The sequence below is a fragment of the Ailuropoda melanoleuca genome, chromosome 14, assembly GCF_002007445.2.
Source record: "Ailuropoda melanoleuca isolate Jingjing chromosome 14, ASM200744v2, whole genome shotgun sequence".
Lineage (NCBI taxonomy): Eukaryota > Metazoa > Chordata > Mammalia > Carnivora > Ursidae > Ailuropoda > Ailuropoda melanoleuca.
Window position 1 is genome coordinate 27,041,972 of NC_048231.1, and position 288,358 is coordinate 27,330,329.

The window sequence follows — 288,358 nt, forward strand, 5'->3', positions numbered from 1 at the left end:
TCCCTGTCTGCAGTTATTTGGTATGAATATCTACATATATGTTTAATGTTGTCGTTATGAGGGTGTATTTGTCCAGGCAAGAAGATAAACTATAATAGTTTGTTAGCTTGATTTATAACTTTTAAATACTTAAACATATGGTATGGCGCTCCCCACTCTTGCTCAGGAGCTCTGCAAATGTTAGGGGTGGCATGTTCCCCATATTTATAGATTTATGCCCTAAATAGTCGCATTACTGTAAATTTTGAAAGGTGTTTCAGCAAGGAACAACATTAGACATGTGTGTCCAATCTGCCATCTTAACTGACTGAGCCACGCAGGCGCCCCCCAGTCCACCATCTTAAACAAAAAAGTGTACCCCTCGTTCCCCCCCTACTTGAGGCATTTCCCTGTAGCCTGATGCCCTCACATCGGTTATAGCCCCTCCTTTCCCTTTGGATCTTTCTTTTTTTTGTCTTTCTCAGCATCACTACTGCTCACTGAGGTACAACCAAAGAAGGAGGTCCATAAGGAATAATTATTCTTGTGCTCGTGTACAAGAATTCTTCTGTAGTTTTTCCCCTTACACATATTTTCCCCCCCAGGTCAATTCAATTTCTTATGAAGTTTTTGAGGTCTTCTCATTTATATTCGCTGTATCATATCATGCCACCTCATTCACTCTTGAGTCCCATACAACGTTTAGTATAATTCCTAGCTCGGAGTAGAAACCTCATGAATATTTGTTCAATGGCACTGCACTGAATTGTAAGCTCTTAAAGTCTATGCCAAGGAATGTTATTTTGAGATGTCACTGAATGCCTCCTCTTTGCTGACAGAAAACAGGTGACACTATAACCAGACTATTTTAGGCATGATTTTATTTACTTGTTTCCTGCCAAAGGAGTGGTTAGTTGTACTGATTGGTTGTTTCAGAACTGTATAGGACAGTCTTAAAGGTATATAATCAAAAGAGCTAAAATTCTGCCTCTGCACGGACTTATGATTCCCAGCAATAAGAACCATCCAAATAGAAACATCTCTGAAGTTCTTCAAACATTCCCCTCTGTACGTATCCCTGCCTATCACTACTCTGATAGAAGGGACATCAAGGCATACTGTGTACCTCAGCCATGGGCTAGTGGGAGCAGAGAAGCTACACAGTGAAAATGAAAGGAACTGAGTTGGTCGTAGGAGTCAAAGACCTCCAGCAAGAGAAGAGAAGCTACAGCCAGCAGCTAAGACAGTCCCCACGGGGACATAACGAACCCAGGGAAGATTTCAACCAGCTTTGAATCCTGTCTGGAAGAAGCTCCCAGAGAGCATGACAATTGGCATTTGGAAAGCCAACAGTGCAGAGAATCCAGGTGGTCTGCTGTTTGGACTATCCCAGGGACTGTCCGAGGACTACCAGAAAAATAAAAATATCTAAGAAAATTGTCAGCTAACCAAGCAAGCTTCAGAGTCAGGGCAAGATTTTGATCCCAGCAAGGAGACGTGGGGAGTTACTCATGAATCTATTTTGATCCCAACAAGGAGACATGGGGAGCTCATCGTGAATTCATCGTGAATCCATCATGAATCCATCATGAATCAAAGGTGGCGTGTGTCTTCGATGATTTTTGCCCTGGTTTCTTGGCCGTTTGAGAGATCTCTGCTCAAAAGACCTCACTAAGGCCATGTGTTTTGACTTCCCTCTCATTCTCAGTTGCTTACAACAAAAATAACATCTTTGAAAGTAAGGGAAATGTATTAAATTGGATCAAACAGGGGACAGTTGCTGTAGGAACATTCATCATCAATTGAAGTCAAATCTCGGGATGAATTGGTCAACCCAGCCCCTTGGAACGAAGGTTGAGTTTTCTGCAGAATAAGGAAAAAAAAAATGCTGAATCCTCAGTCAAGAAATTCCAATTACAAAAAATAAAAGTTTTGTCCTATGGTTCCTACGAAACCAGGGACTTCCCATCAAGATGCCCCATGACCTTCATCCACTGTCTTTACTGGGCACACATTGCTGTGGTTCCTACAATTGCTAACTTTTTCTGCTTTGGGGATCCAGGAGCATATTTCCCATGCTTTTCCCACGCCATCAAAAATGTTTAACTCAACCTAAGGGCAATTTAAAATATTGTGCTAGTAATGAGAAATCTGACTAGCTCCAGAAGAAAAGAATGAAATGAACAAAAGTCAGATTTTAGGGGTTGGGTTTGAAATTAAGGAAAAGACCTTTTAAACTAGAAGTTGAGTACTAGGAGCTGGCCTCTTCCAAAACAAAAGGCAACGGAAACAGATCTTCCGGAAAGGCTCTAACGTCCTCTGTGTGATAGCGCCCTCTGGCTTTAAATTACTTGGCAATGTATTTGGCTTTGAGCCTCCGGTTCTGTTCCAAGTCCATGGCTGCGCTGGAAAGCGAACCCAGGATCCGTCACATCTGAAACCCTGCTCATCTGTTTCTCCTGTGTCTGCCTCTGCAAATAGGAAGTATGACTCAAGCAGTGCTTTGTCATCTGTGGAAGAAAGGACTGTCAAAGAACAACTCCAATAAGTGCTTAGGGACCTTTGCGATGCCTTACCAGTCTCTGGAAAATACCCTCTTGAGACTGCCGGCATACACCTAAGAAAATGGTCTTCAGGTTGAAATATGGTCAACTGGAACAAGTTGTGGGAAAGGAAGAGACCCATCCAACACCAGTAGCATAAATGATTGTTGATGTTTCATTCATGAAGGAAGCTGTTGAAGCTTCCTTATTTCTTGTCTGCTTAATTTTAAGACTCCTAAAGTGACCTTTAAGAAGAAAGAAAATGCTCTTGAAGCAAATGAGACAAAACCTTGCCCACATGTGATTCTTCATGTGAATACCGATAATGAAAGAGTTTTTGGATTCTTCTTGGGGTTTTTTTAAGTAGAAGGTGTCAGAAAAATTCCCAAAGCCATCATTGGCTTTTGGCTCACCATAAGAGCTCAATTTAACCTTTTTGGCCCTTCAAAATGAGTCCTTCCTGGAGAGAAATGAGGCTCAACAAGAATTATATTATTCATCCCAATGGGAAGGAAGGTAACTACCTAGGTCCGTGGAGAAGGGCTAAAAACTATCTTGGGAAAAAATCCAGCCAGAGCCCAAAGAGTCAACTCCTGGCTTTGGAGAAGACAAGATGGTCTGGGATGGATCTTCCCCATGATACTCTTTCCTTGGAAAGCATTACGACTTCTGTTGCCCTCAGGTGAATTCTTGCCTACCCTTAAATATTCAGTGTGGAGATAAACATTTTGTGCCTGAACTACCACCATCTTGGTAGATCTTTAGAATAAAGCCAATGTAGCTAAGAAAACTAAGCAAGTTGCGTTAGTACATCGGAAATGCAGATTTTTATCAGGCTCGTACCAGGTTTGACTGGGCATGACATCATCAGGAAACGGTTTTGTTTTCTCCCGCCAATGCTTGGGGCAGATTCCATCATCTTCAAGTCAATTTCAGCCATTAAAAAACAGCCCTGTCTTCAGGAATTAATACATCCAGACCAGACCATTCTAAATCAAAATTTTAACCTTGATCCCACTAAAACTTCTTTCTCCACCAAGCTCAGGCTTGACTTCGGGTTTGGGAATCAGCATCTCTGGAGGGGGTCATTGTCTGGCTTTCTCTCTTTGCAATACCTCCTATTCCACTTCACTCCACCCATTGCCTGCTTCTGGGTTCTCCAGGTACAAGAGGGATGAGAGGGAAAAGAGCAAAGGACTTTTTACTTAATTGGTCCTGCTTGTGGTGTTCTCTTGGCTCTTGGAAGTGCCTCCATCATATAAATCCTGGCTTTATTTTATGGACGACAGTTATGGGCATGTTGGAAACCCCCACGGGGACCAGCTTGTGACACCAGCCCCTAACCCGAACAATTCTTCCCCTGGCCAAGCTCCCATGACCCCTGCCCCATCAGTTCCTGCCCTGACAGTATGCCTCTGAGGTCCCCTTACCACCACAGATAGCCTTCTTAGACAGCATCCTTTCAAGACAACTTGAGCCTGGATCCTTTTACACATTTCCCTGAAGCCTTGGGGATACATTCTTGTCCCTTAAAAACTGCAAGCATAGCCTGCTCTGCCACTGAACTTGCCTTTCTCACCCTACTACTGTGAGTTGCCCCAGCCAACCTCTCACCTTTAGACTTCTTCAGGGGACACCTGTCAACCTTTCTAGAGAACTCTGTCCTCCTATAGGAAAGTTAATGACTTTCTGACATGGTCACCCCTTCTAGCAGCAACACCAAAGTCTGGGTGAAGTTCTGGTAGTTTTATTGGGCCCTCTTCGTTTGGCTAATGAATGAGAGCAACACCCCCTCCTCTCTTCTTTTCCCTTCTCTGAGGAGGACACCTGTAACAGCTTCACTCCTGCAGATTCCCTTCAAAATAGTTCACCCAATCTTCCAATTTTTAAGAAAGAATTTGGATGATGGGTGCAGGTGTTGAAGGACAAGTCTAGTCTCTTTTCAGTAAATTCTGAATGAATGTGGAGTTCTTTATTTCACCCATGGCCCCAAACTTAAGGCTTCAGCTGAAATTCCAGTATGGAGAGAAAAATCTCTTTTCATAGGCCATTGACACAGATTCCACTTCTCGGTGAATGAGATCTACCTCTATCATGCTAAAAAAAGTCACAAGATGAGGTGAAAGGGTGAGATGTCTGCTTCAACAGTCACCTCACCGTCTCTACCGGACTTCTCTTTGGCTAATGCCAAGGAGTCCTTAGCACTGACCCTCTGCTCACATGTCTAGCTGCAGCCCTATGTACTTTGACCCCTCTGCAGGAAGTTACCTATCCTTTCCCTAAAGGAACACCAACCAAATTTTCAAGGCGTTTTCAGACACCTGGATGAGTCTTCAAGCCTTTACTTACAAATTGGCTCTATACATGGAAAAAAAAAAAACCCACGAAAATCCTTAACCAGTAGCATATAGCTCGTTAAACATGAAATTTTTCTTCTAACCTCAAAGAACATCATCAGCAGCAGTCAACCTAAGGCAAACCAAAACATAAGAGATAAAATGGGACTCAATGAATAGCATCCACTTTTAGTTACCCCCTTGTGATTTATCGAGAGGAAAACATTCATTTCGCCCAGGCTCAGTTGAGGGTGACTCACCTACCCCTTGTGTTGGTGTGACATCGAGGAATCAAATCTAACTAGGTATCACTCCCCAAAAGAGAAGCGGACGGTTAATCTGCTCCAGGAAAAAAATCACATAGTGTACCCTAAAGCCAAACAGATTGTTTCCGGAAATTCTGTCACATTGTCCATGGGTAACGTGGTGAATCTGATAGGAAAACCTAAACATGTGCATGCTTGAATTTTGTCACACATCAGAGCTATTGAAAGTAGACCGCGGTGATACCCCATAACCACAGTGTAGGGCAAATCCGACCTGCTCTCTTTCCGAGTTCCCAGCAGGAAGAAAACAAGTGCACATATGAATTACAGCCTGGGGTCCATTCTGAACACTCAGACAAGTAATGGGGACCCCGAGAAGGACGTGGTGAACAGGAGGATGGAAGAGGCTGGGCCTCAGTCAGGGCACGCCCCTAGGTGTGACACATTCCAGCCTGGGCCAGCTCCCTGGTATTGGTGCCAGAGAAGAGGAACAGCTGAGATGGTGGGACACTCAGGCTGTGCCCACCCTCACCCAGCTGTGTTCATTGGCTCACCCCGGCACTCTCCTGGCCTCGCTGTTCCTACGAGCGCTGGGACCTTGGCTTGGTCTCCCCTTCTAGGCCAGCCTTTCTCCCTGTGTTTCATGCGTCAATGTGTTTTACCCATATGGACCTTTTAAGAAAGGCTTTTAAAGACTCAGATTTATGGTGCCCAGTTTGGGTGGTCCGGTCAATTCCCCCACACCATCCTATCCTCCTCCCATTCTCCCGTTGAGTGCTATCGGAACTGGGACCATTCCCATCTGACAGTGTCATCTCAGACCCATCCACATCCTTTAAAATTCTATTTCTTTCCCAATTCTGTTCTAAGCTAAGTGGAGCCGATGTTCAAAATATTTAACAACTGGTACTTGGTACGGGCACCAACCAATCAGAACGGATTCCAACGGTAAGCAATCAGCCATGAAGGGCTGGGGACACCTGCCAAAGGAGGACCCTGAGGTAAGGACAAAGAAACCTACACCTGTCTGGGGGCTAATGGCTTTTCTTCTGTTGCTAGCCCTGGTGTTCTTCGAGAGCCCCACGACTATCCACAATTAGAGCTTAGCTTGACCCGTCCCACCATTTACGGAGGTAAAAGCCTTGTCTGTGTGGAAACTAGAGGAGTCACGCCTATATTTTTTGTTTTCTGGGTTTTAGGTTTTTGGATTTTTTTGACATTTAGGTCCCATCTCCCCACAAATAAACATTGCCATACCTAAAAAAATTCCATAAGCGTATTTTTCTGAAACAACTTCCCTTCCCAAGGACAAGCCCTTTCCTGAACTGCTAGGAGGTTCCAAGGAAACCCATCACTCTGAGCTGGGGCTTTCTCCACATTCAGGAGATCAGGAAAAACGACATCAGCCCTCACAAAGTGTCCTTGACCGCCCCAGGGAGACTGTGCCAACTGTTTTATTCCTCTCCAAATAAGACAGACCAACTGGCATCCAAGAGAGAAACCACATTAAATAAAGATTCCCAAATATAAATTCTATTTTAGCAGGCAAAGTAAGAAGTCATGATTAAGACACCAGCCATTTCCTGGAAATAAAAGCCCCCCCGGAGGTGTTTGGGAGCCCAAAGTACCATCAACACCAGCTGGCAATTAATCTCCAGGGAAAGCTCTTCTTCAAGTGTCTCGGCTACAGGCTAAATATACCCTAAATATAATTTTAAATATAGATGTCCTATCTATTCCTCACATTCCCTGGGGCTGCCAGTGCAAGACAGGGATCAGCCCGTGGCACTAGGCATTACAGGGTGTCCATCGAGCGAGCATACTGACCCTATTAGCTCATCAGTATCCCACATCTGTTGAATGGGTCTGCACCCTGCATATTTAAAAAACACTCATTTCTCTTCCCTCAAAAAAATTCATGAATCATTTATTTATTTATTTTACTATTGATTTGGGATAGCGAAATATGTTTTAAATCAGAGCACAAATATTTTTGCAGAACTGCAGTTATAAACCTCCCTGTTTTTCACCATAATGTTTTACCATTTTTCAAGCTTTGGACTGAGATATTTATATAGCCAAGGTAGTCAAATAACCCAAAAGACCGAGGTCTGCCAATGGAGAGAAGTTTATCCTGAGAGCTACAGGGTGAAATGGCCCTCATCAGAGCCTGAGGGCTTTTCTCCTTTAATTCAGCATTTTGGGGGCATCTCGGCCATGTCCGGCCAATATGGTCTCAAAGGAAAGATTTGGGGTCAATTAAAGAGTAAGAGTGAAAGAACCATCACATGACAGGAGTATTAGGCATGGGAGTATTGGGATTTCTTCAAAGAGCTCCAAGTGTATAACCTGCAGCCAGCGGGGAAGCGACCGCACGGGCCAAGAAACAAGAATGAAGGCAATCACCACTGGAGTCTCTGAACACGGGGAGAAATACCATTTCCTATCTCTTTGGTTTGAACCAACGGGCCAAGTGTTTTTAGATGTCATGAACCTGATACTGCTTGCCACAAGTTGTTTGTGCTTCTGTGCTTAGAAAACATATCCAGGGTGTATGTGCTCTGGCCCTGGGTTTTCAATCTCACCCAAAAGGCAGTCATTCTTAAAACTCTCTTCCCTGGAAGTTGCTTGTGTCACCACGTGTACCATATCGTGCCGTGAATACGGCTTTCCACCTCTGGGAGGGATTTCACTCCGGCTTGGAGACATACCGCTCATGAAGCTATCACCAAGAACACAATGTGGATGGGAGACAGATTTGGCCAAGCTGGGGTCCAGGACCCCATGTCCCTGAGAGGCGTGCCAGTAGAGAGGCAGGTCAAAGAGCATTTAGGACTGGACACCGGGATTCAAAGGCTTAGTTCTCTTAAGGCAAGGCTCTGGATCCAGGTCTCAGGCCACCGCCAGACTGTCCCATGCATAAGGCACAGGTAGAAAAGGACTCCCTCAATGAGGTGGGTCTGCGGGAATCTAGATTACAAGGCACACAATTGTGGGTCCAAAGATAGCCTCCTGGCTTTCTTCATCCCCAGGAGGCATCCTGAGCAGAGGTGTGCGGCAAGGGTCAGGGACATCCGGGGTCAGACGGACAGAAGGTTTGCCCCTGGTACAAGGCTGATTCGATAAACCCTGACAAGTCTTGCTTTTGTCATGCCTCAACTTTGTTATCAGTCTCCGCAACAACGTTAATCGTGCATTTGAACGTGCCTGTTTTTAGATGGCCCGGCTCTCAACCAGAAAAGCTCACAGCTTCCCAGAACATTAGCGTAACTAATCTCTCAGTGCATCCGGACCCCCACACCAGCTCCCCATTTTCCCCGCCACAGCCGGCTCTATCCCAGGCCAGTTACCTCACCCTAGTCTAGCTGCGGACCAAGAGTGGCCTGAGGAAAGAAATGGCCGGGTTGCTTCAGTCCCCCTCTTGCCCTTCCAACCCCACCACCCATCTGGCAGGACTTCGCTTTAGACTTCTTGCCCATCGAGTGACAGGGGAGTGGAGCCCATCCATGGTGGCAACGATACAGCCCCGTGCCTGGGACCACTCTGGCTGCCGTCTCCACCTCCAAGCTACAGGACTGACCCCTGAGTTCCCACACGTCCCTTCAGGGCATCTCATGTGTCCATTCTAATACCGGCGCAATCAGGGTCCTTGCAGCTGGGGGTCCCCAAACCCAGATCTCTGTGTGCCCCACATCATAAAACTAGGTTTCTGCCTTGTACCTGTGTTCCAAGGTCCCACTCTGATTCTGCAGATCGGCTGTACTGACTATCCAATCCCCCAGCCGACAGAAGCCCGGGGCCCTAACCACATCCAAGTCAGGACTGGACGACCCGGCTGTGGGCGCCCTCTGCTGGAAAGGGGATCTCCACTCCATTCTCCCAGCACACGCTGCTGGGCCACATCCGGATCTAGAGCAGAAACCCCCTCCTTTGGGCACCTTTCTGATTCTCCTCACCCCAGCAAGGTGAGGGGCTTTGCCCCAGGGTTGCAGAGCCCCGTGTAGTTTGTCTCTCTGGTAGCGCGTTTGTATTCCATTGTAATTCTGCTTCAACTGGAGTGCCATGTCTGGTAGACCTCCTTGAAGGCAGAGAGAAAATTTTAACCGTTTCTATACAACCTTAGTGCACATACAGTGCCTAGCACAAAGAAGGAGCAAACTACATGTCAACTGAAAGAACTTTGGATGGATGGATGAGCTTTCTCATCGATCATAGCCAGCCTGCCCGGACTTCTCAGTACACCCTGAATTTCTGTGACCTAGGTCCACCTTCATGATGAGAGTTTGCTGGGCCTCCCAGGAAAGCTCTGCCCACCTCGCTGGACCTCAGCTATGGGGATCTGTTGCTGGACTTCTATCCCAGAATCGACCCCACCCTACTGGTGATGTTGGTGATAAGATGTCCAGCACAACCCCAGCCCTTCTGACCACTCCCTACTTTGAGCATGTCTCACAGAAAGCCAATTGTTTGGTAGCACTAACTAATTCTGACATGTAACATAGCGAAGTGATGGTATAAACCGGTACCGTTTTTGGAGTGGCATTGACGTGTGTCTCCTTAAATAATATTCCAACAATAATGACACGTGTTTCACAAACAACAAAGTTCACAGGCTATGGAAGAGAAGAGAGGAAGAGCAAGAAGGGGCATTTTATAATTTATCCAAACAACAAGTGCCAAAAATTTTTTAAAGTTCTTAATCATTGAACACCAACAGCATAGCAAGAACTTGCATTTAACCGTGAGCATAGACAGGCTTTGGAGTATTGTGTGTAGCTTGTCCCAGTGCCTCATGAGACTAAACAGATAAATAATCAGGGAACTGAGTTCAGGAGAACTCATTTCACTGGGAGGAGATTTGGAGGGGCACCAGGGCCAGGGCATGGGACCCCACAATGCTGGACTTTCCAGAACAGTCCTGATTTCAAATATTCAGTCCTGTTGTACAACCAAACAGTATTTCAACACTTTCTCATCCAAACTGCCTCTCCTGGACCATCTCTTACACATAGGAGTCCCTGTGTTGTGATTTGAGGGTTGGGAAAAAATGGTACCCACTGATAGTTCCCAGGAAAGATAGCATTTCTTGGGCCTTTTATAACTAGATTTGCACTGTCTGGGTAAAGCCCTTCACTAGATAGATCAGGGGGGAGCTTCTCAAGCTTCTCTGAGGTTCCTCAGAGACTCTAGAGACAGCACTCACCCCGTGGCAGGAGCGAGAAGAGTTTGAAAGCAGTGGGTTCCAGAGAGCACCCTCACCCACAGAAGGTGAGCAGAGCATGAATGCGATGGCACAAGGCTTGTCTGATGGGACGAGCAACTGCAAGAGATTCTGGGCATTGGAAAACTGCAGTCCCTAACATCTCAAATGGGACTGACTTCTAGGGTGACAAAAAGCCTCTTTCTGATAAATTGGGATCAAATTATTTCTTTTTGGTAGGAAGGGATCAAATTATTTCAACTGTGAAGTCCTCAACTGTCCAACTGGATGTATCCAGAGTTCCTGACACGGTTCCCCCAGGCACCCAGGACTCTGTGGGACGATGAGACTCTTCCTGGTGCTCCTCTTACAGGTCACTCAGCAAAGTCCTTGCTCTTGGCATTATCTGGTTACCATAGTGCATCTTTCCTAGTCATGAACTTGGTACATCTATCATCCTGGGTCTAAGTGTAATAGCTTTTATTTTGGGAGGTCTCCTCTCAGCTTTGTCTTCCAGGTAAGAGGTGATCCTCCTTCTATCCATTGTACCAGAGTTGATCCGACAGGTAAGTTCATACCCGCCACTACTACCTAGAAATTCTCCAGTCCCCTTCACCACACGACTAGTACGTCTCCAACTCCAGCATCCAGCAGGTACCACAGATTTGAGTAGCAGCCACTGTCCTCCAGCCACAGTGCAGTAGGCAGATGGTGCATATACTAGGGAGAAAAATAGGCTCTAGCACATGACCCACAAAGAACAAAACCGATTTTCCATGAATGGGAAGCTCCCACAGTGCACAGCCTGCCTCCACCCAGAACGTCCTTTCTGACATAAGCTCAGTAACATCAATATTCCTATCATCACTCTGGCATCTGCCCAATACCTTAAAGGATTTCAAAACAACCTCTGGTGGGGAAAAAAAAGAAAAAGAAAAAGAAAAAAGAGTAAAAGGCAGTGACTCTCAAATTGCTGTCCATGGGTTGGCATTAAGGGAACCATAAAAACACTGAAACTGTATGCAATGTGTTCCTTCTTTCTGCAAAAAAACTTAATGCTCATAGAGATCCATAATCCAAGTGATGGTAAATTCCACTCCTGTAAGGTATATTTCAGAGTCACCCACTGGTTTTCCATGGAAAATGGAAAATATACCATTTTTCTGTGCCCAAACTGGAAAACAACTGGCAGGAGCCACTTGAGATAACCGAGGACATAACGCCATAGCCTCCCAGTTCTGCCAACTTCCCTCCATAGGCATGTGCCCCATCTCTCCCTGGGTACTGCTGTGCCTGACTTACCCAGTTCCTGCTCATTGCCCACCAATTTTGGTGACCCTGCTTGGGGTCCCAGGGTTCATCACTGGGGAATCATCTGTCCCCATGGACATCATGGCCAGCTTTGGTACCTACTTCCGCCAGGAAGGGCACAGACTGGAAGAGTTATTTCTTGCCTCCCTTTTCCACCTCCAGCACACCTTTTCATCAGGGAATCCAGGAACTTTCCGTCGTGATCTGCCACCAGGAAGGCACCCAAAGGTTGGGGAAGGGGTGTCTACTTTGTCCCACTGCTGCAACTAAATGTGCCTATAGGTTTCTCTGCAGACGCACGTAGGTGACCATTGCAATCAAGGGCACCCCACTAGGGATTCATCCATGACCACTCTTGTGCTTAGTCCTGTTAAGATCTACCTGACTATGCATTTCCCTCCTCTTCTTTTGGCTCTGGAGTTCAGCCAAGTCCCAGAGGAATCACCTTCTCTGACATAATGACATGCTCCGTTCTTGTTTCACATGTTCCCTCAGTTCTGGCTCTTGTTAAGATCACTCTAACACTTTGGCCAGGGGGAGCCTCCCCACCCCAGTCTGGCTAAACTCTCTCACTTCCCACTTCTCACGTCCTCAGGTCTGCCCATGAAGGTTTCTAGAAGAGTTATCATAGTTATAAGGTTTTCAGATGTTTGGACTATTTCAGGGCCAAGAAGGGCGTTTCAACTACCACTTCAGTCAATGAATTTGCCCACGTTTTGCTATTTGAAATCTCCAAAACCAAAGAAACTGAGTATTGTGTTGAAACATTGTTTTTTTTCCTTTTCCCTGTTGGAAGGTGAAGGACTGGCCCTCTTAGAGCAGGTGTTCAGATGCTTCCTTGCCCTCTTGAGTAAAGCAATCACCAAGGAGGGCCTCCCCCTTCCCTGCGTTCTCCACACCCAGCAAGCTGGACTTCACCCTGACAATTTCTTCTTTTCCACGTGGTCTTAGTGGCTCAGGATGGCCTGCAGGACCCCTAATGTGAGATGTTTTCTGGACTTGCTGCTTTACCTTACGGGACAACTTCCCCCTGTAGAGCAAAGAGTCAGCCCCTAGAGCACTGTTCCTGGTCCCAACCTGCATATTCCCTAGAGGACCTTTCCTCACAGTCTTTCCTTCTTCAGAACCATCCAACAGCAGATCCATCTGGATGTGCGTTCCCTGATTAACTACAGACTATTGGTGGTAATTGGACAAGAAAAATGACCCTTTGCGCGGGGGTCCATCACAGGGTTCTCCCACTTCACAGAGTGATTAGGTTGGTCCCTAGTTACCCTGTTTCCCCCAGAAGGCAAATATCAGAAGGGGAAGGCAGCATGGGTCATAGCATTAGCTCCTTTCTGCAGCCCCCAACCCAAGAATGTATGGACACTACCCTGCCACCCACCTCCCCCTCTCTTTCTAGCCTCTTTGACTCAGCTCTCTTCTGTTCCTTCCCCTCCCCATCTCTTCAGTCGAAACCCAACAGATCCAGAAAGACTGGGAAGGAAAGGGGGTAATGCTCAGTAAGGAGAGGGAGACTAGAACGGCAGACACATTCTAACTCTCTATTCCACCACTGAAAACACTGATGCCCTGAGATTTTATAGAATGAAGGTGACAAAGATCCATGTGAAACAAAACCTCAGACCCGATTATATCTTCGCCCTCGGATCACGACAATGCTCGCCTTCCACTCAACAACAGTCATGCACCATCTGCTTTCTTGTTTTGTCAAGGAGGCAGAAAGGAAGAGAGAAATGAGCATCTGGAATCACGAGACCGAAGGATAGGGTGTCTGGCCGTGCAAATCTGAGCCAATGAACTGTAGAGCCTCGGTTTGGGCTGGCGCCCACAGAGGACGGCAACAAACACAGTCCCCTCCAGAACTTTTGCAAGCCCCGCGGGCCTCCAGATGTATTGAAACAAGTTCTAAACCATTTATTTGAATCCAAACTTACACAGATATGAATTGATGCAGCCCTCTCCAGCAATTTGGCCCATGCCTTAGGGCTCTGATCTTTCATGGGGCGGGGCGGCGGGGGGGGAGCTGGGGTCCCAAAAGCCAAGAGTTCCCTCAAAGGCAATGGCGCTCTTCCTCACCCAGAGACCACTTGAAATCCAAGCAGCCTTTGCCAGGTCCTGCTAGTGGAGGATTTTCTTTGCTCTTTACAAAGCTAAATAGCTGGTTTGTCCCTGTGAAACTCAGCAAACAATTAGTAAACACCTCTTCTAGGAGAACACTGCTGGGGGGTGGGGGGGAGTCTGTGCCAGGTGATTGAAATAGTATTTTATAAGAATTGGGGCTTTGAAGGGGGCCTGGAAAAGAATAAAGAGGCAGGATGCCAATATCCTTAAAACACACTGTGAGGCGCCAGCAATTCAAACTTTGTATTTTTTTCTTAAGAAAAGAAACTATGTATATGGTCCAATGAACTGATAATCAACAAAGAGCGTGCCTGCTGTTTGCCACAGAGGGGGTAGGATCTCTAACTTAGCTTTGGGTTTGATTTTTGTTCTGCAGATGGAGTTCTGCAGACAAAAATTCCGTCCCTTCCCCAGGGCTCTGTTTGTCAGGTCTGCATCACAAAAGGACAATTAGGCTCATTCTTGATGTCGGCCCCGCCTGATCAATCCTTGGTAGATTTCAGGCAGGAGTTATCTCTAAGAACTGGGCATTTTACTAAACAAAACCGAATCCCATTTGGGTGGCAAATTAAGCAGCCCCCGTTTACACCGGGGTGGGGGGGGAGGTGGGAGGACCCGACTTTCACGCGGTGGGTTATGAAGTAGTAGGAAAAGCAAGGCTCCTGCAGAGGAAGGCTGGCCACAGATGCAGAAGCCGACAAGGTCACAAAGAAGAAAAACAAAGCCAGAACTCCTCGCCCTTCACTTTACTCCCCTCTACTTTGGGAGGGTTACCGCGGCTGAGGCCTTGCCCGCAGGGAACACAGAGTCGCCCTCAGAAGGCATTTCAACCCCTCCCAGTGGAGTGGGGCACGTGATCCAGGAGGCTGTGTCAGGGCCCTGCAGTCTGAGGCCTGAAGGAGGAAGGAAACCGCTCGCAGGAAGGGTCGTTAACTACAGAGGGAAGACTACTGTGTTTGAAAGCCCAGCTTCCTATTTGTCAAGGACTCGCCCAAGGTCATGTTCAACTGCAGTCTTGAATCATCCATGATTTCCATGAAATCATCCAAATTTCCATGAAATTCCCCAAGTCGCCTGTTCAGTAAGTAGCACGCTCACGACCCAGCTACCGGCCCGGCCTCTCCCGGGGCAAGGGTAGCAACTCCAGCAGAAATCCTAACACGGGGAATTTGCAGGCTCCTTGTGTGCGAGCAGAGCTGGGAGCTGGGTGCACCCCCCTCCAGCCCCTGTACACCTCTCCCTCTCTCTGTCTCACCCACGCTCCACATCGGGGGAAGGAAACAATTTCTATCAAAAACAATCAGAAGTTCCGACTGCTTCTGCCTTCTGGGCAGGTGATGTGATCCATCTCCCTGTAGATGGTGTTTCTGTTGAGATAGGCATTGGATGGGCCCTTGGGGTGTGAGACAGGAGGCCACTGACTGAGCTGGTCTGGATGAGTGCAGATTAAACCAAACGGAGCTTAACTGCTTTGTTCAGTGAAACTACCAGAACCTTGGAGCTGGCTGCAGATGCAGGGCCTTGGGGTCTTGGAAGAAATGGGGAGGTAGTGAGGTTGGCAGCAAGGGGCGGGGGCTCCTAGGGAGAGAGGCGGCCTGTGAAAATGTCCCCACTGCCTGGGACGGCTAATGCATCATGTCTAGTCCTAGTGCCTGCGGTGTTACAATCTCTCCCCCTAACCCCAAGCCTTCAGGTACCAGAGAAGTAGCAGTGTTTCACTCTGGGCTGATGGGGGCAAAAAAAAAAAAAAAGAGCTAAAAGAGGCCAAGGAAAGGGAAAGAAAGACTCAGGCCAGATCAGGAAAAGGGAGAAAGGAAAGAACAAGAGAAACTCCAGGCTCATAGGAAACTCTTGGATATGCTTGGGAAGGTGCCAGACCCCAGAATGGGGGTCCCAGCCTGGCGATTTAGTCACCCAAGGGGAGAGCCCCTGACCTGGGAATGATAGTAGGGCCTGAGTTAGGAAGGAGCGGACTCAGAGTCTCACGGGGACCCTCTCATCCCCACATCACCTTGTCTGCCTTAGGGCAGCCAGTTACACGCAAGCTTAGCCAGAGGCCTGCTGCGGTCCCTTCACTCCTCCAGCCCCGAGTTGGCTTCCCTGGCGGGCCCTAGCACCTACTCTCTCTTTCCTATCCCGGGGCACCCCCATCGGGCTCCCGTACCTGACTCCCCAGGTCACATGGAGAATATTCCCTCTTCCCCCTTCCTTCTGTCATTCCACCACCCTATAACCAATCAGAACCAGAGCAGGGAACCCCGGATGCCCCCCCTCTGTGCAACTTTCCAGTTGGGTACAAGTTGATTATAAAGACCTTCATTGACACGAGCGTTGTGTCTTCCCCCAGACTTAGTAAATGGCAAAAACACAAAAGGAGACCAATCGTAAAATGTCTAATGACAATTTTTTTTTTCAGCGTTTGTGGGGAAATGTTACAGACACAATCATCCATTTTCGTCCTTCTGAAGCTCAGTCCGAAATATTTGACAGGTTGCCCAGTGACGGCACAGACTGACTGAGGCTGAAAGTCATCAATTCAAGGCAGTTTTTATTACTTTTTCACAGGAAATACATACTACGTGTGTTTCTGAAGTCTTGGTACACATTTTTTTTTTTTTACCAGCCTCCATAGCTATGCTCTGAATTCATTCCCTAAGGCTGTTGTCATTTCTAAATATTCTGATCCATTTAGGCAGGATAAATCCCATGGGAATCAGGGCAGAAATATGATAGTGTCAGGAAGAACTGGAAGCCCCGTGTTGCTCTATGCAAAATCCGGTTCTTTCTCCAGAATGTCTGTTTGCTTCCCCCAACCCCACAATCCAGCATGCCATTTTTACTTCCTTAGTCAGGACACAGAACAAACATGAGAGTGTGCCAAGAAAACCCCCATACTTCCTGGTGCTGGGTAGCCTGGAACTTTGCCATTACCAGCCTGTTTACCTAGGGCAAGCCCAACTATTTTCTCTGAGCATCAGTTTCTGCATCTGTAAAATGGAAATAATTCTTCTACCTGGCAAAGTGCTTGCAAGAATTAGAGTATATAATGCATGTCCGGAGGCACGGCTGAGTGTCCAGTGGAGAGTGGTTCCCCTCCACCTCTAGACTGCTTCCCTTTATCCTTTGACATGAGGACCTTTTCCTAATTTGGGGGAGACAGTGGTTAGGAATCAGCTTTGCTTTTCTGCTTTCATCTCCAAAACATCACATTCAACTCCAGCCTTGGATACCACTGTAACTAGAAGACTCCAGGCCTTCTAGTAAATGGAAGGTGTGGGTCTCGACCTTTCACCAGCAAAACGCTCTGTCGTCCCTGGGTCCCCCATGAGCTCTAATGCCCTCAGAGCTTCAAGCCGTGAGACTTTGTCTGTTTCAGCTGAGTTGAATCAGTGCCTCCCTTCTCTTGGAAGGAGAATAAGTTAACCAAAATCCTGAATCGTTTCTTTAATCCTTTGGCAGTAGGCAGAGTGGGGGTACAGTTGTAGACCTTTGTGCAGCCCTGGGAAATCGGGAGAGTGACACCATTCGTGTCATCAACCAATCACGCCCCGAGGAATCCTGGCCTGGGTTTTTCTTGGGCAGGTTACCATCAGAAAGGAAATGGTCTACACAGGGAGCCTCTGTAAGTCAATTCCACAAGTGCTAATTGAGCAACTGGCTTTCTCTGGGCCCCAGGTGGGTATGAAAATGAAAGAAGTCCCCTTCCTTGTGGAGTTCCCAGGCTCTTACCAGAGACAAAAATGTAAACAACTCATGATAACCAAAAAAAAAAAAAACAAAAACAAAACTATATGCATCGAGTACCAGAAAACAGAGTCAGGAAAGGCTTCCCGGTAGAAGAAATGTCGAAGTTCATCCTTAAAGGGGGAAAAGGCGTTTTCTAGAGTCAGGAAGTCGGGCGGGCCCTTCAGGCCAAAGGAAAACATGTCCGAGGTCCCAGCAGGTGAAATGCAGAAGTACCCATTGAAACGAACGGGTAAGAAATCTCCTTGCTAAGGCCGCAGTCCAGAGCCCAGGAGAGCAGCCGGAAGCTGGGGGGCTGGGGCTCCAGGCAGAGGCGAGGCCACAAGGCAGGCTGGCGACTGTGCCCGGGAGCGAAGGGTCGATCCCGTAGGTGATGGAGAACCCCAGGGGAAAGCAGCAGCTGGAAGCATCACTTGCGGCCTGAGCAGCAGCGGGAAGAATGGGAACCCGGCTGCTCGCTGTGACATTCACACTTCAGGAAAGGAAAGCCCGAGAACAAATTCCACGGTTGTTCATTGCTGTGACACCCACCCTGTGACTTTCAGAAAATCAAGAGGGCCGATTTTGCTGACCCCTCTTAACCAGGAAGAGTTTCTGGAAGGAGTGGAAGTGCGGGTATACGAGGGCAGGTATCCTCCGTCTAAAATTTTGAGTGAAGGGCATTCCAAATAGTTTGGGTAACTAACATCAAAACAATTCAGATGATGCCCGTATTGTCAAAGGCAGCAGGTTACCCATCTGCCTGTACTTCAGTCCAATGTGAGTCCGGAGAACTCCCCTAGGACCGCTCTGGCTCCGATGTGTTCAGACAGTAGAGATGCCCACCCGGAGATACTGGTATCAGGTGTAACCTCGAGGGAGTCTCTGAACATCTCTAAGATCAGAAGAGCACACCAGAGAAATAGGAAGCTCTCTTTTATTTCCAAAGTTCCATGATTTATCTGTATTTGCGTTGGGGGAGGGTAGGTAGGGATAGTAAATCTAGTGAGTGATTCAGTTTCGCAGAACTAGTTATTGGGAAGTACTATCCACGAAGACATGGGTGAGGAAGAAGCTGGAAAGAGAGGAATCCAAGTGCTCTGCTAGAGGGGAAGGCCACCTGCAGAGGCCTGGATACAGGGGGCAGAGAGCATCTTAAATGCAGACACCAATTTCTTGCATCCACTCAACACCGGTGCTAACAAGAAGTTTGAGCTTGTCAACACTTGGAAGACGGAAAAGAATTTCTGTCTCCCTAAACCCAAAGGACCTCCAGTTTTCTTGCCTGGGCTTCTGGATTCTTCTCTTCCTCCACTCTATAGTGAATGTCTATACTCAGCATTAAATCCTTTCCGTCCCACTCCCTTAGAGGAAGGAGGCCCTAGCAATCCATCCATATGTGATATACGGGATCATCCATCCGTCTTATCAAGGGCTATTCCCCATCCCACCCTCAGCAAGCACGACCACAAGACACAACTTGACAAGGTTGCCAAGGGGGCTTGGCCCTATGTTCCTTATAATGGAGCTTCTGCTAACAAGGGTCTCCCAGTGAACAGCCCCCAGGCCCACCTTCCCCAAAGAAGGCAGAAATTCCCTAGGGAAGTGCGTGTCTTATGTAGGTTTGTGTCTGGCAGGACATGTACGTATATATACTTATACCATTGTCATTTGATGGAAACAGAGACCCTCATATCCTATTGTTTCAGACACTTCAATCCATTACACTGGGCAGCTACTCTGCATAAGGGCTTAGCACCAGGCACTACTGGGAACCCCAGGAAATAAATACCATCACGCTGTTTATTAGGGTCTTACAGTTCAGCTCTGCAGATTTTCCCTGGGTTATGGAAGACCCATGGGCAAATTTCCCCTTACACAAATTGTTCCCAAAGGCACCCGCTAAAATTTGAGATGCGTGTAAAGTTATGTATTGCAAAGTCGTTTTGAGCATAGATGAAAACCAAGGAGGGATAGGAGAGCGGGGAACTTTTGCATTCAGCCCCATGTTTCTGAATCATCTGGATTCTTCCTTCACCGGGTCACATTATTTCTGTGTTTCGTGTATTATTCCCTCTCTGTCTGCCCACACGCAGCCTGTTACTGCATTTTCACTGCGATGGAAGACTACAGTTGAAGAGGATGCAAGTCTTTTGGAGGACATAAGAAAGAAAACACAGAGATCCTAACTCATTTTGTGGTCAGTCATAGCTGATTCCAGAGGTTAGAATCCATCCTGTCTTTACGATGTCAACGTGATCTGTGAGGTTTTTAGGTGGCTTCTATGAAATAAAAACAGAAGAAATGTATCCTAAAGCTTTTTTGTCTTATTTAACTTATGGGAAATCTGACTTGCACATGGAAAAGGGTTATTGCTTTTCATAGGTGTATAAGCACATACACACGGATAAACGCAGAATCAAGCAACTAACACCTATAAGGAATACAAGCCGGGGGCCGCCCATTTGTGGCAGTAAGTTTCAAGTGAGCAGGGAAGTCTGGAAGGTTGCACAGCTACATGAGGGAGCTGAGTCTTGAGTAAGGATGGGTGGGATTTACATGGGGGGGCAGGGCGGGGAAGAAGGAGGGTCCTATTGGAGGAGGAAGCCGGCCAAGGATTTCTGCAGAGTCAGAGGAGTTAGTCTCCCAGATGTGACTGGACCCATGGGTTGCAAGATTATTGTAGGCCAACACCATGAAATAAGAGCAGACGGCAAGTTCCTCCAATGGGAAATTAGCAGCCATGTTCGTGTTCAGCCGGGGAGATTCATGATATCAGCTATGCTCCTGGAAGGGTATCTGGCATATCTTAGCTGCCATAAAGGCCCAAACTTTCCGAATCACCTATAGACTGTTATCCAAAATAAATGCAGGCAATGAGAAAGGGCAACTCATTTTTGCAAACTGAGATAAAAAAGAACTAATTCGTTTTCTCCCTGGCTAGTTTGTCTCCCTACTCTGTATCAACTTACGTAATTTAGGTTTTGCGTATGTATCCATCAGGTACTTCAAGAAGCAGATGGAGAGCAGATGGAGGTTGAGACATCTGAGAATGTCGGGAACAAGAAAACGTCTGGAGCCCCAAATCATTTCCAAAAATGATAGATGGAGTCAAGTGTGTGCAACTTTACATATGTAGTCATAACAAGATACAAAAACAAGAAACCACATTGCCATTCAGTCCCACAATTTCCCAGTAGAAAGGAATTTAGTGAAATTCAATGCTCCTAGAACTAAGAGCCTTTTCTCTTCTTGCTCCCTATTTCGGTTAGACCCCATACTTCTTGTGACCCCCATTTCCTGGAGAATCTAAACTGCATAGGATACAGATATTAAAGCTCATATAGAAAAGGGTATTTAATAATGTGAGAAAATGTAATGCATTGCTGAATGCAAAAGCAGGCAAATGGGCAGTTTGGTAATATTTTTATTAAAACAATATAAATATTATATGCATTAATATATATTTATAGATAAATCTGGGAGGAGGAGAAGCTAAATATAAACCAAAATATATTAAGTTATTTTTGCAAAGATGTGACTGCAGATGGATTTTTCTTGCTTTTCTTCCCTTTAATACTACTCAAATTTAATATGGAGCATGCATTTTTAAACTAGTAAAGAACTGTGATTTTTTTGAAACTGCGTAAGTGTGCGGGATAAGACAAGACCCACGAATTATAGTTTTGATTAGTGGAGATTCCTGAGTCTTTTGTCCTTCCCTTTGTAAGCCATTTGACAATAGAATGCAGTAAAAGAAGTCCCTGGTGGATTTAAACCTGTGACCGGTCCTCCACTATGCCAATGTGGGCAGTATCTTAATCCAGTATTTCTGCAAGTGATTAAACTCATCGAACTAGAGTGGGAAGGGGAGTGATGGACACCCATAAAACGAGCATGGATGTTTTAAAAAGAAGACAAATGATAATTCCAAATATTCAATCCAAGGTGTTCATATGCTTTCACATGCCCCCAGACACTTAGTCATCGACAAGGACTATCTGAGTTTATGGCCGCCAAAGAGATGTGGGTTTCATTTAGACAATGGATTGCTTGTGTCCTCACCTCCTGAATCAGAAGCAGTTAAAATTAATGCATCTCAGCACACGACAGTGCAACACAGAAGAGAGGGCTTCTTGCTGAAAGCCAGAGTGGGGTCCACCCCAGATCATCGCGATCCCAGGCCCTCAGTAGGAGACCACAGGCAGATAATGTCCTGCCTGCAGCCAGACTGCCACAAAACACACTAACATAATTTCTCTGAATAGCTTCCCTACACTGCTGTCCACAATGAATCTGCTAATATGTAATTAATAGGAGTTATCAAAACAGGTTCCTCCTTCTTCTCCTAAAAACCCATTGGCAATTACCATTATTTGGCTGCATTTGGCATCTGTAAATCTTAACGATAGAAACCAGAGCTGTCATTGATGTTTTCTACCGACTCATTTTTCTTTTCTCGGAATGGAGTGCCATCCAAGTTCACAAGAGATTGGCAGCAAGATGGCAGACTGGGACACAAATTCCCATAATGCCTGTACCTCCAAGACGGTTTTCCTTTGTCCTTCCACAAATTCCCAACGGCCTCTGTTTCTCTCCCTCTCTGAGCTAAAAAACAAAAACAAAAAATGAAGACCAAAAGCCTCTGAGGTATTCTGACCCTGGCAGTCATACATCAGATATGGTGAAGGAAAAAGCACTATCTGAGCCAACGGGCTTCTCCTAACGTGCCATCTTTGTGCCTTCTAAACTTTAACATATGTATGAATCACCTGGGGATCTTCATAAAATACAGACCCTTAGGTCTGGGCTGGAGCCCAGGATTTGGGATTTCTAAGGAGCCCCTACATGATGTTCACAATGCCACCAGACCATGGTCCATACTTTGGGTAGCGAGAACCTTGACTTTTCTGACCTTGGCATCTTCTGAATCCCATTGGTTGAAAAAACTCACTAAAATTAGTTTTGCCCGATGGTGATCCAAGGTAAGCAAAATTTAATGTGGTGGTAAAGAGCTCACTCCTGGCCAGGACATATTATGAAGGAATTCCAGTACTTTTGTGCCCTGAACATCCAGCAAAATGTGGAAGGAAAAGGGAGAAGGAGAGCACAAAGAGAGACAGGAAGTGACCTATAGTGGAAGACCTATCCAAGTTCCTTCCAGAAGCTAAAAGGGTGAAAAAAAGCTGATTACCGTAATCTTACCCTATTGAAGCCAAAAGAAAACCAGGCACCAAAACAACTCCAGAAACGGAAACTGTACAAAACTGAAATAGGGCTATTGATTTTTTAAGCTGTTTTATCTCGGAATCTAAATATTGGGAAACGGAGGAAGGATGTTCAGGAGGAGAAAAGATCATATTGCCCGTGCCTCCGTAGGTGACTGATGCCGGCTGAGGGCGTTAGGAAGCCAGTAACTAGGCTCTGTCTGCATTCAACACTAGAAATGCAACTGTTCAAAGACAAGAGCTACAAGGCAGATTCACTCAATAGGTCACAGCGACGAGACTCCTTCATTCCTAATTTCCAGCGTTTTATGATTACAGGATATGCACGAATGAAGGATGCCTGGGGAGGATACCTTTACTGCCTTTGTAGTGAAGCACTGTACCCACGATTGTCTATCAAAGATGCTCACTCCTTTGTGATTTCCACTTACATAAGATGGATAAAAGTGTATAGGTGTGCTCAGATCTCTCTACACCATAAGTCGTCAGGGATACAGGGGACCATATGCCCACACTCTCAGATCACAGAGGACTCGGAGGCCCACATGACTCGTCCAACTCCCAGTTGAGGGAACGTTCTACCATGCCAGGAAGGGAAAGTTATTTATGGAAGAATCACAGAAGCTCCATGGTGTATGGGTTTGGATTCCGCTTGGCCCAAATTCAGAACTCATTTACAATTCCTCTGCCTTCCCAATTTGCAGGCTTCAGGGAAAGAGCAAAAGGCCCAAAGGGGAAATTTGAGCAAAAACATATACTCTCTCTTCAGGGACTGCTTGCAGGAAACAGCAGATCCCCTGAAAGAGGGGCTGAACCTGAGAATCCAACTACGAATCACAGTCCCGGTGACAGGATGGGGGGCAAACCACACAAAAACCCTCTCTGGCAGGTAAGAAGCCAGCCTCTGGCACCCACGTGAAAGATCGTGCTTGCACGTGAAGGATATTCTCTGTATTGTCTCAGACAACCATAGCCAGAAGCCAAAACTTGGACCTGCCCAGCTGGGCAAGAGTCTAAGAATTAAGGTAAAGGAAAAGTATTCTCATACATGCAAGGTCTGTAACTTCCTGTAATTGTCGGGGTGACCTTTTTTGAAAAGTTATTCAGTGTTACAATAGGAAGAGAAGAGAGAAAGACAAAGGGCCTCATCCTCAGAATCCCCAAATGGGAAGGAAAAGAAAAGTGTTTTGGACACCCTTACCCTCCTCTACCAAAGATTTCTTGGGCAAGTAGATTTCTCCATCAAGATGCAGACAAGCGTGGTTCGAGTACTGGCTGGAACAATAAAATAAACAAGCTCAATAAAGGTCTGCTGGAAAAGTCTGAACTCTACCGCTCCAACAGCCAGACCCTCTGTGTGGACCTTGCCAACCCCTAAAATAGCACCATCTTTAAGATGTTAAATCCCAAGTCCTGGCCACCATCTCCCACTAGCCATCCAACTCTTAACTCTTCCCTGGCCTTAAACCTGTTCTTCAGTCTCATTGATCCTTTACTCCCCCCACCCTTATTCCCTCCTAGCCAAACGCTCTTTGTGGCTTCTCTTCCTGTTCTGGAAAGACTCATAGTGAGATTTATAGTGAGTTCTTCCCCACCCCTTTGACATCCTCAATGTCCCTGCCCCTTCTCTCCCAGCCTCACCTGCCCTATCGCCAACCTTGGCTCGGTCCAAACATTCTCCCCTTCCTCTGCGTCTACCCCTGTGCTGCTGAGCGCTGCCTGAGAAAGTCTCCACCCAGGGGCTGCAGCTTCTCCTGGGACCTCAGAGTCCCATAACAACCTTTTCATATCCTACCAGAGCTCTTCCAAACCTTCACCACTCTTACCAAATCCCCATCGCATCCCCAACTTCCTGCCCCCAGCAGACGCTCTTGCCTCCTACTCCACAGAAGAAAATAAAGCCCTCAAAAGGGTCAGGCAAAATCCCCCAAGCCTATGAATGTATCCAAATCTGTGTCCACCTTCATTCCATTTCCTTCAGAGAATGTAATCCATCCTCATGTTTGAGAAGCCATCCCACCACCAATCCTCTACATTCAGCCGCTCTCCCCTCTTCCTGGCCCGAGACCCTGTCTCTCCCCAGTGCTTCCTCTCTCCCTCTGTACGCTCAAGCCCTCTCATCAGATTCCCTTTGTACAGCTTTCAAATGTGCTGCAACGCTGCCACCCACACTTGTGGAGAAAGCGTAGTTTCCGCTGACCTTCCATCTTCTCCAGCAATTGCTTCAGTTTGCCAAAGTAATCACCTCTACTTGCCCCCTTCACTGCCTCCTTTAGCTCACTGCAACCAAGCTCCTCACTCCTCCAGCACTGAGAAGCTTCTGGCAAAGGTTATAGGCCGCCTTCTAATGACAGGCCCAGGCTCAGTGGATACTTTTCAGACCTTACCTTACAAAATGCTTTACCACTTCTTTCTCAAAAATCCCTCACCCAGTTCTAGCCCTGGCTCTGGCTTCTGCGATCCCACTCTCCTGTTTCTCTCGCCCCACCCCCCTTTACTTCTTCTGCTTGTTTCCCTTCTTCCTTTGGGACGATGCCCTAAGTCCCTGCACTTCTTGCTCCACGTGTTTCAGTAGAAGGCTCTTACCCACTCTCATGGCCTTATCTCATGGATGGGCAAATGGACCCAGAGCAACCAAGTCCTTTTCTAACCACCTCTGGGTCCAACTTTTCTAAAAACTGCACAGGCACTTCATTGCCCAACTGATCCTTCCCCTCTCACAACTGCCAAGTCCCAAGGAGGGTACCACTAAGTCTGGATGCCTTCATTTAGAAAAGGGTCTCGAGAAGTTAGAAAGGTTGAAGATGCAAGAGAGAGGAGGAAAGAACGGGAAAATCAGGAAAGAATGGGATTATTGAGGGCACAAATAGAAGCCTTAGCTTTGGAAATGAGCTGTGCTTCTGAGGAAGAAAACCGAATATTTATTGAGTGCCTACAGGTCCGGCAAGTAGGAAGAACTTGCATAAAATAGCTCAGTTTAAGCTCACAACAATCTCGTGAGACAGAGGTGATCATTCCTGTTTTACAGAAGAGGAAATACATGCCAAACAAGGTTAATTTGCCCAAGATCACAAAGCTAGTAAGTGCCAAAGCCTAAACTCAAGCCTACACTAGCTGTCTCCAAAGTCATTGTCCCTAAGGCATGAGAGAAATAAAAGGATCCTGGAGAGAAGAGACATGGCAAGGTGGAGAGAAGGGAAAAGGAGAGGTCTGACAAACTTCTGAATATGAATATGAATAGAAAGAAAAAATATCACAAAATCTAATAAACTCAAAAGCTTGGCAGAATATTGCCCAATGCCTTCCCATTACCCAAAGTCCTTTTCTCCATACAACCCAATAGTCACCAGGATTCATAGTATTTCCCTTCCCACTGCTGTTTTTTTTTTTTTTAAATGTACATGTTAAGTCTCATTTGTGGCTTTTTGTTATTTTATTAAATTTTGAAGGAAATTGAAATAAGGAATAGAGATTCTTTATGCCTCCATCTAGTGACTTTTGACTGTCTTTCCTTTCCTGCCTCTTCCCTCCCCCATCACATACAGTGATGAGGGAATTTTGTATACTCCACTATTGCTTTAGGTCTTGGCCCTCTGGGCATTCAACACTCACAACAGATACTTCCTTGGATCTTGACTCTATTGCCCTGAGGCTTCATCTTGGTCACTAGCTTTCACCTTCATCATTGACTTTTAAATATCTTAACCATTTCTATAATTTGATTGGGTTCTTGTGGGAGAAGGTGGGGGAAGAAGATGAAGCAAGAAATCCATATATTTATTTCCTTGGCTTTTTTTCTAAACTTACTACAATTTCCTATCAGCCAAGGGAGCGATCTCTTTCTCTTTTGCTTAGCTTTGGAAATGGATTGTGAAAACCAGCAAGAACTACACTGGACAGCTCACGGACGGTTTGAGAGTATATGTGGTATGTGTATGTGCCCAGGTTGAGGGTAGGCTGAGAGCATTGTCTCTGAGGGAATGACCATTGAAAACCACTTCTGCAAGGTTACCTTCTCTTGGGGGGATTGAAAACCAAGGATCCAGGTACTCTCTTTAAATATTATAGGGAGAAGAGAAAATAATTCTGAGCAATTAACATCCAAATCACCATGTTAGTCCAATTACTTAAAGCCGACTTCCAAATTTAGCTCCAGTTAACTGGTCAATAAACACCCCTGTGGTACAAGAGTAGTTCAAAAAAATATTTACCTAAAGAACACTTGGCTGATGTCCTATTGTTTTTCTTTTTGCCTAATAGATGCATGCAACTAGACTCAAGATTTTGGTGATAGACCACGATCCTTGTATCCCTCCAGGCCCTGTTCAGCCACCAATTGGCTAGGAAGTCCACATTCGTGCCAGCTCCCCAAAGTAGCTTTCTCCTCATGCTTGTATTAGAGAAAAGGCTACCTATTCCTCTTGGGAAACCTTTGGCCCCCAAGTCTATGTGAAATTCATACTGAAGAATGGAGCAAACTCCATGAAAAAACATGTAGACGGGAAGAAAATGATAGACATTGGAGAAATGAGACCTCAACCTTGAGATTTAAGGTGCCTTCAGACACACAGGGAGAGAAACCAATGTTGTGTCTCTGAAGGGAGGCAAGTGTGAAGAGGAACAGGCCAAAGGACAGTTTAACTGAATGGAACCTTCATGAAGGCAAGGTACCACCGCAATCCTCAAATCTGGGGGAGGAGACTTTGGGGGGCCTCCGACTTTGATTGCCTTCACATTCCAGTGAACACATGACTCTTCTTCCATACTCAGTACTCATTTTCTTGTTCATCTCTCACTTGATTATAAGCCACATCATTTATCTCAGTGCCCCAGCCAAGCCTGGCACATAGTAAGCAGCCAGTGAATACGGGGGGAAAAAAAAAAAAAAAAAAAAAAGGGAGGGAGGGAGGGGCAGGACAACTGGAAAACCTACATACAGACATACCTACATACCTGTCTCACGTAGACAGCTGAAAGACCCAGAAAATTTGGTGGAATTTCTGAAAAATTCAGTGGGCTCAGCTCAATGGAGAAGAGGTTCAAAATTTCCCTAGTGGCCAAGACAAAAAGGGAAATCCTGAGGATGTCCTCTATTCTTTATTCCCCTGAGTGCCATGGCCAGAAGTTAGCAGAAAGCCTAGCAAACAGGTGTTCCCTAAAAACATCTTGAATGAATGTGAAGCTCGTCTCTAAGGCCCTTTCCAGCTCTGGCATTATGGGACTTTGCCTTTTACGTTCTGCTGTAGCTGGTAAATCCCTACGACCCCTCATTCTTGGGCCTGGCAACACAGACAAGGATAAAATTGCAAGTTGGAGGATAAGTAGAAGTGAAAGCTTGACCTTGGGAATCAGCTTCGCTGTTCAGCCCCCCAGCTTCCCGTACTGCTAACCAAACCAAAGTTTTCTCCAAGAAAGACCATTCTGCTGAGTGATGGGACCAGACATTGTGTTGAGAGACACACAAACCTGCTTGATGGATGGTCTACACCACAAAACTCTGATCCACATTTCCCCCACACTGGAGCCCTCCATAACCTTATTCTATGAAGAGGAGGGCTAGTTCCCAGTTTGAGGCATGTTTCCACTCTGTGCTCCCTCTCTTCTCTTGTTACAAACAAAGGAGCTCAACCTGGTTGACCTCATCCAGGGAGGAATGATTTAGGGAAATTGCTCTGTGCCTTAACTAGAAGGCATGCAGGCCACAGTGGGAAGAATTACTAATGAGTTTTTGCCTGCATTTATTAGTGGGCCATTAATAAAGAAGGAAGGTTGATGGGGGAAGAGAGGGAGAGAAGGGGAAAGTGGGGAGGGAAACAGGGAAGAATGGAGAGAGGGAGGCAGGGAGAAAGGAAGGCTGGCAGGCAAGGTGAAGGGAAGGAAGGAAGGGAGGGAGGGAGGGAGGGAGGGAGGGAGGAAGGGCACATACGCAGATACAAATGAAATAAGAACCAAAAGGGACAAAAGCCCCTGTCCCAAGTCCACAGCTTTTAAAAAAACAAATTAAAAAAAAAACAGTAAATCATGTTGAATTCATTTCTGAAAAAGGAGAAAACACTGAGTCAAAGTTCTAAAATAACTTGGTTCGGGTCTCGTGGCTGCTGTTTTCTAGCTGGGTGAGGAAGTCCCTTTAACTAGATGCTCAGATGTATGAACGCTTGCTTTTCCTGCCTGAAAGGACTGGAAGCACCTTCGGAATCCATGGTGCTCTGCCTTCGTGTGGGTTTGTGTTCCTAGACAGAGTTGTAACTGCCTTGTAGTTGTAACCTCTTGGGCCTTGCCCTTCCTCACAGACCCTCAGTGCTCCCCCACAGCCTGGAGGATAAAGTCCAAGGTCCTCAACGTGGTATTTGAGGCCGTCACGGGCCTGGCTCCCCCACACCACTATTTTGGTGTTTCCATTCTAACAGCACCCCCATGGCTCCTCCCAACCCGTGCGTCTCTGCGCTTTTGCTCGCAGCGTGGCTCTGCTTGGAACCGTCACCTACTCCCCTCCCAAGGACCACTACTCAGACCTCTTCCTGAAGCCTGCCAAGACCCCTGCCAGCTCGTCCCCACTGCTAGGAGTTGGCTGGGACCCCCCTACCCTGGGCAAGCCTCTGTCATTGCACTGGCCACATTCTGTGACATTTATCGGCTTTGTGGATTTCACCTGATAGTGAGGTCCTCTGGGGAGATCCGTCATTGGACTCCCCCCTTTGAGCACCACGCCCAACACACGGAGGCCTTTCGATAAATGTTCGTCGGGTGAAGGGGATGACTGACTGATCATCTTCTCTCCACACCTGAGACCCAGATGTCCTTTAGAAGATGGAAAACAAAGTTTGAAGACATTCTTCTTTGTTAATCCCTCCCTCTGGCCCCTCGGTAGGGGCATACTTTGTGCCTTTTTCTCTTCGTACCTTCTCCTGCTTCTGTCTTATTCTCCTTTGTCACCTTAGTGGCACGCCAGCTCCCGTAAGCCGGAAGCCTGGCCGTAGTGCTACCAGAAAGTGCCAACTGCCAGAGATGGGCCCGAGTCAGTTGGGGGCATTGGGAGGCAGGGAGATATCCCAGACATCTGTTCCTATGGACTCAGAGTGTGTTGGGAGACAATGCTTCTGTTTCAAGAAAACCAAGGAAAGCCTGACGTACAAGTAGGGGCGCCATATCAGGAATGTTGTCTTGCCTTCTGGAGCCTTCCCCATTCATGGTGGAGAAGTGCAAGGAGCAGCTGGAGGGCCATCTCTCAGGATTACTGTAGAGAGAACATGGGCTCCATACGGAAGGTTGGAATAAGTGGCTTCAACATTCTCTACCCCCCTATTGGCAGCTCTCCATCCTTGAATACAGTATGGACAAACCACAGGGAGTCTCTGATTGGGGCTGGGACTCAGACCCACTGTCTCATCCCCTCCCCTTCCTTCCCAGCAGGGGTCACTGGGAAAGCTCTAGGTCCGCACATCCCTTCTCCCTGTCCTAGGGAAGAGTGGGCACCCTCCTCCCCTGGGTTCTTGCAAGGTCCAACCTATGAAAAGGAAGTGAAAATGGAAGTTGCAGAGAAAGACGGTTACCATAATGTTAAAGAATAAACATACCCACCCCGGGCCCTGCCGATATATACACATGACATATGTGACACACCCCCCCCAATTACTCAAGGCAGTGTGGACAGCGGCGGGCTTGATGGCAATGTTTTCAGTGCCTTTGGCACAAGCACCTTCCAGGACCTTCTCTTGGAATTACATAATGAAGCGCCAGCCCCAGGACCTTCTGGCATCTTCCATGGCCTGCCTGCCAGTTTGAATGTTGGCAGCAGCCCAGAGCCCTCACACCGTGCAGCAGCTGAAGAGGGAAATGATGAGTACTGCGTGAGAGAGTCGCTCTCGGCGGGGAGTGGGGCGGCTCTCGGGATGATGTGAGAAACTCCAGGGGCGGGGGCTTCCCGGGCAGGTGCAGGCAGCGCCCGAGAAATAGTGCTTTGCGGCTCTAGCTGCAATTCTCAACCTCCGGGTGATGGGGGATTTCCCCTCGGAGTTTTGTCGCATTCAGAACAACTGCACGAAGAGGACTCCTGAAAAAGAGTTTGAGAGTAGAGAGGAAAGACAATCCGGACGGACAAAGGCATCCTCGTCAGTGGGGGCGGCAGCAGAAGCCTGCGCCCGTGATGCGGGGCTCTGGGCGGCCGGTCCTGGTAGGCTGGCAGAGCGGAGAGGAGCCTGCTGCTTAGCCACAGTGGAGGGGAAAATGCAGACAAGAAAAGGCAAGCCCCTTTTTGTAGTGATTATCCAGTGACCGGCCGGAGGGAGAGGTGGAGGAATGGTCCCTCACCTCCATTCTCTCTCTTCACAAGCCACATCTGGTGAAGAGAAACTATCCAGGATGAGGAGGGCAGGTGTGGCCTAGGGGAAGTATTCCAAACGTCCCTGTAACGATGAAGCCCACCCACGTCCCTCCAGCAGACTCCTGTACTTAGCTGCTTCGAACAGAATGGGACTCAAGGAATAAGAGAGGGCGACAGAAAAAGAGGAAGGTTAAGACACTACCTTGTCTTTTCCATTACGCACTTGTACCTAACCTGGACAGCCTGACACGGTTCCTGATAGGTAGAGAATTTTAGGGCTTTCCTTAGTGATATTACGGACACACAGCCCGTAACCTAAGCTCTAACTTACCTTCTCACCTGAGCTGGATGAGGTCGTGATATTCAGGTACAGTCCTTACAAGGCATCTCTGTTGCCTGAGCTGAAACACAGGGGACAGGGGAGCTGCGGAGGGGGCCTCCGTGCCAGATCGTTGCTCACCCCCTAGCCGATGGGGAGGAAGAGTCCCCAGTCCCCAGGAGTCAGGATCCTGGCCTTAGGAAACTCTTCCAAGTGAGTCCGGAGAGAGATGAGGTACCCTAGCCCACCTGGGGCTGTTGATGACAAAGCCGTGGCATCTCCCAGAGCCCCCGCTCCCTCCACAGTGGTGTGGTTTTCAGGTTTGCATTAGACGCTTCATGGCAGGGAAGCACCAATGGGAAGAATGTGGGATTTGGAGCGGAGCACGCGTTTCTTCTCACACCCCTGGCGTTGGGTGTGACCCTAGCAAACAGGACTTGAGGTTTTGTTGTGGTAAACAAGGGAGCCTAAACTCCCGGGATCAGGCAAGCCAAGAGCTATTGAAAGGCTCTTCAGTTTCTTTGAGAGTTAAAACATACATAGAAGGAAAATAAATTTCAAAAGGGGGAAACATACCCTCTGATGAAAAGGACTTGTCAAATTCTGAGTTGTTTATTTTTTTCCACTGAAGCAACAATATTCTTCTAAATCGATAACAGTGTAGGGGAGAGGATAGGAATATTAATATAGTATTAACTATTGAGTACATAATTATTTCGCTAATTAATAATAAAATCATTAATTGTGTGTGCATGTACCCAGGCTATAGTTAAGAGCTTCATATATGGTAGTCCTGGGATATTCTAGCCTCTTTTTTTTTTCAATCTCCTTTTGTAAAAGGTCACCTCTTGCTTTGTTCTAATGACCTTTGGGACATCTTCTGGGTCTCTTGTCAGAGAAAAGGCCCAGAAACCTGAGCTTAAAGATACAGAAGTGGGGGGGGGGGCGGGGGGGCGGGGTCCCCACCACTGTGAAGCCCTGAACATTGTTTTTGTTTAATGAGGATTCCTGTTGTACACTTTCCTGCTCCCTTTATCTGCTGATTCTCTACAATAAACTTCCCCCCAGGAAGGAACATGGGGCAGAACTTTAGTAAAATGCCCCAATGCTTCTAGATGTTTGTGCCGAGGTCCAGCACCTGGCCTGTTGCTGGGGCTTGGCAACCAAGTGCTGAGGGACCCCATCCACCCTGACGCTGTCTTGAGATGTACTGAGTTGAAGCCCTGCGTTTTCAGCGCATGGCCTTGCATCCAAAAACCCCATGGCCGGAGTCTAGTGCGCTCTGCACACCTTTTCAGCCGTCCACGGATGCCTTGTGCCGTCTTGAGCATTTGGCTGGGCCCTGGGAAAAGCCAGGCTCAGGAAACCTCCTTCTCTGTCCCAACGATATTTCTTCCTCTTGTGAAGCACGGCACAGGGGCAGCCGAAGAGATCCGGGGGGAAAACAGTCTCCTGGAGCCGGTCCACCTCTCTCCATGCACTTTGCTCCCTTCCTCCTCCTTGGGTCCCTCCGGGGTCCTTCTATGACCTCAGGCCACCTCTTCTTACTTTCGAACGTTGCTGAGATCATTTTCGGAAAGCTCTCACCTGCTCGGGGCTTGCCCTCCCCAGATCCAAGGCTACCTTGTAGTGATTATCAGGCCTCTGTGCCTCAGGGCGGGGTAATCTAGGCGGGGACCCCTTTCTCCTATACTCACTTCCGCTAGCTGGGGCTTACCTGCACCGACCCTGCACGGGACACACAGAATCTTGCCCTTGTGGGACCCTCGCTGGGCAGGGAAGCAGAGCTTCTGGCCCCACCCGCCCACGGCCTCCGCGGCCAGCTTCTCTGTGGAGATCATTTTGCCTTGTAGCTTCTGGAAGACATTTTTGCCTGGAACCCCTGTCTTTTCTCCTTTACCAGTTCTCATTATTCTGTCTCCATCTCCCAGGATTCAGACCTTTGAGAAAAGAAAAAGCCAGGGAAATGCTCAGCTATTTCTGCTTCCTTCCCAGTCACATCCTTCTCTTGCTTGAATTGGCCGGGGTGGGGGGGGGGACAGAGGGCAGACTGAGGAAAAGAAAAAGGAAAACGCCAGGAGAGAGAAAACCGTTTTTGTACTACACCATAATCACCCAGCCTCATTCAGAATATGCGGTCGGCTTTTTGTGATCACATTCTTTCTTCTAGGAGCTCCTGAGATGACCGGGGAGGTGGCCCCTCCGAGACGCACACAGGCCTGTTTTCTGGGATAAGCCCTTCCTCAGGTTGGCCAGAAACTGATCCTGGATCCCAGATCCCGCAGGGCTGAGCTAGAGAGGAAGAGAATCTAGAGGAGGGCATAGAGTATGCGTCTGGGTGCCCCAAGGGGAGCCAGGCCTGGGCGGGTCTAGAGTCAGGTCCTGTGACCTGGTTTGGCCCTGGGGCTGATTGGATCTCTCTCTCCCCATGGGAGCCCCCCACTTCTGCCCCCATCCCACCCTCCTCTCTCAGGAAAGTAAACTCTGCTGAGCTTACCACTGCTGAGGCGGGAAGGAGATAAAAAGTAGTTCAGCTGAGGGGTGTTCCTGGTCTCTAGCTCTAGGAAACCACATCCCCATCCCCTCCTCAAAGAGATTGCTCAGTCCAAGGCACTGCTCAGAGTGTTTCTAGAATAGGAATCTTCCACAAATCGGGGAGAAAACAGGTCTTCTGCTCCTACTTAAGCAGCAAGACGATATAGCTTCAGACCAGGAAGAACCCTTTAGGACAGACACAAAGTTCAGATATGCAAGAAATGGTGAAGCTCTTTGTTTTTCTGTCAATCAAGCTAATTTCCCTCTCGGGGAGTGCGGGAAGTTATATGGCAGTTGGTGGTTTGGGCTGGGATCCTGGGGCCCTGTACCCCTCATTCCCCTCCCGCCCCACCCCCGTGCCCCCAGGCCTTCAGGCAGGGCTGGCCCAGGGTTTCTCCTGAGGCTCATCACGCTGTCTGTCCTTTCTCTTCAGGGGGCTGCACAAAGGTCCCTCTTTGGGGAGGAACCCCAGACTCGGTCCCCAACCCCACACGATCCCCTCTGACTCGGGAAAGATGCTTTCCCACCTGTGCGCTCCAAGCTGGTGTGCTCTCTGTCCCGTGAAATCCTCCTGTGGGGCTGGCTGTTGAATCAAAGAGGCAGGAATATTCTTGCCATTATAGCCCTCCCTTGGGGAAATGAAGTCAGAGCCTAGGATCTGCTTGACATGAGACAAGAGGGAGGGAAACAGAGAAGGAAGAGAAGCGAATGTACTGCTCGTGTGTTTGAGTCACACGTGGCTATCAGAAGGAGTTATGCTTCCTGTTGTAATCGGTGCCTGATGGAGCTTATCTTCTGTTCATCTTTTAAGTTTGGCTTAGAGTTTGTGAATGATTTGTCATTGTAAAGCTTTCCCCCCTAAGAGAAAATACCCTGTAGCAAAGTAATCCCAAGCGAGGATTGATTTGTGGTATCCTCAGACAAATGGATCCATCTTAAATATCATCACAAACAATTACGCTTGGGAGCCAGCCCCGCACCCCTGCTCCCTAACCAGTCCTCCTCTACGTCCTTGAAGATTCCGCCTCTTACAGGAAGACTGCTTTGACTGCCATGAGGCACGCTGACCCTCATGCTCTCTGAATTCCTAGCTCCCTTGTGCTTTGAACCAAATCACATGCTGTCCTAAAATTGCTCTTTCCCCAACCCGATTGCCAGATTTTGCCACCCAGGGCACCGTGCACCAGGCTGCCTAACCATACAATGGGAGATCTGTGAGGGCTGGGGCTATGGTTTTGCCAGCCCCTGCCCCTCTCCCAGGACCTCATACAGAGTAAGCTCCATAAATGTTTGTAAATGGACGGATGGATAGATGGATGCAATCTGCTATCCTCACCAGTTTCCATCCCCATTAGCTATTTCTCCCTTTTTTTCTCTTCAACCATAATTCAGTGGAGAAATTGTTTCAGATTCATATTCATTTATGGGAATAAGGGGATACCCGGTTACATTTCTTCTTTCTATGGAAGCAGACAGCTAAAGAAGAATGTTCTTTTAAGGCATAGATTAATGCGCTACATAAAATAATGAAATGCACACCCGTAAATTATGTTAGCATGTGTGTATTTCTATTTCTTAACATTTGCAACTAATGTTGATTCCAGGATGGTGGCATTCTCCAAGGCTCTTCACTACAAAAACAAATTTGTATCTTATGAGGCCTTACCGTTTTTCTTTGCCTTGGTATTTACAAATCACTCATAAGAGCCATTGATGTGGGTGGTTTATAGATAACACAGACTATTGGATTATATTTTAATGTTATTATGTTCCAAGTGAGGAAAAATCCTTATTTATCTTAAATGACTCCACATAATAATTAATGACCTTTAAAATTCATTTAATAAACACAACTCTTTCAAAGAGGTTGTGTGAGACATTATATCTATATCTATATCTATATCTATATATTAGCTTTAGGTTCTTATAACATATTTTTAAATTTCTTTCTAAGAACCAGCCATTAAAACTTTGAAATATTTCCCACAGAGGCAATGATGGATGTTGACGTATGCACCATCTCAGATTCACACAGCCAGGTGCACCCTAGCGTCTGAACACTGGAATAGTTTATGTTAAGGTAGCTTGTTCCTGTGATTGATGTAAGGCCATAGAAGTGACCAGGTAAATGTTGTCTCTGGAGTCCGTGTTCTGTACCCAGAAATCTTCCAAGATACTTTCCATTTGTCTGGACTGCTGCCCTGTGCCCTAGGCTCTCCTCTCGCACTGAATCCGTCCAACCCTCCCCTCAAGTTCAGCCCAGATTTGGGCTCTCTTCTTCTGTTCCTTCGGTCCACAGAGGCCCTTTACTCAACACCACGGTTTTGGATTTGCTGTTTATCCAACAAATGTCCCCTGAGCTCCTACCATGTTCTTCTGCGCACTGTGCCAGGCCCATGAAAACAAGGGAACAAGATGTCCCTCTAGGAGCTCTGGGTATGGGGACGATGGGACAGTTAGAACAATGGAGTGACAGTTGTCACCGGGGGATCATTAGAAGGCCATCGATTCCAGTCCTGGAGGGACAGAGAGGCTTCTAGAAAACTGATTCCCACAGCATGGTGGCCATGAAATTGGGCACCTGTGAGAATAGTCTGGGATTCTTAGGACTAATTAGAAAGGAATTTGAGGGGCTGGGTACTCACAAAGCAGCTGGGCAGGACCAGAGAAATATTGTACCTGGGGACTTTGGGCTTCTCTAAGAAACACATGTCTGTTTACAAGAATTTTGGAAAATTCTTTCATGTTCAACAAAAGGTATCTTATTACCTTGCCTCCAGCCTCTGAGTAACTAATACTACTCAGTTCTAAATGCTACACCTTCATGAAGGAATGAGAGTTTAAAAGGTGAAAAATGTCTTTAGTAATACTTTGTTCTGGAAATAATTCCGACCTCATGATCCCAGGAGAGAATCTTGAGGACCTACAAGGGTCACTGGACCATATTTTGAAAAGTACTAACCTTGAGTATAGTCTTAAAGTAGTTTCTCGAATATACCTGGGTTACTAGGCAAGTAACTGTGATATAGAGAACTGTTTTGGGTGCAGGAGTCAGGAATGGTGGCACATTGCCATATATCTGACATATATTTGACATCCCCATGAAGTATAACCCTTTATTTCCTAGATTCACAGTCGAACTGTATCTGTGGTAATAAAATCGGTTTTAAAACAAAAATTCCATCACCAAACATCGAAAAGAGAACTATCCTTCAGAGCAGTCATCTTTAGAGTCTAGTTATTTCAATAACTATCACTGCAAATTTTGGAGTTCTTTGTAAAATACAGCTCAAACGCATTACTTAGTAGGTAAACTGGGTTTTGACCAAGATGATACCTTAAGAGTGAGATGAATTGCTTATTCCACCAGCCTTGGCTCCAAATGACCTCCAGGTCATGAAAAGATTAAATCTGCCTTGAAGGTATTAATTATTACAGGTATTAATTAATTAATTAATACAGGCATTAAAATTATTCCACCAATAATTTGAGTGTCTCTATTATATCGAGCACAGTGCTCAGCCCTGGAAATGGAGACGGAAGGCCTAATTCCTGCCCCGAGGGGTTTATAATCTGCATCAAACACACAGCAGCTCCTCCATCCGCAAGACAATGGGTCCCCACAGACCCCAGCCTGATGCTGATGCAGTGAGTGTAAGTGGGTGCCCAGCCAGGCAAGAAGCCTGTCCCCAGAAGCCCTGAGTGCAGCTCCCACCCCAGCCACTGTAAACCATGCTTGGCCCCACAAAAGAAAGGAAAACAGGAGAGGCATTGGATCAGATCTTCCAGAAGGTCTTTGTTGCAATTTTCTGCATCATTGAAAAAAAAAAAGTTACATCATCATCAAATAAAGACAATAGCAGCAGAGCTCATTGAAACGTTACAAGCAATTTGCTCTTGTACTTTTCCTAAGAACGTTATGAAATTCCCTCCTCCCCCCACCCCGCATTATTTTCTGTAAAATGCCTTTTTTTTGTTGTTTTTAAAGCACCATGAAATCCTACAGAGAGAAAAACAGGTAAAACACCTCCACACGTGGGCTTATCTGGGCTTATCGTTGTCACTGCGGCCCCTGCCTGGGAGTCTGGGACGTGGGTCGGTTTGCATATCGCTTCTAGGCATGACTGCACCTTCTCCCTTCAAGCTTGGCGCCCTGATGGCAAAAGAGAGGTTTTCCAATTCACCCTCTGTAGCACTGGTCTGCTGTATCGATGGGTCAGAGTCCTCTCGAGGATTTTTTTTTTTTAATGCACAGGGTACTATTTGAGATTTTTCATTTAAGAACCGCTAACAGAAGGTAGATTTCAAATCTCTTAGGCACCTGTGAAAAGGATAATCACTTTCTGTAAAATCAGAGACACTTCTTTTCTCTCCTCAATGCCACCGCGCTGACGTCTTGTGACCTGGGGACGGCCAGGGGTGGACTGAGGCTCACAGGGGTGGCTGCTGGTTCATCGTGCAAGGGCAAAGTGCAGGGCTTTCTTTATAGCCATGTAATCAACATGCTATTCCAAAGTTTCCATATGTAGAATTAACAGCATCTACAATACCGAACTAAAGTCACCTTTGTTTCAGAGAGTTCCCACTTTTATTTTTTAAGGCCACTGCTAACTAGCTCTTACATACTATACCAATGAAAGCTCCCTCTGCTGACACAGCCACTGTTTTTACCCACAGTTGCAGCAGAAATAATAGACCTCTGCTTGAAACCTTAGCAGGATGGAGAAAGCAGAGACAGGAAATGCAATACTGGTCTTTTTCTCATTTTTTTAGAGAGTCTCTGCACATTTGTTTTCCTATGCCTTTCCTATGGCTCGGCAACCAGGGTATACATCGGATGGTCCACATTCTTATCCCATCCAATGAGCGTAAATCTGCCCCCCCCCAAATTCTGGCCACATTCTCACTAATCCCCAAAACCAAGCGCACAAATAGAGAAGCAGCATTGACTCAGCCAGAAAATGATATCCTCTCGGAGGGAGGTAAGGGGGTGGTTTGCTAATGTGTAGCACAACTAGGACTTTCAACATCGAATGGTCCCCATAGAACCCAAAGCAGCCATTTCCAGCTTGTGCACGTGTGTATGTGTGTGTGTGTGTGTGTGTGTGTGACAGATATCTGTCTATAATGAATTCATGAAGTAATCAAAGGGAACCTTTACCACAATTGACTGCAAATAGCAACAGCTTACAATTCTTTAAATAGTCTTAACACCATGCAAAATATGCCCGTGTAGCCTGAGCCCTCCGGGTGCCAGTGTACTGTAAGGAAGGAAAGCGTGAGCCTACACAGGGCACAATTCTAATTTGGACACCAGGCTCCCAAATACATCTGGTCTCCATCAATTACCCAGAAAAGAAATCCCAAAGGGCAGGAGACTAAGCTCTCCTCTTAGCCTAAAATGAGGGAGCCATCAGTCAGTATTCGCAAACCCAGCCAATACCGCTCTTAGTGAATTTAGCAACTCATAGACCAGGGGAGGTTTGGTCAGAGAATTGCAGAACTCAAAGGGGCCTTGATGATTACCTATGTTCAAGTCCCTTGAGATGATGATGAGGTAACAGAGAAGCACGGGGACGGAGGTGCCCACGCTCACAGGCTGGAACAGGGGAGCGCAGACAGATAGTCCCAGTCGCCTCACCTGTAGGCCAGGGACACCCCTACCCGCACACACATTAGGGCCCTACCCCAAAGGTGGTAAGTTCCTAGAGTTCACTGTTGGGTTGGGACAGGGTAGGGAGCTACAGTCTCCAAATGGTCCCCCGGCTGTCCCCAGTAAACCTCCAGATCTATTAGGGAAGAAATAATCAGTACCCGATTACCCGGTGAAGCAGAAGGCACCACCCACTGATGACACGGAACACGTGCTCTTGCCGTGTGCAAAACCGAGCACGGATTCCAGGTGTGGGGCGGGATGGGGGGCACAGGCTGGAAGGGCAGGGCTGTGCTGACGTGTGTTTAGAAGTTGCAGCAGCTTCGCTGCGTGCTGTTTGCTACGTGCTATTTGGCCCCATCTTAAAAGGGTACCATTCACACAACTTCCTAACAACTGGCCTCCCCCCAAATCTTAGCTTATACACACGAAGGGGATGCCAAGCTCTTATTCCCTCTCAGCTTCTCCGTTGGAGAGCATGCGATAGTTTGTCCAATACTGCCCACGTATTTAATAGATCAATCTCCGTAGAGGGAGGGCTCTTCTTGGATTTCGTTCCTCAGGGCTTTGGCCCCCTCTGTACTCAGAGAACAGGTTATATTGGATATTTTCCCCACTCTCAGCCAAAGGCTTTTTTTGATCCCTCCGTATTACTGTGATTTGACTCCTTTGGGGAAGCATCTACGCACGCACCAACACCTGTTCCATTTGGTAGAATGTGCAGCTTAGTGCTTTGAATTGTTTTATTCCTGCTGTATACGGAGTTCCCGCAAGGAAAGCAAGTAAAGTGCAAAAGAGTGCTTTCAAAGGGCATCTTTAACAGTACAGAAAGGGCGCCATATACAGCATTCCCACAACCCAAACCAAAATAATGCGTAAGTGTCTGTAGGGTGACACTTTAGGTCATGTTTACACAAAGACCTCGTACCCTCTTGGTCACAGAGATCTTCTCCCCACCTCTGTACGCCATGACCATGAAAGTAGAAAGACATACATGCACACAAACAGATACACACACACACACACACACACACACACAAGAGTGCACGACATGGACATTGTAGCAAAGTCAAAAGCAGACTTTGGTCAGACAGCCTTTGAATACCAGCTCTACCACCTTCTTGCCGTGTGCCATTGGGTAAGTTACTCAGCTTCCCTGAGCCTCCGTGTCCTCATCTGTATAACGGGTTTGCAAACACTTCCCGTGGAGTGTTGCTATGAGGTTTCACTGAGCTAATGCCCATAAAGTGCCGAATCTCGTGCCTGGCCCACGGAAACCACTGGATAAATGACCAGGAAGCCTCTTGGCCAGATTTGTCTGTAGGGTCTAGAATTGTGAACACACTACTATAAAGAAGGTAACGAGTAATACAGGGCGGAAACGCACATGAATGAGATCAACGGATAGTTTAATCAGGAAGCTTTTAACTTGTCAGAAGAATAGAGAAAGTCCCAGAAATCTACCAATCAAAACACATTTTGCCAGGCTGGAAGGACTCTCACAGTAAGAGCCAGCGCCCACACCTGGATAAGCGTCCTTTCCGTGTCTGTTAATACGTGGACACAGGATGTCACCAGTGAGCCACAGCTCCAGCCCAGTGGAGGCATTAACCCAAATCTACCGTGGACAGGAAGAGCCTCATGAAAGCTGATTCTGATTTGGCTCCTTCCCAAAAGCAATGCCAGAACTTTTAACTAAACATTTGAGGGAGGGGAAGGCAGAGCTACAAGTGCTCCAGGCGAGGGAGAGCTGGGCGTTTTGGGAAATGGGCAGGAAGAGGTCTTCCGTGGTACCAGTGGCCAAGGATGTGGTGGGTATAATTTTCCCCAGAAGTCAGAAAGCATTAGATGATTTCAGGAAGTCTCCACTAGTCCTGTGATCTTTTGATAAATCCACTCTGTGTGTTGCTCGTGTGAAATCCCCAAAAGGTGGCGCCCATCACCAGCAACTTCCTGGGGCTGCCAGGTCCAAATGCTTAAGAGTGTGGTCCCAACAGCTAAGGCTGAACCATCAATGACCAGCCAATTATGCAAGGGGCTGAGGCACACACAGGATGGGGAACCTAGCACATATTTTGTCCTTTCTGATTAAAAAATCCATTTAAAATCTTCTCAAAACCTATGACTATCCCCTCCCCCACTTTCCTTCACTGACCATTCTAACCTCACGGAACAATCCTGTGGCTATTTTTTGCCTTGAAATGATCAATCACACTGGTGTTCCAACTTTAGTGACTAGCAGGTGCGAGACAAAGAAGCAAGGAAAAGAAGTGATGCTTTCAAAATAAGAAACACCCAAACATGAAAGTGGAATGTTGTAAATACTTCTTTTAAGCATTAGTTTTTAAATGGCATTAATGGCACTTAAGCTGCAAGCAATTAAAACAATTCAATTTTCTTGTACAAGAGTTGGTTGGGGGATTCTTTCTTTTGTTTGGAGATAGCAAGATTGGACCTTGTCACTATGTCTACCTTAAGACACCCAAAGGGACAAAAAGCCCTGAGATGGAATGATGCCATGGTCCTCCTTGGTATGTCTCAGACATGCAGGATGTCTATTTTTATAAAAATTTAGGATCAGCTAGACAGAACAGCAAGCCACTGGCATCATGCAAGGCAATCGTTTTGGTATTTTTCCCCCTTATCAAAACAAGTTATAACCGAAGTTCCACTAGAAAAGTGAATATGGGCATTTCAAAACCAGTTTATTTTCACCACTGCACCCACTGAGGAAAATGCATGATTTTTGCCTGTAACCATGCAGCAAATGAGGTTGAGTTTTTGCCAATGCTTGCGAGTTCATTTGTCATTCGTCGATAGACAAAATTCAATAGGCTTCTGTCATTGGTTAAGGTGATATCCACAGTGTGATGCATTTGTGACTTTTTTTCTTGTGTAATGAGGAAAGCAATTGCACCTTTTAATATGTGTGCTCTGATCTGTTTCCCACAAATTCCACATGCTCCCGGGTCCCAGGGACCTTCATTTGGAGCTTAGAAAGACTAGGTATGCACTGAATGATGTGTATCAAAATTCAGGCTCAGAGCAACATGCCACAATGTCAACTCGAACCCCCATTACAGGTACTAGTTCAGCCCCCATCCGGTCCCCTTCTGTGTGTGTGCATATCTCTAACGGTAGGTTCAGGAAATGAGGCTCCATGTAAAAGACACACCTGTTCCTTTCAGAAGGCTGGTCTAAGGAATAGCTGCCCTTTCTCCATGCCAGGCCCGGGCAGCACGGCCCCCGGGGGCGCAGCACCGGGCCACACCTGCCCTTAGCTTTTGTGGCCATGACCTCCTGCGTGTGCGAACACTCCCGGCGTGTCCTGTGGTCACTGTCGGAAGTGCGGTCCTTGTTCTTTGATTCCTTTTGGCAGAGCAATCTTTCTCCGTCGTTTATGGCACAGTGAAATATATTCTTCAATGCTATGTAATTTCGGACTAACGAGAAAGTCTGTTTAAGGCACGTGTCTCAGGGTGAATAAAAAAAAAAAAAAACCACAACGCTTGGTCAAGTCCAAGGTCCTCAGCATTTAGTTTCTGTCTTCAAGTAACGCGTTGTTCTCGAGGTCCCTGTCTTTGGTGTCCGCAGGCACCAGCCCGTTCTCCGCCCCGGCCTGCTGCTGGATGCACTCGGTGAGCGCGGCGGTGCTGGAGTGGTCCGAGTTACACATCTTCTCCGTCTCCTCCTCCTTCTTCTCTTCGTCCAGGGAGTAGTTACGGAAGTTCTTGTAGATTTTGTGAACGTCCTCGGGCAAGGTCTTTTTGAGGTCCTTGTTTTTCCTCTTGGTGAGTCTGGAGGTGGACCCGAACTTGTTGATGATGTTATCCTCGGAAGCCCCCTGCCCGTGTTTGTTCAGCTGCTCGGAGCCCTTGAGCCGCAGGTTGTTGGGCCGGTTGTTGATGCTTTCCTGGGACGAGGCCTTGAAGCGGCCAGTGTCCAGAGCGGCGAAGACGGAGCGCTTCTCCGGGGACAGCATGTCCAGCGAGTGGGCCCTCTGGTCCAGGCCCAGGCGCCGGCGCTCCATGCTGCGGATGGTGGCCGCCCGCTGCAGCTTGTCGTGGATCTCCACGCTCAGCCGCCGCCGCGTCTCCCGGAACTCGGCCGTCACGTTGGCCTTCCACTCAGCTGCGTGCGCCTTGATCTCACCCACCTGGCCGGAAGACAGAAGAGCGAGGACACGCTGAGAAGTCGTCCCCGCCTCGGGCCCCCCCCCCTCCACAGCCCTTGGGTGTCCCGATGGGAAGGCTGGCTCCGGGGAGGCCAGGGGGTGAGGGGGGCACACGCCCGGGGTGGAGGGATGGTGGCTTTGCCCTAAAGACCTGGCTTCTGTGGCTCGGGGGGCACACCTTCTAGAGAACCTGGCAGAAGCCTGAGATGTGGAGGTGGGGACCGAACGGGAGGAGGACGGCAGTCTGCGGGAGCGATCGCTATCTGGAGTTGGCCCGTGTTGGGTTCCCATGATGCGTCCACCCCTTGTTTAGTTGTATGGCCTCATTCCTCCCACGTGACTGGGGTAATCCTGTCTACCTCCCAGAGTTCTCAGGGTTACATGAGACAGAGACAGGCACCTGGGCACAAAGCAGAGGTGCAGCCGGTCCTTGGCCTGTCTCTGTTCCTCCGATGCTTCTGTCTGGGTGGGGTGACCAACCCGTCCCAATTAGACTGGGACTGTCCTGGTTGTGGAACAGAACATCCTGTGTCCTAGGTACCCCTGCAGTCCTGGGCAAACTGGGAGCGCTGCTCACCCTGAATGTGGGCCACACTGGGGTCGAGGGCTGTCTGGCTTACCCTGCTTTGAGAAGACCCTCCAGGGCCCCTGGGAATCAAACTTCCCTAGTCTTGCTCTGCGAAAGCCCATAGAACATTCTCAGAATGCATGAGGATCGATCGCAGATTTCTCGGCTCTCATTCAGCACCGCCAACAGCACTAGTCCCATGCTTTTCTACACAGACGAGCAACTCAGAAGTCTGCATTTTTGCATTTAGGAAAGTCGATATTTACATGGTAACTTTCTCTTTCACTACAGCTGATTTTCAGCAGGTCAGTTAGCCATCTGGGGAATCAGACTGGAGACTGCATTGACAGGGTTGCATTGCCAGTGTTTCTCTAAGCCAGGAAAATTAACTTGGGCCCGGGACCGATATGGGAAATTTTCCCATTCAGCAACTTTGTCCTGGGGCATTCTGTGGAGCATGTCTGTCTGCCGGGAAGCGAGCAGTCACCTTTCAGGAGGCTGTCCCTCTTTTTATTTCTTTGTTTTTGTTTTTTTTAATCTCCCTTCCACTTGTTAACTCTTTTCTTCTTCTCTTGCCCTCCTTTTCAGTTCTTTTCCTCCCTTCCTAGAAGAACTACATGGACTTTTTTTTTTTAAATCACAAAATCTATCTTCCCCTCCTTTATCTTCCTTTTCTTGCCTTTGTGTAGGTTCTCACGAATATTTACCCGAGGGAGTAAAGCCTGCATGTCCCTGGACACAGGGATAGATTTATTTCTACAGATCTGACAACCCGGAGGGGATAAAGGTGAAAAGGGACCCCTTGTGTTTGCTTCCCCACAGTTGATCACTGTTGGAGGACTTCAGTCTCAGAGAATCCAAAAGGAGTCCTAGCAGTCTAGTGCATTTCCATACAGACCAGGCCCATCCTTCTCAAGCTTTTTATAAACTTTCTAGGCTGCTCCCACATGTCTGCACACCTCCCTCAACTAGAGTCTACCCCTGCTGACCATTGTTATTTTTTTCTTTTTCCCTTTTCATTGTTTAAAAATAAGTCATTCTGGGGAGCCCGGGGGGCTCAGTTGGTTAAGCATCTGACTCTTGGTTTTGGCTCAGGTCATAATCTCAGGGTCCTGGGATCCAGCCCTACACTGGGCTCCGTGCTCAGTGGGGAGTCTGCTTGAGACTCTCTCTCTGCCCCTTCCGCCACTCATGCTTGCTCTCACTCTCTCTCTAAAAATAAAAAAAATTTAAAAATAACAAAAAAAATAAAAAGTCGTTGTTTACTAGTCCTTCCAGAATCTGTGGGCTGGTGAGTCATCAGATGTTCTCACCGGCCAAAAAAGAATCCAGAAATAACTGCTATTCCACTGAACTTGGCTTTTAGGTAATGATTCAAAAAGAGGAAGCCGTAGGGGCTCTCCATCCATTAAGAAACCCTCCAGCCCATAAAATAGAGATAGGTAATTCTTGACATGAGCTAATCTGATCTCAGAAACATTGATAGAATTTGGAAGGGGTCCTACCTCTTCTTTTGTCTTTTTGGATAGAACCCGTAGCCAATCTCCGATCATACTGAGGACAGCTGCAAAGTAGGCAAGGCCAACAAGGATCCAAAACCACACTAGGGGCTTATACCACTCCCGGTAATTGATGCCAGCGTTTCCCCCTGAAAACAACCAAACATTACTTTAACCAGGGTCTAGCATTTGGTGTTTGCAGAACAAACATATTCCGGTCCAAGTAGCAGATATGTCATCCCATCACCATCTGACAATTGTTAGGCCTGCTGTATACAAGAGGTGACAGGGAAGGGAGGGCAAGGAAAAGATGGGTCCCTTCCCAAAAGGAGCCTGACTTGTGGCTTAACTGCTTTGATTCTTGACCACTAACCGTAATACCCATAACAATGACCGCTAACCGAATACCCATAACAAAAATAGTGTCCATGGCCAGCTTGGTCCACCTTTTCTCAACCCGGGCTTGACAATGAATGATGTGAGCTAGAGGACAACAGATGAGGCCCAGCTGTCAATTGTCTTCTTAAACTTCTTCAAATGTAATAAAAATGAAAGATCAATAATACCCAATGGCTTGGAATTCTTGGCACTGTTTCCTCTTTGATACACGCATTTACTAAGAGCGGAGCGGCTGTGTGGTAGTAAAATTAGACTTAATGGCGTTCTTGAGACTTTGATCCTAGCAGTAGTGACTTAACACTAACTGAGGGGTGGTGTTTACATGATGCTAATCCAAAAGATCAATTAGACTGAGTAATTAGAATCACCGTGCTAGACCTAAAAGGCCAGCGAGTCCGATCTCTTTATTTTATATGTAGGGATTACAGTAGAAATCCATCAAATCAAATTGGCCAGCTGCCCGATTGCATTGACCGGCTGTTCCGCTGAAAGGACCAGTCATTTATTGCAAATAATTACCCTATTTATTCTCGTCCTCCTACAGGTGCTGCCACCGAAGGTAGCCATGCAAAACAGGCTCCAAGCCCAGCCCCCTCTCCTAAGGAAGCGAGGAAGTAACTGATGTCAGCCTGGCTCTCACTCTGTGAGACACTGCTGCCCAGTGAGGCAGGCCCGTGGTCATTTCTAAGACCACCGACATTAGCAATGCATGGGTAATTATGGGGTTACGTGATGAGTGATCGCTAGTCTTTCCCACTGGGCCATGGTTGTGACCTCCTCTAGCACCACTGAATCCACACTGAGCTCTGACGGTAAGAGTAATACCCTCCCAAGGGCAGCTGGGCAGGCACTGTGGCCTGTGGCTCCTCTCAGTGGACCAGTGCGGCCCACAAGGTCTCAAGGCCACTGCCATTTCTTAAATTAGAATTCCAAACATTACTAACCGGCTGTGTGGCCCCTTCAGTCTGGTTTAGCTGCCTATTTTTTTTTTTTCCTTTTAGGCAACTCTCTCCCGCAGCTTCCTCTAGGATACCACTGGAGTTCCTGCCACAGTAATTGGTTTTCGGGGTTCATTCCGTCTCTGCGCTAAGCCAGAAAATGGGGCAGCTTTCTCCTTGGGGCTAAGAGATTTACCTTAGCAAGTCACTACCACCCAACAAAGCTTGTCACTAGGGGGCGCTAGCGAACAATGCAATAAACACCCTTCCGCGTCCTCACCGACTGCTTGTCTGGAATTCAGAGCTCTGTGTCTGCTCTCAGTCTGAGTTTTAAAATGCTGTGATGTTGTTAGGCTGTCCTGACGTGAATCAGCTACAAAATAAACCAGTACTTAATCCTGCATGGCGATCAATGTTCCAATTATATTTCTAGAAGGGCTGATGCCAGGTTCAATGGCAGCAATCATCGACTCTCGTTAATGTGCCTTTTTTAAAGGATCAAGTATCCTTCCCCATTGCTCTTAGAGTGTTGCCCAAAGGGTTGTGACAAACTTCCAGCCTTATAAGGCATGCATTCTTCAGACCAATCTATGTAAGCTCTGGAAACCCAAGCTTGGAAGGGCCTGTTCTAATTGCAGTCAGCAGCGTGAATTGTAAGAGACACCTGTCCATGGAGACCTCAGGACAAAAGAAATCAGGCTTTGTAATCAACAGTAAATAAGGAATTAAAACAGCTCCAGGCCTGTGACTGTGGAGGTCACGCCCTTGCTAGGTAAGTAAAGATAAGGCCAAGTGCCAGTATGTACTAAGTGCTCTCAATCCGTGGTGTGTAATAAGGAGAAATAATCAGGTAAAATAATTGGCAGTATCCCTTGAAGCACCAGAGTCCCCTCTCATTTTGTCCTTGGTTCCCGCCCCCCCCCGCCCCCCGCCGCCGGGAGGAGCAGCATGCCAGCTGAGCCATGCTCCCTAACAAGTGAGGTCCCCGTGGGGAAAAGATAAAGAACACGGACGTCCTTTCTTCTCTCCCATCCATGGTGAAGAGCACCTCAGGTGCATTTATGCGTCACAATGTTAAATAAATCACACATTCTTTCCTGGGTTATCTTTAACTAATTCACTTAGAACCAACATATGCAAAATCATTTCGGTTGGCCAACTATATTCATCTAAGATCTAAATAAGTCAACGCTACCTTTTCTGACATTTTTAGTAAAGCTGTAAATCAAGTCCCATCACCTAGGCCAACCGAGAACATCCATGTGCATTAAATCTGGGGCTCATTTTATTTTATTTTTTAGTTTTTGGTCCTTCAATCAATGCTGCTTTATAAAATGCAATTCATATTATTATTTTACAGATTCATCATCACTTTTCAATTAACATGAAGGGCTGGATTCAATAATGTGAACTAAAGCAGATAGTAGATATTTACACATTGACTCTAATTTGAATAGACTGTTACAGTTTTTGTTTTATAAGATAATATCGCAATGTCGAACATTAAAATTTAAAATATTCAATTATGTTACTGTCAAATGGCATTTTTTTTAGTGACAAGCTTCCCTGCACTTTCTTACATTATATAATTAGATGTAAACCAATAACCTGAATTCCAATTAGAAATTTCAACTCTTTGCTGATCACCAAATAAATAAATTTTAAAATTTTATATCCCAAGGCTCTGCTATTTGTACCCCGGATTAACAGACTAACGGGCTGAGTCAAGCAGGTGTTTAGAGAGAAGGGCTGGTCGCAAGTGTCCTCTAACAGACAGTGTGGCAGACAGCCCAGGGCTGGCACAGGGCACTTTGAAGCACAACCCAGGGCAAACTAGGCTCTGGGGGAACTTGAAGACGTTTCTGAAATAGTCCCGATAGTTCTCTGCAGTTTCCCTCCAGAGCTGCAGGCCTCCACTCAGATGGCACGAGGTGGCCCCTCACCCCAGGTGAGGACAGCACAGTGGCTGAGCACTGGGGTGGGGTCCTAATCGCTTTGACTTTGCAGCGCTTCGTCCTTAGGCAAGAAAAAGGAAGGAAAAAAATAAAAACTGCTATTTTTACAAACTGGACTTCAGTCTTCATCTGCCCGGTTGGAAGAGCTAGGAGACCACCCTGCTGCTTATCACTATCAGAATTAATGTGGAGGCACCCAGGCTCCTTTTGAAGAGCCCTCAATATCCCCTCCAGAATTTCCTGTTTTCCGGATTTCCAGATCCCTGTCCTCCTTGTGAGCACCGTACTCCATGAAGAAACCAAGGCACTGGCCAGGATCATGTGCCAGATAAAGGACAGTCCGTCTGCGAGCTCAGCCTGCAAACGTCCAGGCTGCTGTTTAACCAGGAGCTGGTCAAGAACATGAACAGGCACACGCACGTGCACACGTGCACACACACACAATGCACATCCATCACCCACATGTTTCGAGCTTAGGACAGTTGTTTAACCAAAGCTTTCTCAGAGTAGAAAACGATGCATTGTCTGACCCCCTAGAACTATCCCTTAGGAAAGAGAAGGCTGGCCTCCTCCTCCTGCTGCCTTCCTACCACACTATGGGAAAGCCATACATGTGAGAAGCCAGATCTCCTTTCCTTTTTAAGCTCCCTGTCCCTAGCTGAAACTGATGGTTTTCTTTTGCTCCTATAAACATAATTCATTGGCATCTATGTTCACAACGAAGACTATTGTTTCTATATACATTCATGCAGAATCCATTATAATACTGCACTCCCTTGGGACAGTTCTCAGCTCCTGGTAATCAACTGAGTCCTAAGTCTTGTGTCAGGGCACGCCCGGGATAACTTCTGCAGGGAACACAGCCCTCCCCCGGGGAAGCCTCAGGAACCCTAACCCACAGGTCACTTGTAGGCCAAGCTCTAGGCTAATCGCCCCAGAGTTTCATATTTTCCAGTTGCTAATACAGCCTTTATCAATTGATTCGTAGAGACTTAATGCAAATCAGAAGTCCAGCATGCAGTGAGAAATTCATTTCACTCATGCATAAATCATAGGGCGATACGGGCAAGGAGCATCCTGGGGAGGAAGAGGCTGGCTTTCATGTCACGGCGCAATCTGCTGCTTTTTACATTACATGGGACCACGGCCTTGAAATGGGTCCATGCACAGCAGCAGGGACACTGAGCTGTTTTCATTTGCTTCTCCTGCAACATGGTTTCTTTTGCGTGGTATTTGAAAAGCATTATTCACAGAATCTTTTCCCCACTGGGGCCCTGGAGACTGGGCTGTCCAGGTGCTTACCTGCCACAAAATCGCCGAAGCCCACCGTGGTGAGGGTAACCACCACAAAGTAAATGGACTCCAGGGTGGTCCAGCCCTCGATATATTTGAAAATGACAGCGGGGATCGTCACAAATACAACGCAGCCGGCCAGGATGAACAGGATGGTTGAGATGACCCGGATCTTGGTCTGGCTCACTTGCTTTTTCTGGGAACAGCAAAGGAGAAAGAGAGGCAAGTCAGCTTCACCACCCTGGATTCAAAAGACAGAGGCACAGGAAGGATGGATTATGCCGGTGGCTTTTCACCTTTCGTCAGTCATGGGCAGCTTTGGGAGACTCTGATGAAGGCTGTGGGCCCTCTCCTAGAAAAACGCACGCACACAAGTTTTCAGATGCTCTAGGTGGTTCTCAGACCCAGTGAAGCCTGTTCGTGGACCCCAGGTCAGGAAACCCTGCTTAGGTCATGCCTCGAATGTCCTTGGTGTGGGTCCATGACTACAGCCCCGATGCTGATTCTAACTTCCTTACTATTACAAACAATTATTCCCCAAGAAGGGTTTGCTGCCAATTCTCACGTGGTAGGACTGACCCTCGTCCAGGAGGGCACAGGTTTGGAGCTCTCTGCACAGTGGCTGGGAGGGACTTGGCACCTAGTTTCCTTTATATCAAAGGGAATGTGTGGGGGAAAAAAAAAGGATGACCTGAAACAGACTAAAACGTTCAGGTGACAAGAAAAACAGAGCCACGCCCGCACGTATTTGAGACAGACTCTAGCTTCACCCTCCGTCCCTGCTGAACTTGTACATTTATAACATATTTTTAAAACACACTTTTTTTATAATAATATTTTTTTATTATATTATGTTAGTCACCATACAGTACATCCCTAGTAAAACACACATTTTTGAGCCAGCGTGGTGGTGAGTTTGGGCTGTGTTATCCACCGGGGACAGACAAGAGTCCAAGTGAGAACGACAGGTTACTGTCTAAAATGATCGAAACTTTGTTTCAGGCCAGCTTCCGAAGGAGCTAGGCGAGAGGCGAAAGCATTTAGATTGGGAACTAGATGTCACCTAAAGGAATGGTGCCAATGGAGTCCAGATGTGGACGGGAGCATCACTGGTATTTGCCTAGAATGCACTAAAGACAACACTGGCATTGCCTCTGAGCTGAATAATCCTTAAGAGTCTTCTCAAAACTCCCCGGACTGGCATGCAAATTGTCATCAGGGGGCCCTAGCACCATAACCCAACCAAAACCATATAACATCAGAGTGAACGGGCCTTCCCACATCGCCTAGACTTTCTGCAAATATATACCACAAGTGGGGCATTGGATAGAGGAAATCCATACCATGTGCTCTGTTTTCCATTCATTGCCTTCTGATGAATTAGAAGGCAGAGAACCTCAGAACGTGGAGAGACCTTTGCATTCATACACTTCAACAGAAGCCAAGAGGGGTTGATAGACTAGCATAAAATGATTTTGCTAATTAGAGGCAAAGCCAAGACTAGAATTCTGATGTGATTAACTCCCAGTCCAGTGCTTACTGATGGAACCAGACTTCAAGTTACTCAACAATTTCCCATCTCACACAAAGTCGCCAGAGTCCTGCTCCCCCCCACCTCAAATAACAAAGCCAACCAGACTAACCCCCATGAAGAAAAGGCCATCCTGCTTCCCTTCTGGAAAGGAAGACTGAGAATAAAAAATTGTTACTGTGCGATCTGTCCAGGAATTCCCAAGCTTCGGTCATAAGCAATGACACTTCTCCCAGGTCTCTCCAGGACCAAGATGGTCAAGCGAGAGTCTTCTAAGGATCAACCATGGAAATGCCAGTCAAGAAGGTGACTAGGCTTCCCTCCCTTCCATCCCCTCCTCCTTGACTGTGGGAGAAACGTCGGCGCAGCTTCTTCCCTGGAAAGTTCCAGGGATGCAAGAGTTGAAAAGGGGGAAATTCTACTGTCCACTCTATTCACACCTCAGAAACGTTCAGCCCCACCTGCCTGGGGTCCTGGTCCCAGGTATGTTCAACACAGCAAAACGGAGGACTCAGTTCAACGAATAAGAACAGTTATAGTGGAGAACTTTTATTTGCACAAATCTAAATCAGCACGATGTACACCCCCATTCTGAGATCAATATATTCCCTAAAAATACACAGGAAAACCTAAGGAAATACAACCCTTCTTTCTGAAAAGCAGTCCTGTGCTCTAACTCCCAAAAGGGCACTCAGTATATAAAATGGGGACAGGGAAAAATTATTTGATCCACGCTTTTATACCATCCCCTCCTCATCTCCTCAGAAAAGCCATCTGAAAAAAAAAAAAGTGGTAATTTACTGATACCGCTGAAACTGCAAAATGAACGTTCAAATTATTTTTTTCATGAAAGTATCATGACAAGATAAATCACCTGAGAACCACAGGAATGTCTTACCCATTCCATGAATTTCCAGCCTGGACATTCTAGCAGGACTCAGTGAGGACAGTTGAGCCCCTCTGAGAATCCAGGAATGTATTTATTACTAGCCTAGGTTTGTTTATAGGCATGTATACAAATCCAAAGCCCAAAAGGAGATTTCACCATAGGTCGTTAAATGAATCAAATTGCTGGCAACGGGAACATCATTCTCCCCTCCTCTATAACCTGTCCTCCTCAAACACATAATGAAATTAAATGTTTGTCAGACACTTGTTAAGTCATAAATTAGGATGTGAACACAACTGCAGTCCAAATGAGGATGAGGTTGGCAATGGAGGGCTTGCAAGTACGTAGGACACTGGAGACATTCCCGGGCTCCCCGCGGTGGGCAGAAGGGACGACAGCACAGGACAGGATTTGTTTGGTGGCAGGGAGGGAGCTATGTAACAAAGGTGAAATCATGGTGTCTCTGTTGGAGAGTTTATCAGCAAGGTTAACATTTCACCACCGTTCACCTCACCTCCCAAGGCAGTCCCCAAGGGACTTCTTCCAGACGTCCTAGGGTAATGCTCAGTGAATGCTTGGAGAATTCAATCACTGGGGTATTTTAGGGACTTAAGAAGTCAAGTGTCTTGCATGTGTGTGTGTGTGTGTGTGTGTGTGTGTGTGTAAATGTGTATATCCATAGTTCACTATAAAAGGAAAAGGCATGAATGTAAGGTTTTAGCAATATATATTATTTTGGATACCCATGTTTTTGCTGCCCTCTAGATATTAAAACAGAACAAAAACAGTTACCTTAACTGAACACTTTTCAAGATGGAAGCACAAACTTTCTTACACGTCATCCAGTGGTCTTTGGGCTTCTTATCCCCGTTAGGCCCCGCAACTGCACACTACCACTTGTAAAAGGGTGTTTGGGAAATTGGAGTCTAAGGGTAGACGGCCTAAGACACATCCCATCCCCACTGCTATGTGGCTGGGTGACCTCAGGCAAGTTTCTCAACCTCTCTGGGCATCAGTTTCTTCCCTTATAAAATGGACACGGAGAATCCACCTCACAGAATTATTTGGAAGATTAAATAAGTGTGTAAGAGCTTTGCACACTGCCTGCTAAGTGCTCAGGGATCGTTAATGATTATCGTTGATGTAAAGGTTCAAATCTCATCTCAGCTGTGGACAGTCCCAGATTTCATACCGCGCTAAGCTATTGAGGAATGCTCCCTCTTGTCTGGCTTCAGATAATCTTCATTTAGCTTCAGGAAGTCACTGCTGCTTGTCCCTTCCTGGATACGTTATCTCATATAATTACCTCGTTGTTAATGAGAAAAAGGTCCTCATTCTCCCTTGGTTCTGTGTTGGCCTGGGTGGAGCTCTCAGATGGTCTCAGCCCACAATCTTGAAAACTTTTTTATTTGCCTTTCCATTAATTTCCCCCTAGTTCTTCACCACCCTTCCGAGACCGCCAAGAATCGCAGATAATGTTTGCGATGTCAGGAACTAGCCGCAGAGAGGCACATACCTAGCTTTCCTTGCCCCCCTCTGCCACCTCCCCACCTCCCCACTACTTACAGAAGCGAGCTGTCCTTCCATGGAGGGGTTGCTAAGCAAAATCACACTGCTTATTTACCAGCAAGCAGAGCAGCTAGCAAAAAGCTTTGTGAGACCCCAGATCCGACTGCACTCATGTGTTCCTGGGCTAACAAAACTGTTACCTTGGAAGAGATGGTTCGATAACAATATTTGGGCAGGAGGGAGAGGATGGCTGTGCACATCTGTCCAAACCTTTTTTCACACTTTGTTGATTAGAAGAAAGGATGTGTTCTTTCCTTCTTATGCAAATAGCATTATGCAAAACTATTTCCTGCCTCCCGATTGGCACTAACTGCAGGAATGTTCCAAGAACTGGGAAACCCACCTCCTGTAGAGTTCATTCTGTTGTCGTGACTCTATGTGAAATTATTCCAAAGAGCAAAACAAACTTCACAAACAGAGAGCCGGAGAGCCAGCTCTAAGAGTTCTCTCCTTTGAGAGAGGGATGTGCATGCTGACAATCTTGGAAGTGTTTATTTGTTTCAGACCTCAGAGGACTAAGCCACACGTTCAACTCTCATTAAGCAAAATGCCCTCCCTGTGTTTGCTTGCTTCCACAATCTTATTTTAGAGAACAAGTGTATTTCTATCCATTTGTGGGCTGGTTCTTTATTTCATTTTTGCCCCTCTAGTGTCGTTCTCCTTTTCACTTTTATGTGATTTCTTAGAATTCTGAGATTAGCAATCCAGGTTGTTGTGTCTGGCTGGGGAAATTGATACTTCATTGTGATTTTTAGCCAGAGCCTTGGAGATGTTATTTAATAATAAGGATACGGCAATAAAAATCCTAGGACAGGAGCTAGACGTGCAGAGCTCTCCTTTTGGTCTGGTTTGGTTTTGTTGAAGTGCAAACACATCACCATGGTAATACAACTGAACTGAGAATAATTTCTCAAAATGGAAAGATAATGGGAACTGCCTCACAGAAGAACTGACTTTATTTTCTGATATTATTATGTTTGCCACAAAGATTTCTTTTTAAAACGTCCAGTTCCAACAAAGAGTTTCAACATCACAGTGAATAGCTATGTAGGACCAACAATTTTATAAACTATGAGCAGAGCTGGTAAACACCATTTGCTATCATCTCCACAGCACACATACCATACACACACATTAGCGAGAATCATGCAGCAAAATCTCCATGGAGCCTATGGAAAACGTCCTCCTCAAAAGCTGAAGACACAAATGTATCTTGTCTCTTTTCAGCTCAATAGCTCAATTCACATACACACCAAGTTTTACCTGAGCCACCCTGCAGCATCTCACAGATTACTGGCCAGTTCGGGGCTCTGCCTGTATCACCATGCAAAGTTTTTGAAAAAGCTTTCGGTAGATACAATTAAATTGTTTCTATCACTGAAATGCCAATGTAGGTACACCTGGGATAGAGAAAAATTAAAATCCATAAATAATAAAAATTCTCAGCTGTTCCACCCTAGGAACACTTTCATGAAAATCTTTGCAAGTTTTCTGTTCTAAAATTCAGTGGCTTTGAATATTTGGAGGTAATACTGGATCGGAACACAAGAGTTTGCACTCAAAATACCACCTGTTAATTCACTCAGCCCATAATTTTTAAGGACCCTTTACATACCAGGGGCTGTTCTGGTTGCAAGGGACACAGTGGTTTAAAAAGAGAGAAACGTTCCTTTCTCGTGTACAGGAAGTCTAGTGGGTGAGGTGGGGTGGGAACATCGGAGTCTTTGGCTGACACAGTCTGTGGCGCTGTCCATGGTGTCCAGCCCTGCTCTTGGGTCTTGAAGGCAAAGTGTGGTACCTCATGACATCCTACTGATTAAAAATGTTACCTGAGAGAGAAGAAATAAATATTCGCATAGCTCTGGTATGTGGAATACAAAAGCGGGCCAACTGTAATGGCTGATCTTTGGATCTCTGTGAGTTAAGCCCTCAGAAACTGTGTCCCAGGAATTGGAACAACTCAGAGGCAATCATGCCAATGTAGGAAACACCTACATGCAACCTTGGCTGAAGAATGGCCCTTCTCTTCAGCAGAGGTTCAAAAGGCAAGACCATGGAAAGGAGGGGAGGATGGGCACGCCTCAGGATGAGCCATCTCAACAGAATAACTCCCGGCAACCCCAGTAGATGCCCCACCTACCTGCTCATCCATCCAAATTCTAAATTTACTTTACCCAGATTTGACCAGCACAGGAAACAATGCCTCCACCCCAAAATGCCCTCCCACCGTCATCTACACAAGCATACAATGATAATACTGCAGTAACAATGCTCCAGACATCAGAAGCTGCCTCCCTCTTCTCCTCCCCCGGCCAACAGGGTCAGGGTCACAGTTCATTGGCCAAGCAATCCACAATAGCCAGGAAAACAAGATCCCACCCCAGTGCTTCTTTCTTGTGCAAGGGGCTCCCCCTGCTCTAACACACATGGCCTCTCTCCAGCCTTTCTCTGACCCAGGAACTAAGCATTCTGCCTCTTCCTCTCCCTTCTTTTTGGGAACAAGCTGACCTCCAGAAATGGCCTAATGATCTTCTGTCTCATTCTGGGTCTGTTATTAAGAAACCCATTTTTCCACAGATATAAACCATATTCTCCAGCGTTGAGAAAATATAGTAACACTAGGCTTCAGTGCCTCATCTCCTTTGTCTTACTTCTCAATCAGTTCATACCTTGGGTGGCCAAAAAGAGATGCTATTTATTTGTCTCCTTCAAAGACCCCCATCATCTCAATTCTCCTCCCCACGGTCCTCCTGGTACCATGGTTTTTTATGTTAGTGACAGCTCAAAAGTTACTTCACAATGAAGGGAAGAGAGAGGTCAGACTGGGTCCAGTGGGGCAAGTTGTCCTCAATGGAAGGTGAATTCCCTTCTTTAGACCATAGCTGCCCCACCAAGGAGGAACACATATAATGAAAGCAGAAAGGAAAGAAATTACAACAGGCCTCCTACTGAGGGGTCTGTCCTAGAAGGAGGTGAAGAATGGGAGAAGTCATTAAGCAAGGCCAGGCCCTGGCTGGGGCTCTCTGAAGGGACAGGAACCTTCCACAGGGACAAGACACGCTGAGGGATGGAGCTGGGGATCCAATAGTCATAATGCAGCCAGTAACACACTGAGCAAAGTAAACAGTGCGCTGTGGCTTATCAAGGAGGCTTTGACTCTTTCTCATCCTTTCTGGCCATCTCCGAGCCAGGCCACTGTTCACTGGAACCAGCATCCGAGGGTACCCAGGAAGCGTGGGAGAGTAGAAAGCCTTCATAGGCCCCCATCTCTCCGTTCTCAGCTATGAGTAGCCCAGAGAGCAGGCCCTTGTGAACTTCTAGTGGGCTTCCCAGAATGCCTGTCTACATGCCCAGGAACCAAGATTAGTGGCAAAGAAGCATGCATTGTCTGTGGCCTATCTTGCTTGTTAGAAGATTTGGAGAAAGTCCCCAAGATCAGCCAGATCTAGGTCGATACCTTAAAAATGCACATGGGTATCATTGAGTCAATACCTGTGCACATCCCTGGGTTTTACTGGGGATGTGGTAAGCAATCCCCTTCCCAAGAGTCACACCACGCCTTTCCTTCTTTCTAGACAAACACTTTTTTAGAGAAAGCATACAGGGATGCTTTCACTAAAGCATACAGCTTCATAGAAAATCTTTCAGAAATTAATCCTAAACTAGGAAGCCCGGCATTGAGGCAACTTGATAGAAACATCAGGTCGGACAAGATTTCTTCAGCAGAAAATTTTCCAAGCTGTGAATGGAGTAGAATTCTAGAACTTTTCTACTCTTTCATTCAGTAAATATTTATTTTGCACCTACTGAGCTAAATTCACTGATGAGAAGAACAGAACAGCCCTCCTCCCAGTACAGAGGCTGAGGCATGCCAGCGACTCACTGTCCCAGCCTCCCCAGTGCAAAGACTCAAGCACGCAGCCCAGGCTCTCCCAACTACAGAGACATAAGTCAGACTCTGACCCAGACACTAGTGAGACAGGTGACAGACTTGATCTTGGAGTATCCCTTCTACGGTTTTCTGTGTGTTTTCCTCTTTTCTCTCTCTGGTATCCCAAAGGCTATCCCTAAGTGAGGAGCGAAGATTCCCAGAGGCATCCTTGCATAACGACTTTCCTCTCTCCCACAGACTCATTAAGCCTGGGCTAGGGTCAGGGACAGAGAGCCGGCAGAATGGCCATTCAGCCTGGAGAGGAAAGAAGGGTGGAAGGGACTTCCTCTTCCTATGGTCTTCCAAGTGGCCTTAGCAGAACCTGCTTCCTGGAGGGCCAGGGACAGAGAGGGAGGGGTGAGATGCAGAGGCGTCCTCCCTCAGCTCCTGTGCCCAGGCTACATCACAGGAGTCCTGGCTCCCCCTAAGTCTCCCGAACAGAGATTGAGAGACATGGACACTAAACAGGGTGGAGGTGTGGAGAGAGAAACTTGCCCCCCATCAAGGTGGAACCGGTCCGCACTAAACGGAAGCTTCCATGGGGGCAGTGAGGTGGCAGGCAGCAGTGGACACACCAACCCTAGAGAAGTAGGGACTGTGTGGGTTCCATCCCGGGGCTGCTGGCCACAATGATGGGGTCATAAGCCACTTCCAGGGGCAGTCACAAGGGTGTTTCTAGCGGCAGCATCTAGGGAGGGCCTGGCATCCCTATGGTCAACGGGGCCAGCTTCTATCTGCTCCATCAGAAATGGCAGTGGCTTCTTCCAGAACCAGTCCTGTGGCATGATTTGGGTCATTGTTCTTGGCTGGGTACCTCCCAAGTCTGGTCTCCAAGACATGATATATAACTGCTTGGGCAATCTCTCTGGCATTTCTAAGTCTTCAGAAAAGTCTTGTGAGAGATGACAGCTAGTTTCGGCCGTGGTGTGGAAGGGGCTGCAAGCATTCCCAGGATGGGGAGTTAGAGAGAGAGCGATATCAGCCTCCTCCCTCGGGCTGGCTGAGGTAGAGGGTCTGGCACCTGCAGGAGGGGACCAGCAGCACTGCCCAGAGAGGCTGCTGGCCAGAGCGGAGATTGGCCACCCAGACAAGTGAGTGGAGAAGACACAGGCTGCGGCCAGGACAGACACAGGCACACATCAGTGACAGCCCCCGCAGGCACCAGAGGGCAGAGGACCCTGGGAAGGGGGGCTGCGGCGGGATCTGCTGTGTGCCAGGGCAGCGGCCGGCGTTTGGACTAAAGATGCAAAGAGAAAAGATTCAGGAGCACAGTTATCGACGTGCAAACGGTACGTCTCTTTGGACGATGGGTTTTCACGTGATTTTATTTTGTTCTTTGTACTCTGTTTTCCAAAGTCTCTACAATGGCCGTGCTCTTTGTCGTCTTTGCAATGAAGGAAAAAGAGACGGCAAGGCTGGAAGCGAGAGGGGCAAGGCGGAGAAAAGGGAGAGGCGATGGGGACTGTGCTCCTGACCGCTGTGTGGCTCCCTTGAGAAATCACACCGTCTTTGACAACACTGCTTGTCTTCCTTCCTTGTGGGAATGAGATGATGGCCATGCCCTTGGGAGAAAACTGGAAGAGAGGAGGAGTCGATACTCCCCACAAAGAAAGTGAAGAGAGGAGCCTTGTCTAAGCCTCCAGAATCCCAGGGACATTTGCCAACAGTGGCAGTGGCCGCCGTGAGGATGTGGCCTTGTTCCACGGCGGTAATTGCATCCTGCCTGCTGCCCTGCCACCTCCTCGTCCCACAGAACGTGGACACCCCCTTCCTGAGCAAAAGTGTCAGGGAGCCCCACTGCCAGCAAGCACCCGCTGGGCCTCTCCGTCTTGTCTCTGATTCCAGCTATTTTTGCAGCTTACTCTCTAAAGAGAGTGAATCGTTTGCTGGTGCCCACAGTTCCGTTTCACGCTTCTGTTCTGTCTGCTGGGATGTTCTTCCCCTTTCTATGCTTGTCAAACTCCCGTGGGCGCCTCACAACACAGTTCCACTACTGCCTCCAGCAGGAAGCCCTCTGCCTTCTGGCTAGCGTGACCCATCCTCTCCCGGCTGCCGCTGCTCCTGGCGCGTTCCCCTGTCCTGCATTTGCTGTCCACCTACAGGCGTGTCTCCCTGTCTTTGCAGCAAATATGCGGCGTGTCTTTCTACACTCGCTCCCTCTTTTTTAGCACTGAGGGAAAATAGGGGAGCAATTGTTTGAGGAAAGCTAATGTATGAAGGACCTAAAATAAAACTGTTCAGCCAGAAAGAGATAAACTGTCCTGATTTTGTAACATCGAATGCTAGAAGGGGCATATATTACAGAGAGACACAGGCGCTGGACATACACACATACCACACAGTACACATCTGTGGGATGGAACTGCCTCAATGGGATAGAAATTGTATCTGGGTATTCCTGAAGTTACACAAGAGCTCTCCGGAAGGTTTTTTTTTTTTTTCCTTACAACCCCATTTAGATTATAACACCGTAGGCGGTGACTGGTAAATCTGTGAGATGTTTGTGTTGTCGCACCAATCCGAGGGGCACTCCTGGCACGCAGCGGGAGGGGGCGAGGATGTTCAGACATCCTGTCTGCAAGAGTGAATGCCACAGATCAGACCATAATCCCAAATGTAGTGTGAGTTTTGAATATCCCACTGAGAAAAATTCATGTTTATACTTACGTGACCTGAGAACTTAACTAACTCCGTTTTACGTATAAACACACACACACACAATTTTTTTCAGCATAATTTCAATATAAGCTGAATTTTACAAGAATATGACTCCAACGTACATTGCAAGAAGGCTGAATTTTGACTAATTGGAACCCTGCCGAGAACTGTTCTCCCTTTTGGAAAAGGACATCACGCGGGGGGGTGGCACTTTCATCACTGGTAGGACACACTTGAACTGACCCATGTCTGGAGCAACTGTATTCCACATGTAAATGGCAGGAGCTCACTGCTCTGGTGGCTCTCTGGGGGGTTTCGTGACCAACCGCCAATGACAGAAGCATATTATTCTATTCTAAATGACCTACCTTTCATCTCTCCTTCATATCGCAGCTAGAAAGTAGCACTGAAATTTGCAAAATTAGATGTGTAGATCAGTTGCACTCTCTATGAAATTCATTTCTATGTGGTGAATGGGCAAGAAGGGATACTTGCTATAAAATGGGGTGTTGGGTATTACGGGGTTGAGAACCACTGGATGAAAGTAAACTGTACGTCATATTCGAGGTTGACTTGGAAAGTCTGTGGAATTATACTTACAGGTGTTGCCTGATGAGACGAAAGTCCCAGGTACACAAATACCATGTGTCGTGTGCAGGAGGCATTATCAGAGGACCGCTACCCTACAGACCATCCTTCCATCAAAATAATTGCACTTCAAAGGTTAAGACGGGGGCTTTTTTTTTTTTTTCCATTGACATTCATTTGCACACAGTGCTACTTTGGTTTTGAGGCCTTCTTCCATATCAAAATGTATGGTAATGCCCATGCATTCACTCATCAAGTATGGATTCCGTGCTCTGGGCGCCAGGCGCTGTGCTAGAAACTGTGCTGAGGACGCAGACAGGACGGGGCCTTGCGGAGCTCTCAGGTTGATGGGGACGGCAGGCATTAAACATGTAACTCCAATTCGGGGAGATGAATGTTATTCTGGGGTGTACAAGGTGCTCTGGGAGTACTGGGTGCTGACCTCATTTAAAAGTCAGAAAAACCATGGATGCCTGGATGGCTCGGTCGGTGAAGCATCTGCCTTTGGCTCAGGTTATGATCCCAGGGTCCTGGGATTGAGTCTTGCATCGGGCTCCCTGCTCGGTTGGGAGCCTGCTTCTCCCTTTGCCTGCCACTCCCCCTGCTTGTGCTCTCTCTCTCTGACAATTAAATAAATAAAATCTTAAAAAAAAAAAGTCAGAAAAACCTCCCTGAAGAACTGACATTTACCCTCAGAGCCGGAGGACAATGGGGCCTGTCGGAAGCACCATCCATACGCCATGCAAACATCCGAAGAAGAGACCATGGCACAGTCAGTATGGATACAGGCCCCCTGAAGGTTCCCCGTGGAAGTGGAGACATTGCCCCAAATACAACCATCAAGGATCTCACTCCAAGACAGAACGCTAACTGTAAATTTTTTTTAATTTTGATATGAACTTTTCACAAAATATGGTTAGTGAGTTCATCTTTTTGTTGCTTCCCTAATAATAAGAGAAGAATTTGAATTCAAGACATTTCTAGAAATATTATTAAAACTAAAGGCATGTGATCATTTTTTTTTAAATGGAAAAGGGACAGGAAGCAACGTGCCCATTTTTCAGGCAGGGGGCAATCTCATCAACCCTCAAGCTCTCCCCATAGTGGCTCCCAGAAGCAGGTGTCACATGTTTCTATGGCCATCTGGACAGGTCCTCTTCCTCCTCTTCCCTGGAGAAAAGGTTGACAAGCCTCCAAAGGAAGGTAAAAGAGAAAAACACCTCATAGAAATACAGAACCAAAAGCAGCAGAGGCAAGAAGCAAACAGCGATTCAGAAAAAGGATGAAAGCCAAAGAAAGTGGTAAGACCACTGCAAGAACGCCATATGGCACTGATATGTCTGCATTTTATTTTAAATGTTGATATTTGCTTTCTTGTTAGCTTTGGTGCCAACTCTGTTGCAGTACTCAGTAAAATTCATTTTTAAAATCACACAGAAGCTCTCTGTACTCTATTCTTAAACTCATACATAAATTCCTATCCTTTTTTTAACTGCACGCTATATATCCCCGTTACTAATTGTTCAAACTAAACTGCAACGTGGTGTTAAATTGGAAGGGAAAGTCCTGTTGACTGAGCCGAGATGCCCAACACATTTGTTTGTGCCTATGCCGCTGGAAGAGGTAACAGGGTGTGGGGGTGCGGATAGGTAGAGAGCCAAATAAAAAAACTCCTGTAGAAAGACTGTTGGTGTTTCTATTGAATTCACTTCTGCTGGGACACCTGGGTGGCTTAGTCAGTTAAGTGTCTGACTCTTGATCTCAGCTCAGGTCTTGATCTCAGGGTTGTGAGTTCAAGCCCCACATTGTACTCCATGCTGGGCCTGGAGCCTACTTAAAAAATAAATAAATAAATAAAAATAAAATAAAATATTTCACGTCTGCCAAGGCATGGAAACAACTGACAGAGGAGACATCATTCCATCAAAGCAGAGCCACAGGGACATGTACATAGGATTCGAACATGAGAGACAGGGTGTTGGAGAGCAAAACCTATCTTTCAAGGGTCTTTTTGAATATTTGGGGGCCAAGTATCTTTCGGGAAGGTCTGGGAACATTTTGATGCTTTATAAAAATATGAACTGGCTCTTGTTTTCAAGATCTAGTGAGAGCACACACCAGCTGAGATGCGATTAGCATGTAGCTAAAATAGATCCTTTTTCATTCTTTGACTTTCCTTTTACTAGAATCTGTGTATGTGATGGGACATCATGGGTACATCTGCATATACATTTGCAGCCCATTAAGTGCAGCCAGGGAGGCAGAGCCCCTGTCGCTCAGACAGAACAGCAGGGACACACTCAGACCTTCTATTTTCTTCTTTCTTTGAGTCACGGCCAAGGCATCTTTTCCTTGTAGGACAATGACTGACAACTAGCTTTGTCCCAGGCCCAAGCCCTCCTGCCCATCAGATTCCTTCTGTTACTGCTGTTCCCTAAACTTCTCCAGCCCATGCATCTCCCAGCCCATTCCCAAGAAGGGTAGGACTAAGGGCAGTGTCAGCAAGCATCTCTTCTTCGTTTGGGGTTTGTGGGGGTACTGCATGGCCTGCACACCCTGGGTGTATCAAAAGGAATCTGGTCATCTCCCCTTCCTCTCCAATCAATTCACAATCAGTAAGTATTTACTTAAGTATTTATGCCCCCAAAGTGCTCAGCACTGAGCAGGTCTGGCAAAGGGACAGAAAAACAAAAGGCATCCAAGCTCTATATTCAAGGCCCTTATGCTTGTCTTAAAAAGAACAACCCATTATTATGCAACATAAGACAGGTGCAGCACTGAACACGTGTGTGATGTCAGATATGCAGGCTAGAATTCACAAGTCCCTCCTCTGGGCTCCCATCGCAAATGGCATGCTTATTCTAACAGTAACAGCATGTATTGAGTGCTGACTGTGTGCGTATCAGGCAGGCTCTCAGGCATCAACTAAATGCCAAAAGGGGGAGCTACTATTTTTACCTCATTTTTCAAATAAAGAAATGGACACAAAAACAGACACATAGATCAATGGAACAAAATAAAAGACTCAGAAATTAATTGACCACAGTTATATGGTCAATTAATCTTCAACAAAGGAGGCAAGAAAATCCAATGGGGAAAAGACAGACTCTTCAACAAATGGTGTTGAGAAAACTGGAGAGCTACTTTTAAAAGAATGACCCTGGACCACTTTCTTACACCATACACAAAAATAAATTCAAAATGGATTAAAGACCTAAACGTGAGACCTGAAACCATAAAAATCGTAGAAGAGAGTGCAAGCAGTAATTTCTCTGACATTAGCCATAGCAATATTTTTCTAGATATGTCTCCTGAGGCACAGGAAATAAAAACAAAATTAAACTATTGGCACTTTATAAAAATAAAAAGCTTCTGCACAATGAAGATAAACAATCAACAAAACTGAAAGATAAAAGAAACCTGAAAGGCAACCTGCTGAATGGGAGAAGATATTTGCAAATGACATATCTGTTAAGGGTTAGTATCCAAAATATATAAAGAACTTATAAAACTCAACACCCCAAAAAGAAATAATCTAATTTAAAAATGGACAGAAGAGCCAGGGTGCCTGGGTGGCTCAATCGTTAAGCGTCTGCCTTCGGCTCAGGGCGTGATCCCGGCATTCTGGGATCGAGCCCCACATCAGGCTCCTCTGCTGGGAGCCTGCTTCTTCCTCTCCCAGTCCCCCTGCTTGTGTTCCCTCTCTCGCTGGCTGTCTCTCTCTCTGTCAAATAAATAAATAAAATCTTTAAAAAAAATGGACAGAAGACATGAACAGACATTTCTCCAAAGACGACATCCAGATGGCCAAGTGACACGTGAAAAGATGTTCAACATCCCTCATCATCAGGGAAGCACAAATCGAAACCACAGATATCACCTCACACCTGTCAGAATGGCTAAAATCAACAACACAGGAAACAACAGGTGTTGGCAAGGATATGGAGAAATAGGAACCCTTGTGCACTACTGCTTGGAATGCAAACTGGTGCAGCCACTGTGGAAAATAGTATGGAAGTTCCTTAAAAAATTAAAAAATACAACTACCCTAAAATTAAGTAATCACATTACTGGGTATTTACCAAAAAATACAAAAACACTAATTCAAAGTGATATATGCATCCCTATGTTTATAGCGGCACTATTTACAAGAGCTAAATTATGGAAGCAGCCCAAGTGTCTATCGATGGGTAAAGAAGATGTGGTGTGTGTATACACACACACATACACACATATACACGATGGAATACTATTCAGCCATAAAAGGGAATGAAATCTTGCCATTTGCAACAACATGAATGAAGCTAGAAGGTACAATGCTAAGGGAAATAAGTCAGAGAAAGACAAAAGTCATAGGATTTTACTCCTATGTGAAATTTAAGAAACAAAGCAAATGAACAAAGGAAAAAAATAGAGACAGAGACAAACCAAGAATCAGACTGTTAACTATAGAGAACAAACCGATGGTTCCCAGAGGGGAGGGGTCGGGGGATGGGGGAAATAAGTGTTGGGGGTTAAGGAGCGTACTGGCCTGATGAGGACCGGGTGCTGTAAGGAAGTGCTGAATCCCTGTATTGTACACTTGACACTAATATTAGACTGTATGTTAACTATACTGGAATTTAAAGCTTAATTTAAAAAACTTAAAATTAAAAAATAAAAACAAATAATTTTTAAAAAGAGAAAGGGGCATAGCCCAAGGTCACATGGCTGGTAAGTGGTGGATCAGGGCTTCAGCACTGAGGCATGTGGCTTCAGAGGCAGCCTACCCGAGCCTCAGTCTCATCACGGACATCGGTCTTCATCTGTTTGTTTCTTCCTGGGGAAGGAGTGTCTCCTGCTCATCGTCACACATCCCAGTGTTGAAAACACAGAAGGCATTATTTGATAATGGCTTATTAAAGTGAACAGGGGAGAGGTAGGAAGGAGCGGCCACAATGGGAAGCTGGAGAACGAAACATTACAAGGTGGATAAAACAGTGTCAGAGCAGCAGCAAGGCCAGGTGGACACCGGACGTCACCAGCATGCAGGGACCCCAGGTGGCCTGGCACTGAGCCACCCTCCCTACCGGCAGCTCTGCTGCAGGGCCGGAGCTGAGGAAGCATGATGGGGACAAGCGCAGGGACACAGATGGAGCTGAGGGTGGGAGGCTGGAGGGGGCAGGTGCAAGAGGGAGACAAGGCACAAGGCACAGCCTCGCCGTTTTGCCTCCAGTGCGACAGGATGGCAGCCATTGGGGCAGCCAGGACCGGAGGAGCAATCAGCTAGCCATTTACCAAATGCCGTCTCTGCAGCCTTTGAAAGTGGAAGAAAAGAGAAAAAGCAGAAAACAAGTGCTGGTGAGGATGTAGAGAAATTGGAACCCGTGTGCATTGCTAGTGGGAATGTAAAATTGTGCNTGGTGCACTGGGTGTTATACACAACTAATGAAGCATCGAACTTTGCATCGGAATCCGGGGATGTACTGTATGGTGACAACATAATATAATAATAATAAAAAAAAAAGTAAAATTGTGCCACATTGTGGAAACAGTCTGGCAGGTTCTCAAACTGTTAAACATAGAATTACCACATGACCCAGCAATTCCACTTTTATTTATTTTTTATTAATGTTTTTTTATTATATTATGTTAGTCACCATACAGTACATCCCCAGTTTCCGATGTAAAGTTCGATGATTCATTAGTTGCGTATAACACCCAGTGCACCATGCAATATGTGNGATGCTTCATTAGTTGCGTATAACACCCAGTGCACCATGCAATATGTGCCCTCCTTACTACCCATCACCAGTCTATCCCATTCCCCCACCCCTCTCCCCTCCGAGGCCCTCAGTTTGTTTCTCAGAGTCCATAGTCTCTCATGTTTCACTCCCCCTTCTGATTACCCCCCCTTTCTTTATCCCTTTCTTCCCCTACCGATCTTCCTAGTTCTTATGTTCCATAGATGAGAGAAATCATATGATAATTGTCTTTCTCTGCTTGACTTATTTCACTTAGCATTATCTCCTCCAGTGCCATCCATGTTGCAGCAAATGTTGAGAATTCATTCTTTCTGATAGCTGAGTAATATTCCATTGTATATATGGACCACAGCTTCTTAATCCAGTCATCTGTTAAAGGGCATCTCGGCTCCTTCCACGATTTAGCTATTGTGGACAATGCTGCTATGAACATTGGGGTGCATATGGCCCTTCTCTTCACTACGTCTGTATCTTTGGGGTAAACACCCAGTAGTGCAATGGCTGGGTAGCAATTCCACTTTTAGATATGGCTCAAAGGAACTGAAAACCGGGACTTAGATATTTGCACGCCTGAGCTCATAGCACTTATTCCCAACAGCCAAAAGGTGAAGCAACCCAAGTGTCCATCAACAGATGATGGATAAACAGAAATGTAGTATATACAACAGTGCAATATCACTGAGCCTTAAAAAGGAAGGAAATTGTGACTCATGCAACAACATGCAGGAATCCTTAAAGACACGATACTAGTGAAACAAACCTGTCACAAAAGGACAAGTCCTGCATGATACACTTACATGAGGTCTCCAGAGTGGTCAAATTCCCAGACAGAAAATAGAATAGCAGTTGCGGGGTGGGGGGGGCTGGGGGAGGGGAGAACGAGGAGTTAGTGTTGGTTGAGTACATTGTTCGGTCTGGGAAGATGAAAAAGTTCTGGAGGCAGATGGTGGTGATGTTTGCACAACAACGGGAATGTAATTAATGCCACTGAACCAGACATTTTTAAATGGTGAAAATGGTCAATTTCCCACAGTAAAAAAAAAAAAAAAGGCATAAGGAAAAATGATGAAGCAAGGCTCTGAAGTATCCCACTAACTCCTGGGGTTATCTTAAATGAGAAGAGAATTTCTTTGAAACAGTGACTATGGCCTGGACAAAAATGTTAATTCCATGGAAAAAAAGAGAACCCAGAATGACATGGAAACAGCACTGATTTGAAAAGCCAGTGTTGCTCAGTCCCTTTGTACTCAACTTTTTTGAGTATAAGAATCCCTTTTAAACATTAAAAAGAAATTCCTCAATAGGCACACAATAGAATGTTTTATACACACTGATTGAATTCTTAATGATGATTCCTCCAAGTACATTCGGAAAAGGGTAGTATATACGTGAAGGAGACCTACTATTTATTCTTTCTACCAGCAATGTTTGAAGCACAAAAAGTAATCCTCTGATCTTTTAAAATAGAACCTCCGGCCCCTGGGAACCCACCACCCACAGGGTGAGAACCACAGCTCTGTGCTAAAGAGAGACTAAAGCTCAGCAGTAAATTCTCAAGACACAGTACAAAACCATTACACCGAAAACGCTACAATGCACAGATGCAGCTCTTTGCAGAAAATTAAAAAACAAAGCATTTCCCCCCAGAAAGACAAAGTGTATTTCCTCCAACAGGAACGCACATGTCCTGGGCTAGATTTAGTCCGGGCAGCCCTGCCTTACACGGAGCTCTCAGAGCCTACTCAGCAGTATGACTATACTACGCCCCGTCGTGCAGTCACGTCCCAAGGGAGCTGCCTCTTTGGGGCGGGTGTTCCGAAAAGTGGCATGCCTCTCAATGAGGGTGTCTTCCAAACAATTTCCCTTTCCTCGAGCAATGCGAAATTTATCAATGACTACTGACATAGTGTTACTTAGAAATCATGTTCATTGCTGCCCAGCACCGTGATGGGCAGACTCAGCTCAACAAGGGAGTTTCTCAATTTTAATTTGTTGTAAGCTACACCGGAGTGGGTTATTACTTTCTTGACTCACAGAGGCAGCATGAGGCTAAATGTGTGTAAAAAAAAAAAAAAAAAAAAAAAAAAAAAAAAGCCTTTTTTTTTTACATTGACAAAGGTAACCAAAAAAGAGAAAAGAGTTCTATAAAAAGGCAAAGGATTATTAGTCTATTAAATCAGTGCCTTCCAGCGTGACCAAACTAGCCTGTGAAAATTGGTGATGAAGGGTGAACATGGGAAATCATCACCCACCTGTTAAGCTGGTTTGATGATACTAATAAAAATGTGAGTCCTAATACAATTCTTGCATTAAATTCATTAACTCAAAAGTACCTGGAAGTTTTATTTTTTTTAAAGATTTTATTTATTTATCCAAGAGAGAGAAAAAGAAAAAGAGATCACAAGCAGGGGGAAAAGTAGAGGGAGAAGCAGACCAGACCCTGAGATCACGACCTGAGCTGAAGGCAGACGCTTAACCAGCTGAGCCACACAGGCACCCAGCACCTGGAAGTTTTAGAAACAGGTTACCATGTGGTAGATTTAAAGCATCGCTGGACTTGTGGTGGCCCCAACATGCAAAGATATAAAATGCCTTAATAAAACCCCTGAGATTCTAGAAAGTGATCATGTGCTTAATGGGCAAGTCCTAGCAGATAATGAATATCCATAAAAATCTTGCACAATCTTTCCTCTATTGGATGACCACTGAGGAAGAACTTCTTCCACAACATTTCTTGAACTTAGGACTGAGTTAAATCCCCACTGGGAATCAAGGTCTTGGTGTTGGTTCCCTCAAACTCCAGATTCTCAAAACCACTGAAGCAGAATGTTGAGACAACTCAATGAATCCAGGAAAAGGAGAATGTGTTTGAAGGTAAGACCAGCTCAGATCACCAAGAGGCTTGGCTTTGAGCTGTGTGTTCCTCTTATTGTCCACACTGAGTGAGTTGTATGAAGTGGGGTGACAAGGTGGACGAACACAGAGTGGAGAATATCATCTGTCTGGCAACTTCTCTCTTGCAGGTGGCCCAGGATGAGGCAGCCGTTAGGACAGCATAAGCCTTTCTATGAGCTCGCATTAGCATTAGTCACATAGCAGACATGAGCAAGGGGACATTTAAATCCTAGATGAATTTCCAAAAGAAGGGAACACCAAGAAACAGACATTTGCTAATAATGAACCAATATTAGGGAGATAACGCAGATGCACAGAGAAGAATCAGAGACTATTGTCCAATTCGAAGTATCAACAGATCATATGAAGCTGGAAAACCAGAACCCTTGGAAAGCAGAGAAAGACAGGGCCAACATTCACTTTTCCTCAACTAGCCATCTTTATCTGTCCCCGGGTCTTCCTAAATCTTTCATGGAGACTCTTCTGAACTATCAGATGCCAACCCTACCTTACAAGAGAAAGAAGGAAGGAAGGATAGTGGAAAGACTAAGTCTATGCATGCAAACTGGGGCAGGGTCACCGGTTTTGGAATCCTTACTCTGTTGCTTAGGGGCTGGGTGACCTTGGGCAGGTCACAGAGCAGTCTAAGCATTCCAATCTCATAAGAGTAAGAAGATACTGGTCTGCCCGGGAAGGCTGTGGAGCAGCTCACTCTGGTAAAGCCCACAGCCCACGGTCTGGCATACAGTAAACTCTCAAAGCAGGTTAGCAACTCATCTCTAGACTTCACTACTGAGGTGCCTTAATCCTCAGTCTGACCTCGACCAAATCCCACTGGACAAATGACAAATCCAAGGCTCCCTACAAAGGTCCTACACATAGAAGTTCATGAGTGATTGGCCACCTCTAAGTAACAGTCAGATTCCCAGAAGTTACCTGTGATCAAAGCTTGCCAGAGACGGGTTTTGTTAAAGCTACCTTAAAAATGTGAAAATGTTAAACACTATGTGGGCAATATTTTAAGTAGCTATATTTTAGGAAGAGTTTGCAAGCTTTAATGTTTATAGAAAAGAGTGAAAATGCATTTTAAAAGCCATTGAAGCCTACAGTGATCTCGGATGGCAACAGGAAACACCAAACAGACACCAGCTAGCTACCAAAGATGAGCCAAAGAAGAGGAAGAATCATATATCCAATTAGTTCCTACAGGGTCCACTAATGACAGTGCTGAGACGGTTTGCCTGCTAAAAAAAAAAAACAGCCAGAACAATCTATGTTTGTGTATATCAACAGGGTCAGGTCCCCAGGCATTTTCCCTCATTGGTGAGAAACGATCTTATTCGCAGAGCATAAAATTTCTAAAGCCCTCTTTACGGACCCATGTGAGAGAGGAGAGCTCTGGGCAGGAGTGACACCAGCACTGAAAAACCAGGTAAGACCATTGGTAGGGACCCTGGAACGGGAGTGGAAGATTCAGCCAGGGGAGCAGGGCATGCACCTTGGGACCTGTGGGACAACTGACCTCTTATATCTCAGCAGAGCTGTGGCTTAAGTGGGGCGATTTTGCCCCGAGGGGACGTTTACTAATGTCTGGAGATGGTTTTGGCTGTCCTAACTGTGGGCACTGGTGATCCCAGCACCTAGTGAGTGGGGGCCAGAGATGTCACCAAACATCCTGCAATGCACAGGGCAGGGCCCATGACAATAACCCAGCCCCAAGTGTCCACAGTGACAAGGCGGAGCAACCCTGAGTTACAGGAAGAGAGAAAAGCGGGGGCCATTCATGGACAGACTGTGTCACGGGCTGTCATTTACAGATGTTGTGCATTCGGGCACCTGCGTGTCTCAGTCGGTTAAGCGTCTGCCTTCAGCTCAGGTCATGATCCCAGAATCCTGGGACTGAGTCCTGCATCAGGCTCCCTGTTCAGCGGGGAGTCTGCCTCTCCCTCTCCCTCTCCCTCTGCCTCTCCCCCAGCTCATGCTCTCTCTCTCTCAAATAAATAAATAAAATCTTTAAAAAAACAGATGTTGTGCAGTCTGGTTTGTGAATGTCATTTATGGAGTATGTCTCAAGTTCACATCCATGCCTATCGTTAAAGCCAGACAATATCCTTAAACTAATTTAGAAGAGGCCTGCTTGATAAAGCTTTAAAAATATTTATCTTCTTTGAAATTGTTTTTAAAACGATTACCTCCCACTCCTTCCCAGTCCCTTAGGGAAAGTAAGAAAGCAATTGTTCACATTAAAACCGGGATCCTCTGTCTGATCAAAATAAACCCACATTATCCATGTAACATGAATTGTACTGAGTTATGTCTCAGGAATGTTTAAGACAGTATGCACTAGTGTAGGTGTGATACAGAGGCAAACAGACACGTACACATATGTACACACACACACACACACACACACACTTGGGCACTCTCAGCCTACCACCTCGCCCTGCCCCCGCCTCTTTAGGCTGGTGTACGTAAGTAATACCCGATGAGTATTTGCACTACTAATAGAATTAGAAATTGTAGTTGAACCCACAGACCTGAAAAGAACACCCAGTTTCCAAAACAAGAGCTTTTATCTTCTTGAAATAATAATTCTTTTAAGTTAATCCCATTGCTACTGGGGACTAGCTCAAAGACCACTTGTGAGTAACAGAAGGTTCCTGCCATGTGTGCCCTTCAAAGGGTTTCCCTGACTCATGCCAGGCACATGGCAGAGGCCCCCCGCAGTCCTTGGCTTCCACCACCAGCCCCTGCCTGCAATCCAAAGTGATTGATTAGCCCACTAATTGAACATCATTAGCAGATTGAGACTGTCATCACCCCGTCTTAAGCATCTCACAGCCTCTAAAGTCCCCAAGCAATCAAGGCGCTGATAAGCCCAGGGTGATATGTTATTATCTGTCAGCTACACTGAGGCTGCTTTGGCTCCAAAGGCAAGTAAACATTTCTGCTGTATCCTTGGGGGAAGAGGCCAAGGAAGAAATAGTGTCTCTTAGTTTTAAAGGTAATATCAAAAAGCTTGCTGTTTAGCCAGATAAAAAGAGGCAGCTGCTTCCCACCAGAGGCCAAAGTCCAGCTCAGAGCAAGAAAATGGGATCCAGTCCAAAATCTAGCCAGTTTTCCTACAGCATCCTATCAGGTGACGGTCTGCCCGGCCCAGCAAAAGAGCCAGCCCACAGCAGGGGAGACAGAAGCTTCCCGCTTCCAAAATCTGCTTCAGAGCCCAAGGTCAACCTTATTTAATTCCAAATAATTATCCTTCCTTACTAACTGCCCAGATTTCCCTCTGGAAACCCAGGAAGAATTAGTTTTACTTTATGTTATATAAATACTTAAAAATCATCTCCATGAATTAGCATGGCATGTTCAAAAATCTTACACTCTACGTTGGTTTCGTAGCATGGATGACTATATTTGGCAGTTAATATTTTTGGCCCACCTGGAAGAGGTTAAGGCAGGATTACTGGTTCAAGTCCAGGCTATACCCCCAACTCACTATGTGGCTCTAGCCACGTCACTTAATAAATTGTGGGTTCCATTTCTCAGATGTGAAATGAGCCTCACAGAGTAGCGTTCCCCAAAGAGTGACCCACAGGCCAACTGCATCTAAATTTAAGGATGCTTATCACCGTAGAGGGGCCCACAGATAATCCCAGACATCACTAGTACTCATACTTTTTCCCATCCTGGAAATCACTTCCTGGTGATCAAACTATGCATTCCAGGCCCCCTTTCTGGCTGGGCGGGGCCAATTGACTAGCTGGAGCCATTGGGCCAAAAGGCCAAAGCTCCTAATGGCCAGGGTACAATGCCCAGCTTTCTTCCTCAGCCTGGAGGGTTCCCACGGCTACAGCAGCTCTGGCAAGGGTGAGAGAAAGCTAGGATTGTTTGATACCCCCGCATAAGTTAGTCTTCCCTGACTGATTCAAGGATCCCAGAGACCACCCGATTTATGACAAGGAGGGAAGATAGCTTCCCTATGAATGGTCTTTGCAGCTAATGGTAGACCGGACCTGAGCCAGACGCTCTTATTTGCTTACCCCAACTTCTTCTTCACTACTGGAATTCTCATTTTGTTCATCACAGCAAGGTAGTCAGCCCCAGGAGAGAAAGCATGATTCCTCTGTGCCAAAGGTTTTGAAACTTTAGTAGGCATCAGAATCACCTAGAAAGCTTGGTAGACACAGATTGCTGGGCCCCAACTTTGCTAAGAATTTTCATTACTAACCCGTTCCCAGAGGATGCTGATGCTGATGGTCTAGGGAACCACACTTTGAGAACCATGGGTCTCGATCAATGGATCGTCAAATACTCTTCTTTGTCAGATACTCACTTTCTTAACTTCCCTTGCAGGTAGGAATGGTCATATGACCCAGTTCTGGTCAGTGAGACAGAGCGAAGTCTGCAGGGTAACTTCTGGGGAAGATTTTTCTCCCATAAAAGGAGACGTTTTGTCTTGCCTTAAATGTGGTCGAGTAAAAACATGATACTCGGTCCTGAGGCAGCCATCTTGCTAACCATGAGGTAACAAGCCTGAGGATGAAAAGCCAACATGCCTAGGACAGCAGCACAGAAAGAGAGAACAAAACATGTGTAACCTTGTGTAAAGTTGTGATTTGTAACAGGAAACAAATATTTGGTCTTCCTCCCATTCTTGGCACAGAGGTCCTAAAACCCTTGGAATTTCCTGTGATGAGAGCAACAAAGGTGTTTTTTGTTATGTCAGTGACATGACTTTTGGATCACCTAGGGATGGGGGCTGGTTGACAGGGAAATCAACCAGAAGGAGAGGGTTGGAACTTTCAACCCTACCTCCTGGTTTCCTTGGAGGGGGAGGGGCTGGAGGTTGAATCAATCATCAATGGCCAGTGATTGACTCAACCAGGCCTATATAATAAAGCCTCCATAAAAACTCAAAAGGAGGGGATTCAAGGAGCTTCCAGGTTGGTGAACGAGAAAGCTTCTATGTGCTACTGTGCCAGGCCCCAACTTCCACAGGGACAGAAGCTCCTTTAGTCAGGACCACCCCATGCAGGTCCTCATCTGGCTGTTGATTTATATCCCTTACAATCCTTTGTAATCTAGTGAGTAAACTGGTTCCTGAATTCTGTGAGCCATTCTAGCAGATTTATTGAACTCAAAGAGGGGATTGTGGGAACCTATGATCTACAGCCATGTGGTCAGAAGCATAGGGGACAACTTGGACTCATGCCTGGCCATCTTGGGACTGAGCCCTTAACCTATGGGATCTGATGCTATCTCTAGGTAGATAGAGTCAGAGTTGAGTTGAACTGTAGGACATCTAGTTGGCATCAAAGAATTGCTTGGCGGTGTGGGGGGAAAATCTACACATCAGAACGGGTACCACGATCCTGATCTTCTCACTGGGGAACTGATGTGCCAAACCTGAAACAGCCTTCCTCCAGGCTTCTTGCTATGCAAGATAAGTAAGTGCTGAACTTTTAACCCACGGTTAATCAGTGCTGGGGCAATGTCCATTTTCCTGGCCTCATGTTTGACGTGGAAGGACTTTAGCCAGAGGAACACTCTGGCTGCTCAATAAGACAAGTGACTTACAGGCAGACTTAGCAGAAGGGACTGAGCTCTGCCCTCTTCTTCTCGCATCTGAAATCGTCTGCTATGCAGAGGTATACTTGTTTTTCCCTCTATGATTTAGCAAGGTTAGTTGGGCTGACCCTGCTCTCATTAAGGGGCCCGGTGCTGCCAATGACTAGAAGAGACAGAATTTCTAAAATGGCCCGTGAAAATACCCCACCCTAATCCCCAGGACCTCTGCTGTGATGAGCTCTCACTCCCATGACTGTCATCTATCATATGGCATGGTTGACCTTGAGATGTGAGTTTGATCAAATCATATGACCCCTGAAAAGCAGGACACTTTCTCAGGCTGGTGGCAGAGGGACAAAGGGAAGTCACAGATATACAAAACACCAGAAGAATTCCATGTTGCCTTTAAAGATGGAGGGGCCATGTGCCAAGGAATTCAGACAACTCCCAGAAGCCGAGAATGGGAGGCCTCTGTCTGACAACAAGCAAGGACACAGGAATCTCAGTCCTACGACCCCTGGCAACTGATTTTTGCCAAAATCTGAATGTGTCAGGAAGCAAACTCTTCCCCAGATCCAGAGCCCCACCCAGCCAGCACCTTCATTTCAGCCCCATGGTATGCTGAGCATAGCACCCAGCCAAGCCCGCCCAGACTTCTGACCTACAGAACTGTGACACGATAAATGGGTGTTGTTTGAAGCTTCCGCACTTGCGATAATCTGTTATACATCAGTAGAAAGCTAACACAGCAGGTAGGCCCTTCTGATTCAGGCTGAAGTGGCTAATAAGTCTTTCTGGCATCAAAACCAAAGCTACAGGGTGCCTGGGTGGCTCAGTCAGTTAAGCATCTGCCTTCGGCTCAGGTCATGATCTCCAGGTCCTGGGATAGAGCCATGTGTCAGACTCCCTGTTCTTTTCTCAGTCTGCTTCTCCCTCTCTCTCTGCACCTCTGCTTATGCGCTCTCTCACTCTCTTGCTCTCTCAAATGAACAGATAAAATCTTTAAAAAACAAAAAACAAAGCTACAGCCTCTGATCAGCTTGTCAGCATTAAAGCTGACATCTTAATCTTCATCGACTCCCATGTCTATTTCTCTAAAAATTATTTCTGATTTCAGAAGCGGAAAAAAAAGAGAAGGGAAAAAAAGGTTTTATTTATTCATTTGCTATAAACCCAGATATTGTATGACTCTGCAGCCAAAAGCATTCCTAGATAATACATTAACCTCCAGTAACTCTTTAAAATGAGGCTCAGACCTGGAATGTGGTAGAAGGACCCAAATCATGTCACTTCACAACATAGGCCCCCAGAAGGCTTATTTTATATTTTATCTTTACTGAACTAAAAATCGTCTCTTCCCTGCAGCTGAGAGAAAACACAGCAGATGAAGAAAAAGACTTAATCCTTGAATGGGGGGGGATGTACCTTCCCCACAGGAGCTAAAAATCCACAACCCCCAACTTTGTTGTTTACAAAATTTTCCATTTTCAAGTCGTCACCTAAGAGGAGCTGGCCTTTGAGATGTCGTTTAAACGAATGGCAAAGTGCTTTGAGATTTTCCACCAAAACTGGAGGCAGCCAGCGAAGTGCAGCTGGGTTGTTTCTGTATTCAGGAAGTGCGCTTCCACTCCTCCTGGAACTCAGTCACCCCTTCCAACAGCACCCTCCTCTGAGTTCTGCAAATGCATGCATCGCAGGCTGTCAATGCGATAATATACCGCGGTTTCCTTCCTAAAAGACTCCCAGTCTTCGGTGGTGATGGTGCTGCAAGGAATTCAGTGCGCCATCAGCATAAAAGTGAAACGCAAGGTTTTTAAGGCTCTGTCCCAGAGTCCTTTGTACCATCCATCCGAGAGGCAGTTTAAGGGAAGGAGACTAGTACTCTCTCCTTGTAGCTCGAAACTCATTAGGGGACACTAAGTCCCCAAATTCAGTAGCAGATGTGGTCACAATGATTGCAATCCCTTCCTTCATTTAGAATACAGTAATTTTTTTTTTCTAAACGGGGAATTTCAAAAGCTTTTCGTGCAATCCTTTCAGTCTACAAATAAGGAAACTGAGATCTAGAGCAGCTACAGAAAAATAAAAATGCCAGATCAGTCATTTCTCCATTTGAATCCTGTTCTTCTAAGTGTTCAATCCACTAGCCTCATTTCTCTCTAACTTGGAGGGCCATGAGGCCCCGGCTACCAGGGCACCTCTGAGAAGCTCAAAACAGCTCTTGGAGACGGGTTGCCACGTCTGGTTTAGGGAGACCTGAACATCTGAGAAGCAGAGACGCTGAGCCCTGACGGTTTCCATGGTGACCACTAAGCCCAAGTGCACGCTCTAATGAGCCAGCTGGTCAGCCAGCACCTGGGAGCAAAGGTTGTGGGACATTCCAGGAACGTCCCTGCACCCCTGAGCTCCTCAGATGAAATCTGAATGGGTGGCTAGGCTGCCAATAAGGGTTTCTTTCGGGAGGGCTGAACTGTATGTGTCTGGCCCTGTGCCAAGCTGTCTTCCATACATTCTTTCATTTAATCCTCACCAGAAACTTCTAACATGGATTTGAATTCTATCCTCCTCTTTCTCACCGATGAGTAAACTGAGGCTGCTCACCCAGGATCACTGAGTTCATAAAAGGCGGCTCTAAGCCAGTTCTCCTGCCCCGTTCCTCCACTCTCATAAACCTGAAACCGCTCACCTAGGGAGCTCCCCTGTCTTTTTCTAAAGAGAAGTCGTGATGTCTTGTCTCAGAGAGAAAAACAAATGCAGTGTTAGAACTCACCGCTGATCTATCTTTGCCCATCATTGCTAGATTCTGAAAAGGTCTCAAATTGTCATTTATAGATATTAAGTCATCATCAGAAACAACTCCCTGAAGACGGTTTGAAAGACTCAAGAACTAGGTCAATAATGAAAAAGAGCAGAAACGATGTTACACCTGAGCCAAACAAGTTTTCTGTAAAATCATATGAATAAGTGTTAGGTAAAGGGCCTTGGGAATCCCAGGCCAATCATATTGTTCCACAAACCTATCGCTGAGGCCAGGAAAGCCATCCTTAGCAAATAAATTCCTTGAGTTGAGTTTTTGTCCCTTGTTTAAAGGTAAGTATTCTCAGGAAGGAAAAAAAACCCTCTAAGATAATAGCAATCATCACCACCTTAGTATAAATTAGTACATCAGTGTACTATTGCTGAAAGAGCACTCGGAAGTGAGAGGACAGAGAGCGTGGGGCCATGAAGAGACACATACAAAGCACGACACATATCTGGAAAAGCCAGCCTTCCGGAAGAGGTCTTAGAAACCAGGATCAGTCTAAAGACACCAGACTTGGAAATAAAAGGGAGTGAAGACCTTTCAATAACAAAACAAATGGGTTTACTTCTCTACTTTATTGCAAATACACTTAGAAACCCATCTTCCATCTTTAAGATGAAACTTAATTTGCCTCCCACCTTCAGAAAACCTCATTTTGGCACACCTGTACTTAACCCTCTTGTGTTGTGATTCCAGAAATACCACTGTAATGAAGGAAACTGCTAAAGAGAAGGGAGTTTAGGCATAGTACCTGTGACTACCATTGGCCAAAACAGAAAATCAATTATAACATTAAACTCGTCCATTAAAAGTGACAATGATATGATAACACCCTGATCATTCCTTCTGGATCCCATCAGGCTAAAAAGCCAGTTGGATCAAAGAGGTTAGGGTTTAAATAGATGCAGTACTCACTCGAAAGACCTTCTCCACTCTTGCAATGCTCTTCCCAAAGATGGTTCCAAGTTGGTCTCCAATTCCAGCCAATAAGAAACCAAAGAGCGGAATTCCAAAGATGGCATATAAAATACAAAAGATTTTGCCTCCTTCAGTGCTTGGAGCAATATTCCCATACCCTGGTGAGAAACAGTAAAAAAGAGAGAGGGAGAGTGGTGAGGTGGCAGAGAAATCAGAGAGGTGAACCAGAGAATCCGCAGATTTCTTGCAGGGTTTCTGCGCTCCCCCACTCCATGAGCTTTGGGGCGTAGAGCATTATCAAAGGCCCTCTAACATTCAGAACACCGTCCCATTGCTTCTCTCCCTTCTCTCCCTGGAAACAGCTTTAAGGAGATCCAGCCTTCCTGGATCTTAATGTGTTTAATTAGATTACATTTTAGGAAATTCGTAGTCCCCCCGTATTGCATTGCAGATGAAAACCGCGTCATCCATCTCAGAAACACCAAATATCTTGGACATGCATGGTTCAGGGAGAACTGAACATCGAAGCAGGGTTCACCATAGCCCTTTTTAGATTGGAAAAGAGCTTCTCCTTTATAGTCTCATCCCATGGGCATCCCCTCCACTTAACAGACGGGCTGTCCTCGACATTGGGCTCTACAGGGCGATGGGCACTCCGCATTAGGCAGGATATGTGGTCTGGCACACATTCAGAAAGGACCCATGGATCATACAGCCCTACCCTGAGAAGCCTGAAAATTGTACAGCAGGGAAGGAAGACTTTGCCTCTTCGCAGGCTGACAGCGATGTTAGCTCTGCTTGGCTCTTTTTCTCTTTACTGGGCACTTTGCATCATCTCTGGGTCCTGCCTCTCCTCCCACCTGCTTCTTTCATCAAGGGCTATCAGGCGCTAAATGCATGTTTATTGGTAGAATGGATGTTTGAATATAAAAGAATCTTTTTATAGCCATGTCTATAATATGTATTTCAAATAGTGCTTGAAAACACCAACATCTGCATTCGTCAGAATTCTGCAATTATGTAAGTAACTTCTGTATAGTGAGCACTGGGCTTCCTCTACGTGGATGGGGCTAAGGGAAGTATTCTGGGGGGAAAGGCTATGGTGTTGGCATGCGTTGTAGAGAGATGAGCATCTAAATTGCTTGATAGTCGGTCTCATGCTAATGCATAATGCAATGTTATGCTCGCTAGCATCTGGATAGTCACCCAACTGTTCTCCCACATTAGAGGAACTCATGTGGGGTCTGTTTCTAAATCCATGCGATGGAGGAGTTATCGGGTTCGTGGTTGAGGGCACGTTAGGGATGCGGCACAGCCAAGGCCAATGTTGCCGCTGCCCCATCCTGCACCTCCTATGAGCCTAGAGAACTCGCTGCTGCTGTCTGTCTTTGGGTGATGAGTCACCTGGCTATTTTCCTTTTCAATTTTCTTGTTGGAATCATTCAAACCTTTTATCATGAATTATCTAAATTACAGTTTCCATTTCTCCCATGAGTGCTCAGGCAAGCCTTCCTCATCTTGCATTCTTTTTACTCAGCACCATTTTCATTTAATTGTGCAAAAAAGGCTCTTAGAACTTTTTTCAGGTGCTTTCTGGAACTGGACGAAACCATTTTTCTAAGTGTTGCCTTCTAGAATAATCTGATTTACACTGAAAAGGGAATAAATGTGCCTACACAGCTTTGCTTCACACAGGCCGACGGGGACCTGTGGAGACATCGATGACTCTTGCTTGACTGTCTCAGAGTTGCCTGATCTCTGTCAGGGAATGTAGGTGTTCTTTTGTCTCAATATCTCAGAAAGACACATGTTGTAGACACAGCACAGGCAAACGAGGATCGGAACCTTCTGAATAGGCGTCTCATTAGCCCCGACAAGAGACGCGCACTCTTCCCCCAGCTATTGCTGAGGATCTGCCCCACTGCCTGGGTAGGGACTGTGTTCAGGGAAATTTCTGGTGTCATCCAAGGAGCATGACAAAGAAGAGAGAAGACAGAAGGCCCAGACCCAATTCCACCTCATTCTGCCTGGTTGTCCCCAGAGTCCCTTAACCTCCACAGATCCCAGTGTCAGAGGGGTTCGAGGATAATGCGGAAAAATCAGTGAACTGTAAAGTACCACATGAATGCAAAGAAGTATTATTACTAGTAGTATTATGACTACAATTGGCTCCTTCTTTATTCAGTGTTTCACAGACTAGAACACTAAGATAAAGTGAAAGCAAAGTTCTTGGGTAAGGACACCAGTGAAGTAAAATCCAGTAATATTCAAATAAGTCTTTAAATATATTTAAGACCATCACTTTATACTGGGCATAAGGTAATTGCCATTCTTGAGTAATGCTGTGTTTGTGTATTGTGTGTATGTGTGTATACACGTGTGTGTGTGTGTGTGTGTCCCTTGCCTCTGATGAACTATATGGACAAGCTGTCCCAGTGGAACCCTCAACCCTGTTGTTCCAAACTTTTAACATTTTGGAACTTTGCTCCGAGGCAATGGGAGAGCCACATTCCTGGGTATTTGGCTCTGCTTTACCGAGACCGTTAGACTGCCTGCCTGTCCATCCACGATCCTTGGCAGAACTTTGACGTAGGGGTGATGGTCATAGAGGCTCAAGGCTGGAAACTGCAGAGTTTCCTGTTCTGACACTTCCTCTTCCTGACTCTTGGATCCTGAGGATCTCCCCAACCTTTCTGCCTCACTTTCCTCCTCTGACGGGGGGCTACTGATAGCATCTGCCTTGTAGCTATTAAAGATGAAGTGAGGGGCGCCTGGGTAGCTCAGTAGGTTAGGTGCCCGACTCTTGGTTTTGGCTCAGGTCGTGATCTCAGGGTCTTGGGATCAAGCCACATGTCAGGCTCCATGCTCAGCAGGGAGTCTGCTTGGGATTCTCTCTCTTCCTCTCCCTCTGCCCCTCTGCCCCTAAAATAAATAAATAAATCTTTTTTTAAAAAAAGATGAAATGGGTTACATGTGAAGTCTGAGCTGCCTGTGGAGATTAAATACATGTAAATCATGACACAAAGTAAGTACTTGGTAAGTGTTAGCAATTATCATCTTGCCTGGGGTTTTCTGTAGGAAGGAATCACTTCTGAGCAATATGTCTCCGGAAAACTAAGCCCCAGGAGAAAACAGATGGTTGGTTCCTGTCTTCCCTCCAGAAACTCCGCTGTTCTCCTGCAGTGCCAGGACAAGGGACAGAATGTCTGTACCGCCAGTGGAGCTGGCTCCGTGAGTTAGATGGGCCTACCGATGCATTTGGGGTGTGGGCATCTCTCGGCACAGCTAGGGGCAGCAACATCTGGGAAATGAGATGGGGTGACATGGCAGTGAGAGAGGCAGTTGGTCAGGGAGAACCAGCCCAGAACGTTAGAATTGGATTTAAGGAAAGCAAAAGAAGTCCGAAGAGCAACTTTTGGCAGGAGAGGACCAGCCCAGCAATGACCATCTGTTATGAATGAGAAGGACCAAGGCAAGGCTTCGCTGGGTTTACCTCTGGCCACAAAACACTTCCGGGCCCTTTGCAAAGAGAAAGCTGGTGTTTAGTGAAGGCTGCCTGAGTAACTCACGTGTAATACTTCCATTTGCTATTTACATGCCAAAGTCAGATCTTTGTCAAATAATGTGCAGTTCAACCGTGTTATTTAGTTAAGAGTGTGCATTCTAGAACCAGAATGTCTGTGTGAGCTAACCCAGCTTTCAGTCTGTGCACCCACACTAAGAAGGGCCCCATGCTTGGTTTATTGATCTGCTGTTGCCATTTTGATGGTCTTAATCATTTTTGAGCGAGTGACCCCATTTTCATTTTGCACTGAGCCCTACACAGTATGTAGCTGGTCCTGGTGAAGGTAGCTAGGCTCCACTGCTTACTAGCTGCGAGATATTGGCCAAGTTACTTGACATCTTGGAGCCTCCATTTTCTCATCGGTCACCTGAGGCTAATAACAGTACCTGCTGGATATGCTTAATGCGAGACTCAGTGAGATAATTATGTGGAGCCCAGTGCCTGGCACCTAGTAAGCACTCAGTAAATGTCAGCCCCAATGACGGCTATTTCCAAAAACACAAGTTAGCGTCCAGCTCAGGTGCTGTGTAAGTAGAAACAGCTGCTCCTGTACTTTGGCAGGTACAACTCTTAATTAAGGCCACCAGGCAAATGACAGCTACTATCTAGGACCTGACCAGGTGCTTTCTCTGATATGAGTAGAGTCAGGTGATTCAATCCGAAAATGTTTCAAAGACTAAAATCTACTAGCATTCCATAGTGTTGATAAGAATGCATCATTTGCTGCCCTTCTACAAATAATGGCTTGTGGGAAAGCATCCGAATAAAGGAGTGAGCGTCATTCTTCCAGCTTAGGAACCCGAGTTGGTGGGAATCCACCAGTTCCCATTTAGTTACGGAGAGAGGGGACAGGGGCCAGGGCACCCTCAGCAAAGACTGAGCAGAGTCTAGTCTCTGGCGTTGCTTCTAGTTTAGAGAAGTGCCTGAATATATTACCTTTTGCTACACATTTTTAAGCCTTCCTGTACATGTGAACATAAGAAAACATTGTTTAAAAAGAAGTACTTTGATACCTTCAGATAAAAGACTCTGATACTGAGTAGTGTTGCTGCTTTTCAGGAAAGACTGTTATTTCTAAGACCTCTCTATACACATACTAAATAATGAACACATTTTTCTTGTGTCTGAAAAGTACATAACCTCATGTGGCTCATGAGAGTCTTTCTGGAAAGCAATTCGGCAGGCCATTAAAAAGTACATGCCTTTTGACACCACAGTTCCTTGAGGACCCTCCCAAGGAAACAACCAGAGATGAAGACCACACTTGACACACAAAGATTTTCACTGTGATGTTACACTATCACAAAACAGAAACAGCTTAAGCCTCCAACAACATGGGATTATGATGTGGGTAGTACAGCCAATGGAACCCAATAAAAATCACGTTTTTCAAAGAACCTTAGTAATATGGGGAAATGTTTACAGTATTGTGTCACAACTTACATGAACTCAAGTAAGCAGGCTAATGTTTGGATTTTTCACAAATAAGGAAAAGACAGCTCCTCAGTTCCAGCTACTCCACTACCCAACTCCTGAATAGTGGGAAGAACTGGAAGAATTCACAGGCTCTGAGTTTTCCTATACGCCTTGCTACCATATGTGGTGAATGAATTTACCACCAAATAATTATTTTTACCATCACTGTCCTCAGGTTTTATTTAGAATTCTCTAACTGTACGATTTTACAAAGATCCTCCATTCTAGAGTTAAAATTTAGCCAGCTAAATGGTTTTCAACTTACTGTGCTTTATTTCTCAATTAAGAGAAAGAGAAAGTGACAGAAAAAATAGTGTTTTTACCCAATGCATAGAACAAGGACCCAGTCTCTAGGAAGGATCCTGAGCCATGATACTAAAGAGGACTTGTAATGGGGGCTGGGTTGTATTTTCGTTTGCTTTTTGTTTGTATGCTTGTTTCGTGATAGTTTTCCTGTTCGGCACCCACCTTCCCTGCAGATTTGGGGAAGGGTCTTCATCCCGAGCATAGATATGACATAGTGTCCTGCCTCCCACAACAGAGGCAACAGAGCCCCCCAGGCAGCCAGGACAAAGATGCCTTGACCAGAGGCTCATCCAATCGGATGTTCTGCCTAAGACATCAAGAGTGGGTGGCCCAAAGAAGGTGGGGGACAGCACTTGCGACTATGGTGGCCAGCAGTGTCAGGCACAGGCCATTGAGGCCAGAGGACACTTATGGACCCTCCATGATCTCTGACCCATAAGTGTGTATTACTTAGGATTTTTCCAGTTTTAGATAATACAAATCCAATGCAGTCTGGCTTCAACAAAAACAGAAATGCACTGCCCCCAGTAAATAAAGGATTCAGCATTTATTTCTTAACACTTTTGTGGGTAGCTTCATCCAAAGTTCACAAGGTGTTAATAGGACCCCATTTATCACTCTGCTTTTCTGCTGCTGCTTCTCTAGTGTTATCTGAATTCTAGCCAAGAACATGACTGCTAGTGTCTTGGGCCTATGTCCTTCCAGATTTACCTCCAGGAAGAAAGAGAGGAAGTCACTTCCTCCAAAGCTTAAGCAAAAGCCTAGGAACTGAGTTTCTTATTGCCTTCATCTAGATCTCACGTCCACCTCTGAACTAAGGGCTGTGGCCAGACACAGGCAAAGCACTAGATTTCTTGGTCTAGAAAAGCTGATTCATCCGCTGAGGCCTGGAGGCCAAGCTTATGGAAGAAGACCACTCAGGAACTGGTTATCAGGAGACAAGAGTGTATAAGTGAATGGACGCCAGGAAGCAGAAGCCAAGGACCAAGAGTGATCTGCAAAAACTCAAAGATCCCAGCATGCATACATTACAAAAGACAACAAATGTTACATATCAAGTACTTCTCATTAAGCAGATGGAACCACCATTCCCCATCACATGAGGTCATGTGGTCAATGAACACTGTTGTTTAATAAACCAAACCCCTGGGACCCTAACAAGTTGACACAATAAATACCATCAGCGTGCATTCTGACATAGCTATAGTGTTTTTCAGTGCATCCTATCGACCACTGATTTAACCATTTTATAAAGCAAGAAAATTAGGATTTTCCTTTTTCTGTCTTCTTTAACATACACTAATGTCTCATGGACCAACACTGGGGACTGGAGGGCATTTCCCAAAATGTACCTCTTGAAGTGGCCCAGACTTCCCCAGGTTTAATTATTTTACTATAAATCCTCCTAAAATGCATGACACATTCCCCCATCTTGGTAAAACCAGGCTGATGAACACAATTTAACCTGACACTGGTCTTTTCTGATCCACTACAGTGATGTTTTTGGGTGCCACTGAGTTTTATGGCACTTTTTGCCCTTATACCAAATACAGCCAGGCCACCTTGATTCCTGTGTTGGGAGCTGTTAAATTGCAGACTAAAATGATCCAGTCTGGTTTAGAGGGTCAAAAGGCTCCTAGGCCCCAGATCCACTAGTGTAATGCACATCTCCAATATTTGTAATAGCCAATCTTAATATATTTGTGTATTTGCAAGTGTGAACATGGTATGTCATATAATTAGATTAAAAGACTTTCTAAAAAGAAATGCCAATTCTCTCTCATCCCAAATTTTCTTATTGCATATAACTTCCTTGAATGGACCAATGTAGAAACAGCACAGGTCCTAAAGGCTAGGTCTAAAAACAGTAACAAAAGCCTGTGCCTCTAAAACAATCCTTAGCCTTTGAAATATGCACCAATAGGAAGTTGATCATCAAAGATGTACCTCCCTCAAGAAGGGCACACTATCCAACACCCATATAAGAGGCGGACGTGAAGGGTAAAGGGGAGGGAAGAACCTCCCAGAAGGCATAGCTGGGCCTCAGAGAGCAACAGATGAGGGGGTTCCTCCCAGAGAGCATAATGGGTGTTAATGACAAGATGCTCCCACCTCTCAATGCTGTGTCTCCCATTCTTTTGAATGATGATTTTTATTGCAGTATGACGAAACCTTTGTAGAGGAGGAGAAAACTCATTTTCAGCAGAACTGGGAGAGGAATATTATCTACAGTTTCCCCCATATGTGTAAGGATTACCAAAAAAGTTGGACTCATGCCACATGGGAAAAAATAAAGAGAAGAGGCACAGAGAAGGAAGAAAGGGTGTATCGGTAGAAAACCCCAGAAAGTGCCAGCAAAAATCCAATTATGAAGGTGAGGGTCTCATTCTGAACTTCAAAAGAGATATCCTTGTTTGTACCAAGTATAGAAAATAGGGTGAAGAGAGAGAGCAGCAGAAGCCCCCTTGAACTTGATCTGGTTCAAGAAAACCAAAGAGGCAGGACTAAACAGAGAATAACATAGATGGGTGACATTTGCAGGAAACCCTCCCTCTCTTTGGCAGCAGAAAAGAGGAGAGTTGGGGATGAGCTATCTGGAAGGTTATCCTACCTCTCCTGGCTCTCCTCTCCCCAGCCCTACAGAATCACTTGGCAGATAGTTGGATCAGGAATATCCAGTTTGTTGGGTATCAAGTATTTAAAAGGGAAATCGGACCAGCATAAATATAAAACTTCTCCTTTTGTTTTGTCTTGTTTTTAATGTGGAAGGAGCAGAAAAACTTAACATTGGATGAAAGACACTCAGCAGAAAAATATTGCCCCAACCAAACAAAAAGTGTGACCAGCTATGAAGTAATCACCCCCAAGCACCATTGTAGCAAAACCACAAACCAGAAAAGCAAGAAATCAGGAAAGAATCAGAAAGATAACAAGGGAAAATGGAATGTGAGCTAATGGAATTCAGGAAAGAAACACAAAGGGGAAAAAGTCCCCTAATGATCACAAAAAGGAAAATAAAATTGGAAGGAGCACATGGCAAAATAGGTGCTCTGCAAAAACAGGAAAGGACTAGAGAAGATAAAATGAACAAAACGGAAACCACATTTTATGAGTTACAAAGGAGTAGAGGGGGAAACGACAAGCACAGAAGGCAGGCAAAGAAGTGACAATATATGTATAGTCGGAATCCCCAAAGAATAGAACCAAAACCATATGGCAGAGAATGTTTAAAGATGACAATCAAGAACCCTTTCCTGGAGGGTAAGGGGGTGGGGGGATGGGGTAACTAGGTAATGGACATATAAAACTCCCCAAGAATCAGAAAAAAGACACACACAGATATTGTAACACAAAAATCAGTACAGGAAAGAGGTAATCATAGATCACCACAGGATCAGTTATAAAGAGCAGTTACCTAGTCAAAATCATGCAAACATTCACTGTTACTCTATTGGGAAGATAGGAGGATGGGAAGAGAGCCCTTCTACAGTGGGGCAGGGAAAAAGAAAGAATCATCCCCCCTTCATCTGCAGGGGATACGTACCAAAACCCCCAGTGGTGCCTGAAACCACGGATAGTACCAAACCCTATGTATACTATGTTTTTCCTATACATACATCCTTATGATAAAGTTTAATTTATACATTAGGCACAGGAAGAGACAAACAACAATAGGTAATAATAAAATAGAATAATTTAAACAATATACTTTCATAAAAGTTTTGTGAATGTGGTCTCTCAAAATATCATATTGTACTGTACTCGCCCATCAATTCTCGGCCTTTTGGCTAAGATCAAGCATAGTATCTGTACTGTACTTGCCCTTCCTCTTCTTGTGATGCTGTGAGATGATAAAATGCCCATGTGATGAGATGAAGTGAGGTGAATGACGTAGGTAGGCATTGTGACATAGTGTGAGGCCACTACTGACCTTCTGATGAATCATCGGAAAGACGATCATCTGCTTCCAGACCGCGGATGACCAAGGGTGAATGAAACCACAGAAAGCAAAACCGCAGATGAGGGGACCACTGTAATTTTTCCCTTCCCACAATTGGAAGTCAGGAAATAATCTCTAACACTGAAAATTCAGGAAGTGGCAATACAAGCTTTATATTTAAAGACAAGGAAATGAATATCAAAATAATCAATCAAAAGAGATGACAGTGTTTGCCCCCAGGGAGGTGAGAACAGACAGAGGGGTAGAGACTGCTGTTTCATAACAAACTTTGTAGAATTTTGGGGTTCTTTCATATGCAACCTTAGAAAGAAGTACAAGTTTTAACAAGGAATTTGAGCTCCACCGACCACTCCATATGGTGATTTTCCACTCTGACCATTCATCAGGTGCTTTCAAACGAAAGGTTCTCTAGCCTCTCATTTTGAAAAATGAAATTCCCTAGTCTGCTTTGCCTTTTACGGAACGCCACTACTTCCCCTGCATTTAACCAACAATGTGCCATGAGCCTCCTTTGAACCTCAAGCTGCCATGGTTCTAGGACCAAATGTTGACCAAGCGCCATTTCTCAGGATGGCCCCCAAAGGAAAAGATGTTAGCAAATGAACAGATACCTATGGTGGTGATGACAGTCCCAGCAAAGAAAAAGGCACTTCCAAGGTCCCAGTGACTGCTGTTGTTGGAAGAGTTTCCTATCGGGCTTACTCCTGCGTTGTCAGCGTCAAGGGCATGCTGCAAAGAGAGCAAGAAAGCACGAGATTTGGTTAAAAATAAAAAGAATTAAAAAATAAAGCTCTCAAATTCTTTCCTTGCTCAGGAAACTGAAACAATCGGACACCTGAGTGGCTCAGCTGTTTGAGTGTCTGACTTAGTTTTGGTTTGGGTTGTGATCTCAGGTTCATGAGATGGAGCCCTGAGTTGGGCTCCACACTCAGCAGGGAGTCTGCTTGAGGCTGTCTCTACATCTCCATCTGCCCCTCCCCCACACCCGCCCTCGCTCTCACACATGCTTCCCTCTCTCAAATAAATAAGTAAATCTTAAAAAAAAAAAAAGAAAGAAACTGAAATGATCTATAGGGGGCTGGTTAAGCAAATGTGGATGCAGTCATAACATGAAATACTAAACACCCACTTAGTAAAATTAGAAAATTAGTTTTAGGAGGGAAAAAAAACTAGGATATATAGTATGGTGTCATTTATGTAAAATTTGCAAGCACAGGATTTAGGCAATCTGGGCATGGGTTATGCAAAACGCATACATATCACTTTGTATATACATAGGAAGATGTCTGGAAGGATTGTCACCCCAAATGTCATTCCTGGAAGGCAGGATCTCAGTTGCTTTTCATTCTTCCCTTTTCTGTTTTGTCAAAATGTTTTACACTGAGCTTGTTTCAGGATGGAAGGAGGGGAGACCTTGGGCTCTTGAATCAGGCCAGCAAGGCTCTGCCCATTATTAACTTCAGAACCATGGACAAGTTATTTTAACCCCTGTAAATGCAAATGTCCTCATTTGCAAACGGGGGATATTAATACCTTTGCCCACAGAGTTTTGAGGATTCAATGAGAAGGTCTGTGTAACGCACTCAGCCCAGTACTCAGCACCGAGTTAGGGGGTAATGAATAGTAGACAATTTCGTGACTTTCATTTGACTCTCCCTCTGCCCCCACCCTGACACACACACACACACACACACACACACACACACACACACACGCTTCTTTTAAAATAATTGACAATGACTCCTTGCGGGCTGTGAGATTTGGAATTCCATAACCTTAAATTCACATAAATTGACCACACTGATGATCCAAGCTCATTTCACACTACCAGAAAAGCTCAAACCCAAGGCGGGACACTCCATGAGACACTCCCTTATACCTCCGGACCTTTGCTTATGCCCTCCCCCAATCGTGTCTATCCTGCAGGGTCCAATCCAGGTCCCACGTCTTCCGGGAGGCTCCATCCATGTACTGCAGCCCCCTCAGACACCTGCTTCTCAGGGCTCATACTTCTGCACCACGTGTATTTAATTGGCTTTTGACCACACCCTCCCCAGCTGAAAATCCTTGCCTAGACTCGGCATGTGCAGAATAAGGTGCCAAATACGTCAGCAGCCCTTCCTGAGCTGGCCTCTGGCCACCCCTTTCAGGTCAGGGGAGAGGGTAGGAAGAACCTTCAAGCAAGTGAGCTGTGATGAGGAAGTGACAGGTGGGGCCTTCAGAGTGAGGTGACAGACATATGAGCTACTTCTGGAACAACAAATAGAGACACTCTTCCCTGAACAAAGTTGGAATAACCCCATGTGGAGATAACACAATTAAATATTGAAATGTGATTCTATTTATCCTAAATAATGCCCGTGAAGCTTTGTTCAAACAGGCAGACAGCGTTTGCCACAAATCAGACTAACTGAAAAAGTCAATCATCATTACCTTTTGCCTTCACTAATCTGAGATAGCTCGAACTCTCTAGACCAGGCATCAGCAACCTTTTTCTTATAAGGGCCAGATAGTAAATATTTTAGGCTTTGTGGGCCACATATGGTTTCTGTTGCATATTTTTCTTTTCCTTTTACAATGCTTTAAATATGCAAACACCATTCTGAGCTCATGGGTGATAAAAAAACAAGCCTCAGGCTAAATCTGGCAGACCCCTAGACAACTGACTGGACCATAGAGGGAAAAATCTGTTTTGCTTAAGTGTATTCTTTCCTGTTCTACGAACATGAGCTATTCCCCTGGAAGCTGTTTCTAAGATAAACCCTGGCACCCCAGGATTTAAAATCCGGCTGCACAGGGTGCATACAGGGTGTCTAAGCCCACTTTTACCTTCCTAATTGACAACTATCACTTACTCATCAGAGGCTATGTTCCGCTCTGCTTGAGAGGAAGACAGACGGCAAGTCTGGTAAAATATCCATTTTCGCTGTGCTATGTGAGTGCCATCAGACCAAACCACAGGCCTTACCCAGTGTTTATGTCCTCATTGCCTATTCAGCTCTGCCAGGCCCACCTGCAAGTAATACCTCGGGGACAGCTCTAGGCCTCAGTGTCTTAGTTGGGTTCAAATCACACTATCAATACCTAATATTCATGACATCTATGATGCTGCATAGAGAGTTGGGGTTCAATCAAGTCTCACTCTGCTGAGAAATGCACATAAATGTCATAAGCTCCACATAAAAGTACAGATTTGCAGCAGAGACAAGTGGGGATGATTATTTGTTTCATCAAAAAATCCAGAATAAGATGTCTTTTTAAGTTCCATTTTTTGAATTACGCAATTTATAAATATTTAATGTTTACATATGTTGCCCTCAAGGAAAGCATGTGTCGGTTGAAAGGGAGGGAAACTACCATTTGTTGACTTCCTGCGTGCAGACAGGTGCGCTAGAAGTGTTATTCCATTTTATCCTCTCTGCAACTTGTGTGTGATCCAATTTTATCCTTTCTACACCTTGCAAGAAAGTAACATTATCCCCACATTAGAGACAGGGAACCAGGCTCAGGAAAGTTAAGTAACTTGCCCTAGGCCACACAGCCAGGAAGTGAAGCCAGAATTCAAATCTGGACTGGGCCCAAGCTATGGTTTTGATCTCTCCTCTATCTGTGGCTCTCCTCTCTTCCCACCTCCATGCTCAGCTCCACATAGAAATGAGGAGGAAGACCACCACCTGCCCAAGAATTTAGGCAGAAGGGCCCCTCAAAGGATCATTTCCAATTAGACTACATCCTTAAACGTGTAAATGCAGGCCCCAAACTTCATTTGGCTGTTGGAGCTGGTGAGAGCTTAACTGCTCTGCATTTAAAATAAAATTTAAAAAATAAAGAAACATGGGGAAAGATTGATTTTATACCCAGAGAGGGAAGGAACAGAGAAAAGAGAGCAAAAGCCCTGAAAAAGCAGGAAGACAAGGAAGAAAAGGTAAGAAAGGGGTGTGTGTGGGTGCATGTGGGGGCTTCGGGCTCAGCTGCAGCAAAGCCGGGGACTTTGAGGGGCGGGTCCAACCAGCATCCAACTTTAACTTTGTTTATATCCGTGATGTAAACCCTCTCTCATGTTCCCAAATCTACAGTAAAGTGGGCTACACATGCAAATACCTTGAGGAAGTGGTTTTGTGGAAATTAAATATAAGGGCTGTTACGGGCGCGGTGGGGCCAGAACGAGATTTGGAACCCAAAGCAAGGAGAAAAAGAAGTTCTCCAACACGTCCCCAAGACCTTGGTGAGGCTTTGGACAATCGCCAGTCCCAGGAAGAAGGTATGATTATTCTGTCCAGATCAGGTGGGTCAGAAAGACTCCAGCAAACCACCGGAATAAAAAGAAATCGGCAAACTCGGGCTATACACACAGAAAGAAAACCCAGTTTAAACAGACTATCACTTGAATTAATAGCATCATTTTTAACTCAATAAGAATATTTCTGATTGAGTTCAGAGGTCCAACTTTATTAATTTTTACAGTATTTCTAATGATCTTAATTGTTTGAACTCAAGTAAAACATTTTAAAATCAAATGCACTTGCTCTCATTTTTTTTTTTTTTATCTGCGTTCAGGCTGCGAAAGTGAAGATAAGCCAGCCCCTTAGAAATGTCTGAGCACATAGATAATGCAGTGGTGCCTCTGAGCTGTGTACTGTTTCACTGCAGAGATGAGTTATAGGGGGAGGATATAACCAACAGCGGCATCATGAGAGGCCACAATCTCAGACAATATGAGCATCCTGTGTGCACTTTTAAGTTCAACCAATATCAAGTTCAGAGAGTTCTTATGAGGATCCAAAAAGAAATTATACTCGATATGACGTGAGAGCTTCAGGGAAAGGGTACTCTAGATGAGAGGTCATTACTTTAAAGTTTAATTCCACTCCTTCTTGAATTTCCTTTTCAGCCCCTAAGTTGGAATTTCCAGCACCCACCCAACCACCCAGTGAACAACTCATGAGTCAATGCTCAAATCACTAATAAATGAATGAACAAAGTAAAGTAATAAATTTAGGCCCATGCAATTTACTTCTTTGTAAAAGCCAAGAAACAGAATAAGAAAATAACTCCACAAAAAGAAATATAACGATGGCTTTAAAAAAGAAGGAGAAGGTGAGGAGCTAACGTGAATGGGACAAGATCTGAAAGAATAGAGTGGTGGCTGCCCAGGTGCCGGGCGGTGGGGGAAATGGGGTGATGTTGGTCAAAGGGGACAAACTTTCCCTTATGAGTAAGTTCTGAGGACCTAATACACAGTGTTGTGATCACAGCTAGTGATACTGCATTATATCCTTGAAAGTTGCAAAGAGAGTAGAGGTTAAGTACTCTCACCACAAAANCCCTCCCCAAAAAAAAAAAAAAAAAAGAAATGGTAATTATGTGACATGATGAAGGTATAATGTAATTCCATAGTAGTAATCACCTTGCGATATATAAACATAGCAAACCAATATATTGCACACCTTAAGCTGACACATTATATGTCAATCATATCTCAATAAAACTGGAGAACAAATAGATAAAAGAGTCTGTCCCCCTCCCCCCTATCCTCCCACCACCACCTCCAGGCGTTAGGACCACACGAAAGGTATAATGAAGAAACTGCACCCACTTTGAAAGTAAGGTGGGTCTGAGGCTAATAGGAAGAGAGGAGGTAAATCTATCCCTCGGAGGCCCCCCACCAGGTACCCCCACCAGCTCACCCACCCCACCTTGGTGCTGTAATCCCATTAGGCAATGCCAGGCTGCCCAAGTCACTGTTGCAGATGGCACAAGATACTGTCAAGAGTGTTAGCACTACAGTGGGATGAATGATGACCCCCAAGGGACCACTAACTGTCTGTGGCTTTTCTCCGATGATCTGTGTATGCGGTGAGATAATCTGTTTCTCTGTTGCCTTCTGTGGCACCAAAAAGAAAAACAAACAAAGGTGGAGCCATCGTCACTCTGCTTGTCTGAGACTGGCTGCTGGATACAGCTGCTCAGAGCTCTATGCGTGGACACTAACAGCCAGAGAGATCATCTGACCTACGGTCCAACCCAGGACACTTGCCGGGTAAAGAGGGGCTCTGTGAATGGCCATGCTGGGACCACAGGACAGGGGGAGCGCAGGACGTACACTTTACTAACAGCTTACACCACATGGACAAAAGGAAAGGACCTCGTCTGAGAACCCAAAGCTGGTTCTCTGTCTACTGCATTCTTGGTCCCGAGAGGGCACGGTCCGCAAAGGGGTCTATGAAGTAGATATTTAGCCAGAGGTTGAGGCAGGGTGAGGGGGTGGGTATGAAAAGTGACTTCATAAATGTATTAAAAGGGAGCACACTTTCAGCCATTAATGGACAGAAGGCAAGCCACAAACCCTGTGAGACAGAGAAAGGCAATTGGTAGAACGCATTCATTACAACTCAGAAATGCCCCTAATGATTCAAAACCCCCAAAACAGGCCAGGATGTCTTTCCACCTCCTTCCATGTCTGTGGCAGAAGGGCCTCAGGTAAGAAATGGAAGTATGATATTAATTTATTCGCCACACTTGCTTTTTATTTCTCCTGCTTCAGAAGCATTTCTCACATCAATATTTCACAGCGGCAGGAGCGAATACGCTGGTGCCAGGAGAGGGGCAACTTTACATCCAAGTGTGAGACCACATCCCAATATTTCCAACAGCGGGAGGGTGTCGGGGGGGAATCTGGAGCCACCCCCCACAGCAAGGCCTTCTGGGGCGGACTGGAGATGGTCTTTGCTTCAGTGCAGAGGCGGAGAGGACTGCCCCCATCAGCACTGACTCTTGCAACACAGAAAGTCTGTGGATAACCTGGTACATGTTCAGCCTGTGTGCATTACTCAGTTTCTCTGAGTCTCCGTTTCTTCATCTGTAATACGAGGAAACGTTTCCCTGCAGGGTTGTTGTCGGGATTTTTTTTCCATGGATGTAAACCTTTAAGCTGTGTGCCTTGTCATTTCATATGTTAATATTAATATTAATAATATCAGGAATGCTTTCTGAGCACTTACAGTGCACAGAGGAACTCAGGAAACCCTCATGATGATGCTGGGAGACAGACATCACCACAGTCCCACGGGCTACATGACGTTTAGACCAGGCAAGTCCCTTGACCACGCTCCCATATCAAGCGCACGGCAAAGCCAGCAAGCAGATGCTATGAGAATTGTCGACGGGAAGATCGCCTTCCTAAATCCTGAAAAGGCAGCTTCTCTCCATCCTCAGTGTTCTCCTTTCTCCCCATCTTGGACCCTCTTGGCCCAGCTCCCTGCCTTGCAGAGAACAGGCTGGCTTTCTCCCCAGACTGGGCCCCCTCCAGCGTCAATGAGAGGTGGAGAGAGAAGGAAAAGGGGCCTGATGTGCCTGTGTCTTCCTTCCCACCCAGCAGATGGCCAATGTGGCAGGCAGGCCTGTGCTGGCCATCCTACAGCTGTACCCCCTCGGCACCTCCCGCAAGGAAGTGTTCGCAAAAACAAGGACAGACTATAGAAAGAAAAAGCAAGAGGCACCTTCCATGCCCTGGTGAATATTATGACAGTGTTTATTTTCCTGCTATCCTAAGTATATCCAGTTATATGTGCAAATATTAGCCCTTCCTCAGGTCCCTGACAGCAGGCTTTCATCCAGACTTTATAGTCTGGTTATAAATCTAAAATGAAGGCCACCTGTAGAACAGAGAGGACAAGTAGAGAATCTGTTTAGAGAATAAAAGAACAAAACCCAAGGCAAGCTAGACCACACATCCAGAGCCTATGGTCTTAGACAAGTGGCTTTCCTTGCTACCACCAGTTAATTTTTTGGTGGGGGTAATGTTCTAAGAGTCAATTCATGGGATGCCTGGGTGGCTCAGTCAGTTGAGTGACCAACTCTAAGTTTCAGCTCAGGTCATGATACAGGGTCGTGAGATCGAGCCTCACATCAGGCTCCATGCTCTGCAGGGAGACTGCTCCAGGTTCTCTCTCTTCCTCTACCCTTCCCCCCCATCCCCCACCCCCGCTGGTGTGGACAAGTGTGCTCTCTCTCAAATAAATAAGTAAATAATCTTAAAGAAAAGGATTGGGTCTAAAAAAATAAAACTCAATTCATTAGCACCCGGGTATACACTAATGATTAGTCTATCTAAATATTGTCATGTGGGATCAAGCCATATGTGGGGGAGCTCTTTCACCTTCCAAATTGTGCCTTACAATATGGAATTAATTTTCTCTCTCTCTTTGACTACATAAAGGATGAAATAAGAAATTAAACCATGAGGAAAGCATCGAGCCCATAAGGAACTGGGCTATCTACCGTGTATGCTCTGATGAGATCAACAAACTTACTGATCAACTGTCACGCTTTCATCTCCATTTGGATTCATTATCTGGACTCAGGAACAAATTTGCGAAGTGTTGCTGAAAGGTGACTCTGGTCCTGAGGGTCCTTGATGGATGCCCCACATAATCCCAAGTTAACACTTCATTTCCTGTGCCCCCTCAAAGAAAATGTCAGCCCCTACAACCAGCACCAATCTCTAATGAGTGCAATTTGATCTGGGGACAGGAGGAAGCAGAGCCAATCCCAGAGACTTTGAAGAAAGCTCTAGAATACTCATAAAAATAATCCTAGTAGCCCATTGGCAATGTGCCTTCTCCTCTTACTCAACCCTCCACAAAAACCCCATTATAAAAAGTCACGTTAATATTCCCATTTTATAAGTGAGACAACAGAAAACAGAAGTAGCTTGGCCACAGTGGTAGCAGTTAGCAAGTGGCGGAGCTGGGACTGGTTATAAGCACACTCCTTCAACCCTGCCTTCTCCCATCTCCCACAGACGACTCTCTGTCCAGCGCGCAAACATTGTCCTAAAGCTCATGTCTTCGGTCACCTTCCTCCCCGTGAACTAGGACAATATAGAGAAGTCAGAATTTGTGACCTGGCCCTCATTTTTCAAAGAATGAAAGGTGAGGTCCTCACTTATTCCATAAAGTTAACCAGCATCGGCAAGCTTTCCATCTCTTCTGTCCACTGAGAAGGAAAAGAATTTTCCTTGCTCTCGATAGAGATTAAGAAGTTACTCTTAACCACCGACCCAAAGGATAACCATAACCATAACTTTGGTTTTCAATGAAATATGTTGACCCGGCCTCAACACCGTATGTGAAGACACAAAGGCACGTCCATCTAGAACACAACCAACAACTAATCATTACTTTCTGCAGGGAACAAAGGTCCTTTTGGAGGTCCCACAGGTTGAGTCAGAGACTCCCGCTCTGTGAATAGGGGCCTGAGTGTTTCCTTCTGTTCTGGCACCAGTCATACTGACTCCAACTAACTGCTCAAGCCAAGTCAGTCTCCTTGACCGTGAGGAGAGCATCGTGGTTAAAAAGCACAGATTCTGGGGCGAGACTCCCCATCTTCAGATCCCAGTCTACCTCTCAGTTGAACTTGGGCAAGTTATTTAACTCCTCCCTTCGTTGTTTATCCCTACCCCAAAGAACCACTGTAAACATTATATGATAAACAAAGTATTTAGAGCAGTGTCTGGCCACAGTAAACACCATGCAAGTGTGACCTAGTGATACAATTAATACCAGACTGGAAGCTTCTGGAGGACAGGGAGAAGGCATCTTACGTCCTTTGTTATTTTTTTCTAATCACTAGAGTCAAACATAGCGCTTGCTTCGTGACAAGCATTCAGTTAATATTAGTTATCTAAATGAATAAATTTGATTGTAAATAATGAAAATAATTATACAAGCCACACACCATCAAAACCTCACTAAGTAAGATTTTCACTTCCCTTTAAACAAGAACAAATACATGCACATTTGTATAGAAATGTGGACACCGTACCACTCATTCCTGAGTTTTTGTTTTATTTTTACGGGAGTTTTTTGGGGGGAACACAATCCTCATTTGCAAATTCATTTTTCCAGTGGCATGCCAATTTCCGTTAGTGCTTTAATTTCTGGCTTAAAAGCTTTAGACCTTCACTAAACAGTGATGGAACCACAGCCTCGAGGATAAAAACAATAATAGTAATGAAGTGGAGGCCTGTAGAGACAGGCCGGGGGCTGCAGGCCCGATCTTGCATGCACTGAACAGTCTTCTGCATGACCGCTTCGCTGGAGAAAGGGCAGCTCCTCTGACTTTAGGACATCAGCCGGGAGAGTCACCTCACTTCGTCAGAGCTGTGTCCTTGGGCTCAAAGGACCCAAATCTGTACTCAACAGAGGTCACCTGCTGTCTCAGCTGTGGTCTAAACTCCTTGCACAAAAGACTGCTTGGAAGAAGGGATGGCCCAGGGTGGGGAAGGAGAAGGCTTAGCTGGCTCCGCACTCTGACTCCCAGCGAGGATCTCCGCAGACTGCTGAATCGGGGCTCAGGTACCATGCTTCCCTTAAATCATCACGTTCCTAAGTATGTAAAGCTTTGGAGGTTATGGACAGGAAGGAAATTGGCTCATGCAGAAAAAAGGCAGAAAGGTGATTTGAGAGAAGTGCCTTGACAACCAGACTGAAAGAAAGGACTTCTCTAGCCCAGAGACAAAATAATTTTCTGCTTTGCTTCTGGGAAGCTTCTGAATGAAGGGCTCTTAGTCTCCAAAACAGATATAAAAAGCCCTATTCATTCATTCCTCCAACCTCAAGCATCTTCTACGGGCCGGCCGCTGTGCCAGGCATGAGGGACAGACGGATAAAAACACAGACTCAACTTGGAAGACCTTACAGTTGTGGGAAGGAGACAGATGAGAAAAATAATGTTCACTCCATAGGGTCTGTTAAGGACGGAGGCACATGTGAGTGTTGGGTGCTGTAGGGCCAAGCAGGGCACCACCCACCATGAGGGTACACGAAGGCTTCCCTTAACACTGGAGTTTGGGCACCTCTGAAGGAAAATCAGTTCAGAAATCCAGAGCACAACACTCAGCAGAGTGCCACGTTGGCATTCCATAACTGTATAGTTATTAAATGAATGAATGGTTTAAAACCAGCTCCTGGGGTGCCTGGGTGGCTCAGTCGATGAAGCATCTGCCTTTGGCTCAGGTCATGATCTCAGGGTCCTGAAATCGAGCCCCACATCGGGCCCCCAGCTCAGTGGGGAGCCTGCTTCCCCTCTCCTCCCCGCTTGTGCTCTCTCGTTCTCTCTGTCTCTCTCTCTCTCAAATAAATAAAATCTTTTTTAAAAAATAAAGTAAAATAAAACCAGCTCCTGACTACCACTGCTACCCTTTGGGTTTTTAGAAGGGACCAAAATGGCCATGTACAATCGATCAGATCACGCCACCCTGATGCCTGAAATGGCCATAGCTTCCCAGTGCTCTTAGGATAAAGCCCTGCATGGTTTGACCCCCGCCTGCCCCCAGGCTAATCTCCTACTAAGTTCCCTTTGCTAACTCACCTCCAGCCATATATGCTCCTCTTCTCTCAAGTCCTCAGACATCCTGGGCATCCTTCCACCACAGGACCTTGGCACTCAGCTCCCCTGCCCAGAATCCCTGTCCTCTTGTGTCGGTTCTCCTGCTTATGAGCCCGACGGCTCCTTCTCCTCTGCAGTGTTAATCATGGTTTTATTTATACTGATTCATGTGACTACATGCACAAGGTTTGTCTCCCCTACTACCTATCAGTAGGGTAACCATAAAATTTATCTTTCAAACCAGGCCATTTTTGAGAGAGAAAGGGGTGCTATTAATAAGGATTCCAGAAGCATGAAAACTAGGAAGATTAGTCATCCTAGCTAGAAGCTCCAAGAGGTCAGGGACTATATGTCCCCCTTTTATTCACCATCTTGAGCCCAGGAACTTAGCACTGAAGTTGGCATACAGCAGGAAATCAGTACATTTGTTGTATTAATGAATGAATGAATGAATGAATGAGTGAGTAATTGAGTAAGGGATTTGGGGCTTGGCAGAAGAAGGGAATGGTAGATGTCACCGCCTTGGGAAATGCTCATGGCTCATGCAAATTAACCAACGTCTCCTGCTTCTGGAGAGAAGAGTTTGGCAACTCCTGATTTCTGGCCATCCCTTACTTCCAGAAGAGCAGTCTGGGTCACCATGACAGCATTAAAGGTCCACGCCCAGGACACAACACAGTACCCAGTCCTCTCACACAGCTGCTCATATCTTAAATGATATCCACCAGCAAACATGGTGGAGTCAGCCCCAAAGAGCAGAGCCAGTGAAATGAATCAGTATGTCAGAGTCCTGAGCAAAGTATCTAAGACTCCAATCACATACTAGCAAAGGATCAAAATCCCCAGGAGATCATAAAATAAAAACCAATGGCAGAGGTCCTGTTGACCAACCTAAAAAGGCATGAATCAGTCAAGGAAGGGGAGACATAGCAGAATGACAAGGGAACCCAATGCCCAAAGGCTCATCCTTCCAGGAAATTCCAGACCTAGCCCATGCCAGGCAGATGAAAGCTTCAGGTTTTCTTCAGATAATGGGCCTTGCATGAATAGAAAGTGCCCTTTTTGATGTCAAAGGGTTCTGAGAAGTTAAGGAACTTGCCAAAAAAGGTCTGAATGAAGTACGCCAGGAAAAGAGTCAACTTTTCAGACCGCCAGGTAGCCTGCTCACTCTGGGGGGTGCTACATGAGCTGCCCCCGGGAGCGCCCTCCATGAAAGAGGAATCCTTGTTGCCCGCACTACAACAAGGTCCTTCCATTGGAAACTCCCGTGTCCTCCCTGGTGGGCACCTTGCCCAACGCTACACCCACTCCCTTCTGTGTGGCTATCACCTGGAGAGAAAACAGCCGTGTGACCCCCTGAGCTACACTGGAGACACATTTCAGCACTCACAGCCTGAAAAGCAACTGCTACATAGCATCACCCCCCCGCCAGGCTGGGCCATGGTTCCCTCCCCCTGTCAGTCAAGGAAACTACCTTGTGGTTTTAGTCTTTGAGCATTACAGAAGATGAATGTGTTATTGCTTTCTCCAAGACTAGCCATGACAGAAGTTTCTAAGACAATTGTATTGGGGACAGGGAAATAAGCCATTGAGGCATGTCAGAGCAGTGAGGGTAAGGAGGTTCTTCGGATTGGATGGCCATCAAATCAAGTTTAAGGAAATAATGTTTCCTGAATGTCAGCTAGATGCCGGGCATGATGCTGGGGCTCTATGCGGGTTTTCTCCTTCCCTCCTCCTCATAGTCTGAATAAGAGGGACTGTCCCACACTTTCCTAGGAAGGGGGCCTTAGTTTCGGTGGGGTAAGCCTATGCCCCTTCCTCTCCTTGACACCCCCTTCTTGAAAATGCAATAGTCCACACTGACCTGCCACAGTACCAAGTCAGACAGCCCATGCCTCCTTAACAATGTCTCCTTCTCCCTCCAGTCTTTTCCTTGGAGCAAAAGCTTTCAGGAAAGGCCCAGATGTACTGTAGGGGATGCTCGCCATTAACACAAGTGAGCAGCACAGCACAATGGTTAGACCTATGGGCTCCGCAGTCAGGTCTCCCACGGCTCAAATCCCCCTTTTAACCATGTACTGATTGTCACTTACCTTGGACACGCTACTTCTTAGAATTAATTTTCTCATCCATAAAATGGCATGATGGCGATGGAACCTACCTATAGGCTCATCACAAGGGTTAAATGAGCTCAGACACGGAAGCACTTAGAACAGTGCCTAGGGGAAAGTGAACAACCAAAAAGCGAGAGCCATTTTTCATGACTAGGACAGCTCTGCCCGAAATCTCTCTGTTACAGTCATCTGCAGACTCCCTCGTGTTGCGTCAGGGACGAGAGTCCAGAGATGGATGGCTCTTCTGTGTCCCCTCTGGGTTGAACTGCTGAGGCCCAGCTCCGGTTAAGTGGCTTGCCCCAGGGCATCAGACTAGGAGGTCGGCACACCGCGGGAGGGGATAAACAGCCGTCAGGCCCTCGGAGGACACGGACCCTTTCACTCAGTCACACCTTGGAATGATGGCCGTCCTATTCTTCCATGGACCTGCACCTTGGGGGCTGCCTGAGCCTTCTGGGTCCCTGAGGTTCTCTGCAATGTTTCCCAAACCACATGAAGAACAAGGGGGGGGGGCACAGACAGCGATCAGTGGATTCAGCCTCAGTGTCTATCTAGCATATATGAGGCTCAGTGTCCCCACCAAAACTCGGGGTACAGACGCTGATCTAGGTGGCCGTGGTAAGCCCTCTAAATGGAATAGGAAACTGCTAAGCTGCCTGCCTGGGCTCGACCCACACAGACACAGCCCCACTGGTGTTCGCAGCCCAGCCCCACGCTCGCGGAGCAACTTCCCTGAAGGTGACCTCATACTTTAACAGTAGAAGCAAATTGAGAAAATTTGTCAATTAGAAAATTTAGGATTGAAGCCCCAAAGGGCATTAAGGAGCTTTCTTCTCTCTCCCCTTAGCCGGACCCCAGGATGAATATACTTTAGGGGTTTTCTGGTTTCTTTTTTCTTCCTTCCCTAACAAATAAATAATGGCAATCACAACAGTAAAAGTAACTGAACTTCTTGTTCACTATTCAGACCACGCTAGCAGGTGCGCAGGAATACGGCCATCTCCAGTGTACAGACAGGAAGCGGAGGCCTGGGGTGACTATGTCCCAAGTCACCCAGCTGGGAAGCGGGAACGAGATTTAACACAGGAGAGGAAACTGCAGAGCCTGGGTGCTCATCGCGAGCTATGCTGCCCGCGGGGCTCTGCTTAAAAAACACGGGTGCGTGGGGCGCCTGGGTGGCACAGCGGTTAAGCGTCTGCCTTCGGCTCAGGGTGTGATCCCGGCATTATGGGATCGAGCCCCACATCAGGCTCTTCTGCTATGAGCCTGCTTCTTCCTCTCCCACTTCCCCTGCTTGTGTTCCCTGTCTCGCTGGCTGTCTCTATCTCTGTTGAATAAATAAATAAAATCTTTAAAAAAAAAAAAAAAACACGGGTGCGGAGCACTGAGCAGGCACTCCAGAAATCTCTGCTGAATGGGAATGAGTCATGTGCAAGTTTTCTTTGTCCGACTCCCTTCCATGTGGCCCCTTCTCTGTGTCTCGGCATCTCTCACCTCCGATGTTCTCATATTCTTCTAATGGGTCTTCCTTCCTCCAGTGTCTCCTTCCACCAGCCCAAAGTCCCCGTTGCTAAAAGAATTACTTTTCCGAAAGAAAATTTTCATCATGTTACTGCCTTGCTTAAACTTTACAGTGACTCCCCACTTCCCAGGGTAGAAAGCCCAACTCCTCAGCAAGGCTCTGTGGGCAGCTCCCAAATCCAGCCCCACTCACCTCTCCAGCCTCATCTACCACCTCCCCCCATACCTCTCAGCTCAAGCCACTGACCATCTGCAACTCTCTACAGGCCATACCCACCACAGGGATGCCCTTTACCCATGGCCTGTGGAACGAATCTCCGCCCATAGTCCCCGATTCTGTTTGAATGGATGGTGGCTAAAAGCCTAGGGTACGTGGTCACACTGCCCAGGAGTAAATCCTAGATCTCCTGCTTACTAACTGGGTGATTTTGAGCATGTAACTTTGCTGCCTGCTGCCTCAGTTTCCTCATCTATAAATGGGCACAAAAGACTATCCTTCTACAACAGTTGTAAGGACTAAAAGAAATAAATAGCCACAGAAACTTCCCTGACCTCCATTTGCCACACTGGGGCCCCCATTTTTCATATACTTCAAACAGCTCCACCCCGGTCATCATCAAAAAGACAAGAGACAACAAATGCGGGTGGGGATGTGGAGAAGAGGGAAGCCTCGTGCTCTGCCGGTGGGAACGCAAACCGGTGCAGCCACTGTGGAAAACAGTATGGAAGATCCTCAAAAAATTAAAAATAGAACGGCCATATGAGCCAGCAATTCCACTTCTGGGAGTATGTCCAAAAAAACCCAAAAACACTAACTTGAAAAAATACACACACCCTCACGCTCAAAGCAGCATTATTTACTATGGACAAGACCCAGAAACAACCTAAGTGTCCACTGACTGAAGAGTGGATAAAGAAGTTGTAGGACATACACACAGTGGAGTATGACAGGACCTTGATGGCATGAGGCTAAGTAAATAAGTCAGACAAAGACAAATACTCCATGATCTCACTTATATGTGGAATCTAAAAATACAAACAAAAAACAAACAAAAAAAACTCATAGAAAAAGAGATAAGAGGCCAAAGGTGGGGGGAGGGGGCATGCGAGAAAGGTGGTCAAAAAGTCCCAGCTTCGGGTCACAGGACCCAGAAGTACTAGGGCCGTAAAGTACAGCCTGATGACCGTAGCCAACGCCGCGGTGTGATATACAGTAAGGGTGTTAAGAGAGTCCGTCTTGAGGGTTCTCACCACAGGGAGAAATTTTTTTTTCTCATTTTGCTTTTGTTCTTTATTGTATCTACGCTCGGTGATGGATGCTAAGCAAACAGCGGTAACCGTTTCACGATATATGTTCAAACCATTCTTCCGTACACCTTGAACCTATACGGTGATGTATGTCAATTATATCACATAAAACTGGAAAAAAAAATAGCTCCATTGCAGTAAATTCCAGTTGTTGGTTTATGTGCCTCTTCTTCCAGGGTGTCTCGACCTCGGCACGGTTGACATTTGACTGGATTCATTCTTTGCTGGGCTGGGGGCTGTCCTGTGCGTCCAGCTGTTCAGCAGCATCCCTGGTCTCTCCTCACCACGTTCCACTAGCACCCCCTCAAGTCGCGACAACCAAAAATGTCTCCAGATGTTGTCAGATGCCCCCTGGGGGGGCGAACCCCCTCTCCAGGAAGAACCAGTCCTTGAACCAGGGGATGTATGGAACTGTTGAATCGCTATATTGTACCCCTGAAGATAATATAACACTGTATGTTAACTAACTGGAATTAAAATAAACACTTAAAAGAAAAAAGAGAGCCCTGCCTGAAACTCGGAGCTCCTGGAACAGAGCTACAAGCCCAGCCGCAGAGAGAAGGACCTTTTATTTATTTATTTATTTTTTGAGCACTCACCACGTGTCAAAAATCATTCAAAGTCCTTCTCATGAATTATAGAATTTAATCCTCTCAACGCCCCAAGGGTGAGGGATTTTAGGCACATTTTATTGATAATGAAACTGGATCACAGAGAGGTTAGTAACTTGCTCACGGTGTGTTTTATTCTCCTCTTTTCTATCCACAGCTCCTGGCATGTGACCTGATACAACAGGAGCTCAATAGCAACTTGGAGAATGTATGGATGAGACAGCTCCCTCCGTAACAGAGATCAAGTCAGGGACGGTGACCCACCAGTCTCCTCCGGAGCCCCACGGCACCCCGTAACAGTGGTTTAATTCTTTTGAAAACCCTTCCCCAAACTATGGCTCTTTTAAGCTATCCAGGCATTTCATGGGAGTGAAGCAGTTCTGGGTGCTCTGCGTTTGTTATTAATAACATGAATTACACCTCCCAGCTTACTTTATGAGGGGTTCACTCAATCCAGCCAAGGGTCCTGACATTACCAGATGAATACCATCAATATCATTTTTTACCTCTCAGTCACTCCTTTCAGACTTCGGTGAAGTGCCATAATACTGTGTTTCCAGCTTAGAATATAACAGGCTGAAAACCCTTCCAAAAAGCTTCTTATAAGCACTCTATACCACGCTGCTCAGGTACGTGAGGTGAGAGAACGTTCCCCCTAGTCCGTAAGTGTGGGCATTTCCATCCCATGAAGGAATCAGTGAACTGAAAGGCAAACCATGACCAACTGGCTCTTGATTCACACAGAGTCACATGTAAATCTGCTCAACTTGTGTCGTGAAAAAGACCTAGATACACACAAGTACAAATCCTTACATCGCAGTGGCTGGAGATCTTAACGCATCGCAAGCCCAAGGCTCACACTCGGCGGGTGCAGGGAGAAGACATGGGGACATGCGTTCTGCTACGAAGCAGGGCACGCCCATGTTTCCTGACTCTGTTAAAATTCTGGAAAGCGTTAAACACAAAGCAAAGGTTTAAGAGAGAACTGAGTTCATGACAAAGAAAGACCACTTAAAGACCTTGTAGACTCACTGGGGGAGGAAGGGCAAGGTCAGACAGACCTCGCTTTGAATCCCAGCTCGGTCACTTTGGGGGCTGGAAAGTTACTCCACCTATTTTAGAATGGGCTTCCTCACCTATAAAATGGGCATAATAGTGCCAACTTAGAGGGTTGTTGGAATGGTTACATGAGATAATGAGTGTAAGGCATCTGGCTTATAAAAGGTGTCTAATATAGGGTAGTTTTCTTAATTGTTACAAAAATGACCTTAAGGATGTGTGTGTGTTCACATGTATCTGCACACGCACACACACACACATACACACACATATTCTTCATTTCCCAGAGAAACTTCTGAGACCAAAGCAGGGGACCGGTTTTAATGGCAGCACCAGAATTAGAATCCCCATCCTGTCCATTCAGGCCTCTGAGCTTTTTCATGAAGAAGAGAGCCAAAGAATGGGCAATACATAAATAGATAAACCAGTGCATGAATAATCTCAGATATCTGGTGGTATCAACAATGTTAGAGATTCAGTTTGATATCTCAATCCTAAAGGATTTCTCTATTGGGCAAAAATTAGATGCAAAGCAATGCATAGGCTACACACAGATGGAAAGATAATATGACATAATCTTTTTCCTCAAGATCTCACTGTCTAAGGAAGGAAAATGCAAGCATGAATCTAGATTCAATTTGAACCACTTTTTAGGTTATTATATATTGCAACTAGTTAGAAAGGATCTCACCACATATCACAACAATGTGTATTATTCCGTTCTTACTTAAAATTACTCCAGAATTGTTTCCCCCATTTTCTATGATAGTCTACGTCTTAACTCTGGCACAGATTGGTACAACACTCCCATCATCACAAATTTGATAGCATTTTCTCAGAAACAGAGGTGGGGGAGAGAAAGCTATCCAAGAAAGAATAATATGAAATACTGCTCTTAGATTTTTTGCATTTTAAAGTTTTCTTTTTTAATAAAAGTTATAGGATCATAGATATGAAATCATATTTATTCCTGGGGGGAGGGGAGAATGTATATTTTTATTTATTTGTAAGAGTCAAGTCAGATAATCAAAATTTCTTTAAAGGAATACAGTCGCTATGAAGGCTCCAGATCATAAGGAACCCCATAACTCCCCTTGCCTATCAATGTAGTTTAAAATAAATAGACAAAGAGCCAGGTCAGTGTTGCAAATCCTGCAATATCCTGGATGGCAGTCGCCATTAGAATCGAATGCAGATAACCCCAGAACAGAAGGAGTCTAGGGATCCATCTTTTCCATCCCTCTGCCTTGCAAACTTTAGAACCCCTGGAAAGATATGACTCTCCCTTGCCTCCATCAATGTCATCACTTTCCACCAGGACCTACCAGCATCTCACACAGACTTCAGAATCGGGAAGTTAATCAGCACACAGAGGTGGACTGGAATTTGAAACTCCAAAGCCCTTTCCCCTGCTGCTGCTTCCTGCCACCTCATCCAAAAGCAAAACCCAGCCTGCTCCTCACGTCGCAGCATCAAGGCTGTCGCACGGCTGGCCCCCTGTCCCCACATCATCACATGCCTCACTCTCTGGCTCCTTTGAAGTCTCAGGTCAGATGTCACCTCCCCGGAGAGGCCCTCCCGGACCATCAGGCGCATCTCAACCAAAGGCAAAACTCAGTGAGCTCGAAGGACGAAACCAAAGCTGTCCCTTCCCCCCACAGGTGGTCTGGACTCCATTCTCCATTGACCCCAGCCTCTCCCCCACTCACCTGGATCAGCGTCTCCAGCTCCTGGGGGCTCACGCAGATATGATCCCGCAGGAATTCCGCCTTCTCCAAAGCGATGGTATTCTTCTGGCTGCTCTCGAAGGGCTGCTCCAGTGCCCGGAAGACCAGACCGCCGGTGACGAGGTAGACCACCACGACCACGAAGATTGCCACGACTGTTTTCCACTTCATGACGGTCTGCAGGCCCCCCTGGGAGGCACCTTCCATCCTGGCGACGACCGTGGCTCGGGACGAGATGGAGAGGCGTGGGGCGGCGTAGTGCCCGTTAGCAGCGCCCTTGGGCTGGCACACGGGGGGCGCTGCTGCCGGAACGGCCACTGAGAAACAGGGCGGGGGACAGGGGGGAGAGAGAGTGTGTTGATAAATACAAGACACGGAACTCGTCAGAAACAAAGCACAGATGTCTTTCTCAAGCCAGCTTTCAAATGGGAGGACGAAAATCTGGCTCAGCAAGCCGGGCAGTGAGGGGATCTGATCGGTTGCAAGGTGCCTGTTTGAGTTCCTAGAAAAGGAACTCCAGGAGTTCTGGTGTTTAAAAAAAAAAAAAAAGGTAGTAGTAACTGAGTTTGAAATTCTTCTGTTTCTCTACAAGGGCCCGATTTTGCAAGCCAGGGCTCCGTGATTTATAATTCATCTCTTCTCTCAAGCTTCCTTGGTTAAACAATGTGTAAGATGCAGGGCAAACCATCATATTTGAAAAAACAGACGTGTTGTGCAGCTTGGAGAGGGAATAACTAGGAGACAGATGCCCAGCTACCCTGTCCACGCACTGAGGAACGGAGGATACCAAGGGCAGAGAAGAGATGAACATCTAGTGAGTTTCAAAGTCCCTTTCATCCCAGGTGGTGGTCACAAAACAAAGGGAAGAAGAGCAAGCTTGCTATTGGGCAGACGAGTCAAAACTCAGACATAGTAAAGAAAGTTTGGGTTTCAGAAGACGACCAAAGTGAAAAACAAGAAAGCAGGTGACTGGATTGACGGAAGTAAACAATGAGTGATGTTTCCTGCCAAGTAACTTGGTTTCCTGGAAAAACATAAGAACAATAAAATAGATTCTAGGCACATTTCTTAGTCGAAAATGCGATGACTTAGTTGTAACCACTCCTGGTCTATTTGTGACAGAATTTTTCTTCTATTTTCCTCCAGTAGGAAGCCATCAGAAAAGAATTTTCCCCTCGTTTTGAGAACACATCAAATTCTCAAATGTCACTGGTCTCTAGAAAGGCAATTTCATTACCTTGGAAATAAGCATGTGGAGCTGGCGGCTATTGTAGAACGGCAGGAAGAACAGGGTCGTGTTACACACACGATGCTATCGTGAGCTTTGGAAATCTGTCTTGTGCAGCGGTGAACAGTGGCGCACTTGGATTTTGCTCTGCCTTTATTACACTAACGCTTATTACGGCCTCTGTCATAGAGCAGCCTGGCTGTTGTGTAAATAAGGTATTAGGAGATGGTATTAGGTAATTACCTAAGTGGGGCAAACAATCCCACTCAAGAGAGCGGACTGCTCGCTCTCTGCCTTGGGAAATTCAAGATAAATAAAAGCATGGGAATGTCACTCACTCTCGTTCAAAGCGCCAATGACCCTGATGACACCTGGCCAGAAGGGTGGCCACCTCGAGGAATCCAGGTCTGCAAATACCTGCCTTTCCTCCTAGAGCCTCAAAGTCAGCTTGTGTCTTTGAAAAGCAAGGGGAACATCAGCCTTTTATTGGACATGATTCTAGCAAATAAAATCATTGAATGTTACATTTCCTTCTGACTCACTGAATACGAAACTGTCTGGAATCTCTCACTGAAAGATTTAAGAATCAGAACCAGCACCTTGGGCATCATGTTCTTGCTAATCCTTCCCCCAAAACATGGCTTTCAGGTTCCTACTGGCCCTGGTTGATACTGAGGTGCGTCCTGTCTAGGACAGATTTCTTTCAACCTTGCCCCCACACTCCCCACTCATTACCCTCCCTGCTATATCTCCATCCCTGTGCCTCTAACCCTTCCCAGGACCCCCAACCTCATCAGGGGCCATCATCATGGCTTGCCTGGACCAATCCAGCAGCCTCCTAAGGGCCCCCCCTGCCTCCACTGTCACCCATCTTTGACAAATCTTGGGTTAAATCCACTTCTGGAAGCACCCCCTCCCCCTTCCCCTGCTCCCTCTGTGGTTGGTGGAATAATGGCCCCCAAAGATGTTCACGTCCTAATCCCTGGGCCTATGCCTACGTTACCTTACGTCACAAAAGGAACTTTGCGAATGTGGTTAAGTCGAGGATCTAGAGATAGAGAATTATCCTAGATTACCAGGTAGGCCCAATGTAATCACAAATGTCCTTAAAAGAGGGAGGCAAGAGGGTCAGAGAAAGACATGGAAGGAAAGAAGCAGAGGTCACAAATCAACGGATGAAATCAGCTTCTAGAAGCTGGAAAAGACAAGGAACAGACTCTCCCCTAGAGGCTCCAGAAGGATCCAGCCCTGCCTACACCTTAATTTTGGCCCAGTGAGACAGATTTTGAACTTCTGACCTCCAGAACCACAAGATAATAAATATGCATTGTGTTAAACTACTAAGATTGTGGCAATCTGTTACAGCAGCTATAAGAAACTCATGCACACACACCTCCCACTAGATTAGGTCTCTCTTAGTCCACACTCACTGTTAACAAAACCCCTGCCCTTCAGGAGGGCAGGCCCCAGGTCTACACTCTCACCTCTGTACCCCAGTGTCCTGTACGGTGCCTGACACACAATATACTGATTAAATGAATGACGAATAAAAGGCAGAGACCTTGGCACATCCAAACCACACACAGTGCGGATGAGGGCGCCCAGTGGGAAAGAGCTTGGCACTCCAGCAGCACTCAACATGGCAGGGCTCTGTTCACGCCTCCACACCTTCATGGATGCTCCTTTGGCCAGCAGCCCCCTCCCCACCTTCACCTGCCTGGGAAACGCCCAAGTTCCTCAGTGTCAGCTCAAAGTTGCCTCCTCTGTGAAGTCCTCCTGGACTCTCCAGGCAGACTCGGCATGCCCATCTCCCCATGAGCCTAGAAAGTCCTTGGAGTCTGAAAGCTTGTCTTTTGATTGTTGGATTTCCGTTTCTTGGCACAGTGCCTGGCATGGAGCAAATGTTTGTTTTCTGTTGTTGTTGTTGTTCACTCCTTCAGACTATAGACAACAGGCCTGTCAGATTCACCACCACCCCAGAAACAAGCATTTATGTGGGGCCAAGTGAACAGAAGGCGCTGTGCTGTGGTGGGGAGAAGTCAGAGTGCCTCCCAGCTTTGGGGGTTTGACAATCTGCTTAGGGAATGCCCCCCACAGCGTCAGGTGACAGACATTAGGAGGAAGCCCAATGACAACCTTGAGCTCAGAGGTCAGCTGGAGCTGGGTCTCCTTTGCTGACTTACATCATGGATGTTTCCTGGGCTTCTAGCATTCCTGAGGCTGAGCAGAATTGGGCCTGATGAAGGTCCTTCTCAGACCAGTTCCCAATGCCAGTTTGCTAAGAGACTGTCCCTGGGAGCAGAGTCTGAATAGAATCCACCAATCCCAAGTTTCCAAAGGACCAAGAGCACAAACCAGAGTTTCAGTCCCAAAGCTATCAGCGTCTGGTTGACCACTGAGTTTCTCTGTTTCCTTACCTGCGGAAGGTGGATAGCAAGGACTCCGTTGGAGGGCTACAAGGCACATGCACGGTCACAGCCACCACATATCCCCACTTCGCAGATAAAGAAACTGAGACCCAGAGAGATTGCATGACTAAACTGAGGTCAAGGGGGCAGAAAGGGGGGAACCGGGATTTAAATGAGAATAATCTGACTTCAAAGTCGGTTTTCCGGAGCATAGGCACACAAGAATAGGAAACAAAGAAATCCCCCTAGTGGAAAGGGCCCTTTTCTCTGAAATGCATCAATAATAGATGGGGCATAGAAAGTAATGACCTATCATTCCTCCCGACTCCCACGGAAAAGTGTCTGGCAGCAACAGTGCGGCCAAGGACTGATGAGAAGGGAAAGGCGGTAAGGGCAATATCCCTTCAGTTCACTTTCATTTTAAAATGTTTCCTCACAGATAATGCTAAGTGAAATAAGTCAAGCAGAGAAAGACAAGTATCATATGATTTCTCTCATCTATGGAACATAAGAACTAGGATGATCGGTAGAGGAAGAAAGGGATAAAGAAAAGGGGGGTAATCAGAAGGGGGAATGAAACATGAGAGACTATGGACTATGAGAAACAAACTGAAGACTTCAGAGGGGAGGGGGTGGGGGAATGGGATAGACTGGTGATGGGTAGTAAGGAGGGCACGTATTGCATGGTGCACTGGGTGTTATATGCAACTAATGAAGCATCAAACTTTACATCGGAATCTGGGGATGTACTGTATGGTGATTAACATAATATAATAAAATAAAATTAAAAAAAAAAATGTTTCCTCACAAATGCTCCGCCATTCCACTTTTACCTAAACATGGGTAGGTATGGGAGCACACGCGGAAATCTGCTTCTTCGTGGTTGAACAGGTTTGCGGTAGTTTTGAATTTTTCAGGCTTGCCCGTGCCCTGTACTTCCTGCCATCGCCCTTTCTTGCACTCAGTCAACAAACACTGGAGTCACCAGGCACCGTGCTTGGCGCTGGGGGTACCGAAATGAATGAGACCCATCCCCGCCTTCAGAGTCCGTGGGAGAGTCGACAAGGATCTTACACACGCACGAACCTAGTGTATCATCATGAAACCTTGTGTGGAGAGCACTTGCCACTATCCATCCCCATGACAGGTGAGGCACAAAGGCCCGGGGCCGTGGCGTCCTTGAATGCATCTTCAGACACCTAGCCCCAAGTGCCTCCACCCTCCAGGCCACTTGAAACAAATGACATCCACAGGACTCGGGGTTTCTTGGAAACCTGAACAGCAGGCACCTCAGAGGTGCCGCTGTCACACAGCAACGTGACTCTGCCTATGGACCCAGGCAAAGTGCGGCTGATTGCAACACACTGGCGAGAAGCAGAGAACTCCTGCCCTCCCCCCAACCCTCCCACACCTGGAATCGGTCCAGGGCCACCTGCACCAGCAGCTCAGAGCTTCCAGAGAGCTCCAGGTGAACACTGAGCCTGGAATCCTCAGAACGCTTCCCTGGGTGTGCGTGAACTTGAGGCAAATGCAGAGGGTGGGTGTCGGGAAGAAGGAAGGAAGGCTGAGCAGCCTCACAGCCCCTGGTTTCACCATGACCATCCTCTGAGAAGAGCAGAGAGAACGTGCGGGCTCTCTCTGACTCCACATAGCCCAACAGCCAAACCCTGTTCTTCCAGCTTCCATCTGACAGCTGTACCTTAAAGGTGATCAAGCTCGTCCTGGTAAGAACGCAGGGCCCGTCTACACACACTAAGTGAGCAAGTCATGCATGTCCCCAAAAGCCCACCACAGAAAAGGCTCTCCCTTTGGTTCAGGGATCTCTCTCCCCTAGCCCTCTTAAAACACCAGACTTTGCGTCCAGATAGAAGAGTCCAAGGCATCGGGAAATTTCTGGGAACCTTTAGAGACAGAGAGCCAAGACAAGAAGAATCCATGCTGAAAGGGGAGGAGGAAGGAGCTGAGAACATGCTGCCACCTTGACCCACATCTGTCCCCACCTCTCTCTTTCCAGCAGACCCAGCCTTCTCTCGCCAGAATCACTTCAAAAGCCTCCTCGAATCCATCCTCCACATCGCAGCCAGGTGGCGCTCTCCCAGGCATGACTCTGAACACAGCCGCCTCATGCTTGAGCTCCTCTGAAGGCACCACAGTGATTGAGTAAAGTGCAGGCTCCTTCCAGGACCTGGCGCCTGCCTGTCTCCCCAGCCTCACCTGCTGCCACGCCCCCAAACACACAACCTTTGACCCAGCCAAACCCAGCAGCACCCTGACCCTTTTATGCTGAGCCATCTGCTGATGCCGCCCTCAGGGCTGTCTTGCTTCCCAGATAACTTTCTTCCCCCCACTCCTTATCTGGACAACACCTCCTACCTCAAAACTCACTTCATGGGTAACCACCTCCAGGAAGTCTTCCCTGACTGCCCACCCCCCAGTATAATCAGATGTCCTTCCTCTATGTTGTCTTGATGTCTTAGTGTGGAGCTTATTAGCACACTGCCTACAACTGAGTTGTTCCTACTTATAATTTGTTCCATTCCTGAATTCATTCATGCACCCATCCATAAATTTACCAGCATTTATATCAATTTCACACACTTGCTCAACAGAAAATCTGACTGCAGAATTCGTTGAATCTGGTAGTAAGAGCAGCCCCGGTACTCATAGTATATTTTTCCCACAGACAGACATACAGAGTCAAGGTGTTAAAGTTCTCAGACAGTAGTCTAAGGGGAGCTCTTCATGATTTGTTCAATTCCTAAGGAAGACAAGAAAGAGCCCAGAACCAGGGCTCCTCCTCGTCCATGCTGAGCTGGTTGGAACAGCCCTGGCGTTTCCCACTGCCCTGCTCCTTTTTCGAGATCTGGGGCTCCCTACCTGGTGGTTTTCCCAACAGGCCCCACACTCCACCATGCTGTTGAGATGTACCCCTCTGTCGTGACTCCACGGTCAAGGCCTGAAGGCACACAACCACAGCTGGGATTCTGTTGTCTAGTTCCAAAATGCTTCGTGAATAACACATTTTGTCTCTGGCTCTAGATTTTTTCCTCCATAATTTAAATTAACTAGAGCGCTTTAAAAAAGAAAAAAAGATTTTTTTCCCCTACCTTCTGGATTAAAAATAATGTAAGTAGCTGTAATTCCCAAAATATCTCCTTTACCCTGGGGCCAAGCGTTTTAAATCCCATTGTCAGGGCCCGTTGTTTCCAGATAGAGGTTTGCCTTTCCCAGGTGTTTTGTCAAAACCAGTTACCTCTCCTTGCTGGGCTCCACTGAAGGGGACCCTTCCCAAGCAGGCTGGAGCCAGGGGGTCCTTTCTAAAACTCCAATCCTGCTTAAAACCCCACAGTTACTCCCCACATTTATTCGCCTGTTTACATGGCCTCTAACATGTCCCATGTGCTCAGGGCCCATCTTCCTTCCCCAGCCCTGCCTCACCCTCCACATGCTGCCTTCTGACCCCAGCAAACTCCTTTGGGTTTCGTCTCTCTCAAGCGCATAGATCACAAGTGGTTGTACCAGTCGAACCAATTCTTTTTACAGATCCACCATAGAAAGCAAAGCTGAAAAACTTTTGCATGTTAACCCATTCGGCAGAAAGATCCTATGACGTAAGTCCATAAGCCAATGCACTGCCTCCCTGAGGACACCTGTTCACTGCATCCCACCCAATGATGCTGACAGAAGCAGCGAGAGGTACTTCAATAAATTCCATATTTATCAGAGCATAAAATGCAGAGGTGATCAGGACACTAATGTTTTACAGTGATGAAAAGGGAGGGAAATTTAGAAACTTGATGTCCCATTTATTCATTTATTCAACAAGTACATGCCAGCTATGTGGCCAGGGTAGTAGCAAACTCCACACTCCGTATCCAGACTGCCAAACCACCATCCACCAGGAAGCTCAAGGGACCAATTCCTCCGAGAAGTGCAAGGCCAGTGAAACCAGTGGATGTAAGCTTCCCTGTAGCTTTGATTTCCCTCGATGTAGCTTTATCCCTCTTCTACTCTCTGCTTCCTCTGCTCTGATCCAACCTGCCCTCCCCATCCCAAACCTTTCCAACGACACCTCAGGTCCACCAGACTGAAGACTTCCCCAACTTTCCCAGCAACTTCAGGGAGCCTTCCTCCACCTTCCTCAGTGACACCTGGGCTTCCCCTGAGGACACTGTCCCCTGAGTGTGGCATTCAGGTAAAGGTTGTTCGATCTCCCTCACCCACAATGTCAGGGCCACCCTGTCCCAGAAAAATAACACTCCACGATCTTGCATCCAAACCCCGTTCCTTTGAGACCCAAACCCCCTGGCCTCTCCACGTCTCTCTTCTTCCCATGGCTGTCTGTGGTAGAGCTGACCCCTCCTTGATGCCTTGAAGCTTCCATTCAGGTCCTGCTTTCCTCCTGAGTAATTCAATTTTTCCACAAGACCATCCATCCAATACCCAAACCTCCCATTTCCTTCCTCTTCACCATCACCATCACCTCCAAACCACTTCAACCAGTGTCTCAGGCCGGGTTCCCCAGAAGCAGATCCCGAGATGAAGACTGGTTTGCAAGCAGTTTTTTTAGGAAGTGCTTCTAGGAGAAGCCCATAAGGGAGCGGGGAAGCAGGGAGGGGAAGGGCAAGAAACCAAGTAAGAGTGGTTTCCAGCTGAATCCCTGTCCCCTGAGCTCTGCAGTATAAATTACTTCCCCAAGTTTGTCCCAACTCTCTTACCCAGTCATTTGCCGGCTACAGAAAGCCCTGGAAGGACATGAATGCCCAGGAGCATCCTGGTAAGAGGTTCCAGTAGACCAAGGACAATCTTCAGAAAAGGGATTCTTTGTAGGGACAAGCTACAAGGGGAGAAGCACACAGACTCTGGAGGAGGGGTGCACAGGGCCAGGAAGACAGTTCTGGAAGAGGTGATGGATGACCAATGGTTTCCACTACCATTGCCTCCTCCTATGGCCGCATCCCGAACCCCGTCATCCCAAGAAATGTCCCTGCCTCAGAAATACACCGATAAAGAAATCCACTTCGGACTCGAGCATCCTATCCACCCGGCTCTCCCCCATAACTGCCCCCACAACACATCCTGCCCCCACGTCTCACTTTCTCGTGGCCCCGCTGTGTTTTCCTCCCTCCCCGCCCTGCTTAGATTCCAAGTTCAACACTTCACTCTCCAGCTCACAGACTCTACTCCCTTTCCTTCTGTCCTTTTCTGCAGCCATCTGGAGACACCTCTTCTCTCTGCTCAGAGACCACATCCAGGCTGCTGGATGCTGCTGGGAAATCGAACAGCCCTGGGGAGGGCTGCCGCTCCACACCTAGCTTCCCCCTTCAGCTCGGTGCCACACAGCCCTGTCTCCCTGCTCAGAACCAGCTGTACGGACAAACGTCATGGAGATGTTAAGGTGTATCTTACCGTACACAAAGCTGAAACTGTACATGGCGATCCCTCTGCGGGACAGCTATCTACTTTACGGAAGGATTTGCTGGGGAAAGCATTCGAATGGCAAGCTGTGTGTACGACTAAAAAGGGCTGTGGTTTATATTTATCCATCTTTAAGAACAAACTGTTTGTGTAGCATGAGCTGTACCCTCATTGTGCCCTTGTCCCATGGTCGCTGAGAGGGAGTCTCAACACCCCAGTACACTGTGCTTTGTGCAAGCAGCCTCAGCCGCCTGCCCCTCCAGGGTAGCCACCGGGGCTCCTGGCTTACTTCACAGTCACTAAAACCTCCTATTACAAAAAACAAAAAACAAAAAACTTGGATGGAAAAAAAATTTTAGATAGCTCTTCCTTCACTGTGCCTACTAAGTCGCAAAAATGAATGAGATCCATCAAAGGCAAAAAAACGGTTTCTACAAAACACCCCACAAAATGGCTTTGCCTTTCAGCATCACCCTCTGGATAATTTTCCCCTTGAAGTGGTTCCTCTAATGCAGTATCGGCTGCTGACATCAGCACCATCTCCGTGATTCGCTGCAAATGCAGCCATCAGAGGCTGGGAGTGAGTGCAGGAGGGAGGAAAGGAGAAACTGAAAAGGGAAAAGAATGCCCACATTGCTCCTCATGAGGCTGGGGAGACGGGGATGCAGCAAACATGCCCTTCTGTCTCTCTGAAGACTGAGAAGTGTTTGCAAATACTATTAATAGCTCTAATTAGTGAAGTCTTCAAGGAATCAACAGACTTACTGACAAATTGGGGAAGCACATCTAAAAAGAGAGGGAAGGGAATCTTTAATAAACCAGCACTCCTAGGTTTGGGGAACCAAATGGGATCTGATGAAGCCAAGAGTCGTTGCTGCCAGGGGAATCCTAGGGCTGAACCAGCCTCCAGGGGAATTTTCCAACCAACCACGAGCTGCTGAATGTAGGCTGGTCCCTCTCGCCAAACCAACACCTCACTCCACCCCCCCAAATATCTGCAGCCCTTTCTCACTAGTAATCCCTCCTGCTAGAGAGTAAGTTCCTCTAAATGCCCCCTTGCTCTGGGCCTCTTGCCTCTAAAACTTCCAGGGTTCCAATCCCAGGGCACAACATGTATGTTTACAGAATGGATTCAACAAATGTTGGTCAAGTGTCTATCACGCTTCAGGCACCAGCGGGCACAAAGGTGATGGGGCAGGACCCTGGTGTCCAGGAGATCACCAGGTAAAAATGTGGATGAATTGGGTGGAACCATCCTCCCCTCCACTCCCGTGTAATTCAGATAAGGTCCAGCACTCAAGGATCTAGAAAAGGCAACTGAAATCTTAGCAAACAGATCCCTGCCTGGATCGTGAGGAAAGCTGCCAAGCTGCTATGCTCGGTCCTTCACCTGCTCCCCCAAGAAACAGCTCACAGAAAAAAGGAGTACAGAAAGAAGTGTGCTCTGGCATCATTTTCAAAAGTTCACTTCCTCCTCCATGCTACCTCTGATAGATCCTCAGACCCACACCTGTTACCCAGGCGACCTCTCTACGTGATGGGTTAGCAGCAATGAAGCCATCATCAAAAACGTATTTCTGTTCAAGGAACTGCCCAGTTATAAGAACCATAGGACCTGACTCAGAGACCTACAACCAAAATACAAATTAGCGAATATTGGCACATCGTAGGGCTCAATAAAATAGTGTAAAATGAAAGTGCCCGGTTCTGCTTGCCATGTAAACAAATGTTAACGAGGGATACAACAGTCCTTGTAAACAGCAAAGCTCAGGGGAAAAAACCACAAGAGGGAAAAAAAAAAGAAGAAGAAGAAAGGCATTTCCATAGATAGCTAAACCTAACGTTTGGGTTCTCGGCTTTTAACCAAGGAACATAATCCTCACAGAAAATCCTAGTTGATATTTAATGCGTCATACGCTTCAGACTCAACCTGCACTTAATTGCTTTGAAGTTGCCTCGGAAGAGGTCATTTGAAATACAGTCTTGTGGTTATGGCTCCTCCGTTTCATAGAAAGGAGGAGGGAAAAGGGCCTAGAAATTGTTATAACCAATTAAAATAGCAAATGACACAACCCAGCTATCTTGGAATCTGTGGGCATTTCCAAGAGTTCCCTGCCATTTAAAGATTTTTAATGGCCCCTCCGACGCCAGTTGCATTTAAGCTGCTATAACTGGGAGGTGCTGAATTCAGCAAAGCCGTTTGCTCCGTAGTCACGGGGCTAAATTAGGTACGTCATGGAGTTAGCCCTCCGCTCCTCAAGCACAGCCAAAAGTGCCAGACCGCTTCATTCACTGGAAACATCCACCTGAGGTCCATTTCCTGACGTTCTCTAAGTGGTTCACAGGTACCAGGGTAGTGTCTTTCCATTTACGGATCACTGTCAGCTAATGTTCCCCACGGCACATAATGCGGCTTCTATCATTCGATGAGTGCCTACTATGTGCTCAGTAGTCTGTGGGGTGCTCCAAGGGAACTTAAGATACATTAGCTATCACCAGAAAAAAAGGGTCCCTCAAGGTTGGCATTTCCTACTGGTCCTGGTGACTCAACCCAGAATCAGACCATAGGGTAGCTTCTGCATGACCTAGTCTAGCTAGGATAGAGTTGCTAGATTTGTGAGTGTGTTAAAATTCACATCACATAAAATTCACCATTGTAGCCATTTTAAAGTATAAACTCAACGTGCGCTGCAAGATTCAGCAAAAAAAAAAAAAATTCCAGGACGGGCAGTTCAATTTGTATTTCAGATTTTTAAAAATTGGTATAAGTATATCCCATGCAATATTTGGGACATACTTATAATCTAAAAAAATTATTTTTCTGAAATTCACATTTCACTGGGTGTCCTGCATTTTATCTGGCACACCCAAGTCAGAGGGCCAGGAGGAGCACAACCATTAGCCACCCAACATAACCAGCCAAGAATGTAGGGAAGTACAACACTGGGTGATACCAGGCATAAAACCATATAAAAACAACCAGGCTTCAACCGCTGGCACCCTAGCATGACTGCTCTTCCCAGGACCCCCACCGCCTCCACCTTGCAGATCCAGTACAACCAACACGGCCTCCAACTTGGCCTCCCACAGCACTCCACATAGAAGGCCTTGCTCCTTCTTTTTTTAATTTAATTTTATTTATTTATTTGAGAGAGAGAGATAGCGAGGGAGAGCATGAGCAGAGAGGAGAGGGAGAAGCAGGCTCCCCACTGAACAGGGAGCCCAATGTGGGGCTTGATCCCAGGCCCGGAGATCATGACCTCAGCAGAAGGCAGATGTTTAACTGACTGAGACACCCAGGCGCCCAAGGCCTTGCTCCTTCTTAAAATGCTCCCACTTCTGTCTTCTTGACACCACATTCCCAAGATTTTCCTCCATTCTCTCTGGTTAGGTCTTGTGTTTTTGTTTTGTTTTTGTTTTTGTTTTTGTTTTTCTGAGAGAGAGAGAGAGAGAGAGCAGGGAAGGGGCAGAGGGAGAGGGAAAGAGAGAGAATCTGAAGCAGGCTCCAGCTCAATGCAGAGCCCGACACAGGGCTCGATCTCACAACTCTGAGATCATGACCTGAGCAGAAATCAAAAGTCAGATGCTTCACCCACTGAACCACCCAGGCACCCATCTCTGTTTAGGTCTTTTTAAATCCACTCTCCAGATTCCTCTTCCTAAAAATGTGTAACTATTGGGCTTTCATGGGGCTCATCCCTGCACCCTCTCCTCTCTGCATTCTCCCCGTGACTAATCTATTTCAGGGTCATGGTTTTAAATGCCACCCACTTGCTGATGACTCCCAGATCTTTATGCCCAGGGAAGCTGCAGACAGGGGCCAGCAGGAGGCAACCTAGGGATCAGTGTGCAAAAGCCACAGGAGCCATAGGCATGCTGCGTCCCAGGTGATAAGTCAAGCCAACACTGGAGGTGGCCAGAGCCCCCTTCTACAAAGAACGAGGGAGCTCTGCTGGCTACTCGGGTTACAGGGATACCGATACCTGGGTCACCACGGTCATCGCCATAACATCTGGGCCACTTCCAACCAGAACAAGAACTGAGTATTTAATGACGACAATCTCAAAGTCATCCTCATGGACTACCCGAGTGGCCAACCTTCCTCTGTGTGTATGCCAAGAAAGTGTGGGCTTTGCAAAGCTCAAGGCCAAGGTCCAGGTCTTGGTGCAGCAGCATCGCAATGGGCACTAATGGGAGCTGGGGTCAGAAAAGAGACAGAAACATTTGGAAGGACAGGGCCCTGGGAAAACTGTCCTAGACTGTCAGGGGTGGGGAGACTGTTTCTTCCAGGAATACTCCTGAAAACACGGCTCTGAAATTCCTGCTCCATATATGCAAATACCAATAGTTCGGTTTCACTGGCAGATCGCAAGTGCGTCTCACACTTAGTATGGGCACATTGTACTTGATCGCCAACCACCCAGAAAAGAAGGCTCCTCTCCCAGGATGGTATCAACATCCACCCAGTTTGCACAAGCCAAACGGCCAGATTCTCAGAGGCAACCTCACTTTGGCCTCCCTATTCCTTCCTCCCTCCCTGAGTTCTGTTATTTCTACTTCCAAACAGACCTAGAAGGAGCCCTGGCCCTCCTTCTCCCTATCCCACCATTGTCTCAGGCCACCACCTCTCTGAGACTCCAGCCATAGCACTTCACAGGTCCTGCCACTCCCAGGCTCACCCCACCCCCCAGCCATTCTCCGCCCAGAAGTCAGAAAACATTTTCAAACATAAATCCTATCACCTCCCTTCCTCAAACCTTTCAGTGCTCCCACCACTGCATCTAGGATAAAAGACAAGCCCCTTACTCTGGACCCCAAGGCCTGACAACAGACCCCCACCCACTTCTCCAGTTTTGTCTCCCCACCCCCTACCCCACCCCCACGCCCTGCATCCCAGCCTTCGTTCACTTTCCATGGGGTCTTCTTCCCCCCATTCTCCCCATGGCTGACTCCCACCCATCCCTTGGGGCTCTGTTTAAATGCTACCAACTCCCAGAGGTCTTCACCCTACGTAGCCCCTCTCCTTTTGTCTCTACCTTTGCACATAGTAACAGTATTTGCTGGCTTACTGTTGATTCGCTGTCTTCCTCAGACCTGCACCACTAGACTTTCAACTCCAAGGGCAGAGACCTTGCTCATTTGGTTCACTTTTATACACCCAGTGCCTAGCACAGCACTTGGCACATGGTAGACATTTGATAAATACTTTGAATGAATAAAGCCAAGGAAGAGGTTTATTGTGTAATAATTACAAATTATACCAAAAATCGGTAATATAATTTTTCTTTACCTAGAGGGGGTCCGAAATATCAGCTAGTCACCTAACACCATAAGCAACTCACCCAAGGCAAGTGGTGACCCCAGGATACAGGCCCAGTGTCCATCTAACTCTAGAACCCATCAAGACACCTGTTGCCTGCTCTGTAACAAGAAATTCTCCGAAAGAGCAGCTCCAACAGCAATTGAAAATTTAACCTCAGTTCCTCAACTAGGTACTAATAAACCCTGCCATAATCCCAAATCTCAATCTTTGGTGTTCAGGACTGGATTTCACCCAGTGGGAACAGAGAGCAATGCTGAGGCATGGAAGACACCTGCTTTTAGGGTATACCCCAAAACAAACCAGCAAGCAGCCATCCTTCACTCACCGACATGAAGGTGAACTACACTTCTCCCCAGGATCTTCCATTTAAGTCCAGCTGCACCCTGTCTCAAACCAACTCCTTTTCATTCCTAGGCACTTACCAGAAATGCCCTCAAACTGAGAGCAATAAATGTACAGAAAGGCACTCCTTTGGAAATGACACCACATAATATCTTTTTATTCTTACTGCCTTAAGCCTGCCATGAAGCCCTCCTGTGCCTACTTATCAACAGAGACTGGAATCCATGACCTCCTGACAGGACTGCCACATTGCACAATCCCAAGAGATCCGGTCACAATTGTACAATACGCAACCTGCACAACTGTATAGGGCGGCCATACCTCTTAAGGCCTGCTTCAGCTCTGTCAAGTTTGTTATCACTCTACAATTTGGACACGAGTGAAAAAAAAATGTTCTTGTGCCAGAAAATTCAAATTTCCTTTCATCACAGGTGAACAATTGCTGGATACATCTATCAAACTGCAGTCTGCTGAAGAAAAGGATGATTATCATACTTTAAGGTTATTTTTTTAATCACTTTCCATCAAAAAAAACTTGATATGAAAAAAGTAAACTGAAAACAGATCATGGTATGATCATTCTCTGGGACATATTTACGTACTAAATAAATCAGTCAAGATAACCCATAAGATCTAAATCAAACCAAAATTCTTAAAATGGAATAAACCCTCTCTCCCTCTTCTATGACTTTCAGTTTTATGGATTTCTGCTTAGATGGGCACTTTAAAGGTTACATTCTACAGCAGATGGTAATGCAGATCTTGTCGGCAGAAAAGACTTCAGCTAGTGGCTGAGATCTTGAGCCTGAAATCAGGTTAATGACAGTGGTACCACTCGTGGGCCAAATCTGTAACCTACAAATAGCCCAGAGGAATAGACCAGAGGTGTTCCAACTTTTCAAATAAAACCCTTCCAAGGAAAGGTTTTGTTCTAAAAGTTTGAATTTCGAGTAGAAATTCAACTGAACTGAATAAAATGTAAACTTTAAGTGGAAATTATAGCTATAGAGGTAAAACTCCATTTGAAGGAAGGAGTCGGTCAGGTAAACCTAACAGACGTAAGATCTGAATCAAACTGAACTTCCTTCAAATGAAAGGGTTTTGTTCTGAAAGTTTGAATTTTGAGTGGAAATTCAATTGAACTGCATAAAATTCAAACTTACAGTGGAAATTATATAGATACAGACAAAGATGTAAAATTTCATCAGAAGGGAGGATTTTGCTCTAAAAGTCTGAACACTTCTGATCTATTTCACACTGCTCTTGGATATTGGATACTGGATTCTGTAGTACAAACATAACATATTAAATATGAAATACATATTACTCTTATTAGAGAGTACAATGCATTACATATAATAGAGTGCAGTATGGTATAACACACCCTAGTATCATCTCAAAGCAAGCTATATAGCTGGAATTTAGAGGAGGGGCCCAAAATCACATGAGCTTTGCCTCCTTCTCAAGCTCTACACTCAGTCCAAGAGTGTAGAGCAGAAGATTCATGGTACGCAGAAGACTCATGCAACACGGACGGAAACCATGAATTCTGGAAGAAAGAAAACCAAAGGGGGTATCCAAAACTTGGGTTCTAGTCCCAGCTTTGTACTAACTTGCCCTGTCACCTTCAGCATGCACCGTGGGCGCAGAAGATTGGGGCACCAATGCCAGCTCGTGTCACCTAACCTACTACTTTACTCCTCTTTCTTATCTATAGTATGGAAACAGTAATCTGCCTCAGGGGATTACACTGCAGGTTATCATACCCGTAAGGTGCTTACTATATTGAATGGCTGTAGTGAGTAACAATGACTAGTTGTGATAAGAATTAATTCATTAGATAAGGTCTATAGGATGGGAAATGTGTTCTTGAACATTGAATACAATGCTAGCTGAAAACGTTTTCCTTAAATTCATTTTGTGTCTTGTTTTGACTAGTTTTATTGTAACTACCATTTGGGATTGTCCCTGACTTTCTTCCTCTCCAGAGACTAGTTAATTGAAAGCCAAATGTGTTCATCTTCAGGTTTTGGCTTGTAGGTTCCTTGCAGCATCTCAATTTGCCCCCACAGCAATTGGCTCGGGGTCCTACACAGAGTCAGTATTCCATCAGGGTTTCTTAAATGAATGAGAGCTTACCAGTTCTGAATTTCAATACAACAAAGGCCAAGAGCAGTCAAATCCTTTAATAAATAAAAGAGACCCTCACACTTAAGAGCACATCCAACATTTAGAAGTGCACTGGATCCTTTAAGCCAATTGGCCTTAAAACTGGCCTCCTGGCTAAGCCTCAAGACAGACTGTATTTTTTCCAAAACTGACCACAACATCTCCAGTCCTGTGTGCTCTTCTCACCATGAGACTGATATTCTTCCCATGAGATGGAATCTATATGCTCCCTCTCCTTGAATCAGGACAGGCTTCTGACTAAGGCAAAAGTGGCACTGTGTGACTTCCAAAGCTTCCATAAAAGACCACAATGCTTCTTCCTGGTTCTCTTGGGACACTCACTCTTAGAACCCAGATGCTGGGCTATGAGGAAGCCCAAACTAGGCCATAGGGAAAGGCCACATGGCATGGTCCTGTGTGGGTGCTGTAGCCAATAGCCAAGCTAAGATCCCAGCTGAGAGTCTGGCAGCCAAAGCTCCCACCACATGAGCAAGGATGACTCCAGGTGATCCTGTCCCCTCCTGGTCACCATTCACCATCGATATCCATAGCTTTCAAGTGTTCCAAGGTGAGCCCCCCCCCGCAGACATCCAGACATCGTGGAGCAGAGATAAGCCGTCGCTACCGAGTCCTACCTGATTTCCTAAACCACAGAATCTATGAGTATAACAAAATGCTTGCACTACACCAGTAAGTTGGCATGGTTTGTTATATAGCAATAAGAACAGAAACGGATTTTAATATATATTACAGTAGAGGAATTGCTCATAAAATTGAATCATGGCAAAAATTAGGAACAGAACCCAAGCGTCCTATATACTGACTAATAAACAAGTCAAAACAAGATTCTAAGGCAATACTCTTATGATAACATACCTTATTCTTCCATCCGTTGAAGTGCACCATACAGAGTAAATATAATAGTAACATTCAAATCGCTGTCATTTACTGAGTGCTTATTATGTACAAAGCACTACTCCAGGTACTTTACCTGTATTAATTCATCTAAACATCAAAATAACTCTATGAATTAGGTACAAGTATGACCTCATTTTACAGATGAGCAAACAAAAAGCACAGGACTAAATTAACTTGCCCAAGAACACACCTCTAGTAAGAGGCAAGGCTGGGATTTGAATCTCGCGATCTGGTTCCAGGATGGGTAATCCTATGCCATGTACTAGGGATGCTTCTCAATCCTTACGCCCTGTGAGATATACTATATGCGAAGCAGCTAGCATGGTGCTTGGCGCACAGTCAACACCCAGGGAATATTGCTTCCTTCCTTCCCCAACATTGACATAATTAAGATAGCCACATTTTCTAAAGCAAAAATGATATCCTTCTAAAGCTAAATGCACACCTCCCACATTTTGCTTCACTCCTTGTTCATCTGACTGATGATTTCTACATTTTCATCCCCAGCCCTGACCTTTTCCCAGAACTTGTGGATTTAACTGTCTACCCAATTTCTCCACTTAGATGTCCAATTAGCTTCTCAAATTTAACACAAACATGATTTAAAGAAAAATCTTGTTTTCACCCATACACATACCCTGAAACTGCCTCTTCCCCAGCTGTCCCCATCTCAGTGAGTAGCACTGCCTTTCATATGCCCAGAACTTCAGCCGAAAAGTCCAGAGCCCGTAGTGGTTCTGCTCTGCCCCGGCCACATCCGTCAATCCAGCAGCCAAACTGGCCAACTCTTCCAAGTTGATCCTGATTTCCACTTCTCCCCACCCTCACGCCCACAACCCCTCTCCCCTGTCCAAGCATCCAAGCTGCACAACCATGTCCCACCCAGGCAGCCCATTCACCACACCACAGCCAACGTGAGTTCTCTCTGAAACCCAAAGTCAACTCCACCACTCCCTTGCTTCACACCTCCAGAGGATTCCCATTACACTCCAAAGAGCATCCAAACTCCTTCTCTTAGTTCTCCACGTTTTGGCCATTGCCTACCCGCCCGCACCCCAACCCAGTTCCCCATCAACACCCCCCAGCCACACCCAGTCTTCCAATTTTTCTGAGTTATTTCCCACCTCTGGGATTTTGCATTTGCTATTCCCTCTGGCCGGAACATTTTTTTTTCTTTTAAGATTTCATTTCTTTGTCAGAGAGAGAGAAATAGAGAGAGAACACAAGCAGGGGGAGTGGCAGGCAGAGGGAGAATCAGACTTCCCGCTGAGCAGAGGAGCCCGATGGGGGGCTCGATCCCAGGACCCTGGGATCATGACCAGAGCTGAAGGCAGACGCTTAACCCACTGAGCCACCCAGGCGTCCCATGGCTGGAACATTATTGCCGAGATCCTTGCAGGGTAGCTTCATGTCAATGCTCAGGGCTCTGCTCCACATCACCTCCGCAGAGAGGCCAGACCCCCGGCAGTGACTCTCTGGCCCACTGCCTCACTCTGTTTCCTTCACAGCTGAAACTGTCACCAGCTGAAACCGGCTTCTATACTTGCTTGCTTGTTTACTATGTGTTATCCCCACTGGAATCTAACCATCTAGAGTATCTAACCTAATGTACTTTGTTCATTGCTTCATCTGCCACATCATAGAGGCTCAGTAAATATCCGCTGGCTAAAATGAACGAATCCCTTTACTGGACGATAAATCCCTGGAAGTCAGGAACCAGTAATTATTCATCTTTGTATCACAAGTTCTGAGCCCAATGTCTGTCCCAACGTCTGTCTGAGGTAGCGAAAGAAAGAAGGGGGGAGGGGAAGGAAGAAAGAGGGGGAGGGAGAAAGAGGGACAGAAAGACTGGACGGGAAGTTGGAAACACAGCCATGGCACACCATCAAATTGTTCTGATTTGTGGATCTTATAGATGTAGTCTTACGAATATTCAAAAATTTAATTCCACATCGGACTGATTAACCGGTCATCATTATTGAAGAATAATTACTTAAAATCAAGACCGTTTGAAAAAGTCAGAATGTGTGGATGCTCTTACTTTATCTGCCATAATTTAACAACCATTTTTCTACTAGCCGGTCTGTGAACATGTCTAAAATGTAACATCTCCTAAACCCAGGGATGTAGGCAAGGGAGTAGAGAAAGAGAAGTTGTCCCAGCAGGAAACAAAAAGGTAGAAACGCAAACCTTACCCCCAAACAGCCTGCCCCTCCAGCAGGAAAGAAGCCAGGAAACATCCACAGCTGTCCTGCCTCTGCTCAGATCACAGGAGGCATCAGCACTTCCTTGCACACTTCAGCCCATCCTAGACTCTGGGTGGTACGTCTGGAAACTTCTCCCTCCTCTCCCTGTCCTACATGGCCCGGGTAAGTGGCTGCTGGTCATCCCAGCACCCAGCAACTGGGTTAGTCTCATTATAACACCACACAGTCTGGGGGGCCAACCTTCCCCCTTACCTTGGCCTTCATGTAAAAGTTCTATTTCCACGGAAGGAAATTCTGGCAAAGATCAAGAATAATGTGGCCTTTAATATTCAAATGCTTCCCTCAGATTCACTTGAATGTACCTCCTGATTGCCCTTTAAAATCACCAGGTGGTTTCTATATTCATCCCTAAAGAGGAACTTCACTGGGCTCCGCTATTCGATGCAGGGCCTCAGCTTGAAGCAGGACCCCACTAGCACAATGATAAATGGTCTTGGGAAGGATCATTTCAGTGGGATGATGAACACACGCTATTAGATTCTCTTGAAGACAACTAACACCTGCCCAATGGTCAGGGCCATGAACTTGCAGCTTTGGACCATGATCGGGTGGGAGAGAGAGAGAGATGGAGCATGGCCTCCCCTGGGAGCTCTGCCCTCTGCTCCTAAATTGGAGCTACCTGTCAACCTTTATTAGGAAGAGAGCCACAGGTTCACCCATCCACCCTTCCAGGGGCGGTATATAATCCAGGAATTAATTGTAGGAGCTGAGAATCAGACAGACCTGGGCTCATGTCACGAGCTATGTGACTTTTAGAGAAAGGACTTCAGCTTGCTAAGCTTCAGTGATCTTATCTTCAAAAGTGGAATAAAACCTTTCCTACATGCTATGAGGGCACTTCGGCAAGGTTATTCAACTAAAATGCCTAGCATAATACCTCGAGTATAGTAAATAGTAAATGTCAACTACCATAATTATCACTACTGTCAACATTATCATTTATCTATTTTGGTATAAGCCTTTGGTATCATTTATCTATTTGTTATGCCCAGTGCAAAGTGTCCGGCACACTGTGGATACTTGAAAGATAATTTTTATTTTTTTAAAGATTTATTTATTATTAACTTGAGAGAGAGAGAGCATGTGAGGGGGGAGCAGAGGGAGAGGGAGTCTGAAGCAGACTCTAGCTGAGTGCGGAGCCCCCGCAGGGCCAATCTCATGACCCTGAGACCACGACCTGAGCCGAAACCAAGCATCCGATGCTTAACCGACTGCGCCACCCAGGCACCCCTTAAAAGATAATTTTTGAAAGAATCAATGTGGTAGGCAGAATGATGATTCCCTGAAAATTGTCCATGCCTTAATCCCTGGAACCCGTAAAAATATTACCTTATGTGGACAAAGGAACTTGGCAGATGTGATTAAGTGAAGGGTATTGACATGGAGAGATTATTCTGGATTATCTGAATAGGCCCAATGTAATCACAAGGATCCTTATAGGAGCGCGGNGGGGGGGGGGGGGGGGGGAGGCAGAGGCAGAGAAGGGGATGTGAGGGTGGAAGCAAAGGTCAGGGTGCTGCAGCCGTGAGCCACAGAACGTGGGCAGCCTCCAGAACCTGGAAAGGGCCAGGAGAGGATTCTCCCCTAAAACCTCCAGAAGGAGTGCTGCCTTGCTGATACCTTGATTTTAGCCCCATGAAGCCAACTCTGAAGTCTGACCTACAGAACCGTACAGTAATAAATCTGTATTGTTTTAAGCCCCATCCAGTTCATGGTAATTTGTTACAGGAGCCACAGGAAGCCAGCACAATTGGTGGCGTGTCCTGGCCGCTTACTCTGTGCCAGGCGCTCTGTACCTGTCACACAGGCTTGCGTTAAGGCTCACAGCTTTAACAGGCCAGGGTGGAGGGTCCACTCTTGCCCTAATTTTACAGATGGAGAAACCAAGACCCAGGGAATCTAGGCAATTTGCCCAACATATGGAAAAACAGAGGCAGTAGGTCTGAACGGCAAAGCACTGTGTGCAAAGAAGAAAACCTTTACAGAAAGAAACCTTAATAAAAATTCTTACTGATTTTCCTGCAAGGAACAAAGCCATAAGCTACAGGACCACGAGAAAATGACAAAATCTTTTCTGCAGGTTGTCCAGGTGCTATTTTCAGAACCAGAGGTAGATCTTTTCATTCACGGAGAAAAAGGCACCCACCAAGCAAGTTTGTGCAAAAGCTTCTAGGTCAGTGTCAGGAGGCCAGGAGGCAGGTGTTCACCTGGCAGAACTGTGCACTGCAAAGGAGTCCATTATCTCGGCCTGATGGGTGGTCATCTGCAGCAGAAATGGGCAGCGCCGAGATTACTTTCATTCCCACATGACTTGCACGGACCATCGTTTTCACCAAAAAGTCATGAACAATCCAAACGCTGCAGAACTGTAAAGAATGGGAAACTCTCCTTGCCAGGGACAGCATGGCTGGCTTTCCCAGGTGCAATGATTCTTGAACTATGCCCAGGAGCCAGCCTTGAGCACCTGCCCTCATTCCCTACCTCATCCATCACGTGACCCCGTCTGTCTGCTTTCTACATTGGACTTTCCTTTGAGCTTTTCTTTGAATAAAGGGTTTCTCTGCCACAATGTCATGCGTAGTGGGGCTTTTCCTGTGTCTCAGGATTTACACTGAGACCCCAGAGCTGAAAACTGAGCATTTATTTATGCAGAAGTTGCTAAGCTAAGATCAGACTGGCTTGCAAACCACCTGCTGCTTCCAGCCCATGTAAGAGAATTCCCTGGAGAAAAGGCGTTTCTTAGAAAAAACACAGCATTGGGGAGCACAGTGGCAAAAAAGCAGCAAGGAAACTGCTCAGAGAGATCAGAGTGGTTGGCAGAAGAGGGACGCAGCATCTTGGCCCACCAGCTGCATGCTTGCTGAGCTGCAAACTTCATAGATCTGCCGTGCACTATTCTGGAAAAGAGTGTGAGAGATCTATGAGAACTCTGCTCTGTTCCATTAATTGCATAATTGCAGGATACATGCAGATGGTGCCCCCTGGAAGTGTGCAATGAGCACAAACCCTGGGAAAATCAGACACAGGTTCCCGCAGTTTGGCCCATAAAGGCTGGTTGAACAAAAAGGACAGCAGTGGAGTGGCCTACTGCTCCCAGGCTTGGCAGTACCGAGACGCAAAATGATTTCTCCTAGGCCAAAGGGACACAGAGGTGGGGCAAGGGGATAGCTAGGGTAGAGCCTTCATACAAGAGCCTTCCCCAAGAAGTTGGTCTACTTGAGCAAAAAAGGCCCAAGGTACGCTCCAGCAGAGCCTGAGGGGGCATCACAAGGGACAGGCCAGGGAGGGCACCACTCATGCGGTGGGAAAGTTTAGAGATCTTTGTGGGGGGTTGCCAAGAACCCACAAAAGCTCCTGGATGCCTGTAAGGCTAGAGAGGACCACGAAGGACATCAGCTAAGTGGAACATTTTGGCCTTCTCTTCATCCCTCTTCCTGCCCCCTGACTCTGAAGGAGCCAGAAATTGCAAAGCAAGCAGGGAAGGAGTTTGGACCCAGAGAGAAAGAGAACAAACAAGGCCCCCCCTTTTCCACTTCTGGTCTGTGGTGTCTCAAGCCGGGCCTGACCTACAAGGAAAAGAGAACTCTGAAGTAGACCAGAGGCTGGTGTTTGGGTTTATATTCAACTGGACTTAAGAATACTTGAAAATAATTGTTCTCATTTCTATTTTTGTTTTATTTTACTTGGAAAATGCCTGGAAAAGCTGTAGGGTATTTCTGGGATATGACCCAGGGTTGCCCTACCAGAACAAATGTGAAAGTCACAGTTGAAGGGAAATAAAGCCATATTCTGTTTGTATTCCCAATAAAGTCCAGCCCATTTAATAAACCAATTACACGGCATTAAAAAAAATAAAAGCTTCCAGCATCCCCATGTCCACTGCCTCGCCTCTTGCCCAAACCACCGCAATTCCTTGCCTGCACCTCAGTAACCTCCCAAACAGTATCCCTGCTTCCATTCTCATCCTCCCTCTCTCCCTGCCCCGTTGGGGAAATAGCACAACTCTGTTTAGAGACACCCCTCTGGCCCAAGCTCAGCCCTCGAGCGGGGCTTCTCTGGCCTTCACCCCAAGGTGGCAGGAGTGAAGCACGTGACCCAGGCTAAGCCAATCCGCACATTGGATCCCCGCCTCCCACTCTGATTGGCTAGAGGATGAGAAGCCGACCCTAGACAAGCCAATCAAGACCAAGAGAACCTAACTGAACACTTCTGTTTGAGCCTTAGAGAATGCGGTGTTCTGTGTCCCGAAGGATGCGAATCAGGAACGATAAAGCCTTGCAGCCGTCCTAGAACCACCAGGTAGGAACGTGCCTAAGGACAGGGCAATGCCCAAAAGACGAATGAAGAAATGAAGAAATATCCGATCCTGGATGCATCATCGGAGCCCTAGACTGAGCTCTGCCTGGACTGTTCAGTTATGGGAATCAATAATCCCCTTTTGAGCTGGATCCCATTTGGGCCAGGTTTTCTGTCATCTGCAGTAGAAATCATCCTAACCGATACATCGGCTGATCCAGTGACTGTGTTTATGCCCATTAGGCTCATGTCTCAATCAATCCAAACTTACAAATGGCCTCGTAGGGCTACTTGGCAAAGGCCCAAAGAGCTTCTGATTGGTCTTCAGAGCACGGCTTCCAGCAGCGTCATTGCCTTTAGGATCAATTCCTGACCTGAAAAAGTACCAGCTTTCTCTTTCTCCACCTAAATGTAATATGCAACGTCAAGGATACTGTCCCGACCTTTCCCTCTTGGTTTCTTAACAATGTTGCTTTCTACCTTTAGAAAACATTGAAATACAGTCACCATTAATACCCCGAAATAGGTTCTAAATTTCTCACTGCACTTACATTAATATTCTAACTCAGAATACTCTAATTCTCGTCAATGTATTTCTCATATGTGCTTCTTCATCTGTTTGTTCTTATATTAGAAACTCTAGAAGACAGGGAACAAGTCTCTTTGCAGCACACCTCACCCAAGGCGAAAGGTAGTTAGGAGCTTAATAAATGCTTATTGTTGACAAAGACGTGATGACAAGGGGGACAGTGGTCGTGTTACATGCATCATTAGAAAGATGACTGTTCTCACTATTTAGAGGAGCTATTTCCTCTGAATTAATAAAAATCTACTTTGTTCATTTACCCTCACAAGAAGAAATCAGAAAGTTTTAAGCGATCAACTTAGAGCTCTTCCATGTTCCCACATTTGAATAGCTACCTTTGGTGTTTGAAAGCTTGGACCTTTTCTTAGAATATGTAAAATTCTTCTTGTCTATTCAATACCTCTAAGCAAAATAACATAGTTATTCTAAATAATGAGCCAAACGTTTTAAATTTCCTTGAGATATACACGGGATCAAAATCTAAAAGGAATCCATTGAAAGCAGAACACCCCCCACAGATATTAGCTACATAATTAAAATTATTCATCAGCTCCCAGCTATAGACTGTGAGCTCACCCCTACAGCAAGCTGCTCTTGGGATCATGGGCTTTATTAAAATACCCATTACTGATTTCTGGAATCTTAGCTATAACAGCACTTTTGTTCTGTAGGGGTCTGATTAGAGTCAAGTAAGAAATTCTTGAACCTCAGTACTTGAGCCCCAGCTGTCAGGTAGTTCCCTGGGTCTGGAGGACATACCCCCCTCCCCAAACATGTGCAGTCCGTGCACCTGGGCTACAGCACACAGAGACATTACTTAAGACTTTGGTGGAATTCTGCTTCCTGGCCCTAATTTTGGATTCTGATGCTACTGTATGTAATTGTCCAAGTACTACTCTGACCCTGGTTGGCTTCTGGGACCTCTGATGGTTGGACACAAAGTCCCTGCACGTTCTGAGCCTGTGGGGTCTCCTGCGGGATGTTGAATATGGAGTGGACTTTGATGCCATGGACCAAAGCTGAATCTTGCTTCTGTCACTTACAAACTGTATGATGCTGGGCAAGTTCTTTACCTTCTCTGAGCCCCAGGTTCATACATAAAGCACGGGTGATAATGATGCTCAAGGAATACTTATCTTGCAGGGCTGTTTTTTTTTAAGTGGCATATTTGACTCAAAACCATGATAAGATATCACCTCACGCTGGTAGAATGTCTGTTATCAAAAAGACAACAGATTACAGATGCTGTTGGGCTGTGGAGAAAAGGGAACCCTTGTGCACTGCTGGTGGGAATGTAAATTGGTGCAGCCACCTTGGAAAACAGTATGGAGATTCCCCAAGAAAGTAAAACTAGAACTACTATATGACCGAGGAATCCCACCCATCTCTGGGTACATCTCCGAAGGAAATGAAATCACTATCTTGAACAGATATCTGTACTTGCATGTTCATTGCAGCAATATTCACAATAGCCATGGTATGGAAACCACTAAGTGCCCATCAATGGATAAATGGATAAAGAAAATGTGATCTATAGACACATGGGTATATAGATACGTGCACAACGGAAATACTATTCAGCCTTTAAAAAGGATATTCTGCCATTTGCAACAACATGGATGAAACTGGAAAGCATTATGCTAAGTGAAATAAGCCAGACAGAGAAAGAGAAATATTGCATGGTATCACCTATATGTGGAATCTTTTTATAAAAAAAAAAAAAAAGCCAACCTCAAAACAGAGTAGAATGGTAGTTGTCAGAGCAAAGGCTGGAGGAGATAGGCAGAGTCTAGGCAAAGGCTTACGATAAATAAGGTCTGAGGTTCTAATGGATAACAAGGTGACTGCAGCCGATCATACTATACTGCACAGTTGAAATTTACTAAGAAAGCAGAATCTAAGTGTTCTCAACAACAACAAAAAAAAAGGTAAATATGTGAGGTGATGGATGTCTCAGTTAACTCAGTAGTGGAAATCTTTTCAGTTAACTCAGTAGTGGAAATCTTTTCACAATGAATATGTATGTCAAATCGCCATGTTGTACACTTTAAATATATTTACGATTTAAATATATTCCAATTTTATTTGTCAATTATAATTCATAAAGTTCAATAAAGCTGAAAAATGGTGTTTTTGAAATGGGCAATAGTAGGACACTCAATAAATGGATGGCACCATCATCGTAACTTGGTTATTCACTTTATCACCAGGGACATATACTGATGCTACTCTTCCGTCTCCCATGCTACAGCCCTAATGCCATTCATTTCTCATTCCTTCTGCTCTGCTCTGCTGTCTGGTAGAATCACACTGCCTGAATTTATGTAGCAGACCAGAGAGGGAGAGAAGACGCAGCGATGTGAGGCTTCAGAGAACTTCTGTCCAGCCCGCTGTTACTGCCTATAAAGCTTGAACCACTGGCTTTCGGTCTGCCTTCTGACTAACTTTTCTCCTAATCTGGACATCTGGGCATCTGAGTTCTGGCATCCCGGGACCAACCTCAGTGCCTAAAACTAAAGGTTTCACATTGGTACTGAACCCTAAATAGGACCATACTATGGGTCAAAGCATGTTACCACTAATAGTATTGTGCACATATTTCCTACAAAATACAATCCATCATCAATGACAAAATGCATCATTCTTTATGTACTTCTAAAAAATTAATATGGCCAACTAAATGATAAGTATCATTGATAGTAAGACATATTCTGATTTTAGATATATAATGAGAATAATGCATCTTAGAATTAATGTGGTACAATAAGACATTTCCCTCGAGGAAACAGTTAAAAGCACATGGATCTTATCCTTATTTGCAAGAGTCCTGCACAGAGCCTGGCAGACAGTAAATAAATATTTGTTAAATGAAAGAATATATATATGAATGAATGAATGCATATCCTTATGGCCACATTATAATTAGGTTTTGTCATTTAAAAAGAAAAATTGATGCAAGAGGAAAATCACACTGAAAGTTAAATACATCATTTCACCAAACCTTCTTCTTAAATTCATTTTAGAGAATCAGCTTCACTCTGAACATTTCATACATGCATTGCCTCTTCAGCAAAACGGAAACCTAGATACAGTAATAGATTCCAAAAGTTTAGTGTCTACTTAGTAACCAGTCTTCAGGTAGACACAATTTTTAAATGTGCAGTATCTGGGACCATAAAAATGTAAGGTGTCGCTTCAGAAACAACTGGCAGCATCCTCAGGGCACACTTTGGGTTCCTATTAGCTAGGAGACAGCGTTGGCGTCTTTGATAACCGGGAATACAGATCCACTTAACAGAGGCTTCTCCCTTCTTTTGTACCCCTAAACTGGCTATAGATTTGCTGGAACTCAACCAATCCCTGCATGGTGTTGGGGATGCAGGCGAGTGAGTCACAGTCCCCAAAGAATTTCCCGTTAGAAGAATTCGCCTCCACTTCCTGCCCAGAGCGGCTCCGAAGAGCTGCTTTGCCCTATTCGTTGCAATTAAAAATCGGAGCATTTTGCCTCAGATACTACAGAGCTAGGCATTATACAAAATAGATAAAAGAACAAGAACTATATGAGCAGAGACTAAATGACAATAGATGAATTTTGGAGATTCACAAATTTAGATGGTGCTCCAGGAAAATTTCGGGGGACAGGTGCCACCGGCAAGAGAGGACCATCCTTCTTTTTGCTCAGCGGTGGAAAGTCACATTTCAGACCCTCCTCTTTCTAAACCTTCATCTGCTGTTTGCCTAAATGTATTCACATTAGATTCCTCTCTGTGCAGAAGTCAAGCTGCATCCACAGCTATTGGACGTCACGTCCATGTCAAGTGGAAAACAAGGAGTCGGAATAGAAGAATCCTGTTATGTAAGTGTCCCTCCATAAAGGGATATACAGGGGATAGGACTATGGGTGAAAACAAGTCCCTCGAATGACTTTTCACAGTATACCGTAGGCCAGTTTCCCAGGACATGGTACCCTTGTACAAGGCAAGAACAATAATGTCCATTTTCAGTGCAACCCAAATGCCTCTCGAGCATGCAAGCCCATTCGGAAACTATACAGCTATTTACCCTTGCGTATACTGAAAGACAAACTGAAAGGAATTAACAGAGCCCGGACTGCTTCTGTCCTTTCCCAGCAAGAAAATTACCTGCAAGATGCCCCCTCACCCTCACCCACATATGCTAGAACCCACAATCATTATCTTATTGCCCCTACATACAATCAACATTCCCCAGTATTCCATACCTCCTGGATGACACCACTCTCCTCCTTGTCATTTAAGAGAAAGGACTGACTTCACTGTGCTAGTGGCTGGTCGCTCCCCAGACCTTTGCACTGACCCTCTGTTTAGATCTTTCTTCTTCACTCCCTCATTGGTCCCTCTAGCCCAGACCTCTGTCACGTGACCATTCAGGATTTCATTATTTGTCACCCAGATTACCCTGATAGTCCCCAGCTTGTCATTCTTCCTCCTCCTCATCCACCGGATGTGGATTCATATCCATTAGTGGTTTCATAAAGTGTAAGACATCCCACGTCATAGCCGTCAAGGTCTTTTGATTGCCTACGGAAATAAATCCATGCTCAGCCCAGAGTCTAGGGTGCCCACAAGACCCCAGCCTTCTTTTCCACCTTCCAACAGAACAACTGGAGACTTGCTCTTCTTCCAAGCAAGGGCCTCCATTTCCCTCTTTGGTGCCTTGTGGATGCCCTTCCCTCAGCTGGACCCTCTCCATCATTGCCTTTTACATCATTTCATCCTTCAAAGTCCATCTGAAATGCCAGGTCTTCCAGAAAGCCTTACGTGGTACCCAGAGCTGGCTATGAACTCATCCTCTCTCCCAAGCCCTGAGCATACACTCACTGCATCTCTCTTGAGGTCCTCACTCCATTCTGCCCCCCACCCTCCCACCCTTACCCCCACCACTTCACCCTTCATTTTCTGGTACATCACTCACTACAACACTGTACTCTCCTTCATATCTGCAAAAGCGTCATGGAGTCTGTGACAAGGACTTGCTGAAGTGAACTGGAATTAAGGAGAGCTTACCAGCCCCGATTCTATAGACGGAGTTCACTGCGCTGCCCAGGACAGAGCTGCTGTCCGATGACATAATGAGAGCTGCTCCAACAGCTAGAATTGGCCACATCAAGCCTACAGCTTACCTTCTTACCAGTGTGCCATTCTCCCACTGCCTCGCTCCAAATCCATTAAGAGCAAAAACTGCATATAATTCCTCTTTTCCTCTCCTCTGGCACAGTGGTTTGCACATGGTAAGTATCTAATGAATGCAGCTGAACCCATTTCCTCAATTCATCATGTCACAACCAGAGAGCTGTAACAGTGCTCTGAGTGTTCCCAAGAGTGTAGTACAGGACACAGTGGTGGTACACAAGATGGCATTAGGTGACACACAGATGAGACATTTTTTAATGGCCATGGGTTTATTTTAATGAGCACTAGGCAAAATAGAAGGAGTGCAGAATACCTAGGATTTCACAGATACCATTGCTTAGGGTAAGGCTAAATTTATTTCAGTTTTTAAAATAAGGGGTCAATTTAAAGAAACAAAGGAACTAAATAGTGGTAGATATAGCTTAAGGCAAAGCTAAATTTATTTAAGTTTTGAAAGTAAAATCAGCTTAAAGAAAAAACGCAAATTAAGTAAATAGTGTTAGAGATGTGTTTAAATATGTCCACAAACATTTTAAAGCAAAGGTGGCATCGGAAAGGCTGAAGTTTAGAAACCTTGCCCTAACTAGTATTTCCAGTTTGAATCTGGTTTGCTCCCAAATGCCCCACACCTACTGCAAGATTTATCCTTTATAAACATCCCTTCATGTCACATCAGGTCTGGGAAACCCCAAGTAGCTCCCTACAACCAGCCACATCTCACTTCCTCCACTGACAGTTCTTATTTCTCTAATCCTCTTTCCAAGCCTTCCTCTGATTCCTGGGCAGGGGGACCCCACCCTTTCTGCCCCTTGGGCAAATCATACAAATGGGCGCCATCTTGCCTGTGCATAGCCCATTCTCCCTTCCCTTTCCTTCCACTGCCCTGAGTAATGGAAGTTCAAAACCACCCGCTCCTTCCATTTCTTATTCCAATCCATCTTGTACTGCACATTCTTCATCCACTCCATTAACAGGTTTTACCTGCGAGCTTTCGTCTACAGGCATGTTTCAGCACCCCGATCAGAATGTGAACTCAGCAAGAACTCAGCAAGGGCAAAGACTACGTCCTTGAAGTTGTGTGAAGTCTCCATCAGCCTACAACTGTGCTGAGCAGACGTCTCATAATGGAATAAACCAAAACCAACACTTCCAGGAGACATCTAACACTGGGTCAGACATGAACTCCGTTCCAGATAGCTCACCCACAGCATCATCCAAGTGGGATTCTCACTGCACTCAACCCTAAAACCAAGCTTTAAGAGTTTTCCTGCGTAATGAACCTGGATTTATCATTAGAATTCATCTCAGGGTATATAAATGAAGAAATCAGTCTGGGTTCATTGCTAACACTTTACAGAACTCATCTATCCCGGGTCACCTGGGTGGCTCAGTTGGCCAGGTGTCCAACTCTTAATCTCAGCTCAGGTCTTGATCTCGGGAGTCATGAGGTCAAGCCCCACATTGGGCTCCACAGTGGGCATGGAGCCTACTTTTTAAAAAAAAAAAAGAACTCATCTATCCCTTCAAAAGATTTGATGGGATCCAAAATTCAGAAGGCTTTTGGTCTCAAAATTAATTTTACTTATCATGATTTCAAAATAAATCAGAAATCACCTATCCTACATTATACTTCTCCTTCTCTATCTGTTAAGAGGGAATTCAGTATTTCAATCATCATCTGAGGAAATATAGTCCAGTTGTTCATAAGCATGGACTTTGGTTCTACTAAGACCTGGGTTAGACACTTAACTGTACCATTTGCCAGCTCCTCAGTGAAACTCAGTCACTCACATAGCTACAGTAATCGAAAGCTCTGGTGTGCCTGATCTCCCTAAGCCTCAATGTTCTCCTGTGAAAAATGGGAATGAAGACATTCCCTGACAACAGACACGCTGCTGGGATTAAATAAGATAATGTATGCACAATGCCTGCCCCTCTGCCAGCTCAGTGTTAACGAATAGCAACAACAAACATTAGCTGTCACTGCCCTTACTGCACTGTCCTCCTCGTGATTTTCTTCGGTCTTTGTAGAGCATTTAACATGGCTGATGAAGGTCCCGTTCTTAAAACTCTCTCTTCCCTTGACTTCATGGAGATGTCATCTTACTGTTTTAAATTTATGAATTTAGTTTTAGCTTACTAAGTTAATAAATAGAAAACATTTTCAGTGAGTTACAGGCACGATGCGGACCATGACAACAGTGTGCTGACAGAGGGTGACCTGTGCCAGTGGGTGGACAGAAGAGCATCTCTGAGGAGGTGACATTTGGACTGAGGTGTCAGAGGTGAGGAGGAACAAGTCACATGATGATCTGGTGGGAGAGAATTTCAGGAGAAAAAAAAGATCCTACAGAGGCTCTAGGATAAGAAGGGACTCGTTTATTCAAGGTACAGAAATAAGCTTAGAGGCGCCTGGGTGACTCAGTTGGTTAAGCATGGTTCAGGTCATGATCTCGGGGTCCTGGGATGGAGCCCTTCACTGGACTCCCCACTCAGCGGGGAGTCTGCTTCTTCCTCTCTTTCTCTCTCTTTCTCTTTTTCTTTCTCTCTCCAATAAATAAATTAAATCTTTAAAAAAAAAAAAGAAATAAAGAAATAAACCTAGACAGGACTAGACCCTAGATGAGGTTTGGAGAAGAAGTAAGCAACAGCCCTCACACGGGGCTTTGCAAGCCAGCATCAGAAGCTCAGAGTTAACACCAAGGGGACAGAGGCACTAGTCGTGAATTGTAAGCTGTGAGGATGATAGGATCTGATTTATACGTTTAAAGATCATTTTGGCTGCCCTATGGGGAATGGATTACGGAGAACAGGAGGGAAAGCAATAAAAAGGCTATGTCAGCCATCCAGCTAAGAGGATGCCTCGGACTAGAGTGGCAGGAACATATCCTGAGTATGTTTTAGGGGTCATAGTTGGCGTGACTTATTGATGAATGGTTGTCAAGTGTCAAGGGGCAGAAAAGAAAGGACTCACCCATGCATCATGCCTTGATTTTTGTTTGAGCAACTGTATCTATTCATGGTGGTGCCATTTATTGAGAAGAGGAAATCTTGGGGAGGAGCGGGTTTGGAATGGGAGTCCACAGTCCTGTGTCAGTCTCAGGGGCTGGAGCAGGCCATTAGACAGGGGAGCAGAAATATCAAGGGGGGAGGTAGGTGTGCAAATTTGGAGATACCCATTCGGGAGGTACTGTGGCTGCTGACATCACCCAGGGAGAACCACAGACAGAGACCAGAGGGACAAGTCCAAATGCTTGGCATGTCGCCATTTGGAAGGAGAGCACCAGAGAAGGAGCCAACAGGAAAGTACGGAGCAGCCATGACAACTGAAGGAAAACCCCCAAGGAAATAATGTCACAAAGCAAGGGATAGAAGTGAAATGCTTTAAGAAGGAAGAGCGGTCAAATGTTTGAAAGGCCTCAAGGTGCCGAAGAAGATGCAGCCAATGCTGCCTGGGTCTTTGCTTTAGCCCCTCTCCCCACCTTGCTAACACACCCAGTTTCATGCATCTGTTGGTTAAATGGCAACATGCTTAAAGAACATGGGCCCCAGTCACAAGTTCCGTAGTAATTCTTAATTGGTCCAAGCCAATAATGATAATACCATTGCCCTTTGACACTGACCAGTTTAGGGGTTGTTGTAAGGAGAAATATGCTGTAGGGCTCCTAGGAGGAAAAGTCCTCCCTAATGAAAAGAGAAATGTAAGGAAAAACCCACTTCACTTCCCTCCCTGCATTTAGATGACATAACGCTTGCTGGAGCTTCTGCAACCCTCTTCCCACCATTCGGGCAGCATTTGCCAATGTGATGAAGGGAGGCAGGGTGGAGAGCTGGATAAACCTGGGTACTCGATGGCGTTACAAAACAGCTGAGCCAACAATGGCGGCCCGTTGTTCAGTGAGAAAATAACTTGCTTAACAGTCAATGTTGTGCTGTCTAAGCTTCTTTGAATGGACCATTCTGCCACATGCGGCTAAAGCATCCGAACTGATACTTAAGGTACAAGAACAGGCAGGGAAGGGCAATGGCCACTGGTGACCTCAATCAGAGCAGCCCCTATGAAGAGGCGGTGGCTTAGAAAGGAGGTGGGGTGGGAAAGTGGAGACCATGACTCCAGACGACTCTTTCCAGCCATTTGGCTCTGAAGGGCGCAAAGGAATTAGCTGGTGGCCAGAGGGGATGTGGAACAAGGGAAGCTGGAAGATACTGAAGTGCATTCACGCACTAGTGGGGAGATTCAAGTAGAGGGGGAAGGGTGATGGTTCGGGAGAAGGCAGGAGGCCAAAAGAGCATAAGTGGTGGGGTCCCCAGTGTACATGGAAGGGGCAGACACACTTCATCCACTGAGAAATAAAGGCAGGGAAGTAGGTACAGATATAGGTAATCTGGCAGAGTTGGGGTGGGGGAAGCGAGAATTACTTCCTTTTTTCTCAGTGATGTAGGAAATGCTCAAAAGGTCTCTCACAGCCTATCTAAAACTCTCCCCCCACTGAGAATTCCATCCTGAGTTACTCTCAATTCCTTCCTCCATATTCCCACAGAACTGTGTCTCTCTCTTCTGGAGTCTGTATTCGTCTAGTGTCATAGTTTTAATCCCCCGTGCCACCAGAATGGAAACTCCTAAAGAGCAAGGAACATCTGGGGCACCTGGGTGGGCACAGTTGGTTAAGCGTCTGACTCCTGGTTTCAGCTCAGGTCATGATCCCAGGGTCCTGGGATCAAGCCCCGCAGTGGGCTCCACACTCAGTGGAGTCTGCTTGAGATTCTCTCTCTCTCTTTCTCTGCCCCTTCTGTTCATGCTATCTCTCTCCCTCTCTTTCTAAAATGAATAAATAAAATCTTTTAGAAAGAGGGGGGCAAGGAACATCTAATGAATATCTCAGAACCCATCACAGAGCCTGGCACATGAGTTTAATAAATACACTGGATTGAAATAAAGTCTTCATGTGCTGTAGTGAAAAAGACAATCGGCCCTGACTCACAGATTCCACACACACGAATTCTCCTACTTGCTAAAATTTACTTGTAACCCAGAAACAATACTCACAGGACTTTCCACAGTCGCTTGTGGACATGTGCAGAGCAGCAAAACATTTCAGTCATCCAACACACATGTTCCCAGCTGCGGTCGAACAAAGCCACGCACTGCCTTCCTGGTGGGACTCTGATGCTGTAAGCAAGTGGCCTTTTCGTGGTCTATTTAGAGCCATGTTTTTCACATATTTTTGCTTTTTGCTGGTCATTTCACTGTTTAAAATAGCACTCAAGCATAGCGCTGAAGTACTTTCTAGTGCTCCTAAGTGCAAAGTTGTGCTTGCCTTATGGAGAAAATATGTGCGCTAGGTAAGCCTCCAGCAGGCACAAGCTACCGCGCTGTTGGTGTGGGTTCAATGCTAATGAACCGACAATATCTATTCAATAAAATGTCTTGAAACAGAAACACACACAAAACGAGGTTACACAGCGATCAGTGGATGAAACTGTGGTGACCAGGGGCTCTCAGGAACCTAACCCTCTCTTTCCCCTAGAAGCAATGCTTCAGTATTCACTAACTCAGTATTCGCAGAGACTTTATAGCACATAACCTCTGCAAATAATAAGAATCAACTGTACTCCATTTTGCCATCTTCCGAGAAGGAGAATTATGGAAACAGAATGGTTTGATGAGGCTGAGATGAGTCTCATCAAGCCTTAACCTCTCTTTTCATGCTTTATGGATTACTCATCCACACCAGGATTTGTGCTGAAGATGTCTTGCAGAAAAAGCTGCTGATTAGCTGTAAATCGTATCCCCTGAGAGCCACTAGCCTGCCTCGGGGAAGCATTTTGGGGCACTGTGCCCTATCCTCTCAAAGCTCATGGGGTGCGGAATCAGGCAGAGAAGCAAGAGAAGGGTGAAGCTTTACCATATGTCTTAATGCGGTTTCCCCCAGAAGCTGATCCTGAAATTGCTTGGGAGGTGAAGAAAGCACTGGCAGGAGGGGTGGAAAAGAGTGAGGAGATTGGAAAGCAGCCAAGAAAACCAATAAAAGGTGCAATATCAAGCTAGCTTTCACCGTGGGGAGAATGGGATTTTTCCCGTTGGAGAAACTAAGACCCCATGCAAAACATATTTCTGAGTTATCCCACCCAAGGCTGAGGGAACTGGGGTATTTATACACCATCTCCCATCAGTCATCAGTTGAGGCATGCTCTTGGGGCGTGCCAATTTCCCTGCACTTTCTGTCTTCCACGGAAACAGCAAAGGAAGCAATGTCAAGGAAATGGGAGAAGACACAAGAAATGGTAGTTGGAAGTCAGCCAGTTTGCACTGAAGGGGGAAGAGTGCAGGGATAAGGATGGGCCCTGGCATGTCTGCTACGCCAACAGGGCTGACACTGAGGGTCTCACATAAACTGAGACCAGGAATGGGCCACTTCTGTGAGAATTCTACAAAACAAGCACGTAACCATTACCTAAGTCCTGGGGTCTTCATGTACTTTCAGCTAATTCACTAATGCAGAGACCCATTCCCACTAGTTTTAAGTCACACTAAGGTTTAATGATGTTTCTAAAGGAACCTGGAAGCAGTACGTACGGTTATTTTCCTTCTTTGGTAGAAGCATGATGGAAAGCTGATTTGCATTTTTAATGATCAAATGGGGCCTTTGTCCTAAAGTAGTATGTAAGAGGACAGCAGGACGGAAGCAGTTTTTGGAAAATCTAGGGACTCTAGCACTTCGCAGGATATGCTGACTCACCATCATTGACTAGGTACGTCCCCAGTGAACATACAATAAAGACACACCTGCCTGCCCGAGAGCCAGCTGGTGCTGGGTCTTCCCTTCCACAAGCACCGAAGCTCATCATCTCCAGTGCTGTCATAGCCACTGAGGAATGTACACTACAGCTCATGTCTCAGGAAAAGTCCTGGGGCCAGGACAGGGGAGCCAGTTCACACCCTGAAGTGGTCAATTACAATCTACTATTAAAGATAAGGCAAGAAAGACAACGTTTCCTCTATCACATGGGGTGAGTGGATTGCTGGGCTTTGAACAAAGAAAGTATATTTCTCTCTTCTTCTTGATTTCTACAGCTTTCATAGTTCACGCCACAACCCTTGAGAAATGGACAAAACAACTAGACTTCATCAAGATAAAAAGCTTCTGTACAGCAAAAGAAACAGTCAACAAAACTAGAAGGCAACCTACAGAATGGGAGAAGATGTTTGCAAATGTCTTATCAGATAAAGGGCTAGTATCCAAAATCTATAAAGAACTTATCAAACTCAACACCCAAAAAACAAAAAAAATCCAGTCAAGAAATGGACAGAAGACATGGACAGACATTTCTCCAAAGAAGACATACAAATGGCCAACAGACACATGAAAAAATGCTCAACATCATTCAGCATCAGGGAAATAAAATCAAAACCACAATGAGATACCACCTCACACCCGTCAGAATGGTTAAAATTAACAAGTCAGGAAACAACAGATGCTGGCAAGGATACAGAGAAAGGGGAACACTTTTACACTGCTGGTGGGAATGCAAACTGGTGCAGCCGCTCTGGAAAACAGTCTGGAGGTTCCTCAAAAAGTTAAAAATAGAACTACACTACCACCCAGGAATTACACTACTAGGTATTTATCCAAAAGATACAAACATAGTGATTCGAAGAGTCACATGCACCCCAAAGTTAATAGCAGCAATGTCCACAATAGCCAAAATATGGAAAGAGCCTAGATGTCCAACAGATGAATGGATAAAGAAGATATGGTATCCATATACGATGGGATATTACTCAGCCATCAGAAAGAATGAAATCTTGCCATTTGTAATGATGTGGATGGAAGAGGATATTATGCTAAGTGAAATAAGGCAGTCAGAGAAAGACCAATACCATATGATTTCACTCATATGTGGAATTTAAGAAACAAAACAGATGAACACAGGGAAAGGAAGGAAAAATAAAACAAGATGAAGATAGAGAGGGAGGCAAACCATAAAAGACAGTGAACTCTAGGAAACAAACTGAAGGTTGCTAGAGGGGAGGTGGGTGGGGGACAGGGATAACTGGGTGATGGGCTTTAAGGAGGGCACTTGATGGAATGAGCGCTGGGTGTTATATGCAAATGATGAATCACTGAATTCTGCCCCTGAAACTAATAGTAAAGTATATGTTAACTAAATTGAATGTAAACAAAGAATTCAAAAAATAAAAATAAAAAAGACCCAGACCGGCCAACGTAAGTCAGAGAAGCCACCTGTGCATATACAGCCGTGAAACCAGATCCTCCTCCAGGAGGTAGATGGAGAATATCAGGGTCCAGATAGCAGGGACTCCCTCAACCAGGAAGGAAGAGAGGCCAGGTCTGAGGCCTAGTAACCCACACGTAGTGGGACACACTGCTCCACCTGAACGTGGCGCTCAGCATAACGCAGAGGCCCAATCAGAGGCCAGCAAATAGCCCTGGAACCAACACAGACCTGGGTGCGAGCCCCAGCTCCAGCACTTTCAAGCGGGGTGGCCCTGAGCAGTTCCATATATGTTCTCAGCTGTGGTTTCCTCCTCTTCCAAATGGCACCAAGGCTGTCAGATGGTTGCACATTTCTTCATTCAGAAGTAGACATGGATTCTACAAGGTGAGTGGACCTTAAGAACATTACGCTAAGTGAAAGAAGACAGTCACAAAAAGCCACATGTTAGATGATTCCATTTATATGTAATGTCCAAAATAGACATATCCATGGAGACAGAAAGTAGATTGTGGTTGCCTAGGACTGGGAGAGAATGGGGGGAATAGGGAGCGACTGCTAATGGGTATGAGGTTTCGTTTTGAAGTTATGAGATCTTCCAAAATCAGATGGTGGTAATGGTAGCACAGCTCTGTGAATATAGCAAACAAAAACAAAAAAAACAAAATAACCCCATTGAATTGTGCATTTTAGATGGGTAAATTTTGTTATGTAAATTGCATCTCCATAAAGCTGTTATCTTAAAAACAATTAGATCTGGAGCCCTCACTATGTGCAGAGTCTTTGGAAGCCATAAGCGTCAGGTCATGAGGCTACACATTAGGATAGTAACGTGGAAGAACAAGCAAAGTGGCTCAGGATGCTGTGAAGAATAACATATATTGTGTGCGTTAAGCAACTAGTACGGTGCCTGATGCAGAGAAAACCTCGGTAAACGCGTGTGACCAGCACCATTGTCATCATCAGTTATGAGTCTCCCATGTGCCAGGCACTGCATTCTGTTCTTTGTGTCCACTGTCTCCTAAAAGCCCCACAGCCCCTAGGGGATGGATATTATCATCATTTCTGGATTGCTGATGGGGAATCTTAAGCACAGAGAGGTAGGTTAGCCCCTAAGACCAGCAGCTTGCAGTGGCAGAGCTAGGGGACAAATGTGGGTTCTTACATGGCTTCTCATCACACACCCCTCATCTCCAGCAGCACTAGGGCCCCTGGTACCCTCATCAGCACTCAGCACTAGTAGGCAGGGTTCCCTCGATCGCCAGACCAGTTTAAAACAGAACAGAAACTTCTGGAAGCCACTAGCAGGACGGGACGTACAGGTCTCTCCCAGCCACTCAGCTGAGAAGTGGCACAGCAATGTGGCCTCCCCACAACCCCATTTCCAATCCCAGGTGAGATTCCTGCAGCCCCCCCCAGGGGTTCCCAGTGGACACCCAGCTAGTCCAACCCGCTGCTGCCTCCTTAAGCTTTCGTGACCCAGGCTGGCGTCCTTGACTGTCTATTGGCCTCAGTCTGCCCCAGCATCCCAGATGTAGCAAAGAGACTGCCAGGCTCATAACCAGCAGAAACCCCAATTTCCCCCTATTCAGAAGATATGTAAATTTAGACACTTTGGAAATCATGTGTAGCAAGAAGTTCCCATCTGCCAGAGAGAGAGAATGAGAAAGACAGAGTATTTAAGCACCTAACATTTCGGCCTCTTGCGATTCCTCGGAGATAATTTACACGTCATCATCATGGGGGAGACTCATACTCTCCTCACTTCCCAGTGATACACGCACAGGCCACACAGTCCTAGTGAACAAAGGTTCTTCATAGAAGTTCAGGGGCACCTGGGTGGCTCAGTTGGTTGGGTGTCTGACTCTTGATTTCAGCTCGGGTCTGATCTCAGGGTTGTAGGATCAAGCCCCACGTCGGGCTCTGTGATCAGAGGGGAGTCTGCTTCAGATTCTCTCTCTCTCTCTCTGTTCCTCCCCTCTCTACCTCTCTTTCTCTAAAATAAAATAAATAAATCTTAAAAAAAAAAGTTTAGTACAAATGAGGCAGTCCTGAGGCCTTCTACGAAATCACTGAATTCTCTAACAGAATGTTGCTGCCTTCAGCAGTACCAACACTCATTCCCTACAAACTTAATCAAACTAAACACTTTTGCAGAGCAGTGTAACACCAGAATGGCCTCATTTCCATCCTTATTATAAGATTGCTTAAACTCCCTTATGTGTCAAGTGTGCATCTGAAAAAGATTTCTACAATTCTGAGGAAGTTGACCTGAGCGTCTACAAGAGAGGTTGAGAGGTCTGGCCTGGTGGTACGTTTCGGGAGGACAGGAAGTTTGTTCCAACGCCGGGCCCGGAACAGTGCTGAGTACAAAGAAGACATTCGGTAAATGTTCACTGAATAAATGAATGGATGTCTTCCCCCAGGGGGCTGAATATACACTCACATCCATACTATTATAAACTCTAGTTTGGAATCTCAGAACTAATATGTTCTAGGCTCTACAGAGCTATAGCTCTTCATTAATTCTTCCCAACAGAAGGGAAAGGGTTTCAGAACGGGCCCCAGCACCTGTTGGCATTACCTTAAGAGGCAATGTTGAATAATGGAGGTTAGCAGATAAGGATGCAAAGATGTGCTTTGTCTCTGCTATCTGGTCAAAGGCAAGTCACTTGACCTCTCTAGACTCCAGCATTTTCCTTTACATGTCTCAAAAGTCCCTTCCTATTTTTGAAGTGAGTTTCATGTGAACTGGATAATATTTACACAGGAGAGATTTACCTTTGGTGTCCTTTTCCTGTCCTCCGGGCACCTTCTGCCCTCTGCCCCTGCGACACCTTCATCGCCCTGCCCCTATCACACAGCCTTCCCTTCCAGGCTCCTCCAGGTGCTCCTTTGTGGCTCCTTCCCAAGGCCAGTCTTCCCTGATCCTGACTTTTCCCCTCCCCACTTCACAGCAACCCATCAATATGTTTGGGTCCTGGGTGCCATTCCCTCTTGGCCCAGCTCTCTCTTAGAGACTTGATTAACGTGGCTGCACCCATGGGTAATTGAGAATTCATATGTTATCCCAAAGAAAGACATTTGCATTTTAACAAATTGTGTGCCGGAGATGATATCTGAATCCCTATCTCTATCAGTGCCTTTATCATGGTATATCATGATACTTGATTATGTCCCTGGTTCAGCAGCTAGACTGTGATTTTTCTGGGTATAAAGCCTCAGGTCTTTTTCATCTTTCTGTGTCTGGGGCCTAGCCCCACTTCTCCGGGTACTCACTCACTCAATGTTTATGGATAACCATGCAGATGAACGAAAGTCTGCTGATGAAGAGTTAACTGATAGATTTCAGGCGATCTGATGGTCACGGGACGGATGTGGCTTAGCAACAGACAAGGACTTAGAGGGCTTCTCAAATCCCACCGCCTGTGGCTGTCGGCTCCGCCCGCCTTTGGAACTGAGTCTGAATGCAGACATTATTGCCTGACAGCAGGCATTCATGCTCCTATAGAAGCTGGGTTCTCACTCTGCCAGAGAAAGGGACCCGCACATCACAGTGTCTCATTAATTCAGGCTTTTGGGAGACCTTCTGAGCTGAGGCCACAGAGACTCAGGGGTTCCCATTATAGTCAAAGGAGAAATACCCCAATGTCACAATGCCTCTCAACACTCCAGACACAAAGTGACAGTGGGTATGGAGGGGAGGCTGGCAATTTTTCTCAGGCCCATTATGCCGGACTGATAGCCAAACCCTTCTGAAGGGCGTCTGAAATACAAAACACAGGCACTCTGTAGTTTTGGGTTTATTAATCCATCGACTCCAGATATGTAAATTACGACAGAATTAAGGGCCACGTAACAAAGCCAGGGAAAAGATTATTATAACTAACAGAAATTGAAAATGCGGCGGCCTGGTTTTAAGATACACCTCCCATGTGCAACCAGAAATTTAGAACTGGTTATCATAAAACAAAGATGCCAAGAAAAGCTTATTTCCTGCCTAGATGTTTTTCAAACATTCCTACGATTCTTACAAGGAGACGCAGAGTCCCCCAGGAGAATCAGGCACCCAGCACCACGCCTGGCACATAGAAAGCATCCTCCATAAACATTTGCTGAATCAACCATTTAATTAATGAGTGATTGAAATAATCCTTAAAATGCAAATCTGACTGTGTCATCCTCCTACTTCAAACCATTCAGTGACTTCGCCTTATTCTAAGAAAGCCACAAAAGCCTTTCATCTGAACTACTATACCCTGCGTACCACGGCCAGCACCCACTGTCCCACCCTCATGCCACCATGCCCACCTCACTCTCCAGCCAGCACCAACCTCCAGGTCTCCTGAGACCAGTGCTCTCCTCACTGTGCTTCACTGGCTTTCTCTATTCCTTTATAACACATCCAAATACTCCCAAGATCTCAACCAGACTAACTGCAGGAGCGTTATTGGAAACCGAGGGCCATGAGCCACCATCCTTCTGCACAGTTACAATCACACCTACGGTACGTACGCTAGATGACTTATGAGCAATTGTTCATAGTAAAAGTGGGAATGCTGAGGAAATGATGGGCATGCGGCTTCGTCTGCTTCAGAATGAACCAGTTGTAGGTCCAGGAAGTGAAAATGGGGCTTCAGGAAATAGAAGAATCAGTCAGAAGTTAAAAATCACTCTGAAAGTCCATCTCTTTGCCGGGGTAAGTGGAGGGAGGGGGTGGGGGGCCATTCCTGGATGAAGGAATAGAAGGGAAAATAACAGGACCAGAAGGTGAGTACAATGGCATATCGGTATCCTGAGAAATTTCCAGCCTGTGGTTACTATGGTTACAGACGCCATGAGCGTTGGCTCCAGAATGTGATGAGGGGGAGGGGGCCTCAGGCAGCCTCCTTCAACCCACTCTCCCCGTCCTAGAGCCTCTTAGCCGTTTTGTGCGGGAAGTGACATATTCAACAAAGCCCGTGGTGACACTCAAAAGAAACAGTCTTCAATGTCCTCTGCCGAGGACACAGAAGCTCCAAAACTTTCCTCAGAATGTAAACCTCAGGAAGAAGCCAGGCATGCAGTGTTTGGAAACGGGAGAACCTCTAAGTCATCGAATGCATCCTTCCTGGAAATTGTTTTCTCTTCAAGAACGCGCAGGAAAAGCAACAAGGTAGTCAAAAAAAGTTTACCCAAAGTATGACAGAGAGTGCTGTCCTCCAGTGGCTTTTTGCATGGGCTGGCTGGGCCCCTCATGCCCCAGCACGCCATCCCTGCCATGCTGGCTACATCCTGACTTCTGTTTCAGTCACACCATACAAACACGAGGTCTGCTGCAGAAACACACCAGACACCTGTTCCCTGACATTTCTGCTGCTCAGCCTGAAGGATGTCCTGTTCTTCTGGCTTTATCCAAGGAAGCTGGGTTTTCAGGCACTGAATCTGTAAAGAAGGGGGTTGTCATAGAAGGGGAATCTCAAAAAGAAGTGGGCCCATGAGTGGTCCCGTGGTCCCTGATTTCAGAAGACATTGGGTTTATCGTGTGGTCATTTATGGAGAAAGTTCTACAGATGTACACATAGCGTGGCACCTGCCCAAGACAGGCTCAATAGATGCTTTTGTATTTGAATAATCTGCTTGGGCTGGTAGGCATACTGGGATCCATTACAAGACCATATATTCATATTCTATGTAAATCATCATCATACTCACTGTCTTTCTGAAATACCATTTTGAGTAGTGGGTAGTAGGAGGGGTAAATGGAGTTCTATGAATCATTGTTCTGTGGTAAGTGGGAGATGCAGAGCTAAACAAAATCAACCAGGTTTCTGCACTATAGGATTACCTGAGGCAGTACACAGGTAGAGGTGAGAGCTCCAACATTAACAGGCAGACCCAGTTCAGCCATAGAACTATATCAGAAGTCTATACAAGTCACTCAGACTCTGTGGGACTTAGTCCCCTCTTTCAGAAAACAGGGATAATAACGTCATCTGGGGTTTTTTGGACTATAAAGAGGATTTTATGAAATAATGGCTATAAAGCACTTAGCAGAATACCTGGAACTTAGTATATATTCAATAAATAAGAAGAGGAAATGCTTATGGTAATTTTAAAATATGTCCTCAAATTCTTTGGTACTCCTCCCTTCCAAAGTGAGTTTCATCACCTCAAGTATGAACTACACTTAGTAACTCACATCTAATGAAAAGACTGTGGTTGTAGGAACAATATGGGACTTCTGAGGTGGGGTCATAAAAGGCATCATCGGTTCTGCCTTGTTCCCTCTCAAATGGTTCGCTCTGGGGGAAGCCAGACACCATGTTGGGAGGACATGCAAACAGCCTGTGGAAAGGGTCACATTGGCAGGAAATGAGGCCTCTCCCCCAACAACCAGCACAGTTTGCACATCATCTCAGAAGTAGATCAGCCAGCTCCGGTCAAGCCATCAGATGACAGCAGTCCCGGCTGACATCCAACCACAACTACTGAGTGACTCCTGAGCCAGACCACTCAGCTAAGCTGTTCCCAAATTCCTGATCCACAGAAACTATGAGATAATAACTATTTGTCATTGGTTTAAGCCACCAAATGTCAAAATTTTTCTTACACAGCAATACCCACTCTCCAGGAAAGAATGAGAGAGCACACATCATTCTGTAAACCAACCATAAAACCATTCTTCTTTTCCACAGAGCATCTGGTGAGATTAATTTGTATCTTATGGAACACACTTCAGGAAATGCTGGTCTAGAACTTACAGTTTATAAAGCTTGTTCACATTTATTAACTCATTTAATCATCTTGGCAACTGTGAAGCAGGTTTGACTCCGATCTTTATTTTACCCAGGAGAAAACTTAGGCTCAAAAAGGTTAAATGACTTGCCCAATTTATTGTCTACTAATAAAACTGGTAGAACAAGAACTCGAACTCAAGCATCATGACTCCAAATTATGTTCTTTTCTCTGGTCCTTTCTCTGGTTTGACCCAAAGGACCGAGGTTTTTTAAACTTGGTATAAGAATACTGACAGTCAAAGAGAGTCCCAGGAAGGAGCAGTAGGCTGCCCTCCCAGACAATCTAGAAAATGAATCAGATGCTTCTCAAGTGGCTGGAGCTGGAGTGTTCCGTGACTTCACAGAACAGGGACCCCTTCAACTGTGATAAGAATATAATGCAGGTACCACTCATGGAGACTTTGCAATGCTCCAAGATGCTTTTGAGAGTTGGCACTTATCACTTTATTTAATCCACACAATAAATCAAGGAAGTACAGGCTGGGGGCCTGGGTGGTGCAGTCAGTTAAGAGGCCAGCTCTATTTCAGCTCAGGTCATGATCTCAGGGTCCTGGGATGGAGCCCTGTGTCAGGCTCTGCACTCAGTAGGGGGTCTGCTTGATGATTCTTCTCTTCCAATCCCTTAGCCTCATCCCCTGCTCTCTCTCTCCCTCTCAAATAAATAAGTAAATCTAAAAAAAAAAAAGAAAGAAAGAAAGAAAGAAAGAAAGAAAGAAAGAAAGAAAGACAGGCTGTCATCATCTCCACCTTACAGATGAGACTAAGTCACAAAGAAATGAAGGTCCTTGACAAAATCAGCCACTCATAAGTGATACAGCTCAAGTTGGAACCCAGGCGATCTAAGAATATCAACGTATGAAGGTAACTGAGCCATCAACACCTCAACTCTCTCCTTCCCCGTCAGAGTGGCAGAGCCAGCACTAGAAACCAGATCCTTCCACCTTAAGCTCCTACACTGTAGAGAGGATAACATCTAGCCTGGAAGTTAAGTTAAATGAATATAACATACGTTTACTTCTACCAGGTTTTAAGGATGTAAATGCTGAACCAGATCTACCATAGCTACTTCTTATGGCCCCAAACTCCAACATAAGAAATGAATGCCTTTGGCCTAAGGCAACATTCTCAACCAGCAGAATCTGGGAGCTGACCCAGGTTGGTTCATGGTTAAAATGGGTAACAGTAGATTACCCCAAATTTGCAGACAGAAAAAATAAGTCAATGGATAGAATCCTTTCATCTCTAAAATTTTTCTCCCATCATTTTTGCTTAAACATTTGGATACTGCTTTCTTGTCTCATATGATAAAAGTGAGTAAATGTTCAATTGTCAAATATCACACCTGATACCGAGCATCTCTATTCAGACTGTCAGGCCCATATTACATGACATTTGATAAGTTATGTTATCTGTCCTTTCCTGCTAAAATATTTGATATTTTGGGGACCTACAGACATGCTTACACATAAGAAACTCATTTTCCTGAGGTTCATTCCTATTTAAATTGTTTTAGAAATACAAATAGGGGGCACCTGGGTGGCTCAGTCAGTTGAGCGTCTGATTCTTGATTTCAGCTCAGGTCATGATCTCGAGGTCCTGGGAGTGAGCCCTGCATCGGACTCCATGTTGTGTGTAGAGCCTGCTTAAGATTCTCTTTCTCCCTCTCCCTCTGCCCCTCCTGCTTGCTTGCTTTCTCCCTCTCTCTAAAATAAATAAAGAAATCTTTTTTTTTTTTAAAGGAATACAAATAGCATTTGGGGCCATTCTGCAAAGGCCAGCATGACTTCCAGATTCCTAACACTTGACTAAATCTGCACTCTCTTCAAGCATCTCTTTTGAAACTGAAAACACTACCACCACCCTTACATTGGGTAGCTGAATTAAAAAAAAAAAAATAGGATCCTTTGCATAAGAGATAGTGATTGAGATGAGAACTCTGTAGAAAGATGGGGGAAGAGGAGGAAGAAGGAAGGAAGGAATAAGGAAGGGAGGTAGGAATGAGGGAGGTAAAGTTCCCTGTAACGAAGTGGGTTATGTACTGCAGCACTTAACTCTGCAAATCCCATATTTTGCCACCATTCTACTCTGCTTCAAAGTTCCCGCCATGACAGGGGCAAGTCATGGACCCAAAATTAGTGGTAGTATAGGAAATGGAATCTTCTGAAATCCTACCTACTTACCTACCTACCCCCCACACCACCTCTTACACCCATCCATTTCTCCCACCTCCCTGGCTCTGGGAATGGAGGAGAAAAAGAACATAATTCCCCCTGTGAACTGCCACCTGTCCCCACCAAGGGTCCTGGGTGCNCCCCCCCCCCCCCCCCCCCCCCCCCAATCCTAAGCAGAGGATTTGAAAGTAAGGTTTCATTTTCGATTCATAGTACTCAGTCCCAGATACTTAAGAGGGAAGAAAAAAAAAAAATCTCAAACTCTATCTGCAAACCACAAATAAATGTTCTCGAAATTAAATAGAGGTTTTTATTTCTCCATTCTGGGTAACAGGCATGAGCCTGACCTAGATCGACAGTAAAGTCTCCACTGAGAATACACCAGGACGGGAGCCCAAGAGTAGATGGCCCCGTTGACCACCATAAACACATCTGCCAGGTGGGTGCGACCGACATGGTGCTGGGGCCCCATTTAGGTGGATTCCATAACCAAGCCATGCAGAGCCGAGCCCCTAACGGACTCCATCTCCGTCTGCATCATCTCGTAAGTGCCCTTTAGAACAGAATCGGCATACAGCAGAAGAGTCTCCCTTTAATCACCTTTATGCTTTGGCCCAGGAAGCTATCCAAACTGAAACCTTCTAATTGGCTATCAGTAAAATGGCTTTATTCTGTCTGTCTCATTAAAATCTTCCAATTCTCTACGATTTAAAAGTAAAAAGAATCCACTATCCCAATAACCTTTCCCTTGCCAGCACTGGGCCCCTAGTTCCGTGCCTATAGTAGACACCCTTTGCGCCATGTCTCAGTTGTGGTAGAAGCATCCCAGTCTCCTGCAAAGTGCACGTTGTCTTTCTTGAATGTATCTGACTTATGATGCTAATATGAGCCTGTTGTGGACTGAATTGTGTCCCCTGCAAAATTCATATGTTGAAACCTTAACTGCCAATGACTGTAGTGAAGACAGAACCCTAAGGGGGTAATTAAGGTTAAATGAGGTTATGAGGGTGGGGCTCTAATTCAATAGCACTGATGCCCTCGTAAGAAGGGGAAGCCACCAGAGTGTTCTGCCTCTCCACTGTGAGGGCACAGCGAGAAGGCGGCCGTCTGCAACCCAAGGGAAGAGCTCTCATCAGACATCGACCCTGCTGGCACTTGATCTTGGGCTCCCAGTCTCCACAACTATGAGAAAATAAATGTCCATTGTATAAGCCGCCCAGTGTATGGTATTTTGTTATGATAGCCTGAGCAGACTCACACAGAGCCAAAACACAGATGTTTTGGAAATGGGGTGAAATAGCAAAATCAACCTGCCCCCTCTTAATTGTACCCAGCAATCGCTGGGATTGGCAAGAGGAGGGTGAACCTCAGACACTGCTGGAAAATAACCCTGAACCAAATCTTGGCCCAGACGATCTTTGGAACCATCCTTCCTTTTTACTTTCTAGGATAATTGTGGTGATTTTGGCACATTGTTAATCCCATTTGGAATGCTGATCTCCTGAACACTGGATATCAAAACAGATGATTTTCTTTCCAGAAAATCTGAGCTATACAAACGCGTGTTTGGAAACACATTAATAAAGATAGCGCTCACGCGACCTTGCAGGTTGAGTGTGGCTCACATTCACAAGACACCGAAATTCCTTTTTAGCCAGGAGAGCAGAAGTGAAATCCAAGGGTCTTCAACTGAGCGCATGAGATAAAGTGCCAGCCAGTGCATGACCTGCCAAAAACAGCCATCGACGCAGGACCCTCCGATTAACTGACTGAGAGCCTTTTTCAACTGAGAGTCTTTTTCCTCTAATCTCACAGAGAAACTTGTGAATACGCTTTTGCATAAGAGGCAATGAAAGTATGTGGGATAAACAAAGATCCTGGAGAGCTTGAGGGAAATGATCCTGGACATAAGCATCAAAGGACTGGGCTGGCCCCAGCTCTGCCTGTTTGCAGCCCTGCAAACCCCAAATAACTCATTTCCCCTTCTATTCCCATCAGTAAATCTAAGGCTCCAATATCAACAAAAATAGGGCCGTTTAAGGAACAAATGAGATAATTTGGGGTTTTTTTTAAGATTTTATTTATTTATTCAACAGAGAGAGAGACAGCCAGCGAGAGAGGGAACACAAGCAGGGGGAGTGGGAGAGGAAGAAGCAGGCTCATAGCAGAGGAGCCTGATGTGGGGCTCGATCCCATAACGCCGGGATCACGCCCTGAGCCGACAGCAGACACTTAACTGCTGTGCCACCCAGGCGCCCCAAGGAACAAATGAGATAATTTGTAAAAAAGCATTCTGTAAACTGAAAGGTGCTATACACGTATGATATAGGCCTCTTTGGAATTTTGCATTAAAGTATGCACTGAAAATGCAGCTTTGAAAAAAAAAAAAACACCAAAACCCAGCTCCAGCTCTGAAGCTTTGCTTCTTCCTTAAGTAGATTTAAATACCTAAAAAGAGCTATGTGTCAATGGCCGATATGAGCCAAATTACTAACTGGACACCAACCAGATCTTTGTTATCACCTCCCTGCCCCAGCCCCCACCTCACCACCCTGCCTCCTCAGCTTTTCACTCCTGGTGAAAGGGAGAACAGAAGGAAAATTCTGTTGGAGACTTCAGAGAGATGGGAGCTTGCAAGAAGTGGGAATATCCGCGTCCTTTCTGAGACCCCATTATTTAGGGATATCCCTCCTTCCTCCTTAGTTGTACTTTGCCCTTTGTAGCTTGGAGGAGTCCTGGAATTTCCTTCATCCGTGAAGACTTAGAGATCCTCCCCATTCCAACTTCCCACCCATCCATCCATTCAGCAAAAGTTACTGAATGCCTGCTACGTGCCAGGCACTTGCCGGGGCACTGAGGATGTAACAGTCCACAAGACAGGAAAAGTTCCCGTTCATGAAGCTCACATGCTAGCGAGGGAGGCTGGCATCAACTGAGACACATGAGTAAGATGCTTTCAGATGATGACAAGTACCAGGAAGACAACTGAGCAGGGGATATAACAGAAAGTGACAGGGCTGGGGAACAGGAGGAGAGCTCTTCAGATGGGATGGGGAAGCCCTTGTTTAAAAGGTGACATTTGAACTGCGATCCAAAGATGGAAAGGAGCTAGCCATGTGAATGCGCATTATAAGCAGTGGGAAGCACAGGTGTAAGTCCCTGAGACAGGAGCAAGTTTGATCTATTTGAGGAACAAAAGGAAGACAAGCAGCCCAAAGGTCAAATCAAGAAAGAGGGTTGAAGACATAGGGTCAAAGAGGCCATGTCAGTGGCCCCTTTCACAAGGGACGAGGGTGAAACCCAGAGGTTAAATGAGCTGCCCATAGTCACACAGCTAATGTTTGCTACAGCTCATTCTAGAAACTAATTCTTTCGCTCCAAAACACCAGAGTTTTCTATACCATATCGATCTGCTTACTTGAGGTGTGGCAATATTGTTTGCGGGTCTTACTGATTTTTAAATGCCCTTAAGAGCGGCGCCTGGGGGACTCAGTGGGTTGAGCATCCGACTCTTGATTTTGGCTCAGGTCATGATCTCAGGATCGTGGGATGGAGCCCAGAGTTGGGCTCCACATCCAGTGCAGAGTCTGCTTGTCCCTCTCCCCTCCCCTTCTCTATCTCTCTCTCAAATAAATAAATAAAATCTTTAAAAGCCCTTAAGATAGAGCAGACCAATCCCAGTTTCCAGCAAAAAATCATCCACAAGTGATCCCAGCGATGTAAAATGCACATGAAAGCCAAGACTTCGTGCCAGGCTGCTTTTCTGTGGGTCCAACACAAGCAGTGACTCTATTTGCTGTAGGCTCAGCTTTACACATATGGAGAAAGGCCAGCTCACTAGAGAATAATCCTTTTACATTTAGGTCTTATTTTTGCACCTAAACCTCTTGACAGTGCTTTGCTTAATTCACGCAAGTGCAATCAAAACCAATCTGCTCTCAATCCACCTTCATTCTGTGCTATTAAATTGTCAGGTAATGGGGCTGTGAGCAAAACATTGTAATTACGACTTCCTTCCACAATCTGTGAGCACCTCCACCTGAAGGCTCAAGTCTGTTAATACTCAAATCCTACAGTCCCTAGAACTGTCCCTCCCCTTGTCTATTACAATGCTAGCTTCCCCTTCATCTCTGCCCTGCTAAACATACTTGGTCTGTCCATGTAAACCCAAACCTCCAAAGAGCAGACCCCAAGTCTGTCCAGTGGCCAGTGACTGGAGATGCTGTTTGGCCAGGTGGGTTGATGGAGAAAGGAATGAGTAAGAAAGGCATTCTTCTTCCTCTTCCTCTCTTCCTCCTTCTCTTCTTTCAATCTCCTCTCCCCTGCCTCCCCCCAACTCTTCTTTATTCTTTTCTTTCTCCTTGCAATGAGCTTCCCCAGTCCCTGAGCTCTGTGAGCCTCACCAGGCAAGAGCCAGAGGTCCCAATAATTTAAGAGATAGACTTAAGAGGCAGGCTCAAAGAATGTAGAAGGACCCCAGTTCTAGTCCAACCCTACCATCTACTAGCTGTGTGACCCTGTGTAAGTTACTCAACCTCTCTGTTCTTTAGTTCCCTCACCTGTAAAATTAGGACAGCATCTTCCTCCTAAGATTTAATAAAGAAGATTAAATAATTTATTCTTCTAGTTAAATTCTAATTATTTAACAATTGTTTATTTTTTAATGTATGTAAAGCACTTCACAGCGCCTGACACATAGTTCTATAAGGTGTGAGATACACCACCCTCGCTCCTGACTGTCCTCCTGCCTCTACCCTCTGTCCAGAAAAGACTACTGTCACCCCCACCTCCAAGAGCAATTGTCCATGAAGTCAGACCATCTTACTGGAAAGTAGGATGCCAATCAAGTGGGGACAAAACACTTACTTCATTGGATAAGTATTATGAGAATAACTGTATGAAATAATGTGCATAAAACACCTGGCATACAATGATTTCTCATTAAATGTTGGTATTTTTGTTGGAATCTTTTCATTTTTAGCACCATCAGTTGTGACTGGAGATGCTACTTCTTCCCTCCTGTCAGGCTGTAAAATGTTGGATTCATCTGTGTTTATCACTGTGATATAAATATATACAAGGATGATCATATAGAAATGAATTCTCAAAGCCAAGGCAAGCTTCACAGCCCTCCATCCCGACCAGAGTTCCTTGAAGATCCCAATAGGACTTTTTAGACAACTGCCCACTTGACACACCTCTTGGATGGCTCAGGACATCCCCCCCCCCACCAACAAGTCCCGGACTGAACTCATGAGCTTTCCCACAAGACTGGCCCTGCCCTAGCTGCCTTCCCAGTCATTCCAATGACTCCATGTCCACAATCTATTCACACAAAGCCTGTTGATTTTCTGCCTTCCATAGCTCCCTACCCCATCCACTTCTCCATCCCCACAGCCACCACCCTGGTCCATGTCACCATGCTATCTGGTCCCTCACATCCACAAGAGCCACACAGCGCTTGTTTTGAAACTGAGTTCAGATCATGTCTTTCCTCAGCTTGAAACCTTTAGTGGCTTAAGATAAAGACAAGACTCCTGCCCCCATCCCACAGCCCCACCCTACCTGCAACAACACCAGGCTTCGGGGTCTGACCCTGTGGATCCACCAGCCGCACCTCAAAACACACGCTTCCTTGCCGTCCTCCCTAGCCATGGAAACTGCTTTCAGTGCCTCAAATACACGTTCCCTCTGCCTCAGGGCCTTTGCACTTGCTGTTTCCGCTTCTGCATCAGTTCACCTCCTCAGTAGTCAATGAATCACTACATAACTTCCAGTTCTCAGTACAAATGTCTAACTACCTTGCCTGACTACCCACCCTCCTGATTCTTGTCAGTCTCTTCTATCACCTTCTTAAAACCCTGATGCTCTCCTTCATGGAACATACATAAACATGTGATCATGCACTCTTCTGTGCAATGATTGATTTAGGTCTGTCTCCCTCACTATAAACTCCAAGAAGGCTTTGTCTATACTATTCTAATTATATTTCCAGGGACAGCATTTGGTAAGTAGTAGGTATTCAATAAACACATTTTGCAGGGACCAAAAAAAATAAAACAAAATAAAATTTAAAAAACCTAGGCACACTTTACAGAGATCAACAGACAAAACTGGGTTGGGTTTGGGTTGTAGTAAGGTGGAACAGCTTCAGTGTTGAAACAGGCAACACATCTTCACTCATTTTATAATAGCCAGTCAGCTTATAAGACATTTACTCAACAAGTAAGTGGGTTTTCTCTTTTCCGGTCTGGAGAACAGAATAAATGGACTCGTAAAAAACATTAAACATACCTACACACATCAAATAAAAAATTTCAACCCAATACACACAGAGGTGTTGCCTAGCCCTACTCAGCTTCAGAGGAGCTGAGAGAAATGATAAAACGTATTCTTGTCAAAACTGGACACTTGGTTTCAACTTGTTCTCCTCCCACACGAGTCACTCAGGAGGGGCCCTCACATCTGTATGCTAATTACAGGAACGGTGGTCAACACTAGGTGCACACAAATCTGTCTTAGTCACTCTCTTTTGCGCCGAGGGAACACTGTCCAACATTCATCAGAGCTTGTAAACCACACTACTCAGACACACTCTGTGCCCCCTCCCCAGCCCTTGCGAGCCCCACCCTTCTCTCAAACCCTTCCCCCCTCCCACTTCGACTCCGATCTGAGCCAAACTAGCTGCCTGGTTTGGTAATAAGATTGAGAGAAGACTCCAAACGCCCCGTGGGCTCCATTATTCCACATGCCCTCCGAGAAGGGCCACCTCCAGGGACCGTTGCTGCAGATCCGAGCCCCACTTGCTGCCAGGAAACCTTTCCCACTGAGGACACCCTGGCCAGGCGGCGCAGCTCCAGGTCCAGAGGGAGGCACCCCACCCATCTGCCAGAGAGACAAAGATCACCAGAAACAAAGGACACACACACGCACACACACACTCGCACACATAAAGTCAAAAGCATATACCGACACTTGGTGTGATTTCAAGCCAAACAGCCGGCTTGGTGTATCTTTAAATAGGTTTTTGAAACAATCCAGGAGGGACAATGATTATGTGGTAATGACAGGCACTATCTGGGTTTGGAACCCACGCTGCCTCCACCCTCCTCCCACCCGCGCTGCGGTTCCCAGGCGCATTTTCCAGCCTCAGGACACACGCTGCCAGGAGCAAGAGTGCTTCCACTCACGGAAGCGCGCGCACGCAGGAGATGGAGGCAGGGCGAGGGCCGCCAAAAGTAGGAAATACCAACCTTTAGGATCCCAGTTCACCTGTTTTCTTGGAGTCTCGATTGGAAATTTCATTGCTCCGTTGCCCAGAGGGGAGGAAATGAAAAGAAGCAAAATAATAATAAAGTCCTCAAGCTTTACACGCCTCGGTACCGCAGTCCAACAAAACAATTTCCAAGGATGGGGGAGCCTTGGACTGGCTCGTGGTGGAACCCCAGAGAAAGATAAGTGGAAAAGACTGGCTAAGGAGAGACTGGAAACGGCTTAGGTGTTGGCACCGGTGGAGGGGTGGCCAGCTGCAGCCCCCTGAGTGAAAGGAAAAGTAAGCCTGGCGAGGGGTGGATGGAGAGGGAGGCTCAGGAAGATAAAAGAGCCAAGATGCTTCCCAAACGCGGTGGCGGCAGGTGAGGGGCTGAGCAGCCGGAGGGCCGGCGCGAGGGAGAAACCCACTGCAGTGTCACTCCAGCCCCCGAAGGCGTGTGCGCACACACTCCCGCACACACACACTCGCCCGGGCGCGCGCTCCGGCGGGCACGTCAGCCTCGCTCGGCCGCGCACAGCGCACACGCCCCACCCCGGCCGCAGCTCCTCGCCCCCGGGCGACGCCCCCCACTCCCCACCCCCCGAAAGCCATTGGACGTGGGAGTGGCGCGGCACCCGGCGAGCGCGCGGCGAAGACGACCCTCCCTTGGCTGCCTGGAAGGCGCTGCAGGAGGCGGAGGAAGGGCCTCGGCGGCCCCGCCGCAAACCTCGGCCTCGGGGGGTGACCTCTTGCCACCGCTCCCACCCTGGGCATACACACAGACACCCTTCTTTTCTCACTTCATTTTCCCACTCCAGTCCCCTCCCGCGCCCGGTTCTCCCGCCTGCACCCCGAACCCGCGTCCCCAGCGCATTCGGAGGAGGCCGGTGCCAGCCATGAGCCTTTTGTTCTGGGACCGCTCCGCGTTGGCCGCGCTCTCCCCGCTCGGGGAAGCTCGCTCCCCAGGCGCAGCCCGGTCCCTTACCCAGCTACCTGCCGCCCGGCTCGGGCCGCTACTCCCGAAGCCCTGGAGGCGGCTGGAGAGAGACGCCAGGCCCCAGAGGAAAGTGGAGTTACCAAGACCTAGCGGCCCCGGGAGGCTGGGGGCCCAGCAGGGGCAAGTGCGAAGGAACCCCACACATGTTCCCGGAAAGAGGCTGAACCTCGCGCATTTCCCCTACCCCCACTGAGGCCTCGTTCTCCAGAAGAGCCAGGTGGTGCTGGGTTGCTCTTGAATGGGCCACTCGAAGTACTGACAGGAAGGATGCTTACAAATTACTTCGGCTCCTAGCAACAGAGACTTGCACATAGTAGATGTTCAAGAAATACTTGCTAAATGAAGGCATAAGCTGCCCGAAGCAGTGTTGGACAGAAAGTAGCTTAAGTTACTGTCCATTCACTGTCCACTCGACATATTATCTTGAACCCCTTCTTCGTGCCAGGTGCTGGTGATATGGCAAAGAACCACACAGATATGGTCGTTGCTTTCATGGGTCTTACTGTCTAGTGCCCACGAGGTCCGGCTAGATTTGTTGTTGCCCTTACTTATGAGAGTAAGTGACTGCTTGGCTTATTGCCAAGCCTGCCCGCTGTGGCCCTAAACCCCTACACGGGCAGTTGCGCTCTGGATGCACGGCACTCTAGGGCACCTTGAGGCTTCTGGGATCCCTGTTACAGCAGCATTCTTTCTCATCATTCTCCCCCCACTGTCACATCCGGGCTCCTGAGTCCCAGAGCAAGATCCACAGAGATCCATTGTCATCTGTGGGAAGGGTTGGTAAGTGCTTTGTCACTAACCCTGCAGGCTGCTGGGACTAGAACCCCATTCAGGCACACCTGGTACCAATCTGATGGTGCTACTCTGACTCCTCAGCCCTGCAGACGCAGATTCCCAAGACACTGGGCAGCCACCTTCTCTGGGACTCCATTTCCACACTTGGTTTCCCTCTACTAGAAGGCTGAGAGGGTGGATGAGACATGGAAATGAGACAAACAAGGAATTTCTGCTTCTCCAGCCATGCCCCCAAAGACACTAGTATGTGTGTAAATTCTGCCCCCGAACCCCGAAGGGAGCTGCTTCTAAGCTCCTGAGACAGCCTTCAGAGCCTCACTCTGCCCTTTCCTCAACTGCTCACAGGCAGGAGAGCTCCAGCCCAGTCACTGCAATGCAATGTTTATACTTGCATCTGAGTCAGAGAGGTGCCCCCTGAGAAAGATACCCTTCCTCCGAAAGCCTCTGAGGATAGGGGAGCAAGACCGACACGTATCAAATGGCCCCTCACAGCCTCACGTGTCTCTCCATTTATCTTCCCTATGTCACATTGAAGAAGCTCTAACTGGCCTGATTTTACAGATGAGAGGATCAAGGCCCAGAGAGGTAAAGGAACACGCCCAAGGTCACAACACAAAGAGTTAAACCCGAGGAAGCTCATCTGGTCCCTGGATCCATGAATCTTGATCCAGCTGTCAGATGGCTCTTTTGGGTCATGAAGATCTAAGTACTGTATTATCTAGGACTCCAGCCCTTCCTCCTTTGCAAAATGAAATGGGCTACCCTAGTGCCCTGAGGCCTCCATTAGGGAATTAGTTCACTCTCTGAGGCAAATTCCCATGGCACAAAATGTAGCCTAAGGATACATCATTCAGTCAATCAACAAACATGTATTGAGTAGCTCTTGCGGACGAGAGAGATTGGAGGTTTTCCTTAAAAGTCCTATAGGGCCCTTGGAGAAACTTCCCCCAGAAATGCATCAGCAAGATGGTTACTTTGGGGTCTTCAGTTAGGGGGGCTTTGGATGGACCTATTGGGGTGAGGGAACAGTATCAAGGGTCTGGAATGCCCGATGTGGGTTAAGGACTTGCCCTAGTCATAGGCCCTTAGGATCTCTCTGCCAAATCACTCGCCCCACCCCCGACCCCCAACCTCCGGGGCTTTCTCGTTCCGCCACTTCCATTCTCCCTTCTCAGTATGTGGACAACACGAGTGGGGAGGGATCCACCAAAAATTAAGTAACTAATCCCTGCACCCCCCCCCATGTGCCTAAAATCAAGTCCCAACTCCTAAACTGCGTATGTGGAATGGACTGCGGGGGATGGGGGGTATAAAGGGAGAGACCCACACACACACAACGCCCCAAGAAAAACAACTTAGTACATTAACCCTTTGTGTTACTGCAATCCCCTTCCACCACCGTCAATTCTTCCCTTCGTTATTGCGCACTAGATTCTACTTACCCCAAGAGGAAGGAAAGAAGTGGACTGTGTAGAGAAAACACATCCAAAAAAGACGCCGCGCCGAGCGGTTCCCTCTCCGTCTGTGCCGCCGCAACTTCCATGGCTATTGGTGCGGGCGGGTTAAGTCTGGTGGAGAGAGACCGCCTCGGGTTCCTGCGGCAGGAAAACAAAGCATCGTGGCGCAAAGTCGGCCCGCACCGGCCGTGCCCCGCCAGCAGCCCCGGGCCGGCGGCGGCCGCGTCCTGGGCGCATTCGGTGGCAGAGGGCGCCGGTCCTTGCCGGGGAAGCCTTGCAGCCGGGCACCCCGGGTCTCTGCAGCTCAGAACCTGCTCTAGTTGCGGCACCACTTTAACGAGCGCCGTGTGGCCCCGCGCGGGAGGGCTGGGGGAAGCCAGAAAACCCCAGTCACCTCCCGAGAGGAAGTTTTCCGCGAGTTGGTGGCTCCCCTACCCCCTCCCCACGCCGCAGTCCGGGATGAGTGTGAGAGCCGAGGGGTGCTGCCTGCCGCGCGCAGAGTCGGACTCTCCGAGTGGCTGGCAAAGAACAGCTCAGCCGGAGAAGAGGGGAACGAGGAGTCCGGCGTGAGGCCGGAGAATGTCCTGGACCCAGAACAGCAGGGAGTGATGAAGCAGCTTGGGGAATCCTGCTTAGTGCTGGTTCCGCAAACAGAAGCGGGAAGACAGAGCTGATGAGACCCTGCTCTGAATTCACGAATACCAGCATGAATTCATTAACCTGCTTTGAATTTTTCCCTTTGGTTTCATCATTTCTCCCTGAAGTCCAGAAGAAATCCCCACCTTCCAAGATCTTCCCCACCCCCAAGACACCTCCAGGTCCTCTCCTCCAAAGATCTGCAAAGAGGTTTCCCTGTCCTTTTGTGAAGATACCCCCCCACACACACCCCATGTGTACCCACCCACTCTGTGGTAGAGCTGACGAGCTTATGCGTTCACGTTAACTTAAATTCCTCCTCCCAGAAACGTTTTCCCCAGTGAAGTTTCCACTTTGTTCTCAGCATTTAATCACTCCTCCATTTGGCTTCATGTCCCAACCAGCATCTGCAAAACACACCCTTAAATATATGTTGCTCTAATCTCGGGTTCTGCTTTTGGCTTGGAAAAGCTGGAGACACATCAGTAGCTAAAGGGCACAGGGTGTCATATGTCATACTGCTCAATAGCAAACTCTGTGTTCTGAACCCTGAAGATTTATTTTGGTGACTCAAACCTCTGATTGCAGATGAATGAAGACAACATATTATGAACTCCAAAGAAGTTTAAAGCATCAGGCTGATGAACGTGTTTCATAAGGAGGAACTGCATTCCTCTTCCCTTGTAAGTTTCCCTATGTTAAATTTTAGTCCTTAAGAAAATATTATTTAAGCTCCCAATAGGCACTATGCCCAACATTTTACCAAATATATAAAGCTGTAATCCTGCTTCTTATAAAACACGTCTTAAGGTGATTCCCTCTCTCTGAGTTACCATCAAAACATAATCCCAGGTAATTTTTTTTAAGAAATGGAGCTGAATTATTTTCATTTTTTGTTTTTAAAGTTTTCAAACATACAGAAAAGTTACAGTTGTTCAGTAATAACAAGGATGCAGTCAAAAATTGCATTTCTTTGTTATTTCTATCTAGTATATTTTATTCTAGAAAAGTGTCTTCATTTTCTTTTAATGACAGTGACTTTATTTTTTAAGAATCCAAATTAATTTGCTTTCTGGTAATGTTTAGTGTTGTGATGTACCTAAAGATAAATGAGACTAAGAGGGAAGAAAATGATTTCCTGACCACAGCAGGTCATTGAAAGAACTCAGCACCTGCTATAAATTCAGTGTCCATGACAACATCCGTGGGCTAGAAAGCAGTTGTATCCCTCCCTACTCACTCAAGTTTCTCCCCAGACTTAGTCCTAGCCTTTGTTGAAGAATTTATCTTTGTTTCTTGTCCCCCAAAAGATCGTTTTTCAGGGATGAATGAGCGTTTTCACATATGTACACCAATTGTACAAGTGCATGTGGTATTTTACTAAATTTCAAAATAAGAATTCAGCAAAGTTACACACCATCATAAATGAGCTCAGATTTTCATGTCATTCTAGGAAGGTTTTAACTTGAACCAAAATTTTAAGGCATGTAGAAGTCATGCATGGTTTCAATAACCTATTTATTTATGGGCAAGTCTATTCCCAAAGTCTTTCAGCTTGCAGAGTGTTGAAAATCCTTTGGAGGGACCTGCTGTCCTTCCATACTGGCAGATGCTTCTCTCAAGCAGCCAGTGAAAGGCTTGGGAATATCTGGCCAATAGAAAAGCTTTTGCTTAGTATGGGGTGGGGCAGATTCTCAGCATCCAATGGAAATGTTTGAAATATATTCATTTCATTTTTGCTGCTTTAAAGCAAATATTTGTTTGGTCGAAAATGGTTATAACAAATGTAGTGTGAGAACTTTCCTCTCCTACCACTAAGTCATCTAAATGTTTGCTGAATCATAGAATGGGATTTGGAAGAGGTCATCTCAAGATACTTCCCGGTTCAGTTTTCCACCTCTGAATGGGATTCCAATTTCTATGACCTTTCAAGAATACAAGCTACAAGAGACTCTTAACTCTCAGAAACAAGCTGAGGGTTGCTGGAGGGGAAGAAGGGGTGGAATTGGGCGATGGGCATTAAGGAGGGCAAGCGATGCGATGAGCACTGGGTGTTATATGCAACGGAGGAATCACTAAATTCTACCCCTGACACTAATAATACAGTATATCTTAACTAAATTGAATTAAATAAAGAATCTCTTTAAAAGAAAAGAATACTAAATACAAAAAAATACTAAATACATATAGTTAAAGAGATTGTAAACCCTATATTGATGGGCTTTTTCAAAATTTAAGAAACTTTGCTAAGGTCAAAGTTTTTCTTAATTCCAGTCTAAATCTTTTCCTTCCTTAAATTGTTCAATACTTACATGAAGATGAAGAGCATCGATACCCTTGCCTGTTAGAGATGAAATTGTCCAACACCTTCTTCATGTCAGGTAACTTTCTCTACCCTTTTACCAATATGTACAAGAATTTAGCCAATCCATACTTTTCTTAAATGCATCTCTTTTGGGCACCTGGGTGGCTCAGTTGGTTAAGTATCTGCCTTCAGCTTAGGTCATGATCCCAGGGTCCCGGGATCCAGTCCCACATCAGGCTCCCGGGATCCAGTCCCACATCAGGCTCCTTGCTCAGCAGGGAGTCTGCTTTTCCCTCTGCTCCTCCCTGTTGCTCATGCTCGCTTTCTCTCACACACAAAAATAAAATAAATCTTTTTTTTAAAAGCATCTTTTTTTTATTTTAAAGATTTTATTTTTTAGTAATCTGTACACCCAGTGTAGGGCTCGAACTCACAACCCCAAGATTAAGAGTTGCATGCTCCACCAACCAAGCTGGCCAGGTGTTCCACTTAAAAACATCTTTTTTACTATAAATTTCCAAAAAGATAATCAAAATCGACCCAAATCTTACTGAGATTCTCCATCTATAAAATAAGGACAAGCAGTAAGTACAAAGTATTTCACCAACTTACACATAGATGAGCCAGCTGTCGTCTTCAGGAGGAAGCGCAACCAAGCAGGTGAATTGTGCCAAGCTTCACTCAGTTTCTTCATCTACAAAATGGGGTACTAAATATCTGGCTAGTCATACCTCCAGGGTTGCTTAAAGAGACAATGGTGCTTTGTGAAAGTGCTTTGTAAAACTGTGCAGGCATTTGCGGATTTAAGGGATCATTCTGATTACTTAATCCATCAGATTTTTCTTACTCTCCCAGGCACATAGCAAGCACTTTTAAGAATACCCCATTTATTTCTCATAACAATCCTAGAAGGTGGGTACTATTATCATCATGATTTCATTTAGAACAATGCCTGACATATATTAGGTACCTAAATATTTGTTAAGGGGGAAATTGGAGCTTGGAGAAGCTAATGGTTTGTCTAAGCAAACATGGCTAGTTAGGGATGGAAGTAGAAATCAAACCAGGCCCCCACTCATCTCCAGATCCAAATGCCATTCCTTATCCAGAGCTAATTACATAAAGTTATCTTGAACTCTGGAGTAGTCAGTTTCACTGGAAATTGCAGCTTAAACCATCTGTACCCTTTCCCCATTACGTTGGCATCTCCCCACCTTCTGGGGTTCCTTGTATTCTTCCCCCTGTCAAAGTGAATATGAATCTTAGACCATCAGGCATCGTCAAACAAATAAAAGAAGTATTGGGGAAGAGGTGAGTAGGAAAAACAGTGGGAAAGCCTTGTTATTTTCTCAAAAGTCACACCAAACCAAACCAAATGTGTGGCCATCTTAAAGTAGTTAGTCATATAAGCAGTCTTGTAGGAATTACTTTGACTTTTCCAGATCTTTCTCACTCCTGCACATCCACATTATGTTGCTGGGTCTGCTCTACTCTTCCAGTGGTCGATTAATAATGCTGATTATAGAAAGAGGATCTCCTTCCAGTTTATGTAATACTTCTATATTTAGATTCTGTACTGTTTTAAAAATAGTTATATAATGTTACTGATACATATCGAAATATGGATCCACTCATACCTGCAAAGTAATTACTGATATGCATCACTCTTTTCATTGGGAATCAAAGTTAAGCTGAAAACTATAATTTCTAGGAGTCTTATTTTATCTTTTATGGAAGATAATTCTTTTTCATTTCTTTTCAAACATGGAGCATTATTTTTCAAGAAGAGTCTCCAAAGAGCCATATCCTTGGGTTCCAAAAGTTGTAAGTGACCATCACCTTCAGTTAGAAACCAACATTTTTAGAAAACCACCATCAATTATGACCCCATTATCCACTGCACTATACTAAAATCTTGGCTCATCAGAACCCACCAAATTCAATCTGACCTCAGCAACATCTCAGAAGGGTCAAATACTATGTTTGCTAGGATAGAAACAAAGTCACTGCAAGTTTAGATGGCCACTACTATCTTATATGATAATATTAACAAGGTTCCTGCTAGCCTATATGGCATTTAGAGAATGGCAGTCCCTCTGGTGGAAAAAGCACCATGGCCCTGGCTTGATTTGTAGACAGTTCCTTTTTTTTTTTTTAAAGATTTTATTTATTTATTCGGCAGAGATAGAGACAGCCAGCGAGAGAGGGAACACAAGCAGGGGGAGTGGGAGAGGAAGAAGCAGGCTCACAGCAGAAGAGCCTGATGTGGGGCTCGATCCCATAACACCGGGATCACGCCCTGAGCCGAAGGCAGACGCTCAACCACTGTGCCACCCAGGCGCCCCTGTAGACAGTTCCTTGTTCAAGCCAGAAGACACTCCTTGGGGAATGGAGGGTGGGATGGGGGAAGACATACTGATACCGAGAAACACAGCAGTGTGTCCAAAACTTGGAATGGACTTTAGTCCCCATTCATTCCCTCAGCTTGGTGCAATGCAGAGACTTTGTAACTGTGTGCTCTGGCCCCATATATAAGATATATAGATGGATACACTGAGCAGGAGTACGTGATGGGTTCCAATTATTCAAGGTCAATTTTTGGAAAACAAATAGTACTTTATACCATACGTGAATTCAAAATAATTTTAAAGAATGTGTTTATTTATTTACTTATTTACCTACTTACTTACGTGAGAGAGAGAGAGCGTGTGCGTGCATGAGAGCAATCGAGCGCAAGAGGGGGAGAGGCAGGTGTGGAGTCCGACTCAGGGCTTGATCTCACAACCTCAGATCGTGATCTGAGCCAAAATCAAGAGTTGGATGCGTAACCGACTAAGCCACCCAGGTGCCCCTAAATTAATTTTAAAGTAGTCTATCATTATTATATATTATCTTATTATTATGTTTGTCATTTCTGCACATGTTCAGGTTCTCTTGAACCTCTTATTTTTCTCAGTTAGTAGAAGATCAAACCATCATAGCCCTGCAACATCCTAGCCGTGTTCTTTCATAAAATCCATAATATTAAGCTTGAACTTAACATGATAGTGATACCTTCATTGCTTTTGAGCTATGAATGATGGAAACAACAAATTTAATTCTAAATTATTAATATTAAATATTATTTGACTTAAAGTATCACCTTCTACCTCTGACCAGCTGGGTAACTTGTTATTGTATTAGAAAAACTACTGAGAGGGGCGCCTGGGTAGCGCAGTCGTTAAGCGTCTGCCTTCGGCTCAGGGCATGATCCCGGCGTTATGGGATCGAGCCCCACGTCAGGCTCCTCCGCTATGAGCCTGCTTCTTCCTCTCCCACTCCCCTGCTGTGTTCCCTCTTTCGCTGGCTGTCTCTCTGTCACATAAATAAATAAAATCTTAAAAAAAAAAAAAGAAAGAAAGAAAAAGAGAAACTACTGAGAGAACGTGAAATTCACAGAGATGTTTTGCTTTTTTCTACTTTATCCCTAGGAGATAGCGTCACCTACTATATTGTCTTTGATGCTGAGACTTTTATTGGTAATGCAGGCACATTGGGTANCCCCTGCTGTGTTCCCTCTTTCGCTGGCTGTCTCTCTGTCACATAAATAAATAAAATCTTAAAAAAAAAAAAAGAAAGAAAGAAAAAGAAAAACTACTGAGAGAACGTGAAATTCACAGAGATGTTTTGCTTTTTTCTACTTTATCCCTAGGAGATAGTGTCACCTACTATATTGTCTTTGATGCTGAGACTTTTATTGGTAATGCAGGCACATTGGGTGCAGAGTATTTTTTCTGGCAAATAGAATTTTAAAAGCTAACATCAGAGAGCTCATTTATTAAATGTTATATTCAAAAGGGGTAACTGGGGGTTAGAGTATTTATTCATTTTTCTGCCCTCTCTCCATGCAAAGCAACAGATCCTTGCAATGTTTATATTGGCAGTGATCTCCAGTCCATCAGAGATGCAGTTGCTTTAGAAATTCTGAGCTTACTCCAGTGAGAAAGCTGAATCATAGAAAGTAATCATTAGTAGAAGCAACTTCAGAGATCATGTCATGAGAGCATTCCAAACTTTCCTTCTAACAAAAAGCAGATTCCATGGTCCAGGTGCTCCTGGAGATCCTGTTTCAATGAATCTAAGATGGTTGTCCAGGGATTTACTTCTTTAACAAGAGCCCCAGGTGAGTCTGTCATGCAAAGTCTGGGAACCTCCCTGCACTGGAGCCCTTTGTGTTACAGATCCAGCAGTGAAGTCCTGAGAGGTAGAGTGACTTTCCCAAGGCCGAACAGCTTGTCCGTGACAGTCAAGACTGGAACAGAAATATCCTGAGAGGCTTCAAATCTTCATAAGATGGAATAATGTATTTGAGAGACATTTTCAACCATCGTGGGGGTTGTGGCTTATGGGGGGAAAAAAAGCAAAAGTACATAATCAGAAATTTCAGTTGTCTGAAATGCCTTGCTTTAGATGCATCCTGGTTAATTGAGTATTTATGACACTCTTGTCTTTTATTTCCTAAGCACATTGCTCCAACCTTTTCTCTGATTGGACCCATATGCCTGCATACGGTTTATGGGGCTCTCCTCGGTCCTTGGACCTATCATCACATCCGTCTTCTTCATTGCCCTCCTTAAAACTTCTATCAAACCAGACATGTCTCCCCCAACTCACACTGCAAAATTCTTTCCCACACCATTCACTCTATCATCCTTCCATTTTGCTGTCTATTTCTGCATCTAACTTTAGTGCATGCTTGTTCATATGAATGTTACACTTTTTACAAAGAGATGGCTGTCAGAGTGGGAAGACCACCGTGACAGAGATTAGAACTACTAATTCCTAGTCCCAGTTCTGCCATTGATACGCTGTGTGACCTTGAACAAGTCACTTAGCCTTTCTGAGCTGTTGTTCAATGAAAGGGTTAAAATCTGAGATTCTGAGCCCTCTCTTTCTGTGTCTGCCCCATGTCTTTAAGGGAGAAAGGAACTATCCTTTCTAATTTATTTTTCTCTTTGCACTGGGCCTATTTTTATAAAGCTACATAGAGTGCTCACTTATTCAATAAATGCTGACACTTCCTTCCTTGGGCTAGTTTGACTTTCCTCCTCCCATCACAGATGGTGCATAAGCCACATATCTGATCACAGCTGACCTTTGTATTTGGTAAGGACTCGATTTTTTAAAAATAGTACAAACTGTGTGTCTTTCCAGTGCCACCATTCCTTTTCATGAAATGGCACATCCTGTTCCTTGGCTCTTGATATTTTCCGTTAAAACAAAACAGTATTTCCACCTCTCCCTCTTATCTTACAGGTTCTTTTTAATTTTAAGTATAGCACTCCTGATTTTTTAGTTTATCATACTATTTATTTATATTCCTGATGACCTGGTCTGCTCACCTCTTTCTTTAAAATTTCCATTTGTAATTAGGTCTCTATTATCAGTGCCTTGGGTCATTTTGGTTTATTTTTTTGTTTGGTTTGGTTTGGTTTGGTTTGGCTTATGTTTGAAGATACTTGGTCTCACAATCAAAACCATAATCATGTTTATTTGTTTTGGTTATTTTTTTAAGTAGCTCTTAAAACATACGGCACTCTATCACATGTAAAATTGTTCTATTCAGTCAACTGATTCACATTCAAATGTACTAATCTTAGGAAAACATATACGAAAGAGGACATAAAGAAGTGTGTCATGATGGAAAGTCACTCCGTTCAAAACAATGCACAAGATTGTAGAATAAAAATGTGCACGACTTCAGGACCTTGGACAGTTAAATGTATTCCTACTGTAATCAAGCTTGTGGTACGTTTGAAAATCTATGGCATCATAGCAGACATGGTACCTTACAATACCATGAATGATTTTCTATAACTCATACCTTACAAGAAGAAAATAAAGAATTTTCTAATGAAAACAATAAAGCCCAGACTATATGCTCAGATATACAAGCATGAACAGCTTCAAGGCATTGATGGAATGCTAATGCCAGGGCATGGTGGTGGGGTCTCTACAAAGCAGTGCTCAGTGGCTTACATGACTCTTCCTTAGATAGTTTGCTATTTCTTTTTAAAATGTAAGCAAACACTTTTAATTACACAATTATGAAGAACTACAGGTGAGCAGCCTCAGAAACAAAAAAGTTCAACCTCGCTACCATCCAAGACATGCAAATTGAAACAATAGGGTGCTGTGTTTCATCTCTCAGATTGGCAGAGATTACAAAAATTTCCAGGGACGTAGGGAAATGAGCATATTCATGCACTGCTGGTGGGAATGCAAATTGGTACAAGTCTTTGTTTAATTCTCATAATCTATGAGTTCAGTCTCCTTCTTTTCTTTTTCCTTCCAGTTTGCTTATTGAAGAAACCGGCTCAGGTCATTGCATGGTAGAATTTCTGGGATTTTAATCCATCCCTGAGTATTCTAATTCTACCACTCCTTTTGCATTTATTAGCTGGAACTTTTGTATTTTTTAAAGATTTTATTTATTTATTTGAGAGAGAGAGAGAGCATGAGCAGGAAAGAAGAGTAGAGGGAGAAGCAGACTCCTCACTGAGCAGGGAGCCTGATGCAGGTCTTGATCCCAGGACTCTGGGATCTTGACCCGAGCCAAAGGCAGATACTCAACAACTGAACTAGCCAGCCACCCTAGCTGGAACTATTGTATAAAGAACTTTCCCTCACAAACTTTGTGAACACCTTGATGTAAGACCATAGAGGAAAGACAGGATAGATGCTCAATTCTTTCTCTTTATGTACCAATTTTCACACTAAGAAGTTGGTTCCCTAGCATCCCCCAGAGGTGACCAATGGGGTTTATTTTGTCTTGTCTCATTAGGAAATAATAAATTTTCCTTTAGTTGTTTTATTTCTTATTTTGGGGGTTCTGGTCAGAAGATAAAAGTGTACTATTTCTTTGGCTGTGTCTCCTGGGAGCCAACGTCTATAAGTGAATCCAAGACCCATTTACTTTTATGTCTGCATATGCATCACTGGTTTCAGCTCCCCTGATAAAAGAAGAGGAAACAGAGGGCCAGAGTGGCCTGGCAATTTGCTAAAGTAACTCAGCTGTTAGTAGCAGGATCCAAGTGAGATTCCAAATCCATGCTTTTTTCACTGTAAGATAACTAAGATAGCTATTTAGATTACTAAATATTGTGCTGCCACTGCAGGGTAGCCACAATTATCACAATAATAAATACATTCATGTGGCTGGTAAGGAAGTAAAATTTACACGTCTTGGGGTTATGTGTAAGTCTTCTTATTGCGGTTTGTTCAAGAAGCTCAGGAAATGGCAATGTACACACCAAAAAAAAAAAAGGGGGATTCAAGCCAATTGTTAAGTCAAAGGACTTGAGCTTGATGAGGAGAAAAAAACTTTTCTATTTTGACACTGAAAAGAATCTGTTTTACTTACATTCTAAGGCAGAATATGAAATAGCAAAACTGGAAAGACGGTTCCCACATTTTGTTCTACCCAGCTTTATTTTTACTTAATTTTATTTTAACTTTGAAAATATTTTTTCAAAAACTAGGGATGTACTGTATGGTGACTAACATAATATAATAATATTATAAAAAAATAAAAATAAAAGAAGCAAAACAAAAAAATATTTTTTCAATATTAAATACAATATAATACGCAAATCTGAAATCCCAGATTCACAGCTCTTTATGACTTGGATTCAGATAAAACACAATTCAAATTATGTTTCCATCCCTCCTAAAATATAAGTGATGACAGTCAAGTGTAATGTAATGCTCCTGGGGCTATAAGAGAAGGGTTAGCTCTTTGGGGTGCCTATGTGGCTCAATTGGTTAAGCGTCTGCCATCGGCTCAGGTCATGATCCCAGGGTCCTAGAATTGAGCCCTACATCAGGGCTTCTGGCTCAGCAGGGAGCCTGTTTCTCCCTTTGTCCCTCACCCCACATGTGCTCTCGCTCTCTCTCTCTCTCTCACTCTCTCAAATAAATAAACAAAATCTTTAAAAAATAAAAATAAAAAGAGAAGGGTTAGCTCTTCTTCCTAGTGCCAGATTTATAAAGTGATTTTAATAATCATTTATTGAGCACCTGTCCCACCATTTAAGAACCAAGCCTAGAGTCTTTTCACATATAAAACTGTATTTGAAATCAACATGTGTCCTTGAAGTAACCCTTTACATCTACATTATATTTAGTGTATGTGGTATATATGGTAATAGACTTGAGGGAACGTGAAAATTCCTGGAGAAGACTAATAATCAGTGTTTTTTTCATCTATCGTATCAACAGCTAATTAGAATGTGGAGTTGATGTCTTCTTCGTGGCTCCATGCAAAGACCAATGTGTGTGAAATACAATGACATATTTTGACTCAGGGATGTCACAGGAAAGAGAGCTAGAACCACCTTCTCTTCATTCTCTTCCCCATAAGTGAAGCATCCAGGGAAGGAAGAATACACATGCACTTTCACATTTCCAAATCAATTTATTTATATTTCTAGAAAACTCTGATTTTAAAAAACAACATTAAGTTCTCGCTTCCCTCTGCCAACTCCATCCCAGCAATCTTCAATCCTTGAGCAGTTATGTTTCTCTAACAGCCTCTCTGTATCTCTCTCTCCTGTTTCTAACTTTCCTCTCCCATCCAGTGTCTTCCCTTGCTTGGCTCAGAATTCTTGGAAGAAGATTGGCCCCAGGATTAGTGAGGAAAATGCTGTAATATAGCACTGGTCCCCCAGTCTTGGAGCTTGTTTAAAAATATAGATTCTAGGCACCATCCCAAATTTAGTGATCCAGATCTCCAGGGGTAGAGTACCAAAATGTGTATTTGCAACAAGCTCCTCAAGGAACTCTGATAGAACAGGTCTAACAACAGGTGTCTGGGAACCACTTTCATTAAGCACAGTGATTTTTCATGACTATAGACAGGACACATATTTGTCTTTTTCCATCTCTTTCTACCCAATGAACCCTAACCAAATATTACCACTATAATAAACTTTTAATTCCATACACAAGTCCTGTAAGAAATTGAAAATCCTGCTACCTAAATTTAAAAACTATTATTTGAAACAGTACTTTCCTTTCAGAGAGAAGGCTTTGCTTAAGATCATATCATCACCTTACTTTGTATAGCACACACAAGGTTGAAAACCCCATCCAGGCCAGATATTTGCTTCAGCAAAGGCTCTTTCAGTCTCACGTGTTAGAAAGAAAAAAAAATATCCAACCCATTTAAGCAGATAAGGAATTTACTGGTACATACTACTGAAAAGTCCAGATATTACTGGCTTCAGTCATGGCTTGATCCAGGAGCTCAAAATATTATTTCAATTCCATTTTTCTTTATGTCTTAGCTTTGCTTCTTCTGGTCTGGCTCTGATTTCAACAGAATATCTCTCAACGTTGCGAGATGGTCACAGCAGCTCCACTTCACATCCTCCTGAAGTCAAGTCCAGCAGGGAAGAGGCTTCCTTTCCCTCTGTAGCCCCAGAACTGATCTCATTATATGTCATTAGCTCTAATGAGTCACATAGCCATCCTGGAACCAATGACTGTGCCCTGAGGAATGTGGTACTCATTTGGCCAGGTCTGAGTCAGTGGCACCTGCTCTCTGCTGAAGCTAGTGGTACAGTCAACACATATGGACCAACTGTGATCAGGCGAGCTCTCCAAAAAGATACTGGGTGCTGTTACCAAAAGGATACTGGATAGCCAACAATGGCAAGTGTCCTTCCAAATATATGATGATTTCAAGACCATTTTGACTAATGTAAGAAATACTGGTAGGTTGCAAAACTGAAACCCAAGCCAGAATTTTTTTTAAAAGATTTTATTTATTCATTTGTCAGAGAGAGAGAAAGAGAGCACAAGCAGTTGGAACAGCAGGCAGAGGGAGAAGCAGGCTCCCTGTGGAGCAAGGAGCCCCATACGGGACTCTATCCCAGGACCCTGGGATCATGACCTGAGACAAAGGCAGACACTTAACTGACTGAGCCACCCAGGTGTCCCCCAAACCAGAATTTTTAATCTTTTTGTGAACTTCATCATAGATACTTCTCAAAATGAGACATCATAGTCTATTTTAACAAATTCAAAGCAAGATCATTATCCCCTCACATTTCAGGGGGGAGGGTTGTCTTTCTTATCTCCATATTCAATTTTAAGCAATGAATCAAACAATATGAAAAAGCTAAAAATAAAAAACAGATCATGAATGTAAAATGTCATTAAACAATGATACACTTGGTGGTAGCTGATTGCATGCAGTACTCTCAATTCTGGAATAAGGTTACTTTTTCCACCTACGTGTCATTAGAAGCTTTTCAGATCTGTCTACACAGTGATCTAAGATGCATAGAGATGCATATTCTGCATAAACAGAATACCTGAAAACATGAGAAACATCCATAGCATAAACCAAAACACTTAAAATCACACTATACGTGAGAAAATTACGAAATTATCCAGTCTATACAAAGAACACCTACAAATCAACAAGAAAAAAATAACCAACAGAAAATTGGGCAAAGACCCTGAACAGACACGCTTCACAAAAGGAGCTATCCAAATAACCAATACACATCCGGAAAGGGGTTCTACTCTCTTTGTCATTAAGGAAATGCAAATGAAAAGCATAATGTGATAGCACTACACACCCACTAGAAAATAACAAATGTTGGAAAGTATGTATGGCAACCAGGATTCTCATCCATCACTGTTGAGAGTGTAAATTGATACAACCATTTGGGAAATTGGCAGAACATTCTCACAGGGACATGTTCTTATTCTATGCCAGTAATTTCACTCCTAGAAGTCTACCCAAAAGACATGACCAAGGATGTTCATTAGAAGCACAATTCATAGCAGTCAAATGCCAAAAGCTACCAAAAGGCCCATCAACAGTGGAATGGATCAGTAAATTGTGTTACAGTTGCACAATTGGACATTGTGTAGCAGAATGAACAGACAGCATGGTTGGGTCTCACAAACATAAAATTAAATATAAGAAACCAGCCACAAAAGAGCACATAGTGTAGCATTCCACTTATATAAAAATTAAGAAAAGACTGAACTAATCTGTGCAATTAGAAGACAAGACACCAGGTAACCTCGGAACTATGGTGACCAGAAGACTCGGGGGGCGGTGGCGGTGGGGGGGATACTCTGTCTCTTGATATGGCTGCTAGCTACATGAGTGTGTTAAGTTTGTAAAAATTCAGCTGACTGACACTTACCTACATTTCTCTGAATATACATTATACTTTAAAGGTTAAAAATAGAAAAGGAAGAAATCAGTTAAGTCTCCAGCCTGTCATTTCCAGCCTATCCTTTTTTTCCATTACCAATTCCCTTGCTGTTCTGTAAAGTTGCCTTCGTGTTAAAATACTCGCTCTGTTTTAACATGTGGTGGGTGGTTGATGTGATTTCTCTATAAATAGTTTGTAGAGAAACTATTTATAACCACTATAATGGTTTGGAAAGTACAATATAAATGCTAGTTTTAAGCATCTGGGGATGTACACAATATTTGGTTTCATAAAGATCACATTAGTAAGTCATAGTACTTTTACTCAGCTTTGTTTTATCTGTGCAGCAGAGCACCCAGGAGCCCTCAGGATTTCCAGCTGCAGATGACACCACACTTGATTCCTATGCACATCACAGCTGTTAGAGACACGAAATCAAGGGAAGAGTCAGAGAAAGCCTTCATTGTTGATCCTGTTGGCTCTTGTTTGAGATAATGAGGGAAATCTGAGATTTGCTACCCTCGTCATTCCATTGCTACTTCCCATCAGTACCCTTGTATCTAGTACACACAGAATAATTAATGATCAGGTTTTCAACAAAATCTTCATTTCTCCGGGCACCTGGATGGCTCAGTCAGTTAAGCTTTCAACTCTTGATTTCAGCTCAGGTCATAATCTCAGGGTTATAAGATTGAGCCCCACGTTGGGCTCCACGCTTAATGTGGAGCCTGCTTGACAGTCTCCCTCTGCTCCTCCCTCCCACTCATGCTCTCTAGCTCTCTAAAGTAAATAAATAAAATCTTTTTTAAAAATCCTAATTTCTCTAGCTTTCTCCACATGAACCCACGTGTCATTGATCCAACCAGAGCTCTTCTCACTATTGCAACTTCCTCTGTAAATAAAAGCAGAAGAGTTCTGCATACGTAAAGGCAGAGGCTGGACTAACATTGACAATACACAAGGGATCCTTATAAGGAACACTCTATTATTCAGGATAACGAAGTCTGTGGGCTATCTAGCACCATAAAAAAAAATTCAAAAAGAATATAAAAAAAGTTTAATCATGAAACAATGAGTTCATGGGTAGACTTTGTAAACAAATAGAATAGCAAAAGGGATGCATCAAGCAGTAATCATTTGATTGTGAGGGCTCATAACAAATTGACAGAGGACGAGGACTCACATCAGTATCCCTCGAGGTCAAATATTAGGAAAATCAAGGCAACAGGCTTTTTTTTTCTTCAGCTCCATGCCCAAAGTGGGGCTTGAACTTAGGGCCCTGAGATCAAAAGTCTCATGCTCTACGACTGAGCCAGCCAGGCGCCCCAAGGCAACAGTTTCTCTAACCCGTAATGTTGAAAATAATAACTACTATCTTTTGGAAGTTGCTATACTTTAAATTTTTGCTGGTATAATACGAGGACTCAAACCTTCCAAAAGATTCTAAAGATGTTATTTTTTGAGATTTCTTGTAACTATAGACTGACTCCTCCAGCTGAATGAGACATGAAATTTTACCTCACCCAATGGTTCCTCAAATTGTGCCCCTGAGGAGCCCTGCAGCATCCTACCTGATATGTCAAGGGTGCCCAGGAATCGGTTGGATAAGGACCAAGAGAGAAACACTCAGGACTCTCCCAATCCTGGGCCAACTTTAACAAGTAGAACTCCATATTTTCCGTTTCCATAACGGGCTTCCACATGTTTTAGTTTTGTTTTATTTTGTTTTTTAAGATTTATTTATTTATTAGAAAGAGAGAGAGGGAGCAAGCAGTGGGGAGGGACAGAGTAGAGAGAGAAAATCCTGAAGCAGACTCCCCACTGAGCAGGGAGGTCAACACGTGGGGCTCGATCATGATCTGAACTGAAATCAAGAGTCAGCCATCCAACCCACATCCCTGGGTTTTATTTGAAGAAAGCATTCAACTATTTAAAAATAAGAAATAGGGATGTCTGGGTGGCTCAGTCAGTTAAGCGTCTGCCTTTGGCTCAGGTCATGATCCCGGAGTCCGGGGCATTGGTCTCCCTGCTCAGCAGGGAATCTGCTTCTCCCTCTGCCCCTCACCCCACTCGTGCACTCTCTCTCTCTCTCAAATAAATAAAACTTTTTAAAAAGAAAAAAAATTTTTAAAGAATTATTTATTTATTTGACACAGAGAGAGAGAGAGAGACAGCCAGAGAGAGAGGGAACACAAGCAGGGGGAGTAGGAGAGGAAGAAGCAGGCTCCCAGCAGAGGAGTCCAATGCGGGCCTCGATCCCAGAACGTGGGGATCACGCCCTGAGCCGAAGGCAGACACTTAACGACTGAGCCACCCAGGCGCCCCTAAAAAGAAAATTTTGTAAAAAAATATTTTAGAAATAATTTTGAAAATAAAAATAAGAAATAATAAAGTTTTTAAAGTAGACAACTCATCTGGTCCAAGTATCCTCAAAACTGAAGATTTTACAAAAAGGAAAATGAGGTCCAAGCAGATTAAGTGATTTGCCCCAGATCATAGAGCCAGTTGGGGCAGGACTGGAGCTGGACCTTTTGTGTTCTGATTCTGGTTTGAACGGACTTTCCAAACCACCAAGTGCCCATTAAAGAGCTTCCACAGTTTCCAAAAAGAGGGGTTGGAAATCTTAAGTGGAAACTAGCATATGCGTATTTATCCAGCATCTATAAATTCTTCTATTTTCAGTGTCAAAGCCCTTGAGACAGAGGCCATCTGTGTTTTTTAAATAATGCATAGAATGTCACATGAAATAATACGGACAACAGAAACAAGGACGAGAGTCCACTGTTTACTCCAAAGTGCTATTTGCAAATGGAAAAAGAAATTAGCTGCTAAAAATGTTACTTTGGTTATAATCTGGAATCCTTCAACAGAGTAAAGCTGCCATGGGAACTGACGAGCTGATTTTAAAGCTTAAAACAGGCTTTTACATATACATATATACATATACATATACTTACCTACGTAAATCAGGGTGTTTTTTTAAAATATCAGGATGTTTATTCAAAAATGCTATATAATTAGATGCCAGCTTTCTCCATGTCATGCCAGCTGTATTTTCTAAAGAGAATACACTGCAATTAATTTTTTTATCCTATTTGGTAGCTAACGGGTTAATTAAAGAGAAGGCCCCTCTATTTTTAGCTGTTACTATAGCCAGACTCCCATTCAATCTAAAAACAGCCTTGCCTTCTGCACCATTTTTAACCCTGCAAAGCTGAGACTCATGCCTATCCAAATTAAGGATAAGCTTAAATAGCCCATCCTCAGCCAAAACCATGGCAACCGGTACACAGTACACATCCTACATCTTGCCCGTCTTGCCCGGTAGTCCTTAACATTCTTTCATCACAAGACAGGAAATATGTTTTGCTTGGTTGTCATTTAAGGACAGATGTACGCGATAGGGTGGCTATCCCTTGGCTTTTATTTAGGAAAGAAACGGATTTATGATGCCGTAAGATTTACAATTAGGGAAAGGCAGGAATAATTTTCATTATTTATTTATGTGTTTCTATATCCACCACCTTATTTCAAAAAGACACCTGTGGTAACTCCCGAAACCTCCAAGAGGGAAGCTGGCAAAAGCGAGAAAAATAACTGGAGTGTGGGCTTTCTGTACTTAAGACCGTATGCACAACCGGTTCGGCAGTGAGGTTAAATAATAAAAGTAAAAAAGGATTCTGAGCAATGACACTACCCAAGTATCACCCGTACCCAAGCATCAAATATGGAGGGATTCTTATTTTTCTAACTTGTTTCAAACTGAAGATAGCTTTCTGATTTTCTTCTGATAATAAGGTCAGTCATACTCAAGCAGACAATCCATGCATTTGAGAAGGGTATTAAGAAGGATGTAAAAATCAGCCCAGATCACCCAAAAGCAAGGGTTACAATCATGGTTACCAACCTACCCCCATGTCTCTGTGCATAGACATGTGCATGATTTAATAAATGTATATAAATGCAGCCGTACTCCTGCATAATATTCTGTGACCTGCTTTTCCCCATTCAACTCATTGTGAAAATCTTTCCATACCAATTAATATAGAATTGTTATACACCCTACTACGTAGAGGTACCATAATTTATTTAATTAACCTGCTATTTAGGAATATGAAGAGTGTTTTCAGCATCTCACTATTATGAACAACAGTACAGTGAAGATCCTTTTGCAAACATATCTTTGCTTCATCAGTCAAACACCTCCACAGGATAAATCCCTAGATGTGACATTGCTAAGTCAAAGGGGATATGTATTAAAATTTTTGGTCCATATCATCTGACCAGCACCCTGGAAAAGTTGATCCAATCTAGATACATGCTTGTTAGAGATGTGCATAAAGTTTCCCCACACCCTCACCAATATTTGGTATCTCATTCTTTTTAATATTTTTCTGTCAAGTAGACAAGTTGTCATTATGTTTTGATGGTAGTAGGTCTTCCCCCATCAATTCATAACTCCAAGAAAAGGAGCAATATAATTAAATTGAATGAAATTGTTGAACTACATTATTTTGAAAGGCTCTTCCAGTTTTAACATTCTATAATTCTAGTAGTGCAATTGCTGGATCGTAGGGCATTTCTATTTCTAACTTTTTGAGGAAACTCTGGATTGTTTTCTACAGTGGCTGCACCAGTTTGCATTCCCACCAACAGTGCAAGAGGGTTCCCCTTTCTCTGCATCCTCACCAACATCTGTTGTTTCCTGTGGTTGTTAATCTTAACCATTCTGACTGTGTGAGGTGATATCTCATTGTCGTTTTGATTTGTATTTCCTTGATGATAAAGATGTTGAGTATCTTTTCATGTGTCTATTGGCCATCTGTATGTCTTCTTTGGAATTCAAAGGGATACATGCACCCCAATGTTTATAGTAACATTATCAACAATAGCCAAATTATGGAACTAGCCCAAATGTCTATCAACTGATGAATGGATAAAGAAGATGTGGTATATATGTACAATGGAATATTATTTCACCACAAAAAAAAGAATGATATCTTGCCATTTGCAGTGATGTGGATGGAACTAGAGAGTATCATGTCAAGCAAAATAACTCAGTCAGCAAAAGACAAATACCATACGATTTCACTCATACCTGGAATTTAAGAAGCAAAACAAAGGATCATAGAGGGGAAAAAGAGAGAGGAAAACCAAGAAACACTGTATGTTAACTAATTGGAATTAAACTAAAAACTTAAAATAATACATAAATTAAAATTTTTAGAAAGATTATTATCTATCATTAGCATTATTGTTATCAATCACTAATCATGGGTAGCTCGTGTTTTCTACGGTCCAATGTTGGTTTAAAATGGCACTTCTCAACCACCACTCTTCTAGCTTAGTTACTGAGTTCTGAGAGCTGGCATATGGTATGAGCAAAAGCTCGGGACCCAAAAGTTACTGAATTCTGATTGGTTGTGGCCACCAGGTCAACACTTGTGGTCAACAGGTCCAAATGTTGCCGCTGATGTGCATTCACAATATCTAGAATCTAGACTCCACATTATCACTCTTGCAAAGAACTCATACAATGTGTGTTTTATATTTCACATAGCTTTTTATTTGGGTTTGCGTAAATATATGACAAGCTGCAACTCAAAGCTTCCTGTAGATGAAATATCTTCAAAAAAACAGCTGGGAAGACATGTACATTTACACCGTAAAATTCCTGCAAACCTCACCTTGTTTGTAAAACTGGGCTACATGTCCGTAATGACTAAGTATTTCACATGCTTTGGGTTAAGCTAAGAAAATGTTTGTTTATCTTTTCTTATATTCAAACAATACATCTTTATTATCTTATGTCACCACTACAACTTTACATATAATTTTTTAAACTTTTTTTTTAAGTAGGTTCCACACCTAGCGTGGAGCCCAATGTGGGACTCAAACTCATGACCCAGAGATCAAGACCTGAGCTGAGATCAGAAGTTGGACACCTAACTGACTGAGCCACCCAGGCACCCCTACATTTAATTTTATGACTTCATTATTAGACTACCGAAGTGGTGTTCTAACTACTCTTCTTGCCTCTGCATTTTTAAAATACCTCCAAAGCCACTACCAACAAAAATGACAGCAGTAATAATAAAAACTGTTAATAATTACTGAGTGTTCATCGTGTGCCACATACTTTCTAAGTGTCTTATAAAGATTACCCAAGCTGTTCTACACAGTGGCCTTATACATCAAGTAATATTCATATTCCACTTTATAGTAAAAGGGATTGAGGCAAAGAGAGATAAAGTAACTTGTCCAAATCATCTCTTTGGTAGATGGATGAACACCCAGTTCCCTACAAAAAAAGAATTGCCTTCCTAAGATACAGCAAGAAAATGTTTATTTTGATCAATGTCTATGGTTTTTCCAGGCTCTTGGATATGACAAGCCTTCCACTGTGGCCTACCTCACTCTAAGACTAGCTTCTCTGTAGGAGAGACAATGGCCATGGGCAAGGACATTTGGGCCTACAATGACAGCCCATTCTCAGGAAGAAGAGTGGCCCTATTATATTTGCTGCCATAGAATCATGCTCTTCCTTCTGATGTGCCATCTTTTTTTTTTTGTTTCCAAACAAATGTGTTATTGCCCAAAAACAAAGGGCCTGACAAGATGCCACAGACCTCATACTATCGAGCTACATAAAAGCAGGAGATGATGAACGTTAAGTGCGTTCTGGCTTGATTTGATTTAAAGAGATCACTTCCAAGAAACACTTGGAATCAGTACTTGAGGAATTAGAGATGTGCCCTGACAGCTGGGATGAATTGGAACAAGGGCGGCTTTGTTCTCTTTTATGTCCATTTGTTCCCATGCATTTGTTGTCAGTAGCCACTCCTGCCCAGGGAACGGCAGAAGATGACACAACGGAGCACAGCAAAGAAGTGGAGATTTTCTCCCACTAATGCTGAGGAGGATTGGCTGTCACGAGTCTATTTTTAGTAGTTGCTGCCATGGTGCTGAGTACTGAGTCCAGTCTGTCCCTACAAATGACTTCATGTTTGGGTATCAACAGGCATGTGTACAACCAAACCTATAACCTCATTTTCTTATATAACTAGACTCTACTTCTCAACCTCCCTTGAGAGTAGAGCTGATGGAATGAACACAAAAGTGACGTGGGCCACTTCCGCATCTGACCCAAGAAATTTTCCAAGGGCGGTTCTCCTCTTTCTTCCTTCACCTGCTGGCTGGATGTCCATGCCCAGGTAACCATGAAATTACATTTGAAGAATGGTGGAACTTCCATGTTAGATCCTTGAATGATTGCGTGAAGCTAAGCTTGCCAATACCAATACTCCTGTTGATTGGAATTTATGAAAAGAAAATATAAACATCTATAATAANCCCTACAAATGACTTCATGTTTGGGTATCAACAGGCATGTGTACAACCAAACCTATAACCTCATTTTCTTATATAACTAGACTCTACTTCTCAACCTCCCTTGAGAGTAGAGCTGATGGAATGAACACAAAAGTGACGTGGGCCACTTCCGCATCTGACCCAAGAAATTTTCCAAGGGCGGTTCTCCTCTTTCTTCCTTCACCTGCTGGCTGGATGTCCATGCCCAGGTAACCATGAAATTACATTTGAAGAATGGTGGAGCTTCCATGTTAGATCCTTGAATGATTGCGTGAAGCTAAGCTTGCCAATACCAATACTCCTGTTGATTGGAATTTATGAAAAGAAAATATAAACATCTATAATATCAGGTCCCTAAAATGTGGGTGGGGAGTTGGGGGAGGATTGTTACAGCAGTTAGCCTACTCTGACCAATAAAGCGTGCTAAGAGTCCAGGGAAAGAATGGTGATGGTCATTCTGAATGTGCTAGCTCTGGCTGCATTTCTGATCCCCTTTCCTTGACCTCCCCCTCTGCTAGCCTCCTAGCTATTGACCCTGAGCTGGGGAATGATGAGGGAAAACACACTGGGTTATTAAACACAAGCATGTGGCTATGACTTTGGAAAAGACTCTGTGAAGATAGTGAAGAACTCGCCTTCTTGAGGAAAGAAATGCTATCCCAACCAACGCATGTTTGTTGGACGCTTTCCCTAAAGAAATCATTTTTCTAGGTTCTGGGAATACAAAGATGTCAAATTTCACCTCTACCTTGGAATTAAAACAAAACAAAAAAGACACAGTCCTATCCTTCAACAAGCTCACAAACTGTTTGGGGAAACACGATTTAAAAGATAGTTGGGTGGCGCTTGAGTGGCACAGTCTATTAAGTTGTCCAACTCTTGGTTTCAGCTCAGGTTGTGATCTTAGGGTTGTGAGATCGAGCCCCATGTCAGTTCTGTGCTCAGCTCAGATTCTGTTTGAGATTCTTTCTCTCCCTCTGCCCCTATCCCCTGTGCGTGTGTGCGCTCGCTCTCTCTCTCAAAATGAATAAATAAATCTTTAAAAAAAAAAAAGATAGTTGGGTAATGAACGAAGACATGCTTTACCAGTAGACAGACCAGAAACACTGCATATGGCACTTATTAAATTTATGGAAAGTCACTTAATCACTCTATGCCTCTGTATTCTCATCTTTGAACTGGGATAATACCTACAAAACAGCGTTAAGCTTTTTTAACTTTTTGTTTGGAAATAATCTTCAACTTGGAGAAAGTTGCAAGAATTCCCATCTACCTTTTCCCCAATTTCCCCTCATGTCAATGATTTACATAACTATCATATAATTTTCAAAACTAGGAAATTAAAATTGGTACAGAACAAATAGCTAAATGACAGACTTTATTAGAATTTCTCCCGTTTTTTTTTTCTTCCACTAATGTCCTTTCTCTGTTCCAGGATCCAATCCCAGCATCCATATGCAGATTCTTCCATGTAGTCATCATGTCTCCTTAGTTTCCTTTAGTCCAAGATAGTTTCCTTGTTTGCCTTGGGGTTCATGACCTCACCACTCAGGACAAATACTGGTCACATATTTTGTAGAACCTCTCTCAATTTAAGTTTGTCTAGTGTTTTCCCCTGATTAGACTGAGGTTATAGATTCAAGGGGAAAACACCGTAGAGGTGAATTGTGTCATTTCAGGTACAAGGTATCGACATGACTTATTACTGGCGTAATCACTTGGTTATTTACTACTTACTACTGGTGATCAGTTGGTTAAGGTGGCATCCGAAAGATTTCCCCACAGTAAAATTACTATTTTTCTCATTCAATAAAAGTGAGTCATCCTTATATATTTTTTGGCAAGGTGTATATTCAGAATTTTGCCCATCTAAAAAAAATCAGGTTGTCTTCTATTACTTAAAGAGTTTTTTTTAATATATTCTGTATATAAGAACATCATCAGATATGTTATTTGAAAATATTTTTTCCAAGTCTGTGGCTTATCTTTTCATTCTCTTAAGAGTGTCTTTTACAGACCAAATGTTTTTAATTTTAATAAACTGTAACTCATCAACATTTTTCCTTTTATGAACCATACTTTTGGTGTCATGCTTTGTCAAGTTTCCTCCTATGTTTTCTTCTTGAGGTTCTATAACTTTGGGTTTTGTGCTTTGGTCTATAATTCATTTTGAATTAATTTTTGTAAAAGGTCTGAGAGAAATGTCTAGGTTAATTTTTTTACAGATGGACATTCAATTGTTTCAGCACCCTTTTTTGAAAGGAGAATTCCTTCTACATTGAATTGCCTTTGCAACTTTATAAAAAACGCGGTGATTGTATTTGGATGAGTCTATTTCTGGACTCCGTTATGTTGCGTTTGTCTGTGTCTACATCTCACCAGCACCACTTTGTCCTGAATCTCACCAACACCACTTGGTCTTGATTACAGGAACTTTATAGTAAGTCGTGAAATAAGGTGATGAGACTTCCAACAACTTTGTTTCTACTTTACAAAACCCTTTTAGCTATTCTAGTTCCCTCACTTTTCCATATAAATTTCAGGATCAGCTTGTTGAGATCAGAAAAGAAGCATATAGTTAGATCTTGTTTTTTAACCAGTCTGATAATCTCTGTCTTTTAATTAGTGTTTAGATCATTCGCATGTAAAATGGATAAAAATCTACCTTCTGGGGCACCTGGGCCCAGTCGGTTAAGCCTCCAACTTTTGGTTTCAGCTCAGGTTGTAATCTCTGAGTCCTGGAACCAAGCCCCGCGTCGGGCTCCATGCTTAGTGAGGAATCTGCTTGAAATTCTCTCTCTCTTCTCTCCCTACCCATCCCGTTTGTACTGTCTCTCTCACTCTCTCTCTCTCAAATAAATAAATAAATAAATCTTCAAAAAATAAAAAAAATAAAATCTATCTTCTTACTAGTTATTTTCTATTTGTTCCATCATTTGTCTCTTTTTTCATTTTCTCTGTCTAGTATCAGGTTCATTGAGTATTTCTTAGAATTCCATTTGATCACTTCTATAGACATTAATCAGTTTTTTAAAATGGTTAGTGGAGGGGTGCCTGGTTGGCTCAGTCAGTAGAGCATCTAACTCTTGATCTCAGGATTGTGAGGTCAAGCCCCATGTTGGGCATGGAAACTCTTAAAAAAGTAAATAAATGAAATAAAATGTTTAGTGGATGCCCTAGGTTTACAAAATGCATCTTTAGTTAATGAAAGTCTACTTGCAAATGTATTATACCACTTTACTTGCAGTATAAGGAACTTCTAACAGTATATCCCCAGTATATCCCCTGCTACATCTGAGAACCAGCAGAGGAGATGTGGAAAAATATATCAATGCCCAAGCTTAACCAAAAATAATTTTTTTTAAGTAGGCTCCATGGCCAGTATGGAGCCCAACACAGGGCCTGAACCCATGACCCTGAGATCAAGAACTGGGCTAAGACCAAGAGTTGGACACTCAACTGACTTAGCCACCCCCAGGCTCACCCCCCACCCAGCGCAAAAATGAATTTAATCAGAATCTGGGGTGGGAGGTTGAGGGGGAGAGTTCAAGGCATCAGTATTTTTCAAAACTTCCCAGGAGAGTCTTAAGAAGCAGACTGGTGGAACCACCAATCCCTAAAGATCACGTGTTACCACCTAGCGCTTATGTGTGACATGTAGCCTAGGGCTGAGTTTGATTATATCTGTCATTGAAAAGGCAAAGTACATGAGCAGTGCTTACACTTGGTAGCAGTACCAGTGACTGAGCACCTATTGTCCTCATACATTCATGTCCCCTGCCCACCCCCTGCAGGCTTTTGTGATTTCTGGTTTAGACTGTAACCATGAGAAGACACTGAGTTATGGTGCAAGGAATATGTGAAAGCATGTTTAATGGAAACGAGTAAAAGAAATCAATTTCTTATAGGTTTGATATAACATGCCTCACTCCAATCCATCAAGGAAGGACCAGGCAGAATAATTTACTTCCTCACCCTGAAACTCTTCAATTTTTATAGGTGGTAGTGTCAACAATCTGAGAGTCTGAACGTGATTTAAGACCATGAATATTTTCTAAGAACAAAATATCAGTGAAATCACTAACCCTAAATCTGCATTTCCCATAAGCAGCTTGATAGCATAAGTCCTAAAATAACTCCAAAGTTTAAAGGTTTGGCCTTTGTCAGAACACCAGGAAAAGCCTATCTTTAAAAACACCCAATTTTTCATAGAAGGACTAGAAGCAACATTTATCATATTTTGACTCTTTTATTTTAAACGTTAGGAAACTGAAGGGCGTCCAGATGGCTCGGTTGGTTAAGCATCGACTCTTGATTTTAATTCATGTCATGACCTCATGGTTGGTGAGATCGAGCCCCTAGTCAGGCTCCCACTTAGCAGGGAGTCTACTTAAGATTCTCTCCCTCTGTGCCTCCCCTTGCTTATGCACACACACTCTCTCTCTTTCAAATAAATAAATAAATAAATAAATAAATAAATAAATAAAATCTTTAAAAAAAATAAAGGTTAGGAAACTAAAGCTTAGAGAAGTGCTTTGTTCAAGTTCACGCAGCTAGTCAAGACCACACAGCCCAAAGATTCTGATCTCATAAGTCCTCATCCTATAATGTTTCCATGCTCTCATAAGGTAAACCTTCAGAATTGTTAGAACAGTTATTCTGGATAACCCCAAGAGGAGAGAATACAGAGGGGAAAATGTAACCTTTATATAAAATTTGAATATAGGTTTTATTTCAAGTCAGTTCCCAAATTGCTCTGATTAGAAATTATGAAAATACCCATATATTAGTAGTAAAAGTACTGCTATAGTTTGATTCTAGCCATTCTTATGGGCATTTCTGAATTGCCTGATTTTTCCAAGAGGCCAATAAAGTTACTTTTAGGCAGATCCATTTCCATAGTCTAGTTTGAAAACTATAAAAATCCTAACTATGATTGGTCAGGATTATGTGTAACAGTGAGTAATAAAAAACCCAAAAGTTTAGTTTTCTCTTTTATGAAAGTCTGACAAAGGATTGGTGTTTACCAGGTCTATTCCAGGATCTGTATGAAACTCAATCGTGTCAGAGACTCGTGCTGGTTCTAACTTGTTACTATACGGAGCATTGCCTTCATTCCCAGGACCAGTTCATGGGCTGAGATGGCTGCTTCAGGTCCTGCCATCATATCCGCATTCCAGCCAACAGGAAGAAGGAAAGGGGAAAAGAAGGGCAAACTCCCTCCTTTACAGAGACATCCCTAATGTTGCATACATCTCTTCTATTTTACACATTAACAAGAATGTTGTCACCTGTGAATGCATCTTGCAAAGGAGGATTAGAAATGTCTTGATGCCCGATGGCCCAGCCAAAAATTGGTAGTGCAATTATTTTTTAGGGGAAAATAGATGTTGAGAGCAAGTAGTAGTCTCTGCCATAATTTGTGAGAGAATCTTTTGTTTGTTATATATAAAGACAACCAACATTCTCAGCTGTCTGGAAAGCAAGATTTTTTTTTTTTTAAATAACCATGCTAGTAGTTAATGGTGGTGCTCCTTTTTGGAACAGGATGATTTTAAGTGTTAGTAGGATTTTTTCATGGGCTCCCTAAATTGTAATCAAGACTCAAAATCAGAACAAAAAGAGATAGGCACTTGCATGGTTATTTCTGAGAAATGCTTGTCTTGGCCACAGTCATTGAGAGACATCATTTCAGCAAAAAGTGTGCTACTCCACTGTATTAGTTTCCCAGGGCTGCTGTAACAAATTCTGGTAGTTTAAAACAACAAAAGTTTATACTCTGACAGCTCAGGAGGCCTGAAGTCTGAAATCAGTATCACTGGACCAAAATCAAGGGTCTCACTCCCTCTGGCGGTTCCAGAGGACAATCCATTCCTTGCCTCTTCTGGCTTCTGGTGGCTGCTGACGATCACTTGGCTTGTGACCACATACTCCAATCTCTGCTTCTATATTCACATCATCTTCTCTTCCATCTGTGTGACCTCCCTCTCCTTCCCTCTTATAAGGACACTTGTGATTGTATCTAGGGCCCACCCAGATAATCCAGTTTCACTGTCCCATCTCAAGACCCTTCATTTAACCACCTCTACAGAGACCCCTTTTCCTTATAAAATAACATTTATAGGGTCCAGGGATTAGGGGCTGATGTCTTTGGGTGGCCATCATTCAACATACTACACCCACCAATAAGAAAATATGAAGATGTGAAGATGACTGGGAAAAATGAAGTCATCATCTTTTGGCGGAGGGTATTTCTTATAAGGAGATGCCATTTCCTGCCTCTCTTCTCTGTCATCTGGAAGAGGAGAGCTGCTTCCCCTCCTGCAAGTCAAGGGAGGAAGATGCCAGGGGAATCATTCATTGTTGGATTCATAGGTGCCTACAACAAGGGGAATTCTGATTCCACTCCCTGGTTACATACATGTCTATGTTAGCCAGTGGTTCTGCTCACCTGCCCCTGTGATCCGGGCAGAGGGGAATGAATTAAGGAGACAATGCAAGGTAGAGCATAGTCAGACAGAGAGGGGCCACTCCCCATCCCTGCACCACTCCCATGGTTCTAGTTCCCAAAAAGCACAGGAAAGGATTCCCCACACACCTGCAAGTCAGTAAGTCTGGGGTCTACACTCTGGTTGGGGGTCGCTAACGCAGGGCCCAGACAGGCAGGTGCATTAAAGCCGTGGGGAGCCATACAGCCAGTGGGGTTGGTTTGGAGTCAAATATTGCAACACATCACCAACATCCGGGGAAGCTGCTTGGCACTGAGACGCCATCGGAAGAACCTCCACACTGAGTTCATACACAAAGAGTTAGAAGAGCAACGTCGACCACCCATGGAGAGATATGTAAAGACATCAAATCAAGTGAGGAGCTTGGTCTATCTTCATTTTTCCTCTCCACCTTAGCAACAGAGGAGCCAGAACAAGGAGGTGGAGGGGGGTGTGAAGGCGGATCACAGGCTCCTCCAATACCAGCCAGCAGAACCCGCTAGTATGGCCAGTGCTACAGGAGGGGAAGAGAAGAGCTTTAGATCTGACAAAAGATTATATTTTAAGATAAACAAAACTGAGTTTTAAAAACAACTGAAGGTGCTTTTAATTATGGAAATGACAAAAAACCACAACAACACTAAAGAATCAGGCTGAAGTGTCCTTAGGAGTCCCTGTGACCCAGTGGAAGGGGACTTCATTAGTCAGGTGAAAGCAGGGGTCTGGAAAAACAAATGTTCTATGATTTTACCCCCACTTGAAACTGAAACTTTCTAATAAACCATTTTGTCTTTTAATCAAAATCACACCAGAGCATCAGCCTGCAAATCTGAGTGCAGCCTTGTCTACCTAGTCCCTCTTTTACCCCCCACCCCATGGAAGCAGGGATACTTTATACAAAGCAGGTGATTTCCAAACTTTGGTCTCTTAAGTATCACCTGCATGACGTTTGCCATATTGTGATATCAGTAAACATTATTGTTCAATTTATAGCTTTCCTTTGGATTTACTCACTTTTAAAATCAGACATTTTTAGAAGAAAAACTATGCTTCAATTATAATTGGAAGAACAGTAGTAGTAATTGCCATGAATAAGCACCACAAAGACAAAGAAGGATGCCCTCAAACATGATGGCCTCAGACTGAGCTTCAGCCTTTGTTTAAAAAGGAAGATTCGCAAAGGCGACAGGTGCCATACTAGGATCACAATGAGATGTCTTGTAATTAGGAGTAAATAACTGCAAAGGGAATAACTTTCTCATGGGGTAATCAGAAATTATTCAACACTGTGACTGAGCAATAAGTTATGAAATGCCAAAACTTGAAATGAGAGGAAGGCTATCCCAGAATATAAAGATATCATCAGGGGCGCCTGGGTGGCTCAGTCAGTTAAGTGTCTGCCTTTGGCTCAGGTCATGATCTCGGGGTCCTGGGATGGAGCCCTATTTCAGGCTCCCTGCTCAGCGAGGGAATCTGCTTCTCCCTCTCCCTCTGCCCCTGGCTCTGCTCATGCTCTCTCTCTCTCTCTGAAATAAATAAATAAATAATTTTTTTTAAAAAGTACCGTCAGTACATAGCTGCCCCCACCATCTTGTTAGCAGCTTTTACAACTACTTGGGAATTTGCACTGGAAGATGGGGTGTTAAAAAGATGTCCTAGAATTTTAGAGCATGAAATGCTGCAAATGTGCCCATTAGGACTGTTTCCTTGCAAGTGAGAGCAAAGAATTTATTGGTTCCTATAACTGGTAGGTCTGGGGCAAATACTTCCATCAGAGCTTTATTGGTAGACTCATATAATGTCCTCAGGGTGTTCTCTTCTCTCTCCTTCCCTGTTTCCCTCTCCCTCCCATCCTCCCTTTCGCTCTCTCACTTCCTCTGTTTCTGTTTCCCCTCTCTGTTGTACATGTGCTTTCCACAGAGAGCAAGATAGCTGTCAACAGCACAGACCTCTAACTCCCAGCTCAGCAAACCCAGCAGAAAGAGTCAGTGCTAATAACCCTAGCAGCTAGGTCCCAATGAGGACGCTGATAGGGTGGGATGCTGACTAGGTTTCTGTGCTCATCTTTGAATCAATCCCCATAGCCAGCTGGCTGGACACATTCTGGCCAGGCCCGAGTCACAGTCCCCCCTCCTGTGATAAAGGAGGGGCAGGAGAAGAGAGGGGACTGGGAAGGAGGGAAGATGGAGAATATCACCCAAAGGACAAGGGATGTGTTTCCCACAGGAAGACAAGGGAGAGGATGCTGAGTAGACAAAAATAACAGGTATTCACAACAAACACCTTCTCTGTGCCAAGTGTATGCAATTTGAAAAGAACCTAAAAGGTCACTTAATGATAATAACATTTAAAAATACAAAGAGTAAATGTGTGTTGAATGGCTACCATCTCCAGGACGTAGACCCTGTCAATGCCACTTTCTTGCATGCCAATCACAGCTCCAACACTGAGCCCCTGCACCTTATTGCCTAGAACTTTCTCTCAACACTGAAGTCCACTTTACCTGCCCATTGGGAATTAGCTACCCATCCCTGGCGGCCCTTAGACACAGTCTGATGGTAGGTGGTGGATAAATACCCCAGCTCCCCACACTCACGGTAACTCCACCGTGTTCTTTTTCCAGTGTTCCCTGGATGGACTGAGCTCCAGGTGCACCCTACTTGATAAAACCCTTTACAAAAGCTTCCTTTCCTTCTCTGTCTCACTTACGTACTGCCTACTGGTGTTTACTGGGATGACCTCCTAAATAAACAACTTGCACTCGAATCCTCGTTCCAGGGTCTGCTTCTGGGGAACCCAAACTATGGCAGCCAGGCAGGCACTGAGGTAAGCTATTTATTCATATTGCCTCTGATCATTCTTACAACAATCACATAGACACTATTATTAAGATATGATATCTAACACTCAAAGAAATGGGGTCCTTGGTTAAGGTCCCACAGTCAGGAAACAACAAAGCCAGGATTCAAAAGTAAGTAGATTCCAACACACACTTAAGGGCTATTCCATGCTACCTGACAATTTACAATATCTCTGTAAATGCACAGCTTCCAGGATCACTGTAAATGAACCAGAGGAAATATGGTTGTGTTCTGTAGAATCTAAAGAGAAATGTAATGGGGCCCCTGGGTGGCTCAGTCAGTTGGGCGTCTGCCTTTGGCTCAGGTCGTGATCCCCGGGTCCTGGAATCGAGCCCCACATTGGACTTCCTGCTCAGTGGGGAGTCTGCCTCGCCCCCTCTCTCTGCCCTCCCCTCCTTCGTGTGCATGCACTCTCTCTCTCAAATGAATAAAATCTTTTAAAAAATAAATAAAATTAAATAAATAAATGAAAGGGAAATATGAGCTGAAGAGTCATGGGTCTTGTACAGAACAGGTGCTCATCGATGAGTTGGAATAACTCATTAATAAATTAATGGTTGAAGTAACAGATGACAGTTTTTAGTTTACAGGATGTTATTAATGTTGTTCTTTTCTGCCATCTGTGAAAAAGAGAAGCTGCCCCTTCTCAGAAATAATCTCCAGTGTAGAATGTTCCTAAACTCAATGTCAGTGACTGTCTCTCTGGGTTATGGTAAAGTAATCATCTTCAGGGTGGGAGGAAAACCGGGCTCAACTGAGCCCTATTTCATTTTGGAAGAATAATATATGTTGGTCTTTTAGGGAAAAAAATATGACTTTAAAATATGCATACATTTACCTTAGACACTTAGACACAGGTTTGCCTAGGAAAAAGGATTTAAGCAAAGTCTCATTTACCCTTTCCATTTTATATGTCCATGCTTGCACATGAAAATAATTTTTCCATTATTTGAGGTAGCACATGCATAAAAGTGCAAACAGGCATAATGAAATGTCACTGAGATAATTGTCTAGCTGTCTATTTCCTGATTTAGAGGAATGAGCATTAAATCAAGGGTCATAAAGCTGAGTTGTGGGAGCTAATTATTTATCTTCTCTGTGCTCCAGTAGTCTTTTCAGCAAGATGAGGGCTTTGGTTTAGGGATCACTGGCATCCTTCTAGCCCCCAAATTTTCTGGCATGTAAGGAGAAATATTTGTTCACTGCTAGCCCAATTTAAAAAGTAAATTAAGGAGGCTTGGAGAATCACTCACTCTATCTTATTTGTCTGTTTATCATACGTAAGCATCTGTTCCACATGTTATAAATGACACAGAGAAAGTCTTTCTATGCCCAGAGCACAACCAAAGTTTCTAGACTGTGTCCTCACTGTGAGTAATGCCTCCTGAATTTACTTCTTGACTCACAGTGTTTCTCTTTAGTCTGAGGTTGCCCGTGGGTATATACTTCTGTGGACATTTAATGTTACATGACAAGAAGCTATTTTCATAACACATTTTCATACTGTTGGTCAATTTAGATTTTGTTTAAAAACACAAAACACAATGAGCACTGAATAATTGCTCGCAGGCAAGGAAATGGAAGGACTCAAAGAGGGTAAGAGAAACCTCGTATCTGAGCCAAGTCAAGTCAGACATTGAGCACATGTGAGGGGGTCAGGAAACCCCCTACCCTTCTTGTCTAAGCCTACTTGCTCAAATACCCTAAAGAAATAATTAATGAAGTCGAAATCTGCATCTAAGTTTCCAATGGTGCTCTCAAACATTTTAAGTTATTAAGTCAAATCAAATGGCCCTCTCTCTTCTTCGATGCTGCCTGCAGAGGGTGGCAGCCATCGCCTACTCAGCCTCGGACCTCTAGGGAAGCCCAGGATCGGTAAAAAGAGGACCGAGAGTTTCATCCGGGACCAGACAGACCAATGTGTCAAAAGTAAGCGCAACTGGCGGAAACCCGGAGGCATTGACAATAGGGTGAGCAGAAGATTCACGGGCCAGATCTTGATGCCCGGCATCAGTTACGGGAGCAGCGAGGAAACAAAGCCCATGCTGCCCAGGGGCTTCCGGAAGATTCTTGTCCACAACATCGAGGAGCTTGCAGTGCTGCCCATGTGCAACAAATCTCACCGTGCAGAGACTGTTCACAGTGTCACCTCCAAGAACCACAAAGCCACGGCAAAAAGAGCAGCCCAGTTGGCCATCAGAGTCGCCAATCCCAACGCCAGGTTGTGCAGTGAAGAAAATGAATAGACGGCTTATGTGCAGGTTGTGTGCTAACAAAACCATAAAACTACAAAAAAATGGTATTATCTGTATTTGACTGCTTTTGATTTATAAAAGAGCAATTTTGTGTCATTCAGCCTAATAATTTAAAGTGTTTGAGGAATCTATTGAAGGCAGATATCCTAAAAGACAAAGTCCTAAAGGACGCCTTGGAGAGGAGATTGAATCCCTAAGGAAAATTAGATAGGGCATCAATAAAGGATGGTTTTCACTGGTGGCTTACAAAACCCAATTGTTGTTGTTGTTGTTTTAATTGATTTGTGCGGGGCAGTTTGTGAATCATAGATGTACTTGTAAGAGCTTCATTACAACGTCCCAGAAATCCATTAATTTTTAAAACTCCAAACTCTACTTTTCTAAGCAAAATAAATATTACCAAGAGAGATTAACAACTTGGTTATTTTTTTTTGTTTTGCTTTGTTTTTAATGGTGAAGCCACCTGTAAACAGAGAACACCTTAGGAGGAGATTATCAAACCTCTCGGCTGAGCATTGCCCCTGATGTATTGTGGCAACTGATTGGCAGTGAAGAACAGATAAAATGCTCTTCCTGGGCTTTGGTGACAGGTTACCTAGTAACCACAGAATGATTAAATTCTGTTCACAGAGACTTGTTCTCTTAATTGGACGAGAAGATTTAAAGAACACAGCTGGAAAGAAGCTGGAGCCGTGAAGGACTGTGACAGGTGTCAGTGGGCCTCATATCGGCAGTTCTAGCAGCCTTCACTTAAGGGCCACAGTATATGAGTGACTCCTTTGTTCGTAACGAGTACCAGCTAAGCTGCCTACAGAGCCATAATTCTGTGCTCTTCTCACCTATAGGAAAAATGAAGATGAGGTGTGGAATGGAACACGTGAAATGCAGGGCAAACTCCATGTGGCATTATAGTTCTGGGAGTGATCACTTCCTGTGTACAAGAGTATGTCTGCACTCAGATATCGGAGTTATATTCCTTACTAGAGCTCTGAGTGGTCATTTGGGGTCAGTATATCCTGTTATCGCTCTCTTTCGTCTGTGAGGCACATATTGCTTTATAGAGAATTATGGTCATTCCATTCTCCCCTGCTTTGACAATAAAATTAAGAAAAACCAATTCTAGGTTGATGATGATTTTTTTTATCCATTAAGGACCTTTAGGTAACACAATCATTTTTCCTTGTGCTCAAAAAAGAACTCAGCGTGCATGTCACTAACTATAATTGGGAAAGCTCTACCTGAGAGTCACTTTTAAAAGTGTTTTCCAGGGGGCATGTAGGTGGCTCAGTCAGTTGAGTGCCCAACTCTTGATTTCGGCTCAGGTCATGATCTCAGGGTTGTGAGATTGAGCCCCACATTAGGCTCCAAGCTAGGTGTGGAGCTGGCTTAAGATTCNTGGTGGCTTACAAAACCCAATTGTTGTTGTTGTTGTTTTAATTGATTTGTGCGGGGCAGTTTGTGAATCATAGATGTACTTGTAAGAGCTTCATTAAAACGTCCCAGAAATCCATTAATTTTTAAAACTCCAAACTCTACTTTTCTAAGCAAAATAAATATTACCAAGAGAGATTAACAACTTGGTTATGTTTTTTTTGTTTTGCTTTGTTTTTAATGGTGAAGCCACCTGTAAACAGAGAACACCTTAAGAGGAGATTATCAAACCTCTCGGTTGAGCATTGCCCCTGATGTATTGCGGCAACTGATTGGCAGTGAAGAACAGATAAAATGCTCTTCCTGGGCTTTGGTGACAGGTTACCTAGTAACCACTGAATGATTAAATTCTGTTCACAGAGACTTGTTCTCTTAATTGGACGAGAAGATTTAAAGAACACAGCTGGAAAGAAGCTGGAGCCGTAAAGGACTGTGACAGGTGTCAGTGGGCCTCATATCGGCAGTTCTAGCAGCCTTCACTTAAGGGCCACAGTATATGAGTGACTCCTTTGTTCGTAACGAGTACCAGCTAAGCTGCCTACAGAGCCATAATTCTGTGCTCTTCTCACCTATAGGAAAAATGAAGATGAGGTGTGGAATGGAACACGTGAAATGCAGGGCAAACTCCATGTGGCATTATAGTTCTGGGAGTGATCACTTCCTGTGTACAAGAGTATGTCTGCACTCAGATATCGGAGTTATATTCCTTACTAGAGCTCTGAGTGGTCATTTGGGGTCAGTATATCCTGTTATCGCTCTCTTTCGTCTGTGAGGCACATATTGCTTTATAGAGAATTATGGTCATTCCATTCTCCCCTGCTTTGACAATAAAATTAAGAAAAACCAATTCTAGGTTGATGATGATTTTTTTTATCCATTAAGGACCTTTAGGTAACACAATCATTTTTCCTTGTGCTCAAAAAAGAACTCAGCGTGCATGTCACTAACTATAATTGGGAAAGCTCTACCTGAGAGTCACTTTTAAAAGTGTTTTCCAGGGGGCATGTAGGTGGCTCAGTCAGTTGAGTGCCCAACTCTTGATTTCGGCTCAGGTCATGATCTCAGGGTTGTGAGATTGAGCCCCACATTAGGCTCCAAGCTAGGTGTGGAGCTGGCTTAAGATTCTCTCTCTCTCTCTCCCCCTGCCTCCCCTCCCTGCTTGTGCTCAATCTCTCAAAAAAAAAAAAAAGTTTTTCCGTTATACCTTATAATCCTTGAGTAAGATTTATAAGTTAATATTATCTCAGCTTGGCTGCTTTCCTAACAGGGATGCAGCTTAAAATTTTCTTAAAGCCCCCTCTAGTGACAAACAAAAAATTAATCCATTACTTGGTAACAGGATAATACCTCCAAGCTGCAAATTCTGTTTTCTCTTTTGGTATTAGATGAATCAATAGCTACAGTATTTTGACTGGAGAATGACTAAGAGATAGTCAATAGCTCAATAGGTCTCAAGTGCTTTTCAGTCACCAGAACCTAATGGATTTTGTTTTGAAACTGAAGTCAACACAAAATGCACACCCATCGTGTAATTCTACTTCTCTTACTCTGCCCTTTTATTTATTTATTTAAAAAAATTTTTTTCCCTAAATATCTGTTTTTGTCCTTCAGGGACTTTAGGGATTAAAATATGTTCATAAGAACCCAATGAATGGAAAAAGATTATCTTGGGCTTTTACATCTTGCTGTTTTTATTGCATTTATTGGATAATTTTCACTGTGGTGTTAAGCATGTCCCAACAGACAAACAGGAGTTCCAGGAATCCCCTGAATTATGAAACTAAGGGTTATCTATAAATATATAGATTAAATGGATAAATAATAATATACATTTTTAATGTAAAATAAAATGCAATAAATACACTATATATTAAATGTATTAAAGTATATATTATGGTATATATGATATATAGTTTATTTTATTCATATTTCTAGTACCAAAGGGTTTAGAACTCCCCCAATAAAATATAGGTTTAATTGAGCCATTAAAAAAAGTCACCTGCCTAATAAAGGGAATTAGAGATAAATAGAAAAATAGGCTATGAATAATTATTGCAACTGAGCATAAATCTTAGTTTCAAGCTTCCTGTCAGCTAAGACAAAAAGGGAAACCCAATAATAAAAGTAAGCATGCCCATTCACTAGGGAAGAAAAAAGATTTTCCTTCTAGAATATATAAATTTCTAGATATCAATAAAAAATACCCCATTGGAATAATTTGTTAATATGAAATTCATATTTAAATATACAACAAAAGGTCTTTAGGAATGCCAAGTCTCCAAGTCTATTGCACCTGGTAGTGATTCCCTCCCCCCAGTGGAAGGGTGTTTCTGGGAACTAACTCTACTATAAGCCCATACTGGCTGCATACATCTGCCTATGATCACGATTGCCTCCTGGGAATAGCAACCAGAAAGGATTGTCACTATTTTGTTTATACACACCGAGTGAAAGCCAAGGACAAATCAAATTGAACTTATGATAATATGTTCACTGCTAAAATTGGAGAGAAAAAATAAATTCTTAAAGAATTGGAACAAAATACTTAAATAATGAGATGAAATGGCTTCTGCTGAAATTGGATACCAAGCAATGTTGTCTCCAGAACACTCTCCCAGTCTTGGAGATTCTTTCCTATTCCAAAGCAATATCTACTTTTCATCCTAAAATTTACTTTCAGAAGAGGACCTAGCATCACCTTTGTGTGAATCAAGTCACTGTGTTACCTCTCCCAGGGGTGCTTGCCCTTGAAGCTTTTGCTCTAATTCAATTTAACAAATGCTTACTGGAGGCCTATTATATGCAAGGTATTTTCCAGATGCTAGTAGTGGAATAAAAGGCTTCATGTTCTTAGATAGGGATTTCAAGCATCAGTGAATAAGAAGACAAGAGAGTTTTCATTCTCTGGGTAACATCTGACTCTCTGCCCCTATATCCTTCTAAATGACTTTTGTTGTTGGGGCCACAGAGCCATCACACATACTTACACGTTCCTCAAATTTTTAGTCTTTCTCCTTTCCCTAGTCTTAGAGAACCAGGAGTTCGGGTGTTACTGAATTTCAGGCTTATTCCCCTTTCCTTGTCATAGGATTCCTGACTTATTCCCTTATATCTGAATTTTTCTGACATCCCAGTTTTTCCTTAGAAGAGAGAAAAACTATTATTTGTTGAAAACCTCGTTTTGTTTTCCAGGCAGTGTACATATTAATCCTTGCAACTACAATGCCAGTAGCATCATTTACATTTTAGAAAAGAGCCTGAGGCTCAGAGAGATTTCCAAACAAGGATCAAGCTGGCAAGTGGCAGAAAAGTTCCACATATCTGACTCCAAAGCCAGTATTTTTTCATCACGGTAGTGGTTCTCAAAGGGGGTGCAATTTTGCTCCTCTCCCAGGAAATCTGGCAATATCTGGAAACATTTTTGTCACAACCAGAGGTGGGGGATGTTACTTCTGTCATCTAGTGGGTAGAGGCCATGGGTGCTGCTAAACATCTTTTACTATGTACAGGGCACCTCCCACAACAAAGAATTATGCAGCCAGCCCAAAATGTCAGTGGTGCCACTGATGAGAAGCGACTGCTACATTACAGAATGCTACCTGCCCTATTCTGATCTTATTTCCAAGGATCCAAAGGTAGGTAGGTAACTGCTTCAAAACTGAATAAATTGTAGAAAGCCCCACACCAGTCAACACCTTGTTCATATTGCAACTCTCTTCCAGCGTAAAAAACAACCAGATTGGAGCCTTAAGATGAAAATGCCCGGGGTAGGGAGACAAGAGGAGTAGAGCTCAGTAAGCAGAAAGGAAATGCAAACTGATTATTGAGGTTAAAAATCAAGATGTAAATATATAGATTTTTTCATCCCCAGGATTTTCACTCATCCAAATGTTCACGCACTGCTTTGAAATTTAACTATTTGGACCTGGTTAAATGTTACCCTGACCTCAACCAACATTGGCGTTTGATTTTTTTTCTGGGACCCAGGGGACGTGGATGCCAGACGAGGCCACCTTGTCTCCTGCTCTTCCCGCAAGGGACAAGACCTGCCAGGTGCTGGTGACTTGGCTCCTGACAGGAGGCCGCTCTGTGGACGACTGGCAGGATCCCGGAGCCAGACAGACGTTCGGGATATTTTCCCCGCCCAGGGCCCCCATCCTCAACTGCTCCCCCCATCCCTCCGGGTACCCCCCGGGGGCGGGGCTCCGGAAGAGCACGTCCCTGCGTCGTGACGTCACAATCCCAGCGCCTTGGCCCCGGCACTTAGCAACGGGCCTGGCGACGGTCTCCAGCAGCTGCGGCCCCGCGCCGGCTCCCGCGCGCCAATCCTCTGCTGCGGGGCCTGGCCCGGCCCGGGGAAGGACCGAAGGGGACCCAACGTGTCCCCACGGCGGCTGCAAGAGAAACTAAGCATGGATGGCAGCCGGAGAGGTAAAAGGAGCTCTCGCGGCGACGGCCGCCTCGCGCCGGCCCTCGCTCCGGGCCTGGGCTCCGGGATGCGGGTCGCGGGTGCGCGGGTAGCCCTGTTCAGTCGCCACTGTTGACCTAGGTGTTACCTCGCGCACAACAGGGGCCCTCCTTGCTCAGAATTTGTGGCCCTGACAGCTAGAACCCTGGTCGCCTGAACTCGGGGGCATGCAGCCTTTCGTACCTTGGTGACTCCGAGGCAGAGGAACTAAATTTGGTCTTTGGAGTCAGACCTCCCAGAGCCCCAGATCAAGCCCCCCTGCTCTCCTCGAGGGCGACACCCAATTTCCTCATCTCTGGAATGTGGCAGTAAAACATCCATGTCAGAGTTCTTGAAAATCAAATGCAGATAATATTTAACTCCTGGCATATTTTAAGTAATCAGTATATATAAGGTCTTCCTTCTGTAACCACCTCCCTCCCCACAAAACAAGTACCTCAGGGATTCTCTAACTTTAATGTGAATAGGAATCCCCTGGGAATCATGTTAAAATGCAGATTATGATTCAGTAAGTCTGGTGGGGGCTGAGATTTTGCATTTCTAATAAGCTTCCAAAGGATACAGTGTTACTGGCTATAGTTTTAGTGGCAAAGGACTAATCCATAATCGCTGTGTGTGTACACCTGCCCTTTGCTGAATACTCTCTGGGTCAAGTGGACATCAGGGTGGAACTCTTAGGGCCATATAACTTTAAATCTCCGTGAATTGGCTCAATCCAAATAATTTGCGTTTTCATATTTTCTGAGCAAGTAGAGTTCTTGCCTCAAGCCAGATAAAGTCATCTCCAGATCCTCTCCCTCCCAATTATCACTTTTAAAAGTATCTTTAAACGAAGCTGCTAGGTGGTTCCTTGCAATAAGTCTTGCTTTGAATATGAGTGTGCCTTTATTATGTAATCATTGGTCAAAATAATTGCTGTTCTGAATATAGGAGATTACTATCCATTGAGAGCAAACTGTATATTCTGACACTGTATCAACCTAAATCCCAGAAAAAGCAAACCAGCATGCCTTTATGGTTTTTAGAAATTTTGCAACATAAGCTACATTTGCTGTGTACCAGAAATGATTCTCAAATTATCTCTTGATAGGTATTATCCTCATTTCACAGCAAATAAACTAAGAGATCATAAATAACTTGCCAAGGTCACAGTAAGTGGCAGAACAGCCTTTATATTCCAGATGAGGAATGTGCAACCCTAAAGCCATTGTTTCTTACTATCCCATGGCAGAGGTGGGAGTATGGGAAAGGATGTATGTAAAATTTCAAGTATACTGGCATATGTCAGAGATAATGCAGAATCCATTCTGCAATAAAGCAAATATCTCAATAAAGTGAGTCAAATGAATATTTTGGTTTCCCAGTGTATATAAAAGTTATGTTTGCCCTACACTGTAGTTTATTAAGTATGCAATAACATTATGTCTAAAAAAAAATGTACGTGCCCTCATTTAAAAATGCTTTATTGCTAAAAAATGCTAACCATTATCTGAGCTTTCAGCAAGTAGTAATCTTTTTGCTGGTGGAGGGTCTTGCATTAATGTTGATGGCTGTTGACTGGTCTGGGTCACGGTTGCTGACCATTGGGGTGACTGTGACAACTTCTTAAAATGAAACAATGTTGGGGGTGCTTGTCATGCTCAGTCAGTGGAGCATGTGACTCTTGATCTCAGGGTGTGAGTTTGAGTCCCACGCTGGGTGTAGAGATTACTTTTAAAAATGAAATCAGAAAGAAAGAAAAGAAAGGGAAGAAAAAAAGGAAAAGGAGAGGGGAGAGGAAAGAGGAGAAGGGAGGAAAGAGGAGAGGGGAGGAGAGGGAAGAGGGGAGGGGAGAAGAGAAGACAACATTGAAGTTTGCAGCATCGATTGACCATGACCCTTCCTTTCATGAGTGGTTTCTCTGTAGCATGTGATGCTGTTTGACAGCATTTACCCACAGGAGAGCTTCTTTCAAAACTGGGGTTAATTCTATCAGCTAAGTTTATGTAGTATTCTAAATCCTTTGTTGTCGTTTCAGTGATCTTCATGGCATCTTTACCAGGAATAGATTCCAACTCAAGAAACCACTTTCTTTGCTTGTCTTTAAGAAGCAACTCCTGGGGCGCCTGGTTGGCTCAGTCCTTAAGCGTCTGCCTTCGGCTCAGGGCGTGATCCTGGTGTTCTGGGATCGAGCCCTGCATCGGGCTCCTCCGCTGGGAGCCTGCTTCTTCCTCTCCCACTCCCCCTGCTTGTGTTCCCTCTCTCGCTGGCTGTTTTTCTCTCTCTGTCGAATGAATAAATAAAATCTTTAAGAAAAAAAAAAGAAGCAGCAACTCCTCATCCGTTCAAGTTTTATTGTGAGTTTGCAGCAATTCAGTCACATCTCCAGGTTGTACTTCTAATCCTAGTTCTCTTGTTATTTCTGGCACATCTGCAGGTACTTCCTCCACTGAAGTCTTGAACCCCTCAGTCATCCATGAGGGTTGGAATCAATTTCTCCCAAATTCATATTAATGTTGGTATTGTGACTTCTTCCTACAAATCACAAATATTCTTAAAGGCATCTAGAATGGTGAATCCTTTCCAGAAGGTTTTCAGTATACTTTGCCATGATCCATCAGTGGAATGACAGCTATAGCCTTATGAAATGTATTTCTTAAATAATGAGACTTGAAAGTTGAAATTACTCCTTGACCCATGGGCTGCAGAACGGATATTGTGTTAGCAGACGTGAAAACAGGACATTAATCTCATTGTACATCTCCATCAGAGCTCTTGGGTGACCAGGTACATTGTCAATGAACAGTAATATTTTGAAAGGAATCTTTTTCTGAGCAGTAGGCCTCAACAGTAAGCCTAAAATACCCATTGAGCCCACCCAGAGACACAAAACAAAACAAAACAAACAACAAAAAAACACCATAACCTATTCATTAGACTGTGTTGTAAACAGATGTGCCATCACGTGGGCATTATTTTTCCATTCATAGAGCCCTGGCGCAGTAGATGTAACATAATTCTTCAGGGCCCTAGGATTTTCAAAATGGTAAGTGAGCATTGGCTCCAGCTTAAAGTCANTATTTAACTCCTGGCATATTTTAAGTAATCAGTAAATATAAGGTCTTCCTTCTGTAACCACCTCCCTCCCCACAAAACAAGTACCTCAGGGATTCTCTAACTTTAATGTGAGTAGGAATCCCCTGGGAATCATGTTAAAATGCAGATTATGATTCAGTAAGTCTGGTGGGGGCTGAGATTTTGCATTTCTAATAAGCTTCCAAATGATACAGTGTTACTGGCTATAGTTTTAGTGGCAAAGGACTAATCCATAATCGCTGTGTGTGTACACCTGCCCTTTGCTGAATACTCTCTGGGTCAAGTGGACATCAGGGTGGAACTCTTAGGGCCATATAGCTTTAAATCTCCGTGAATTGGCTCAATCCAAATAATTTGCGTTTTCATATTTTCTGAGCAAGTAGAGTTCTTGCCTCAAGCCAGATAAAGTCATCTCCAGATCCTCTCCCTCCCAATTATCACTTTTAAAAGTATCTTTAAACGAAGCTGCTAGGTGGTTCCTTGCAATAAGTCTTGCTTTGAATATGAGTGTGCCTTTATTATGTAATCATTGGTCAAAATAATTGCTGTTCTGAATATAGGAGATTACTATCCATTGAGAGCAAACTGTATATTCTGACACTGTATCAACCTAAATCCCAGAAAAAGCAAACCAGCATGCCTTTATGGTTTTTAGAAATTTTGCAACATAAGCTACATTTGCTGTGTACCAGAAATGATTCTCAAATTATCTCTTGATAGGTATTATCCTCATTTCACAGCAAATAAACTAAGAGATCATAAATAACTTGCCAAGGTCACAGTAAGTGGCAGAACAGCCTTTATATTCCAGATGAGGAATGTGCAACCCTAAAGCCATTGTTTCTTACTATCCCATGGCAGAGGTGGGAGTATGGGAAAGGATGTATGTAAAATTTCAAGTATACTGGCATATGTCAGAGATAATGCAGAATCCATTCTGCAATAAAGCAAATATCTCAATAAAGTGAGTCAAATGAATATTTTGGTTTCCCAGTGTATATAAAAGTTATGTTTGCCCTACACTGTAGTCTATTAAGTATGCAATAACATTATGTCTAAAAAAAAATGTACGTGCCCTCATTTAAAAATGCTTTATTGCTAAAAAATGCTAACCATTATCTGAGCTTTCAGCAAGTAGTAATCTTTTTGCTGGTGGAGGGTCTTGCATTAATGTTGATGGCTGTTGACTGGTCTGGGTCACGGTTGCTGACCATTGGGGTGACTGTGACAACTTCTTAAAATGAAACAATGTTGGGGGTGCTTGTCATGCTCAGTCAGTGGAGCATGTGACTCTTGATCTCAGGGTGTGAGTTTGAGTCCCACGCTGGGTGTAGAGATTACTTTTAAAAATGAAATCAGAAAGAAAGAAAAGAAAGGGAAGAAAAAAAGGAAAAGGAGAGGGGAGAGGAAAGAGGAGAAGGGAGGAAAGAGGAGAGGGGAGGAGAGGGAAGAGGGGAGGGGAGAAGAGAAGACAACATTGAAGTTTGCAGCATCGATTGACCATGACCCTTCCTTTCATGAGTGGTTTCTCTGTAGCATGTGATGCTGTTTGACAGCATTTACCCACAGGAGAGCTTCTTTCAAAACTGGGGTTAATTCTATCAGCTAAGTTTATGTAGTATTCTAAATCCTTTGTTGTCGTTTCAGTGATCTTCATGGCATCTTTACCAGGAATAGATTCCAACTCAAGAAACCACTTTCTTTGCTTGTCTTTAAGAAGCAACTCCTGGGGCGCCTGGTTGGCTCAGTCCTTAAGCGTCTGCCTTCGGCTCAGGGCGTGATCCTGGTGTTCTGGGATCGAGCCCTGCATCGGGCTCCTCCGCTGGGAGCCTGCTTCTTCCTCTCCCACTCCCCCTGCTTGTGTTCCCTCTCTCGCTGGCTGTTTTTCTCTCTCTGTCGAATGAATAAATAAAATCTTTAAGAAAAAAAAAAGAAGCAGCAACTCCTCATCCGTTCAAGTTTTATTGTGAGTTTGCAGCAATTCAGTCACATCTCCAGGTTGTACTTCTAATCCTAGTTCTCTTGTTATTTCTGGCACATCTGCAGGTACTTCCTCCACTGAAGTCTTGAACCCCTCAGTCATCCATGAGGGTTGGAATCAATTTCTCCCAAATTCATATTAATGTTGGTATTGTGACTTCTTCCTACAAATCACAAATATTCTTAAAGGCATCTAGAATGGTGAATCCTTTCCAGAAGGTTTTCAGTATACTTTGCCATGATCCATCAGTGGAATGACAGCTATAGCCTTATGAAATGTATTTCTTAAATAATGAGACTTGAAAGTTGAAATTACTCCTTGACCCATGGGCTGCAGAACGGATATTGTGTTAGCAGACGTGAAAACAGGACATTAATCTCATTGTACATCTCCATCAGAGCTCTTGGGTGACCAGGTACATTGTCAATGAACAGTAATATTTTGAAAGGAATCTTTTTCTGAGCAGTAGGCCTCAACAGTAAGCCTAAAATACCCATTGAGCCCACCCAGAGACACAAAACAAAACAAAACAAACAACAAAAAAACACCATAACCTATTCATTAGACTGTGTTGTAAACAGATGTGCCATCACGTGGGCATTATTTTTCCATTCATAGAGCCCTGGCGCAGTAGATGTAACATAATTCTTCAGGGCCCTAGGATTTTCAAAATGGTAAGTGAGCATTGGCTCCAGCTTAAAGTCAGCAGCTACACGTTAGCCCCTAACGAGAGTCAGCCTGTTCTTTGAAGCATTAAACCCAGGCATTGACTTCTCTGAGGCTATGAAAGTCCCAGATGGCATCTTCTTCCAGTGTAAAGCTGTTTCATCTACACTGCAAATCTGGTTAGTGTAGCCACTTTTATTAATTATCTTAGCTATATCTTCTGGTTAACTTGCTGCTTCACCTTATACTTTTATGTTGTAGAGATGNCCTCTGAGGCTATGAAAGTCCCAGATGGCATCTTCTTCCAGTGTAAAGCTGTTTCATCTACACTGCAAATATGGTTAGTGTAGCCACCTTTATTAATTATCTTAGCTATATCTTCTGGTTAACTTGCTGCTTCACCTTATACTTTTATGTTGTAGAGATGGCTTCTTTTCCTTAAGCCTCATGAACCAACCCCTGCTAGCTTCAGACTTTTCTTCTGCAGCTTTCTTACCTCTCTCAGCCTTCATAGAAATGAAGAGAATTGGGGATATATAGATATATATGCTCTGGATTAGGCTTTGCGGTTTTTGTTTTTGTTTTTTAGGATTAGGCTTTGGTTTAAGGGAATGTTGTAGCTGGTTTAATCTTTTATCCAGACCACTAAAACTTTCTACATGTCAACAATAAGGCTATTTCACTTTCTTACCACTTATGTGTTTCCTGGAATAGCACTTTTAATTTCCTTCAAGAACTTTTCCTTTGCATGTATAACTTGCCTAAGTGTTTGACACAAGAGTCCTAGATTTGACATGTCTTACCTGTCAGCATGCCTTCCTCACTAAGCTTAATCATTTCTAACTTGATTTAAAATGAGATGCATGCAACTGTTCCTTTCACTTGAACACTTAGAGGCCATTGTAGGATTATTAATTGGCCTGATTTCATATTTTTTTTAAAGATTTTATTTATTTATTTGACAGAGAGACAGCCAGCAGCAGGGGAGTGAGAGAGGAAGAAGCAGGCTCCCAGCGGAGGAGCCCGATGTGGGACTCGATCCCAGAACGCCGGGATCACACCCTGAGCAGAAGGCAGATGCTTAAAGACTGTGCTACCCACGCACCCCTAATTGGCCTAATTTCAATATCGTTGTTTCTCAGGGAATAGGGAGGTTCAAGAAAGGAAGAGAGGTGGAGAAATGGCTGGTCGGAAGAACAGTCAAAACATACAATATTTATCAAGTTCCCCTGGATTCAGATCCAAAATCTGAGTGTATTACACATAATTGTTTGTGTAGTCTTGAGCAAAGTACATGCCTTACCTCTTTGTGCTTCATATAAAGTGGGGATAATGATAATACCTATCTCATAAAATTGTTGTAAGGATTAAATGAATTTGTAGCTACCAAGTGCTCAGAACAGTACCTGCCTGGCACAGTTAGTATTCAATAAATTAGCTTTTGACTACAAGTGAAGAAACCCAATTCAAACTGGTTTAGAGAATTTTTAGCTCCTGTAAAGAAACATCTAGTAACATCAAACCTGATTAGATCTAGGGACTCAAGTGAAATTACCAGGAATCTTTCTCTCTTCTGTTTCTCTTTGTAGGCTTCATTCTCAGACAGGTTCCCTGTATGGTACAAGATGGCCACTGGGAGTGCCAGACTTATTTCTGTCTTTACACTGGGCTCCAGCCCAGTAGAGAGAGTATCTCTTTCCTAATAGTTCCAGTAAAATTCCCAGGATTGTGTCTCATTGACTGGACTTGGATCGCATAGTTATTCCTGATTCACTGAACATAACTGGTCAGATTTGGATTATATGCCCACCCCTGAACAGTGGGATAAGCTCTACTTGAATTACTTGGGCTAAAAGTGAGGGAAGAGTGGCTCTCCAAGTGCAAGTTGAGGTCCTATTTCCAGATAAAGGGTCAGTGGATTCTGAGCAGGCAAAATGTGAAACACTTTGTTTTCCTCCGGAGAAACAAGGTTTGCTGGAGAGGTTTTGTTGGTCATTTTGCTTTTGTGTGTTTAGGTCTCAGATCCCCTTCTTTCCTGGTAGAAACAAACTATGCTAATTTCATGACTATCATTACTAACTCAAATGATATCACCTTGACCTCTCTTGTCCTAAATAATAAGTTAATTTTTTTCCTTCCTGCTCTCTGGACTGTGATAGAGAAGGATCTTCTCAGATAATAGATCTCAAGTATTTTTTAGTCTGTTCTAGAAGGCTTTGTTCTCTGGTCCTGGATTTTAGTTACCTCTCTGTTTTTAATCATCCATATTTCATCCAGACTTTGTGTTCCTTCTACACCTTTTTAGCTTTTAGCAGCCCACCTGATAGCAGACTGACCATTTTACCCTCTTAAAATGTGTCTTAAGGATACACTATTAATATTTTGCATGTTAAATTCCATTAAACTCTGTAACTCAGCCTTCTTATCTTGAAGGTTACCCCTCAAAACACAATCCACTTTTGGGGGAGGGAAATTAATTTTGTAATGAGGTATATATCTAATTTCCTGACAATCCCTCTGGTCTGAAAGATGAGATATTGACTTTAGAAGAGATAGTAAAGATCCAAACAAGGGGATGGAGGAGATGAACCTTAAGACATCTTTTAATTTAAGTTCCGATTCTGACATTTTTATATATTTATTTTATACATAGTAACATTACGTTATATAATTTATAATTTACTAAACTATTTTGTGAGAGGATTACTTTCTTAAAATTATTTTTAAGAACAGACTTACTTATGATTGACTGAAATGGTTCATACATATGTATTAACTCAAAATCTCAGTTTCCTCTATCTCCAAATCATTAAAAAATCTGGTAGGTCAGTGTGTACAGAATAAAATTAATATATATCAAATAACATAATTGAGGTATTTTTCATTTTATCCAGTGAAATTGAAGTCTCAGGGCACAGCTTTTCTGAAAACAACTTATTTTCTTAAAAGAGAAAGCCTTTTATCTTTACAGCAGTAGAATTTTTGTTGTATCATTGCTGATTGAATAAGATTTTAAATAATTCTGATAGTTAAAATCAAAGGTATATTTATTATTTTAAAATATTCAATATTATTGTTTTTGTACAAGTTGTGTTTCATTTATCCTAATCTATATTTTTTTGTTAAAAGTCAGAGCAACCTCTGTCCTTCCCAGATACGGTCCACCATGCCTGTTTAAAGGACACTTGAGCACCAAAAGTAATGGTAAGTGAGGTATTTAAGTGGTAAAAGATTATGTGTTGAAAGGTTGAGTGTTTGTTTCCTTTGTAAATTATAGGACATGATGAAAAATTACTTCATTTAATCAGTATTGAACTTCATATCATTAATTACAATTAAATATTATAGGATTCTTGAGATGAGGGAATTTTGGAAGCCATCCTTTCAAACTGGTGTTGTGCCCAGGATGTGGCCCTGGCCGCCTCCTGCTCCCTGCTGCAGTTCCAGCCCTGCTCTCCCCTGTGCTGGCAGACCACCCTGGCTTCCTGCACACCTTCCTTGGTAAAATGGTGATTAGGAGGTTTTTAAAGACACTGGCACTGAAAAGGAAAAGCTGTGCAGAGAAAAAGAGCACTTGAAAAATGCATTTTGTATCAGGAGTAAACACCTATGATTTTACTTTTCCAACTGGATTTCTAAATTCTATGCAAAAGAAATCTGTATTTTCTATATTTTCACATCTTAAAGCCTTTAAATTTTTAATATGAACTTAAAATATATTTTTATAATTATAGCTTCAAAATTTAAACTCTGGGTTTTTTAAGGCAAAATAATTGGAAGTCTTTTTCTCCTTATTTACATGAAAAATCTTTGATACTGGTTCCTCTAAAAGTGAAAGAAGGATCACATTTTCAATTAACTTATTTCTTGTAATAAAGTATATGTACACATAGATCATAGTCATAAATGTTGAAAAATTATTTTTTTTTAAAGATTTTATTTATTTGACAGAGATAGAGACAGCCAGCGAGAGAGGGAACACAAGCAGGGGGAATGGGGGAGGAAGAAAGGCTCATAGCAGAAGAGCCTGATGTGGGGCTCGATCCCATAATGCCGGGATCACGCCCTGAGCCGAAGGCAGACGCTTAACCGTTGTGCCACCCAAGGCGCCCCTGAAAAATTATTTTTAACTAAAAATTTAAAACTAGATGTATACATACATTAGAAAAGCTGAATGAACAACAATAAGTAGTTTGCTAACTTTTTTTTAAGAATTTATTGCGGAGCTGGTATAGGTTTAGTAGATCTAAGTAGGATGCTGGCTGGGTTCACATCTAAACTGTGTCCTTTATCAGCTGTGGGACCTTGAAGACCTTATTCACATCTCTCTGCCTAAGTTTCCATTTCTATTAAATGGTGATAGTAATGACTAAATGAGTGTTTACATGTTAAGAGCTTAGAACAATGCATGCATGGTACCTATTCAATAAATTTTAATAGTAATAGTATCAAGCTTATCATTTTTGTATATCCTTGTATTATGCATAGAATTTCTTTAGAAGAATGAATAAAAATAGTAGCAGAGTATACTTCTGGGAGGGGAAGCTAGGGGTCATGGCAGGAAATTCACTTATTTTTCAGTCTTTATATGAAACTTTTAGCTGTTGATTTTTTTGAACTATATGTATGTATTCTCAAAATCGGTTTTTAATGTTTAAAAGTTATGCCTGCATTTATTTACATTTTATACATTTATACTTACGTAAATTTCTAAGATTTAAACAGTTTAGATGAGATTGAAATTTTAATGTCATGGAATTTCTATGTGACTGTCTTTGTCTTAAGATAGTCTTACTACTTCAAGAAGAGTGCAGTAAACTGATGTTTTCAGGTGTAAAATTAGAAGTTGCCTCTCAGAAAAGAATCTTTGCATAGTATTTTAGAGTTTCAAATTTGTTTGATTTATTCAGCTATTAACAGTCCTAACATTATTTTATAATCAGGCAAGTGGCTAAACATTTTTCGTTATGAGATTGAGGCCTGTCAATAAGAAACAGTTTTGTAAATATAAAGATATATTATATTCTAGAATCTGTTCCCAAACTCTCAGTCAGAAAGGTTTGAACCCAAATAGTCAATAGCTTGTCAGTTACCAGTGCAAGAAGATTAAGGCTGGGACATATTCAGCATCACAGATATGTCAGTATGTCCATGGTTAATTTTCAGAACATTTTATAAAAATGAGCTTAATAATCAGTATCTTGTTTATCTCATGATGATTTTTATATTAATTCTAAATATATAATGATTAAATATGTTTTAATTTTTAGCTTTTTGCACTGACTCCTCCTCTCTCAGACTAAGTACCCTCCACCTGGTCAAGAATCACATGGCTGTTCACTATAATAAAATCCTTTCAGCCAAAGGTAAAAAATGTGCAAATGTGAACTTTCTATACCCAATTTAAACCCTCAGCTTCACTTCTAATTAAGATAAATCTGTAGCAAAAATGAATACATTATATATAAATAGATTTGTGTTGGTGTGGTGAGATATCAACTGTTAACTCTAACTTTCATATGTAGAAAATTGAGAATGCCATTTTTATCAACTATATTTGATATTTGTATAATAACTACATTATTTCATTTTACCTGTGTTACCCGTAATACATTTTTCTGTTTAGATATTGATCTTAATATAATAAAAGTTTATAATCTGCTTTTTTATTTTCAAATCTACTATAGAAATTGTACAAAAAGGATGCCAGCTACTACTTTTTTCTTTTTTGTTGCTTTATTGAGATAATAACATATAGAATAAAATGCACTAATTTTAAGTTAAGTGTTTTGGAACATACATACATTTGTATAATCACAACAATCATTCTATAACAGGGATTGGCTAACTACAGCTCGTAGGCCAAAGCCTCCTGCCACCTATTTTTGTACAGCTCTTGAACTAAGAATGATATTTATATTTATGTTTTTAAATGGTCAGAAAAAAAATCAAAAGAACAATATTTTGTAACATGTGAAAGTCACATGAAATTCAAATTTCATTGTCCGTAAATAAACACAATCATGTTCATTCTTGGATATATTGTCTATGGTGGCTTTTGCACTAACGTGCAGAGTGGACTAGTTGTGACAGAGGCCATAATCACTCTGTAAAGCCTGAAGAATTTACCATCTGTCCCTTTGCAAAAAACATTCACTGACCCCTGATATAGAACATTCCCATCACCCTAAAAATTTCTCCCTAGTCCTTTGCAATCAGTCTCTTCCCCCAATCCCTAGCAACCACTGATCTGATTTCTATCACTATAGTTTTGCCTTTTCTACAATTTCATTTAAATGGAATCGTAGAGTGTGTATCATTTTGTGTCTGGCTCCTTTCAATTAGCGGATGCTCCGGAGACTAATCCATGTTGGTATGTACATCTGTAGTTCTTCCTTTTTATTGTTAAGTATTTTTCCACTCAATGAATATACCACAATTTGCTTATGAATTCATCAGTTCGTGGATATTTGCATTGTTTTGGCTCAATTTTGGCCATTAGGAATAAAGCTGCTATAAACATTCGCATACAATCTTTGAACACGTGCTTCCTTTTCACTCTGATAAATGTATTCACTAGGAGTGGAATAGTGGGGTAAAATGGTAAGTATGTTTAACTTAATAAGAAACTGCCTGTTTTCCAGAGTGATGCCACTGTGTGTTTCTCTCACTTCCACGTTCTCACCACACTTCCTTTGGCAGTCCTTCTGCAGCCAGTCTAGTGCAGATACGGGTCGCTCATCAGGGTTTTAGCTTGTATCTCCCTAATGCGTAATGATGTTGAGCAACTTTACTTGTGCTTATTTGCTATCTGTAAATCTTCTTTGGTGAAATACCTGTTCAGATCTTTTGCCCATTTTTTTAAATAAGTTGTTTCTTAATATTAAATTTTGAGAGTTCTTTGTATATTAAATACAGATCCTGTATCAGATACATTTTCTCCCAGTCCGAGACTTGACTTTTCTTTTTAAAATTTTTATTATGAAATAATTTTAGACTTTCAGAAAAGTTGCAAAAATAATATGGTGTCACAGAAACCCTTCACCCAGCTTTCCCTAATGTTAAAATCTTACATAACCACAGTACAGTTATTAAAACTAGCAACTGAATATTGATAGAATACTATTAACTACAGATCTTATTTGAATTTCACCAGTTTTTCACTGTCTTCTAAAAATTTTTTGTTTTCTCATTCGAAGAGCTAAGTTTTTAAATTTTAGTTTGCATTTTATGAAATTTATATTTTAAATGACTGAGAAATCTAAAGAAAAATTGTATTTTGTGACATGTGAAATCAAGTTCAGCTTTTCATTTGTTTTAATAGTTTATATTTTTCATATCCTGTTTAAGAAATCTTTTCCTAATCTTAGGTCACTAAGATTTTCTTAGGTGTTTTCTTCTAAAAGTGTAAGTTTTAGCTCCTACATTTAAGTTTGTGATCCATTTTGAGTGAGTTTTTATATATGATATATCGGTTTTTTGCCTCTGAATGTCCAAATATTCCCAGTACCATTTGTTGAAGAGATTGTCTTTTCTGTGTTGAATTAATTGCCTTGGCAGGTTTTGAAAGACAGCGGACCGTTTTTGAGGGTAAATTTCTGGACTTCACGGGTCTGTTCTAGATCTTATATGTCTATCTTTATTACAATACCATCCTGCCTTGGGCACCTGGGTGGCTCAGTAGGTTAAGCAGCTGCCTTCAGCTCTGGTCATGATCTCAGGGTCCTGGGATCAAGCCCCACATCGGGCTCCTTGCTCAGTGGTGAGTGTGCTTCTCCTTCTGCTTGCCTCTCCCCCTGATTGTGCTTGCTCTCCCCCCACACCGTCTCAAATAAATTAATGACATCTTTTTTAAAAATACCATACTGCCTTAATTACTGTAGCATTACAGTAAGTCTTGAAATCAAGTAGTGTAGGGCCTCTTATTTTGCCTTTTTGGGGGGAGCTTGTTTTGGGGCTCCCAATTACAGGTACGCCAAGTGAATGATAGAGGTAGGTTAGGTCAGTCATGCTCTGTGCATTTATTTTCCAATCTTTATTTACTCTGTTTCATTTTGAATAGTTTATATTGCTGTGTTTTCAAGTTCACTAATACTTCCTTCTGTAGTATCCAATGAGCTATTAATCCCAACCAGTATATTTTTTATCCAGGGTATTCTATTTTTCATCTCTAGAAGTACCGTAAAAATCAAAACAAGGAACTGCAAATTCTGGAACTTTTTGTGCTTTCCACATCTGATATTTGTTGTCATTTATAACTATTAGGAATATTATTAAACAGCCGATTTTTTTCTTTCAGCTGCAGTAGACTGCTCGGTTCCATTAAGCATGAGTGCCAGCATCAAATGTAAGTTATTTTTCACATACTGACTTTTAAAAAGACTTATGGCTAGATGGGTGATGGAGATTAAGGAGGGCACTTGTTGTGAAGAGCACTGGGTGTTGTCTGTAAGTGATGAATCACTGAACTCTGCTCCTGAAAGCAGTATTTCACTCTATGTTAACTAACTTGAAATTTAAATAAAATATTTTTAAAAACCTTGTGGTAAACTACACATAATATAAAATTTACCATCATAACCACTTGTAAGTCTAACCATTTTCACCATTTCAGTGGTATTAGCTACGTTCATACTGTGGTACAACTGTCACTACTGCCCATTTCTAGAACGCTTCTTATCTTTCAAAACTGAAACTCGTACCCAGTAAATAATAACTACCTTACAACTATCAATTCTGTTTTCTGTCTCTGACTGCTCTGGTACTTCATGTAAGTGGCATCATCTGGTAGTTTTCCTTTTGTAATTGGCTTATTTCACCTAGTATAATGTGCTTGAATTTCATCCAAGTTGTAACATATGTCAGAATCTCCTTCATTTTTACGGCTTTTTGTTTATACAATCGTAAGTCAGTAGACTTTGCGACTTAGAATTGAAACCAGGCTTTGCCACTAAATTGCTGCATAACTTTGGATAAATTATTTAACTTCTCTGGATTTCATTATTCCTCCATATAAAAAAATCTGAATTATTTCAATTAAGATGCTTTTACCCAATTGTCATTATCAAATAATCTTCTTTAAGTAGGATCACCTCCAACTGGGAAATTTTGCTAAATAGCAGGTACAGTGGCATTGTGATTGGTGTGTTCAGGGAACAGCAAAGAAAGCTATCTAACTGATGTGGAGTGGGCCAGCTGAAGGGTGTCAGGAGAAGTTATTGAGGTGGGCAGAGAGAACAGACTTGGTGGGCTGTAGCCAATGCAAGTGCTTGGCCTTTCACTCTGCATGGAATTGAAAGCCATTGGAGGACCTTGAGTAGAAGAGTAGTAGAGCCAGTTTAACTTTTAAAAGCATCTGGCTACTGAGTTGAGGATAGTCCGTAAGGGGCAATCATAGAAGCAGAATGACTAGTTAAGAGACAGGAATGCAGATAAGTAATGGTGATTTGGGACACCCAGCTGACTCAGTCAGAGCATGCGGCTCTTGATCTTAAGGTCATGAGTTCAAGACCCACTTTAGGCATATGTTACAGTATTTTTGTCCCTTTAGTGCCTACAGTTCTTGGTCCCGCCACTTTGAAGAATGAAGAGATAGACCAGACAGAGCGGCAGACTGCAAAGCAAAGTTTATTGAACAGTAGTGGTACAGAGCTCCCGAAGAGGGAGGGGACCCAAGAGGGTTGCCCTTTGAGCTTCTAAGTGTAGGGGTTTTTATAAGCTCTTTCACGAAACTATCTTAAGCATCCTGAGTATGGGCCCCTGTGGATTGGCTGTACCAATCAGGGCTTTGATCATGCACTCGTCCACCGAGCAGGTTATTGTTCACGTGTTGGTGATCTTGTGGGCTGACGTTTGGAGACTAAGTGATAGTGACCGATGTTTTATGGTTAATTGTTCTGTTTCAGGATGTTTCGCAAAAGCCATTTTTGCAAAAGCTGCCAGACAGGGTGCTCTTGTGGTCTTGTCTAAGCTCCAAATCAGGATGCTAGTGCAGTTTTGTCTTAGCTGTTCTGGCTTTTTGCTTTCTTGTTGGGGACCCTGGCTCTGATTACCTAAGTGTCCACCTAACTCCTAGCACATAGAACTTACTTAAATTAAAAAAGAAAGGGAGGGAAGGAGGAAGGAAGGAAAGAAAGGAAGGAAAGAAGGAAGGGAAAAAATTTGAGAATTGACAGCGTTTGGTTGTATTTAAAGAATTGCTCCTATTTCTTGTTTTTGGAATTTAGATTTAGCTAGTGCATATTTATCCCACAGTACTTTCAGCTTTCAGTCAGTTGGGACAAGAGGTTTTCTTTTTTGCCGTGTAAATGAATAAAATTGTGATGGCTAGAAGAATTACAAAGATTGTTATCACCAAACTAAAGTGTAATTAGTAATCATTATTCTTGTGTTGTAAAGCTGATTTTCATTATAATTAATATAACTAACTTAGATTTTATAGACACTTAAAAAAAGAAGTCTCTGGGTTTGAGCCATCTTTTCATAAGACACTCTCTTCTAAGAGACTACCGACTTGATCATTTCAGTCTTCATAGTATCTAAACTAGAATAGCTCTACACAGTTTGTTGAGTTGTTTAAATAATCCCATATTCGAGGGGTGTGTGGGTGGTTCAGTGGGATAAGCATCTGACTCTTAGTTTCGGCTCAGGTCATGATCTCAGGGTCTTGGGACTGAGCTCCTTGTCTGGTTCCGCCTGCGCTCAGCAGGGAATCTGCTTGAGGATTCTCTCTCCTTCTGCCCTTCCCCCAGCTCATGTGTGCCTGCTCGCTCACGTGCTCTCTCTCTAAAATAAATGAAAATCTTTTTTAAAAATCCCATATTTGAATGTATTAGAAGACTTTACTTTTTATAGCAGTTTTATTGACAACTGATTTGCATACATCCCTGCTGGGAGCCTGCTTCTTCCTCTCCCACTCCCCCTGCTTGTGTTCCCTCTCTCTCTGGCTGTTTTCTCTCTCTGTCAAATAAATTGTTCCCTCTCTCTCTGGCTATTTTCTCTCTCTGTCAAATAAATAAAATCTTTAAAAAAAAAATTCAAAGGGGTTGTACCATTTTACCTTCTCACCTCCAACATATCCCTGCTAACACTTGTTATTGACTCCATTTTTTTAAATTTATTTTTTTAGTAATTTCTACACCCAGGGTGGGGTTCAAACTCCTGACCCTGACATCAAGAGTTACATACTCTGGGGCGCCTGGGTGGCACAGCGGTTAAGCGTCTGCCTTCGGCTCAGGGCGTGATCCCAGCGTTATGGGATCGAGCCCCACATCAGGCTCCTCTGCTGTGAGCCTGCTTCCTCCTCTCCCACTCCCCCTGCTTGTGTTCCCTCTCTCACTGGCTGTCTCTCTCTCTCTCTGTGAAATAAATAAATAAATAAAATCTTTAAAAAAAAAAAAAAAAGAGTTACATACTCTTCCAGCTGAGCCTGCCAGGTGACCCCCTATTGACGTTTGATTATAGCCATTCCAGTGGGTGTGAGGTGGTGTATCATTATGGATTCAATTTGCATTTTCCTCATGACTAATGATGTAGAGCATTTTTTTCATATGCTTATTGGTCATTTGCATGTCTTTGATAAATATTCAAATCTTTTGTCCATATTTTTTAGGGGGGTAGGGGCTGGCAACAGGGAGAGGGAAAGAGAGAATTTTAGGCAGGCTCTGCACCCAGTATGGAGTCCAGTGTGGGGCTTAGTCCCATGACCTGAGCAGACATCAAGAGTCGGACACTTAACGACTGAGCCACCAGGCACCCCGTCCATTTTTTAATTGGGTTGTCTTACTGAGTTGTGTATTATTTATATATTTTGCATGGAATCCTTTATTAGGTATATGACTTACAAGTATTTTTTCCCCATCTATGACTTGCCTTTTAATTTTTTTAAGGATGTGTTTTTAGAAAAAGTATAAGAGGTGCCTGGCTGGCTCAGTCTGTAGAGCATGTAACTCTTGGTCTCCAAGTTGTGAGTACGAGCCCCATGTCCAGTGTAGAGATTACTTTAAAATAAAATCTTTTTCAAAAAAGTATAAAAGTTTTTCATTTTAAATGTAATTTTTTTTTAATTGCTTGTACCTAAGATATCTTTGTCTCATCCAAAGTCCTAAAGATTTACTCTTCTGTCTTCTTCTAAGAGTTTTATAGTTGAAGCTCTCACATTTAAGTCTGTGATACATTTAGAGTTGATTTTTGTATATGGTATGAGGAGGCGTTACTTAAATGAATAGGTTGGACAGATTTGGTAATATAGAAGTATTTAAAAATTGATAGTGTTGAGGACTGTTGAGGATTTTTTTTACTCACTTGTTTTACCTGTAAGTAAGATAATAGATCTGACAGAGAAAATTCTATTTCATTTACTCCACAGATATTATCTGCTATAATGTAGCATAAATCATAAGGGGGGCACCTGGCTGGCTCAGTTGGTAGAATATGGGACACTTGAACTCGGGGTTGTAAGTTTGAGTCCCATGTTGGGTGTAGAGAATACGTAAAAATAAAAAATCTTTTTAAAAAAATGGCCAAGTTACTAATTAGATTTAAAGAAAAAAGAAAGAAAGAAAATCACAAGGGAGAGAAATGACATTTACAGTACTGTGTTGTAAAAAATCCACATATAAGTGGACCCATGCAGTTGTTCAAGAGAACTCTATATTTCAGTCTACCTTTTAAAATAATAAATATATTTACTTTATTATGCTTATTTTTTAATAATTATAGTTCAAACTTTGAATATTAATTACTTTGTTTTTTAAGCTTGTAGAAATTTTTATAAATTCTGATACAAATCATAGTGATTTGAAACTTGAAATTATCTTGTCCATTAAATTGGGTTAAATTCCAGTTTAAAAAGTAAATGACAAATTTTTAATTTTATATGAAAATACAAGTCATTTTGATTATGGTTAACCTTATATTTAACTTTGAAATTTGACTAGCTTTCATTTCACCATTTTCAGCCTTCATACCATATCATATGGTATGGTATATGTATCAAAGATTTATCTTTGATAACAATTCAATACCTGACCTAAAGCATTCTAAAGTGCAAAACCACTTTTTTCATTTATATTTCCAAATGAATAACAGTTAAGTAGAAATCAGTTATCCTAATTGAAAATAATGTTATCTTTTTAAAGTGTATAAAACTTAAATTTGTATGGCATGTGATGTTATTGCATTTGGGGGAGAGTGTATGGACTAATTCAGACTCTGCATTTAGTGATGGCAGAGACACAAACAACACATCAGCATTTCTCACCTTCAGTATCTCTGACTATCTGCTAGGAATTGCTTTCTTGAGCTCTTAGGCTTAGCCAGTTTGTCACATCTTGTTTATGCTCTTTAAATAATGCACTTAAAAGTTTCTGTAAATTAAATATTTGTTAGCTTCTCTTTATACAGAGAAGTATATGGATTTTTATTTATATATCAATAGTGTAAACTATATTGCAAGAAAGAAAATTTGCCCTTTATTAGTCTTCTAAGACCAAAACCTTAATTTTTCTGTTTTGTTCTTTATTTTAAAAGATTTGTTTTCCCCATCAGATGCAGACCAACAACGAAGAGAGAAACTCAAAAAGGAGTTAGCACGATGTGAAAGGGAGTTGAAATTAAATAAAACAGCACTGCAGGCAAATTCTAAAAATAATTCCAAGTCATTATTTAACACTCTACAAAAGGTAAGATAGTATTTTTACCTGTTAAAAACAGATGTTACTAAGGTATTTCATTAGTGGTACAACCTGGTAGTAAATATTTTAAGCTTTTCAGACCCCACAGTCTCTCACAGTTCTTGTGCCCTTTGACAGTAGCCACAGACAAGATGTAAATGAATGGGCATAGCTGTGTTCCAGTAAAACTGTATTAAGAAAGACAGTAGACCAAGGGCGCCCGGGTGGCACAGCGGTTAAGCATCTGCCTTCGGCTCAGGGCATGATCCCGGCGTTGTGGGATCGAGCCACACATCAGACTCCTCTGCTATGAGCCTGCTTTTTCCTCTCCCACTCCCCCTGCTTGTGTTCCCTCTCTCGCTGGCTGTCTCTATCTGCCAAATAAATAAATAAAATCTTTAAAAAAAAAAAAAGAAAGAAAGAAAGAAAAGAGAAGAGAAGAGAAGAGAAAAGAAAGAAAAGAAAAGGAAAAGAAAAGAAAAGAAAAGAAAAGAAAAGAAAAGAAAAGAAAAGAAAAGAAAAGAAAAGAAAAAAGAAAGACAGTAGACCAGATTTGACCTCCAGGCTATAGTTTACTGACCCCTGCTCTTGGTGTTTTGTGATATCCTTTAACATCTGATTGAGGAAGTTCTCTTATTCCTAGTTTGCTAAGATTTGTTTATCCTTTCTCATGAATGGATGTTAGTTTTATAAAATGCTTTTCTGCATTTTTTGAAAAGATGGCATCATTTTTCTTTTTAATCTATGTATGTAGTGAATTATAGTCAAGTTTCTAATGTTAAAACTACTTTGCCTTCCTAGTATAAACACAACCTTGTCATAATGCAATTCCTTTTTTATACGTTGCTGGGTGCAGTTACTAATACTTTGTTTAAGGTTTTAGCATCTACTGCCATTATTGATATTGACCTGTCATTTTCCTTTTTCTCTATGTATGGTTACTCTACCCTCATAAAATAAATTGGGTGCTGTTTCCTCTTTTTCCATGCTTTAGAATAGTTTATATAAGTATGGAATTATTTATTCCTTGAATTTGATGGCTCAGCATTAAAATTATCTGGGCCTAGAATTTTCTTTGTTAGAAAATTTTTGATTACTAATTCAATTTTTTTAATCATTATAAGCTATTTTTTAAAGTTGTATTTATGTTGGAAGTTGTCCATTTCATCTAAATTTTCGGCATAGATTTATTTAAATGTAATCTCTCTTAATCTCTCCTGAATATGTATTTCGCCCTTTTAATTCCTCATGTTATTTGTGCCTTTATTCTTCTTTCTTTGATTTTTTCTCACCAGAGATTTGTCAGTTTTTAAAAATCTTTTTAAAGGGCATTTTGTTTTACTTCATTAATCTCTATTGTATTTTGTTTTCTGTTTTTTAATGTCTGCTCTTATCTTTCTTTTCCCCTTTTGGTTTTCTGTGGGTTTATTTTGTCTTACTTTCCTTCTTTGCTTAGCTTATTTTCAGCCTCACTTCTGGACAGTAAAAGCATATTTAAGGTTATAAATTTTCCTCCACATGCTGCTTTAGCTGCATCCCACAAGTTTTGTTATGTGGTATTTTTATTATGATTCAATTCAGAGTATTTTCCTTTATCTCTTTTTTTTTTTTAAGATTTTATTTATTTATTCGACAGAGATAGAGACAGCCAGCGAGAGAGGGAACACAAGCAGGGGGAGTGGGAGAGGAAGAAGCAGGCTCATAGCAGAGGAGTCTGATGTGTGGCTTGATCCCACAACGCCGGGATCACGCCCTGAGCCGAAGGCAGACGCTTAACCACTGAGCCACCCAGGCGCCCCTCATTATCTCTTTTTTAACCTAAGAGTCATTTAGAAGTATTTCTTAATCTCTGTGTCTATTTTTTTCCCTAGGAGTTTTCTCTTATTCCAGATTTCTAGCCTAATCATAGAATATCCATATGATGCTAATTTCTTGAAATTTGTTGAGAAATTTGTTTTATGGCCCAGTAGGTAGACAAATTTCTTAAAATGCACTGTGTTATTATGTGTTGGAAAAAAATATATACTATAGTTGTTGTGTACAGTATTTAATATACAGTGTATTCATTAAACTTCATATATATTCAAATCTTACTGATTTTTTTTGTCTGATCAATCTATCATTTATTAAGGGAAATCTTCTACATGATTATGTATTTAGCTATTTGTCTAAAAATTAGTACTGCCAATTTTTGTTTTGTAGATTTTGAGTCTCTATTATTATTCTATACATACAGATTTAGAAATAATGTATTTTCTTGGTGAATCAAACCTATGATCACTGCTTTGAGCTTCTGTATCTTAATGTTTTTTGTATTAAAGTGTTTTCGATAGTGATATAGTTAAACCAGTTTTCTTTTGGTTAGTACTCCCTTGGTATATCTTTTTTCATTTTTAATCCTAATGTTTTAGGTGGGTCCTAAAGTTTGGGGTTTTTTCTAATATTTTTTTTTAAGATTTTATTTATTTGTCAGAGAGAGAGAGTGCAAAGGCAGGGGGAGCAGTAGACAGAGGGAGACGCAGGCTCTCTGCCGACCCAAGGAGCCCAGTGAGGAACTACATCCCAGGACCTGAAGCTGAAGGCTGATGCTTAACTGACTGAGCTACCCAGGTGTCCCTAAAGACTTTATTTTTAATGAATCTCTATACCTAATGTGGGGCTCAAACTCACAACCCCAAGATCAAGAGTCACTTGCTTTACCAACTAAGCCAGCCAGGTGCCCCATAGTGATTGGACTTTTTAACTGAAAATGTAAAATATTTTTCTATGATAATATAAATTAATAATTATATTTGGGGATAAGAACGGAGTTTGTTAAAAATGTATAATTAAATCTGTAAATGTAAGATGTTTTCTTTCATTTTTCCTTTAGCCATTGTAACCTAGTTTTCTGCCTCCATAAAGTAGTTCATTTATATTTTATATATGTGTGTATTAAACTTTTTTTAACTTGCCTACATTTTTATAAGCCTTGATGATAAATATTCAGACAAATTCAGATTCAAATTATTATTTTAGGCTTATTTTAATATTGGGTTTTATAGTTAATAGATACCTGTTTTAATTATAATCTGCATTTACTGAAAACTTTCCTACAATTAAAAAGAAAATGCTAACTTTAGGGGCACCTGGGTGGCTCAGTTGGTCAAGCGTCTGCCTTTAGCTTGGGTCATGATCCCAGGGTTCTGGGATCGAGCCCCACATCAGGCTCTCTGCTCAGTAGGGAGTCTGCTTCTCCCTCTCCCTCTGCCTGCCGTTCCACCTGCTTGTGCTCTCTCTCTCTCTGCCAAATAAATAAATAAAATCTTAAAAAAAAAAAAAGAAATGCTAACTTTAGCCTCTGAACATATTAGCCATTTATATACATGAAATCATATAATCAAAAACCTTTTCTTATAATTGCCCATACACTCATGCTGTTCTTTCTCTCACACTTTGACTCATCTCAGGAGCCTCCAGTACCTTTCCAGTCCGCATCCTGTAACCTCCACACAGTTATTCACCAATCTCTCACATCAGTGGTACAGCACTTACTATGTGCTATTAAGATTAACTGAATATGTAGACGTGACCCATATTCCTAATTAAATCTATGTAACATTTTTAAGGCAGTATAAAACCATGAAAAGCAAGAGCTATCAATTTCTTTTATAAAATATAATTTGAAACTTTTTTATAAAACAAGTGTTAATCAAATTTTTAAATAATTTGTACCCACCCTATTCTGCAATTGAAGTGATTCCTCAACTGCTTTAAAATCTGCCATTTGGAGGAGCTTCTGGTTGAGTGTCCTTTGGGCTCAGGTCATGGTCTCAGGGTTCTGGGATCAAGCTCCGCATGGGGCCCACGTTCTCTCTCAAATAAATAGAATCCTTTAAAATTTAATTAATTCATTCATTTAAAAAAATCTGACAATCTTTGTATACTATTTCTTCTGACATTATCCCTGAAAAAAGATTTAGTGCTCAGTTCTGTGATTACAAACTTTGATATGTGTTCTTGACATGAAAACATTATGATTATATAAGCTTTGCAATGATTATCACTTTACATAAATTTTTAAATCACAGAAATAGTTCACAACAAATTGCATTGAACTGTAAAGCTGACTTAAAGTGAAAGTGGTCAAATTACCACCAGAATTTTTGTTCCATTCACATGTAATTGGTAAACCCTTTTCTCATTTTAGAACTTACAGTTATCTGTTTTTTAGATTTTGGTGAATTTACCAATGTGTTACATATTTTCTGTGAAAATTATATCCAAGCTTTCTGGTATTCATAGCTACAGGAAACAATAATATAATCTCAAAAAAATAGATTGGTACAATTGATTTCACACTGTTCTACTAGTTTCCAAGGAAAGAAAAAGTGTAGGATACAAGGTAGGAATTATGAGACATAAAAATACAGGAAAGTTTCTTGCTTTTAGTCAGTTCAGAAGCAATTTTTCCAGCCCATTTCAGACAGACGAGAGTATATTTCTGCCTTTAAAGACTTTCTTTGGTGTTTCATTTTGTTTATTAAATAACCATTACTGATAAGAGTTTTCTTACAGGCTCTCTAATGGCCTTGTGCATTTCTGGTTCCTCTGAGCTCAGCTTGCACTGTTCCTCTAAGTGTAAATAATTCTTGTGATTATTATTTAATAACCCTGTAGGATTTTTCAGATCCTACTTAGAAATTTTCCCCCGGGAGCCAAACTCTTGTGGTATATAAGCTGAGTCTTGTTTGGGAGCACTTTTTAAAACTAATATATTGAAATAATTTAAAAAGTGCCCTGGTGATTCAGAATTTAATGCCAAAATATTTCCTTGCCCTGAGTAATTTTGCCTTGTATTTGAGATCAGGTTAGAAAGTACTTGGAAAGGAAATGGTAGGTGACTTGACCTATTTTAGGCTTTAGTTACACTATTCAATCATCTGCAATTTTCTTACTTGGATGAATCAGTACTTAGGTTAGCTGACAGGTTTGCCATCAGGAAAAGGGTTAAAATCAATTTAAAATTCCTCATAGTGTAAAAAATCTAAAATATAGGGACACCTGGCTGGTTTAGTCTGTAGAGCATGCAACTCTTGCTCTTTGGTCAAGTTCGAGCCCCACATTGGGGGTAGAATTTACTTTTTAAAAAATCTAAACTATATAATTTTTAGATGAGTCTTTATAATAAACAATGTGATGTAATGGTGAAGAGCATAGGCTCAGCCTGGGTCTGAATCTATGAGAACCCTGCACCCCCTGAGTTTCTTCATCTATGAAATTAAAGTAGTATTTGTGTCACCACGCAGATGTTGAAGTGAGGATTAATGAGGTGTGCATGTGCGTTACTTACAACTATACCTTACTTATAGCATAGTAGTAACTTACTAGTAGCAGTGATAGAAGTTCTTAATTGTCCCCTTTAATCCTACTCAATGGCAAAACAGTACCTTGCACACAGGAAGCGCTCAGCTATTCTCTTACTCAGTTTGTTCATCTTCCTCTTGTTTCTGTCCCCGTGAGCTTGCAGGGCAGAGTAACAGCTAACTCCTAGCCATTGTCACCTCCGAATCGATAACTTCCATGTAGCTTCCCCTCTACCTAACAAAGTGCCTCAGAGTTCTATAAAGGATACAAAGGTGTCCATAAAGCCTGGAATCATAGACATGGCGTCTTGGGCATCTAATCTGTAAAAGACTAAAATATTATCTATGTTTTAAGACTTTGTGGATACCCTGTAGAAATGGTTCTTCCAAAATGAAACCAAAAAGAAATGGAACAGTCCACAACATCTTCCCTTTCAGCTTTCCCCACTCATGAGAAGTTGAGAAGTTCCTTTTCATTTCTTCAAAGTCTTGAAGTCCGAGGAACTGCTGACACTGGAGATGCCATAAGACATGATGGGAAGGGAAGGATGCCGCCACCAACAATGTGGTTGAGAAGGGGATTGGTGTTCATGAGTGGTTTGGAAATTTTCAGATAAAACTGAGATCTGGGGCACCTGGGTGGCGCAGTCGTTAAGCGTCTGCCTTCGGCTCAGGGCGTGATCCCGGCGTTGTGGGATCGAGCCACACATCAGACTCCTCTGCTATGAGCCTGCTTCTTCCTCTCCCACTCCCCCCGCTTGTGTTCCCCCTCTCGCTGGCTGTCTCTCTCTCTGTCAAATAAATAAAATCTTTAAAAAAAACAAACACAAAAACTGAGATCTGCCTGTAGACCCCCGTACACAAGTCCAGGACCACAAACACAGATAGATGTTAGTCATTATTTTTTTAGTTTCAGAAAGAAAAATGATTGCTGGGGCACCTGGGTGGCTCAGTCAATTAAGTGTCTGCCTTCAGCTCTGGTTGTGATCCCAAGGTGCTAGGATCGAACCCCGCGTCAGGCTCCCTGCTCAACAGGGAGTCTGCTTCTCTCTTTCCTTCTGCCCCTACCCCGATTCGTATTCTCTCCCTCTCTCTATCTCTCTTACTCACTCTCTCTCTCAAATAAATAAAATCTCAAAAAAAAAAAGAAAAACAATTGCTATTACTTATATTTAGAATTATATTTTATATATTAATAATTCAAAACCTTGAATAGAACTTCATATACAATGCTAACATCTTTAGGAATATATAATCTCTAAACCCAAAGGCAGCTATTTTTTGGTGTATAATGCGGAACTCCCCAATTATGTGAATTTGTAAACATAATTGATGATGATCAAACCAAATGTTCTTAGCCCTCAGGAGAACCACAAGATGAAGATGTGTTAATCGGAGAAGTGAATGGATTTCCATCCTTTACAAGGTCACCAGTAACTTCTTCAGAGAGACTACACCTCAGTCTACCTAGATCTGATAAAGTCCTCACAAATGGTACTGAGAAGAACTCCAGTTCCTCCGTGTTCAACGTGGATTACACCCCCTCTGGGCCCAGGAGGGCATGCTCTGGAACTTCATACGGCAGAGGGCCCAAGAGCACATTCCCAAATACCCATCGGTTTCAGTTAGTTATTTCAAAAGCACCCAGTGGGGACCTTTTAGATAAACATTCTGAACTCTTTTCCAACAGACATTTGCCATTCACTCCACGCACTTTAAAAACAGAAGCAAAGTCTTTCCTGTCACATTATCGATACTATACACCCGCCAAAAGAAAAAAGGATTTTACAGATCAGCGGATAGAAGCTCAAACCCAGACTGAATTAAGCAGGTATGGCACATTCACAGCCAGTAGTAAGTCCTTCAGGATGTTGTAGAATTAAATAATAATATTCCTTATTTTATATCACGTACCTAATGTGTCAGACTTAAGGTCTGGTAGTGCCCTTTTGAATGGGATGGGATTAATGTGACTTTTCCTTTTTTTTGCGTGTGTCACTGAAACTACCTAAGTAAGTGTTGAAAAGTAGCTATTAAACTTGTCAAGCTCCTTATAAACAGGAATGTTACATATTTCATTGTTTCAAACATGGTATATTGCTTTTCAATATACCATGAATTTTCAGAAAATCCTTAAAATATGTCATCAAATAGCATTTGTGTAAATATGTCTATAGATTCATGTTAAAAATGGCAAAACAATAGACTAGCAAGGAAAAAAAACACTGTTTCTCTGACTCTCCCTGGGCTCCCTTCCTGCAAATATTCAACCCCACTCTTATATAGCAACAACTCCCCAGGAATAATTTAGCCAAGTGGGATAGTTTCTGAAAACTAAGTATAATTTGCCTCAATAATGTTTTCATATTTGATAGTGCCTGGCACATAATGAATATTCAGTAAAAATTTGCCAAATGATTGAAGAAACAAACAAATCTTATAAAGTATTAAGTGTTAACTGATTTGTGATTGTTTTTCCTGGTGTTATATGAACAACTATTTACCTGGTCCTACGTTTTAGTTATTTTTAGAAAGCAAAAAACAATTTAGGACTAGTATTCTTTTCTCTGGGTATAGAGAAGAGGTACGATAATACCAGATGAGTCTGCGTTCATTTAATCCCATGAATTAAGGAATAGGGAGAAATAAGGAAAGGAAGCATATCGTATCCTTTTTTGATTGTGTATATGACAGCTTTTGAGGATAATAGATCCCATTTCCCTAGTCCCATTCTATCCGGCTGAAATCTAGCTGCTATTCAAAAAAAGGAACAATAAGCTGTGTAATCCAAACCATATCTATTTCCTGATTATATAATTAGAAATTACACATTTTATAAGAATAGATGGATTTCATCTTTTATGTTTGAAAGGTTTTTTTAAGACAGTAAACTTGTTATCAGAGTGTATCTTGAAGGCTTGACAATTACTCCTTTTAAAATATTACAGCTTTAAATCTGATTTTGAGACACTTGACACCAACAACTTCACAGATGCAGAAGAGAACACAAAGCAGGTAATAAAAATGAGATCTCTGTGTGTGCCACAGTGGAGTGATCGCTGCTTTAGCTTAATAAAATATGTATCGCTGTTTGGACTTGAATAATCTCTTGGTGACACTTCTTGCAGATGATGTAGCCAGTGTAGAGAAGTACTGCCTATTTACACAAGACTATAGCTCTCTTTGAGTGGCCAGATGGATCCTGCCCTGTCTGGGAAATCACCTGTTGTTAGCACTTTTTCTAGATGGTTGGTTGGCTGGCTGGCTAGATAGATGAATAAATGAATAAAATACCTTAAATGTTGCTTTCAAAGATGTAGACTTGGATCACTGAAGGAGCCAGAAAAGCTATACAGAAGTTATTTTAATTTCTATGCCTGTACTTTTTTTTGAATTGCCACTGATTATTGGAAATTATACATTATATATGAATAGATGGGTATCATTCTTATATTTGCTTTTACTTTTTTCTAGACCATAAGGCTCTTTTTTATAGTGTTTATGTTTTGAGTGTTTAGCAGTCATTTCTTTTAAAATATTACAGCTTTAAGTCTGATTTTCACATAAACTGATTATTTTTATTTTTATTTTGGGAGTATTAATCATACACTTTTGTCCTAATTTAAATTTATTGTTTTATAAAAACAGTTGTCTATTAAAATGTCAAACACAGGGCACCCAGGTGGCTCGTTCAGTTAAGCATCTGACTTCGGCTCAGGTCGTGATCTCAGGGTCCTGGGAACAAGCCCAGCATCAGGCTCCCTGCCCTCCCCCTGTTTTGCTCTCTCCCCTCCCCTGCCAAATAAATAAAATCCTTAAGAAAGAGAGAGAGAGAGAGAGGGAAGGAAAGGAAGGAAGGAAGAAGTCCTTGATTGGGTAGAAAATGTATTCTAAAACAGCCTTTGTTGTAATGTATCAGTCACTTTTACCTATGGGATATCTTCACTCTGTTTCCTTGATTTTTTTGAAATGTGCGTGTTTTGCTTTATTTCTGCTTTCATAATGTATTTTTGAAGCAAAATAAAGATTGATTCTTCTCATTACATCCCCAGGCATCTAATTGTGTGACATATGATATCAAAGGAAAAATAGCTCCTTTACCCTTACAAGGGCATGACTTACCATGGGTTGAGATAAAAGATGGCACTCTTCATTGTTCCTCACCAAGGTAAACAGCTTGCAGAAGTCATTGCAACTGTCTATTTAACTGCTTTCCTGTGTAACAGACATATAATATTTGCAACATAAGTACTATGCACTCTAATCTACTTTGGTGTTATATAATTCAGCGGCAGTGTTAGTAAGGAAATTTTACAAAGTAGTTACTCAATAAAAGTTTAAATGAATTCATTTTGCTAATTCATTAATAAAGAAAAAGGCAATACTGGCTTATATTATTTGCCATTGCTATTCATATGAAAAAGGACTTTTCCTGGGGTGCCTGGATGGCTCAGTTGGTTAAGTGTCCAACTCTTGATTTCAGCTTGGGTCATGATCTCAGGTCATGAGATCAAGCCCCGCATTGGGCTCCGTCCTGGATGTGGAGCCTGCTCAAGATTCTCTCTCTCCCTCTCCCTCTGCCCCTCCGCACCCCCCCCCCCCCCCCNNCCCCCCCCGCACGAGTGCACGCTCTCTCAAGAAAGAAAGAAGGAAAGAAAAATAAGGATTTTCCTGAAGACAAATCCTGTGGCAGAAATAATACTGAAGAACCTCACGATTTGAGGATTCATAGTTCATGATTTTGAATTTTCACCATATGCTAGTGTTTTATCTGTCACGGCCGTGTACTGGCACTGTTTTTAAAAACTGCACATCATGTTCAGTAATTATGGAATACTACACCTAAATAGAAATGATAGGTTAGCAAAAATGCCTTTGATGGTTCCAGCTGTCAAATGTATTTCCAGTGTCAGAGATTATATATGAGATGAAGAAGGTGGTAATAAAGGACTAGAGATTAAAAAGAGGGCAAGAGGGGCATCTGGGTGGCTCAGTCGGTTAAGCGTCTGCTTTCAGCTCAGGTCATGATCCCAGAGTCCTGGAACCGAGCCCCGCATCAGGCTCCCTGCTCAGCGGGGAGCCTGCTTCTCCCTCTCCCTCTGCTTGCCGATACCCCTGCAAACACACATGATCCCTCAGAGCCCAGGCCCTTCCCAGGGAGATGGCACCTGGCGGGGCTGTGGGCGGTTCATTACTAACCTCTCTTGTCTTGACATTCATGATGCTTCAGTACTCATAACAAGATTATAAGCTAACTCTTGAGCCATTCTGCAATGAATATAAAGAATGGCCTAAAGAAAAGAATATTTATCTTTTCTGGTAGTTTCAATCTAAAAGAAGCAAAATATTTATAATTAAGCATACCTGAATAAAAAGATTGGAATTAACTAATGATGACATAACTACTGATAAAATTTGTCATAATGACCAGTTTAAAACAGTTTTTCATAGGGAAATAATCTGTTTCCAGCATTATTTATATGTTAATCTTAGTCAAAGTGAAATTGTGTGTACTAGGTAAGTGCTATCGTCCAGTTTGGAAAAGGATTGTGGGAGCACCTGGGTGGCTCAGTTGGTTAAGCATCCGACTCTTGATCTCAGCTCAGGCCTTGGTCACAGGCTGGTGAATTCAAGCCCCACACTGGGTGTGGTGCCTACTAAATAAAGACGTACATACGGTGAATTTATCGTCAGAGGACTAGTTAAAAATATCTTTGCTACTCATTAACACCTGTCTTTGGCAAGTTACCCAGCCATTCTGCCCCTGGTGAACTCATCAGTCAGTGGAAAAAATTATACGTACCCAATATACCAGTCAGGGTTGTTCGGAATATTAGGTCAGCTCATGGATATGAGAGTACTTTAAAAATTCTAGAATACATCATTACTAATATATAATATTATCGAGTACTTATTGCATGCCAATCATTGTTTTGTTCAAATATTGTAATTTTCTCTTTTCAGGGCAGTATGTCAGTATTCCCTGCAGCTTCCTCCAGAGAGAAAAATCCACTCTGAGTAAGATCTTTTTGACATCTTCATTTTGCTTAGTGGAAATCAAGAATTAAGAATCATACAAACTATTATTAAATAAGTCAGGACTAAATGCTAATTTCTCTTACAACTAGCTTTGGAGTTCAATCATATAATACACCCTAAATTTGAGAATGATCAGAATTTTCTGAAATAGTTATCAATCACTTCATCTTTATGTCCAGGGGAAATTTGTCCCTAAGTTATTAATGCCTGCTGGTTTTTTTATAATTAGTACCCATAAAAATAAACAATAACAAGAATTTTAGAGGAATGCAGACTTTGGGTAGCTCAGGATACCCTTCCAGGAGGTTTCTAACCTCACCAGGTCTTTACAGATAGCAGACTTCTAGGTTTTAATGTCATTTTAGTTAAGCTACACTTTTTCCAGGGAATATCATCTATTTTATAGCGTTTCATTTATTCTCAAACTTGCTACTTAAATATTAGAGCCTGAGAATCAGTTTGAAAGTGTAACTTTTTATATAACATTTTAATCTATTACCGAATTTTCTTATTAATTCTTCCCTTTACATTTACTTACTAGTTGAGTGGTTACTTGCTACTTACATTTTCTATCAATTCAGATTTCAGCTAATTAAAATCAAATTTATAATAGTATTCAATTTTCTTATACTAGCTATTAAAATATAAGATAATGTGCCCACATAATTAAAAATTATCACTCTATTTATATACACAAATTTCCCACTAGAATATTTTTTCTTCTCTCCATACATTTTGAGAAAAAATGCTCAATAAATTTCCCAATCTTCAAACAAGATGCTCTTCTAGCAGAAGAGGATCTCATAGTTGAAGTTCTTCCTTCTCTGGACGAGCTTCCTCTTTCCCCTCCTCTAAGTGCCACGCACAGGGCTCCCACCTCTGCTGCTGGACGTGGTCAGAAGTCAGAGGACCCGTAAAATGCTTGTCAAAAACATGCGCCCCCGGTGGTTCACGTGTGGTCGCCCTTTTGCCCTTGGTTGCTCTATTTTGATTTTTGTTTGTTTTGTGTGTGTGGTTTTTTTTTAGTTTTGTTTTATTGGTTTTTGTTTCTTTGTTTGCTGTTGTAATTTCTGCTTATCTGTTAGTGCTGGATGAATGCCATACACATCTATAAAATTGTACTTGATTAGGGAACATTTTCTCATCTTTAAATAAATTTATCTTTGTATAATTTAAGAATGTAGACATATATAACATTCCTCTTAATGTGAGATAGCAGTATATGTGTCATAGTAGTGGTAGATATTTCTAATTAGGTACTCATGTTTCCTGTAGTTTTCAGAGTAAGTAGGAAATAATTTTTATGCTGTGTACTGCTTTGTTTTCACAGTGAAGAAGAACTGCTATATCTGAGTTTCATTGAAGATGTAACAGATGAAATTTTGAAACTTGGTTTATTTTCAAACAGGTAAGATTTTTTAAATTATTATGGTGGCTGAATAGTACATTAAATACTCTTCCTTATCATGTTAATTTTTTAAGTTATTTCCACATATTAGGAAATGAAAAATTACATTGCTTTCTTGGGGGGGGATTTTTTTTTTTTTAAAAGATTTATTGAGAGACAGAGAGCATGCAAATGGGGGGAAGGGCAGAGGGAGAAAGAGACAGACTTCTCACTGAGCACAGAGCCCAATGCAGGGCTCAGTCTCACGACCCTGAGATGTGACCTAAGCCAAAAGCAAAAGTCGATGCTTAACCGAATGTGTCACCCAGGCGCCCCTTAGGGGGGACATATTCTTATAATTGATAGCAAATTGTAAAGAATGTTTAATTCGTACCATATAAGGCAAGTTTGCAGTTTAGGGGAGTTACAGAGAAGAATAAGGATAGAGATTTTACTTATTTAAATACTGTTATTTCTCTAAGATGCAGAGAACAGATTGGGGGTTGCCATTGGGAGGGGAGGCTAGGCGAAATGGGTAAAGGTAGTCAAAAGGTAAAATTCCCAGTTATAAAATAAATAAGTCGCGGGGATGTTAATGTACAGCATGGCGCCTCTAGTTAATAGTACTGTGTTGCATATTAGAAAGTACTTTGTGAGAGAGTAGATCTTAAAAGTGCTCATCGCAAGAAAAAAGTTCTATAACTGTGTGGGGATGGGTGTTAACTAGACCTATTTTGGTGATTATTTTACAATATAAACAAATGAATCATAATCTATGTCAGTTGCTCCTTACTTTAAAAAATCCATCATAGGGGTGTCTCGGTGACGCAGTCACTTGGGCGTCCGACGCTTGGTTTCAGCTCAGGTCATCATCTCGGGGTTGTGGGACCAAGCCCCGTATCAGGCTCCATATCAGGCTCTGCACTCAGCATGGAGTCTGCTTGAGATTTTCTCTGCCCCCCCCCAAGCTCATGCTCTCTCTCTCTGAAAATAAAATAAATAAATCTTTTTTAAAAATCTATCACAAAAAAAAGAATAGAAAATGAGGGATGCCTGGGTGGCTCAGTCGCTTAAGCATCTGCCTTCGGCTCAGGTCATGATGCCAGGGTCCTGGAACCAAGTTCCTCATTGGGCTCCTTGCTCACCAGGGAGCCTGCTTCTCCCTCTGCCTGCCACTCCCCCTGCTTGTGGTCTTTCGCTCTCTCTGACAAATAAATAAAATCTTAAAAAAAGAGAAAGAAAATGATATCCATATTTGAAAGAAAGATGTAAAACTGTCTTTATTCACAGACAACATTGTCATCCATGTAAAAATCCCACAGAATCTACAAAAAAAATTATAACTATACAAAAACAACACTATATCTCTTAGTTATAATAGACTGGTGAACTAAATTTTTGTGTATTTGAAAGATCCATCATTTTACTATTTGAAACTTGTCACAAGAATCAAAAGCATTTTTGTTACAACTGTTGCTAGTAAAGTGAGGACAAATTAAAAGCTAAGTTAATATACTGTAAATGAAATGGAAAGTTTATAAAACCAGATTAGATATTGCATATCTCAAGGAAACTGTGTGGTCCTGAATCAGCTTGAACATTATTTATCTAAATAAAGTTCACTGGGCACTGAGACCCACTTACTGTTATGTATCATAGAACCCCATTTATGCTACATGTTTTCCCTGTTGTAATATGTCAAGTACAGCATTTCTAATGAATTACTTCTATTCTTTTTTTTTTTTTTAAAGATTTTATTTATTTGACAGAGATAGAGACAGCCAGCGAGAGAGGGAACACAAGCAGGGGGAGTGGGAGAGGAAGAGGCAGGCTCACAGCAGAGGAGCCTGATGTGGGGCTCGATCCCATAACGCCAGGATCACGCCCTGAGCCGAAGGCAGACGCTTAACCGCTCTGCCACCCAGGCGCCCCAGAATTACTTCTATTCTTATATGAAGTTTTTTTAATTAAAGTAAAATTTGTATTATTGCTATAAAAAGATATACTAAAAAGACCTACGTTTTTTATAATAATTCTGTTTACTACTTTTATTTAAAAAGGGTGATTAAAAATGTTTTCATAATGGTTATTGAGTTTCAGTTGGCAAGATGAAAAAGTTCTGTTGGTCTGTTTCATAACAATATATTGTTATGAAATATATTTAACACTACTAAACTATACACTTAAAAATGGTTAAATGGTAAATTTTATATTACCTGTTTTTTACCACCACAACAAAAACATTAAGATTCCAAGTATAAATCAAACAATAAAGCACAGGTTAGAAGCAAAAACAAAAAACATTTGCATAGAACATGTGTTTGTTGTAGAAAAAAACTTAAATTTTTCTTTTAGATTATAAGGCTATTTATTGCAGCTTTTGTTATTAAAGCACCAAAAAAATGGAACCAACCCGTATGTCGAATAGTAAAGGTTTGGTTGAATAAATTGTTGAACATTTACAAGAGCAAGTGTTCAGGAACTTAAAATGATTTTTAGAAGTGAATTTATTTATACAGAAAATTGTTCAAAATAAATGGTTGATGAGAAAAAACAAAATAGGTACCTAAGCAGTATGTATTGTTTATAAAAGATAGAATGCGGATTTCTTGGGCTTTTAAAAAATTGCTAAGTTGGGGCGCCTGGGTGGCACAGCAGTTAAGCGTCTGCCTTCGGCTAAGGGCATGATCCCGGCGTTCTGGGATCGAGCCCCACATCAGGCTCCTCTGCTAGGAGCCTGCTTCTTCCTCTCCCACTCCCCCTCCCACTCCCCCCTGCTTGTGTTCCCTCTCTCGCTGGCTGTCTCTATCTCTGTCAAGTAAATAAATAAAATCTTTAAAAAAAAAAATTGCTAAGTTGGGGCACCTGGGTGGCCCAAGTGGTTCAGCATCTGACTCTTGGTTTCAGCTCAGATCATGAGATCGAGACCTGTGTCAGGCTCCCCACTTAGCAGGAAGTCTGCTTGAGATTCTGTCTCTCCCTCTGTTTCTGCCCTTTCTCCCCACTGCACGCACTCTCTCCTCTCTCTCTAAAACAAATAAATAAACCTCTTTTAAAAATTGCTGAGTAAAGTAGAACTACTAAATCTAAGATTGGCATACTTCATTGATCATAACATAACAAAGTTGTTTTTCAACAAAAGTATCGATACCTTCATGTGATAACTAGATAAGCATAGTGTAGTTGAAAAAATAATTTCTCTACAGCCAGACACATCTGGGTTAAATTCTCCTAATGGCTTGTGACCTTAGGGGAGAGGAAGTCATCATCTTAGATCATTTTCTCATATTTAAAATGATCTTTACAATACCTTTCTCTCCAAATATTGGTCATGATTACAGGTATAATGATTGTGTGTCTAGTGCAAATGTCTAGCCCTTAGTGGTACTTATTAAGTGATAGCTTTTAGGTTATTATGTGGATTTACCATCAGTGGAATTTTTCTCAAGTATAATTGAGGAAGCATTGAAAAGTAACTCTTTATAAGAGAATTTCCTTTAGGGTTTGGTTTGGGGGGATTGTGTATGTGAAAGAGAGAGAAGGGGCGGGAGAGGCTTTTGGCATTTGCATATGTGCATGAGAGAAAAATAAGAATGCTTTTTGGTCTGTGGCAGGGGTATTGTTGGACCTCATTTAAAATATTTTCACAGAAATGTAAGTGGTATATAATATTTCAGAAACAATGGCATCTGTTATAAAACTTAAACAAAAACAAAAGCCATACTAGCTCCCAGATTGGAGAACTTGACAGAACAGGGAAGGATTATTAGAGTTTAGCTCTGGAAAGAAAAAGAAGAATCTAAAAAATATTTTCCAGGGGTGCTTGGGTGGCTCAGTCGTTAGGCGTGTGCCTTCGGCTCAGGGCGTGATCCCGGCGATCGAGCCCCACATCAGGCTCCTCTGCTGGGAGCCTGCTTCTTCCTCTCCCACTCCCCCTGCTTGTGTTCCCTCTCCCACTGGCTGTCTCTATCTCTGTCAAATAAATAAATAAAATCTTTTAAAAAAATAATAATTAATAAATAAATAATATTTTCCAACCTTTAGTAGTCTTGTTATTGCATGGCTATTTTGTATTTAGTTGATTTTCTGATTTTGAGACATTAACATTTCTATTTATCATTTTTAGGTTTTTAGAACGCCTATTTGAGAGACACATAAAACAAAATAAACATCATTTGGAGGAGGTTTGTCTTTCTTTAGACATTCATTAGAAAAAATTCTAGTATGGAAAGAATTTTAAAGTTTTTCCATAGCCTCAAAGAATGCATTGAAAGCAAGGCTGTTTTTCCCTTGTACCTTTTGTGTGTTTGGGGGGGGAGGTAAGAGAAGGATTAATCCTGCCGAGATGAGCTGCACTGCAGACAAAAGTGATTCAGTTTGACGAGCTTAATTAATGTAATTATTCTTGCCTTGGCTTGATCCTAGGGGAAAATGCGCCACCTGCTGCACGTCCTGAAGGTAGACTTAGGCTGCGCGTCCTGGGAAGGCGCGGTGGAGCCGGAACACAGTGACACGCTGAATTCACTTGATTTTGAACAGGCTGAGAATTCGGAAGAAAATGAAGATAAAAGTAAACATGATACCACAATTCAACAGGAACGTCAAGAATACCAAAAAGCTTTGGATATGTTATTGTCCATACCAAAGGACGAGAATGAGAGAGACTCTTCACCAAGTGAATTTTTCCTACCCATCTATAAATCAAAGTACTCAGAAGGGGTCATAATTCAACAAGTGAATGATGAAATGAATCCTGGACCTTCGGTTTGGGATGACAAAAATCCAAGTGTCTCCAACAGCCTAACAGACCAAGAGACGTCTGTGAATGTCATTGAAGGGGACAGTGACACCAAAAAGGTGGAGACTTCAAATGAATTGTGTTGTCTTAGCACAGAGCTCTCCCCAGCTCTTCAGTTTCACAGTGTCCTGGATGACAACAGTCATGACATGGAAGGACCAACTCTTAAAATCATGGAAATGAGCATTGAGGACTGACCTTTGGATGTTTGATCTTCATTAATAAATATCCCAAGTGGCCAGTAATTCAATATTCCTTTTCCTCTGTTTTATTCTTTTATATATTAAGATTTCTGTATTTGCTTTCCAGGCTGTATAATAAATTACCTTAAATTAGCAGCTTAAAACTACACACATGTATTATTTATCCCACTATTTCTGTGCATCAAGAGTTTGGGCATAACTTAGATGTGTCTGCTCTGGGTCTCAAGGCTACAAGCCATGTGTCATTTGGGGCTATGGTCTCATCTGGAGGCTTGATTGGGGCGAGAATCTACTTCCAAACTCTTTTCAGGTTGTTGGTAGAATTCCTTTCCCTGTAGCTGTAGCTCTGAGGGCTTTTTTTTTTTTTTCTTTGCTGGCCATTGGCTGCCCTCAGCTTCTAGAGGCTGTCCACCATTCCCTACCACTGTAAGCAGCCACAGCCTCGCTGGTTGCTTTTTTAAGGCGAGTGAGATGAAGCCCCGTATTATGTAACATAATACAGGAATGACTTTCCATCACCTTTGCTACCTTCTTTTAGTTAGAAGCAAGTCACAAGTCCTGCCCACACTTACGGAGTGGAGATACTATACAAGGGTGTGAATGCCAGAAGGTGAGAAGCACGGGGTCCCCCTAAGATCTATTGGCCACGATTTCTAAAGTTGCTTTTAAGGGGAACATATTTTACCCAGACATAAGTGATTTTGTGTGCAATGGGAAATGGTTTATATCTGGCATGGATCTTGAAACATTAAGCCTTATCTTAATTTCTTCTTACTCACTTTCCTGCCAATATCTAAACTTCAAGGCCTTTCTAGTTATCAGTAAGCTAGGGCAGAATGTCAGCTCTCTGAAAAATTGTCCCTTTTTAATGAGGGCAAACATTCTCTCAACCCAGTTTGATACTCTCCTCTTGCCCTTGTTGTTCAGGAGTGGGATCTTTACTATTAAGATATGTCTCAGAAGACTTATCTCTGTTCATCATTTTTCAACTGCTTACAACAATGTAATTGAATATTCCAGTCCCAGTTTCATGCCTAGGGACTATGAAGGATAAAAAGATGAAGCAAAATAATGATGATAGCCTAGATATTCTAGAAACTTAGCAATCCCCCCCCACCCAGTATCCCAGTCTTGAACTCAGGCTTTTATCATCCCCTGCCCACACCAATGTTTCCACAAAGGTAGTGCATACCACTGGAGGTATTACAGCTGATTTCTGGTGGTATATAGGTGATACCCACCCCATTTCTCCCCCAATGTCTTATGCCCCAAGTCACCTTGCTACAGCCCTTCCTCAGCCACATCTACCCCTCAGCTCCCACCTGTGGAATTCTCCCCCCTAACTTTCTGAGCAGCCCCTCCATTTCCCATCCTACAATCCTCTTCAACCTCCTAAAAGATCCTCAACCCTATGCTTGGTTCCCAGCCTGGGTCTCCCTATCAGTCATCCTTCACCCCTCTATTCTTGGGCTCCACCCTTCTCTCGGCCCCCAGGGCTCCTTTCTTCAGTCCCAGCCTCACTCTTCCACAAGCCCCTGACCCCGTTATCCGTGCAGCTACCTCAGACTGACCGCCCTGGCTCCTATTTAGCTCCCTTTCGTGGAGCTGCCATCTTAAGGCGTTCTCGGTAACTGGCTTCTTGCTCGTTCTCCACCCTTCGGGCCCTGCCTCAGACCTGCCGCTGCCTGCTTTGCCATGCCTGGTCTTCTCCAACTTCTAACTCTGGCTACAGCTTTTGTCTTTAGGACCATGAACCGTCCACATTTTTGTACTTTTATGGTATTTTGCTGCTGCTGTTCTTACTTGTTCTTAAAACATGGCAGAGGTCCCTTCTCTCTCTCTCTCTCCCCTTCGTACTTGCTCCCAGCTCAGAATATTGTTTCCCCTGTGCTGCCCTCTTGGGCCTTCGCTGACAGCCCAGATTGTAACACCATGAGACTTTGTCTGATTGCCCTGACAGTTGTCCCACTTGCTCTGGGATCCAGGATCTCTCAGATCTATAGTATGAATTATAATATTGTTTATGTGCCTAGTTTAGTTAGTTATGTGCCATAGTCTAGACTATGGGCTTCTTAAGATGAAAGACTTATTTCTCTTTGGATCCCAGGTCATTGTCTGCTGGAGAATGAATGCATTTGTTCACAGTGGGAGATCATGGAAGCTAGAAGAGAGGCTTCGGCACAGGTGAGGATAGGGGCAAAACAGGATAGATATTTCCTCTTTACATTCAAAGTACAAATTCCCCATAGAAGGGAGAATGTAGCAGATTGCTAAATTACAAGAAAATTTCCTCATTTGCTCACATTTTACATGGTTTAAAATGTAAATTAGCATCTTCCTGAGAAGCCTTACTTTTAAAACACATTTTTTTTTTCTCCAGTGAAGCCAATCAGAAAAGATCAAAACGGCTTTTACAGGCCAAGACGATTTGCCAAGTGGATCAATTAGTTGCAAGGTTGCCTGTGAATTAATTTACCCTGGGCCCTGGTTTAAGGGTTTGGACTCAATGAGCCAAAGTTTTTAGTTTGTTGTTTAAGATTTTATTTATTTCAGAGAGAGAAGGAGAGAACAAGCAAGAGAGCAGGGGGAGGAGCAGAGGGAGAGGGAGAAGCAGGCTCCCCGGCTGAGCAGGTACCTCCCCCCACTCACCCCTGCTGACAGGACGCTGGGATTATGACCAGAGCCAACGGCGGACGCCCAACTGACTGAGCCACCCCAAGATTTTAGTTTTAATGTGCCGAAGTTAGCCTTGCCTTAATTACGAGGGGCTTTAGAAAGTATCATTGAGGTAACGGAGATCTAGAGGTGGGAGCAGCTGGTGACCGTCCTGTGCTGGGCCGGGCGGGCAAGCTGCGGGCCCACCGCGCGGCGGGGCCAGAGCTCGCGCCTAGCAAGCGCCGTTCCCAGACTGGTAAAGGCCGCAGAGAGAGCTGCTGACGGCCCAGCCCCAAAGAACAAGTCCACGCTTCCTTTACAGACCAGGAAGCAGACAGCTGAATGGAATAAACCGACCTCCGCCTCGGGAATTTCCTCGCATCAGCACTCGACCGGAGAGAGGAGAGCGCGCAGCCGTCGGGCCAGGGCGGCGTCCGTGCTCCGCGGGTTCTCTCAGCGCCTTAGCGCTGGCGAGCTGGTCCCCCTGCCTGTCCTGAGGAGAAACACCCTGGGGCACCGCTGGTCTTTTGCTGCTGGACGAGTTACCACACACTTAGCGGCTTGAAGAAAGCTTTACTATCTCCCCGGCTGGACGTCAGACGTCCTAAAATCCAAATCTCGCTAGGGCTGCCCTCTTCTTGGAGGCTCTGGGAATCGGTGGCCTTGCCTCTTGCGGCTCCTAGAGGCCGCCGGCCTCCCTTCCCCTGCAGCGGCCTCCTCGGTCCTGGAGGCCGGCGGGTGGCACCGTCCACTCGCCCCCCACCTCTGCCTCTGTCACCCCATCTCTTCACGCTGTGGCCCCCCTGCCTCCCTCTGGGCCCCTGTGGTTGACCGGGGCCGGCCGGGAAGACCCAGCGCACACGGCCCATCCCAGGAGCTGAAACTCTGCTGCGAAGCCCCTCTGCCGTGTGAGCGGACGCTCGCGTTCGGCTGCGTGGAATCCCCGCTTGAGATCTCTCTGGAACACCTGCGGCTTTTTAAGATCCTGAAGCAGCGTTTCTCACGCTGAGTGCTCTCCAGAATCGCCTGGAGAACTTGTGAAGGCGCCTTTCTGGGCCTCCTCCCCCCGACTTTGGATTCGGAATTTTCAGACCTGGGATGACCCTGGAGAATCTGAATTTCTAACAAGCTTCCAAGCTGCTGCTGCTGGTCTAGAAGAAACCCCACTAAAAAATGAGGTGGCCGTGTGACGACAAAAAGCTCCACTCCAGGGCTGGGGGTGCGAGGAGCTCCGTTGACCTGCTGGGAAGCACGTCTACAGACGTTCACTCTGTGAGTATGCGGAGCTGATCCGCAAATGTCCCGGTTCCTGAAGCTGTTTGGCAAGATGCAGTCGGACTCCTACGTGACCCATTCCTGCGGAGCTGTGCAACGTCTGGCAAGAGCTCGGACAAACATCAGTGGTTCGGTACGTTATTGAAAATCATTCGGGGTGCCTGGGTGGCTCGGTGGGTTAAGCGTGTGCCTTTGGCTCAGGTCATGATCGCAGGGCCCTGGGATCGAGCCCCTCATTGGGCTCCTTGCTCCGGTGGGGAAGGGGAGCCTGCTTCTCTCTCTGCCTCTCCCCCCTGCTTGTGCTCTCTCGCTGTCAAATGAATGAATGAAATCTTTAAAAAATACATAAAAATAAAATAACCCAGCAGAGGGGATGCCTGGGCAGCTCAGTTGGTTAAGTGCCCAACTCTTGATTTCAGCTCAGGTCATGATCTCAGGGTCATGAGATGGGGCTCTGTGCTGGGCGTGGAACCCCCCTTAACATCCTCTCTCTCCCTCTCCCCCTCCTCCCATGTGTGCGTGCATATGCTCACACTCTCTCTCTCATAAGTAAATTAACTAATTAATTAATAATATAAAGAATCCAGTGGGGAAATGGGACCAATTATATGCTTCCATGCAATAGATCTAGAGTGAAAAAACACAAGCAAAATAGCTGTAATTGTACTCATACATTCACACATGAGTTATATCTTCAATATTTTTATGGCAAAAATACATTCATTTCACATATATTACATAAGTCATTCAAACTTTTTTGCCCATTAAATGTATACAATTTTACAAACCAATTATGGTTTAGAAGAATTAAGTTCTTCTGATTATATATCTTTACATTATTAATCTTCAGACAGCACTTAAAATTGCTTTTTAAACTAGAAAATAATACTAGACAACTCTTTATACTAGCATGCCCAAAAGGTAGAATTCCCAGGGCATTGCTTGAATTATAGGGCAACTTTCTAAGAAAATGTATTTCATGTAAATTTTCTCCAAATTTTGGGCTTATTAGGATTGTTAAATCATATTAACTTCTGTTGGAATTTTTACTTAAATAGACTTTTTATCTAGATGTTTATTTTTAAACTATGCTCTGCTAAATTCACTATGGGTAGGGTTTGGATTGCTTCAGTTTTTAACCAGATCATACAATTCAGAAATATACAACAAATTTCTGGTTACAGTGTAATTAATTCTTCATCTGAGCCAAATTACATCTTCAGATCTCCGAATATTTCCTCCAGTTTAGCACGATAGAATGAGGTGTTTTCATAGGAAAATATTTAACATTTGCATGTTAAAAATCTGTTTTATATCATAATATAAAAAATTGCATGAGAATACAGTAAAAAAGCAAAAATATATTCTAATGGCCCTGTGCCAATCAATCTGTTGAATAAGGTAAATATCCAAGCTTTTAAAAAGGCTTGCTATGCAAACAAATATTTTTATTTTTCCTCTCATTTTGTGTTGCTTAGAAATTGCATATACTTATTTATAATTGTGCAATAGTTCAATTCTATAAGAAATTGAGCTGCTTACTTTAATATAGGATTGAGAAAATCTAATATGGAAGGGTCCAAGTTGATATTAACAGAAAAGTTTCAAAAACATTAAGTATCATCCCTACACAATAACTACTTCAATTTCTCTGTCCTGTCCTAAAAACCAAACTATGCAAATAAAACCCATTACAGCTCTACTGGCCTAAAAGTTGTTACAAATTCTAGTATCTTTTCTCTTTGGTTTTTTTTTTTTTTCTTTCTTTCTTTCACCTTTTAACTCCCGAGGGTTAACCTGAGTTTTGTACTATTTTTAATCTTGTTTTTTAAAAAAAAATCTGTTCTGGAAATAAGTTTGTCACCTCTGGAGAATATTTACTTTTTCAGGTTACTTGGGCTGAACCAGTATTTGCGTTGGTTTTATTCCAGTAAAAACTGCAAAACCACTAAACCTATTGGGATATAGTTAACTCTAAGGTCAAATTACATTTTGAAAAATATCACTATAAAATAAGGCAAAAGATCTTGTCTCATTAAGAGGTCCATTAATTTCAAGTGATTTCTAATAAACTTCTAGGACACTCTCATAGCATTTATGATCGCGTATGACCTATGACATTTGCATTTTTCTAAAAAATGAGTGACTGAGCTTCTATCCCTCATTCATTTGCTCAGATTTTCTCAGCAGATGAGTGAGCAGGTTGAAATGGAAAGCCAGTCGTCATTAATTCCGCACTAGTCTCATCAATGTACCCCCCAAACCAAGGCCAGATTCATGTTCTGGTTAACCCAGATAACCCAACCTGCTGAATTTCTTTGGCAGCCACAGACTTGCTCCTAAGAGTGAATACTGTAGATTTTTTTCCCGCAAGTTTTTAGAATGTGAATTTAAAATACATGTGCACACTTAAAATGTCTGTATGGACATTTGACAACTTATATAGAGTATTGATATTTTTACACAGCTTAAAAACCAACCAGCTCAGTTAAAATTGTAGATTTATTACAGTGGCATCGTGTATCGCGATAGTGAGTGTGGAGACATTGTATTATAGGTTCAAAGCCAAAGGATTTTAGAGATTTTTAAGTCTTTTTATATGACACGCCACCAAGTGGCTTAATGGAAACCAAATAATGATCAAGATTTATAGAGCTAGTAATTTTCAAAAATTAACAGCCATACTGTTGGTTCTAGAGTTAGAAGTTCAAAGACAATTATTCTTTTCTTGTCATCCATCTGCACTGATAGATACTATTACAGCATAATTTAAAATAAGTCGTTACCATCCCTTAACCTATCAACATATTGGGAAAAGTTTAGATTTACTCTAGATTTTTGAAAACTATTTTAATTTCTCAAATATGTGGGATAACTCATTTTTGGAAACGTGATGTGTGGCCAGACCCTACGTTATGTGCACGTGACCTAGATACCCTTTACTAAATGGCAACATTTGCCTTGGGACTGTGGCCTCCTCGGCTGGGTGTTGCAGACCTTGAACCTCCTTCTTGGCCCATCCTCTGCTTCCCGTTTGATGCCAGTGACAGGAAAGGGAGGGTGTTTAAGGGGCAACAGGAAAGTTAGGAGAGTAGGAGTGCCAACTCACCCTCCTTCACCCCTGCCCTGCCTCGTGGGTGCTTTCACAGGTGCACTCCCGCTCACTTCCCTTTAACATCCCGATCTGCCCCCTTCCCTTCGTGAGCCATTCAAGTTTCTGTAACACATGGTGGGATGTTCCCTTATGTGGAGTTCTCTCAGCAAACGCTGATCAAGTTGACCAACTGGTTGCTGAGGCTCGGGCCCTAGCACCAGGCAGAGGATGCGTTCTCAGATCTCACCACGAGGGTGCAGCAGGGAGAAAATTTGCTCTCTTTCAGAGCTCTGATCACCGCGATTTGGTTCTATATACCAAACAAGGTTTGGGAGGACAAACCAGGAGAGTTAACTAACACCCACTTGGAATACGGTTTACAAGGGGAAATATTACTATTTTCCTCAATAATTCCACACACATACATCTGAACTTTTAGAGCATAATTTTTATTTGGGAACTGCATGTAATATACAGGAAACTATGCCACTTTAACCGCCCGAGGACCCCTTCAACTGTTTCCTAAAATCCTCATCCCCAACACAGGCAAACTTTAAACAATTGGACTTTCTGATTTTTCTTCATTTTTCTATAGTTGTAGATACTGGAACAGAGCCCTTATCTAGAGGAATTTGGAAAACTCATGTTCTTTTGAGAAATGTTTTTCCAGGCAAATTCCTAATGTACCTAGTCCTCTATTTTTGAAATCTCTCAGCTCAATAAAGAGTCCCCTCCAATTTAGATTTCTTTTTTATTTTTTTTATTTTTTTTTTAAAGATTTTATTTATTTGACAGAGACAGCCAGTGAGAGAGGGAACACAAGCAGGGGGAGTGGGAGAGGAAGAAGCAGGCTCCCAGCGGAGGAGCCCAATGTAGGGCTCAATCCCAGAACACCGGGATCATGCCCTGAGCCGAAGGCAGACGCCCAACGACTGTGCTACACAGGCACCCCTAGATTTCTTTTTTAAAATAAAATTTAAACTGGAGAAAAGATAGTTTCAGCTTGTTCCACATGAAATCTTAATGGGAAACAAGTTCCCTAAATTTATATCCCAAAGTGTTCCTTTAAAAAGTCCGCTTTTAGGGGAGCCTGACTGGCTCAGTCGGAACAGCATGTGACTCTGGATCTCGGGGTTGTGAGTTTGAGCCCCATGTTGGGTGCAGAGACTGCTTAAAATGAAGAAATAAATTAAAACCTAAAAAAAAAAGTCTGATTTTAAAATCAATTTACAATAAACAGTAATTCTTGCTTCTATTTGTTCATGCAAGTTTCAAACCTGTTCCTACAGTGCAGGTGGATCTTCAGCCGTACATTTTAAAACATGAGGTTTTGTATTATATATATATTTTTTTTAGTGTTGTGAATACTAACATATCAACCCATCCTGAAGGGGCTTTTTTTCTTCTGACAACGAAAGCTTCACAGAAAAGTTGGCCCTGCCTGCTGTCATCACTCAGTCCTCCACCCTGACACAGTCCTCCTTTGCGCTTCTGCCTAGACCTTGCTCTTTCTGGAAGCTTCTAAGGAAGCGTAGGTCTGTCCACCTTCTGTGTTAATTCTGCCAAAGGGTTTTAAAGGCTAAATACTAGGGTTTTTGGAATACTTCACAGGTGTTCCAGAGGAAAGTAATTAATAATGACTGCACTTAACATTCCAAATGAATACTTTCTGTGCTCAAAACTCTCAGCTAAAATATTTCATCAAAAGACCCCACTAATCAGGAAGACTGATGCCTAGAGATGGCAAAATCAATCCATTGGAAAACACTGGTTTGTAACCTACTTTCTGTGAAAATGTACATTTTGGTAATTTTGCTATGAAATTTAGAATTTCAAGGAACTAAAAGACACTAAGATAGTGAAGCATTGTGTAAGTTTGGCAGACAGCAACATCCTCCGTTCAGGTGTGGTAAACCTATGAAGCCTAAATGTTGTACAGTTTGCTCTTGAAAATCACATTATTTCAAAGTCCAGTAATGTCAATTTTTATTCAGAAATACTTTCATATTTACTAACTGAAAAAGTTTAAATATTCGAAAGGGACAAAAAATTACATGGGTCTTAGAAGATGGTCAAACATGCGACATTTTAAGAGTGACATATAAATAGTGTAATTTAGCCCTCAGAAGTAATCTACTTCTAATTATTACAACCGGAACACAAATATACCATATATTACTCTTTAGATTTTTGTTTCACAGTATGCTCTTATCAATGGGACACTTCAAAATGTTTAAACCTGACAGAAAAGCGTTTTTTTTAAAAATGTACCATGGAAGAAAAAGAAAAACACTGAAAACTCCCGTCCTTCATGTGGTGTGGAGATGGGAAATATGACCATAAAAATCCCTTATCCCGTTCTTCTGGGAGCTCTTTCTCAATATTTACACTTGGGTCTACTGTTATTTAAACAGGACTCTTAAAACAATTTCAGGTTTAAAATTAACATTTTGTCCCTAAGTGAGCACTGTGCCACTTCCAGTCGTTCTCATTACCATCTCCTGAAGGGCCCTCTGGAGTGGTTGATTCTGGGTAACCCGGAGATGGCAGATCCACACCGTAGGAAGCCAATCCTGTCTCACCGCTGACAACACACACTTAGTGGTCCTGTTCAACGGTGAGTCAACCAGCCTTTGGAGCGAACGCTGGGAATCAGAACCAGCCCTAGGATACTGTCATTAGGAGAAGAGCCCTGGATGTGACATTTTGGAAGCTTTGCATTTTAGAGAAGCAGCCTCGGAAGGAAAAACGAGATGGCTCCTCAAGGAAACATACCCATTAAGTCCTTACCTACTCAAGTCCCTCTGTGACAAGGCCATCTTCGCCTGGACCAACGGCAACACTCTCCCTCTCCAGCTCAGCCACCGGGATGCGATCGATGCACCGGGAATAGCATGGGGGGCGAGGAGGAGCCAAGAAGGTAACAATGACCTCAGGGGTGAGGTTAGGGGGTCGGGGAGCTAAAACCCCAGCATCTCTTGAATAGCACAGCAATCTGGTGGCCCCACAAGTAGTTCGGGCTCTAGTTTGGGGAAAAGAGGTGAAACTACCATGAACTCTTCCCTTCTTTAATCAGAAGAAAATAAAGCCTCTTCAAGGCTTCTTTTAATGAAAATATAAACCTGACTTTATTAAAAAAGAATAGAAGTTTAGGTATAAGAACTCCAAGGAAACAGAGTGAGTCACAGACACTGACGTGAACTTCCCGGGGGTACCTACCCTCTGGGGGGCTCAGCCCCCATCCCCCAAGCCCCCACTCTCCACCGCGGCCTCTCAGTCTGAGCAGAGTTAATACTGCACTTCCGTCAAAGGCATCTCGCATTGGCCACCTTGCATTTACCCCGTGCTTACTCAGGCCCTGACCACCCCACGTGACTTAGCCCTTACCTCTTCCCACACTTCTGGATACCCACTGCTACCGTCTCATCTATCAAGCATCACATATATTAACATTCAGATTTGTCTTTAACAACAAAGTGCTTAAAACCAACCTATGCGGTTGTTTTTCACTTCATTTGCAACCAATAAGATCAAACTCATTTAGGTTTACAAATAATACTGAAAAAAATAGTGACTCTGAGTATTGTCTTCCGTTCCCAATAATGTGCCTTCATTCCCGACTTTCTCTTACAGTAACTGACTCATTTCAGTACCTTAGTGAGTTGAACTCTTGTTTGGAAAATAGAGAAGGTACAAATATACAGAATATTTTAGGATAAAAAATTTTCTGAATATAAAAATGCTTTCTATGTTTCAAAATAACACTTTTAGATTCTTCTTGGAGTTTTGGGTTTGGTAACTAAGCTGTTAAGGTTTTTTAAAAATTACAAGAGATAGTAACATGGTTTTAAATACAAACTTACATAGGAACCAATCACATCTGTGGACCATCCCCATGGAAAGCTCAGTTTCTCAGGAAGAAAACCCCTAATACTTCAGTCATAAAATAAAATTCCAAGATACCAAGATAGAAATTGATGTGCCTTACTGATTGCCAGGGTTGCCCGGCACAGCTTCTGTACAACAGAGAATCGACCAGGGAACAACTGCCACAAAGTGTGCAAGTGCTGCACGTCAGACCGACGGGGCTGGGCCAGGCCCCGGGGACCACATCCTTTTGTCCTTCAGCTCCTTCCCCGCCCCGTGCTCTGCATGAGTCCCTCTGTGCGCCGTCATCCATGCGCCACAGGCGGCCGCGAGGAAGTACAAGTTAGGCAAGCGCTTTTGTCAGCCGTCACCGTGTCCCACCGTCGGTCCTGGCGCGAGCGGCGGGAGCTTATATGAGCCGCGAGCTCTTCAGGAACTGAACGAGCACGCGGTACACGAACGTGTACTGGCACAGCGTCTGCACCATCGCCATCCTCTGCTGTCTCAGCATGCCCAGCACCCGGGGGACGTCCAGCACCTGGAAGGAGGGGCAGCGCTGAGCGGGACGCCGGCCCTGTCCGGGCACAGCTCCGCTCAGGACACTGACACTCTCCTCCCTTAGCATCTTCCAGAAGAAGCCTGCGGGGAACTTGTTCAGAGGGGACCGCTGGGCCACCAGCTCCTTTCTTGCCCTGCCGTGTGCCCGGCCCGCTTCTCCCCCACCAACCACAAAGGGCTAAGTACCTCATTGTGTTCCAGACAGGCGATCATGATCTCTGACAAGATGACGACGCCAGTCCTTCCCACTCCGGCACTGCAGTGGACCAGCAACGGAGGGTTGGGGCTTTTTGGTTCACTGGTGCTGTTTGTATGGCGTCGAACAGACTGGATCTCCTCAAGATATGCTGTGAGAAAGCAGTGAAACAGAAAAAGATGCAGGGAATAAGGCCCATCAAACTGACAATGTTCAGATTTCATCACGGACCGGGAGGACTCCGGATAAAGAGCACTGGTGCCAATTAGCCACCCCGGGCGCTAACCGACAGCGTGATCGCGGGCACGCCACTGCCTCTGCTCCTCTACAAAATGACTCGCGGAGATAGTCTCGAAGCCCTTCTACTCGCCACCAAATCGTACTTCAAAAACTCCTTTCTGTTAAGCCTCCTCTAAACACTTAAAGCCTTTATTTTAAAGCAAGTCCAGGGGCGCCTGGGGGGCTCAGGTGACTGAGCACCTGCCTTCGGCTCGGCTCATGATCGCGGAGTCCTGGGATTTCTCTCTCTCTCTCTCTCTCTCAAATAAATGAATAAAATCTTAAAAAAAATAATAAAGCAAGTCCAAAGCGTCTCTGAGACATCATAAAGGAAACAGTTCAGGAGCCTACGTCTTTCTCCGTGTGGATGATGTCAGCAGAGGCCTGCTGGGCACGAAGACACTTACATAAAAATCCCTTGAGGTCCTCCGGGCAGCCGTGCTCAGGCCAGTCCGTGTACTGGAGATGCCACACTGTCCTCTCCTGCCCCGTGAGCAGGTGCTTCATCTTCAAGCCTGTGGTGGCGTAGCAGCCAGAGTCGGTGCGGAACCGGGTCGTGATCTTAAACCTCCCGTAGGTGACGGTGTTGTGCCGGGAACCCAGTCGTGGCCAATACCTGAAGCTCTTCTCCCTTCCACCCTCCTGTGAAAGACACGTCCGGTCAGCACACAAGAGCAGGGGCAGCGGCGGGAGCCCTTTCATAGAGACAGCACGTCTGAAGGCAGAGCTGCACCCCCACCCCTCCTGCTGTACAGGTCACGATTCCTCATGAGCCACGTGAACTGCTCTCAGCTTCAGAGAATCGATGACGAGAAATGAGCACTTACCTCCTCTACTGTCACCATTGCTATAATGGCGATTCCCTGTTCCCACACCATCTGCCAGAAATCCTGACAGGTATTCTGTAGTGGCCCCTGTGTGGCAATATAATCCCACTCAATTCCACTGACAGAGACCTGAAATTAGAACAGATTTTTTAAAAAAAATTAATGTGTGGGGCACCCGAGTGGCTCAGTCTGTTAAGTGGCCAACTTTTGATTTCAGCTGAGGTCATGATCTCAGGGTTGTGAGATCGAGCCATTGGGTGCTGTGCTCAGTGGGGAGTCTGCTTGGGAGTCTCTCTCTCTCTCTAAATAAATCTTTAAATATTTATTAATGTGTATGTGTATATATGTATGTATGCATGTTTTTTAATGATATACTAAAAAATGAACTGAATTACTCAGAATAAAGATTTCTCTCTTATTCTTTTTCCTTGTTAATACAATTCCCATTACTACCTGTTTATAAACTTACACACTCTAAATTCACATAATATCCACGTGACCTGGGACAATTTGCTTCACCTCTTTGACTCTCTGCTCTCATCTGTAAAATACAAATATCACCCACCCTCATAGGGCCCTTGGCAGAACTGAGTCAATGTATACGGTGTCTGTACTAACAGGTTCTCAGTAAGTAGTTGTTACTGCTGCTGTTACAAAAACAGTATCAACATAATAGTACCTAAATTTCAAACACAGTTTCCCTCAGGAAGTACAAAGCACATTGGAAAAAGTAGGAACAATTAAGCCAAAACCGAAGTTAAATGCCAGATCTCTAGGGCAGAAAAAATATTCCTGCTTCAAGTGGTCTCACCTCTGAACTTCTGAGTCCAGAGCACCCTGCATGATACTAAGTTTCCACCCGAGACCGCACCTCCTTGAGAACAGGCTAAGGTAAGAGCGCCCGGCTGGACCTGTCGGCAGAGACCTGGGGGGAGCCCGCGCCCGCCGACAGGCGTGACCACAGCGGCTGCCTCCCAAGGCCCCGTGACCCTCCGCGCCGACCGGCGGTCAAGGCTGCGGGCTGGAGTGTGGGCTGCATCCCCTCACTGACGGCGGGCTCATTCAGTGGCCGTGCCCCGGGGGGTGCTAGCAGTGACCACGGCGAACAAGGGGGGGGTCTGTGGATGGCCGAGGCGGAGGGGTCAGTGCTTTACTCGGAGGGACGCGCAGGGAGACCCCGCGCTGGTTAAGTGGCCGATCAGGAGTCCTGAGGCTCAGCGGCCGCCTGCAGCTGACGACCTGAGATTCTGTAACACCCACATAGGCCTGCGGCTTGATCCAGTTCTCATCCATCCCGTCATGAGAGACTGGAGGAGTGACTCCACAGAAACGCTCAGATTTTAAATAAACTACACCCATATGATAAAGTGCAACACAGATTCCCCAGGACGGCCAAGGGCACCGACAGCCAGGTCCCTGAAAGCCTCAAGCGTGAACCTGCCCTCACTAAATATCACTTGCACATGAAATAAAATGTGGGAAAGAAGAAAAACTCCTGGCCATGGATACGTCCTCATTCACTCCCAATAAGGAAGCTTCTCCCTCCCAAAATAAAAGCACCGGATCTCCAGCCAGCACAAACAAAGGGTACACGCTGCCAAAGAGAGAGCCTGCTTTCCGCACCTCCCGGGGGGGGGGGGGGGGGGGGNTCATTATCCCTTTTCCCGTCTTCCTGGGTATGACGTTACCCCAGGTAAAGGGCGTTCCACGGTCTCCAGAGGAAAAGTGGCACTGCTTCTCCAAACAACAAAACGATGGTGAAAAGTGATCACAGGGAAAAAGCAAAAAGAACAGGCATCACCATGGTAAGGAAAAGCTTTGGCGAACACCATTAAAAAACCCAGATGAGGGGCGCCTGGGTGGCTCAGTCAGCCTAAGTGACCAACTCTTGGTTTTGGCTCAGGGCAGGGTCTCAGGGTTGTGAGATGGAGCCCTGTGTCGGGCTCTGCTCGAGACTCTCTCCCTCTTCCTCTGCCCTTCCCCTGCTCTCTCTCTAAAATAAACAAGCAAACCCAGACACCTCGTCATGTAAGAATCAATGCAGGAATGTGATAACAGGAAACTAGCAATTCTGCCGCAATGGAGAGAATTATGAGCCAGAAAGAGATCTTCAGATTTAGAAGTCCTAAGGTCAGGCCAAAGAATACTCCCTGAGTCCTGGCCACAGTGTTGGCGGCAGAGGGGCTTAGCCCGAGGGAGGGGAACGCAGCTTTGGCTCTGTTGGTAAACACTTCCTACCCAGCTGGGGTGTATGGATTTTCCGGTTTAAAACACAATTTGTCACAATGGCTCCAACTAGGCTGTTTTTAGAATACAGACATGAATACAGCTCTTACCATTCTTGTAACTGAACTCGCAACTTCACAGCCGTTGCGACCCCGCCCGCTCCTCTCACCTTAATATGTGACGCGTTGATGTAACCAGTATTGTTTTCTTTAGTTGGGACCAGCTCCACTCTGGCATCGTCGTAGGGAAGGACATCTTGGAATCGATTTCTTTCTGCGTTTTCAGGGAGTCGTGCTGTTGAGCACTCCCCATCAACTAGCCGTTTTTTAAGAATTTTTTCATATTCTGTGAATACCATTCCCTGTTCTAACCGCTGTTCCAGAATTCTACACTGTAAAATGGGACAGGTGGAATGATATGAGTATCGTCACATGTCCAAGCTGCATTCTGATGGCACATTTCAAATCTTGTTTTCTGCTTCAAGTTTTGCATTATCTAGTATTGACAACTCTAGATGAAACGAAAGCTAAGTTTTTAACAAGCCGTAACAATAAGAGCTAAAATAACAAAGAAAAATCACCTTGTTGGTGAGAAGCAGAATGCAGAGTTCTGTTTAAAGGTGAAAACTGGCCGACAATAATTTGAACTCATTTTCTCTAAATCTATGGTCAATTTTGTGACTCCTAAGGAAGAGAAAGTTCTCCTGGAGAATAGCAAACCCTAGAGTAGGCGAATCAATTTCAATCTCTATAAAAAATGCTTCAATTTTCTAATCTATGATATGCAAAAACTGAGAAAAGTAGTAAATATCAACACTATCTCCAGGATCCCGTTGTAAGCAAATTAATTTTTACTTAGCATTAATTCATGCCTGTCTGATTGAGATATAATAAAACTTCACAGCAAATATATCTTGGTCACAAAGAAAGTCATGAAAAATTCAGTAACTGTTTACTCCTGAAATAAATTTTCAATACAATGAAAGCAGTCAAAGTGTGCTCTCTTTCCCATGTGTATTCATATGGACTTGTAGAATTCCCCTAATTTAAAGTCATCAAAAATCAAGACTGCGGCAGATGGCCAGAAGAAGGTAAAGCACATTCAGGAACAAACAAACAAAAAATTAACATTTACTCTAAAATTGTCTATTAACATATTAGATTTGCCCTAATTTTGACATCCAGATGATAAAATGCCTTAACGCTCATTTATGATAATTAGACATATTAGCAAATTCACTAAAAATCTGAAGGCAGCATTCTTATAGCATTTTACGGACCGTCCCCGAGAAAGCATACCACTCGGTCCATACGTCTAGTACGTACCCTCTCGTCATTGGTGGCTCTGGCCGGCACTTCCTTTCCTTCATCAGGCAGAGGCAGTCGAGACAGAGAGAGTCCGTTTAGGGCAGCCAATTTGAGAGGACCAATTTTTTTTGCATCTACCCGGCTCTTTTTCATTCCCTATAAAAATATTTATATGTATATATGAAATATACACAAATACAACCCCCTTGAGAAATTTCAGTGGACTGAGGACTGGAAACAAACGGAAGGAGTGTTCTTCACCAACCACCACAGGAGAGATTACACTCCACACACACGTTTGTTTAACAAACATTGGGAGGAAGACATTCTTTTCAAGGCCAAAGCCCTGATAAGTCTTGCAGATAGAAGATTATGAAATGCAATTCGTTTCAAGTCTCTGTTGTAATGAGAGGTGAGGCTCCAGGCAGACAGCATTCCTTCACAGAACTCCCAAATCTCAAAACAGGACACACACACACAAATCAGCGGCAGTCCACAAAAAGGGTTTTAAATGCAGTCACATGATTGCAATAGGCTTTTGTAATTTTTTAAAGATATAAACTAGTTCTTCAAACCATTCTGAAAAAATTAAATGTTTTCTGTGGTCGCTCTCTCTAGTCTATCCTACATTCTGTTGCAGACGGGGGTGACCTGGGTTGGACCACCACACCTCAGAACCTGCCACATTTTTAACCAGGAACAGACAACAGGACTGAAATCTCCACCGTGACACCAGGAAGATAGGGTAAAGGACAGGTTATCAGTCTCCTGAAAATGTGCGTCTCCTAACGTGACTTTGGAAGTAATGATCTTGCTTTCTCGGCAGCCGAGTCCTAGAAGGCGAAGTCCCCTCAGACACTCCACCTCCTCGGAAACCACAGTCACGACAGTAGTAGCCCTTGTTTGACAATGGTTTTCTCAGTTCCGTCTCACAAATGCAATCAGCTTTACTCCAGCTCTACCACCTGGGAGGGAGAGGCTAAAAGGCTGCGGCCTAGGCTAAAGTGTCATGATTTTGACTTGGGCAGAAAGCCCCGGCACGCTGCCCTTTAACAACTGGTGGTGGGTGGGGGGGGTGTCTGATGTGCAAAGTTGGCCAGTCTCCATGGTGCGAATACTCCCACCATGGCTGATTTCAAGCTGCCAATGTGACATCAAATGGCTCACAAGACTCCTGAAAACTCAAGCCGGCTCTCGCCCACCAGGACAAGGCGGCTCCAGGTCTGTTCTGCTGGAGAACGCAGCCAGGAGGGCCCGCCGCGCCATATGCTGGAGGGAACTGATTGGCTGAGAGATCGGGGTCTAAAGCCAGTATGTGAAGACAGACGCGAAGCATCAGAACCAGCACTGCCCTTAGAGTACAAACACGTGGTCTGCAGGGCACCGCCCCACGGTAATTTATGTGAGAACCACCAGCCAGGACTAAGAGGGTACAGTCGGGAAATCAGACCTTGCTGTAAGAGCACTCCAATCAGCCCACTCTTTTTCAGATAACAATCAAGTCACTGGAGGTGGAGAAGGGTGGAGAACTCTAAATGTTTCTGCTTGTCTGCAATGTGGTTCACTGTTTTTAATACTAAACTCCCATAACCTTAATTCACATTACTATATGAACTCAGTTTTTCTGTTCTAACAGTGAAGGTCATGGCAACCCCATGTTCCTATGAGGAGTCCCAGGGGCTTAGCAGGGGTTGAGCTCTTCAGTTCTTGGGAAGTCAGTATGATGCAATCTCACAGTCATCAGCTAACTTCACCCCAGCATTTTTTATAAGCCAGGACCTCACTTATCCTGCAACAACTCTCCGGGGTCAGCTTCCATTACAAATGAGAAAGTGGAGTCAGAGAGATGGGACAGATTGCCCAAGGTCGCACAGTTGCCTCGTTATAAATGGTAATCATTGTCAAAAAAGAAAAACCCTTCCTTAAAGTCAGCTATGCCCCATCATAGAATTTACAAAGCATTTTTCATGCCCAACCTTCTGTGGGACTTAACATAGCAGGCAGAGCAGAGGTGACAGTCCCCTCTGCTACAGACGGAGATGAGGTTCTGGTGCTGCAGGTCCAGCCCATGGGGCGGAGAACTAATACATGGGAGGGTCTAGCCTCAGACCCAAGTTCTTCCACTCTTTGGCCCTAGACCTCTCCCCCAAGCCACAGCCGCCATACACCTTCTTCAAGCAAGGAGAATCCATTATGCCAAAGAAGGGGAGCAAGAGCATACTCTAATCATAAAACTGTACTAATACCGTGGGTCTTAAGTCAGCGAGGGAGAAAATTTGTATTTTTAGAGAACCAAACTGATCAAAAGCCTCAGATTTAGGGCATCTTGCCATATCCCATTCAAAAGGTACAGGGACAATATGCTTGAATAGTGGACTATACTCAAAGCAAGTATCGTCTGGGGAAAAGACTTCGGTCACGCATAAAAATGATGGATAGTTCTGGGGCACTTGGGTGGCTCAGTCAGTTAAGCATCTGACTCTTGATTTTGGCTCAGGTCATGATCTTAGGGTGGGGAGATCGAGCCCTACATCAGGCTCCATGCGCTAGGCATGCAGACTCAGGTAGAATTACCTTTCAGAGATACATCCACACCCTGTTCCCACCCTGAATCATTGATCATGAGTCCACACCTCCCACTCCAGAGGACCTGAGACACTGGTCTTTACTGTTCATGTAGGTAAGAATGTAATCCCAAGAAAAATTAAAAATAAACTTAAAATTCAAACCCCAAATTCGTTAAAAGCAAACCCACTTAAATCCACGGCACTACTGTAAGTGGTTTCAGTCTACCTCTGCTGATCAATTTCATACACGCTGTAAAATTGCATTAATTTTCTTCCAGTTAATGAAGATGTTATTATATTTGTGATGGGTCCTCAAGTCTGAGTATGCAGGCTATCAGAGATGGGAGAGGAGTCCGAGCTGCTAGGGCACTGGGAGTACTGGGAGACAGAATGAATAGGCTGATTACTCACTTTTGCTCAATCAGAGGACAGAGCTCAGGGTGGAGTCATGGGCAGTAAGGAGCCAGAAACCGGAGCAATGCAACAAGATGACTTAGAGTGGCCGCACTTAAGGCACAAAGGCACAAACGCGTGGCCAATGCTTGGGAACTCAAAAAGTTTAGGCGGAAAGATAGAAAACAGCAAGGCTTAGACAAGCAATAACTAGTTAATAAAATATTATATACAATATACCTCAATGCAGAACAGTGTGGAAGATCAGAGAGTAGGTTGCACAGATAAACATGGGTTTAAAATTCCAGTTCAGGCACCCACTAGCTGTGTGACCTTGGAAAAGTTACTTAACATCTCAGAGTCTGTTTTCTCTTCTGAAGGAACAATAGGCCTGTTGTAAGCTGGACATGCCTGGGAACGTGGTAAATGCTCCAGGAATGGCGGCTAGAGATGATGTTATGCTTTTATATTTTGCCCCAAATAAGAAGTGCATGGTTATTTATCATCTTGAGTATCAAAGAGCTGCATTTTCTCCAAGGGGCTCTGCTGGACTCTCAGTTCACTTAAAGAGCCCTGGAGCTCTCAGGTGTTTTGTCTTGACAAAGTGCCACCTTTCCAACCCCAGAATCCCTCTGCGGCCCTCAGAGATCACGGCCAGGCAATTCAAGCTGCACCCACACACTCCGACAGCAGCAACCTTCCCCTCGGGGGTCGCTCCTCTTCGTATGGCTGCATCAGCACACGGTGTTTCTAATTGGCGGCTAAGCGATCTTACCTCAAACCGGCGAAACCATAACTTCCTTTTCCTTACCGCTGCGTTGCTAAACCCTCCCTCCCTCCCTTCCTCCCTTCCTCCCTTCCTCCCTCCCTCCCTTCCTTCCTTCCTTCCTTCCTTCCATTCCACAGAGCACTTCCTTTAATTTATTCCAGCAAAACCACTAAAATTCTAACCGATCCTCCTTATTTCCACAGATAATCAAACTCAAAGTGTTCCAAATATGATAGAAATAATGGCGGGAGGGGGGATGAGAAGGGCTCGAAGAAACAAAAGCTAAACCCGCCAGACACGAGAGTCAAAGCGGAGACGCACGGAGGGGCCAGCGCTCCGCAGGTGCCGGCCGCCCGATCTCGGCACCGCCGCACACTAGGCTTACCCCTAGCGGCGGAAGGCCTTCCACCACGTTCTTCTTCCCCGAGAGGAGATCGGACACCGGCCGCTGCTTCACGGAGTCCCTCCTGGCTCGGTAGCGCCCCGACGTGGTGAGGTCGGACTCGGACATAGAGGGCGTGAGAAGCCCCTCTCGGCGAGGCCGGAGGGCCTCCCCGAGCGGGGGCGCAGGCTCGCGGCCGTGGAGGAGGCCCGGGCCGGGCGCGGCGGGTGGAGCCGCAGGGCCAGCGGGAGGGTTCCGGCAGCGGCTCCGGGGAGTGGCGGCCCCGGGGCGCGCGGGCCTGGGGAAGGGGCACCGCCAACGAGGCGATCTCCTCCTCCAGGTCCTCCTCGTCCTCGCTGCTGTGGATCAGCATGGTGGCGTCGGAGAGAGACTTCTTGTGGCCGTAGCCCAGGCCTCCCCGCTCGTCCACCGGGTCCCGCTCGGCCCTTTCGGGGAAGCCACCAGGCTGGGAGCCCGCCGAGACGGGCCTGGGCAGCGTGTCGGCGGCCGACGCGGACAGCGTGCGCTCCTTGAGCCTCAGGCCCTCGAGGCTGTGCGCCAGCCCGGCCACCTCGATGCTGTTCCTCTTGTGCAGGTGCGCGCGCCGGGCGGCCGTGAGCGGCTCGCTGACCTCCTGTAGGGAGTGCGCCACCGGCAGGCTGGCCTCCTGGAACGTCTGTACTGAGTGGTGCACGCGCCGGGTGATGAGGTCGGGGTTGCTGCTGCTTATGTACAGGTGGCGGGACAGGTCCGGGGTGCTGTTGGCCGGCCGCGGGGGCGGGTAGGGCGGGGGCGGGCGATACACCTGCGTCCGCATGATGTTGGGGGCCGGGTAGTCCTGTGCCTGCAGCTGCACGTTGGTCAGCTCGGGCACGCTGACGGCACCCACCACCAGCCGCCGCTCGGCGGGGTGCGGGTACGGAGACGGGCTGTGGAAACTGTAGTTGAGGCTGAACGGGTAGTGGGCCGACTGCGGGGAGGCGAAGTGGGCGTGCTCCCGAATTTCCGGCTGGCTGTAGACCAGCGCGTCGGGCCTGCTATAGGCATAGGAGTTGCCGATGTTGAGGTTGCGCAGCGAGTGGCTCTGCCTTTCGGCGTGCACCATTCCTCTGTTGAGCTGCTTCATCACGGTCTCGTAATCTGGGGTCGGGCGGTAGGACGGGGGGATCAGGGCGCTGTGCCGGTGGGACGGCACGTAGTCGGGCCTCATAACGTCACTCCCGGTGATGCTCGGGTTAGAGGACATGGGGGACGGCTGCAGGTAGGGCTGCGGGTTGTTTAGGGAGTTAGTGCTGTGTGCACTGTATACACTGCCGTTTCGGATCCGGCCATTGAGGTCAATCTGGGCTCGATCCAAACTCGTCAGAGAGTGACAATAGTATCCATTCTGGTTGGTTGCAAAGAGGTTATCTGGGAAACAAACACATTTAAAATGTATTTTAAAATGAGATTTTAAGATGTATAAATTGGACTAATTACTCTAAGCAAATACTGATAGGCCCTGAATGCTGATGACACTTTCAGTGTAGCTTACAAAAATCTATGCAGAAATAACTTGGCTTTACGCAGGCTCCCTGATGCCTGCGGGCATATCATTTCCTGGAGTCCCGGCATCCTCATCTATAGAATGGTGACGGCTTGCCTACCCTAAGGGTGGTATTCAGGATTTGGCCCCCAGTAAAGAGTAACCAAATCTAAATCCAATATTAAGAGTACAAATTATAAAATATTGTCTTTTTCTTTAAATCAAAAACATGTCTTGCTAGAATTGAAACAGACTTTCTGGAACTCTGGGTAGCTGGAGGCAGAGACACTGTTCAAGGCATTGGACCACTGCCTGCTCTCTCCCACTGGTGGGGATGTGGGACTCGCTGATGCTGAGCTAGTTCAAGCACCAACCGTCTGTAAAAACCTCCTTAAGTGGAATTCTGTGTTTTCTGTATAGGCTCTTCTAGAGTGAAGACAATTCACAGGCTCTACTTCTCCAGGTCCAACAATATCACCAGCTGCTGCATACCTCACCAGGGGCCAGACGTCATTCACAGCTGCCCCTCACCCCCACTCTGCCCCCACACACTCCAGTGGGATGCGGATCCACAGGCAGCGGAATCGGGAGTGCTGTCCAACCTACAGCGGCTGTGTGTGTGCCTGGTGGGGCTGCGAGGAGGCATGTTTCTTCTGTGCAATCTGTAGCTCACCGGAAACACCATCACTACTGAGGGTGATTTCTGACACTTCAAAGAGCAGCAGTCAGGTCCTTCAGAGAACAGCGGCCTTTCAAAAGTATTCTTTCTGGGATTCAAGAGCCGTGGAATGGTTTAAGTGACTAGTATTATCAAAGTGAAGTTATCACCATCTAGTATGTGGACCGTACTCAGGTGGCTCGCAAGCCAGGAAGAAACGGGCCTCGGATGTGTCACTGGATTCTTCCCGCTGACACCAAAGCTTCCCGGTCCCTGTGCTGCTTCCACACCTGGAATGCTCTGCCTCCTCTGAGCCCCCGGAGTTCCCCTTTCTCACTGCTGCCTCAGCTCAGGTCCTGACTCCAGCCTGTCTGCACAGGCACAGTTCCTGCCCCTCCTGGCCTCCCTGCCTGCGGGCTCCTCCCTACACCCCACAAACCATCCCTTTGTGAGCCCATGTATGTAAAAGACTGTTGAGAACCAATGGGGGGAAAGATGATTGGAATCCAGGTGAGTAAGGGGAGGGAAGAGATGTATACAACAACCACAATTCAAGGACACGTTACACTGTGAGATGAAGTGTGACAGGGGTCCATGCAGGAGGACGGAAGGATATCTTCCAGCTTGGGCTGGGTGGATGGGCACGGGGAGGGGAGAATCAAGAACAACCTCACGGAGGACACAGCATTCAAGCGTCCTGTGGTGGTGGGGAGGGCATGTCCAGCTTCCAGCAGCAGCCACTGTGCGTGGGATCACCCATCTTCATGGGTGTCTGTCAGCCATGGTCACATGACTAGCAGCGATCAAGGGAAAGAGAGCAGAGGGTTGAGAGCCAGTTTCCATGCTCCCTCCCCACCGCTACCCTGACCAACATTCCAGATGGAAGAGGCTCCTCCAGCCAGAAGGCCTGAGGCAGGTGGACATGGAGCAGAGCCCTCCTGCCGGTGCAGGGTAGCCAGGTAACCTGAGCAAGAAGTCACCTTTACTGCATAAGCCTCTGAGCTTTCCCCAGCACAGTCCAGCCTACCCGACGGGACGGAAGCACGCAGGCAGGAGAGTGCACAATGGCGTCCTCTAAGGACGGAGGGCATTCTGGGTGACAGGGCAGCACGGGCCAGACCAGGAGACCACTTCTGGAGGGCATCCTCAGTTTGGCTGTGGTGTCGGGTAGTTGGGAGATGAGTAAGAGAACAGTGGGAAATAAGACTGGAAAAGGAGCGCCAGGACACCAGGCAAACATTGGGGAACTGAGAAGAGCCTGGCACCCCTGTATCAGGTGGAAGATGTCCTCTTGTGTGGAGCACCCACTAGTCGAGTGAGGCTGGACTGAACCAGGAGCAGAGGGACAGGGAGACGGAAGAGATATTATACGGAGTTAGAGGCAAGAATGTGTGTGACAGACCGGGTGCCGAGGGGAAAAAAATAAAAAGGAAAGAAAAGCAAAATTATATGCAGTTTGGAATCCAAGTAACCAGGAGAGTGATGTCATCGCAAAGACGAAATAAGGATGAGGGGGAGGGACGGGCTTGTGGAGCAGAGTGATGAGCTCCAATTTACCATTTTCATTTTCAGCAAACTGTAATAGCTAATACCATAAGCCAGGTCCCCCGCTGAGGGCTTTCGGGGCATCACCCGTGGGACAGATGGGAGATGCGGGCTGCAGCGGGGAGCGATGACAGATGGGAAGTACAGATGTGACAGTCACCCCTGCCGAAATCTGAAATGTGGACGGGACTGCTGTGGGAGCCTGCACAGGGAGGGAAGGCCACCCAGGCAGACCCTCCCAAACAGCGAACACCACCGAGAGCGCAAGTGGAGAGAGATCCAGCGCACCGACAAGAGGTTTTTCAAGAGGAGCGAAAGCTCAGTTTGCCAGTGAGGAGGATATGGGAGGCACTAGGGACGGAGAGGGCAGCTGGGGCAGCGAAGTCGGAAGGAGTAAACGGGTAACCACCCACACGGGCACTACTCTCAGAAGCAGCAGGTGGAAAAGGGAAGGGAAAATGAACTCAAACCATAGTTGAAGAGAGCGGGGAGGGAGAAGTATTAGGCTATCTGCAGACTAACAAGGCAGAGAGAAGAGCCTTTAGCCAGCGGTGGGTGGGGCTGGGGGTGCAGAAGCACACAAGGGCGGGCACAAAGGGTCCGCAGTGAGGAAGGGAGAACACACCCCACCCCGAGGTGCGCCCACTGGGAGTCCACACCCTGCAGCACCGCTCCCCTACTGCTCACCTGCCTACCTCACTGCGTGGAAATTCTCATCTGTGCACCGAAGGTCCCGCACCCACAACAGTCACAAACCACCTCTGGTCCCTTCACACGCGGCTTCTCCCAGTTCCTTACATGAAGTCCAACCATACTACTCCCCTCCCCAGGGCCCCTTCCTCAGTCTGTGCCATGGCATTCACTGTCCCCCAAAACCAGGGGCGGCAATCCCCATCAACTGCCCACCTCTCTCTCTCTAGCTGCCGTCTTTCCAGAAAGCCCTTCTCAGTCTCCCCAACAAAATGAGAGTCTTTCGTCATGGAACTGCTCTCTCTCCTCAAAACAATCATGCTCTCTTTGGGCTTCAGTTATTTGTGTGCTAGTCTTATCCCCCACTAGTAGACTCTAAGCTTCTGAAGATGTGGAACTACTTCTCTGCATTAAATCTCCCGGGCCTCTGTAGTAGGGCCTTGTGCACAGAGGAGAGAGTGAATGTCTGCTGAGTGAATGCTTGAGGTTTGGCTTGGGAGGCACTGTCTTAAACACAGCTCTCTACACTAACTGAGTGAGAAATTAAAATAAATAAAAATTAAATGTTTAAACCTTTACACTGGGAAGCTCTCAGGCAGGAAAAAAAAACAAAAACAAAACCCAAAATGAGCCTGGGATATCTTGTGCTGGCAAGTGAGGAAACGCTCAAAGGCCAATGGGGGAGTGTCAGCAGGACAAAGGAGTTGGCTGAAAGGGGCTCCCAAGCACCAAACTTGGGATCATTTGAGCATCAGAATTTGATACTAAATATTGCTACACATTTTCAAGAAATTGAATCTAATGGCTGCTGCTTCCGTGAATCCAGGATGGCTATAATCATGGAAATGATTTGGTTATAACGTCAGCCAAAAACTATCCTGGCTCCAAGATCTCCAAGTCTTCACAGATTTATTCAAATAGTAATAATTTTATACAACATTTCAGAAATAGTGTACTTTACCTTGGGAGGAAGTGTATGGTTCTGTATAATGTCCATTATAATGCAGCTGGGGTGGGGGAGGCATCACATAGGGCTGGGGCTTGGGCTAAGGAATGGAAAGTTGGAAACAGGGTTAAAACATATTGCTGTCTATGTAATATATGTAAAGTAAGTCTCTGCTGGTTTCTTTCTGTCCATTAAAAAACTTCTAAGGAAGTTAAATATACATGAAGCCCCTACAGCTCTTATCATATCTGTCACTTTCAGTGTCTCCCAGAATGATAATGCCAAGGCCTACGCACTGATATCAGACATCAGAGATCACAAGAAAACAAGCTGTATCCAAAAAGTTAAGAGCAAGAAGGAATAGACAAAGTTTCCTGAGTCCTTATGCAAACATGTGAATGAATATAAAAAGCTTTTATGTAGTGTATTTAATCTTACCAGGCAAAATTAGCTAGCATTTTAAATAACTACTAACTTCTAATTGCTCTTCACTAATAGTAAAAAATTTTAATATTAGGTTGGACCTAATATTTAAATACTTATAATAAAATAAAAATTACATAAATATTAGGGTCAGCCCATGGAAAATTGTCATATCTTTGGTTAAAAACAATTGAAATACCAGCACACTTTTGTGGTCCAAACTAAAAATTAATACTATCAAAAGCATCTTTAATTAAGGAAGATGACATCAGTATAAGAAAAAAGCAATGATATTTTTCCTTCTTTCTTACCAGGGACACCCTTGAAGACGACCTCCTCCTAATTGGGTTCACTGTGACAGTCTGAGTTTGCCTAAAAAATAAGACATGTCGTTGAGACATACATGCACATAGTTTTCCTAATTCTGCCAAAATAAATTAATAAGAAGGTAAAAGAATAAATCTGCTAAAGCAAAAAGAAGACAAAGGAATCCAGTCATAAATGAGAGAAGAGGAGACTCTCTGCCCTCGCTTGGGGCCTCCACCCCCTGTGGCTGTCCAAACTCCTCCACCCACACTCCAGGGTTTGGGCCTTCTCGTGCCACAACATCTGCCTGGACGATCAGACGATGGGCAGGTGTATCTTTTCCGGGTCTATCCAGGTAAAACCTCCGGAATGAACATACACAGAAAGGAAAAGCGGCAAGGCTTGATCACCCACAAACATCCCAGGGAAGCAAGACTCCGTGCAAGTGTGTCTCTCCTGTGGGCCTGGGTCAGCACNTCGGGGGGGGGGGGGGGGGGGGCATCAACTGCCCGCCCAGAAGCCTGAAGCAATGGGAAATGCCTTTAGTTAAAATCCTCGTAACCACACACTACAAACATAATCAAGAAATAAGCTTATAACTTTGGTAACTTAATCTAGATTTCCCATAAGGAACTAAGTTAGAGAAAGCAAAAAAGTAGATATGGTTCAGTGGGCCTGTGGTAAACCTATTTACTTTTTTTTGCAAGAAACGTCTCTCTGATTGGTTTTAAATGTATTTTTTAGAAAGCGATGAGGGGTGCCTGGGTGGCTCAGTCCGTCGTGAGTTCAGGTCCTGCATTGGGCTCCATGGTGGGCGTGGAGCTGACTTAAACAACAACAACAACAACAACAAACAAACAACAACAACAACAAAGAAAGCAATGAGACTATTAAGAAGTGTGGACTGACATTTATCAGATAATGTGACATTTTAAACTATTCCCATCAAGTTCCATCTTTGAATAAATAATTACATCAAAAAGGAACGAGACAGGGGCGCCTGGGTGGCTCAGTCCTTAAGCGTCTGCCTTCAGCTCAGGGCGTGATCCCAGCATTCTGGGATCAAGCCCCACATCAGACTCCTCCGCTGGGAGCCTGCTTCTTCCTCTCCCACTGCCCCTACTTGTGTTTCCTCTCTCGTTGCCTGTCTCTCTGTCAAATAAATAAATAAAATCTTTAAAAAAAAAAAAAAGGGAACGAGACAAAACAGCTCGTGTGTAATTTTACCACTTTAAAACAGAGGCAGGATTTTTTCGTTCTTGTGTGCCGTTTATCGCAGATAAAATCTAGGAACCTAAACACATGGGATTCTTTACTTTGTTGATGACTTACATAATTTCCCCCCAGTACTTCCCCCCCTTTCTTTTTAAGAGAGAGACAGAGAGAGCATGTGCATGCATGAGGTGGGGAGGGGGGGGAAGAGGGAGAAGGAAAGAGAGAATCCCAAGCCAGCTCCAAGCACAGCGGGGAGCCCAATGCAGGACTCAGTATCTCCACTCTGAGATCATGACCTGAGCCGAAATCAAGAGTCAGGTGCTCAACTGACTAAGCCACCCTCTCCCCCCAGTTTTTTTTTAAAGCTCTATGCCCAACATGGGGTGTGAATTCACCACCCCAAGATCAAGAGTCCCATGCTCTACTTACTGAACCAGCCAGGCACCCCTCAAAGCACTTTTTAAAAAAATCTTTTACCATCCATTCCTGGCTCATGAGCTTATGTGACACATAAATACTAATTACAAAAATATTTTGTGACTTTTGGTTATAGTGTTCCAAGGACTAATTACTAGAAAATCCATAATCACAAAGTGAATACTCAACATGTTTAATCAGCAAATGTACCATAATATCAAGTCTCACGTCTCCTAAATTAACATGATTGCTAGCATTCTAACCACTAGTACCTTATTGGTTTTTTTTAAGATTTTATTTATTTATTAGTCAGAGAGAGAGAGCACGAGCAGGGTGAGTGGGAGAGGGAGAAGCAGGCTTCCCGCTGAGCAGGGAGCCCAATGCAGGGGGGCTCCATCCCAGGACCCTGGGACCATGACCTGAGCCGAGGGCAGATGCTTAACTGATTGACCCACCCAGGAGTCCCCCACTAATACCTTATATTCAAAACCTGAAAACTAGCTTATTTTGAGAAGACTTGAGATAAAATAAAAGTAGTGCTTATCATTTCTGATTAAAAATGATCACCAGATACTGGGCTTGAATGAAACTAGATTGGTACTGACTCAGTAACAGAGTGTTAGGATAAGGGAATATAAGAGCAATCTGCAATATGTGGTCTACCTCAAAATAAAAACTGATTATGTGATAAAAGTGATCTTCCAGCTCAGCAGAGAGAAGATATAGGTTATTGGTACAATGGACCATTTATAAGAAGTTCAAGTCTCATATGCCACATAAGAAAGCACATAGCAGATGGATTTAAAAATTAAAAATTTAAATATGAAGTCATAAGTGAACTTACAGAAAATATAAGTGAATACTTCTATTATATATCATAGGCTGAAGATATATCTAAACCCAAAAGCAATAATAGAAATTACAAAGAGGGGCGCCTGGGTGGCGCAGTCGTTAAGCGTCTGCCTTAGGCTCAGGGCGTGATCCCAGCGTTATGGGATCGAGCCCCACATCAGGCTCCTCCGCTGGGAGCCTGCTTCTTCCTCTCCCACTCCCCCTGCTTGTGTTCCCTCTCTCGCTGGCTGTCTCTATCTCTGTCAAATAAATAAAATCTTAAAAAAAAAAAAAATTACAAAGAAAAAAAACTGAGTGCTTATCAGGAACTTAACATCAGGTGACTACAATTTGTTTTACTAGGTGACCTTCTTTAATTAAACGCTTTTTGTAATAATTTCCTTTCATCATCATCAAAATGTGTTGAGGTTTTTGCTAAAGAGTAAGTGTCTCTTTTCCAAACAACATTCCATCCGCCAGAATTTATGTTACTCAACAATAACAAAATGGATGTTAATCCTATTAGGCTGCAAAAATCCCCGTATCGATCGTAAAGCTCTATGGGTCCTAAGTGAGGCCTCCTTAGTGGCGGGAGTTGGGATAGGGCACCTGGGCACTGTGCTTTGTTTCGTTAACCGCCCCTTAAAATAGCCAAGTGTCCAGAATTTGAAAGCATCATTCTGTAGCCTGAGGTTTACTTTGCCGCTGCTTATTCTCCATCATCAGGGCTAGGTTTCAGCAAAACTGGGTCCTTTGAAGTTTATATTTAGCCCAAATGGACTGAACTTTTAAATTACTATAAATTCAACAGGCGCCTGGGTGGCTCAGTCAGTTGGGCAGCCAAGTCTTGATTTCAGCTCAGGTCATGATCTCAGGGTAGTGAGATCGAGCCCCGTGTCAGGCTCTGCACTGGACGTGGAACCTGCTTAAGAGCGGTTCCTTCTCTGAAGAGGTTCCTCCTCTCTCTCCTCCCTTTGAGCCGCCCCACCTCGTGCTCATGCATGTGCTCTCTCTCTAAAACTAAAAAATAATGAAGTACTATACATTCAAAATTCAGAAATGAGAAGGAAGGGCTGCCAACAGAATACTCCAACATGTCCAGACTTGCCCAGCCTGGGGCAAAAATCAAACTTAAATGTGTTAAACACAGAAACCAAAGGTGCAGAGCTTAGAAGCAGAGGCAGTAACTCCCACACGCAGTATCTATTTTGGCGCCCGAGCCGGCAGCACCCAGTGCGGAGGTGACGCTGTCCACTGCAGAGGCCACTTCCCACTAAACACAAACAAACTAACCCATCTTTCTCCTGCCAGACTGCTCGACTAGGCAGCCTCGCCATCAGTTCTAAGATCCCACCTCCTCCTTCTTCCTGCTGCTGTTGTAAACGCAGCTTACTGGGAGACTAGCTAGCCTAATCTTAGCGTACAAGACCAAACGGTCTGCTGCTGGTTGGTGTTTTCCAGACTTTCTGGGCAGTTACTATGTTGATGGCTGCTGCTAAAAATGAGACAGCTGAAGAACTCTTAAGAACAAAATCAGCGGAGGGGTGCCTGGGTGGCACAGCGGTTAAGCGTCTGCCTTCGGCTCAGGGCGTGATCCCGGGGTTATGGGATCGAGCCCCACATCAGGCTCCTCCGCTATGAGCCTGCTTCTTCTTTTCCCACTCCCCCTGCTTGTGTTCCCTCTCTTGCTGGCTGTCTCTATCTCTGTCGAACAAATAAATAAAATCTTAAAAAAAAAAAAAAGAACAAAATCAGCATTATGTGTGCCCTGGAGAAGACAAAATGAGTAAAGGCTGCTAGCCCCAGTAAAATAAGTATTATTTCTAGTGAAACGGTGCTAACGACTGAACATGATTATCTCACAGAATCTGAACCCCAACACCAGAAGGGATGCCAGTTACAATCCTGATTTTACAGATGAGGAAACTGACACTTGGGTTAAGGAAACTACTCTTGGTCACGTGACCAGGAAGTAGCAGAACCGGCACTGGAACCAGCCTGTCCGTCAGATTACGGAGCACAGGCTCCTAACGGTCCATGATTTGTTGACCCCCTCCCCGGCCCCGAATGATCTGTAAGCTCCATGGAGGCAAGAGGACATAATGGTATCACTGGTGCCTGGCACAGAAGGAAGGCCTCAAATGTTTGTTGAGCAAGCAAGCGACATGGTGAGTGAGGACAGAAGCAGATGTGAATTACTGAGCATTTACAGTGAAGTTATTCCCAAAAGCTGTTTCAATTTTGCTTTGTGAGCTTCTTTTTTCATAGATTTATAGCTAGTGAAGAGATTTTGATGAGCAAAAAATGTGTCGTATGGTGGAAATACCTAGAAAACGCTGGTCACAATGACCTTCTCTGATGGGATAGGGGTTACTCTATCTCCTTCCAGGCCTCCTCCAGTCCCTTTATTTTTTTTTTAAGATGTATTTATTTATTTTAGAGAGAGTATAAGCAAGAGAGTGGTGGAGGCAGGGCAGAGGGAGACAAGCAGACTCCCCACTGAGTGGGAGGGGCCCACCCCCAACAGGGGGCTCCACCCCCCAGGACCCTGGGAACATGACCTGAACCGAAATCGAGAGCCAGACACTCAACAGACTGAGCCACCCAGGCACCCTCCTCCAGTCTCTTTAAACCCTGCAGTGGGCTCACAGAAGGGCCAGCCCCATCCCCCTCCAGGAAGGGCCTCCTCCAGTCAGTGATCTGGTCAGAGTCTCCAGAACACAACCCTCTCACCTGCTGGTGACTGAAAGTCAGCTTTCCCTCTAGATAAAGTCTCTTGAAACCTTGATCACATGCTCTGTAGATTGGGGGGTACCATCCTCCCCAAGATTCTGTTTCTATCCCAGTATTTTTTTCATATAAATTAGAGAGGCTGATTACAGCAGGACCAATTGTGGGATTTGGAAGAAGTTATTTGACCAAACAGATTGACTTTATCTCCTATAATTCCTAAGCTAACCCTAAAGGAATATTAACATTCTTCTTCTCACATTTTTAAGGCTTGGGTGACATAAAAAGATGATTCTGTTATTCAAAATACCTTGTTTAAAAGTGGAAGGAGGGGGCAAGATTTATGATGGGTCATGTCATTTTATAAATTCTAAAATATAGTCATCTGGGGCAAGTTTGGATGAGTCACACGAGGCCATCCCAAATATCATTGGATTATATATCAGGACTGAGGGGTAGGGAAAGGGACACTCTAGAGCAAAGTCCTCCTTTTATACAAGTAGACCATCTCCTGAACCACCAGGTGCCCCAGGCTGAGCCAGCCGTCCAGAATCCACTGTCAAACTTCAGGCCTGCTACAGTTTCATTAAATGCCCATCACACTGTAAGATGACCCATCTGGACCGTGAGAACAAATCTACCAATACTCCAAGATCATTATATTAAATGTGACTGAATAGCCTAGGTTGAGCGCCTTAAAACAATAAAGGCCATAAAATTTAAAGCTATTTTTAGTTTTATCACCCATCAAAACATTAAAAGCTAAGAATTCATTTCCTTCACCTGAGAACAATTGCTGATAGTGAAATAAATTAAGTTTCCCCACAGAACACAGCAGGTGTCCTCCCTCATTAATAATGACACAGGAATAGCTCATGGATATGGACTTCCTTAATCTACTGGATGTACAGATTAAAAACAAAGTGTAGAAAATAGCCCTTTAAACAGAACTATTTCATTTCTGAAACTCTTGTGTCTTCTCTTTTTTTTTTTTTTTAAGATTTTATTTATTTATTTGAGAGAGAGCAGGAGCAGGGGGCGCGGGGGTGGGCAGAGGGAGAGGGAAAAGCAGACTCCCCGCTGGACACATAGGCCAAGTGGGACTCAATCCCAGGACTCTGAGATCATAGCCTGAGCTTAGTCAGCCGCTTAACTGACTGAGCCCCCCAGGCACCCCTTGCGTTTTCTTTATATAGATATATGCAACTAAAGACCATAATAATATAGCTTTATTCCTATTTAGCAAAAAACAGCAATATTACAAAGCTTAGATTTCTACAACCGAGTTGATTTCTTTTCCATCTGAACTTTAAAATGATTACCAGGTGGTGATATGCAAAAAAACCTCTTTTTAACAAAAGGCACTGGGGCACCTGGGTGGCTCAGTCAGTTAAGCGTCTGCCTTCAGCTCAGGTCATGATCCCAGCGTCCTGGGACCGAGCCCCTCGTCAGGCTCCCTGCTCAGTGGGGAGTCTGCTTATCCCTCTCTCCCTCTCTCTGCTTCTGCCCTTGCTCATGCTCTCTCAAATAAATAAAATCTTAAAAAAAAAAAAAAGGCATTAACCACCAACCAATATGGATGGCTACTGGGAAGAGATGGTATTTTGCAGTTTATTCAAAATGATGGCTTTGATTCTCCATTCTTTTCCAGAAGGGGTTCGACACGATGAATACCCTCAAACTTATGACAAGGCCGTGCTCCTCCAGAGTGCGTATCTACTGCCTGAGTCTCAGAACACTGCTTCTGCACAAAATAGTGTCACAGGTGCTCGGGTAACCAGGCCAACCCAGGAGAGCCCCAGTGTGACTGGCCTGGACTCCTAGCACCACTGAATCTGGCCACCAGTGGGGGCATGTTCACACACACACTCTCAGACCTGCGAGCCCAGGCAGCAGCCAGCAGAGAAGGTTCCCATATGCACACAAAGAAAGCAGGTCTCCTCCTCCCTGTCAGGTAGCGCTTTCCCAAATCGCATCAGCAGACCAGCATTGGGCTCAGAGAAAAGCACAGTTGCGGAGGGGGGGGCGTTGGTACTCAGGGGGGAAAGGAGGACTGGGGCCTACAGGCTAACCGTTGGCTGGTTCTCTGGTAGGGTCATCCCTGGTCACTTCCTTTTCTTTCATGAGTCCCAGAGATGGGCCTGCCCTTTGCAAGGTTATTCCTAACCAGTTTTTCTTCACACCTTGGGTACCTATAGAACGGAAATCACATCCATAGCCTTTTCTCTTCCTTCTTGGCCTAAAGGGACAAATGTCCTCTGAAGATTTTTTTTCCTCCAATTTACAATCAGTAGTAAAAGGAAATCAACAAGGAGCAAATGGGCTCTTTCTTCTCCCCTCTGACGCCCATCACCATCTCATCAGGCTTCCATTATTCACTAAGCCTTAGGTACCAGGCGCCCTGTCGGCCTCTGGGGCACTAGCGGATGAGACGGAAAAGCCAGGTCTGTGTAGGACAGCAGGCACTCGCCACACCAGCAGCCTAGCGTGGGGGGAAGGAGCGCTGGCTGCATGGCAGGGCCACACGACTGCAGACCTCTATGTCCCCACACCTGCATCTACAAAAGGGCAGTAGTAATTGTACCAAACCGGGCTACTGTAAAGATGAAAGGAGATAAAAGCTCTCCACATAATGCTTGGCACAGAGAAAGTATCTACCGAATCAGAATGATTGTTATGCAAGTGGTAGGAAACAACCAGTACTTTGAGAATGGTACCAAGGACTAAGCAAACTAAATGCATGGTGGCCTCCAGGACCTGCACTTAAACTGGATCAGGACAAACAACAAAGAGTCTGCCAGAGAAGGGGTGAGAGAGCATTCCAGCAAAGCCTGGGCTGCGAGAAGCATCAGCGCTGTAAGGACTACGGGCTCCAGGGCCAGGATCAAGGGTCCGCTGGGCAGATGAGCCCAGAGGAGGATCCAGGAGTCTTGCACTTCATGCCGTAGCTCAGGAAGGGTACGGAAAGGGACAGGCTCAGCTGTGGTTCTGAACTATAACTTTGGGTGGAGTGTTACATCTTTTGCTCACTTATCCAGAAAACTGGCCGGAGCCAGGTGAGATGGGGCAGGGGAGCCAGACGGGAGGCAGCTGCAATGGGCCAGAGGAGAGACAGCAGCTTAAAGGAAGGTTGTGGGGATAGAGCAAAGTCTTCAAATCTCAGTGTGGATGCCACTCCACTGGGAAGCCTTTCCTAGCGTGGCAGTTCTGGGTTAGGAACCCTTCTCCTAAGGGCTCCTACAGCACCACGGACATCCCAAATCAGACCTCTTAACATGCGTTTCTTCAACAAATTCACCAAGGCCTACCGTGGGCCAGCCCCCTTGCTCAGCACTGGGAACACAGGGGTTAACCAGAGTGTCTGCCCTTTGCGTTGCTGGGGTGCTTACCTGCTGAGAAGAGATTCGGGCAATAAACAAGTAAGCAAACAAATATACAAATTCAGGTGGGGCCAAGTACTATGAAGAAGAATAAAATAGGGCAAGGGGATACAGAGAGACAGGCAGTGGACAGGAAGGGAGTACCCAGGGCAGCCAGGGTACCTCTGATCAGACAGCAGACGCAGCAGGAGAATGAGGCATGGGAAGGAAAAGCATTTCAGGCCGAGGAAGGGGCAAGCACAGGGTCCCTAAGGGCAGAACATGTTCACAGACTGGAAAGGATCCTAGTGTGGCTGGGACAGGGTGAGCAGGAGGAGGGTTTAAAGGATACAAGGCGGGAACCAGGCAAGGACCAGATCTTGGACGGTCTTGTACTTTTAAGCATGATGAAATGCCAGTGCAGGGTTTTAAGGGCAAGAGGATCTGACCCATATTCAACTAAGACCAGTCTGACTGACATACGGAAAGCTAGGTGTAGGCAGGGCAGGTGTGGACACGAGGAGAGCGTCAGAAGGCTCCAGCAATCCCCCAGATGAGAAACACTGGTAGCTTGGCACAAAGCTGTTAGCAGAGGAGGTGGTAAAAGTGGCTGGATTTCAGATACATTTTGAGGCAGAGCTTGCTGATGAAATGGATATGGGATGAAAGAAACAGGAGTCAAGACAGAATTAAGTAGGTTTGGGGCCTGAGCAACTGGGTGAATATGGAGTGTTGCCATTTATGGAATGGGAAAGAGTAGGGAAGAAGCAGACTTGGGAGCAGGAAGAGGAAGAAGGCATCAAGTTTGGATTTAGACATATCCTATCTGAGATGCCTCCTAGGTCCCCAAGTGGAGATGTCAACAGGCGGTCGGCTGTGCTCAGGGAGAAGACTGAGCTAGAAATAAAACCCGATGCACTATTTGTAGGGCTGATACAATGTGAACGAGGAAGGTGCAGAAGAGGTCTGAGGATTAAACCAGCAAAGCTGACTGAGAAGAAACAGCCTAGAAAGAGGAAAAGCAAGAGAGGGTGGGGTCCTGGCAGCCAACGAGGAGCGCGGTGCAGGAAGGAAGGGGTGACCAGAGGTTAAGTGCTGAAAGGACCATGGGATGAAGGTCACTGTCACTGTGACCAGCAGTGTCAGTGTGTGGCAGCTAGGGGAAGCCGGGCGGGAGGCAGGAGAGGAAGCAAGCATATACGACTCCTATGCAGAAATGCGCCCTAGAGGAGAGCAGAGATATGGAGCCGAGGCTGGATGGCATGTGGAATGAACGGCAAGTGTTTGTAATGGGTGATTTTATTACAGCATGTCTGCATGCTGATGGGAATGATCCAGTACAAAAGGGGAAACCCATGGGGACCAAGAACGAGGTACATTGGGAAGAAAAGGTAGAAATTCTTCAAATGGCTTGACAGACTGAATAGTCTTCAATTACTCAAAATGCCGACTGAAAAAAAAAAAAAGACCATTCTCTTTTTAACTTTCAAGAATTAGTGATTTTAGTAAATAGGTGAAGAAAATCTTAGAGGCATAGATCTGTAGTTATTAGAAGTTGTTCTGAAGGTAAATTGAAAATATTTTTGAGAGCTATTTTAACATGAAAAAAAGCAAAGAGTTTGAATTAATAATGTCATAGAACTGTTCTCTTCTACAAAATTTGCCTTTCTAGAGGATACCATACAGCTCAAGATAAAAATGCCTAACCTCATGATTTTCTGCCATTTCCACGAACAGGCTATACTCACAGGCTGCACTGGTTTAGTCTGTAGAATTTGTGTCGTGCAACACAGAGTCTCCACACGTACTTTGCCGTTTCCATGTCTTCCTAGCAAATGAAATATTGCACAAAGTAAATGAAAACATATTTATGACTCGATGCAGAGTTTGTCTGAGGACAAGACATAATTGGGGACACAGTACGTCAAAGTCACTTCTAACACATGGCGATTCTTTCATTTTCTAAGGCTGCACCATTGTATGAACGCCGTCATTAGGATTCAAATTACGAAGACCAAGAACAAAAACAAAAAACACTATTCTAAGGGTGTGACTCTCACACCAAACTGTTTCAAAAGGACGTAGAAATTTTAAAATTATGAAAATATCAACTTTTATTTTGACGAAGATACACCAAGACAATTTGAAACAAAACATTTAAGTCAGTGACTTAATATTGCCTTTGTCAAGAGAGCAAAAGCAAATAACCGTGAAATAGTATTTCTACAGAGCCCTTTGCTTAGCAGTGGAAATTAAGATATTAGTGCTTACTTTCTCCCCTATTTAGTCCCTTTAGTTTAATTTAAAAATCATCATACCAGATAGTATTTATCCAAGGACCTATTCATTCAACAGTATTTACTGAGCAACTACTTTTTGCCAAGGGCTATTGGGCAAAATGTTATAAAATTTTATGTTTTATAAAAGTATTAAGTATTATAATTTTAATGCCACCTCCCTCCCCCAACACGCACACAGAAATGCTAACTTGTTAACTTTTCGGAAAAAAGTTCCACGCAGATTCCTAATGTTTACTCACAGTTTGAAACTGGATGGTCTCCTCTTTATTGGCCAGCTCTAGTGCAAAGAAGGACTTATTGTGGGACATGTTAGCAATATCATGCCACCTAAAGAACAACAAATGGAAAACAGCAATATGAGTTCCATCTAGAAGACAACATACGATTTGTCCTTCTAGAGCCTGGGGTGTCAACAACTGTTAATCATTTTAGATAGAAAATAGTTGTTTTAATCAGCTGACATGCATCTTCTCATTGAAGTGACACAGCTAGTTGCAAAAAGTAAATGCATGTGGACTAAGTGAAGGCAAAGAGTACTTAAAAATGTAAGATCTCTTTACCCTCATTTGCCAGATTAGTTGGATCAAAGATCCCTATCTTAGCTGGTTACCAATGCCTTCTTCATTCATTCAACAAACATCTTCAAGGGTACCCATCATTAGCAATGCCAGAAATTGTGTTAGGTCCCTGGGATACTAAGATCAGTGAGGCACAGTGCTTCCCTCATGGGACACATGAAGTTGGAGGGTTGGTAAGAGAGAGAAGAGAGAGGCAAGCAGGCACCATTAAGTTTTGCAGGTATACCAGGCAAATGTGAGGCACAAAGGGGGAGGAGAGGGGCTCGGAAAAGCTTCAGGGGGAAGAATAAGGTCAAATGCTAGGGACCAAAAGAGTGAACTACTCTGGATGAGTTCACTGGGATTCAAACACCTATCTTATATTTTCTAACTGTGTTTGACCACGTTTAGATTTTATATATTAATATTTTATTTTATTATCTAACTATATAATTTTATGAAAGGGAAAAAAAGGGTCTGAAAAAAATTTTACCCCTCTTTATCTTCCTCCATTATATTAGATTTAATTTATTTAAATAAATAAAATTAATTTGTAGTGATTCAACATTTGTTGTGTTGGGTTTTTTTTAAGATTTTATTTTTAAGTAATCTCTACATCCAACATGGGACTCAAACTTACAACCCGAGATCAAGAGTTGCATGCTCTACCGACTGAGCCAGCCAGGTGCCACTCAATGTTTAATTGTTAAACCTAAAGGTTATTAGCATCATACTGAAGAAGGCAATTTTATAAAAATTCTTATCCAGTGAGACAGAAGCTGGCTGGTTGCCTCCAGGTTTCAAGTGGCCCTTTGGGCACCTGTCAGTCCTGCCCTTCTGGTGCAGACCAGATCCTTTTCTGCCCTTTGTCCCCCAGCTCACATGTTGGGAAGACTTAAATGAGCAGCTTAGGGCCATGAGAGCAACTGCCAAGGAGGAGTACTGCCTGACCCAGGGCAATATGGTCTGGGATTGGGGATCTGCTCCCCAAACCTGGTACACTCTCCATGGTCATAATCGCCATGGAGAATTCAGAGCCTTAAAGGCTGTAGTAAAACAAAAGAAATAAAGAAGAAATGTCAGCTTAGGGAAAAAAAATCTTCAAAGAAAAAACCAGCTCTCAAGAAGAAATAGGATGGTTTTTAGAGGGTGTGAATAGCGGGGAATTAAGTTCCTTTTCATAAAAGAAGCCATTTAACACAGTGGTTAAGAGCCCACAAGTGGAGAATTGGAGTTCTTGGTTATGCCAGTTAATAACTGGGTGACCTGAAGGAAATTACTTAATTTCCCAAATCTCAATTATCCCATATGGAAAAGGGTGGTAGTGCCCTCTGCTCAGAGTTGTGAAGATCACATGAGAAAACACACAGAGAGCACTCAGCACAGTTCCTGGCTCATGACAAGCACTCGGTAAATGGCAAATACAAAGGAACCCAGGACCAAAAATGGCAAAATGTTTTACGGCTCTACAAAAACAATATAAACTTTTACTTTTTCATCAGGAATAGAAGCAAAGGAAATACACTCTCAGAGTAAAATTGGAAATATTTCTATGAAATGATGCTTCAGGATTTTCTAGGGTACGGACTTTAAGGAATGAATGCTCCTTTTTGCCTTTCTCACTCCATACACAATGACTAGTATCACATTTTTATAATCAGGGAAAAAAATGAACATTATAAAAGTAACTGAACCTGGCTTAACAAAATAAATAAATAAATAAATAAAAAGAAAGAAAGAAAAGAAGGAAAGAAATTTGCTTAGACATTGGTATTTTAGGAATTTTGGTACGTAACTGGAGTCAGAGAAAGGCCCGGATTTTCCACAGACAGTCCTAGCTGGAGCTGAAATTAAAAACTCACATCAAAACAAAGAATGGCCTCCATAGGCAAGAAAAGGGTCACACACCTTTAAGCATTTCATAAGCAGGCCATCATGACAAGTGCTGTTTTCCACACATTTGGTTTTGAAGAAAGTGGCTCGTGAAACAACCACCGTAGCCGGGGTTATTTTTTTGTAGGAAAGGCATCTTTCCATCTCCTAGTGAGACCCTGGGAGAGATTTGTGGGCCGTATTACTAGTAGAGGTATTAAACACTATCACCAGGAGAGGCCACTGAACGTGCAAAGCAGATGTAAGAAAAGTACCTAAATATCACGGGGGGCCTTCCGTTCTTGTGTTTCACGAAGATCCCTTCAAGACACGCTCCGATGGATATGTCACTGCCTTGGCTATCCTGGAAGGAGAAAGCACAGAAAGCAGCAGTCCGGCAGCAGGTGGTGACAGGTGTGACAACCACCCCCAGCTCCCTGGGCTGGTTTCCCAGACAGAAGATGCTCAGAAGACCTACGCTGGAGGGCAAAGTCTGAGAGGTATCAAGGAGTCACCTTGTCAATATGTATGAAGATAGGAGGCGTTGGGCTCCTGAAGGAACTCAACTCCAAGAGCATTTCAAAGAACAAACTGCAAAACAGGAATGTGTTTTACTATGAAATTCTGGTCACAGGATCTCCGCTTTCAAGTTTCCAGACTTCTGCACATCTCCCGCCTCTGCACAGCAGGGTGTCCCTGGGCCTCCCCGCTGTCCTCTCAGAGCTCCTGACACTCATCTGGAGAGCCCCGGTAGTCATGCTCACCTTTGTGCCACGCTCACCTTTGCGGGGTAGCTCTCTTCTCCGTAGCCGTCCATTCTCTCTACCTCCTGCATGTACAGCATTTCCGCATCGGGAGCGGTGAGCCTTCTGCAACCCAAAAGATGTGAGATTCATCAACAAACCAAAAATGGAAAAAAGAACAAAAGGCAATTCTAAAAAGCTACATATCAATTTGGCATTAGACATTTACAAACATTTCAAGTTTTTCAGCGTCTGAAATTTGTTACACCAATCCATCGACATGGACTGAAGGCCTACTATGCACACAGCGCTGTGCTGAACGCAGAGGGTTAGTCATAAAGATCCTCTCCCTGTACTTCAGGCAGGCAAGCGGGTCGTGGGGAATAAAACTCCCTAAGAAACCTTCACTGAAAGCTAGAATTCTTTCAAAACTGTTCAGTAACTGCTCGTTATCCAAAATATCAGGCATTACTAAGCATCGTGTGCTAAATGCCAAATGCTCAGTGCAGGAATCAGGGTTAGAAGACTGTCGGTTACAAGGATGGGTAGGAAGCCGTGTGGGTAAAGAAGGTGCTCAACGGCATGGAGACTCGCCTCCCCGGCCTCATCCTCCGCGGCTCCCCTACATCCACAAGGCAGCCCACACTGCACAACCAAGCCATGATGTTCTCTCACGCCTTTGGGCCTCTGTGCATGTTCATCCCTCTGCCTGGCACACCTGTCACTCACCCGTGCACCTGATCAATCCCCACTATCCTCCAAAAGTTGGCCTGTGTATCACTCCTTTGTCAGCTCCTGTGATTGCCCTGAGTCTGAGTCGGATGCGCAGAACCCACCATATTCTATGCACACCTCCCCCACTGCACTCATATCACATTGTTTATAATTACTATCCCAATCGGTTGTCTTGTCCACCCCTTAGACCCCAAAGCAGGGAATACATTCTTTGATGGCAAGGAATTGTTCTATTTGTCTTCATGCCACAGCATCCAGCCTCATACAGAATAGCAGTAAACTATCTTTTTTTTTTTTTTAAGATTTTATTTATTTAAGACAGAGAGAGAGAGAGAGCATGAGCAGGGAGGAGGGGCAGAAGCAGGCTCCCCACTGAGCAGGGAGCCCCACGTGGGGCCCCAGCCCAGGACCCTGGAATCACGACCTGAGTGGAAGGCAGTTGCTTAACCGACTGCGCCAGCCAGGTGCCTCCTCAATGATCTTTTACAAAGATGTACAAATGAGTGCACGAAAGTAACACAAGATAGGGTGAGGTGTGTGAGGGATCAGTTATGCTGGTGAGAAAAAAAAACATTCATGGGACAGCGAAAGTGAAGCTGGAAAGGCAGGATGTGACCAACGTGTGTGAAGCCTTTAATCCCAGTGCTAATGAACTCAGGCTACTGGAAAGCCAGAGAAGACTCATGAACACTTACGAAGGAAAGGAAGGGAGATGAAAAGAAAGTGGTATTTTAAGAAGATTAATTTTTAGTGAGCAACTACATGGATTTGAGTGGGAGAGACTAAAGGCCAAAAGTTATTTTTAATGGGAGGGGATAAACAACAGGATATAATCAGATAGACCTGGGTTCAAATCCCATCTCTACCACATGTAACTGTGGGCAAGTGATTTAGTCTTTTTGAGCTTGGTTTTTCCAATCTGTAAGAAGAGAATATCATTCACCTTAAAGAGTGGTTATAAGAATGTAATGACATCTAAAGTACTTGGAACTGTGTGGTACTTGGTTTAGAAGAAGACCCAGCATTCTCTGGGGGAAGATTTTTCTTACAGACGACACATACAGATGCACTACTGAAGGAAGTCATTACCGACCCAGAAGCATAGCTCAGGGCAATAAGCCACAGCTCGTGGCACAGATGCCCCAGAAGACAGTGTGCAGGGGGGATAACCCTATCCGTGCTGCACCATCAAAGAAAATAAGTCTCCCTGATCTTGCATTAACCCACACAGACTAGGTTACCACCCAAACCTTTAACATAGGGAGTGAAGAAGTGGCACCCTTCCCTGACGGCGGCTTTCACTGTTCTCAGCTTCCTCGTTGGCAAACACGGCTACTAAGTGAGCTGACGCGGGGAAGTGCTCAGAGCCACAGTCGCAGTCCCAGCTACAGCAGCGGTAAAGCCAAGTGTCACCATGTCAATACACATTTCAGTCACACCGGCTTTGCTTCGTACTCTTGCCACTTCTTATTTCTTAGTGTTACCTGTATTTCTGATGCAGTACGGCCACTTTTTGGGTTGCTTCTTCCAATACTTTTTCATCTTGTAACCACCCCTAAAGAGAACACACTGCGGTAAGTAAACAAGCCACTGACTGTTAGTGGCTCTTATCACTGTCGGGCAAAATTCAGACTAGTATCGGTATGCGGGAGATTTGCTTAAGTGTGTGATCACAATCTTGCTAAGGATGAAGCAGCTTCTGTTCAGGAGCCAAAACGCCCGCCCTGCCTTCCCAGTTCATCCGGGGAAAGTTTCGGGTGAGTTATTTCAGGTCAGTAACGCCCATCAGCCAATTCTGAGCCAAGTACAACATCTCGGATACTCCCCGGCTGGCCGTGTAGACACTCAGAAGAGCATCTTACCACCTCCCTTCGTTGTTCCAATGCGGTTTTCCTGTCAATTACATCAGTAGTGACTTTAAACAGCAGACAGCGCTGTCTTTTGGTCATCTACTTTTTACACTGCTACTGGGAAGTCAAACTCACTTCCACATAAGTGTGAGGTTTCGAGACTTTGGGTAAAAGCAAAACCTCTGTGTGGTTGCTCAGAAGTTGGAAACGTATCCCTCTCTTCGACTCACACCCACACACAAAACAAATCTCTCTGGCTGCAGCCCAGGGACTGCACACCCCTCCCTTTCTGTGGGTTTACAAAAACCAGGGAGACTACAATGAGGGAAGCATTTACACTCGCGCTGCTTATAAGAGGCAGTTGATTTCTTTAGCACTATTCTAGCCTCGTAAGTCCACCATATGGACTTCATTTCAGGGATTATTAAGGATATGAAAATAAACAATTTAGAAAAAGCCCACATATCAAAAGAAGTTCTTACCACAGGAAACAAGGCAAATTTCTGAAGAAAGTCCTGGGACTCATACTGATCAAAGTCACCAAAATCAGCTATACAAAATGACAAATATTCACATCAATTATGTTGCACAGGAAAACATGCAAAACTAAATTCAATATGCAGTATATAGATGGTATGCTTATGATTTAGAAGTCATATGTGCCTGACAGCTATAAAGTGCATATTTTAAAAAGTCTTTCTAAAAATATTAATTAGGTAGATTTGTGTGTCTTGACTTGGAAAAATGCCTACTAATAAAGTGAAAAAAATAAGTTACAAACTGTATGCATTATCATCTCTTTTCTAAAATTAACAAAGAAACAAAACCTACCCTATAATCACATGTGCTTAGTTAGGCACAGGAAGATGTCAGGAAGAAACCAAACTCTTCATAGCAGTGCTCACCTCCAGGGAGTGGAATCAGATCACTTGATGATGTTATGGCAAGATGTATTTGTTTAGAAACTTTTCATTATTTAAAAAAAATAATAGTTCAGCAAAAGACCTTATGAAAAATTAACTCCTAAAGCCAATGATTCTTCTGATTAAGTTTCAATTTCCAAGATGAAATGCCAGTTATCATTTGAAATAATGCCCCATCAGAAGTCTTCCCAAAGTATATGCATACATGTAGATACATACTGATTAGACATGAAAAATAACAGAACCAAACAATTCAAAATGACTTGTGGACGCAAAACTTTATCTATTATGATTGACAATACTCTATAATCCAGGATAGGTGCATAAGAAACCACATAAATGATGTATGCTTAGAGTATAAGTGAACATAAGGGCACCTGGGTGGCTCAGTCAGTTAAGTGCCCGACTCTTGACTTTGGCTCGGGTAATGATCTCAGGGTCCTGGGATCGAGCCCTGCATCAGGCTCCACGCTCAGCAGCGAGTCTGCTTAAGGATTCTCTCCCTCTGCCCCTCCCCACCCCTCTCTCCCCAAAAACAAATAAATAAATCTTTAAAGAAAAAAAAGTATAAGTAAACATAACTATATCAATCTCATTGTTTGGTTGATCCTTCTTCCAAAGTATTAGTTAGCTACAGAGCTACAGATCAACTCCTTGAACTAGAGGAATACCTAGCATTATCAAATGCTGTGTGCGTGTGTGTGTGTGTGTGTGTGTGTTCTGTAATTTTGCTCTATTCACTCTGTTGACGTATGCTCACATGCTTAACATTCCGAAGTCTCTTATTTCACGGAAGCAATCCAAATTCATTTTCTCCTACAAGAAAACTAATTTCACTAATACATAAACACTACTATAGGAAGTCAGTAACTTTAAGAATCCCTTGCTGTTTCTGTTATAACACACTTTTTTTTTTAAATTTTATTTCTCCATTTGAGAGAGAGAGCAAGGGGGAAAAAGAGAGTGAGAATGCACAAGCAGTTGGGTGGGGCAGAGGGAGAGGGGGAGGGAGAAGCAGACTTCCCGCTAAGCAAGGAGCCAGATGAGGGGCTTGATCTCCCAGGACTCCAGGATCATGACCTGAGCTGAACACAGACACTTAACTGACTGAGCCACCCAGGGGACCCAACACACATTTTTTTTATTATAATAATATTTTTTTATTATATTATGTTAGTCACCATACAGTACATCCCTGGTTTTTGATTTAAAGTTCCATGATTCATTAGTTGCATATAACACCCAGTGCACCATGCACTACGTGCCCTCCTTACTACCCATCACCAGCCTATCCCATTCTCCCACCCCCGAACCAACACACATTTTTTTAAAAGAGCTTTATTTTTTTTAAGTAATGTCCACACCCAACATGGGGCTCAAACTTACATCAGAAGTCTTCTTACAACTCTGAGATCAAGAGTTGCATGCTCCACCAACTGAGGCAGCCAGACACCCTTGTTATAACACACATTTTAATCTGATATATGTATTACATCATCAATTGCCATTATTTACCTTGAACAGCTAAGCCTGCTAGCTGAATTGCTTGTTCTAATGTACAAGGAATGTTTCCTTCCAAGATATCTTTCTTCAGCTGCAGATAATACTGATACCTATAAAAAAAATGTCAATTTTAAAAAGTCAATATCAATATTACCTCCAACGGAGATGCAATGCATTTTACAGTAATTTGGCAGAGAAGCATAAACTAGTCAAAGAAAACCTTAACCCCAGATGGTTTCAAAATGCCCACACACACGTACACCGCTGCACGCATGCATGCGCACGCACACAATGTAATCAACTTGTTGAGTCCCTTATCC

General features: G+C 44.2%; 4 protein-coding genes across 8 annotated transcripts in view; 2 read left to right on the plus strand and 2 right to left on the minus strand.

Moving 5' to 3' along the window:
* Positions 1-37,673: 37,673 nt before the first annotated feature.
* Positions 37,674-167,087, minus strand: KCNK10 (potassium two pore domain channel subfamily K member 10). Of its 2 annotated transcripts, none has more exons than XM_019800393.2 (7): positions 166,300-167,087; positions 108,482-108,816; positions 89,380-89,497; positions 79,458-79,618; positions 50,376-50,562; positions 45,788-45,930; positions 37,674-43,696 (listed from the first exon to the last, which is right to left on the minus strand). In XM_019800393.2, the coding sequence occupies exons 1-7, from the start codon at positions 166,340-166,342 to the stop codon at positions 43,076-43,078; spliced, it is 1,608 nt and encodes a 535-aa protein (XP_019655952.1). In that variant the 5' UTR covers positions 166,343-167,087; the 3' UTR covers positions 37,674-43,075. The 2 variants fall into 2 exon arrangements, with proteins under 2 accessions (XP_019655952.1, XP_011224145.1); XM_011225843.3 differs by lacking the exon at positions 166,300-167,087 and adding an exon at positions 163,067-163,588.
* A 31,915-nt stretch (positions 167,088-199,002) lies between these two features.
* Positions 199,003-199,440, plus strand: LOC100472861 (60S ribosomal protein L32-like). The gene has a single exon (XM_034643051.1). The coding sequence runs from the start codon at positions 199,003-199,005 to the stop codon at positions 199,438-199,440; it is 438 nt and encodes a 145-aa protein (XP_034498942.1).
* A 5,695-nt stretch (positions 199,441-205,135) lies between these two features.
* Positions 205,136-242,639, plus strand: SPATA7 (spermatogenesis associated 7). Of its 4 annotated transcripts, none has more exons than XM_011225844.3 (12): positions 205,136-205,311; positions 214,200-214,274; positions 216,341-216,436; positions 219,370-219,417; positions 224,601-224,752; positions 231,447-231,919; positions 233,037-233,103; positions 234,141-234,256; positions 236,053-236,106; positions 237,458-237,535; positions 241,641-241,698; positions 241,940-242,639. In XM_011225844.3, exons 1-12 carry the CDS (start codon positions 205,293-205,295, stop codon positions 242,507-242,509), a joined length of 1,806 nt encoding a protein of 601 aa, XP_011224146.1. In that variant the 5' UTR covers positions 205,136-205,292; the 3' UTR covers positions 242,510-242,639. The 4 variants fall into 4 exon arrangements, with proteins under 4 accessions (XP_011224146.1, XP_002919974.1, XP_011224148.1 ...); XM_002919928.4 differs by having other exon boundaries at positions 224,619-224,752; XM_011225846.3 differs by lacking the exon at positions 216,341-216,436.
* A 10,003-nt stretch (positions 242,640-252,642) lies between these two features.
* PTPN21 (protein tyrosine phosphatase non-receptor type 21) overlaps positions 252,643-288,358 on the minus strand; it is a 72,745-nt gene continuing 37,029 nt past the window's right edge. Inside the window, 17 exon segments of the mRNA XM_034642403.1 lie at positions 252,643-253,944; positions 254,151-254,311; positions 254,847-255,081; positions 255,267-255,395; positions 257,662-257,883; positions 258,818-258,955; positions 262,914-263,135; positions 263,137-264,320; positions 268,290-268,374; positions 269,009-269,069; positions 279,304-279,383; positions 280,095-280,182; positions 282,560-282,648; positions 283,066-283,153; positions 285,247-285,317; positions 286,095-286,162; positions 288,051-288,148. Of these exon segments, the coding sequence (XP_034498294.1) occupies positions 253,816-253,944; positions 254,151-254,311; positions 254,847-255,081; positions 255,267-255,395; positions 257,662-257,883; positions 258,818-258,955; positions 262,914-263,135; positions 263,137-264,320; positions 268,290-268,374; positions 269,009-269,069; positions 279,304-279,383; positions 280,095-280,182; positions 282,560-282,648; positions 283,066-283,153; positions 285,247-285,317; positions 286,095-286,162; positions 288,051-288,148 (3,148 nt within the window). The 3' untranslated portion in view covers positions 252,643-253,815.

Coding starts and splice junctions, on each gene's coding strand:
- KCNK10 (XM_011225843.3), bottom strand. CDS start 163,118: ATGAAATTTCCAATCGAGACTCCAAGAAAACAGGTGAACTGGGATCCT. Junction 50,563..79,457: donor GAGTGGAGAAGGTCTTTCGA/GTGAGTACTGCA, acceptor TGCTGTTCCCAG/AAAAAGCAAGTGAGCCAGAC. Junction 43,697..45,787: donor CCAAAAAGACAAAAGAAGAG/GTAGGACCCCTT, acceptor TCTTCCGGCCAG/GTGGGTGAGATCAAGGCGCA.
- LOC100472861 (XM_034643051.1), top strand. CDS start 199,003: ATGCTGCCTGCAGAGGGTGGCAGCCATCGCCTACTCAGCCTCGGACCT.
- SPATA7 (XM_011225844.3), top strand. Junction 216,437..219,369: donor TAAAATCCTTTCAGCCAAAG/GTAAAAAATGTG, acceptor TTTTTCTTTCAG/CTGCAGTAGACTGCTCGGTT. Junction 219,418..224,600: donor CATGAGTGCCAGCATCAAAT/GTAAGTTATTTT, acceptor TTATTTTAAAAG/ATTTGTTTTCCCCATCAGAT.